Consider the following 288,358-nt stretch of genomic DNA (forward strand, 5'->3'; position numbering starts at 1 on the left):
TATGGCTCCAAGAGTTTCCAGGCTAGCCTCATTTTCAGAAGTCTCAGGGCCATCAAAAACGTCCTTCAACACCCCAACAGCACCTGGACTCTGCCACCTGTGAGTCCAGCCCTGTCAAGTGGTGCCAATCCAGGTCTGGACCCTTGAAAGGTGATTTTTGTTGTGCTGATCTATCAAAACTGGCGAGTGCTTTTGGGTGAAGCGGAAGTATTCAGTACGATAGATTTAACATCGGCTTATCACCAGGTGGAGCTTGAGGAATCATGTAGAGATTTTACGTCATTCATAACCCCGTTTGGTACTTTCAGATTTAAAAGAATGCCGTTCGGATTGGTATCTGCTTCATCGGTATTCCAACGAGCTATGGAAAATGTTCTGAAGGAGTTAAAGGGTGAATGTATTTATCAGGATGATATCCTAATCTTTGGTGATGATGTGAAACATGATAAAAGGTTGAGTTTGGTATTAGAGAGGTTGTGTGCGTGCAGTCTTACTGTGAAAGTTAATAAGTGTAGATTTAGGACTGAATTGTTAAATTATCTAGGACACAATATTTCGGGTAATGGGTAAATGGGTAAAACCCAAGAGTGATTTGATTGATACAATTCATAATATGAGTTCTCCTACGAACAAGAGTGAATTGATGAAATTCTTAAGGATGGTGGAGTACTACTTGAGATTTGTAAAGAACGTTGCTGAGTGTTGATTTTGAATGATCAGAATTGTGTCAGGAAGAATTCAGTTCTGTGAAAGTAAAACTGGATAATACCCCATCTCTTAAAAGTTTCGATCCTTCAATCAAACCTATCCTTGTTACTGATGCCAGTGAAAAGGGATTGGGGGCTGTTTTACAGCAAAATGGTACTGGTGGTTTACAAACTGTCATGTTTCTTTCAAGAAGTTTAAGAGATCCTGAAACACAGGAAGGGTGGATGTGACAGAGAACCCATCTGCATTCATTTGAATTCTGATAGCTCTTTCTAGGCAGGAAAAGAGATGGAGAGCTGACACTTATACATGAATAGGTAGTGTCCTGTTTCCTACACAAAGGACTGATCCCCCCCCCAATGATAGTCTGGAGCCGGGGCTGGGAATAAAGGGTGACCTGTGCCCTTCAAGGAACTACTTTGAAGTCACCCCCATTTCAAAAGCACAACTGGCTATAAGTACTGGGGCTCTGACTCTACGATGTCAGTACTCTGATGGACATGTGAAGAACTCTGCCAGAAAAAAAAACCTGCTGTGCTACAAGTATTACCACACTGCTTGACTGTTGCCCTGGAAGAACGGTTTTTCTGCTTTGCTCTGTTGCCCTGCTGCCTGATGATCTCTGCCCTGCTGAGGACAAGAACTGGACTCATCTCACTTGAACCCAGTATGGCTCCAAGAGTTTCCAGGCTAGCCTCATTTTCAGAAGTCTCAGGGCCATCAAAAACGTCCTTCAACACCCCAACAGCACCTGGACTCTGCCACCTGTGAGTCCAGCCCTGTCAAGTGGTGCCAATCCAGGTCTGGACCCTTGAAAGGTGATTTTTGTTGTGCTGATCTATCAAAACTGGCGAGTGCTTTTGGGTGAAGCGGAAGTATTCAGTACGATAGATTTAACATCGGCTTATCACCAGGTGGAGCTTGAGGAATCATGTAGAGATTTTACGTCATTCATAACCCCGTTTGGTACTTTCAGATTTAAAAGAATGCCGTTCGGATTGGTATCTGCTTCATCGGTATTCCAACGAGCTATGGAAAATGTTCTGAAGGAGTTAAAGGGTGAATGTATTTATCAGGATGATATCCTAATCTTTGGTGATGATGTGAAACATGATAAAAGGTTGAGTTTGGTATTAGAGAGGTTGTGTGCGTGCAGTCTTACTGTGAAAGTTAATAAGTGTAGATTTAGGACTGAATTGTTAAATTATCTAGGACACAATATTTCGGGTAATGGGTAAATGGGTAAAACCCAAGAGTGATTTGATTGATACAATTCATAATATGAGTTCTCCTACTAACAAGAGTGAATTGATGAAATTCTTAGGGATGGTGGAGTACTACGTGAAATTTGTAAAGAACTTTGCTGAGTGTTGATTTTGAATGGTCAGAATTGTGTCAGTAAGAATTCAGTTCTGTGAAAGTAAAACTGGATAATGCTCCATCTCTTAAAAGTTTCGATCCTTCAATCAAACCTATCCTTGTTACTGATGCCAGTGAAAAGGGATTGGGGGCTGTTTTACAGCAAAATGGTACTGGTGGGTTACATACTGTCATGTCTCTTTCAAGAAGTTTAAGAGATCCTGAAACACAGGAAGGGTGGATGTGACAGAGAACCCATCTGCATTCATTTGAATTCTGATAGCTCTTTCTAGGCAGGAAAAGAGATGGAGAGCTGACACTTATACCTGAATAGGTAGTGTCCTGTTTCCTACACAAAGGACTGATCCCCCCCTAATGATAGTCTGGAGCCGGGGCTGGGAATAAAGGGTGACCTGTGCCTTTCAAGGACCTACTTTGAAGTCACCCCCATTTCAAAAGCACAACTGGCTATAAGTACTGGGGCTCTGACTCTACGATGTCAGTACTCTGATGGACATGTGAAGAACTCTGCCAGAAAAAAAAACCTGCTGTGCTACAAGTATTACCACACTGCTTGACTGTTGCCCTGGAAGAACGGTTTTTCTGCTTTGCTCTGCTGCCCTGCTGCCTGATGATCTCTGCCCTGCTGAGGACAAGAACTGGACTCATCTCACTTGAACCCAGTATGGCTCCAAGAGTTTCCAGGCTAGCCTCATGTTCAGAAGTCTCAGGTCCATCAAAAACGTCCTTCAACACCCCAACAGCACCTGGACTCTGCCACCTGTGAGTCCAGCCCTGTCAAGTGGTGCCAATCCAGGTCTGGACCCTTGAAAGGTGATTTTTGTTGTGCTGATCTATCAAAACTGGTGAGTGCTTTTGGGTGAAGCGGAAGTATTCAGTACGATAGATTTAACATCGGCTTCTCACCAGGTGGAGCTTGAGGAATCATGTAGAGATTTTACGTCATTCATAACCCCGTTTGGTACTTTCAGATTTAAAAGAATGCCGTTCGGATTGGTATCTGCTTCATCGGTATTCCAAAGAGCTATGGAAAATGTTCTGAAGGAGTTAAATGGTGAATGTATTTATCAGGATGATATCCTTATCTTTGGTGATGATGTGAAACATGATAAAAGGTTGAGTTTGGTATTAGAGAGGTTGTGTGCGTGCAGTATTACTGTGAAAGTTAATAAGTGTAGATTTAGGACTGAATTGTTAAATTATCTAGGACACAATATTTCGGGTAATGGGTAAATGGGTAAAACCCAAGAGTGATTTGATTGATACAATTCATAATATGAGTTCTCCTACTAACAAGAGTGAATTGATGAAATTCTTAAGGATGGTGGAGTACTACTTCAGATTTGTAAAGAACGTTGATGAGTGTTGATTTTGAATGGTAAGAATTGTGTCAGGAAGAATTCAGTTCTGTGAAAGTAAAACTGGATAATACCCCATCTCTTAAAAGTTTTGATCCTTCAATCAAACCTATCCTTGTTACTGATGCCAGTGAAAAGGGATTGGGGGCTGTTTTACAGCAAAATGGTACTGGTGGTTTACAAACTGTCATGTTTCTTTCAAGAAGTTTAAGAGATCCTGAAACACAGGAAGGGTGGATGTGACAGAGAACCCATCTGCATTCATTTGAATTCTGATAGCTCTTTCTAGGCAGGAAAAGAGATGGAGAGCTGACACTTATACATGAATAGGTAGTGTCCTGTTTCCTACACAAAGGACTGATCCCCCCCCCAATGATAGTCTGGAGCCGGGGCTGGGAATAAAGGGTGACCTGTGCCCTTCAAGGAACTACTTTGAAGTCACCCCCATTTCAAAAGCACAACTGGCTATAAGTACTGGGGCTCTGACTCTACGATGTCAGTACTCTGATGGACATGTGAAGAACTCTGCCAGAAAAAAAAACCTGCTGTGCTACAAGTATTACCACACTGCTTGACGGTTGCCCTGGAAGAACGGTTTTTCTGCTTTGCTCTGCTGCCCTGCTGCCTGATGATCTCTGCCCTGCTGAGGACAAGAACTGGACTCATCTCACTTGAACCCAGTATGGCTCCAAGAGTTTCCAGGCTAGCCTCATTTTCAGAAGTCTCAGGGCCATCAAAAACGTCCTTCAACACCCCAACAGCACCTGGACTCTGCCATCTGTGAGTCCAGCCCTGTCAAGTGGTGCCAATCCAGGTCTGGACCCTTGAAAGATGATTTTTGTTGTGCTGATCTATCAAAACTGGCGAGTGAATGTCTTTGCGCCATTCGGAACCAATGGAGTGCTCTTTGATGCCGATGCAGTTGCTGCTCATCGACATCACTTCGGTGGACGGCACAGCTTAACAACGACGGACTGCTCAGCTCGACGACAACACATCTGCAACATCCTTAAGGGGTTCCTCGACAAACTCTCCATTGACTGCTCGGATCGGGAATGATGCATTGCCTTCAACCATTGGATCGGCGACCATGTGGTCAACTCCTCACATGGTACTTTTTCAGTGGGGCCTGTGTGAGTCCTGTAGCTGGCCTGGCCTCCATTGTTGTCGGCCTGAGCTTTAGATTTAACCCAGTCTAGCGTGACCAGATGTCCTACTATATTTGATTTCATCTTTAACAATTCATAACATTCATAAAGTCTTCAGTTAGTGTTAAAAATAGGACACCTATATTTATCTATCTATTAAAATATATCACACCCAAAAATTACAGGAGCAAAACGGAGACAATGTAGAACAAGTATATATTACAGTGACTCTACAGATTGACAGTGCTTGGGAAAAAATCAAGTTTTATGAAAAAATAATATTATTATTATTATCATTTTTATTATTATTATTATTATTATTATTATTATTATTATTATTATTATTGTTATTACTATTATTATTTAAATTGCTATTATTAGTGATGTTAATATTTATATATATATACATTCTACATAGGGTTTTTTTGTGTTCAGCAAGCTACCAAAAACTTTACAGTATTGAAAAGAATCATTGGCTTGAAATGAGGTGCTTCATAAATAAGGTTTCTTGCTTATATCTTCAGTTAAACTAAAATAGTAGTATGCACAGTGAGCACCAATACTAGCATAGACTGTGTACTAAGTTAGAGAGGCTTAATGGATCACACCCATAACTTCAGGAATGATAGCAACAACTGGCTAGCACACATAATCAGTTTAATTTATGTATTTGTATTAGTGTGTGCAGGCATGTATTTGTGTACACATTTGTGCATGCACATGTGTCTGCAAACCTTTTATTTTCAATTCTTTATGCATAATTTACCAGATTGTTTCTACTAATTGAAACTTACTTTTTTTTCATCAAACCTAAAGCATCATTACTCCTCCAAGCTTATCCCACCTTGTTCCACTAGACATCTAGGGTGGTAGATGTTTCCGTGGTCAGTGCACACATTTGGAAACACTTCTCAACTAGATCTTATCAAACGTGGCAGTTTAATAAGATGTTTTAGTGAGATGAGTCTCTTTTTGCTCCTGCAGTGCCAAGAGATAATTTTGACTTGATGAAGCACTGCAAAACAAATGCACTGAGTGTGTCTAGAGATACTTCTATGAGAATGTATGAGCAATATGATCAATATACTGTTCATTGACACAAATAGATAGATAAGGACATGTCAGCCATTTGACTGTTGTATTGAAAATGTTTATTATCCATAAAGACAAGCAATACTTTGTTAAATTTAGAATGTATTCATGGGTTTTGTCTTCAGTTCCTTCTTAAAGTGAAGTAGGTCAGCAACTGCAATAGAGTTAGAGTTACAGAAGACACATCTAGCAATTTTCAGCACTCAACTCCCCATGGTTATCTATCAATCAATCACAAGATTTGTAAAGCACACTACTTACCTGCGAGGGTCTCAAGGCGCTGAGGGAGAAGACGTGGGGGGGGGTTGCCGTTACTGGTCGAATAGCTAGGTCTTGAGTCGTCTCCTGAAGGTCTGCAGGTCTTGGGTCTGTCGTAGGTTGAGGGGAAGGGTGTTCCAGAACTTGGCGGTGCGGTGGGAGAAGGATCTGCCTCCGGTGGTGGTTCTCCGGATGCGCGGGACGGTGGCCAGGGAGAGGTCGGCGGAGCGGAGGTGACGGTTGGGAACATAGAAGGAGAGTCGACTGTTGAGGTAGGCTGGGCCGGTCTTGAGGAGTGCCTTGTGTGCGTGGATCAGGAGTTTGAAGGAGATTATCTTGTTTACGGGGAGCCAGTGCAGGTTTTTCAGGTGGGGGGTGATGTGGCTGTGGCGTAGAATGTCGAGGATCAGGCGTGCAGAGGCATTTTGGATTCTTTGCAGTCGTTTGATGAGCTTGGTCGGGGCTCCTACATAGAGGGCGTTTCCATAATCGAGTCTGCTGTTGACGAGGGCCTAGGTGACAGTTCTTCCCATGTCTGTCAGGATCCATTTGTAGATCTTTCGGAGCATGCGGAGGGTATTGAAGCAGGAGGAGGAGACTGCGTTGACTTGCTTGGTCATGGTGAGCGTTGAGTCGAGGATGACTCCCAGGTTGCGTGCGTGGTTGGTTGGTGTGGGGGGTGCCAGGCTGATGGGTTGGAGCAGAGCATGAGGATCTCCGTCTTGTTATGGTATGGTATGTTATGTTACCTTGTAAAGAGCACATTTCACCTGGGAGGGTATCCTGGCACTGATAAAAAGAAGAGGGAGTTTGTTCCAGGCTTTATGAGCCAGGTACGCGAAAGTGCGGCCACTGGCTCTGGTTCTACAGACGAGGTAAGTGACTGCGGGCAGGTGGTTGTCTGACCTGAGGCGTCTGTTGGGGGTGTGGAAGATGATGAGGCTGTTGACTGATAATTTCTGGTGGCAAATACATGTTAGCTGCAAGAAAATCCAGTTACCTTGAAAGAACAGTGCCAGGGAATGGAGAACTTGTGACCGGAAGTAACATCAACTTCCATTTTAAAAAGTGTAGTGATATGGCAGCCAGGTTAAAAAATCATACAATTAATTCTCAGCTTCGGCAGGTGGTGGATGCAGGCTTTCACTGGCATCTTTTGTTCCCTAAAGCCCACTTGTGAAACATTTTCGTAATAAATAATGCATGAACTGATGTATGCACTGTGTTTATAGGCATTGGTATGAAGAATATGTGAATGACTCAATGTAAATATTGGAACAGTGTACACATTGTAACGTTTAGTGCAGTCTTTCACTCCAAACCAATGAAACATAATTGAAACTCAAATTTACTGAAAGCAGCGCCCATAACCAGTAACCATATTATGAAAATAGTTTCAATCGTTTAAAAAAGAACAGCGGCTAATGTGTGAGGTAACTTTTCAAACCAAATTCTTGTTGTTCAGTAATCCTAGTTCTTGCTGTTGGGTAACTTGCTGGTCACAAGGTTCATCCTTGTCAGGAATAGTTCACTTTTTCCTTCTTTTCAAAAACAAACATTGTGATCCAATGACATCACTTACAAGTTTAGCATCACGCGTTCCAATCCAGGACGGAATGTCTCAGCCTTTTATCAGTTTGAGGTTTATGAGCTAATATAACTGGGCAATAGTTACATTAATAATTAACTTGTAAGTCCAAGGCTGAATAACTCCTGCTTTTTAAGGAGGCCGATCACTGCTCTCCTCAAGGACCCATTTCTAAAAAAAGAAACAATAAGACATTCTTCTCAGATGCTCCCTTATCCCAGGTACAAGTAGGAGCGATTATTCAGGTAAAAGTAGCGGCTAATATCACCCAATTCAACAGTAATCAGTCCGGACAGGGGGAGGACTGAGTTGTTCTGAATTTGATCTCAGAGCCTGGTTATTCACAGGAAGGAGCTGTCTAGACATAAACTAGAATGCATTATAAGGAAAGTCAAATAGCTCTCCCAGAGGCTTACATCATCAAAATCACCAATAATAAGGGTCCTAGAATGTCCCTTGGTATGATGATGTCTGGTTGGGTTGCAAAACCTATTATGACGTCACTCACAGGAGAATCATTATGTCACATTAGGAGGGTTTCATGATCGCGTGCCAAGTGACAGGTGCTAAGCCTGAGTGTAAAGTCAACCATACTTGACTTCGCTGAAGAGAGAAGTTGTATTGCGATAACTTTTTAATGTGAAGGCGAATTTTCAAATAAACAATAACTAAAAGAAAGGCTGGTCAAGTCGTTCAGCACGTGCACCCAATAATTTACCCTTCAATCTTTTAGGTTGGAGGTCTTTTGTATTTAAAATTAAAATGTGCTAGTCTTTCAGTGCGCCCAAAATCAGCAGTGCTCAGCAAACATACTAAATGAGCCAATGTCATGAGCTCGGATACACCAATGGAAACAGAACGAGGTCTGATCAGAAATTATGTGTGCTTATATTCGTTAAATGATACAGTTATTAATAATAAGGTATCCATAGAAATGTAGTTATTTATCTATTCATCGATTCAAATATTTTGGATATTGTGGCAAATTTTTGGGAAAATCATTTAACAGAAAATACCTAAATATTCTAGTGATAATTTCCTACCAGGTGGGGATTATAATGCATTGCTGGACCCTTTTCCTCATAGTAATTCCTGGATAATTATCATTTCACAGAGCTCCCCATTTGACTCCTGGAGAATGAACATTCAATTGGGTGATTGTTATGGGAAGGTTGCTCTTATGGACTTGTCTCACACTATGGGGCAGATTCCGATGCGGTTGGGAACGGCTCCGACCGACCTCATTGGAATTGCCTGTTCAGATTCCTTTCTGGCCGACCCATTTTGATGGGTCAGTCGGAAGGGAATCCGAATTGGTTTTCTGAATGGCCTCTGACGGGCTTGAAGAGTCCGTCCGTGATTCGGTTCGGAAAGCCTGCAGTTAACCCTCGGCAAGCTCTATCGGGCTGAGAGATTACGATGGCAGCTTCCCACTGCCTTTCTTTTCCAGCCTTTCAGACACAGAAAGGCATTGGTAATCTATCTTTGGGGTCCCCCAGGAGGCCCCCATAGGTGCAAAGCCACCAAATGGCAGCCAGGTGCCCTCCTTTTGATCCCTGCACCTGGTGGAAGGCACCTTGGGGTGCCTGCGAAGGGGTGCAGGGATGAAATGCACCTCTGCTCTTTGGAATGAGAGCATGCATTCCATTAGAAATGCATGCTCCCACTCTAAAGAATAGGATTGCAACTGAACAGGGTTCGATCGCATCCTACTTCCGGGACTGGAACCAACAACAAGATGTTGTTATAGTCTGTTGGGTTAGTAGTGGAATGTAGAATGCGGGAGCATGGATTGTTCCCTGTGTGTAACTCGGAAGCAGGGCTGGATGGCAGTTGATGCCGGACATGGATCAGGACAGACAGGAATAAAGGAGAAGCATGTACCTGGTTGTTTCTGGCTTCTTTTCAGTGGCAACGAGCTGGTCTGTCCGTTCCAGCTGCCTCCACTTCTGGTGTGGTGCACCCATTGCCGTGTGGTGCTTTGGGGCTGCCCGGCTAGTGGTATTCAGCCCGACCGTCCTGGACGTCCGCTCTGGTAGATGTGGCCTTTTTTGCATTTCTCTCCTCACGCACAGGTGTGAATCTGGTTCTGATGCCAGGTGGGTGAGCGCGGCGAGTTAGAGGCAGAGTGTGGCGAGTTTGGGGGTGGCCGAGGCAGCTGTGTTGACGCTTGCACACATCCCTGCCTTGAGATGGCATGCACGCATCTCTTCCTCAAGATGGCATGCACGCATCCCTGCCTCGAGACTCTGCGCTCTGCCGTGCTCTATTGCCTGCAGAAACACACGTTACATGTGCAACGTGGCCGCCATCTTAGTTTTGGGCCGAATTAGGAATTCAACCTTGGTTTACTCTGGAAACACACGTTAAGTGTGCAACGTTACCACCATTATGTTTTGGGGCCCTCTTGACTTTGTTTCGTCTGCAATATTTCGGTGACAGGCACACCATTCCCATTGAAACCTGCACCATCTTTATTTTGACATCGGTGACAGACACACCATTCTGCATTTTCATTTGTATACCTGCACCATCATTCTGTTTGTGCAAGTGCAATTAGCACCTTTGACAGGCACACCTCTGTACTATAATTATCATTCCATGTGGTACTAAAAGCATTTTGTGCACAGTTTTCTGGCACATGGTGGATATCAGAAAAGTAATATGATGAAGGATGTTGCCATTTTGTTAGTTGGAAAATGTTATTGTGTGGCAGCAACTCACCCACGCAGGTCGTACAATGGACCGAATTCCAGCACCTCCACCCTTTATGCAAACTGCAGGCTCTCCTTCATTGAACTAGAAACAATGGAAGGACACATTTGAGGCATATTTGGAAGCTATTGATGGCGATACTTTCACTACAAAAAAGCACTTTTAATTTGCAACTTAGGTTCTGAAGGCAGGAATATTTTGAAGACTTTACCTTCAGAAATCGTTAGTACCCATGTGAGCGGAGGCGACAATGGTGATTCCATGTTCATTGAGGATTATGCGTCTATCATCCAAACACTCGATAAAAGGTTCAATCCCAAGAAAAATGTTGTATTCCAAAACCTCAAATTTTTGCAACGTGCCCAGATTCCAGGGAAATCAAATTATAATTTTGTTGCCGACCTTAGCACCCTAGCCTCCACATGCAACGATGAAATCATCTGTGATCAATTAATTGGAAGAACAAGCAACAGAAAGGTTGAAGAGAAATCACTATCTACAGAGGTCCCCGATCTTGTAACGGCTTACTCTTCTCAGGAGCATTGAAAACTCCCAGTTTTGCATGAAGGGAATGAATGAGACTGCGAAGTTCAGGGATGTTAACCACCTGAGTGCGAGACATAATGCCAAACCTCGCAAAGATACTAATACTAGCTCAGCGCGGAATCCTGAAAAAGTATCTAGTAAGGCAAAATAGGATAAAATTAAACTCATATGTTTCAGATGCAGTAGCAAGTCTCATCTGGGGAACGCTGAATTTTGTTTTGCTGTAAACCAGACTTCCATCAAGTGTAGAAAGAAAGAACAGCTTTCACCTGTGTGTAAAGCAACACCAACCCAGAAAACTTCTATGCAAACCGTTAAAGCTATTGAGGAAAACTATGACAATTCTGATGAGGAAAATCATGTAATATTGATGGGGTCATTTTCGACTGTACAGGCAAAGGGATTGTTGTAAATATCATGCTTGCTGGGATCACATAATAGGAAAGTGTGGTCATTTTGGATAACAAGAATGTTAACTGTTTGGCTCATTCTGATTCCCCTTTCATACATATAAGTCACAGGACATTTTCCCTGTGGTTCGTGCAGTGTGTGCCATCTCACTAAAGCCACCAAAACAAAGGGAAAGTCTGGACCCAACGTGCACATACAAATTGCAATTCGTCCAATGTTGTATATCTGATAACGTGTCCTTGTGGCACTAGATACGTTGGGATGACAATACGCAAAATAAAGCAACGAATTGGTGAACACAGAAGCTATATACGGTGCGGAAAAAATTATCACCAAACTAACTGATCATTATGCGCAAATGAAGAATAACACCGATGATCTTTACTGGGCAGTAATTGAGCAAATTAAACCAGGAAACAAGTCTACCAACATCCTATTTGAAAAAGAACAGAGATGGATTTACCGTCTTTCCACTCACATACAGGGATTTAATGACAACATCCCATGGGGTTCGGTATTTAGACGTTAGGAGACACTTTTCGTGGAGTCAATAATGTGTAACCATTCTTCCATACCATTACCCTTTCTGTATGCTCTGTGGTTTTTCCCCTAACACACATTTTCTCTGTATTATAACCAGTACTTATTGGATTTATTTGAATTAGCTCGATATGCCCTACTTTTTACCTTGGTAAGATTGCTTTGAACTAGTGAGCCTTTGTAATATTCTGGTCATCACATTTTTTCCCATTATATATTCGGACTGGGATCTGGCCCGGTTTGATTTTGACATTAATGATCGCTCATTCCTTGGCATTGTGAAGGGACTGGTGAGCGAGTTTATTAACCTCTAAATTCCAGGTGTTCCCCCAAAAGTAATTAATGTAGGGAAACGGTAACCCTAACCTGTCTTTTAATTTAATTTTTATTTTTGTTTGGCTATGCCCCCCTGTTTTTCATACCTATGCGACCAACTACTCGGGTATGACTCACTTTTTTAGGGCATTCAACCTCTGTGATGCTTTATTGACTGCCTGAAAAGCCAGACAGACAGCTCGCCGTTCAGGTGCGACAGCCGAGTTATTCCCACATAGTCGTACTTACAATCTTCAGTACGCCAATGCGTAAATTACCAACCCCTAAACCGCTGGGTGCTTTGTTTTATTCTATTTCACTTGATCACATCTCGCTCATAAAGCTTTTAGCACTAGACCGGCTCTCGAAATTATCCGAGCGGTCTAGTGTTTTTTCGTTTCGCGCATCATGGTACCAATGAAGTCAGCACGTTTACGTAACGTAACAACCCTCCACATCGGAGCACTTCCTATTTCATCCTTGCGCCCGAGGAACATGGCAATATACGAGTCCTTAGGAGGGACGAAGGAGGTTTCCCGCGGGTGGAAGACTTTGGTGTAGTAAGTAGTGGGTACAATCCAGCTCTACTATTTAGTCGTATAGATTATGGATAGTTTACCCCTTTTTTAAGAACCATTCTAAACGTTGTCACTTCCTTTCCATATCTAGAGTGTGACTATAAATCTCGCCCCCCCTCCATGACTCATGCTGTGATGTGGAATTCAATTTCACGTAAGCGTCAATCTAAAAACCATTGTCCTTCCATTGTTTTGACTGGATTTAGTATGATAAGCCTCGCGTTCTTTCAATTTCAATTTTAGTCTGCTATTTCGCCTCCTTCAGTCAGCTCAAAAATTACGATGCTGATTAGTGTCGATGGCGCCTTTTTCTGTCAAGAGCACACGCCATAGGTAATAGACACTTATTTCGAAAAACAACTTTAATTAGGTTTTGCCGTTCGGAGCATACACATGTTCCCATTCGATTTTTTAGTGACAGTGCCACAACGGGGCCAACACTAATTGATCATACCTATATGGACTGAAAATAATTTTTCCCTACACGTCCAGGTGCTATGACAATCTACTATTTAAATGTGTGGAGAGCATTTACAAATGTGTTTACTCTCTATACGTATTGTTCCTTTTCTTGTTGATATGTATGTTGTGAATCACTGTATGTTTTGTCTCTTCATTCTTTTGTTTCAACAGAGCTCACAAAAAGCTTTCAGAAATCCTGAAGGCCATTTTTAAACCGTAAGTGTTAGCGGTTTAGACACCACTGGTTAGGGTGCGCCTTAGCGAGCGCATACCGCCGTGGTAGTCCATAACAAGGTCCTGATGAATGCTTCACGTATTACCACTAGAAGCAGAAACATGTTGACCACCTTTCACTTTAATTAAGGACGTAGCTGGTCCAATAGTCACCAGAGTCTACACGTCCACATCACCCCTTTTAACTGTGTCCAGTTTGCCACTATTAAAGTTAATTTTTGGTTATAATTGTGACACCTTTTTAAACCTGCACCTTCACAATTTGCACTGTCTCTACCAAAACCAGCTCCGCTGTAAATCAGGCGTCGCAGCACACCGGAGAGGCATTCGGTCTCTCCGGTGGGAACCCAATGATGAAGCATGTCACCAACTAGGTTGGTGAGTGAGGGTTCTTTTAAAACACTGTGATTCACCACTTTAGCACCTCTTTGTTTTTTCAGTCTTGTTTTTTCAGTCTTGATGGATACACTCTTTTCTTGTTTAATTATACTAGCCCCGGGAGATTAAGAGTGGCTCCAAAAATTTCCCTCTCTCTCTTGTTGTTGAGTCATACTTATAAGTCAGAAGGACTTTGGATAGTTGGAAGACATTCAACTGCGGCAAAGCGTAAAGATTTTTGCTTATGGGGGAAGAAGGGTGGATGTTTTAGGGAAATTTTAGGCTAATCTGGAGTTTGGTGGAAACTCTGCTACAGGATCTCTTTATATAGTGCAGTAGAGTGCAAATATGTTGGGTTGGCAAGAACAGGGGGAACTGGAAACTATCTTGGATACAAATTATCCCGACATGGGGTTATTCAGGTGAGAGATGATTGGATCTTGTTGTGTGTCCCGGTCAACTACTTCTTCCAGTACATGTATGGTTTGGCACTTCATGGTTGATGAATGGGTGCGAAGTTATCCTGAAGTGTTTAGTTAGAACTATGTAAAGCTGAAGGGTTTTCAGCACGGAATCATTGTCAAGGAGGGGGCACAAGCGGTTGCTGACAAAATGCGCAGAGTACCACTAAATTTGCGCGGTGAATTACATTTGGAATTAAAAAGGTTTGGAGACATGGGCATACTTGAACCCATTGAGGGGTCAGAGTGGTTAGTGCCCATAGTTTTAGGATGCAAAGTTGACAAGTCAATGGGGCATTGTGTGGATTTGCGAGATCTGAATTCTAGCATTTGGATTGTTCACCAACTCCTGCCCAATATCACTGAGATGTTGGCAACTTTGAATGGTACCAAGTTTTTCTCTTCTTTGGATGTTTCTTTGGTGTACCATCAGATTGAGTTGAGTAGAGACTCCAGGCACCTCACATCTTTTGTTATACCTGAAGGGGCTTACCACTATGTCCGCATGTCTTTTCGATTGTGTCTGCATCTGAGGTGTTCAAATGATTGATGGGCCATTATTTTAAAAATACCTTGGGTGTCATTTTTTTTCAAGATGGCATATTTATATATGGAAAAACCGATTCTGAGCATGACGAGAGAGTGAAACAAGTCTTGGAAATACTGAAGTTGACTGGATTAACCCTGAAAAGGGACAAGGTGTGGACTATTTGGGTCACCACATTTCTGCTAAGAGTGTGGAGTACAACGTGAAGAATTTGGAGGCCATTCAAAATGCACCCAGGCCCAAAGACAAGGACCAACTTCGTTCTTTTCTTGGGTTGGTGGAGTATTATGCCAAATTTGTGAGTAATTTCTCAGATAAGACTGTGTGTTTGCGGAATCTGTTGAAGAACAACAATAGATATGTGTGGGACGAGGAGTGTGAGAAAAGTTAGCAAAAAGTAAATAGTGCAAGCCCGGCCTATAAACACCATTATACCGTAATTTATGCTGATCAAAGCAGTGTGGGTCCTGGAACTGGCCTCATGCAGAAGAGACATGACAGCTCTGAAGAAACTATTGCTTTTGCATCATGAACATTGCAAGAGGCAGAAAGCACTTATTCCACTATAGAAAAAGAGGCCCTGGCATTGTGGTGGGGTGTGCAGCACTTTAGAAACTACTTGTCAGGGAATTAATTTGTATTCAGAATGGATCATAAACCGTTGGCGGATCTTTTCACCACTAAGGGAGGTGTAAGAGCCACTCCGCATATTGCCAAGTGACAGTACAGGTTGCAAGAATTTCATTACAGACTGGAGTATGTGGCTGGTGCAAAGAATTACGTGGCTGACTGCTTATCAAGTTTACCCCAAATAGAACATGTGAAGGTGGGGAATGAACAGAGGAATTGTAGATGGTGTGTGTGGTATCTTCTGTGGTCAAGGGGGCATTATCAGAACAGGAATGGTTGGATGCAGTATCAGATAATAAGGAGGTGGCACATTTTGTTTTGGTTGGTTGGCCCAATCTTAAGGATAGACCCATGGAATTGATTTCATACAGGAGGGTTGGTGAGGAATTGTCTGTTGTAGGGGGGTCATGTGCAGGTGTGGTCAATTCTGAGTTGCATGCAAAAGAAGGTTTTTAATCTAGCTCATGAGGTTCATCTTGGTATTCAGGCCATGAAACGGAGGGTAAGGGAAGATTTTTGGTGGCCAGGGGTGGACAGGGCCATTGAACAATATGTTCGAGTTTGTTGCATGTGTGTTCTAAGTGATAAGTCTCAAGTTACGTGCCCTTCCCTGATTGACTCGGTTGTGATAAAAAATACTTCTTGGTGCAAGCTTACTTTTGACAATGCAGGGCCTTTCGGGGTGACTGGTAGTTCACCAAAGTATGTTTTGGTCTTGGTAGACTACAAGATGAAATGGCCTGAGGAGAAGTTTTTGGACAGTGTGAATGCCGAAATTGTGATGAAAATTTTCAAGGAGGCATTTCTTAGAGAATGATTTCCAGAAGTGTTGGTAACAGATAATGGGATGCAGATGGTGTCCAGGGAGCTGGAAGGTTTTCTAAAAGGGAATGTCATCAGACACTTTATCGCTTTTCTTTACCACCCTCACAGTAATGGTTTGGTGGAATGCATGAACTGCATGATCAAGGATCATATGCAATTGGGTCCTGTGAATGGTTTGCCCTGGAAGAAGGCTGTTGAGAATATGTTGTAGGCGTTGAGGACCACACCTTACATCAGTACAGGGGTTTTTCCATTTACGTTGTTAAGAGGTAGAATTGCTGGATCCAAAACAAGGATTGGATGTCCAGGAAGTCTCTTGATATGGGAAAATGTGGTGAATGTAAGAACTGCAGTGCAGAAGAAGTACAATACCAGAGATGGGTGTCTCAGAGTTTTTCCAGTTTGCGTTGGTGACTGGGTAAAAATCAAAAAGCCTGGGTTGGTTCGCAAGGGTTTATCACAGTTTTCTGCACTAGTTGGGTTATGGCGGTGAAAGATTGTGTGGTAATACTGGAGAATGGAAAAGTGTAGAATAAAAAGGCCTGAACCCAAATCTGTCTACGTGAATGGAAGGTTGGGGGTACATGCAGAATCCAGCCATGTGTACCATAGGAGGGTTTCTTCCAGAATAAGAACTGCTCCTGCCAGATTTAAGGATTATAGCAGACAGTAATCCTTGTTCGTTATGTCCAGGTTATTATCATTCCCTAATTCTTTAATTGGGTATGTTTATTTGTTTTTTTCTGTTAATATGTTCTGTTCTGTGCACTATTTTCGTTAAGTAGGTGGTGTTTGATTGGGCTGGTAGTGGAATGTAGAATGCAGGAGCATGGAATGTTCACTATGTGGAACTCGGGAGTGGGGCTGGACAGCAGTTGCTGATGGACACAGATCGTGACAGATGGTAATACAGGAGGAGCTTGTACCTGGTTGTTTCTGGCTTCCTTTCAGGAGAGCGGCAGATAGCAGAAGCTCGAAGCAAGGATCAATACTTGCCATCTCGAGGAAGAGATGCGTATGCACCGTCTCGATGCAGGGATGTGTGCGTCCATCAACACAGCCATCTCGGGACGGAACACATGCATCTATTCCTCAAGATGGTGCGCACACATCCCTGCCTCGAGACTCAGTGCTCTGCCGCACTCTATTGCCTGCAGAAGCACGTTATGGCTGCCATCTTAGTCTGGGGCTGAATTAGGAATTTGACCTTGCTCTTCTTTGGAAACACACGTTAAGTGTGTTTCTGCAGGTAATAGAGCACGGCAGAGCTCAGAGTCTCAAGTTATGTGCCCTTACCCCCACCAACGGTTTATGATCCATTCTGAGTACAAATTAATTCCCCCACAAGTAGTTTCTAAAGTGCTACACACCCCACCACAATTCCAGGTCCTCTTTTTCCATAGTGGAATATGTGCCTTCTGCCCTTAAAACGTTCTCAACGCAATTAAATGATAATTATAGTACAGTGGTGTGCCTGTCACCGGTGCTCATTGCACTTACATAAATAGAATGATGTTGGGCGTACTTGCTTTGCCCGTTCAGTACAATTCATGGCAAGTATTATGCCCTGGATCTTTCAAAGGTCAAGCTAGTACAATAATATAGGTGTTATCTTAAGTAGACAATAGTCTCTGTTATGTTGTTATAGTCATCATAAAATGATTATAAATCTTCATTGATGTCAATTATTATGATGTTGTCAAGGTTAGGGTCATGTGACAAGGGTCATCTGATATCAGTTCCTGTGATGCAATTAAGGTCAAAGAGTATGTGATGTCACTTCAGTTACCCCTGTCATTTTCCGTGAATTGATGTTTCATGAGCAATATTTCACCAATACAGTTTCTTTGGGCAAGGGAAAAGTGAACTAATATTGCGAGTACACAAAATCAATAATGTGACAGCTATTGGTGAAATAGGTAGGTTTTGAACAGTTCTAAAATTAAATTGGGAAAACAGTTTACTATGTTCTACAGGAAGAGCTTCCAGAGAGTTTATGGAAGAACAGAGAAAGATCAGTGCAGACTCAGAGGAGAGTAACATCAAGCTTGGTATGTATCAAGTCAGACAGGACTTATCAGTCAGTCAGCATTTGTATAGCGCAACACTTTCACCCCTAGAGGTATCTGGGTGCTGGGCTTATGAAAGCCATTATTCAATGAGTGATGAAATAGGAAATACACCTTGAAAGAGATTGCGGCATGGGTTGGGAGCCTGCACAACTGTAGAAATGCAGGATATGTTCAACCAACTATGGGGGCCTCAGAGCACACACTAACAGCTTGGTTTTGAAAGATTTGTATCCAGTTCAGTAGGAACATTGGCATGTCCAAGTTGAGTGGGTTGCAGTATACAAGTCTGTAGCTGAGTAGCTTAGAAATTGTTAGCCACATCCTTCTCCATAAGGAAAGTCATCACTTTGTGCAGTTTTGTATTCATAAGGTCCAAGCAAAGACTACTACAAAACCTTCAGAGGTAATTTGAATGCAAAAAATGATTTATAATAGATTTTAAACCACCCCAAAAAGGAGGCACTGTGTCCCATAACAGATAGTCTCAAAAGGTAAGAAAAGGCTCAAGCACTGTCATAAACTACTTAATTGAGTTTTAGTGCGTGGTTGCCAATGCACTCCCTGATTTCTGTCATCGCAAGTGATGTATTGTCAGCCTAAGTATAGAATTGAAAATCCTTGAAGCCAATCAGGGCATCTAGAGGAGAACTTAAAAACATCACAGAAATAGACCTGTGAGTTACTTCATATAGGAAAGGCGATGTGCTGGAAATGAAGCAACTGAATGAGTTTCTGGCTTTAGTCGATCAAAATCGCATGCATCAGTTTAAAACAGGCACTACTAGGTTCTAATACTTTTTTCTTTTCTTTAGTAGGCTATTGATGTTTATTTAAAATGATGCCTAAAGGTCTAATACTATTGAGGGATTGACAATGTGACCAATGGCCTCAGATATAAATTGTCCATGGCCATCACCACAATTGCTTCAATTCTGGGACAGGGATTGATAACCTTCTTGAGCATGGTCCAATAGATGTAAGTCTTCTAAATTATAAATTAGTACTTTGGCAATGCGTTACTCCAGAATCTTTTATACCACAGGAAGTTAAGTTATCGGGCAGAAGTTGTGTCCAAGCCAGCCTTCTTCAGTAGTGAAATCATTTACCCTTTCTTCATGGCACAGAGACCTACATCTTGTTCATGAGAAGCATTAGGAATGGTTCATCGGTGGACTAGAACTCTCAGTTGACCAAATCAGTGTGTTGGACAGAGGTTAGGGTCATAATGTGATTTGTCTAAGGAAAGAATGGGGAGAATGAAGACAGCATATTTTTGAGGATAATGACCTTCCTTGGCTGTTCACAATTACAATGAGTTTATTTAAGAAATAAAGAAGAAACAAAGCTCTTCACTCAAACTTGGTTATATGGCAAGAAGGGAAGTCTAATTGACTTATTTAGTAAGCATATTAATGATTTAAAATGTTTCCTTTTGGGAGTTATATTAGTTTGACACTATCATACTATTATTCAATGACACCTGAATTGTAGCAAGGGATACACTCTGTATCAAAGGCAGAAAGGGTGAACCGTGAGGCCTCCTCCGGCACCATGCCTAACTCTTCTAAAATCAATGGAAATGTACACCTCTAATGTAACAACACGCCAAAATGAGTACAATTTGATTAATGGTTCGGGAGTTTAAATAATTTGTAATAGATCATATAATTTGTGCAGCCAACTTTTTATTTTTATTTATGTTTTTCAATGCCTGATATTTCTTAGCATTAGATGATGGTGAGGTATTTAGAGGCATCAGGAGTTGAGTGGCAAGGCTGAGTACAAGATATTCATGGGTACCACATTTATTGACCTACACCCAACAATGTTCAGGTAGAAAGATAACAAAAGTCACACAAGAAGGGTAGTGCATAGCAAGCCGATATGCGAACATTTCTCATTAATAGAATAGCTTCTGCACAAGCAGCAGCAGTGTATGTCTTTCTCACAAACATGATTGGCTATGTGGCAATAAAAACATGAAAGGAAGCTGCCAGCACCACCAGAATTGTAGCAGGAACAATTTATTAACAGAAATAGTAGGTAAAGACAAATGGTTAAAACACAGACAGTACTTCATGTTTTTTAACTGATTGCATAAGAATCACTCTGCTCTGGTCTCCTAAGCGTTACATAAAATAACAATCATCATCATCAAAGATACTTTATGCGGTTTCATGACCATCAGAGTGACAAAACATCGATTAATACATTTACAAACGGTTAACATCAATCAGCATCCTTAATACATAAATATAATTTAAAAAAATTACATTTTATAAAACTCATAAGACTTCATAAAATTTACGATTTCGTTACAATTGTAGCTATCAATAAATCCCAGGATACCCCCAAATATCAATAGCATTATCTGTACAGTACCTACATTTATCATTTAAATCAAACCCAAAGTTAAAATGAATAAAACTGATCAGTATCATATCTTATCATAAAGTTGTAAAATGTATAAAACACATCAGCATCATATCATATTCTATAGTTGAACAGTATTCAAAAAAGTGCTATGAAAGAGGTTAGAGCAATGGCTATTACATTTATATACATATATGTACATAGTGCTTGAATACTTAAAGTTGTTATTTTTTGTAGGTCTGGCAGTAGCCACTACCTATAGATTGCAAAAACGCACATATTCATGGGGGCTTTTGGCCAACCCTCTACTTCCATTGGACTACCTTTGTGCCATTCACATGTTCTGCCCACTACAGCAGGGAGCAATGCGACCACCCAGTTTCATTCCTTTCTCTAGGTGTAACATCATGCTGCTACAGCATAATATCACCAGCCACAGAGAAAGTAAAACTTGAAGTGAATGGGACTTATGACCGTATGTCATTTTTTGCTATTAATTTTTACATTTATTTTACCTTTTTAGCTTTTTGCTTTTGCTTGTTTTCCTAAGCAACTTCTCAGACACAGCTACTGGGCCTCAGCCGCCAGGTTGCAGTGCACCACATACCGCATATGCTTGTGGCATACATTTTTTCATCCCACTGTAAAATGGCTGCCTCCGCAGGATCATTGGTATCCATGTGAGCATATCTGCAGCCATGTTTGAACGTTTTTGTAAAACTTTATTACATAAAAATTTAAAGAAGCCCATCTATGCATGAGCACAAATGAACAGCCATCTATGAATGGTGTTGTAAAGACTTTGTAATAAAACATTCAACGATTGTTGCCTGTACATTACTAAATATACTAGTTAAATCATACAGGCTAAATTATTGGTACGTGGTAGCATGGATATTTTAATGCATCTGTTATACTTTGGCAGAATACAAGTCATTTTATCCTGACTATGATAAGAAGAAGGATGCAGACAAGTTTTAAGAAACAGAAAAATGTAATAATGAGCATGATTAAAATATTAACATACAGCAGTAGGAGTTGTGTCATTGGCAGTGAGCTGGAAAGCATTTTGTTAGGCAAGTGCGGCTCTCATAATTATGACAGCATAGGCACTTCTAGTGGCGTACGTTTTTAAAAAATTGGTTTCAGCCCATCGTAAGCTGGCTGCCCAGCAGGGTGCATTTGTACCCTTGTGACCATATGTGCAGACATTGGTAGTCATAGGTCCTTCCACCTTCGGAACTATTGTTTTGTATCCGGTGTACTATGGAACCACAGTAGTTTTTCACCTGTGAGCTCCGTAAAACCCAAGCTCCTAAACAAGGCCTGAGAGGGTTCATTATCTTCTTCCACATGGCAGTAAACTGGACGCCCATCCTGCCTGAGCACATCTGCCAAGGATGAGACTATGCACTTTGCATAGCCCTTACCTCTATGTTCAGGCAGAGTGTAGGCCATGCGTATCGCCTCGTACTGATCCGTCAGTGCCCAGGAAATGGCACTCTCTGAATAACTGGTTACACCACAGCGGCTGGGGGAGTTCTTAATACAGGTCCTCACATAATGCAGACTGCAGTCACTTCCTCCAAATGCCCAGGTCTTGTCCACTAGTTCAGCGTGAGAAGGTTTAAGGGGTAAAACTTCTACATCCTTGCTTACGCTGTAACAGAAAAAAAAATTGTATTATCAATATGGATATATTCCAGTTCCTTCAATTGAAGTGTAGAGGTTTATCTGTTCCTATCACACTAATAATTCAAAGTCAATCCAATCTGCTAAAGTACTTAAGGGATGTTGTCTCTGTTTTTTTAAAAAAATTCCTGTAAACCAAACGTGACACATATCCCTTCCCAGATTAGAACAAATGTTTACTACTCCTCTGCGATTTTCATGTTTGTGGAAATTCAATTCTCTTGATATCCTTCAATATTTATCGTTTTGCCTTCTATACTTCTTACTGTAAAGAATGCAGCAGATCTTGCCTCTTAGATCTATATAGCAATCCTGCCACAGCATAGCCTCACTACCTATTCTTGCCAGTGTAGAATAATTTTGTCTTCCTCAATCGAGTCAAATAGCCAGAAAGACCACTTATAAGCCCAGTGTGTCAGATAGTCCTTAGTTTCCCCCACCTTGTTAAATAGACACCATATGAATGCTGAGACTCTGTCAAACATTAGCTTTAGGAAATGATGTTTATATAGAAAGAGAGTCAAAGCTACTTCCTTCAGGAGGAAATGTCTAATTTGAAGGTACTACAAAAATGTTTCATTGATTTTCATGTTGCATTGTTAATCAAATCTATAGCTCATGTAACTAATGAAATAACTTACCCTTCAATACACCAGGCATCTCAGGATTCCATAAATGAGTAACATTCAGGAACTTGCAGGGATTGTATGATTTCGTACCAGAACCTTTCCAGATTGCCCAGTGATTTGAGTCAAATGTACTTAAAATTTTGGATTGACAAATTTGCATGCATTGTTGTGGTAATTTGCATGAATTATGACAATAATCCAGTATCATTTAGGTGGATTGAAAGAAAATAGAACTCTCAAAAATATTCCCATACATGCCTAGTAGCAGTCTCTCCAATCAGGAAGTTCTGATGGAACTGCCCATAATGCCCTGTGTGGACTTTCTTTCAACTAACTCAATTCTTGGGGGCCCCAAGGAGGGGATGGAGGTACCACCAACATTTTATTTAAGTGTTGTGGTTGGGTGACGGGACTGCAGCAGACCCCATGAAATATTTAAAAGAAAGAAAATTAAGGATCTAATTTAGAATTCAGTGGACAGGTTACTCCGTCACAAACATGCGGGATATCCTGTCTGCCATATTACAAGTGCAATTAGATAAATTACACTTGTAATACATCAATTGGGATATCCGTTACATCTGTGATGGAGTAACCTATCCTACGTATTCTGCAAAAAAGCCCTAGGCTGCCACTGGGTAGCTATATTTAGGTCTGTGTTTTGACAAAAAATTACTTTATTGTTTTGCTAATAACTTTTGTACAGTAAGTTGAATCTTTTTGAACATTTCTAAAGAAATGCTCTTCCTTGCTTAGTTTCTTCATGGAAAGTTTCAGGGTGACCCATCAAACAGGGGCAAAGGAAAAGAGAGCTCCAAAACACAAAAGCTCCATGCAATTTCCAAAGGAATTTTTAAGAAAGACTACACCCAAAACAGTTCATAGGAATAACACCCAGTTTGGCAAGAAACTAAATCCTGGTCCAGAAAGTGTGCTTTTTGTGATTTGGTGTAATCCATTCAGTAGTTTTTGTGAAATTAGGGTTTAAAAATATTTGCATAAATGGATGTTTTGAGTGACTCTCACAAGGCTCCCGAGGGCACAATTAAAATATATTGACCATTCTGATTGGCCTAGAGGACTTTTTGGCTGGGGATATCTCAATACAGCAGGAGTGAATGTCCTGTTGGAGTGAGCAATCTAATTGGCGCTGCTCAACATGAAAAAAAAGTTGCAGCAGCCATTACAGGGCTCAGGAGACTCGCCTGTCCTGAAAATGAGTTAAAGAAATATATATAAGAGTGCAGGGTAGGGATACCCTGGCCTTCTAGATCTTTGGGGGGATCCCAGAGACTCATTAGGGCAAACAAAATGTTTACATATTTGGAGATTTAGCTACGATCCCAACGTACTCCCACAGGATTACAGCAAACATAAAATTAAAGCCCTCATATTTTTTCACTTTTGAATAACCCCATGGTGGTGCTCATCTTGGCGGTCAATTCATATCATTCTTTGAGGAGGTGGGTGTGCATGGGGCCCCCTCCCTGAGCTGATTTCTGGCTTGGGACCCCTTCCACGAGGCTTGTTGTGTCAAAGAAAGGGAATGGGGGTGCTCTGCCCCACTTCTTTGAGGCCCCTGTGAACCCGGGCCCAGTACACAATAATAGGGGAGGGAGACGTGCAGCCCACCTACCTGAGCCTATGATCCCCTCTGCCATGCACCGGAGCCGTTTTCTCAATGGGGAGCGGGTGGCCCTCCACTAGCCTTTACAAATTTAAGGGACCCCATGCCCGAGGGCCATATTAATTTTATGTTTAAATTTGTTTTTATTGCTGCAGAAAAGAATCAAAATAAAGGCCTACACATTGAGAGAACCCTTCTCTAGTTTTCCACATAATAATGCAACTTGTAGATTTGACAAAAGGAGCAAAAGAAACAATACAACAAGCACCCTCCCACCCTACTCCCAACAGCCCTCCCCCACCCTATCCCAGTACCATCAGCTGTTATGTTATGTTATGTTATGTTAATCGTACTTGTAGAGCGCACGGTTACCCTGGGGTGTCCTGGCGCTAAGCACTGGTTACTAGGGACAGAAGAATGTGTACTACTGAGAGAAGAGCCATGTCTTCAGCCCCTTCCTAAAGGAAAGGAGATCCGGGGCGTTCCTGAGATAGTAGGGAAGCTCGTTCCATGCCCTGGAAGCACGATTGATGAAGCTCCTGCCTTCCCAGTTGACTCTTAAATGGGGGGATTTGAGCAAATTTAGCTCCAGTGGAACGTAACATTCTTCCCGGGATGTACCATTGGAATTTACACCTAAGGAAGTCAGGTCCTGTTCCATTGAGGGCCTTAAAAACGGTGCAAAGTGCTTTAAAGCGAACCCTTTGCTTCACCGGGAGCCAATGAAGTTGTCTCAGTTCCTTTTTTATAGAAACAAATCTTGTAGTTCCTGACAGCAATCTGGCTTCTGCGTTTTGGGCTAGTTGGAGCCGATTGATGTGCTGCTTTTGAGCATTAAGATATAGGCCATTGCAATAGTCCAGGCGTGACATTATAAGGGTCGTTATCACATGGTGAGCTTATTGTCTAGCAGTACCCCAAGGTTTTTTGCTTTCCAATGTCTTCTGGCCATGCTGTGTAATCTGTTTGGACAGGGGAGGTGTGTAAGTTATGTAAAAAAGTGCTACAAGCTATGTTGAGTCAGACTCAGCTAGGTGCAGTAACTGCAGATAGCAGGGACATGTCGGTTCTCTGAATTCCTTGGTCAACAGGGCTAAGAGGGGCTGCCATATTTTTCTGAAGGTGTCACCTCGTGATGTCAATGATAGGGTGAGCTTTTCCATCCCCAATATGTCCCATAGGTGTCTTAGCCATGCCAAGTGTGTTGGGACGGTGGGAGAGTCCCAAAGTACCATGATAGTCTGGTGAGCCGCCCCCAGAGCAATGCTAATCGGACGTCACATTCGAGAAGTGAGTGGAAAAGTAAGTTGGTTAGGTAACCCTAATAGTGTGTAAGATGGAGATCTGGGAAGCTGTGTAGAAAAGTGGGTGTCAATGTCATCTAAAACAGTGGTCCAGAATGTTGCCAGCCCCAGACAGTCTCAAAGAAGGTGACATACCATGCCTTTAGCCCCGCACTGTTGCCAACATAGGTCACTTGGGCCGGGTTTCATGCAGGCCTACCGGGGTTGAGGACCAATAGGAGGTAATTGTAACTGCTGTTTCGGTGCATGTCATGTTATACGTAGTATACTGTGCTCGGTGGTAAATATCGCACTATTCCTTTGTTGCGAGAGACCGGGTGAGCTTTGACTCCCACCGTTTTTGCGAATGGGATTTATCGTTGGTCTGAAGGGGTTGAATGAGAATGTACAGCTCTGAGATGAGACTCTTATCTGTGTATTGTCCCAACAGCCACTCTCATACAGAGTCAACAGCCTCTCTGCCCCATGTCAGACCGAGTGGTGTGTCACCCAAAGGTTATACCTGCACATCATCCCTAGTGGTCCAGTGAACCTCTGACTCCTTCTCTCACTCCACTCTGTCATCTCCTTTCTGCTCAGTTTTTCCTCTTTTTTCACTCTTCATTTTTATTTTCACTCTTTCACTCTCTTTTATTTTCACCCTTTCACTCATTCCTCCACTTTTCAATTTTCTCACATTTGCGCCCATTTTCTTCCCGCCGCTGCTGCCCCCCGTGGCCCCTCCCCCCGTATGACCGGCCCAAGCCAGTTTCCCCTCCCCACCTCCCAGCTGTCCAGCCCTCCCCAACCCCTACTTAATGGCAGCCACTTCTAGGACATGCGAGCAAGACCACTGACTCATTGTCAGTGAAATTGCTCTCCCTCCCTTGCAGCTCTACCATTAAGTGAGGCCTCCTGAGCCCCTGCACTCTGTTTTGGTGTTCAAGGCCCTCCTCCACCCGCAGGTTATACCTGCGCCTCATCCCTCGTGGTCCAGTGGATCTCTGACTCCTTCTCTCGCTGCGCTCTATCCTATCCTTTCTGCTCCATTTTTCCTTGTTTTTCACTCTTCATTTCTATTTTCACCCTTTCACTCTATTTTATTTTCACCCTTTCGCTCTTTCTTCCACTTTCCTTCACTTTTCCTTTTTCCCACTTTTGCGCTCATTTTATTCCAGCCGCTGCTGTCCCCGCAGCCCCTGCTGCCCCAGTGCTACCAGCCCAAGCCAGTTTCCCCTCCCCGCTCCCCGCTCCCGCCTCCCAGCTGTCCAGCCCTCCACGAAGCCCTACTTAATGTTGGCTGCTGTGCGGCCACGCTAAAGGCAAGCACATCAGGTGCCCGTCCATGACCTGACCACGACCAGCACCAGGAACCCTGGACCTATACACCGCCAACACTACAACCCAGCGGCACTCCATGCACTCAACCCAGGCCGCAACAACAACTGCATCCTAGCATCACCAGCCGACACCCACGGACCCTTCAGCTGTCACCGCTGCCGGCACACCTGCAGCACAGCCAGGAACACGGACCCAGCACAACCCGCCTGTAAGAAAACAACTGACCAAAGACCGTGCAACGCATCCTCCTCAATGTAGCTCACTCCACAAACACATCACAGAAATCTGGGACCTCCTCGACAGCATTCTTCACCAAAACCTGGACCAACACCACCTCGGACCGGACATCACCATTCCTCAAGGATACAAGGTCTTCCGGAAGGACCACCCCAGCCACCCGGGAGGAGGCATTGCCATCATCCACAAAGCCACCCTCTGGCTGAGCACGCTCCCCGACGAGCCCACAGACCTGATGGAACACCTACACTTCAAGATACAGGCCAGCCCTACCACCACCCTCTGAGGAACTCTCATCTACCGACCCCCCTGGACCCTTCGGACCTTTCACCAACTCCATCCTGGACATCATCTCCCCGCAAGCCATCGCATCCACCAACTACAGTCTGTTGGGAGACCTCAGCTTCAGCTTCCACCTCGACAACCAACTAGACCCCAACACCACATCCCTTCTGGACAACCTCAACAACATTGGACTCCTACAGATCGTGACCGAACCCACGCACTCAGCAGGACACACCCTCGACCCCCTCTTCACAACAGGAAACTCCATCACTTTCAGCCACACCACCGAACTCCTGTGGACAGACCATCGATGCATCCACTTCACCTTCAGAACATTCACAGACACCAGCACTTGCTCCCACGAAGAAACTGGGCTAAAATCACTGACGAACAGCTCACCTCCTCCCTCGGCAACTCCACCCCAACCACAGCGGAAGAGGACGACCCCAACAACGCGGCTCAAACTCTGCACAGATGGATCTCCGACAGCGCCAACACCATAGCCCCCCTCAAGAAGAACAACGCCCACTACCAATTCATCAGAAATACGAGAAAAACAACGATCGAAGACAGAATCTCCACACATGCGCACAACAGCAAAGAACTCTTCAACATCATCAAGAAGTTCGCCCAACCCACCAGCGAGGCTACTGACATTCCTGCCTCACAAGTCCTCTGCAACAAACTCAGCACCTTCTTCCAGCACAAAGTCAAGAACATTTACGATAACTTCAACGAAGACAACCAACACACTGTACCCTCACCAGCCACCCCTGACACCCTGAAGCCAACAATTGACAGCTGGACAGCCCTCACCACCGAAGACACGCTGAAGACGATTAAGCCAATCCACTCCGGGGCCCCCATGGATCACTGCCCCCACCACATCTACAACAGAGTCGCAGACACCATCGCACCCATACTTCACCACACCATCAACTGCTCCCTAGCAAACGCCTCCTTCCCCGACAACTGGAAACACGCCGAGATGAACCCCCTCCTGAAGAAGCCCTCGGTGGACCCCACCAACCTCAAAAACTACAGGCCCATCTCCCTGCTCCCTTTCCCAGCAAAAGTCATCGGGAAAGTCATCAACAGTCAACTTGCCACCTTCATGGAAGATCACAACATCCTCGACTCCTCCCAATCTGGCTTCAGAAAAAACCACAGCACAGAAACCGCCCTCCTTGCCGCAACAGACGGCATCTGCTCCCTCCTGGACAGAGGAGAAACAGCAGCCCTCATCCTCCTCGACCTTTCAGCGGCCTTCGACACAGTCTCCCACCGCACCATAAGATGCAGACTCCACGACGCAGGGATCCAGGACAAGGCCCTCGACTGGATCCACTCATTCCTCTCCGGCAGAACGCAGCGGGTCAGACTCCCTCCTTTCCTCTCGGACCCTACACCAACCACTAGTGGAGTCCCCTAGGGGTCCTCCCTCAGCCCCACTCTCTTCAACGTCTACATGGCTCCGCTCTCCCCCATGGTCAGAACCCAAAGGCTCAACATTTTTTCATACTCAGACGACACCCACCTTATCCGCTCCCTATCCAACGCAGCCAAACACAACTTTCAAGAAGGCATAGAAGCTGTCGCCAAATGGATGAAAAGCAGCTGCCTACAACTCAACACTGACAAAACAGAAGTACTCAGCTGGGGCCCACACCCTGATGCCTAGAATGACACCTGCTGTCCCTCAGCCCTCAGAAGCCCACCCACCCCACAGACCATGCACACACCCTTTGGACTCCGAGCTCAAAATGGACCACCAGATCAACTCTGTTGCATCCTCCTGCTTTCATACCCTCCACCTCCTACCTAGGACCTTCAAATTAATCCCCCTCGAGCACAGAAAAAACATCACTCACGCCCTCGTCTCCAGCAGACTCAACTACTGCAACGCACTCTACGCCAGAATAAACAAAAACCTCACCCGCAAGCTGCAAAACATCCAGAACACCGCCACAAGAATGCTCCTCAATCTGCCAAGACACTGCCATATCTCCCAGCACCTGTGCACACTCCACTGGCTCCCCATCGAGGCTAGAACCACCTTCAAGATTCTCACTCATGCACACAAAGCCCTCCTCAACACCGGACCAACATACCTGAAAAGCTGACTCAAGTTCCACCCACCCCACAGAACCCTACGATCAGCCCAGCTCTCCTATGCCGTGGTCCTCCACTCCAGAAAGACCAGATCACGAAGTCGCTCCTTCTCCTTCCTTGTGGCCAGAGCCTGGAACGCCCCATCGCTCCACCTTAGACAGACAACATCACTCCCCATCTTCACTAGAAACCTCAAAACTTGGCTCTTCGACAAACCCCCTCCTTGATGGACTCGAACCTGCACCTTCCCTTCTCCCCAGCGCCTTAAGACCATTACGGGTGAATAGTCACGCTTAGCAAACACATGAATGATTGACCTGGAGATATTGAAACCTTTCCGCCTCAGGGATGGAATAGTCCTGTCTTAGGGTTTTAAATGGTATAAGCCCCTCTACGTCAAAGAGGTGGCCTATTGCCCTGCATGTCAACTACCGGCATATTTGGAAAGAAGCTCCAAGTCCCGGGTAAACTCTGGTTTGTCAGTGATTGGGGTCAAGGGTGAAGGCAGTGAAGTAAGTTTCCCTTTGCGAGTATACCCATTCCAGACCCATAGCAATGAACTGGCTACCCCTCCACGTATCCACAAGACCGGTCTTTTCAGCCAGGCAATACCTTCTCCCAAAAGGGAACCTGACCCCCCGCACTCCCTCTGTGTATTGAGTGGTCTTTGTGTTGTCCATGGCTGAATTGGAATCGCCCCTGATTAGGATCAAGCGGTCCTCCAATATAATTGTTTCTGCCAATGCCTGCCTGATAAAGCACTCCTGCCCCTCGTTTGGCGCGTATAGGGTACCCAGTATTTATGTTTGCATGCCCAGCTGTATTTGGTGGATGAGGCAGCAGCCTTTGAGTTCCGCTAACTTAAGGCCAATAGTGCCTTTAAGGGTGTGCAAAAATAAAATGGCAACCCCTTCCATTTGACGTCCAGTTGAAGAAAATAGCTGCTGTGGAAAGTATCTGGACTTGAGTCTCTGGGTGTCTCGAGCTATGAGGTGAGTCTCCTGGAGGAGACAGATATCTGCCCCAGTATGTTCTAGATTGGAGAGTATAGCTTTCCACTTGACAGGGTTACAACCCTTTAACATTTAGTGAGATAGTCTTTAAAGTGTCACCTATGGCCATACTAAATGTGTAAGGGTTTGCCATATGAAAAGGAGCTGACCAACCGTCCCTTCCTCTAGGGGAGCATGCAAAGTGATATCCTGGGATCTAGAGGATAATATCTTAGCATCCCCTGTTTGTGTCGTGCATTGGTACATGAAAAAAACATTCAAAATAAAAAAACACCCACAAACAAAACTTAACAATGATGTCGACAATGTCTCTAGAAGAGGGGGCCCGAGAGGTGTCCCTTCCTGTCAACTAGGAAAGTTTGTGATAGGGTTCATCGTGGCCAGAGGTTATCGTGAGGGCAGCCCCACTCTCAATCTCGGATAGCATCCTATGAGCGTCCTCGATGCTATCAGGGCATGTTGCGTGGATTTATTCTGTCCCTCACGCCATGGCACCCCCCAGCAAGGCTCTCCAGCACTGCTTTCCTCTCCTGCACTATGGCCTCAGGGTCTGGTTTCATAGGTTTCTTGCCCCTCTGCCTTTGCCGCTGTCTCTTCCACTGCCCTGCCCTAGCCCCCGCTTCCTCCGCGCTCCCCACTTGGGATTCTGGTTGCTCGATCCGAAGTAAGTCACATGCAGCACTTTGGGAATGTACTTAGTGAGTCTTCCCCTCCCATTTAAAGATCGAGCGGAATGGGTGACCCAAACCATAAGAGATGTTGTGGTTCCTGAGAAAGGAATTCACTGGACAGAGCTCTCGCCTCTTCTGAAGCATTATAGCTAAGAGATTTTGGAACAGTTGCAGTGAGTGGCCCCTGAAGGTTGTTGCATCAGAGCCCCGTAATGTTCGAAGTATACGGTCCTTCAAGGGGAAGCTGCGGACACAGGCTAGTATGTCTGGCAGTGGCATGTTCAAAGCTCTTGGCGGCCCCACACAGTGGTCTAGGATTTGAGCAAAAAGAGCTTGGACAAATTCCTCTACATTTCCTGCTTCAGCCGAGGGTGGTGCGTTCTGTATACAGATATTGTTTTGTCTCGACCTATTCTCTAAGTCCTCAGCATTGGCCTAGAAGTCGATTTGCCTGTCTGAGAGGCATATTATTTCTTGGTGTAATTGCTCCAACTCATCGCCCCTGGATGTTTCGTTTGCCTCTAAAGTGTCGACTTTGTCCTGTATGTCCGATATTTCTCGTTCTACTCTTTGCAAAATCCTTGCCCAAATCACCTTTCATCTGTTGTAGGTCCTCTTTAAGTGATGGGAATAGTGACTCCAGATAGGAGTGGGTGATGGGGGCCTCACCTTCATGTCCTCCCTCGGGGGTGAAGAGTCTGCCAGGAGGTCAGGTCGATCCTGAGGTGGGAGCTTGACCAACATGTCTTTTATCGTATGGTCTTTTTTAACCCGGGCTGTAGCCATCTTTAGTGTGCTTGATATAGGCACGACATTGGTGTCGGGTCAGCTGGGGCCAGGTGGTATCTGCCGATATTCTAAAGAACCCCATATAGGGGCTTCGTCCGGGTTGTCATCACCCGGCACCAAGAGAAGCGTATCGTCTCTTGAAGAGGGGTGTCAGGGGGGGCAGGAGCTAAAGCCTCCCTTCACAGCTGCAGGAGTTGTGATTGCAGATCCCCAGTCTGTTGGGTGGATTTCTGTGCCTAGGCAGGGCCTCTGTCATGTTATTTATGCACCTATTGACTACCGGGGCTCTGGTGCTTTCTGCAGTGTTGTCCCCAATATTCAGGCCCCGGGACTCTCCATAGACCAAGCCCTCTGTGTAGGTGCCCTCTCCTCCAAGACCAGCCCTGTTGTGAAGACCTGTGCTTTGTGGGGGGGACAGGAGCCTCAGGACTAGTCCCCCCTTCTGTCCTGTTCCACAATATGCTGGGGAGCACCTCTCACCTCTTTACAGGGCTAGGGGATCAGAAATTACCGCTGTCACGTTGTCCAATGCTCCAGGGAGAGGTTTCTGACCCAGAGGGGCCACCAAGTGGGTGGGGGTCCATTGACCAGCTGTGTGTTGTAGAGGGGGGGACTGAGCTTGTCTCGTTCCACTACCCCCAGTACTGCTAGTCTCTCAAATAATCTCCCACAGTAGCTGGGGAGCTGTGGGGGCCCATACTGGTGCAGGGGGGCCAGTTTTATTCTGACTTAGGGGGGGCACCAAGAGTACCCCCGTGCCTCCATTGCATCCATTGTCCATCCTGGACATCATCTCCCCGCAAGCCATCGCATCCACCAACTACAGTCTGTTGGGAGACCTCAGCTTCAGCTTCCACCTCGACAACCAACTAGACCCCAACACCACATCCCTTCTGGACAACCTCAACAACATTGGACTCCTACAGATCGTGACCGAACCCACGCACTCAGCAGGACACACCCTCGACCCCCTCTTCACAACAGGAAACTCCATCACTTTCAGCCACACCACCGAACTCCTGTGGACAGACCATCGATGCATCCACTTCACCTTCAGAACATTCACAGACACCAGCACTTGCTCCCACGAAGAAACTGGGCTAAAATCACTGACGAACAGCTCACCTCCTCCCTCGGCAACTCCACCCCAACCACAGCGGAAGAGGACGACCCCAACAACGCGGCTCAAACTCTGCACAGATGGATCTCCGACAGCGCCAACACCATAGCCCCCCTCAAGAAGAACAACGCCCACTACCAATTCATCAGAAATACGAGAAAAACAACGATCGAAGACAGAATCTCCACACATGCGCACAACAGCAAAGAACTCTTCAACATCATCAAGAAGTTCGCCCAACCCACCAGCGAGGCTACTGACATTCCTGCCTCACAAGTCCTCTGCAACAAACTCAGCACCTTCTTCCAGCACAAAGTCAAGAACATTTACGATAACTTCAACGAAGACAACCAACACACTGTACCCTCACCAGCCACCCCTGACACCCTGAAGCCAACAATTGACAGCTGGACAGCCCTCACCACCGAAGACACGCTGAAGACGATTAAGCCAATCCACTCCGGGGCCCCCATGGATCACTGCCCCCACCACATCTACAACAGAGTCGCAGACACCATCGCACCCATACTTCACCACACCATCAACTGCTCCCTAGCAAACGCCTCCTTCCCCGACAACTGGAAACACGCCGAGATGAACCCCCTCCTGAAGAAGCCCTCGGTGGACCCCACCAACCTCAAAAACTACAGGCCCATCTCCCTGCTCCCTTTCCCAGCAAAAGTCATCGGGAAAGTCATCAACAGTCAACTTGCCACCTTCATGGAAGATCACAACATCCTCGACTCCTCCCAATCTGGCTTCAGAAAAAACCACAGCACAGAAACCGCCCTCCTTGCCGCAACAGACGGCATCTGCTCCCTCCTGGACAGAGGAGAAACAGCAGCCCTCATCCTCCTCGACCTTTCAGCGGCCTTAGACACAGTCTCCCACCGCACCATAAGATGCAGACTCCACGACGCAGGGATCCAGGACAAGGCCCTCGACTGGATCCACTCATTCCTCTCCGGCAGAACGCAGCGGGTCAGACTCCCTCCTTTCCTCTCGGACCCTACACCAACCACTAGTGGAGTCCCCTAGGGGTCCTCCCTCAGCCCCACTCTCTTCAACGTCTACATGGCTCCGCTCTCCCCCATGGTCAGAACCCAAAGGCTCAACATTTTTTCATACTCAGACGACACCCACCTTATCCGCTCTCTATCCAACGCAGCCAAACACAACTTTCAAGAAGGCATAGAAGCTGTCGCCAAATGGATGAAAAGCAGCTGCCTACAACTCAACACTGACAAAACAGAAGTACTCAGCTGGGGCCCACACCCTGATGCCTAGAATGACACCTGCTGTCCCTCAGCCCTCAGAAGCCCACCCACCCCACAGACCATGCACACACCCTTTGGACTCCGAGCTCAAAATGGACCACCAGATCAACTCTGTTGCATCCTCCTGCTTTCATACCCTCCACCTCCTACCTAGGACCTTCAAATTAATCCCCCTCGAGCACAGAAAAAACATCACTCACGCCCTCGTCTCCAGCAGACTCAACTACTGCAACGCACTCTACGCCAGAATAAACAAAAACCTCACCCGCAAGCTGCAAAACATCCAGAACACCGCCACAAGAATGCTCCTCAATCTGCCAAGACACTGCCATATCTCCCAGCACCTGTGCACACTCCACTGGCTCCCCATCGAGGCTAGAACCACCTTCAAGATTCTCACTCATGCACACAAAGCCCTCCTCAACACCGGACCAACATACCTGAAAAGCTGACTCAAGTTCCACCCACCCCACAGAACCCTACGATCAGCCCAGCTCTCCTATGCCGTGGTCCTCCACTCCAGAAAGACCAGATCACGAAGTCGCTCCTTCTCCTTCCTTGTGGCCAGAGCCTGGAACGCCCCATCGCTCCACCTTAGACAGACAACATCACTCCCCATCTTCACTAGAAACCTCAAAACTTGGCTCTTCGACAAACCCCCTCCTTGATGGACTCGAACCTGCACCTTCCCTTCTCCCCAGCGCCTTAAGACCATTACGGGTGAATAGTCACGCTTAGCAAACACATGAATGATTGACCTGGAGATATTGAAACCTTTCCGCCTCAGGGATGGAATAGTCCTGTCTTAGGGTTTTAAATGGTATAAGCCCCTCTACGTCAAAGAGGTGGCCTATTGCCCTGCATGTCAACTACCGGCATATTTGGAAAGAAGCTCCAAGTCCCGGGTAAAGTCTGGTTTGTCAGTGATTGGGGTCAAGGGTGAAGGCAGTGAAGTAAGTTTCCCTTTGCGAGTATACCCATTCCAGACCCATAGCAATGAACTGGCTACCCCTCCACATATCCACAAGACCGGTCTTTTCAGCCAGGCAATACCTTCTCCCAAAAGGGAACCTGACCCCCCGCACTCCCTCTGTGTATTGAGTGGTCTTTGTGTTGTCCATGGCTGAATTGGAATCGCCCCTGATTAGGATCAAGCGGTCCTCCAATATAATTGTTTCTGCCAATGCCTGCCTGATAAAGCACTCCTGCCCCTCGTTTGGCGCGTATAGGGTACCCAGTATTTATGTTTGCATGCCCAGCTGTATTTGGTGGATGAGGCAGCAGCCTTTGAGTTCCGCTAACTTAAGGCCAATAGTGCCTTTAAGGGTGTGCAAAAATAAAATGGCAACCCCTTCCATTTGACGTCCAGTTGAAGAAAATAGCTGCTGTGGAAAGTATCTGGACTTGAGTCTCTGGGTGTCTCGAGCTATGAGGTGAGTCTCCTGGAGGAGACAGATATCTGCCCCAGTATGTTCTAGATTGGAGAGTATAGCTTTCCACTTGACAGGGTTACAACCCTTTAACATTTAGTGAGATAGTCTTTAAAGTGTCACCTATGGCCATACTAAATGTGTAAGGGTTTGCCATATGAAAAGGAGCTGACCAACCGTCCCTTCCTCTAGGGGAGCATGCAAAGTGATATCCTGGGATCTAGAGGATAATATCTTAGCATCCCCTGTTTGTGTCGTGCATTGGTACATGAAAAAAACATTCAAAATAAAAAAACACCCACAAACAAAACTTAACAATGATGTCGACAATGTCTCTAGAAGAGGGGGCCCGAGAGGTGTCCCTTCCTGTCAACTAGGAAAGTTTGTGATAGGGTTCATCGTGGCCAGAGGTTATCGTGAGGGCAGCCCCACTCTCAATCTCGGATAGCATCCTATGAGCGTCCTCGATGCTATCAGGGCATGTTGCGTGGATTTATTCTGTCCCTCACGCCATGGCACCCCCCAGCAAGGCTCTCCAGCACTGCTTTCCTCTCCTGCACTATGGCCTCAGGGTCTGGTTTCATAGGTTTCTTGCCCCTCTGCCTTTGCCGCTGTCTCTTCCACTGCCCTGCCCTAGCCCCCGCTTCCTCCGCGCTCCCCACTTGGGATTCTGGTTGCTCGATCCGAAGTAAGTCACATGCAGCACTTTGGGAATGTACTTAGTGAGTCTTCCCCTCCCATTTAAAGATCGAGCGGAATGGGTGACCCAAAGCATAAGAGATGTTGTGGTTCCTGAGAAAGGAATTCACTGGACAGAGCTCTCGCCTCTTCTGAAGCATTATAGCTAAGAGATTTTGGAACAGTTGCAGTGAGTGGCCCCTGAAGGTTGTTGCATCAGAGCCCCGTAATGTTCGAAGTATACGGTCCTTCAAGGGGAAGCTGCGGACACAGGCTAGTATGTCTGGCAGTGGCATGTTCAAAGCTCTTGGCGGCCCCACACAGTGGTCTAGGATTTGAGCAAAAAGAGCTTGGACAAATTCCTCTACATTTCCTGCTTCAGCCGAGGGTGGTGCGTTCTGTATACAGATATTGTTTTGTCTCGACCTATTCTCTAAGTCCTCAGCATTGGCCTAGAAGTCGATTTGCCTGTCTGAGAGGCATATTATTTCTTGGTGTAATTGCTCCAACTCATCGCCCCTGGATGTTTCGTTTGCCTCTAAAGTGTCGACTTTGTCCTGTATGTCCGATATTTCTCGTTCTACTCTTTGCAAAATCCTTGCCCAAATCACCTTTCATCTGTTGTAGGTCCTCTTTAAGTGATGGGAATAGTGACTCCAGATAGGAGTGGGTGATGGGGGCCTCACCTTCATGTCCTCCCTCGGGGGTGAAGAGTCTGCCAGGAGGTCAGGTCGATCCTGAGGTGGGAGCTTGACCAACATGTCTTTTATCGTATGGTCTTTTTTAACCCGGGCTGTAGCCATCTTTAGTGTGCTTGATATAGGCACGACATTGGTGTCGGGTCAGCTGGGGCCAGGTGGTATCTGCCGATATTCTAAAGAACCCCATATAGGGGCTTCGTCCGGGTTGTCATCACCCGGCACCAAGAGAAGCGTATCGTCTCTTGAAGAGGGGTGTCAGGGGGGGCAGGAGCTAAAGCCTCCCTTCACAGCTGCAGGAGTTGTGATTCCAGATCCCCAGTCTGTTGGGTGGATTTCTGTGCCTAGGCAGGGCCTCTGTCATGTTATTTATGCACCTATTGACTACCGGGGCTCTGGTGCTTTCTGCAGTGTTGTCCCCAATATTCAGGCCCCGGGACTCTCCATAGACCAAGCCCTCTGTGTAGGTGCCCTCTCCTCCAAGACCATCCCTGTTGTGAAGACCTGTGCTTTGTGGGGGGGACAGGAGCCTCAGGACTAGTCCCCCCTTCTGTCCTGTTCCACAATATGCTGGGGAGCACCTCTCACCTCTTTACAGGGCTAGGGGATCAGAAATTACCGCTGTCACGTTGTCCAATGCTCCAGGGAGAGGTTTCTGACCCAGAGGGGCCACCAAGTGGGTGGGGGTCCATTGACCAGCTGTGTGTTGTAGAGGGGGGGACTGAGCTTGTCTCGTTCCACTACCCCCAGTACTGCTAGTCTCTCAAATAATCTCCCACAGTAGCTGGGGAGCTGTGGGGGCCCATACTGGTGCAGGGGGGCCAGTTTTATTCTGACTTAGGGGGGGCACCAAGAGTACCCCCGTGCCTCCATTGCAGCATCTCACCGGTCACCTCAAGGGCCTCCAAGGGCAAGGCACTTCGCCCCTGGCCGTTGGAGGAGGGGCCGGGCTCCAGCAGTCATAGGCCCTCCCCATGTCCGGCGCGTCAGTCTTCAGTTTGCACTGCATAAGCCTCCCACCGAGCGAGATCCTCTGCCCAGGGCCGACCCCGGGTGGCAGCGCGAACATCCGTGCTCTTGCTGCACCTGGGGGGCTTTCACTTCCTCGCCGGTTGCTGTTGTGAGGTCCGCGCACTAGGGTGCCGCGTCCCAGAGATCCCAGGCCTGAGGCATACTTACAGCGCAATGCCGAAACCACCGGGTCTTCTCGCTCTCCTGGTTCCAGGAGCTGCCGCCGGGCTACTCTGCAGGGCAGGAGGTTCCCAGAGCCCAAATTTTAATGCAGGCCCTCTGCAAAGCCTTAGGGCGCTGCTATACAGGCTTATGAACAGGCTGGGTATGGAGTGATCGCCGAGCTCGTCTTCTCACTCTCGGCCAATCCCCTGTATTAATTTGATGGGGAGGGGTGTACGGCACCCTCCAAGACCCTTTTTAGGCCTCATGGTCCCAATACACCAGGGTTTTTTTAATGGGAGGTGGCCCATTCTCAACCTCTTAAGGCTCTGCAGTCCCAATCACCTTGGGCTGGATCCACTTTAGTGCTCCTGGAAGCCCACGCCTGGGACACTGTTCCCCTGCCAGCGAGAGCAAGGGTAGGAAAAACTGTCTGGTCCCACCCGGCAGGAGCTGCAAAAATACATCTAACATGTGGGAGCATACATTTGTTTCTGTGACCGCGCTCTTGTAGGCAGGAAAATTCAGACTGCTCCCACACGGCGGGGGCATACAGAAAAACATGTGCCCATCGGGCAGGAGCAATGCTGGCTTTGATGTACCCAGGATGGGTGCCTGCGGCTCCATGGGGGCCATGGGGTTTCACCCGTGGTCCCAACATTGTTTGTTACCCTTACATTAGTCTTCATTTATGGGGTCCCTGGGACCTGTAAAGTCTTGTGGAGGGGTCAACGTGTTGAGCTCCCCATTAAAAAGAACAATGCTCCAGAAGGATTGGGTCCATGGGGCCATTTGTGTATCGAAGAGTGGAGATGTCCACCCTCATCTCATAAAAAAGAACAATGTCCTCTGATGTGGGGTCCCCAGGGTCAGTAGAGTTTGAGGAAGGGGGTCTGTGTGCCCCTCACCATAGAAACTAAAATAGCCCTGCAGAATGGGGTCCACTAGGGCCCATAGCGGCCTGGGGCAGGGGATATGTGCCAACCTCCCCAATAGTTATACAAAAGGGTGTCCTGGATGAGCACCGGTACACCCAAAGTAAAAAATTTAAAAAAAGAAAAATAAATGAGCAACAGGAGCTCCTCACTTATTATTCCTTGCTTCATGAAATACCAAGATATAGCTTACTGCCAAAGTTGGTGTAATTAGGTGCCAAATTATGTTCAGCTGTTTTGGCTGTACATCTTTTTAAAAAGTCTATGTGTTTATCAGATTAAGGCAGACTTTGGCATTCCTGAGATGGAGCGACAGCACTATCTACAGCTGAGACATTGGCTATTACATCCCCCATTTAAGGTAGCTGTGCAATGTCGCCTCACCCACTACTAGCGTTGGTTGTTGTCAAAGACCTCAGACAAGGGGCTGATCTCGAACCTATACAATATGTTGAATGAGCAATGCAAACACATATACAACTCAGGATGGAACAGATGGGAGAAAGACTTGGGAAGGGCACTAAGTAATAAGGAATGGAAGGGAATATTTCATAGGTCCCTCCGTACGGCCACTAGCATGACACTAACTGACACACTCATGAAGGTAGCGATGTACTGGTACTATACAACAGCGAGAGTGAATAAGATTAAACCCTCCTTGAACACAGAATGCCAGAGAAAGTGCGGTGCGCAGGCAACTTTGGTCCATATACTATGGGAATGTCCTCGAATTCAGTAGTATTGGACCCAAGTGTTGGATGAGATAGATAAGCATTTAGACACCAAACTACTGAGGCTTTCCGCACATGTACTGCTGGGGGTCCACGATCTGCTGTCCTATCCATAGAAATCCAAAAGAGGCCAACTAATAGGAATGGCATTAGGATCAGCCATGCAAAACATTTTGGCACACTGGGGCACCTCACAAAGTCCGACACACTCAGGGTGGCTTAGAAAGTTATGGCATAACATAACATGTGAATTTGCAAGGCACACTTTGACCCCAAAGGGGTCTCTTGGCGCTGAATGACAGATGTTTATTGTTATCCAACTCAATGGTACTCATATCATCAACCTCAGATGGATGAAAGGCTGAGTGGACCCGCTGTGATTTGAACCTGTGACCATGAGGTGGAACACAGGTCCCTGTAGTGAATGCATTAGTCCACTGAGCCACCAGACCCGGGTGGCATGTCTTGGGAATGGAGAAAATAACACTCACCTTAGTGAGACAGGGCTCCACTTTTCACAAGACTTGGCATCCCTTTCTGACCATACTTTCACAGGATTTTCTGGAGCTTATGTGCCCCAGGTAGTTACATTTGCTGTGTTTGCCTGACACCCTCATAACTGCAACTCCTGAGATGCAATAAAACAGCATGCTCCACTATATATTTTAACGCAAGCAAATTGGTGAATAGGGGAGGAGTGGGGGAGGGACTCATCCTTTTTATGTTCATTTGATAATGTTTCGCTGCCATGCACATAAACTACTCATGGGCTCTGCGAAGCCTCTGCCATGCATTTACATTAGACTGGCACTGTCTTTTCATGTTTGAATTTAAAACTACAATAAAAGATTTGAACGATAAAAAAGTCTATGTAAAATGCATGGAAAAATTTATTTTGGCACCCCACCTGTTTTTCTCTTTTGACAGATCTCCTCACTACTTCCCAGGTAGGAGCTGAGGTGGATGCACGTTTTTTGGGAAAGTTTCATGAACATTCGTCAAATGGTGCCAAAGTTATAAGCAAACGAAAAATGTTCTTCCTCTGGAAAATGCAGACTAAACTTTAACTACTATAAAACCACTGACACAAAACTCACACACCTACAGACCGGTAAAGCTCCTGCTAAGCCACAGCAAACAGCTATTTCCCAGGCATTGGCATCCCGGTACATAGCAGGAGCCGGTCTTGGGGGGCTCTGGTCCCCAGGGCCATATGGCTCCAGGAGGGGGTCTGTGTGGCCCCACTCCATTGCATGACTTTGCCCCGAGGAGGTGGGAGTCGCAGGGGCTGTGGGAGGAGCTGCATGGCCCCCGCATTAATGTTATGTTTATCTTAGGGGAGGTGGCAGTCCCCAGGTCTGCCGAGGGGGTCCACAAGGCCACCCGAACTTCTTTCAACAACGTGGCCCGAAGAGGTGATGGTCCCTGGGGAGGTCTGAGAGACCCTTACTATAAAATAAATAAGTCCCGGGGAGGTTGTGGTCCCCGGGGCACTAATAGGCCCCAGGAGGGGGACCCGTGCACCCCCTCCCTTATTATGCAAATGCCCCCAGGACCTGGCACACCGATTACTAACGAAGCGCTGGAGCCCATGTGTCATTTTTTAAAAAGAATTCTGCATATCCCGCCAACATTTTTAAAATGCTTCAAAGGTCCAGTGGGACCTCTCCCAAGAGGCCTTGAGGGTTAGGTTATTTTGCTTCTTTATAAAAAAAAAAAAATTCTGGGACTCGGCTCAAGCTGAGTCCCAATATGGCTGCCAAAATTTTCTGGTTTGTGTTGGCACCCAAACAGATCTCAGCACAATATCCTATATCTAGAATTATAAATGTCTTCAAGTAACTCAGGAACTGTTGAATGGATTTACAACAAGGTACAAAAAAGGCACTTCCCTGGACCTAATTTTTTGAAAATTCCATTCAGCAGCTCAGGCTGTATCCGTGTCTAAAGGTCCAATGGAAATTAACAATTAAGATGGGGAAAACTCATTTTGGGACCCTCCCTTTTTCTCAGCCCCTGCTTGACGGATCAGCCCAAAACTTTCAAGACATCTGCTGAAGTGATCAGCGTACTAGATTTGACAAACTTGTGAGGATTCATTATTGGCAGATTAAAAAATGGTCTTCCTAAGGAGGCTCCACACCAACTATTACTACCTACTGGCAACACCGAGTAGGTAATATTTATCCTCTAGATCATGTCGCTACTAGATAAGGCATTACCGAAGGTAAGTAACAAGTCCATCTGATAGAGACAACTAGCCGCAGGTACCTTAACCTGTGCACAGATGCCCAAGGAAAGAAAGGTTTTAAACCGTCTGTAGGACCAAATGACCAAAGAGGCCCTTCCTATGGACCTGATTGTCCAGGAAATAATGCTTGGCAAACTTGTGCAGGGATGGCCATGTAGCCACCTGGCAGATGTCAAGAACTGGGACACCATGCTGGAGAGCCTTGGTAGCTGCCTTAGCTTTGGTGGGATGATCTCTGAAGCCTTATTCAGGCGGCTGTATCTTTGTCAAAGCATAACATATTTTATTATAGAGGATAACCCATCGTGAGATGGTCCTCTTCTGTACAGCACATCCCTTCTTTGCTCCAATGTATCACACACCACCAGGAACTCTTTTGTCCAATGAAGGTAGAACGATATTGCTCTTTTTGGGTCCAGACGGTTGAGACGTTCCTCTTCCATAGAAGGATGCAGAGGAGCAGAGAAGGTGGGCAAGGTGACAAATTGCCATTGGTGAAAATTTGACAGAACTTTAGGCAAAAAAGAAACCCTTGTGGAAAGCACTACCGTGTCTGGAAAGACTGTATGGTAAGGAGGCTGATAGAAAAGCGTCTTCAACTCGCTCACCCTCCTGACAGAGGTTATTGCCACTATAAAGGCTGTCCTAATGATGAGCTGCTGGAGGGGACAATTGTTCAGTGGCTCAAATATTTCACACATCAGATAAGTGAGGGCCACGTTAAGGTCCCACTGCGGCATGTTGAAAAGTGAAGGCAGAAACAAATGTGTAAGCCCCTACTGAAATCTATGTACAATAGGGCACTTAAATAGGGACGGTTGGTCTGGTAACCGTAAAAAGGCAGACAGGGACAAAAGATAATCCCTTAGAGTGCCCAGAGCTGAGCCCTGCTGGGCTAGCACAGAATGAAAAGATGAATGTCAGAGAGGAAGGCAGACAAAGGGTAGATAGACCATGTTGTACAATATTAGCAAAGTTATTGCCATCAGCAGGCATATACCGACTTAGTGGAGGGACACCTGGCTTTCAAAATACCTTTGCACACTTCAGGTGGAAGGTTGGATGCTATCAACTGTCGCCACTCAATTTCCATCCAACAAGGTGGAGGGTTAACAGGTTTGAGTGGCGGACCCTCCCCTGCTGCTGTGACAGAAGATCCTCTCGAAGGGGCAGCCTGATCAGAGAATTGATGCTCATCTGCTGAAGCTCAGGATACTAAACTCTCCGTGCCCTGTCCGGAGCCAAAAGAATGACTTGTGCCTAGTCTCTCCAAGTTTTCTTGAGCACTATGGACGGGAGTGGTATGGGCGGAAAGCCAGAAAGGAGATCGGAGCTACACTCGAGATGAAAAGCGTCGCCGAACGAGAGCTGCCTTTGAAACTTTAATGCACAATAACTGATGACCTTGCACGTTCTTGGCACCGATGAAAGAGTCCTTGTGCCATCTCCGGATGGAGAGGCCAGTCATGACCTGCTAGGCACCAACAGTTGAGTTTGTCTGACCAGGTGTTCAAGGAACTGGCCAGGTGTTGAACCACCAGGGATGTGCCCTGCTGTTTGAGCCAAGTCCAAAGGAGAAGGGCCTCTTGACAGAGGCTCCATGACCCCACCAGCCCTGTTTGTTGCAGTACCACATGGGGGTGGTATTGTCCATGAACACATGAACAAGCCTTCCCTTATGGGATGGTAAGAAGACTTTCAGTGCCAATCAGAAGGCACAGAGCTCCAAAAAGTTGATATGGAGCCCTGCTTCCACCGGAGACCAGAGTCCTCTGATCTCCACCTCCCCAGATGGCTGCCCCATCCCAAAAGTATTGCATCAGTCACTACTGTGAGATCTGGTGGGGGAAGGGAGAGGTGTCTGCCTCTGACCCAATTGTGGTTTGTCAAATACCACTGCAGATCTTTTGCAGTTCTTTTCGAAATCTGGACCAGGTTGATGAGATTTCCCTGATGCTGTGCCCACTGGAACTTCAGGTCCCACTGCAGAGCCTGCCTGTGCCATCTGGCATGAGTCCTCAGCAGGAAACAGGTGGCCAAGGGGCCCAACAGTCTCAGAGTCATTCTCACCAAAATCCACGATAGAGACTGAAACATTGGTTTCGTAGCCTGAATATCCTGAACTTGCCGCTCGAGAGGATAGGCCCGAAACTGCACCGTGTACAGTTCTGATGAAAGGTAGAATCTGGGAGGGAGTCAGGTGTGGCTTTGGCACATTGATAATGAACCTCTGGAAATGCAGGAGGTTCACCGTAGTGTGGAGGTGGGAGATGACAGCCTGGGGCGAACCTGTCTGTAACAGCCAGTGATCGAGGTTGGGGGAAGACTGGAACCCCTGATCTGCACAGATGAGCAGCGACCACTGCCATCACCTTTGTTAACACCCAAGGGGCACTAGTGAGGCCAAAAGAGAGCACGGTAAAGTGAAAGTGCTTGTGGCCTTCCATAAGCCGCAGGTAGCGGCAATGGGCAGGCATGATGGGGATATGGAAATAGGCATCCTGCAAGTCCAATGCTACTATGTTGTCTACCGGGTCCAGGGCAGGAGGAACCTGAGCCAGAATGAGCTTGAACTTCTTTTTTTGAGAAAGTAGTTGAGGGTTCTGAGATTGAGGATCGGATGGAGGCCGATGTCCTTTTTTTGAGGACCAGGAAGTAGTTGGAATAGCAACCACAGCCTACTTTTGACCCCGGAATCCGCTCTATAGCTCCCTTGGCCAAGAGAGTCTTGACTTCCTCTTGAAACAAAGTAAGGTGATCCTCCATCAGCTGATTATATGTTGGAGGCATGGAGGAAAGGGTAGTCTCGAAAGGGAGGGAGTAGCCCTTTTGGACTACTTGCACAACCCACCTGTTGGAGGTGATGTTCCCCCAGTGGTGGAGGTGATGGCATATCCTGCCACCAACTGGATGCCCATTGTCTGGGAGGATCAGACTAGGAAGGTTTGGAAGTGGCCGAGGGAGAGGAGATTGTGGTCTGACCTGACGTCTGCCCACCAGACCGACTGGGTATGGGCAAAGCGCGCCCATGGCCATGCAGAGGTTGTTTAACTTGCGTGACCCCCTGGCTGGGATATGGCTGGTGCAGTTGGAAACCCCTTCTATGGGCACGAAAGGAGGGAAAAAGGCGGATACAGGATGGGATTATATGGAGAGGCCCAAGGACTTGGCCATAGCCCTCGACTCCTTTAAGAGCTTTAGCACTGCATCTGCCCTGTCTCTAAAGAGACGAGAGGCATCAAAGGGCATGTCCATCAGGTTGGCTTGGCTATCCTCCAAGAAGTCAGACGTTCTTAATCAAGAGTGGTGTCTAACTGCCACCACCGAGGAAATTGCTCTGCCCACTGAGCTTCTTGTGTTAAGGCCACAGTGTATAGTGAACTTTGCTGCATCTCTCCAGTCTACAACACCTTGAGAGACAACAGCCCGGGCCTCATCAGGGTCTTGTGGCAACACTTGTGCAACCACATCCTACAGCCATGCAGTGTTTATTGACCGCAATGCTGGGCTGGTGTAAGAAAACATTTCACTTCTGAAGCTAAACAGCCTCTTGGATTCCCTATTCGGGAATATGGAAGGGAACACGCCACCGGAAGTAGAGTTTTGGACCATGAAGCTCTCAGGGGTTGGTTGGGAGGTGATGAAAGCTGAGTCACAAGATGCAGGTCGATGGCGGCGGTTGAGGGTTCTACTCACAGTTGTCCCAGTGCTGGGTTTGGACCAAATCCCCATACCAACATTGGTCAAGGCCTTATTAAATTGCAGCAAGGGTTCCGAGGTAGTGACAACAGACTGTAGACATTTGTCTTGACTGCCACGGTAGGAAGCTGCAGGTCCAAGACCTCTGCAGCCCTACGTACCACCATGGCAAATGAAGATTCCACCTCCATACCCAGGTTAGGAGGGGAAAGCATGCCATGCTCTGGGGAGGTATCCAAGTCACTGGAGTGACCAGTTTCACATACCAGCCCATTCTCTTCAGTGTCATGTGGGACTTCCAAAGGGTCCTGCATTCCCTCCTAACCTTCCTCCAATCGTATGCCCTCGGAATAAGGCTGAGGATACGACATAGAGCCGGAAGGCCCTGTCGGCGCCAGTCTCAGCGTCAGTGGATGCCTGACTGTCCCTGTGTTGTCGGGGATAAGAACGGGGCTGGCGCTGCTGGTGGGCACCGGCAACATCGAGGGCATGGGACACAGGTTCAGGGGAAGATTGAAAGGGTGGAACCAACACCAGTCTGGATCTGGGAACGGATCCATGAGGAGCCTTGGGCACAGGGGTCGCAGCTGCCAGCGCAGAACCCAGAGGAGCTCCTTCTGCTGAGCCTGCGGGGTTTGAAGGTGCACTGGCATGGTCAGGTTGCCCAAATACGGCACACATGGCATCATAGACTACTTTCAACTGAGCAGGAGTCACTCCCATCCCCAGAAAGGGAGTGAAATGCACTGCCGACGAGGCATTCGCTCAGCGGAGTAGGGCCTCGAATGCTGAGAATCCTCCGTCTTGTCAAGTGACGAACGGGGCGAAGTCAAAGCATGCTTCAACTTCTTGTGCTTCTTATGATGCTTTTTACCTAACCCTCTTGAAGATTTCAAATGGGAGGACAAAGACCTGGAACCCCCGGAGTGGTGCTCGGAGCTTCCTCTTGACCAAAACCACAAGTTCTCCAAGGCACCTGATGCCGGGCTGCAAGCAGCTTTAGGGACTGCTGCCTCAAAGCTTTTGGTGACATGGACAGGCAGTTAGAGCAAGACTTCAAGTTGTGGTCATGCTCCAGGCACCAAAGGCCCATGAGGTGGGGGTCCCTTGCCAAAATGGCTCGGTGACAAGAGCCACACGGTTCAAACCCTGAGGTCTTCTTGGACAGCCTACACACTGAAAAAAGATTTGACAAAAAGGCAAAAAAAAGGCTGTCAAAACATTACAGGGGGTAGCTCTCTTTGACAGATCTACACTGACTGGCGCAGAAAGAAACGAACTGACATCATAGAACCGAGATGGCATATATATATAGAAGATGCAGATGTCATGACGATGAACTTGACGACATACGACATCACGGTGGGTCAACCGATTCCACCTACCGGTGTTCAGGTATACTGCTAAGAAAAATCTTCCGGATCCAACCTGACGCTTGGAAGATTACAGGTAAGGAATCTGCAGCTAGAAGTCTCTTTCAGATAAGGGACTTACAGGTAAATTAAATATGCCAATTGTGGACAAGCCAATGCTACTATATTTAGAAAGGAGAGCACATGCTCTTTAGTATTGGTTAGCAGTGGGGAAAAGTGCCCAGAGTCCTAGGGCCACTAAAAATGAATCCAGCAAAAAGGGGAGGAGGAAGGCAAAAAGTTTGGGGTGACGCTGCAGGAAGGGCCAATTCCAACATATATAAATACATTTTACAACTTACAAATATAACATATAAATATATATTTTAAAATAAATGTGAAAAATAAACATAACACAATTATTAAATAAACTTGAGTACTCAAATATGAATACTAATAATAAGAAATAATAACAACACTGAATATTGAAATTAGTTTGGAAACATACACAATAAATTGATTACAATATAACCCCCCAAAGTGTATAATTAATTAAGAAATGTAAACTAAAAAACAATTGAATCACAAAAAATAAATATGAATTTTCTGAAAGAATGCAGATAAAAAAAATGTAGACTTGGAGGGATCAGATTAACAGTCCTCACTCCAAACTAAGCAACATCAGGGAAAGTGTTAAACTTTGAAGGGATCACATTTGCTACTTTCACTCCAACCTGACCAACAGTAGGGAAACTGTTGAACATTGTAGGAGTCAGGTTTACTATTCCCACTCAACCTGATAAACAGGAGGGAAAGTGGTGGACTCTGGAGGGGTCAGATTTGCCATCCCCACTAAAACACAAGAGACAGTAGGGAATGTGTTGGCCTTTGGAGGGACCATATTTATTATTCCCAGTCCAACCTGAGCAACAGTAGGGAGGCCTAAACCATATATGCAGATGAGCAGAGATTAATATCCATTGTGATGGTAGAGGAGGGGCACTCTACACATTCAATATAGTATATCATAATAATAGGTAACATTTTACACTGTGCACATCTACATATATATATATATATGCTATATACAAATGAGGCACATGGAGATAACAATTTTCCTATAATCAAGCAGCTTGGTTAAACAGTTATGCAAGAAAATCACATTTATTTATTTAATTCACAACCGGCTATTTGGCATGTCATATGTGCGGACTGTGGCTCACTTTCCCGATTTATCTTATCTACATTTTGGCTGCATTATAGTTGATAAATATTTTTCTTCACAAAAAAACCTCTAAAATGCCATTTTCTGAAATAATGCAATATCATACTTTTCTTGTATTCAAGTAAATGCTGCTCACCTTGGGCTTGGTGTAGGAAAGTATGTTTGTTTGTCCTGGTAGAAGGTGATCAGTGTTGTCATTTCAGTCCTTGTGTGTCTTAAGCGCGCCGCATTGAAGAGTATCTCTCCCAAGAAGCACTGGAGCCCTGCAGATGGGAGTACACTGAAGTCAGGTGGTGTTGTCATGAGAGCTCAAGAGGGAATATTTTATACAAATATTTTATGATGGAGGGTTCATATTGAGATTTCAAAGTCAGGATGACATAGGTGCAGAGGTATAATCACAAAACGTGTAACAAAATTAGAGAAGACACTAGATTAAAACACTAGAAATGAAAAGTAGTGAACAGGTTGCATGAAGGAAGAATGAAGGGCAGGAAGAGGAATAGCAGAAAGAAGAGGTTGAATAGTTTGCAAAGAGATACTCATATGTTAGCAGTTTGAAACAGGAACATTAGGAGTGTCATAAATTCAGTACAATTAATATATTCTGTGCTCAATGACATCAAAATTCAAAATAATTTGAATTTGTTGTAGTATTTTCTAAATACATAGGTGTTTAATATAAATTAATGTATTAATGTTTCATTTTCAAATGTAGGACCACTTTTGAAATTAATATATGAAATTAATGTACTTGATTATCAAGCATAAATATGTTTACCTTTATTTTAATTTTATTAACCGTTTTTCCTGTTCCCAAAGCTTTACTATAGGGACATCTCTGCTACCGGGCTACTATTTTATCTAGCACACCTATTGTGACCTATGCTTCAGTCAAATGCCTTGACATTCCCTGTCGCCTCACCTTTACATCGAGTAATAATGCTGCTACATGTACAGGCTCCTTGAATGGCAGACTGAAATACTAAGATCCATACTTTTTTGTTTCTAAGGTTCACCCTCCCAGATTTGTGATGAGTGCAGCAGTACTTCTTTTACTAAATTATGTTGCCCTACTCAGGGGCATATCAGCAAGGCGAGGCGATAGAATTATCGCCGCTTTTGCGGCCGTTTTCGGCCGAAAAGCAGCGATAATTTTACCGCCTAATTAGCAAGCTCACGGTAACGTGTGAAAACTTGCGTTAGCGTAGGAATTCCTAACGCCCAGCTTTGCATCTCTAATGAGATGTAAAGTGGGCGTTCTTGACTTGATATGACAGGAAGCCCCACGCTATGAAGCATAGCAGCAAGAAAAGTAGCGATAACCCCTGTTATGGCTACTTTCCTTACGCCTGCTTCAGGACCGACTTAGCCATGATATCCTATGGAGGGAGGATATCATGGCTAAGTTTGTGAGTCCCTATCATCAAGCTAACGCAACATTGCGTGAGATTATCTCTGGGTTTTCAGCGATAATCTCACGTTAGGCAGTTAGCGTGATGATTTTTATCGCTTTTGAGATAAGCGTTGCTGATAGCACGCTATCTCAGCGATAAAAATCTACGCTAGCCAGCGATAATTATCCTAGCACTAAGTGCGCTTAGCGATAATTATCGCCGGTTGTTGCTGATATGCCCCTCAGAAAGTAGTGTCCACCTCTGCAAATGTATTCCCCACTGAGATCCAGCGCACAGAGCAGAGTGTAAGAAACGAACTGGGATAGAGTAGCCGATGAAGTGGTAATCAGATAAGCAGGGAGTAAAGGGTCAGAGGAGGTATCCACTGTAACCAATGCTTCAGCAATATGTGCCATTCAATATGCTATACCAGTCAAGGAGGTGGAATACAGCGCACTCCGGGAAAATAACCTCTCTCCCTAACAGGTCAGAGCTCATGAATATTTAAAAAATGAACAGAAGTACATAGGAATCAAAGAATCAAAATGAATAGTTAAATAATCAGATGAGGTGAAGTATGTTGGTGATCATAAGTATTCAGCAGCGGTGCATCCCCGGCCTCACTCCTCAATTTTGCAATAGAAACCCTCCAAATCCAGTCCAACCTCCTGAACCAGACACATGTGGTTGATGAAGCACACTAGGCAGGTGTCATATCCATGTGTTATATCCAGTAAGACGGGTGTAGGTAGTCTCTCCACACATGGTCAGCTCTAGTGTTTGACTGCAACACCGCTTTCGAGATTATCCATTAGTACACACAGTGGCAGCTATAACTTGTAGTGGTCTGGGGGATAATGAAGTCTCAGTGCCCAGGAGTGGCCAGATATTGGATCCATCCGAAGAACTACAGACAATCCAACACACACGCGCACACACACACACACACACACACACAGAAAAAATGTACTCTGATTTTTTGCAGGTTTTTTGTTGGAACTAAACTATATTCTTATTTTTTGCCACTCAAGAAAGTATTAATTTAAACAAGAAATTTAAGTGCAACGTTAAATGCTATGTTTTAATGTTCAGCAAACGACCAGGTAATTGATTGTTTCCAGAACCAGGCAAAACTCAGCTGAGCCTTTATTCTGTATATTTATTGACATTTAATGCCCCACCAGGAATTAACATGTATCCCTAGAACACAATTAGTCAGGCAGTAATGGCTACACTAGCATGTAGCATTATAGTCCGGTCAATACTCATGTATTCTATGTTCTGATTCTGTCATAAATACACAGTGTGATGCTAAGAGCCATATGTATTGAAATATTTCTCGAATGTACATCAATATTGTTATCACCTGCAGTTATTTCATGCATATCACATGCTCCTGTTACTTGCATCGCGTAATAATTGCAGGATCTATTGTAATTCTATGGTTTGGGCCACCTGATGAAAAGAACATTGATCACTTACTGAAATATGTACATAAATACCATTACTGAAGCATTTGGAATTGTGTATTATTCGTCATAAACAATGTTAAAGAATCCTAAATGCCCAGATAGTTTAGGAGCATATTCAAATGAATTTTAATTCAAGCAGGAGGCAAATAACATATTAGTTAACTTGTTTTAAATTATTGCCTTGTCACATGGGGTACTGACTTGAGGCCATTTTGTAAATGGCTCTATCACAAAGCTCGTTTTTGACCCGTGACCAAGGCTTTCGCAAAAATGTGGCGGGGTCATTGGTAAATCGGGATCATGGATGGAGAATGAAGGTGGTGTTAGGACGTGCAGAGCGGAGTTTTAATTGCAGGATATTCTTGATCAGTAAGTAGACATCATTGTTGCAGAATGTTGGAGGGATCACAGGGCAATACAATAAAGATGCCATGGGCATGAGAGAGTAGGAAAGGATGAAGGAAGTGGTCTCCTGAATCCTGGGAGCTGATGTGGGGCAACACCAAACTCTACAGATATCTTCAATAAACAGATAGTGACACTGTTTTGTCAGCACAGATCTTGCAATCAGTGCTCAACTTTCAAAACTGTGCTCTGTGGAATATATTTTTATAATCTCAGCTGTGATGCATTCTGACAAAGCCTGAGGTCCATCACAAAAGGGCATACCAGTACTGTCAATTTGTGAAATAGAATCAATTGTTGTGTCCAAGTGTAACAATTTTGAAGCATATATCTTCTGATTAGCCAAATGATATCACTTGGTCTCTTTACTCAAGCGAGAAACAAGAAGCATGTCCAGGTTCACAAACCAACATACAATACATATGCAGGCGTTCACTCTCAATGAGACGATGGGATGAGAGAGCATCAACAGGCGGTATTGCCTCAACTTGCGACTACATGGCCACACTCTTTCATTCTCCCAGTGTTAAGAGCAATTCGCGTAACCTTGGAAATATTGGTGACGTCGGGAAACTAATTCCCACTGACCATACCATGTCCACAGATTGGTGGTTAATAACCATGCAATAATATCACATATAATGTTTGGTTTTACACATCGGCATAGCTACGAGCCCTTACAGGTCTTTACAAAAGCCATAGGCCAAACATGCTTTTTGAAGCAGCTGAAATATGTTGTACCATTTACATGGCAGGATAATATTAACACTTATTCATCACCTATAATTCTCATTAGCATCCACCCAAGAAAACCAAGAATTAAATAGACGTGATTGATATATCTTGGATCGTCTTAGTTTCTCTCTGGCATCAGAAGCAATACTCCCAGGCAAATCATTTACAATACAAGAAGCCCTCACTCCCACTGCCTGATGGTTGTAGCCTGTTTCGACTTCCACCAGTCAAGTTGTGGGAAAGTGCAATCGTGTGGGTGAGGGCCCTCCTTTTCCCAGCGCCAACGCTATCCCAGAATTGGTGACAACAGTCAGACCAGCCCTATTCTTCTGCTGTTGTGTCTTTGGTAGACACTCTCAGGCACATCAAGAGGAGACAGTCTGGCATTGTTTCTGCTGTGTCTGATATTGACTTAGGAGCTCCGCATGAGGCTGGTGGTAACAAGGCATCTCCAACAATGAGCAGATGCGGACTGAGCTAACACCTCGGTTCTCCTGCCTCATTTACATGTTGGGGGGGCCAAGGATTGTATCTCCCATCGTTGGAAACGCCCTTTGCAATGGACAACTGATGAAAACATGGCGACAAATGGCCTGCCCTATTTAGGGATTTGGCTACAGCATCGACATCTGTTTTCCCTCACCTGCTGTGCTGTTCATGGTTGTAGCATTTTGGAAAATAAAACCATATACTCACCCACTTAGAAAAAAAAGTAAAGAGAGCTTCAAGGACAGCCTTTTTTTCTTTTTTCTAAATGCAAAAAACTGCGCCATGTCATAATGGTGTACCGGATCAGCAAACATTGTTACTTTAAACTGAAAACGGGCTCCGACTGATTCAGCAGAGGTTGGTGTCTCTGTTTTCCCAGCTGCTTTGCAGCCAATCTACACCGGGTTAAATGAGGGCCCAAGCGAAGCAAGGGAGGGCCCAAGTCTGGTGTGTACATAATACACTTAGGATGAGAAGCAATCAGTCCTGGATGCAATATGTCCACTATCTGAAGGTATAGTTTTGTATTAGATTGGATGTCAGGTGGCTGGTCAATCCTCAATCAAAGCAGCAGAAAGTACATCTCCTCTTTCACACATTTTGCAAGCTAAACCAATTGTTTAAACAAACACACAAACAAACACATGCAGAGCAGATGCTTCAGTGTAATAATATTGGAGGTAAAGTAAATATTCTTTACCATGCTAAGTCATATTTTAGTCCCAAAGCTCAGTGATGTTGCATACCTTGAAGGCAGCACCCCTTAGTAGATTTTGGGGCACATTTATTGATATTTTCCGCAACGAGGCACAGCAAGAGAACTTCCTGTACTGCATTGTGTGAAAGGGAGTGAGCAGGAAATCTCCATCTTTACCAAAATATAAAGCATTTCTGTGCTCTCCTTCATCTGAACTGTGTTCTTCCTAGTGCATATGCAGGCACCCTGGAGATAACTACTTGCACAAAAAAAATTCAAGGATACCTTTTCGTCTTTCTATGTTACGAGGAAAGCATCACACATAGTAAATGCAAAAACAAGGAGAAAGAAATGATCACCAGGTAGGCATACCAGTTTACACAATCCCAGGTTTCAAAACTTGCAAATCTGAAATTGCGTCAGATGTATGGGTGGGTGCACAGGAATGCCATGTTTCACCCATGCAATGCGGCCCAGCTCGACCTGCAACATAACTCAGCACAAGTAGCTACGTTGTGTTGCATTTCTTTGTGTGGCTTTGTAAATCTGAATTAGGGAACTGTGTTGTGTTGCGTCACCTTGTGTGATGTAAACTCCACCAGGCTCCTTAATAAACCTGGCCTTTTGTGTCACTGTGATTTACTGAGACACTGAAAGTGGACAATCACTTTTTAAACACTACAAGTGGGCATGCACTATTGACACTCAAAGTGGGCATGCACTATTGACACTGAACGTTGGCATACACTTTTTAAAGTCACACCCAACCTAACATGTTGATTGTTCTACTCTTGTATGGGATCTTATATGGATTAATTGCAAGTATTGTCATCGTCAAAACAACAAAAATGAGTTGCAACTCCATGACATGTTAAAGGTTCTTTCCTAAAGGTTTGTAATATCCTTAATGGACCTACAGTAACAGGATGATTTGACTAAGTCATTGGGCCATAACATATATATTGAATGTGTTGCACGGATATAATTAACCTTGAAAGAATTTAAAGACAAAAGGCGTTTGGCAAAACAGGAACATGTTGGTTTAATTAAACTCAGCAGCTGAGAGAGCAGTAACAGAGTTGTGTCTGAAGATTGTCTCAATGTACAGAGGTGTTCGCCTGCATTATACAGTTTTTGAAGTACAATAAACCGATTACACATTCTTGTAGAGCACGTAAATCTGGGCCTTGTCATAAACCATGAATTCAACCATCTGATACTGGTGCATAGGGGGTTCTCGACTTTGTGGAGACCCAATGTGGGCCAGTGTGTACGTGTCCAGATGTACTGCATGGGAAGCATGTGATCACTGCGTGTAGAGTACATGCAGTGTTCTGATTGGCTGAGGGTTCCAACCTACATGTGGCATCTGACTTTGTGGAATTTCGGGAATGCGTGCCTTTGGTCAAACATGTTTTTTTGGGGTCAATCTCTTTGCACCTTGTATGGTGTAGCGGTATATCCGTGGGATCAATCTGAGTTTTCCCTGTTTGCACATTTGACTTCGGGCTAAATGTAACCCCATTTATAACCTATCAATTGGAATGCTTGGGTTTGGGTCTCGGGCCTGTCTGTCCATGTATTTCTGACTCAGGGTTGATGGGGAAGTTATCCTGTCTGGATTCGAGAGCAGTGATACGAGTTTGTTATTACATGTACATACAACATGCGGCCATTGTTATCGCATTTACCGACATTCTCATTGTTATGAGTACATTTGTCATGACATACATCAACATCGTATTTATCAGTATTTACATTGTTATGTGTACAAATATTATGGTGTACATTGACATTGACATCACATTCACCAATATCAACACATGCTGTAGAAACTTCCACAGCATTCACAACTCCACTAGTAGACATCCTAAACTTTAAACACGCAATGAGATCAAAATACAGACATATGTAAATGGTGTCTCAGATATAGCTAAAATCCAAAACAAGGATGTATATAAAAATAATACTGTCTCACCTTGCACTTCAAATGACTGGGACCAGTCAATGGCATCGATAAAGGATCCAGGAACACTGGTTGGATCCTTGAAATAGTACACATAGGAATTCATGTACATGTCAGAGCTACTGGTTTCCTCCTATTCAAAATAAGTGAGTAAAAAACACACATTTTAGAATTAAACAATTTCACTAATCATTTTAGGTATGTAAAGATAACGCACAGTGGCAGCTCTACCGCTATGGCAGAGGAGCATCTCCCATCTGCTTCGAAGCTGTGCGAGAAGAGGAAACATAAAATGATAATACCATTCCGACTCAACATTGTACCCTATGCAAATAACACTCAACTCATCCTCTCTCTAGCCAACGAACCCAACTTCTCCAAACACAACTTTCAAGAAGGAATGGAAGCAGTCACCAGGTGGATGAAGATTAGCTGCCTACAACTAAACGCAGACAAAACCGAAGTACTCATCATGGGCCACTCCAAGAAGACTGGAATGTTACCTGGTGGCCCCCTGCCCTCAGGAACCCACCCTTCCCCACTGACCACCCATGCAACGTAGGAATCATCCTGGACTCCGAAAGCAAAATGCACCACCAAATCAACGCCGTCTTCTTCCACACCCTCCGTCTCCTATGAAAGACCTTCAACTGGATTCCCCTTGAACACTGGAAATTCGTCAACCATGCCCTCATCAGCAGCAGACTGGACTACGGCAACGCACTCTACGCTGGAATCAACAAAAAAATCACCCACAAACTCCAGGTCATCCAGAGCGCCTCCACCAGACAACTCCTCAACCTACCACACTACAGCCACATCACCCAACACAAGCGGACACTGCATTGGCTCCCCATCGATAAGAGAATCACCATCAAGCTCCTCACCCATGCCCACAAAACCCTCCACAACACCGGACCTGCCAACCTGAACCACCACCTTTCTTTCCATGCACCCCAATGATCCCTCCACTCAGCCCAACTCTCCCTTGCTACAGTGTTGCGCATCAGGAAGACCGGAGCAGGAGGCTGTTCCTTCTCCTTCCTCGAGGCCAAGACATGGAACACCCTCCCTCTCCACTCCAACAGACACCAACACTCTCCAAGTTCATGAAGGACCTCAAGGCCTTGCTCTTCGATGAATAGCTGTGAACATCCGGGAGCTGCGCCCCTCCTCCAAAGTGCCTTGAAACCCTTCGGGTGTAGTTGCGCTTAACAAACCGTGATTGATTGATTGATGTTTTCTGCATTGCAGCTCTGTGCTTGGTCAATGAGGCCTGGCTGTGCTTTCGTTGAAAAAGAGCAGGAGTGGAGATGTGGGACCTGGCGCAATGGTAAGTTTATTTATTTTTGTTTTGAATGATTTTTTCAAAATGTGTGTGACCCCTCCCTCCGCACCACCTGCCCGCCTCACGACCCGCGAGCCATGCCTGCCACCACATTAAATCTAGACTAGCGCAAAATGTAAATTATTCCGCCGTATTTCACTTTACATTCGCTAGATGGAATTCCCAAAACTACATCAGTATGCCACTGCATGTAATTTTCACCATTTTCGGTAAACATTTACCACAAATGAGCCATTTCCATGGGAACACGCACAGGAAACAGCATGGGAACAAGTACTGGAAGACCAGAATGAGAGTGACTGTCGTTCTCATTGCTTTTATTTTTATTTCATTTGTTTTAATTTAACACATTGGCACATTTCCCACTAAAATATAGCGTGAAATGACTGATTTGCATTTTGCAGAATTAAAAGGAATTTAACATAATTTCATGTAATTACACAAAAGCAAATAACACATATTTCGCACACCCATAATTAAATTGTGGGAAACTATATTTCCACTAGCCAGTTTTGTGGGGAGTAACAGATCACTGAACACATTCTTCAATAGGGAGGTTTATGCACGTGTTGCAGAAGAAGAATATTTGCTATTTAACACTTTTCCATTTGGTCCCATAGAGCCTAGCAGAGGAGCCAAAAAGCACTCAGAGGCAGATTTGCTCAGTGTGTGAGTTGCCCTTGTACCATGCAAGCTCTTAAGGTGGATTTACTAAGCCACTCAAAGCCATCTTTTTCACATTACTGCAGTTAGTAACTCGTCATTGAGAAGGCAGTCCACGGGTGGAGCATATGCGTTACCAAGCATCCACCCATGAATTTTGATGCAATTCCATATTTACTAAATTCAGTAGACCAAGGATTGCATCAAAATGGTACCCTTCTCCAAGTGAGGCATAACAAGGAGAAATATCTTTATCTCGCCTTTTTATTTCATGTAGAAAGAGCAAATTGCCTTTAAGGATTGTTTTTGTTCAGGAAGGTGTGCCTTCATGCAAAGTAACAATCCTGGCTGTAAACAGGCATCCTTGCATCATGGCTCTAGGCTGCCTGCATAGGTGCTAGGCAGCACAGTGCACCAGTGCAAAGAGAGAGAAGAAATCATCATATCTTAGTAGATATTGGTACATTTCTGCTCCCTACCGGTGACGCAAAGCTGTGCTGCAAGTTGTCTTGTTGCGATGAGTTGTGTGACTTCATACTAAGCCTGCTCCCATATGCTTTTTTTCCATTTTTAGCCTTATCAGTTTGTTTCAGGATCTTACCGAGATAGGTGGAGTACAGAGATTGGTATATCACGGGAACATGCACTTCACTTGCTGTTATGTCATCAGTAAAGCAATTTTCAGCTCTAAAACTTCACTTTCATGGCATTCTATTAATACCCTGTGCCCATTGCTAGTATTACAGTCATAGCAGTAAAGGGTGTGTAGTCAATTATTTTGTAGCCAAATAATAGTTTTTGCCTCAGTTACTCCCTTTCATTCTGAAATGAAAGTTACTGGGCTATGGTAGAGAAACTTTGCACTGGTGCAAACAGTGCAAAGTTCATTTGCTTTCTGTTTACTCTTGCATCAGGTCTCATCTTGAGAAATGGGCCTTAGCCACCTTCCTGTATTGGAGCAATCTATTAGTTACTCCTACTTTTGTCCTCTATATTTTATGATCTTTTAGAAAGAATGTTGCCACTTGATTTTAATGCATTTTCGAGTTATATTGCTCCTTGTGGTTACTCGCATATTCTGGGGCTGTGCTGCATTTGGATTGTGCACCAAGATCAACGTTTTAAGTTGTATTTAGCTTCATGCAGGTAGCCAGAGTATGTTTCTCAAAATGTTGATAGCTGGTGTTTATTTTATTTTATTTTATTTAGAAAGTTTTATAGAGCGCGAACAAGATCCTAAACGGATATCAGAGCGCTATACAATCAGTAAAGGTTACAATCCAACAAATAGATAGTACACGTAGCGCATACACAGAACATCTTGTGTAGGCAAAGCAATAATCAACCTAAGGAAAAACAAAAAGTCTAGTTGCTTAGATGGTCTATTATGACCATCTTGCTAGGGACACGGATGTGAATGGAACCCAGGTGTCTATAGTCCATAGTTAAGTGAATTTGGCCATGAGTATCGATTTTACCTCCATTTTGAAAGAAGCAGTGGAGGGGTTAAGTCTGGTTTCAGGAGGTAAGGCATTCCAGATTCTGGGAGCCATCCCGGAGAAGGATCTGTTATATGTTTTCTATATGTAATTAAGACCCCTTTCTTGGTCCTCCATTGGTAGATCAATGCAGAGGGTCTCATTGTACTCACCAGTTAACCTTACAAACCAAGAACATTTTGAAATCAAATGTGACTCCTCCAGTTTTCTCTTTGCCCTTAGGTAACGTCTTTTATGTTCATCCCTAAATAATGGACAGCTAAGTCTTTGTCTGGGAAGTGTCAGATTTAATCATGAGAAATTCAGCTTCGAGTTTGTTTAAGGTTTAAAAAGTGCATCCATTCAGTCCCGAACCTGTTCAAAGGATTGCTCTTCTGTGTTCTCATCAATATCAGGTTTATTTTAGACTTTGAACAATCAAACTATTATTTGGGTGTCATCACGTTATATGTGGAAATCTACAATGGGTGAGCTATGTTGCGGCTAGGTTTTGGCATCTATACTGATAAGCAGTGGGGACAGGTGTGACCCCTGAGGTACCCCACCTGCCACCTGCCTAGGACATTAATTATAATGGAGGCAGCTGACTTGGATGGATGAATGGATTGATGGACAAACGAATGGATGAATGGCAAAGACGTCACCTTTTTTTTGTCTTTTTCTGATACATTGGTACAATATAAAACTGAGAAAATGGTGGCAGAAGGGAATAAGGTTTAGGCAATCTGATTGTTCATGTTCAGCACATAATTAACGAAAATACTGCTTTCTTGGGGCAAAAGGGTCATTCATGCACAATGATATATTAGACACACACAAACAGACACAAACATATAAGCGTACGCGCGCACACACACAAGCAGGCACATACGCGCGCACACATACACACTCCCTCTCTTTCTATCTTTATGGTTTAAATCCTTTATTAATTTTCATATCAAACATAGAAAAAAGAAGCCAGACCACGGCTCCTGAATACAATGTATAACAGACATAAGTGCCGCTACTAATCGAATTACCAAGGTAAGAAGCATGGAGCGTGGTTACTAAAGAGAACAAATTAAGAAACAAAATATAAGAGGGAATAGAAGGAGACCCGTCTAAAGCATAAACCCGAAAGTTCCCCAAACGTGTCCACCCTCCACCCCCAACCCTCCCCTTTCATCCATCAACTATAAACCCACGGGATAGGGAAGAAGAACCTCAGACCACAGCGGATCATCTCAGCCTAGTGGATCTGCGTGGGAGGGCCTTCTGTGGAATCTGTGTATCTACCAGACGCAGCAGTCTAAGATAGCAGGGGCATGTTAGTTCCCTGAATTCGGTTCTGAGGAGTGTGAGGAAGGGACGCCAGAGCTCCGGGAATTCAGACCCTCTGCCTGCCAGAGTGAGAGTAAGCTTCTCCATCCCCAATACCATCCACAGTCTGTGCAACCATCCAGAGCAAGGCGGGGGCGAGGGGGAGCGCCAGTGCGCCAGTATGTTCTGTGTGGCCGCTCCCAGGGCTATGGCGATCAGGCGCCCCCGTTGGGATTTGAGAGGGTACATCAACGGATTTGGTAGGCCCAAAAGTATGTAGGCAGGGAAGCGCGGGAGTTGTGTGTCCAGATGAGTATCTATTTCGTCCAATATTTGGGCCCAGTACGGCTGAATGTGCTCACAACCCACAATAGATGCTCTAAGGTGCCTACCTCTCCACAACCCCTCCAACAGAGAGCACTCTGGCAGGGGTCAAAACGGTGAAGACGCTCTGGTGTGTAGTACCAGTAAGTAACCACCTTAGTCACCGTCTCAGTAAGGCCTGCGTGATGTGCTGAATGCCGGGCCCTGTAGTAGATGTTATCCCATTCCTTATGAGTGAGAGATCTGCCAATCTCGCGTTCCCAGCGTGTCCGGCCCGCATTGTACGTGTGTGTGTTAGTAGTCAGGAGGTGCTTGTAAAGATCAGAGATAAGCTTTTTATCTGACGATCTACTAATAAGCCATTTCTCAAAAGCAGTGAGGGAGCGCTGGGCACCAGGTTTCACTTGGGGTTGCAGGACCCAGTGTCGAAGCTGTATGTGTGGGAGCCTCTCGGTCTCTGGAAGGCCATAGTCTGTACGAATTTGTGGGAAGGGAAGAATGCCGTCTGTGTCAAATAGATGCCCAAGGCATCTACACGGAGAAGGCCGCCATTGTGCAAAGGCCTTAGTCGCCATGCCAGGCTGGAATTCTGGATTGTTAAAGAGTGGTGTTAAGGGGGAGGGGAAGGTTGTCAGAGCATGTGCGACGGTGGTACGGTCCCACGCCTCCAAGATCGTACCGGTGAAATAGGAAGCATAGAGATTCGGTGGCCTATGCGCCTTACGCAGAAAGGGGACACCCTGCAGGGTCGTTGCCGCTACCGCTTGGTCTTGGAACAACCAATGCTTCTCGGACTCCAAACGACTCCACTCTACAAGGTAGCGGAGTTGTGAGGCCTAGAAGTAAAGCTGCAGATCGGGAACCCCGACTCCTCCTCGCTCGGGTGGTAGGATTGCTATTGCATGCTTGAATCTGGGCTTGCGGCCCTGCCAGATAAACTGCGCAAGATCCGTCTGCGTTTGCTGAATCCAGCCAGTCGGAGGGCGAAGAGGGAGCGTCTGAAATAGATACAGGATCTGAGAAAAGATGGTCATTTTGGTGGCCGCGATTCTGCCTAACCAAGAGAGGGTGTGATGCTTCCATTGACCCAGTTCACTGCGGATGTGCGTCTGGAGCCGATTATAATTAGTGGTGACTGTATCTCGTATGTTAGGGCCTAATTGCACTCCCAAGTAGGGGACCGTGGAGGCCGCCCACTGTATCGAGTGCTCCTTCTGTAGACTAGCCAACGTGTGTTGGGTAAGGGAGATATTAAGTGCCGTCGACTTTTCCATATTGATTTTAAAACCGGAAGCATGCCCAAAACTATGAAGTTCGATGAAAAGCACTCTAAGCGACTGGATCGGATCGGTGAGAAACAATAGAACATCGCCTGCGTAGAGACTGATGGTGTGTACATCTCCGCCGAATTTGATGCCCGATATAAGGGGGTGATGCCTGATCCGGAGTGCTAACGGTTCCATGTATAGCGCAAAAAGGAGGGGGGAGAGGGGGCATCCCTGTCTCATACCTCTGCTAATGGGGAACCGGGAAGAGGTCTGCCCATTCACCCGGACTGGGGCCATGGGCAGCTGATAACAATTCAGGATCCGTGTTGTGGTAAATTAATTAATTACCAGATCTGAATTTCTATGAAATATCAATATAAATGGAATAATGAACTGAGGAGTCCGTGGTGTAAGAGTTAAAATGGGCCTTTATTCAGTAACCCGGGTTAAGGGAGAACAAACTCCATCACCATGCAAGGATCAGGAGTGGTCTGAAGTTTTATTCACAGAGTACAATAAATATACATTTTCTGCACACATTCTGAGTGGACCCCTCCTTTATATAGTAAAAAAAACACAGTGCAGGAAATCCTTCGTTGTCTGAAGAGAGATGATCGTCACGTCACATTCCTGTACAAGGACGGAAAGTAACCTTATCTAAAACAAACGAATATGGTTTATGTTGCCTTGACAGCTTCCTGAGCCTGAACAAGGTCACAGGGACCCTTATCTGTATACTGCGAGTCTGGGATCAGTTCCTGTCTCCTTTTAGCTCGGAGGCCCATTCATTATCTTCCCAGGGCTTAGAGACCTGATATACTCGGGCCTCGCCAGGGGAAAGGAATGTGTACGTTAAAGAAATGTGGATGGGCTCACAGGCTCACAGGGGCAGGCTGGACAGAATGTCGGTAAATATACTTGAATGGATGCTAAATATATAAATACTGTATAGATCTGCCTTTTAGGGATGTAGCTGACTGAACGAACTAGATGCAGCTTGAAATCCGTGAACTGGCTAACCCTGAGCAAGCTGAAATGAATTCAGAAATGGAGGCTGTACCTAAAATGGATGCCATATAGGATTGTTTTTCAGAACAGAAAGAATAGGGAAGTGCACGTGGGGACAGAACCGGGAAGTGGTCTTTGTCTTATTTTATTTCTTCAGTGTGCGCAGCTTCTCCCCCAAGCCAAACCGCCGCAACACCTGATCGAAATATGGCCAGTCTACCCTGTCTCCGCGTCTATGGCCAATAACATGTATTCCCCGGCCGTACGCAACGCTTTTTCAATGAGGTGGAGGAGTCTCTTGGTGTTATCACTCGTTTGCCACTGTGGTATGAATCCTGCCTGATCCGGTTCCACGAGTTGGGGTATATATGGCCTAAGTCGGGTTGCGAGGATGCTGGTGTACAATTTAAGATCGATATTGAGTAGGGAGATCGGCCTGTACGCACCACAAAAAGTCGCATCTTTCCCAGGCTTGGGGATGACCACGACTGAGGCCTCTAGCATCTCCACCGGGATGGCGCCATCCTGCGAGAAGGTATTAAACAGGTCTCTCAGCAATGGGAGCCAGCTGCGCACAAAAGGTTTTGTAGAAGCCTGCTGAATAACCATCCGGACCAGGCGATTTGCCTAATTTTAGGCGCAAGATTGCTGCAATGACCTCCTCCGTACCTATATCCCTATCAAGGTAGTCCGCTTGCGCTGGGGTAAGCGCCGGTATCCGCACGGTCTCCAGATAGGCGGAGCAGTGGAGTGGGTCCAGGGAGTCGCTCGAGTAAAGAGTTGCATAGAAATACCGGAAGGCTTCTGCAATCGCCTCATCGTCTGACTTGAGGTCTCCCCCCGGGCCCCGGCAAATGGTGTGCACTCCTTGGTGTTGCCGGGTCGCTCGCAACTTATGGGCCAGTAGACGACCGCATTTATCGCCGCCAACGTAAAAGGACTGGCGCAGCCGAAGAGCCACATACTCGGCTCTATCTTGGTCTAGTGCCGCTAGCTGCTTACGCTCCACGCATAACCTTCGCCATGCTCTGGCTGCGCCTGTGCGCTGGTGCATCTGCTCCAGTTCAGCCACCCTCTGAGTGAGCTCAGCCCGTTTGCGACTGCGTTCCACGTTACTGGCCGTCAAGATGGCTATGTAGTCCCCTCGCAGGACAGCTTTAACCCTTTCGCTGCCAGGCCTTTTCCCCCTCCTGTGCCAAGCCTTTTTTTTGGCTATTTGGGGTAGTGTGCGCTTAGGCCCCTGTAACTTTTTGACCACATTAGGTATCCACGCCAAATTTGCGTCCTTTTCTTCCAACATCATGGGGATTCTAAAGGTACTCAGGGTTTGTGGATTCTCCTAGAGGGGTTACAGAAATGAGCCAAAAACAGCAAAATTTTGTTTTTTTTCAAAAAAATTTGAAAAACGGGCTGCAAATGAAAGCATCTGGGTTTTTCCCTGCAAATTTTATCAAAAAAGGGTTTGTGGGGTTGAAATCACCATTTTCCCAGCTTTTCGGGGATACCAGACTTTTGTCAGAAACCCAACATTTTTTACACAGTTTTGGCATTTTTCTGGGACATAGCCTATTTTTGCTATTTTTTGTGCTTTTGACCTCCTTCCAGTTAATGGCAGAAATGGGTACAAAAGCAATAATGGATCCTAGAAAGCTATACATTTTCAAAAAGAAGACACAATTCTGAATTCAGCAAGGGGTCATTTGTGTAGATCCATCAAGGTTTTCCTATAGAAACTAACAGTTAAATATAGGATAAATTGAAAATTAGTTGAAAAAAACAGCATTTTGTGTCAACGTTTTCAGCTGTAACTTCGTCTAATTATGACAGTCGTTTGAAAGCAATATACCATTACATCCGCTGGACATTACTGGTTGTGGAGATATATAGGACTTGTAGGTTCACCAAGAACACGACGAACCCAGAGCCAAAAACTGAGCAGCAACTTGCAATGGTTTTTTATTATGTACCGGGTATATAGTAATTATTCTGTAAAAATGTGTAAATGGAAAAATCGGTATGAAAGACATCTATGTATTTCTGAAATGTGAACAAAATATAGAGTTTAGAAACAATAGATATTTGCACATTTCTGAAATTGGGAATACTCATACTAGCATGAGAATTATCAGTCATTTTTTAGAATGACTTCTTCTTTACACAATATCTTTCATTTGGAAGGCAGAAATGCATCGAAAGTCAATAGATAATAACAGTTCCTTTACAAACCTGAATTACCCTAAGTCTCCCGATAAAAATGGTACCTCACTTGTGTGGGTAGGCATAGTGCCCGCGACAGGAAATGGCGCAAAACGCAACGTGGTCACAACTCAATATCGCAGTGAAAATTTACCCTTTTTTGGCAAAGTGCCTAGCTCTAGTTTTTGAACCCTAGCTCTGCGGGCACCTTGGGAAACCTAGCAAACCTATACATTTTTGAAAACTAGACACCCAGGGGAATCCAGGATGGGGTGACTTGACTGCCTCCCACTAGGGTCTGTTACCCAGAATCCCTTGCAAACCTAAAAAATTGTTAAAAAAAACACATTTTCCTCACATTTCTGTGGTGGAAAGTTCCGGAATCTGTGTGGATCCACAAATTTCCACCCACCCCACGTTCCCCAAAGTCTTACGAGAAAAACGGTACCTCACTTGTGTGGGTCGGACTAGTGCCCGCGACAGGAAACGGAGCAAAACGCAACGTGGTCACACCTCAATTTCGCAGTGAAAAATGACCCTTTTTTGGCAAAATGTCTAGCTGTAGTTTTTGAACCCTAGCTCTGCGGGCACCTTGGGAAACCTAGCAAACCTATACATTTTTGAAAACTAGACACCAAGGGGAATCCAGGATGGGGTGACTTGACTGCCTCCCACCAGAGTCTGTTACCCAGAATCCCTTGCAAACCTAAAAAATTGTCAAAAAAACAAATTTTCCCCACATTTCTGTGGTGGAAAGTTCCGGAATCTGAGTGGATCCACAAATTTCCAGCCACCCCGCGTTCCCCAAAGTCTTAAGAGAAAAATGGTACCTCACTTGCGTGGGTAGGCCTAGTGTCCGCGTCAGGCAAGGGCCCAAAACCAATTGAGGAGACATCAAAATTACCTATCACAAAACAACCTGGTTTTGCAAAGGGGGTCCCATGAGTTTTTGGCCCCGGGCTTGGCGGCTATCTAGGGAAACCTACCAAACCCACACATTTCTGAAAACTAGACACCTAGGGGATTCCAGGGAGGTATGGCTTGCGTGGATCCCCCAACGTTTCCTTACCCGGGCTGACACAAATTTCCTACCACCCAGCGTTCCTCCGGGTCTCCCGATAAAAACGGTGCCTCACTCCTGTGGGAGGCCCAAGTACCTGCGACAGCCAAGGGCCCAAAACGTAGTGAGGCGACATGAAAATTGTCTATCTCCAAACGAACTGGTTTTGCAAGGAGGGTCACTTGGGTTTTTGGCCCGGTGCTCGGCGGTCACCTAGGGAAACCTACCAAACCCTCACATTTCTGAAAACTAGACACCCGGGGGATTCCAGGGAGGTATGGCTTGCGTGGATCCCCCAATGTTTCCTTACCCAGAATGCCCTGCAAACCTCAAATTTAGCTGAAAAAATCATATTTTGCACACATTTTTGTGTGGGAAAGTTGTGGCATCACCAGGCTGACACAAATTTCCTACCACCCAGTGTTCCCCCGGGTCTCCCGATAAAAACGGTGCCTCACTCGTGTGGGAGGCCCAAGTACCCGTGACAGGCAAGGGCCCAAAAGAAAGTGAGGCGACATGAAAATTGCCTATCTCCAAACAACCTGGTTTTGCAAGGGGGTAACTTGGGTTTTTGTCCCGGTGCTCGGTGGCCACCTATGGAAAACCTACCAAACCCTCACATTTCTGAAAACTAGACACCCGGGGGATTCCAGGGAGGTATGGCTTGCATGGATCCCCCAACGTTTCCTTACCCAGAATGCCCTGCAAACCTCAAATTTAGCTGAAAAAAATCACCTTTTTCACATATTTTTGTGTGGGAAAGTTGTGGCATCACCGGGCTGACACAAATTTCCTACCACCCACCGTTCCCCCGGGTCTCCCGATAAAAACGGTGACTCACTCGTGTGGGAGGCCCAAGTACCCGCGACAGGCAAGGACCCAAAACGTAGCGAGGCGACATAAAAATTGCCTATCTCAAAACAACCTGGTTTTGCAAGGGGGGTCACTTGGGTTTTTGCCCGGTGCTCGGCGGCCACCTAGGGAAACCTACCAAACCCACACATTTCTGAAAACTAGACACCCGGGGGATTCCAGGGAGGTATGGCTTGCGTGGATCCCCCAACGTTTCCTTACCCAGAATACCCTGCAAACCTCAAATTTAGCTGAAAAAATCACCTTTTTCACACATTTTTGTGTGGGAAAGTTGTGGCATCACCGGGCTGACACAAATTTCCTACCACCCAGCGTTCCCCCGGGTCTCCCGATAAAAACAGTGCCTCACTCGTGTGGGAGGCCCAAGTACCCGCGACAGGCAAGGACCCAAAACGTAGCGAGGCGACATAAAAATTGCCTATCTCAAAACAACCTGGTTTTGCAAGGGGGGTCACTTGGGTTTTTGCCCGGTGCTCGGCGGCCACCTAGGGAAACCTACCAAACCCACACATTTCTGAAAACTAGACACCTGGGGGCTTACAGGGAGGTATGACTTGCGTGGATCCCCCAACCTTCCCTTACCCAGAATCCCCTGCAAACCTCAATTTTAGCTGAAAAAAATCACTTTTTTCACACATTTTTGTGTGGGAAAGTTGTGGCATCACCGGGCTCCCTCAAATTTCCCACCTCCCAGTGTTCCCCTGGGTCCCCCGGTAAAAATGGTGCCTCACTTGTGTGGGAGGCCCAAGTACCCGCGACAGGCAAGGACCCAAATCATAGTGAGGTGACATCAAAATTGCCTATCTCAAAACCACCTGGTTTTGCAAGGGGGGTCACCTGGGTTTTTGGCCCGGTGCTCGGCAGCCATCTAGGGAAACCTACCAAACCCGTACATTTCTGAAAACTAGACACCCAGGGGCTTCCAGGGAGGTATGGCTTGCGTGGATCCCCCAACGTTTCCTTACCCAGAATCCCCTGCAAACCTCAATTTTAGCTGAAAAAATCACTTTCTTCACACATTTTTGTGTGGGAAAGTTGTGGCATCACCGGGCTCACTCAAATTTCCCACCTCCCAGCGTTCCCCCGGGTCTCCCGGTAAAAATGGTGCCTCACTTGTGTGGGAGGCCCAAGTACCCGCGACAGGCAAGGGCCCAAAACGTAGTGAGGCGACATCAAAATTGCCTATCTCAAAACGACCTGGTTTTGCAAGGGGGGTCACTTGGGTTTTTGGCCCGGTGCTCAGCGGCCACCTAGGGAAACTTACCAAACCCACACATTTCTGAAAACTAGACACCTGGGGGCTTACAGGGAGGTATGACTTGCGTGGATCCCCCAACCTTCCCTTACCCAGAATCCCCTGCAAACCTCAATTTTAGCTGAAAAATATCACTTTTTTCACACATTTTTGTGTGGGAAAGCTGTGGCATCACCGGGCTCCCTCAAATTTCCCACCTCCCAGCGTTCCCCTGGGTCTCCCGGTAAAAATGGTGCCTCACTTGTGTGGGAGGCCCAAGTACCCGCGACAGGCAAGGACCCAAAACATAGTGAGGTGACATCAAAATTGCCTATCTCGAAACCACCTGGTTTTGCAAGGGGGGTCACCTGGGTTTTTGGCCCGGTGCTCGGCGGCCACCTAGGGAAACCTACTAAACCCACACATTTCTGTAAACTAGACACCCGGGGGCTTCCAGGGAGGTATGGCTTGCGTGGATCCCCCAACGTTTCCTTACCCAGAATCCCCTGCAAACCTCAATTTTAGCTGAAAAAATCACTTTTTTCACACATTTTTGTGTGGGAAAGTTGTGGCATCACCGGGCTCACTCAAATTTCCCACCTCCCAGCGTTCCCCTGGGTCTCCCGGTAAAAATGGGGCCTCACTTGTGTGGGAGGCCCAAGTACCCGCGACAGGCAAGGACCCAAAACGTAGTGAGGTGACATCAAAATTGCCTATCTCAAAACCACCTGGTTTTGCAAGGGGAGTCACCTGGGTTTTTGGCCCGGTGCTCGGCAGCCATCTAGGGAAACCTACCAAACCCATACATTTCTGAAAACTAGATACCCCGGGGCTTCCAGGGAGGTATGGCTTGCGTGGATCCCCCAACGTTTCCTTACCCAGAATCCCCTGCAAACCTCAATTTTAGCTGAAAAAATCACTTTCTTCACACATTTTGTGTGGGAAAGTTGTGGCATCACCGGGCTCACTCAAATTTCCCACCTCCCCGCGTTCCCCTGGGTCTCCCGGTAAAAATGGTGCCTCACTTGTGCGGGAGGCCCAAGCACCCGCGACAGGCAAGGACCCAAAACGTAGTGAGGCAACATAAAATTTGCCTATCTCAAAATGACCTGGTTTTGCAAGGGGGGTCACTTGGGTTTTTGTCCCGGTGCTTGGTGGCCACCTAGGGAAACCTACCAAACCCACACATTTCTGAAAACTAGACACCCGGGGGATTCCAGGGAGGTATGGCTTGCGTGGATCCCCCAACGTTTCCTTACCCAGAATGCCCTGCAAACCTCAAATTTAGCTGAAAAAATCACCTTTTTCACATATTTTTGTGTGGGAAAGTTGTGGCATCACCGGGCTGACACAAATTTCCTACCACCCAGTGTTCCTCCGGGTCACCCGATAAAAACGGTGCCTCACTCGTGTGGGAGGCCCAAGTACCCGCGACAGGCAAGGACCCAAAATATAGTGAGGCGACCTTGCCTATCGCCAAACGACCTGGTTTTGCAAGGGGGGTCACTTGGGTTTTTGGCCCTGTGCTCGGCGGCCACCTAGGGAAACCTACCAAACCCACACATTTCTGAAAACTAGACACCCGGGGGATTCCAGGGAGGTATGGCTTGCGTGGATCCCCCAACGTTTCCTTACCCAGAATGCCCTGCAAACCTCAAATTTAGCTGAAAAAATCACCTTTTTCACACATTTTTGAGTGGGAAAGTTGTGGCATCACCGGGCTGACACAAATTTCCTACCACCCAGCGTTCCCCCGGGTCTCCCGATAAAAACGGTGCCTCACTCGTGTGGGAGGCCTAAGAACCCGCCACGGGCAAGGGTCCAAAACGTAATGAGGCGCACTACGTTTAGGACCCTTGCCTGTTGAGGCGCACTACGTTTTGGACCCTTGCCAGTCGCGGGTACTTGGGCCTCCCACACGAGTGAGGCACCGTTTTTATCGGGAGACCGGTTTTCAAGGTCCTCCAGATGTGTTTGGATATCCATGTTCTGATCCCACAGTCGGATGACTTCTTGTTGAAGCAGAGCTTTGTCACTTACCACCGTATCACTTTTCTCCTCGAGGGTGGCAACCCGTTCTCCGACTCCATCAACATCCCTACGCAGATCCTTGAGTTAGGCAGCGAATTTGGTTTTTACAGATTGGATGTCTTCACGTAAGGTCAGAAACAGGGACTCCAAGAAAGCTTTTGTGATGGGCTCCTCCCCGGTACTCAGAGGAGGTCTGGAAGGCGCAGTGTCAGATGCCACACCAGCCAAGGAGGTGGGCGACTGGGGGCGACCGAAAATATCTTTCAGAGGCTTCACCTTGGAAGGCCTGGTCTTGGACATGCTCACCCTCCTCCGCCGGTCACCCCCCGACACGTGACCAGGGAGGGCAAAGCCCCCTCGGGGACTGATGCAGCCACCAGGAAGAGTCCACGAGAGAGGCCGCGAGAACGCAGTCAGAGGCCCCCTAGATGGACGCGTGCTCCCCGCCCGATGCCCCAACAGCAGGGCCCCACCGTCGCTGAGTCCAGGATGCAGCCTAGGGGGCAGTCGCCGCTGCCAGAGGGGCCGCACCGCCCTGCCACTCCCACAGCCGATCCTCTGGGCCACGAACCCCAGAAGGGCACCGTCAACCGTAGTCCTGCGAAGCGCTGGGGCGCAATACACCCAAACCACTCACTACCAGTCGCCTTTTCAGTCCGGTACTTGCGGGGTCTCTCCGCAGTGTACCACCGCCGTGCTACAGAGCTAAGCTTGGGTCCCGCTCACCCGCGGGCCCGGGACTCCTCCGTGACCTGCAGCATCCACTCGAGAAGGGTTACTTCAGAGCCGTTCCGCTCCACCCTCGAGGGCGCATCCGAGGGGAGGCAAGCGTCTGATGAGGGAGGGGGCCGCCGCGCCACCAGGGCAGCCCCGCACCGCCCGCGTGGCCTCCCAGTCTCTGCCCCCAGCTCCCAGTCCCAGCAGCACTCCTGTACCTGTCGCCGCTGCTGCACCAGATCCACCGCTCACCAAGGCCCCGACCAGCACCGTTTTTGTCGCCGTCACCACGCTGAAGGGCCGCTGTCTCCACCACTCAAGCCCCGTCACTGCTTCCTAGGCCTCATAGGCCGCACGGGGGCATCGCGGCTCCCGGACTCTCCAGCGCTCTCGTAGCCATCACCGCTGCAGCGTTGGGACCGCCTCTCTCAAAGGGCCAGTGCTGGCTCTGCTCGGCGCACCGAACCTCTCGCCCAACACGGCCGTGCTGTGCTGCTCCAGGCGAGCGGCAGGCAGGAGCCGATGAAGACACGTCTTACCGCTCAGCCATCTTGGCCACGCCCCCTCTTTCTCTCTTTAAAGGCATGCTCTTCCCAAGGATTAACCCGTTCCATGCTCTAACTTCCAGGTGCTGAGCGCGACCGTTGGCCGCTGCAGCCCCGCCCACCCTTTAGAACGCCCGCACCGTGGCAGAATTTCCGCCACAGTGAACGGGTTAAAGATCATCACTGCATGACTATCACTTCAAAAGATGTCGCCTTTATTGAAGGAAGCAAATTATTTAGGTCCACTGTTTTACCAACTGGCTCTGCTCATGACATTGAGCTTCAGAGTTGTAATGGGAGCAGCAAGGAAGGAGGTCAGGAAGGTAACAGAGTTAAATTCTGCCTGCTGACTCTGGTGCCACCTGCAGGATAATTACCCCTTTCGTCCTTGAGACTGAAGAATTAAATACCATTACATTGATTTGACAACGGCAAAAATTAGGATATGAAGCACTATGTACAAGGAGTACAAGGAGTTTGTTCTTACTTACTTAGAGAAACTCTGCGTTGTAGATGGCTGGCTACCGCCCTCCACTCTGGAATCTGAAGAGCCTTACCGAGGGCATGCACTTGATATGTGTATGGTGATGGCCTAATATTCCTGCCTAGGTTTTCTAGAAACCATCTAGCAGTGTTTGATGGGAAGAGAGGTCTTATCAGATCTCTTGTTTCTGAAAACAAATGGGGCTCTTGATTCTAACCCTAACGATGCTGGATATTGGAGAAGTCTGCTCGTTTGAGGATGCACTTGGCAGGTCGCTGAGACAGGGCGTTCCTCCTTTTATTCCTGAAAAGCGCAGGGAATGGGGAATGTAGCACTGGCTTCTCCCTCTTCTGACATCCCCGGGCTTGGGAAAGCCTTCCATTAGTAAACTGGTGTCCTGGGCATTGCTAAGATCCTTCATGTTACACAGGTTATCTTCGATTTCAGCCTCATGTCATGTGTTTCTTGGGTTACAAGTAATATGTTGGAGAAAGAAAAATTATTGAGTTGGTAGATTTACCTGCTTTTGGGGCCGCACAAGCACAGTATTGAAGTTTGGCCAGGAATCTACCAAGACCTCTTGATGAAATGGATTTCCCTGACGAATTTTTAACAAAGAGCCATAGACCTTCAAATTGAATTCCAAAATAAAAAATAAAAAATAAATGTTTAAACAATTACATTTTATCGTACCTTGATAAGTACATTCAATCAAATAATATATTCTTTATTCAATTTTAGGAAATAAAATCATAAAAGTCAAGCACAGTACAGTACATTTCATATATATAAACATCAGATAAATTTCAATTTGATTGGCTTTATAACACCAGAAATCTAGCAAGATAAAAAATAGCACACTTTGGAGGTGGTTAGAAACTGGAGGAATAATAGTGCTGGTCTCACTTGGTTAAAATTTATAAGCTTCAGAAGTATCTATTTTAAACACAACTAATTATATTTCGAACAGATCATGACTATGTGCAAGTTATCATTCATGGAAACTGATAAAATGAATACAAAACGTAGTTTGCTCAGGAACAACTTTATTCCTCGGTCTCCTCTCTCCACCAGATATCCAGCAACTGCCAGATCACTAACATTCTGAAGCAATCTCCCAGGAACCATAGGGAGATACAAATAAGCAAGCAAGGGAGGAGAAGGGGAGGAAGCAGGAAATGCCTGAATATATATATACATAAAGAAATATATTAAAAAGAGAACTACATAAATACATAATGTAACACATCTTCCCTTTCCAAACAATTACGCAAATTGCGAAAAATTTGAATGGAAGGAAGTGAACAAAAAATGACATTTTAATGGGCGCACAATAGAGCCCTAATGGCGCCAAAAACATTACCCAGTCATGTTGTAGTCTCGGTCCCATATGGGTGCCCTGCAGATTCTCTGATTTCCAGAAACATTGTGCGAAAAGATGGAGCAGGATTACAGTCGGCTTTCTCGTTGGTACTAGCATGAGCTTTGGACAACCTATCCATGCTCCATTTCTGGCCATTATTCATGATAGCTATATTTTGTTTGACAGCTACAATCTGCATGGGTTTGGACAATTTGGAGTCAACATTCCCTTTCCTAGGATTCCTGACACATACCCAATCACCTACAACCCACTGCAGGACGTTTGTGCCATGTTTGAAATCATATTAAGACTTGTATTTAGCTTGGTGTGCAATGATCTTGCCTCTGGTGACCTATATATTGGGCTGTACACCAATACCACCCTCTAACCAGTTAGGAAATAATTGTGTGCTGGGTTTTCTCCCTTTAAAGCTAGACAAATGGGAAATGCCCGTGACTTGGTTGGGAGTGGTGTGGTATGCCCATGGCATTTCTTGTATGGACTGTGCCACAGGAATCGTGTTAATGCATGCTAATTGTATGCATTCCTTGATCATTCTTTTCATTCACTCCACTAGGCTACTTACTCTAGGACAGTAAAGAGGGGTCTTAAAATGAATGATATCCAAGTTCCTAAGGACCTCCGTCATGACAGATGAGGTGAATTGAACTCCATTGTCCGTGACAATGGTGGATGGAATACCTTCTGTAACAAAGATGTCTTTCAAAAACTGAATGAGAGAATCAGTGGTGATTTGATTCACCATTTTCATCAGAGTCTAATGAGACTGGTAGTCAAAAAAAACAAAAGCAAAACGTTTAAACACCATTTTTGATTTATAGGGACAATAATGTCTAAGGCAATCTTCTCCCATGGCTTGTCAGGAACAGGTACGGGAGAATGGGGGATTTATTGAGTTATTTTGGATTTGTCGCTGTTAGCACAAATGCAGCAGTTTTTTAACTTTGTTTTTCACCATGGAATCCATGTTAGGGAACCAATAACGTTTTCGGAGTCTAACCGTGGTCAAGCTTCTACCCATGTGACCCTCATGCACGAGATCTAAAATTCTGCTCTGTAAGGTTTCAGGCGCTATTAGTTTGTCATTTCTTAGTAGGAGAATCTAGTTTATATTAAATTCATGACACACTTCCCAAAAGTTTCCAACATCGTCGCTAATGGAACCAATAGAATTGGGACAACCCTGTAATGTATACGATTTAAGTGGATTCATGGTGTTGTCCTTGCTCATACACTCCATCCATTCTTGAGACATAATAGTTTAAGAGTTAAACTGCAGAATGGGATATTCAGCGGTCTCAAATTGCTCCTCCTCATTTATTCGAGCTCTGGAAAGGAAATCTGCTGCAGAATTTAAGTTGCTGGGAACATATTCTACCTTGAAACAGAAGCTCTCTAAACCTAACACCCATCTCGCTATACGGGGGTTACTGCAAGATGGCCATTTGGGGTTGGACATGAACATGAGAGGTTTATGATCTGTACGTATTGGGAATTGTATGCACCATAATGAAAATGTGAAGTGTTTAACAGCCCAAAAACATGCTAGGGCTTCTCTTTCAACTACAGAGTAGTTCATTTCAGATTTTGTCAGTGTGCACAAGGCAAAGGCTACATTTTTTTCTTTGCCATTGACTCTTTGGTAAAGGGTGGCATCTAAGCCCTTGTTACTAGCATCAGTAGTTAGTATGGTTTTGCGATTATGTTCAAAATTGCATAAGTAAACAGCTGAAAGAATAGCATCCTTTATTTTCTTGAATGAGGCTTGATGTTCATCTAGCCACTGATAGTGTGTATGGCTCTGTATTAGTTCTATGAGTTTAAAGGTTAAATCAGCAAAGTGTGGCACATACTTTGCCACTTATTCTGCTAGACCTAGGAACAATTTGAGTTCTTACTTGTTCTCTGGCGCAGGGGCATGTTTTATAGCTTCCAGTAAGCAAAACTTGGGTTTAAAACCATCTTTAGAAATGGAATGTGCCAAATATTCTACTGCAACAAACCTAATTGGCACTCCTCTTTCTTAAAGGTTAAACTAGCATTCTTGAACTTAGAAAGTACTTCCCTCAAAGTCTTGTCATGTTCCTCGTTAGTAGCCCCATAAATCAAGACATCATCTCAAAAGCATAGGGTCTTTGGTACACCATCATCAAAACTTGCTGTATAATTTTTGGGAAGACTGCTGCCACAGAGGCAAGCTCAAAAGGCATGCAGCAGAACATAAATGTGCCCAAAGGTGTGGTAAAAGCAGTTAGCCATTGCAGTTACAATGGGTGCTACCCAATCAGAGCAATCAACAGGTTGCATCATACCCAATTCTTCCAGCCTCACTAGTTCTTTTCTTAAAGGCTCCCACGTAAGATGAGGTATTGGTCTGGTCTTGTGTACTACCGGTTTAGCATTGGATTTCAGATGAATTTTTGGTTGAAAGTCTTTTAATATGCCCACATTTTCAGAATTTTATTCCTGGAATTCATTAATTATGTGTTCACTAGTGCCTGACAATGTTTAATGGCTAAGTCTTGGTCAGGATTGTTGGGGTCAAGTTTGATGCCCAATTCCCTTTGATGTTGTCAGCCGAGTAGGTTTGACCCATCTTCTACAATGTAATCCTCGCCTATTGTTGAGCGGTCTTTGAAAGATATGAGGGTTTTGATCATACCTTTCATAGGAATGGGGTCCTAGTGTATCCACTGGGTGAAATATCAGCTGCACACAAATTACTCCTGTTGTCTCCTACAATAGGTTTATAATCTGAATCGTTAATTAGTGTAAATGGTGCACATGGGTCAGCAAACATTTTAAACATTTTACCATCCAAGTAAACATCACATACAGGATACTTTTGTTGATTGTCTGCACAAGCATCTTTGACTTGCAAAATAATTTTTTTAACTTTTGATTTCTCATCTGGTACAACATTCCCCTAGCTTTTCTTGGAGAAACGTTTGCATACTCTTGCTAAATGACCCCTTTTGTTACATTTTCTACAAATAACTGTTTTGGCTTAGCAATTAGGGTTATTGGCTAAATGATTGTTACTTCGGCAGTGGAAGCATCTGAGTTTAAAACTTTCTGAATCTGCCGATTGGGAAGGCCATTTGTCATTCTTTATTTTAAATACCTCAAGTTCAGATTTCAAATTTGCTATTTGTGAAACTTGATCATCGGGATCCGGGGATTTGATCTCTTTTAAGGTGATGGCTGTGTGCTCAACGGACTTAGTTATTTCAATAGCCCCTTGAATTTTCGGTTGCTTTTGCAATAGCTTATCTTGTATTTTATTATTGTTATGAGAGAATTGTTCAAATCATGAAATTTGCAAACTTGCTTAAACCTCTGAGTGCCGCCACATAGGTAGAAACACTTTCTTGTTTGCCGTGGGTTCTGCTGAAGAATTCGTGTCGCTCAAGCACAATATTAATCTTATCACCAAAATGGATCTGTAAATTTATTAGAGTAGTCTTGTAAGAATCCTCCTCCTCATCTGTGTCACTGTCTTTGGATGTATTCTCACGTTCCGGTAAAGATTTGAATATTTAACTGTGTAACAGTATGTATTGTTTTCTTGTAGAACTGAATTTCTCGCCTCCGATCGCTATTATATATTATTCAAATATATTTTCCCATTCCTTACATTTAATACTAGGTTCACCAAATTCATTCAAGAAAGGTGCAGGTTGGGACATACCAGCAGCTGCTAACAAAGTATTAAATGTTAACAAGCAGAGGAAATCGTACAAGAAATCACTCTCTGAGAGAAAAACAAAGCAATGGCAAGGAGTAAAGTCAGAATTGACACTGCACACAATCTGAATAGACAACCCTATGAATGTAAGCCATCGAGGAGTAATAATAAACTTGAAGGATGATTAAAGTGGTGTGAGTGTCAGTCGGAGATGATTATGTTGGAACAGAAGGCAGGTGAAGCACGTAAAACACTGGAGGTGTTGGCAGGCAATTATAAAATGACACCAAATGGTTTGATGCAGCAAGGTGTGCTTGTCACCGTGAATAATTAATGCCGCCCCCCCCCAAAAAAAACAATTGGTGTGCGTGTCACCGTGAAATGACACGCTGGAAGTAATGGCAGGCGAAGCACATTAAACGGTGAAGGTGTTGGCAGGCGATCGTAAAATGACACCGATAGGTGTGAAGATAGCACAAGGTGTGCGTGTCATCGTGAAAATGAATGCCCCAAAATATATCAAATTGGTGTGCATGTTACCAGGAAATGACACACTGGAAGTGATGGCAGGTGAAGCATGTTAAAGCCTGATGAAGCTGATAACAAGGTGTGCGTGTCACCATGAAATGACACGCTGGAAATGATGCAGGAGCACGTTAAACCAGTAGGTGTACGTGAAGTACTGAGAATAAAGCATGGACCGCTGCATGATGGCCACTCCACAGGGGAAGCTTGAAGTACGCCCACTCTATGTGAAGTACCGGGAATTTTAAGCCCAGCGGTGCAGGGGAACACACCCTATGACTTCGGGTTCTTCCTGTTTGGACCTACAGAAACACAGAGTCTTCTGGGTGAAGTCAAAGATCAGTTTATTGGCTGCAGACCAATCACAGGTATCCTAGAAGTACAACAGCGTGTATGTTCTCAGGAGACTGCTGAAAATCACAGAAACGGGCTTCTTCTTAAATACAGAATATCCTGCTTCAGGCATACATTCCTTAGTTTACGATATGGCCATTACATGTATACATTACAAACGAAAAGGCAGAGTCATGATGACCATCTCACATTCCAGTTAAGCCAGCCCGCAATTATTTACCCAGCAAGGCTCAGATCCCACATCAGATATCGATAGGCCCCAATAAACATGAGCATCTCCTGTTTGGAAAACAAGCCATAAAGCAGGAACAGTCAGGTGCGAAAGAGATTAGCTGGAGGCTTGTGTAGGATGAAAAGACTTTATGGTATGTCAAGCCCTGATGCTAATCACAGGTGGCCAGGGGACGGGGAACTCGTGAGACCGGACTGACCTGGGGCAGCGGAGCCAAGCTGCCCAGGTCACAGAAAAGTCAAAGAAAGGCACATGTGCTCTAAAAGGCTCGTATTTGCTCCATGCTATGTAGCCTATGTGAGGGCAACCATAAGATGGCCACTGCTCTAAGATGGAACCCACGTAGTGATGTATAATAGCGTATACACAGTGCATTCATAGCTAAAACGTTATACAAAGCACTTGTACATACCGCATTAACCATTCGCGGTTCACTAATACCGGGATAGACAGGGGTAGGGCCCTGCCTCCTACGCGGTCCCAAATTGCAAAGTACGACAGACCCTCCTTTTGCCCTTGCATAGGCAATAACTATACTCATTTCAATCCGAGTCTAGGTCGATATTCACGAAGTCATGGAGATGTTGCTGTAGCATCATCCTATTACTTAGCTCGTCCCTCGATACAGGTTTCCTTACACATAATGTAGCACAGAGGCCACATATCGCAGGAGCACACTGTATGCACAGACAGAACAGGAAAAGGATGGCTAAGATCATTCCAATGACCATCAGAACTTTTCAACCCCAGGCAGATATCAGTTCCCAGAACCACCCCACCAGTGACCAATCTCCTTTATCCACGTGTATGGACTCAGATATTTTATGTAGTTTGGAGATGGCTTGATAAACTGTTGGAGCGTTGTCTGGTATGAAAATGCAACAACTGGATTGGATAACCTTACATACCCCACCGCGGTCTGCAAGTATGAAGTCTAGAACCATGCGGTTCTGCAAAGTCATGAGGCGATCCGCTTGGAGCTCAGCTGTCAAATTACCAAGGGCACCAGCCGTAACATTAACAGTGGATTCAACCACACGAGTCAGCTGTCTCAGGTTCCTACTATTAACCATAGGTCCCCAAAATGGCAGGAAACCCAAAAAGAAATCTCCCGCTTCCTGACCGGCAGTATCCTCCTTACTAATCATGCCTCTCACAACTCTGGTCTTGTGATAGTCGGAGGCGGCAGTGAATGTTGGCGGTAGCAGATTTGCAATATAACATGTGCCCGAGAAATCAGGGGGCAACCATGTATATGCTCGGTCATTGCAGATAAAATATGTACCCTTGGCAGCCAAAAACGCAGGGGAAAACTGTGACGGAAAAGTGTACGTTTCAGAACAGTCACTTCTTCCCAGTTGAGCTCTAGGATTCTGACCATTACCTTGCAAACAGAACCGACCTATGTGGGGTACGACCCAGATTGGGGATGAGATTTTTCGCTGTCTTTCACCCAGACTAATACTATACCCCGTTGCGTTCCACCCTACATAAGCTCTCAATTCTTCTTTGGGAATAGATGAGTATGCATCGATATCTCTGCTCATATCGGCAACTCCTTTCATTAAAGCTTTGTTATTTGTGCTAGGTCTGATGGAACGCGGTTGCCGCGGGGAGTACGCATCTAGTGCATAGAGAAACATGGTCTGGAATGCCCATGACGATCCATTGTAACTATACGGCAGCACTAGATAAGGAATACCCTTATTAATGGTATGTGCATTAAACCACACACCCAGCAATTGGTTGTATTCATGACTAGTTGGTGCTGGTGCAGGAGCTGAATAAACGAGTTATTCACAAACTCTGATCGTCTAGCTTGTTCGTGTTCAGGCAGAGGGTGAAAAGAGTGTGAGGAGACAGTAGGAGGAGGTATAGGCTGTACAGTGAGTGCAATGGGCTCTTGAGAGGAGAAGAATACAAATCCTACAGTAAACACTACCATACTACATAATACAAACAGGCATAAAAATACAAAACGTTTGCTCTTCATTATTTTACACATTCTTGTTTTAAAGTTCATTTCCTCAGCGGGTCTCTCCATCTTACAAAACTCCATCCTCTAATCGTGCCGCTCGCGGTGGGTGAGTTTCTTCTGCTGAGGAGTACGCCTGTCAGTCCAGGGAACACCCTAGACCAACCAGAACCGTCGACCTAACGTCTTTGGCCTGTACCCCAAAGTCTTGGCACCGCGACCCTGCGGCTGAACCCGGATGGTGGTTCGAAAAACAAAAATCAAGAAAGTCCTTCAGATGGGAGAGCTCTGGTTATCAAAAACAAAAAGGGTAAGGAAAAAGAATATTTATTTGTCCATAGGCCTTGGTCTTAGATTATAATGAAAACGGCCAGGTACTGTTTGATCTTGAAACAAGAGTTCAGGCTCTGTGGTGTCCAATCGAATTGACGGTGGCACAGCTTCTTGCAAAATATCGTCACTTTCCTGTGATGAAGTTGTGCCTTTTATGCGTGCATCACTGAACGGCACAAAACGAGGTACAGTGTCTGTTTCAGAGTCTGCAATACCCTCCTGGACCCACTGGTCATACGGCAGAGGCAAAGGGATCCTCTTCACGTGGGCGCCGTGGATCCAGTTCTTTTTCCCCTTCACTCGAACGGCTGATCTTGTGGATAGGAGTACGAGATGAGGGCCGATCCAACGAGGCTCATCGTTGCTCTTGCGCTGGAAGTTTTTGATGAGGACCCATGTGCCAGGGTCGATAGGGTGTCCTGGAGCCTCAGAGGCCGGGGGGAGAGTATCATGCACCTGTTGGTGTAAAACACGCAGTTTAACCGTCAAATCATACAAGTAATCAAGCAGTACTGGATGTTCGATTTCACTGAATTTCGCCGGTCTTGGCACACCCCAAACATTGTCCGGGTGGCCAAAAACGACCTCGTAGGGACTAAGTCCCACTCGTGAATGCATGGTCCTTCTGGTGGACAGGAGTGCTAGAGGCAGAGCGTCAGGCCATTTAAGACCTGAGCTCGCTTGGATTTTGGCCAGTTTGAGTTTTAGAGCGCCATTGTAGCGCTCTACTAATCCAATTGATTGGGGGTAATTTGCAGCGTGAAATTTCTGCTTTATCCCTACTCCCTCACACACATTCTTCATCACTTGACCCACAAACTCACTCCCATTATCACTCCACACCATTCTTGGCATTCCAAACCTAGGGAAAAATTCCTTCACAAGGGCTTTGGCTGTGGACAGAGCAGTGTTATCTTTTAGAGGATAGGCCTCTATCCATTTTGAGAAAGCGCAAACAACCACCAATACATATTTCAGGTTGTTGCATCTTTCCATGTGGATAAAATCCAACTGCAAAACTTCAAATGGATATGATGGAGGCGCAAAATGACCAGCTGGAGTTGGGGTTCCCCTACCAGGGTTGTACTTCAAGCATACCATACAATTCTTGACCACATTCTCTGCACACTTGGGAATTCCAGCATTCTGCCATACTGGAGCCAACAACTTACAGATTCCTTTCGTACTGATATGTGCCATTCCATGTGCCATAGTAACCACTGGAAGCACATATGCATCAGGTAACAACCATCGCCTATGTTCTGACAAATCAATCCAACAACCATTCTCATCCAACTTACCCATACTTTCTCTCCACTTGCTCAACTCTTTCTCTGTGGCTTCAGCTTGAAGGGACTTTACACTCTCTATTGTGTTTTCACACATTCCAACATCACCAACCCATCTGGCAGGGCCTGCAACATACATTCGAGTCTTTACATCTTTTGCTGTTTCTTTCGCGACTTCATCAGCAAACGCATTACCACGACCAACATCATCAGTGATTTTCTTGTGCGCACTGCATTTCATAATCGCAACTTGTGATGGTAGGGTCATTCACCAACTTGCCATTCTGAATCTTAGCTCCATGCGAAGTCAGGAATTCACGTTCTTTCCACAATCGCCCAAAACTATGAGCCACGCCAAAGGCGTACTGGCTATCCGTATATATGTTCACTTTCATTCCTTCAGACAACACGCATGCTCTCGTAAGGGCAATCAATTCTGCTGCTTGAGCCGAATTTTGTAGCACACGCGCAGTTTCCACAATCGTGTGCAAAGTCGTGATAGCATATGCAGCAGTCGTATCACCATTCGAAAGCTTAAAACACGAACCATCCACCCATAAAGTACCATCACACTCAGTCAGGGGAGTATCTTTAAGATCTACTCTCCCTTTCGTCTCTTCTTCTGTTCTAAACAGGAAATCATGTTGCTCAATCTCATCTAGGTCTGCTGGAATTGGTAATAGTGTAGCTGGATTCAATGTGTTGCATCTCTTTATGTGTATATGATTTGCTAACAGTGTCAGCTCATAACCAGATAATCGCACACTAGTTAAGTGTTGTGTCTTGGTCCTGTTTAACAATGTGTCCACAGCATGTGGAACCATAACAATCAATGTATTATCCATTACTGGGCCAGCAGACTGTCGAATAGACATAGCTGCGGCGGCTGTGGCTCTCAGACAACTTGGCAATGCCCTCGCTACCGGGTCCAAGGTTGACGAAAAATATGCGCATGGACGCGGTCTGTCGCCAAAAGGCTGTGTTAACAGTGATAATGCGCAACCGTCTTTCTCATGAACATACAATGTAAAAGGCTTGCTGTAGTCCGGGGTACCCAATACAGGAGCTGAACACAATGCATTACGCAATTCCCAAAAACTTTTCTGACACTCTTCAGACCATGGGATAGGATTCGGTGTGTCTTTACATGTTAATGCTAACAAAGGTTTTGCCAACAAGGAAAAATTAGGAATCCGATGCCTACAGTATGAAGTAATGCCCAAGAAAGCACGCACTTCTCTCTGTGTTCTTGGCACACTCAACTGTGCAATGGCTTGAATTCGTTCTGGGGTCAGTTTCCTTCCCTCCTTCGATAAGAGATGACCTAAGTAGGTCACTTCTTGTCGACAGTATTGCAGCTTTGAGAGAGACACTTTGTGATGAAAGGCAGACAAATGACGCAACAATGACAAGGTAGCGTTTTTGCAAATCTTTTCAGTATCCGCGGCGATTAGTAAATCGTCAACATACTGAATGAGGATAGCGCCACTGGGTAAAACAAGTGCATCAAGCTGCGCTTTCAAAGCTTGGCTGTATATTGATGGGTTTTCACAGTAGCCTTGGGGAGCGCGTTTAAAGCGGAAGCTTCGGCCTCCTAAACTGAAGCCAAAAATGTCTCTGCTCTCCTCTGCAATTGGGATGCTAAAGAAGGCATTCTTTAAATCGATCACTGAGAACCATGCAGCGGAGGCTGGAATCATGGTTAACAAGGCAGTTATATCAGGGACAACTGGAAACTGTGGCACAACAATCTTATTAACCTCTCTAAGATCAATCACAAATCTGTAAACAGGTGGCTGTGAAGGGTCCGTTCGTTTTAAGACAGGTAAAACAGGACTATTGCAAACGTTGCCTCTTGTCTCTTCAATCACACCCTTTTTAATCAAATCGCTGACAATTTCTAACAACGCTTTCTGACCTTCATTGGAGATCTTATACTGGGGAATACGTGGCAATCTGACATTGGCCTTTAAAGTTACCACATATGGCGGTATTTCCAAGAGACCCACATCATTGGGACCAGTAGCCCAAAGGACATCCGGAAGGGATGACAATTCAGTTGGCATTGCATTTTTAGACAAAACATTGGGGAAATCACTTTCTTGCCTAATGTAAGTTGTACTCCTGAGGGAGAACAATACAGCGTGGCATGCAATCTTTTTAGCAAATCTAATCCTAACAAACCTGTCGTTAGGATGAGGGGTGCTTTTAGCTCACAAGGTCCAACAGAAAGTGACATAGGATTAGAAATCGGGTTCCTAACTGGGGCACCAGAAAAACCTACGGAGACATTAATTTCGCCAGACAAAGGCGCGCCAGGGAGTTTTGAATGCATGATTGAACTCTTTGCAGCACCAGTATCCAGCAGAAAGGGCTCCGTTACATTTGCTGTAGTTACTTTAACATAAGGTCCGCTCTGATCCACTGGCACTGAAACAACTCCCTCTCTCTGTCTACGGCTGTCCTAGTAATCATTATCTTCTACATTGTCATCTTCTGCATAATAATCATTATTGTAGTACTGAGCTGTATTACCAGTCGCGTTGGCTTGCTGATCAAAGCTATTTATGGTATTTTGAGGCGGAAGAGGACGCGCGTTCTGGGGAGCATTTCCACGCCCTCTACCTCTAGGAGCTTGCTGACCACCTCTACCTCTTGCGCCATACGCATTACTGTTACGCTGCATTAATTTAGGGCAACTATATTTAAAATGACCTTCCTCTTTGCAATATGAACATTGGTTGGGACCTACAGGGATTTGTGGTTGATAATACCCATTCATTTGCTGACTATTCTGAAACTGTTGGGGTTGCTGATAGATACCTTGTGTTTGCCTATAATTACTCTGTCCTCCACGTGGTGGGTAGGCCTGCTGCAAGAGGACCTTTGTTTTTAGTTCTTTCATTTTCTTATCTGTTCTATCCTTCTCATCTTTGTCTCTATTCTCATAATACTGTGCAGTAGCCAGTATTTGCGCTGAAGAGGAAACAGCCCAAGAACTTTCTGAGTCTTTTAATTTCTTACACAACTCGGGAAGTAGATTCTGCACAAATTTATCAACAAATAAGCGTTGGCCACCTTCAGTGCTCATGTCTTGACCACTGTGGTCGATAAACGTTTCTTCAAACCTGGTAAAGAAATCGGACACTGTCTCATCTTTCTTCTGCTTACATGCGGATAGTTTATCCCAATTTACGCGCATCGCAGGCATTATAGTTTTCATGTAGGTAATAATTCTACCAGGGAGCGCTGCTATGAGGGGCTCAGGTTTTGCACCACCAACTTGTCTAGTGTCTGCGGCAATGATATTAGCCCATGTGTCCCCTAGTTCCGCAACATGATCTGCATTACGAATGGATCCCCATAAGGGCTGTGGAACCACATTCCCAAACAACATATCTATATCGGCTAGATTCATGACACATGATTCTGCAGTTTGTGATAACTCCTTATAATATCCTGCAGGGTTTTTACGGGGATCAGGCAATGTCTGTTTAAGCGCTAACACCTCAGAACGCTTCCATGGAACATGTACCCAAACACGCTGAAAATGTGCTGGAGCAGCAGCAATACCTTGAGCGGCATTAGCCGCAACAGCTTCCTTCCATACCGGAGGGACTTCTCTCATGGGGTATTGTCGCGCTTTTCCCTTTCTCCCCACAGGGAAATCTGGTTCAAACAACGACTGTTGACAATCATCATTCCTCAAGGCTAATAAGATCGCAACTGCTCTATTGACTTCGGGGCCCACAATCGTACCATTTCCAAAATCGAATCTCACTCGACACAACTCCTGCGGGCTTGGATCTCTACCATGATCATCCAATTCCTCACAGAGGATTTCACACATTTTCTCGAACACATACCTCTGTTTCGGGGCATCCCATTGGTGAAAAACGTCAACAACCGATTCCACATCATAGAGTGATGAAAAAATAATCCACCTACGCGCCATATGATCTAATGTCTTTTTCTCTTCAGGATCAGGCAGCTGACTGCGCAATTGCTTACGTTGTAAATCAGGGGTCGCACTAGATGACCCAAAGAGAGGCGACATTAGACTAGTAACTACATTAGCTAGTCGTTGTCGTGCTGAAGGAGAAGCTGAGGCGGAAACAGGGGGATAGACAGAGGGAAGAAAAACAGATTCAGATACAGGTACCTGAGTAGTGTAAGAAGGAGCGCCAGGGGAAGCCGCTGGCGTGCTAGGCAAAGTCACAGGAAGCGCAGGGGTAACAGGTAGCAAAACTGGCGGCCCTTGAGAGGGCTGCACTGCAGGGATAGGAGCCAGCTGAGGAGGAGCTGGCGGCTGTGGGAAGGCTTGCGGCATATTTACTGGAGGTTGCACATTTACAAGCTGTGGAGGTGCTGTGGCATTTTGCGCATATGGGGGTGGTGAACTTAACAAATGGGACATTAGGGAATCGTTTTCTTTCTCTTTTGTCTCATCTTGCACAAGGGGTGACAAAACAGGGTAACATTTATCAATCCCTAGTTTGCGCTGTCTGTGTAATTGCTCGTTCATTTGTTCCTCCTCTTTATCTTTAAATTGCACAGCTGCTTGCATCACTGACATACCTCTTTCTCTCTTATTTCTTTTCGCTAGCTTAATTTCCTTCTGTTTGGCTTCCTTTCGCCATAGGCGGAAAGAATCAAACATTGCCGGCCGGGCTTTCTTTTTAAACAATTTTACTTCCAAATTATCTTAGATATCTGTATCGAAACTACCATTTTGGGGCCATTTCAAAACACCGTCCTTTCTGGTGTATCGGATCCATACTTCATTATATGCAATGGGGCCCACGCCATGTTTTACATAAAGCTCATAAGTAGGAGTTCCAATTGGAGGAACCGGACATGAATCCTCTAACTGGAAATCCCTTCCACAACCCAAACAAAACAATCTACAAAATACACTAGAACCAGGCGTCTTCGCTCACTAGTCTAGTTTCAAACGTCAAAGGATTATCGAATACGATAGTCTCGTGAATACACGAGTCCTCTGGCTTTGGGGTTTGCAAACTCCAAATAAACCAAAATTATCCCGAAGGATACCAAACAAATTGGGAGACGCTCCACTTATACTTAACTGAATATCGATGATCAATGGCGTCACCAGAAGACTCTCTCGATTGTTTCGCTCTACCAAAATCGTCAAGGGTCCAAAACAGGGCGATTAATCAGGGCAGCAGTCCTTCGTAGCCGTCGGGACGCGGAGAACCTCGCAGAAAAGACTTTCGGACCACGTCGACATGCAGGGGTCGATGAAGTGGCGGCCTTCCTCCAGAATTTTCACACGAAGCTCCTCACGAACCTCTGGCTTGGACCGGTACCGCTGAAATCGCGCCGAGTTGGGCGCCAACTGAAGTACCGGGAATTTTAAGCCCAGCGGTGCAGGGGAACACACCCTATGACTTCGGGTTCTTCCTGTTTGGACCTACAGAAACACAGAGTCTTCTGGGTGAAGTCAAAGATCAGTTTATTGGCTGCAGACCAATCACAGGTATCCTAGAAGTACAACAGCGTGTATGTTCTCAGGAGACATCTGCAAATCACAGAAACGGGCTTCTTCTTAAATACAGAATATCCTGCTTCAGGCATACATTCCTTAGTTTACGATATGGCCATTACATGTATACATTACAAACGAAAAGGCAGAGTCATGATGACCATCCCACATTCCAGTTAAGCCAGCTCGCAATTATTTACCCAGTAAGGCTCAGATCCCACATCAGATATCGATAGGCCCCAATAAACATGAGCATCTCCTGTTTGGAAAACAAGCCATAAAGCAGGAACAGTCAGGTGCGAAAGAGATTAGCTGGAGGCTTGTGTAGGATGAAAAGACTTTATGGTATGTCAAGCCCTGATGCTAATCACAGGTGGCCAGGGGACGGGGAACTTGTGAGACCGGACTGACCTGGGGCAGCGGAGCCAAGCTGCCCAGGTCACAGAAAAGTCAAAGAAAGGCACATGTGCTCTAAAAGGCTCGTATTTGCTCCATGCTATGTAGCCTATGTGAGGGCAACCATAAGATGGCCACTGCTCTAAGATGGAACCCACGTAGTGATGTATAATAGCGTATACACAGTGCATTCATAGCTAAAACGTTATACAAAGCACTTGTACATACCGCATTAACCATTCGCGGTTCACTAATACCGGGATAGACAGGGGTAGGGCCCTGCCTCCTACGCGGTCCCAAATTGCAAAGTACGACATATGGAAAATCCAGACGGAGGCGACGGGGGAACCCCGCCCAAGGAGAGACTTCTGCAAAGCAGGGTAAGGGCAGGGGAGGAAGCAGGAAATACCAAAGTATATACACATATAAATTTATTAAAAAGAGAACTACATAAATACAGAATATAACAGAAACATTATGCAGGTAAAGAAACAATAGCAAGCTTTCAATTAAGTCTAGGGTTAAAACATTCTAGGCTTCATTAAATAAGCAGGTGTAACCACATGGTGTGCCACTAGTAACAACTGACTGAGACATCATCTTATTTCTTGATATAAAGATATTTTATTTAGTTATTAAATCTTTTTTGTTATATTATTTAGTTTTAGTCAATTGTATTAATATACATATATACAAAATAAATAAACACATATAATATGTACATAAACAGAAGAGAAAATCAATCCAAATAGTTCAATCAATGCTTGTATCTTTCGCAAAGATTTGACATATTTGATGAAGGTTCGGAACTTCTGCCTTCGTCAGGAAACCGTCTATAACGAAAACATTGTATAGGGCACAGAACATTATAATACAATTTCACCTTTCTGATAAGGATACAACTTTTATGTACAATTTTGCACAAACTCAAGCCTAGAATATTTGAATTACCTCTCATCATTACATGTAATTCAGTACAGATGATAATTTCGCAGACTGACAATAAACATATGTGAATCACAAAAGAAAACATGAAACATATATATATATATATATATATATACACATTCTCCAATTGCATTCATATATGGTTTAAAACATTATTTGATACATTCTTTGTCTGTTTTCTAAACAATATGACTAATATATCATGGCCTCTCCGCCCGTACTGTGAAGAAAAGTAAAAATTACAGATTTGAAGAGAAGAAGAGGGGAAAATAGATCTTGTTAGTCTAGTGAGATTCTTAGCATAATAGAATCAAAGTTTAGACAAGGTAAAATAATTGGTGGTGAATAAGAGATATAAGGCCCTCATGAAAAATCAAAAAAGAAAATATTAAGTATTAATGTTGTTGTTTCATTGCCTATGAAGAACTCTAATATTCTCTCTATTGTTATATCATTGCCTATAGGTTTATTAATGTGATTACAATTTTAGCATCTGGGGGACACTGTTGTAGGCAAGATCTAAACCTAGTTAGTAGCGTAATATACGAATCGGTGATGGAATGAATTGAAAGACCCTATTTGAATTAATGAATCGTTCTCACCTCAAGATATAAGTCGAAGACTAGCTAATGTATGCCTTTCCTTTGAGGTGTTTGAGTTATCTGTGTACGAAAACAGAGAACACCTAGAATGGGATGCTTATGTCGAAAAACATATATAAAAAGGCTTTTTTGAGCTCAGATGTCGACAGATTTACTTACTTCAAACAATTATAGAGATTTGCGACCATGGACAAGCTACGATACTGCAGTGGGTGTTTCAAGGAAGGGCAGTATATGCTTAGATGGAGAAAAGTCTAAAAACAAGAATAGATTCCTCTTAATATGGCATGTTCTCTTATTTAGCTCTAATCAAAGTCATATACGTGCCATGATATATTAGTCATATTGTTTAGAAAACGGATAAAGAATGTATCAAATAATGTTTTAAACCATATATGAATTACATTGGAGAATGTATATATATGTATATGTTTCATGTTTTCTATTGTGAATCACATATGTTTATTGTCCGTCTGCGAACTCATCATCTGTATTGAATTACATGTAATGATGAGAGGTAATTCAAATATTCTAGGCTTGAGTTTGTGCAAAAATGTACATAAAAGTTGTATCCATATCACAACCATATAAATTCGAATATGAATTACAAAACTTGAATATTTATGTAAGAGCAAAAAGATGAAAAAAGACAATAATTGACAAAAAGAGTTAGGTACCATATAAAAATGCATCTCTTCTGTATACACAATTAAAAGATGCAATATTATACAATACAGTTGAAATGTTTAGTCCATAGGGCTAAAAGAAATTATTCTAGGTCAAAGATTATTACTCAATGGATATCTGTAGAGAGTTAAGAACCATATAAAAATACATTTATTTTGTATATACTATTAAAAGATGCAATAGAAATTATGGGGCCGATTATGATGACGGAGGGACAGTCACCATCGGGACCATGTTATCTGCCTGCCATATAACCATGGTGGGCGGATGGTTGGCAGTCAGAAAGACCAAGCGCCATGCATTTGACGGGCTCCGTGAGCCTGTTGGTGTGTCAGAGGCAAATCATATCCCTACAACGGTCGTAGTGCCTGCACCACCATAGGGATAATGATGTCTCCTTCCGCCTGCCTTTATATGGCGGGTAACCTGCCATAAAAAGGCAGGTAGAAAGGGACTTTGGGGGCTAGTAGTGGCCCCCCCTACCCTCCTGGTCCTAAGCTGTGGGTTTTTGGGGGCACCTATGGTGCCCCCTACATATCCCTGCACCATGTGGCTGGCACCGCATGGTACTTGCCACATAGTACAGGGATATGTCAGGCTTCCTCTTTTTGCTTTGCTGTGTGTGCTGCAGCCAGCAAAGGATAGGCATGGTGACCGCCGTGGTGGCAGTCACATTGTAATGCCTCTGTCGGGGCCACTGACAGCCTGTTTCCGATAGGGTGGCGGGTGGACAAAAGTCCACCCGCCTTCCTAATCAGCCACTAAATACATTATTGCAATCACACAAAGGCAATCTTGAGTCCTTAATGGAACCATGATTAAAAAGCAATAGCCGTGGGAATAAATTAGCCCTGAAAGATGTCAACATTTGTCAGACATGGCAAGGCATGTTCAAGGCAAGGTATGGCTCCAAGCCACTTACAGTTTTCACTAAAATCACATCACATGCCAAAAGCTTATTCAGTGCTGAAGCCTCACAATCTCATCTGTAACACTTCTTTGACCCATCTTTTATCAGTTTACACAATACCACTTGGATCGAAATAAAGTTCTGGACTCCCTTACCTTTTCATGGTGGAGGAGACATAGATCAGCCAAGGGATCAGAGAATAGTTGTCCAGGATAATACAATCTTGCATGAGTCCAAGCTCGTCCTTGGTCCAGACTGAGAGCCAGAGCAATAGGGAGCAGAGCCGTATAAAATCAACCTCAGAAGGTGTACTTTGTTGGACCCTTACGAAACCCCTGACAAATTAATTTTTCGGCTATTTGAATCGGAGTAACTGGCCCATATCCCCAAACACCGCACCGATAACTGGCTATTGGGATGCACTTGGCCATGAATATGTCCAAAACTGTTTTAATGTGGGTACGTCCAAACCGCTGCGAGATGTTTCTATACCAAACACTGCCCTGTTGAAAGACGCCACATTATGATTTTTTCAAGGGTGTTAATTGGGACCAGAGTCTAAGTGGACACCCAAATGTCACAACCTATCAACCTGGCTAATATGGTGTCCTTCTAGTATGAATTTCATGGTTTTTGTCTTAGTCGGGCAAAACTTCATCACGTGTGATTTAGAGAAATTAGTGGACAAGGCAAGGCTATTCTTAAAATCAATAAATAGATCTAAAAGTTATTGTAGCCCCTTGGCAGTCACCGCAAGTAATATTGTGCTATCTGCATAAAGCAGAGTAGGGATCGGAAGGCCTCCAGCTCTAGGGATGTCCAGGTGAGGATCTGTAAGGACTGGTCTAATTGATTGATATAAAAAATAAATAAAACTCTTGATAAGTAAATTAAAAAAGTAATAAGAAAAAAATCCTTGTGTCCTCTCAGATTATGGGAGCCATGAAAAAGACCACATGCTCATGATAAGCTATCACCCATTGGTCATATAAAAAGGTGATTCCAAAACACTGTATGCATGTAATGTTTTGCATGGCTCGCTAGCTGCTTAAGAGTGGGCTGGATTCAAGATTATGAGTCATAGCATAAAGCCACTAGCCACTTTGTATGAGTCTGTGGAAAACTACACATTAGTATAAGATGCTTTATTGTATTAATAATTTGATTACAATAAAAGTGAAATTGCAAACGTAGAGTTAAAATAATTCCCATGATTAAATCATATAAAAGAACATACATAATTCATAATACCAGATATATTACCTACTGGCGATAGCCAGTAGGTAGTTATAGTTAGGACCACGTTTCCATAGGAAAACCTCAACATTCTATTTTGAATAACTTTGGCGCCGGTCGACGAATCCTCGCAAATTTCTCAAAATAGGTGGGGCGCTACGCTCCGCTCCTACCCTGAAAGTCTCGGGGGGATCCGTCAAGCGGGGGCTGAGATAAAAGGGGGGTCCCAAAACGCGTTTTTCCCATGCATTTTTCCATAGGACCTTTAGAACGAGCTACAGCCCGAACGGCTGAACAGAATTACTCAAAATTTGGCAGAGAGGTAGTCCCTAGGTCAAGGAAGTGCCTTTTGTAGGTTTGGTGTAAATCTGTTCAGTAGATTCTGAGAAAATAGCCTTTAAATCAATATATATATCTGAGCCAGCTTACGGTACGCTTACCGTACGCTTACGGTAAGCGTACGGTGGCGTGCGCGAGCGCGATTCTGATTGGCTCTTAGATCTTAGTAAACATTCGAATCGGCCGAAACCAGGAAGCGGCGGCCGCCATTTTGTCTCTCGCACTGAGAGTGATTTTTAAAATATCAAGCCAAAAAACATGTAAAGGGGCTGTTTTGACAACTCCCTCCCACATAGTCATGTTGAGGGAGTCCCCAAACATCCCCCAAGTGCAAAAACGGTTTTATTTTTTTTTCGGCAATTTCGCGGGGTACGCTTACCGTACGCTTACGGTAAGCGTACGGTAAAAAAATAAAAATAAAAAAAACACTATCCACACTTACCCCACCCCCTGTGCTTTTGGTGGCCGAAAGCCACCAAATGTACAGGGCTTTTGTTAAGGGCAAAAAACACTATCCACACTTACCCCACCCCCTGTGCTTTACAGGGCTTATTATAAGGGAAAAAAACTTAGCATTTAAAAAACCGTACTAATTCACTGAAAAAACCATAGGTTTCACACACGTTATAGTTAGGAATTAGCATTTAAAAAACCTTGCAAATTCACTGAAAAAACCATAGGTTTCACACATGTTATAGTTAGCGGAAATTTTACTGATAAAAAACCAGTGAAATTCCCCCGTTATAGTTAGCGCAGGCAACTATAACTCACGCGACTGCAATCTTCTGCTGATGACATATGTGTCTTTATGAAAAAAAAATATTTGTAATATATGTATAGCTAAAAATGTATGGAAGAAGACATGGGCAAATAAGTGTCTAAATACAGTATTAGCATCAGCAGAGGATTGCGGTCGCGTGAGTTATAGTTGCCTGCGCTAACTATAACGGGGGAATTTCACTGGTTTTTTATCAGTAAAATTTCCGCTAACTATAACATGTGTGAAACCTATGGTTTTTTCAGTGAATATATATATATATATATGGTATTTGAGTATCTTTATACTTTGGGTACATACATTTTCTTTGTAAAAATACGACATGATTATTTGGTAAAACAATGTAAATAATGAAGTGTTAAATGATTTTGATTTATGCGTTGAAAACAAGCTTAAGTTTATGTAATAATTACGTTTGGTAATTTTGCTTGTGAAAGTCTTTTGTTTATGTCTTCTGAGGCTCTATAAAATGACTGAACTCTGAACCTAAGGTCATGTGACCAAGAGCTTGTTTGCTCGAAACGCGTCTTTTTTGCCCTGTGAATTAAAGAAGAATTTCTGGAAACTGGATACGTGTGGATCTTTTCTCGCACCAGAGGAGGATTTGCAAGTTGACTGGGAATATATATATATATATATATATATATATATATATATATATATACACATGTTTTTAAAACAATCTAAGCAGTTAATGCTTTATAGGCATGTTCTAAAAACGGAACCGTCCTTATAATTGCACTGCCCTCTTTGAGCCTGAAACAATAACCTACAGCCTCAACAGTTGTTCTTATTTTCGCATTATTAAACAAGGGACGTAAGTATATCCTCCGTATCGGCAACAGCTTCGGGCAGATGCATATTCTGGTGCCAATTACGATCCGGTAAAAAAAAGGCCCGTCCGACTCGTATCCGGTCTTTTTACCGTACGAATCGTACAAGTGCCGTATAAACTGGCAATCACGATTCGCATGGTAAAAAGTCCATACAAACCGCCTTGGGAATGCTTCCCCACACGTCCTCGGGTCGGAAAATGTGTCCGACACGTCCTCGGACGATTTACCGTACAAATGTGAAGTCCGACCGAGCAATCAGGATCCAACCCGTGCATCCGATTTCACAACCGTATGGTAAAAACACCGTCTGCACCGAACTCCCATAGCAACCATGGAGACATGTGCCCGCATACGCGCCCAACACTCCCCCCAGCACCCATACGTTCGAATCGTACTCCCCGTGTATGTACACCCCCCTGTATGTACACCCCTGTACGTTCGAGTCGTACCCCCACCCCTGTACATGTCGTACCACCGTGCATGTACACCCCTGTACGTTCGAGTCGTACTCCCACCCGTGTACGTGTCGTACCACTGTGTATGTACACCCCTGTACGTTCGAGTCATACCCCCACCCCTGTACGTGTCGTACCACCGTGTATGTACACCCCTGTACGTTCGAGTCCTACCCCCACCCCTGTACGTGTCGTACCACCGTGCATGTACACCCCTGTACGTTCGAGTCGTACCCCCACCCATGTACGTGTCGTACCACCGTGCATGTACACCCCTGTACGTTCGAGTCGTACCCCCACCCCTGTACGTGTCGTACCACCGTGCATGTACACCCCTGTACGTTCGAGTCGTACCCCCACCCCTGTACGTGTCGTACCACCGTGCATGTACACCCCTGTACGTTCGAGTCGTACCCCCACCCGTGTACATGTCGTACCACTGTGTATGTACACCCCTGTACGTTCGAGTCGTACCCCCACCCCTGTACGTGTCGTACCACCGTGCATGTACACCCCTGTACGTTCGAGTCGTACTCCCACCCGTGTAAGTGTCGTACCACCGTGTATGTACACCCCTGTACGTTCGAGTCGTACTCCCACCCCTATACGTGTCGTACCACCGTGTATGTACACCCCTGTACGTTCGAGTCCTACCCCCACCCCTGTACGTGTCGTACCACCGTGCATGTACACCCCTGTACGTTCGAGTCGTACCCCCACCCCTGTACGTGTCGTACCACCGTGTATATACACCCCTGTACGTATGAGCCCACCCCCACCCCTGTACGTGTCGTACCACTGTGTATGTACACCCCTGAACGTACGAGTCCTACCCCCACCCGTGTACGTGTCCTACCACCGTGTATGTACACCCCTGTACGTTCGAGTCGTACCCCCACCCCTGTACGTGTCGTACCACCGTGTATGTACACCCCTGTACGTTCGAGTCGTACCCCCACCCCTGTACGTGTCGTACCACCGTGCATGTACACCCCTGTACGTTCGAGTCATACCCCCACCCCTGTACGTGTCGTACCACCGTGCATGTACACCCCTGTATGTTCGAGTCGTACCCCCACCCGTGTACGTGTCGTACCACCGTGTATGTACACCCCTGTACGTTCGAGTCGTACCCCCACCCCTGTACGTGTCGTACCACCGTGCATGTACACCCCTGTACGTTCGAGTCGTACCCCCACCCGTGTACGTGTCGTACCACCGTGTATGTACACCCCTGTACGTTCGAGTCCTACCCCCACCCCTGTACGTGTCGTACCACCGTGCATGTACACCCCTGTACATTCGAGTCGTACCCCCACCCCTGTACGTGTCGTACCACCGTGTATGTACACCCCTGTACGTACGAGTCCTACCCCCACCCATGTACGTGTCGTACCACCGTGTACCTACACCCGTGTACGTCAGAGTCGTACCCCCACCCGCGCATGCATGGAGCGAACCCCCACCACAACATCCTAAGAACGGAGCACACCCCAGGCGCCACCATCACAACCCAATGTACGACTCGTACCAAGCCACACACAAGGACAGCACTGTACAACAAAATGGGCCATATACACGCCAAAAAACGCACGTACACAACCAGGACAAACCAAAACGACACAAGAATACACCATTCGAATGGCACAAAGCCACAAAACATGTCCAACAACTACCAAAACAACACATTCACTGACCTGCAACTGCCAAAAACAAAAAGAGGCCCAAAACACCACCACTTCTTATAACACACCCACCCAAACTTCAAACACAGCCACACCCACCAATGGACCAATAAAAAGGAACAACACACACAAACCATGAGCCTTTGCAACAGACTCACTGCTGCCAGACCCCACAGACAACCTACAGCACCAAACTAGAAGCTTCACCACACCTTATACTTGCACACCTTCACACAACCACCTTCACAAACACCCCCTCATCACATTCACACACACACACCCAAACAACCACACCCACAACCATCCACACCCCCCCACCATCCACACCCACACCCCTCACCATGCCCACTAACAAGAATCCAAAGTTCAGTAACCGAGAGTTGGAGGTCCTTGTCGATGAAATCCTCAGAGTCGAGCCACAGCTCTTTGGAACATTGGTCAGACAGACCAGCATTGCAGAAAAAACAGCCATGTGGCAGACCATCGTCGATGCTGTGAATGCTGTTGCGGACACCAGAAGGAACAATCAGGAATGCCAAGCCAGGTGGTACGATCTGCGGAGGAGGGTCCGAGCCAAGATGACGGATGAACACAACCAGGCCAACGTCACTGGAGGAGGGCCGTCCCGCAGACCCGTACACTGCCATCCCTGGGAGGAGAGGGTGATGGCCATACTGCCGGTGGAGGCAGTCGCAGGATTAGGAGGACTCCGAGACCCGGGTGAGTACACAAACAACGCACCTCACATGGGGGGAACGTCATCCACAACCAAACTCACAAACAGGCACGCAACCACCCCAAGCTATCGCATGACTCAACCACACTCCATGAACACGCACATGCCACTGGTGCCACCATGCCCCATGCACCCAGCTGGACAATGTCAAGTCACAGGCCACAGAAGACACCAACACATGACACGGTAACCCACATGGCGGGAGGGTGGGCCCAAAAAAATCACATAGTGCAACTCAGAAGCAGACAACAATGCCCTCTGCCCATATGGCCTAGGTCACAGCCAGACAAACAGTGTGTCCCCACACAGGAAAGACTCGCCAGCAAATGGCGGACGCCTTGCATCAACACATGGGGGTGACGGCACCGTCTTGCACATGACAGCAGCCAATGAACAGCCAACACTGTGAAAGAGTGGCAGCACACACCACCACAGCAGCAGTGCAGACACACACACTACACCCAAAGGGTGCCTGGAGATCACAAACAAACTCACATCAACAATCCAAGGGCCATTCAAAGATCTGCTAACAGTGTGTGCCCAGGAAGCTGGGCTCAGGTGACAGAGGGTGACACACAGAGGGAGGGAGAGGGGGACAGAGAGGGAGGGAGACAGAGGTGGACACAGGGAGACAGACAGAGGGAGGGAAGAGGGTGACAGAGGGAGGGAGAAAGGGAGACAGAGGGAGACGGACAGAGGGAGGAGGTTGACAGAGGGAGATGGACAGAGGGAGGAGGCTGACACACAGAGGGAGGGAGAGGGGGACAGAGAGGGAGGGGGACAGAGAGGGAGGGAGACACAGGGAGAGCAAATCAGCCATGTGGTGTGTGGGAATGTCGGCTCGTCAGCAGGTGGACTGCGTGCATGTAGACAAGGGTGGCCAGTGCCAGCACCCCCCCTCTCCTCCATGGCAAGACACAGGGCCATGTCACAACCTGTGCACGAGCACAACGACAGCTACCTGCATCAAATAAGTGTGTGGAACTACTGCATGTGCCCACGTACAGTGCAACACGGAAGGCGCCAATGCACGGCTCGCCACACCTGCCCACTCCACTGCTGACTGCAGTCACACTTGACGCAGCAAGTAAGATTGTGCCACACAAAGTTAAAGGCGCCAAAGCTGTGCCCAAGTGACACACCCATGCACAAGTGCACTGTGAGTGGAATGCAAGACAGATCCAAATTCCCAGAGGAAATGTTCCAACTTTGAAAGTGATGAAACATGGATGTTGCATGGACCTAAATTAACATTGTCTCTCTCACACACAGGTCAACCTCGTGGTTCACCCCCCAACACTGGGGGGGAAGACTCACAGGACCCGGCTCTGCGGGAGGCCGATCCCACCGGCAGCGACGACTCTCACCACTCTGTGGACGACCCCGACCAACCTGGCCCCTCTGGTGTCCAACCACCTGCAGCACCTGCGTCAGGTACAACGGGGCCAACCACCACCCCCACTCCTGCCACATCCCAGGAGACACCCAGGATCCCTGCCCCACCACCACAAAGCAGCCAGGCTGGCCAGGAGGGACACGGTGTCCCGGGCACCCAGGAGGAGGCAGGCGACAACGCCAATGCCACCCCTCAGGGGTGCCGGAGACCCGATGTGCCCAAAAGGGCAGGCCAGGTGCAAGTGGGCAGGGGTGGTGGGAGTGGAGGACGGCGGAGGCGCCAGCCTGACCAGTTGGCTGGGGAACCGGTATTTTCCCATGTCCGAAACATCCTGGACACATACCGGCAGGACACCACGGGCATGGCCCAGGTTGTGTCCACCCTCAACGATATGAAGGGGACCCTCGATGAGATCAAGACCCAGCAGGCCCAGCAACATGCGGAGCAACATGCCTGTCTACTGCAACACCAACGGAGGATGGAGGACAGACAGGCTGAGCTTGTGACGGTGTAAACGGGAATTCACAGTACACTCCGTCAGATGGCCGACAACATGGGCAACCCTCCCTGTGCCAGAAGGCCTAGAACATCACCGCCCACAGGGAGGGATCAGGAGGAGGAGGAGGAAACATCCGACGGAGCATCCCAAACATCGTCACGGCCTGCTTCTGAGGGTCCCCGCAGGAGGGCGGGTCGTCCACGGAAAAGGCCGTGAGGGTCGGCGCTACAGCACCATCTCCCAGGACACCTGGCCTGGCACCTGGCCCACTGGAGCAACAGCAGCACAGCATCAAAAGACATTCTCCGCCACATGGCCTTGCTGGTCACTGTATGACCAATGTTGACAACGACTGTGGCATGGACTCTGAGGATTTACAATGGCAAGGACACCAACTCCCCTACTGAACTTTGGATTCCAAACACCCGGAAAGCCCCTCATGTCAAACCCCCCCCCTAAAATAAAAAGTCACACCATGAAGAGAAGATGCCTGCTGGTTGCATTATTACCTTACATGTGTCTTGTAAAGTCTAAACATGCCTGAGTACTCTTTTGACTTCAACCATCCACACCCTGGGGCCTGAGTCTGGCACAGGACACACGGGTCACAGTGTATTAGGCAAGACAGACATGGAGCACCATACACACCCGTGATGGGCCCAACCAGCTGAGGGGGTGGTGGCACAACCGTGCTGCCAGACATGTTGAGTACAGCAACAGTCATGCGCAGAGGTCAGGGATCATGTCCAGTGTCCTGGGGGGCACCCAGGTATGTGTAGACAGGTGGCAGAACCATGTCCTGCAAGCTTGAGTCCGGTGGATGCAGATAATGGGGGCCTAGCCAACGTTGGATGCATGGGGATTGCACATGTCACAATACCCACACACTCATGGACATCATGCACAATACACAGTCTCATCCCACACACACAGCTTGCATCTTGCTACTCGACACATAGACACATAGCCACTATCAGTGAAAACCATGCCAGACATGCTGGATGCACCGTGGCAACACACCAGCATTGACTGAGAAGAGGCACCTTGGAGGCATAGGGACACCTTTATTAGTCATGTTTTCGGGATTGCAGAGGCATCTTGAAGTACACATGAACACTTCATGTGGAGTAACATGTGGGTCCAACACTGGCACCCCCCTTCTGCAGCACAAATGCGTGATAGCCATGGAACTGGCACACAAGTGTCAGCTAACAGCTAAACACCCACAGCTGCTCACGGAGAGCCTGCCAAACACCATTGATCCGCTGATGTGGAAGTCCCACAGAATGTCAAGCCAATGCAAACCGTATGTGTCCGAGGGCAGTGTTACACACATTGATGCCATCATCACAATCCACTATCCCATCACTGATGACTGTCAACAAGTCTGACCATCTATTCAGGTGTACCCAGCTGCATGTCATGTGTACCATGGTGATGCTACATGGCTGCAGAGGAACCTAACTTCGACAGGGGCAGTGTGCATACATCGTGAACAACTGCCACACCCAATACACCCCTGATGCATCCCTTACCCTAAGGAGACTTCCAAACATGTCCGTGCCTGTAACGCTGAGTCAGCACACGATGACGTGTCCATGAGGAATAGCAGTGCCACAACAATGCAAGCAGCAGACGGCATGCGCAAGTACCTGGGGAAGAGAGACACACAAGAAGTCAGCCACAAAAAGCACAGCCACTTGCATGTGCAATTACTCGACACATGTAAGGATGACCACATGCTAGGTCACAATTATGACTGGGAAAATACACCCATCACTGGCACCATCACTCCAGTGACACATCCACACACACCTCTGACTCACGTGCCATACATGCAGGTGGAGACACACTTCGCAACACATGCCACACGGGGACCAATGCGTGCACACTCAGACACTGGTACTCACCACTAAGCAAAGAAGTCGCGTATGAGCCGAGTCCGAATGTCCTCTTGCGGCTCCACATCCTCCACATCACTAGCCCCATTGCCAAGCCCTTCATCCTCCACGGGTGGATGGTCCTCGTTATGTTGATCCAGGATGAGTGGCACAGCTTTCTCAACTGCCATGTTGTGCAGCATGCAGCAGACCATGAAGATTTTGCAGACCTTCGCCGGGGCATATGGGAGGGCGCCGCCGGTCTTGTGGAGGCACCGGAATCGGCTCTTCAGCAGGCCAAACGTCCTCTCTATCACTCGCCTTGTACGGCCATGGGCGGTGTTGTAGCGGAGCTGGGCCGGCGTGACAGGGTTGCGGAGAGGTGTGATCAGCCATGGCATGTTGGGATAGCCAGCGTCCCCTACATGGGAAGCACATGGACATCGTTAGAACAGGAGAAGCGGTCGTGCTGGAAGTCTACGCAAAATACAGGACAGACAGACTGTACCCACCAACAACACATGCTCGTTCGTTGCGCAGCTGCGTCATCATTTCAGGCATCCTGCTACGCCTCATGATGTAGGCATCGTGTGCTGATCCTGGGAAACGAGCACAGACATGTGAAATCACCATGTTGGACAGACACACCACAAGGGCATTGATGGAGTGGTAGTGCTTGCGATTCCGGTACGCTACCTCCTGTGCGTGTGGTGGTACCAAAGCAACATGTGTCCCATCTATGGACCCAATGACATGGGGCATCCCTCCCAGGGCATAGAATCCACGCTTGACCCCAGTCAACATTTCAGGGGTAGGAAAATGTATGAAGTCATCCAGGCGAATCAACATGGCCTCTAAGAAATCATGCAGCACACGGCAGAACATGCTCTGGGACATGCCACCAACATGAGCTATGGTATTTTGAAAGGTACCCGTGGCTAGAAAATGTAGGGCTGCCATTACCTTCAGCTTGGGTGTCAGTGCCGTAGGATACCTGTGCAGCGGTTGCAGGTGTGGTGCCAGTCTCGCCATCAACTCCAGAATCAACGGTTGGGGGAAGTGGTAGCACCGGATACTGTCATTCTCCCGCATGGCAGCCAAGTCCGGAATTGGTCGGGCAAGAGGTGGCGCTCTGCAGTAATTTGGAAGTGACAAGGAAGAGTGAGTGCACCACAACAACAACTGATTTGTACTGTGCACATGTTAATCTGTCAATACACATATGCCACATACAGAGTCAGGTATGTGCTACATGCCCTGGACACATATGGCTGCCAGGTGACACTCCTACCAAGACCCAGCTACACTCGGAGATTGTGAACCTTCACATGCCATGGCATGGGAATAGCTGTGTCCCAGTGCTAGTGAACAGCCAGACGCAAGACAGGAGTGACAGACATCCACACATCAGCAGAAGTAGGATGTCGATTGCAGAGACTGGTAGCAGAATACTAGGGACACAGGTCACATGACATTACACTAGGACAGCCCACACACCTTGCCATGAAGGTGTACATGTCATGACTCACCACACATTCATAGAGAGGATGCAGACATGTCCTTGTTACGCTACTCCGTGTCCCATGCATACATACGCACTTCACATCCGATACCACATGTGGCATGGTGTGCGGAACAGTGTGCCATGGCCATCTACACACAGACACATGTTGGTTGCTGCAACGGCTGCAGCTTTTGAGGGAGCTCAAACATCTAACTAATGTGAACCCCCCACACATACATGACATAGTCACATCGTGCACCGTGGGTAGTGACACGTCAGGTGTGGTAACCCTTGTACCGGGCCTCAGGGGACACTTCCGTGTGTTGGTGTCCGTGCCATGCCAGTGACGCTCATGCCAAGTGTGCAGTACGACATGCACACATGTCAAGTGCATGCCTGGCACACATTGCACCGTCACACATTACATATGTACACATCTCATCATACATATGGTGCCTTCTCCACTCAGGAGTATTGTGCCACATCACAGCCATTCACACCTGTGCCCCACACATGTAGTACTGCCCAGACAATGCCTTGATGCCCATCCATGGACAAGTATGTCAGCCCTATTCCTTCCTGTGTGCTGCCTGTCACCACTGTGATGTGTGAGAAACAGCGTACTTCTGCTAAGAGGGCCTGTGTACGTTCCCGTATCACTATGGGAGTGCTGCCGTATGTTTACCCATCGTGATGGTGAGCGTACAGGCATGTGTACGGTCCGTACCACTACGAGTACGCATACGCAAGAACACCCATAGTGGTATGGCCCGTACACGCGTGCGTACGCTCACTATCACTATGGGTGTCCTCGCGTATGCGTACACGTAGTGGTACGGGCCGTACACGCGCCTGTACGCTCCCTATCACTATGGGTGTCCTCGCGTATGCGTACACATAGTGGTACGGGCCGTACACACGCCTGTACGCTCACTATCACTACGTGTACGCATACGCGAGGACACCCATAGTGATAGGGAGCGTACAGGCGCGTGTACGGCCTGTACCACTACATGTACGCATACGCGAGGACACCCATAGTGATAGGGAGCGTACAGGCGCGTGTACGGCCCGTACCACTACGTGTATGCATACGCGAGGACACCCATAGTGATAGGGAGCGTACAGGCGTGTGTACGGCCCGTACCACTACGAGTACGCATACGCGAGGACACCCATAGTGATAGTGAACGTAGGCATGCGTGTACGGGCCGTTGCTATGCATTTGGGGTGCCCTAGGGCCTCGGAACGCACCGTACCTGTGTGTGAAGCTCCAAATTACATAGGGGACACATGAGGGACAAGTATTAAGGCCTACATGCATGCTGGTTGTCATGTAGACCAAGTTCAAATTTTGAATTTGTACTGGAAGGTGCACAGCAGAAGTCAGTTGGAATGAATCTACTTTGTTGCAATGTGTTTGTGGGGCTGCCATCATGCAGGAGAAAAAAACAGATTAAGAACCCACAGACTGCTAGGTTTGAAGGGATTGGAGGAAACATAGGATGCAAATGTGAGTGACCAATCACTCTGTACTCCTGTGCATGAGATGGGCCAGCAAGGCAGATATAAGGCAGCCAGGTCCCATGAGGGAGCACTTGCCTGCACATCTCTGTATTCCACGACCCAGCTGCTGCTACTGATTCCCTGGAACCATGTCAAGGGCTGAGGAGAGGTCACAGCCATTCACCCTGGAGGAGAACATGGCTTTGGTGGATGTGATCCTCCCACGGTACCCCATGCTGTATGGGCGACCAGGTTATCAGGTGAGTGCAGTGTCCACTGGCACAGACTGTGTCCCTTTTTTGTGACTGTGACTTCTGCCATTGTGTCCAGGTGTGACACACATGCTATGTACTGTAGGGGGGGTCCCAGGGGGGGGGAATGCCTGATGTCTCCCAGCAGTGCCCAGAGACAGAAGGGGTGGGTGCCTATCACTCCCAGCAGTGCCCAGAGACAGGAGGGGTGGGTGCCTATCACTCCCAGCAGTGCCCAGAGACAGGAGGGGTGGGTGCAGAGTCCTCCCAGCAGTGCCCAGAGACAGGAGGGGTGGGTGCCTATCACTCCCAACAGTGCCCAGAGACAGGAGGGGTGGGTGCAGAGTCCTCCCAGCAGTGCCCAGAGACAGGAGGGGTGGGTGCCTATCACTCCCAGCAGTGCCCAGAGACAGGAGGGGTGGTTGCCTATCACTCCCAGCAGTGCCCAGAGACAGGAGGGGTGGGTGCAGAGTCCTCCCAGCAGTGCCCAGAGACAGGAGGGGTGGGTGCCTATCACTCCCAGCAGTGCCCAGAGACAGGAGGGGTGGGTGCCTATCACTCCCAGCAGTGCCCAGAGACAGGAGGGGTGGGTGCAGAGTCCTCCCAGCAGTGCCTAGAGACAGGAGGGGTGGGTGCCTATCACTCCCAGCAGTGCCCAGAGACAGGAGGGGTGGGTGCAGAGTCCTCCCAGCAGTGCCCAGAGACAGGAGGGGTGGGTGCAGAGTCCTCCCAGCAGTGCCCAGAGACAGGAGGGGTGGGTGCCTATCACTCCCAGCAGTGCCCAGAGACAGGAGGGGTGGTTGCCTATCACTCCCAGCAGTGCCCAGAGACAGGAGGGGTGGGTGCAGAGTCCTCCCAGCAGTGCCCAGAGACAGGAGGGGTGGGTGCCTATCACTCCCAGCAGTGCCCAGAGACAGGAGGGGTGGGTGCCTATCACTCCCAGCAGTGCCCAGAGACAGGAGGGGTGGGTGCAGAGTCCTCCCAGCAGTGCCCAGAGACAGGAGGGGTGGGTGCCTATCACTCCCAGCAGTGCCCAGAGACAGGAGGGGTGGGTGCAGAGTCCTCCCAGCAGTGCCCAGAGACAGGAGGGGTGGGTGCAGAGTCCTCCCAGCAGTGCCCAGAGACAGGAGGGGTGGGTGCCTATCACTCCCAGCAGTGCCCAGAGACAGGAGGGTTGGGTGCAGAGTCCTCCCAGCAGTGCCCAGAGACAGGAGGGGTGGGTGCCTATCACTCCCAGCAGTGCCCAGAGACAGGAGGGGTGGGTGCAGAGTCCCCCAGCAGTGCCCAGAGACAGGAGGGGTGGGTGTGATGCACAGTGTGAGCCTGGATCATTGATTGTGTAGTTGCCCTCATTCCACCTGTGTCCTTTCAATGGCACGGACTGCTTTTGGCCTTCCCCAGAGGATCATGTCCCTATGACAAAGGTGCAATGCATTGGATGCATACTATGCCTTGTTGTAAACAGCAAATGTGTTCTAATCTGTGTCTCTGTGACATGTGCCAGGTGTATTGATGTAGTGTCACTTGTTCATCCTCACAGGTAGACGCCTCTGATAAGGAGCAGATATGGCTGGACGCCGTCAGCGCCGTGAGGAGTGCGGATGGTCGGAAGCGGTGCCTGTCCCAGGTGAGGAAACGCTGGCAGGATATCCGGTGCTGGACGCGGAGGATCACACGGGTCCTGCTGGGGGACTCACCTGAGAGCCATAAGAACCATGGGCGCCGCCGTCTCTCCCACATCCAGAAACGTGTGCTGGCGGTGGTCTTTCCAGACTTGGACAGGCGCCTACAGGAGATGCAGCAGCCGGAAGGGGGTAGGTACATGTGTGTTTGTTGTGTTTCACCAGCATTTGTAAGTGCACTGTTCCATGGATACACTGCCAGGGTTTATGGTGCTGTGCAGATCCTGTTACCCACAGTATTGCAGTGCTCTCCTGCCTCCCTTCCCCTCCTTGCAATGTGTTCCCTGGTCTGTGTGTAGTCACTCCATCACAAGTTTATGTAGCCTGACACCTTCTCCAAGTGTACTATGCCTGCAGCATCATGTGTGGGGGTGGTGTGTAACAGGTTTTGTGACCTTGCCTGTGCCCTGTCCAGTTCTGGACTTGTGGGTTCCATGTCAGTTGGCACTAATGCTGAGTCCAGACATGGGAGTTAATCTCTCAAATGCGAGGCCTTCCAGCAGGCATGTCCCATGTGGTGGCCTGTGACATGATGTGCATGAGTGTGCGTTACGCATAGTGCAGGGATGTTAGCGTGTGTTGCAGTCATTCCCATTCAGGAGCATGGAGTTGTGTGGCCACTACTGTCCCCAGGGGCATCTTTTCCTAGGTATCGTGTGTAATCCGAGCATGTCGACAATCTCTGTGTCTACAGCATAGGTTGTGCTCTGTGCCATTGTCCCCTGGCACCATGTATATTGACGTGAGATGTATTACAAGTGTCCACTGTCCAGCCTGACCTGATTTTCCAAGTACATACTCACAGTGGCCATTGCCTGTGTGTCTTGTTACAATCATCTGATGATGCCCATTTGTACATGATTATTTGGACAGGCGCACCTTGGGTATTTTGTGTGCAATATTGAATTTTTGCATCCCATGTGTATTTCACCCAGACTAAGAGATGTAAGTGCTTCCTGTGTCTCCACAGATTTGTCTCATGTAGGGGGTGGGTGGTGCGGGCATGGCCTACATGTCAAGACCTGTAATCTCCTTGCTAGGACTGGCCAGTGTGTGATGTTTGTCTGGACATACACTCAAGGTGCAGTGTGCCAGTCAGGGTGGGCATGTTATCAGTATTACCTATGCTGCATGTGCCTCTAGTTCCTGGATAAGGTCCCTGCTCATCCCTATTGCCTGCCACGCTGTGTGGTGCAGATGCAGTGCTGGATTGTCCCCAGGGCCTTGCTCCTCAGTCAAAATTCCATGTCATCTCATTTGCTATTGTGTCATGCTCTCCATAGTTTTTCCATGGCATGGTGGGTCACACAACTGTGTCTTGCAGGGCCTACATATGTACCTTGTTTTGTAGTTGTAACTCTTCCTTTGTTTCAGGCTATGCACTGTAACCTAAGTAGATTGGACTCATGTGACATATGTATACAGGTGTATGATTAATTTCTGTCTCTTCACCCTGCCCACAGCATCGTCGGGGGACACGGAGGGAGACATGGACACAGACGGTGCGGAGGGACCGAGCACCAGTGCCAGCGGTGACATCGTGCCTGGCACATCGAGTGGGACTGAGGCGGAGGAGAGTGAACCCGGGGACCTGTCGACTGGCACAACAGAGTATGAAGCTGACGGGTCCGAGGATGATCTCTCCGAGTGGGCGGTGGCTGCACCACCATCTGACAGCAGCCCTAGATCTCGCACCGCCCCCTCCATTGGCATCAGTCGCCTCCCACGTGTTCGTGTCCCTTCCCAACGTGCCCGGTCACCACATGTCTCCTTCCTGCCAGGCACCGCACCCCCTGCCCCTGTCTCCACTGCTGCCGCCAATGCTGAGTCTGTGGACATCCAGCGGCAGTTGCAGATTGGTCAGACTGCGATCCTTAATGTCCTCCATGCCCACAGCCAGGTCCTCAACAACATGGAGGCATACTTGGAGGGCATTCATTCATCGCAGGCTGACCAACGCAACTTGCTGAGGTCCATAGACTCCACACTGACTGCAGCAGTGGGTCTCCTGCAGCGCTACGTCCCACCCCCTACCCCTGCCCCTTCCACACTTCCCACTCCCATGCCTGTCCCACATACACCCAGACATCAGCATGCACCCACCACAACAGACACAGGCACCACACCAGCAGGGAAGGTCTGCCGCACACCTCCTGACACGCACACACAGGGTGAAGTAGGCATACCCACTGGGTCGGGGGGCAAACGTGTGACACGCAGCCAGAGTGGGAGTCCGCATTCCACCCAATCCACTCCCTCCAAATCCCCTCCCCTCAGCTCTCCTGGCCACATCTCCCCCAAAGACTCCTTCATGGCCGCTCTGTTCCTGAGCCCCACAGTGACACCACCCCGCAAGCGGTCAAGGAAGTCCACGGTCAGGGTGCTTGAGTCCCCCCCCTGTCCACACCCTCCCCCAGTGGCGCTGCAACCCATCCCTCTGACCCCCCCCCCCCTCCTTGGGGCCTGTCGTTCCTTCAGGTGCAGGGGAGTCCCTGGAGTACCTTGCTAAGGTGTGCAGCGCGCTCCTAGAATCCACCTTTGGCCCTGCCCCCCCCTTGTGGTGGGGTCCTCCATCCCTGCACCCACGTCGCCTACCCTTCGCCCTCCTGTCCCTGCGGTGCCTGTTCTTTCCCCCCCCACATGATGCCCTCACCCCTGTGGAAGACGACGGAATGTAACTGTGCAGGCAAGCTAGGGGACACGCATCCCACTGTGTCCCCCATCCAGCTGTGACTCCTGGACTGCCCTATGGGCTTTGTATATATTTGTTAGACGGCGACCTCAGAGGAGCCCGGAAAGGGGTCCTGACTACCCTGAGACCCACCCTCAAAGTATCGTAGCCGGGCACTGGCGGGAGATTCCCCAGGGGGAGGACTCTCGCAACTAGGATCGTACTTCCGGCACCACACGACACAGAGGGACCACACTGGGTATTCTCAGAACAAGCTTTATCAAACAGGTATCACTGCAAATATGTACAAGGTGAGCACGGGCTCAAGAGTCTCGGAAAGGTAGGGGGTAGCGGGACTGTCTCTGGTAACGGTTCAAAGCAGGGACGTACCCGGCGCACAGCTCACAATCCTCGAGCTGGGGGATACGTGGTCGGAGTCGGGGTCCGGCGGGACCGTGAGAGTCTGGGGGAGCCGTGAGTCACTCAGCAGGGCTCAGGTACAAGTTCGGAGGTCTTACGATCTTCAGGGAGCCGCGAGTCACTCAGCAGGGCTCAGGTACAAGTTCGGAGGTCTTACGATTTTCAGGGAGCCGCGAGTCACTCAGCAGGGCTCAGGTACAAGTTCGGAGGTCTTACGATCTTCAGGGAGCCGCGAGTCACTCAGCAGGGCTCAGGCGAGTTCCAGTTCCAGGAGCCGCGACCACGTCAGCAGGCTCTCGTTGTTCCAGCGTCGAATCTGCCGGACAGTCTCAGAGCACCCCTTGTTATAGGTCGACCCTGCTTTGATGTCCGGAGTCTGCGCAGGCAGGGGTCTTGTCACCTGGGGGCCGCTTGTCGGGGTTTCCTGCTATTGTCTTTTGATCCTTTCAGGGCCGGGTCGGGAGGAGTCCCAGACACCCAGCAGGCACGGAGCCAGCCCGCAGGGAGGCCGGAGGGCCGATCGAAACCCATCGTCCCAGGGGAGTTCAGAGGTGCGATAGAAACTGCTCCTCCCTCTCTCATCCCCTGGAAGCGTGATGTCCTCCAGCCGGAGTGGCGCCTCTAGGCCCGGGTCGCGCTGGGGCCGGGCGGCCATCTTGTTGCAGGGAGTGGGCACGCGGGCCCGGGGTGGCCGAAGGGAGAGAGGCCATGGACGGGGATGTCCGGAGTTGGCGCAGGTGTCCTGGTGGGAAAGGTCGGCTGGGCCGCGTGCTCGGGCTGCAGGCACCAGGTTTCGGTGGTGCGGGGGCACGGAGGGCCATTCTACGAGGCCGGGTCCAACACGCGTCCCCCCCCGCTGAAAGCCGGAGAGAACTGCCCATCAGCTTGGGGGGTTCTCTTTGCTGAGGCGGAAGAACCGGGAGAGGCCGTCAGCATTGGCGTGGTCTGTACCAGGGCGGTGTTCCACGGTGAAATCCATCCCCTGGAGGGAGATTGACCACCGCAGTAGCTTGGGGTTTTCTCCTCGCATCTGCATGAGCCAACGTAAGGGCCGATGGTCAGTTTGGACTTTGAAATGGGTGCCAAACAGGTAGGGTCGTAGCTTTTTGAGTGCCCAGACCACGGCAAAGGCTTCGCGCTCTATGGTGCTCCATCTTTGTTCTCGGGGCAACAGCCGCCGACTGAGGAAGGCGACGGGCTGGTCTAGGCCTTGGTCATTTACTTGGGACAGGACGGCCCCAATGCCATGCTCGGAGGCATCGGTTTGGACTATGAACTCCTTGGCGTAGTCGGGAGCCTGGAGGACGGGGGCAGTACACATGGCCCTTTTTAGGGCATCGAACGCTTCCTGGCAGGCAGCCGTCCACTGCACTTTCTTTGGCTGTTTTTTAGACGTGAGTTCTGTGAGAGGGCCGACAAGGCTGCCATACCCCCGAATGAATCTTCGGTAGTAGCCCGTGAGTCCCAGGAAGGCTCGGACCTCCGTCTGGGTGATGGGTGGTTCCCAGGCCAGGATGGCGTCGATCTTTAGCTGTAGCGGGGCGACCTGGCCACTCCCGACCTGGTGCCCCAAGTAGACCACGGATCCTTGCCCGATCTGGCACTTGCTGGCTTTTACTGTGAGGCCTGCCTGGCGCAGGGCGATTAGCACCCTTCGGAGGTGCTGGAGGTGCTCACTCCACTCTGAACTGAAGACAGCGATGTCGTCCAGGTATGCCGCGCTGAACTGTTCTAGCCCGGCCAGGACTCTATTCACCAGTCGCTGGAAAGTGGCCGGGGCATTTTTCATCCCGAAGGGCATTACGGGGAAGCGGTAGTGCCCATCGGGGGTGGAGAAAGCGGACCGCTCTTTGGCCCCTTCGGTGAGCGCAATCTGCCAGTATCCGCAGGTGAGGTCGAATGTGCTGAGGAACCGGGCTGCCCCTAGTCGGTCAATGAGTTCGTCGGCTCGTGGAATGGGGTGGGCATCGGCTCGGGTAACGTCATTGAGCCCCCGGTAGTCCACGCAGAATCGGAGCTCGGGGGCGACACCGGGGGCCGCTGCCTTCGGGACCAGGACCACGGGGCTGGCCCAGGGACTGTCAGAGGGCTCGATCACCCCCAGGGTCAACATCTTTGAGACTTCTGCTTGAATGCAGGACCGGACCCGGTCAGGAACCCGGTAGGCTCGGTGTCTCACCGGCGGGCTGTCCCCGGTGTCCACATCATGAACACACCAGTTGGTGACCCGGGGGGTCAGGGAGAAGAGGTCAGAAAATTGTCTTAGGAGCTGGCGACAGTCCGCTTGTTGCTGGGCAGTGAGGGCTGGGGGGAGGTTCACTCCTTCCACGGAGCCATCCTGCGCCTTGATACACAGGAGGTCCGGGAGGGGATCCGACTCATCTTCGGCCCCGTCATCGGTGGCCAGCAGGAGGCTCAGTTCGGTCCGCTGGAAGAGAGGCTTGAGGCGGTTCACGTGCAGGACCCGGAGGGGATCCCGAGGCGACTGGACGTCCACCAAGTAGGTGACTTGGCTCTTCTTCTCGACCACTTTGTAGGGCCCAGTCCATCGGTCCTGGAGAGCGCCAGGCTTCACGGGGGCCATGACCCACACCTGCTGGCCCGGCTGGAACTCGACCAGAGTAGCATTCTGGTCATACCAGCGCTTCATTTCTTCTTGACTCGCCTCCAGGTTGGCCTCGGCCAGTTCTCGGAACCTCCTGGTCTGGTTCCGGAGGGCCAGGACATATTGGAACACATCTCGGGGGGTGGTCTGGGGTGCTGCCTCCCACCCTTCCTTAACTAAACTGAGGGGACCTCGGACGGGGTGCCCATAGAGTAATTCAAACGGGCTGAACCCTAAGGACTTCTGGGGGACCTCCCGGTAAGCGAACAAGAGGCAGGGGAGCAGGACGTCCCACTTATGCCGGAGGGGCTCTTCTAGGCCAGCGATCATCCCTTTCAAAGTCCTATTAAACCTCTCTACTAGGCCGTTCCCTTGGGGATGGTACGGGGTGGTGAACTTATAGGACACCCCACATTGTTGCCACAGGGACGTCATATACCTGGATATAAAATTAGTGCCGCGATCGCTCACGACCTCGCGGGGGAAACCCACCCTGGAGAAGATCCCCATCAGGGCCCGGCCCACCACGGGGGCCGTAATGGTGCGTAGGGGAATAGCCTCTGGGTAGCGGGTGGCGTGGTCCACAAGGACCAAGATGAAACGGTGACCTTGGGAGGTGGGGGGGTCCAGTGGCCCCACGATGTCGATCCCGACTCGTTCGAAGGGGGTACTGATGACCGGGAAGGGTTGGAGGGGAGCCTTGCGCTTCCCCCCACTCTTCCCACTGGCTTGGCACGTGGGGCAGGACTTGCAGTGGGCCTCTACCGCTGCCTTCATCTTAGGCCAATAAAAATGGGTCACGAGACGGCTGTAGGTCTTGTCCTGACCCAGGTGACCGGCGAGGGGGACATCGTGGGCTAATCCCAGGAGGAAATCCCGGAAGCGGAGAGGTACCACCAGTACCCGTCCGGATCCCAGCTCCACTGATTTCTGCTCACTATACAGGACGTTATTCTCCCAATAGATTCGGTGCGTTCCGGTCTGGTCACCTGCGGCTTGGCCCTCGGCCTGGCGCCGCAGCCCGACCAGGGAAGGACAGGTGGCTTGCTCCCGGTAAAATTCTTCTCGGGTGGGCCCGCCCTCGTGGCGCCAATGGGCCAACTCGGGTAGATCCCCCAACTCGGGAACCGGGGCGGGGTCGGATGGTGTGGGTTCGTCGCTGGCGACGGACCCTTCCGATGGGGGAACGGGAGGGCCCTCGGCGGGGACGGTGCTGGCTACTTCGACCGGGGTGCTCTCGATTTCTCTCCGGGGAGTGAGTCGGGCTGTCATAGATCGGGTGGTGGCACACACCCACTCGGGGAGTCCCATCATTCCTAGGTGGGCCTTGCGCTCTACGTGCTTCCAGGGAGAACTCTCCAGGTCGTTCCCTAAGAGGCAGTCGACCGGCTGGGAGGTTCTTACGGCCACCTTGAGTTTGCCTATCACCCCTCCCCACTCAAATGGCACCAGGGCCACCTGACACATACTTTCCCTATTGTCTGCAGATATTACGGGGCAAAAGACATTGGGGAGGATCTGCTCCTCGGGAACTAGGTGCCTGAGGACACCGGTGATACTGGCCCCGGTGTCCCGCAGGGCCTCTACCTGGTGGCCATTGATCTTGACGAGCTGCCCATATTTCTGTGTGTTGAACGGTAGGAGGCTACCAGGGATCATTTCCCTATCTCCCAGGGATACTAGGGCCATCGCGGCTGGTTCCCACTCCTCGGCTCCCTCAACCTCCTCCCCTAGGGCTACGTTGGCTATCTGTCTCGCAGGGGTGACTTGGGTGGCCATGGGGCACTCTGGGTCATTGGCGTAGTGCCCGGGTTTCTGGCAGCGGAAACATGTGACGGTCACCCGGTGTCCCCGTCTCCCAGGGGGCCCTGTTACTGGTGGGGGGGGCGCCGGGAAAGGTGGAGGTGGTGTCTTCGGGGGGCTAGGCTGGGACTCCCTCGGCCCTCCCTGGTTCCCTCCCCCTCTCTGGCGGGGTGGTCCCTGACTGGTTCGGGGGTACTCTCCTACCATGCCCCGGGAGACCCGGGTGTTGGTCCAGCGGTCGGCCTCCACGGCCAGCTTCCGGGGATCTGTGAGCTTGCTATCCAGCAGATGTTGACGTAGCTCTACGAAGCAGTTCGCAGCCAGATGTTCCCATAACATGAGGTCAGTGAGTTCGGCAAGGGTGGTGACTTTGCTGCCCTTGACCCACCCATCGAAGGCCCGGCTAAAAAAGTTTACATACTCCACCCAGGTGGTGCCCGGGATCTTCCTGCAGTCCCGGAACCGTTGGCGGTACATTTCTGGGGTGAGGCCGTATCTTGTGAGGAGAGCCTCTTTCATGTGGCTGTAGGAGGTCTGCAGGGAGAGGGGTAGGTCGAGCAGGGTGTCCCTTCCTTCGCTCAGAAACCGTCCCCACAACCCCGCCCCCCAGTCCTTCTGTGGAATCCGATGGGAGGTCATGGCGACCTCGTAGGCCCGAAACCATTGCTGAATGTCATCGTTTTTATAATATTCTTTGACCACATCCTTGGGGATGTGGACCTTCTGTTCCGCTGGGGGGGCCGTCTCTCGGTCCCCCGAGGGCCTCCCGTCCTCATTTCGGGCCTTGAGCTCGAGTTCCTTTAAGCTCCGTTCGTGCTCCAGTTGGAGCTTTCTTCCTTCGTGCTCCCGTTGGAGCTTCTTTTCTTCCAGTTCGCCTTGTACACGCATTTGCTCTACTGCTAGCTTCTTCTCCGCTAACTTCAATTCGCCCTCGATTTTGAGTTTGGCTAACTCGAGTTCATGACTGCGGCTTCTCTCTCTGTCCGCGAGCTCTTCCGGGGATAGGCCCCCGTCTGGTACGATGCCTCGCACCTGATTGCTACTGCTTTCATTTTGGGGGGGTTCGGCTTCGTCGGGGCGCTCCCCCGTGCCTTCCGGGCGGGAGGCCCCGGTCTCCACCCAAGTTTTCAGTGCTTTCTGCAAGTCTTCCTTAGTGTTGAGGCCAGTGGTAGCGATTTTAAGTTCTTTGCAAAATTGTTTTAGCTCTTTGTGTGTGTATTCTTCCAGATGCTCCACCTGGAACACTCTGTTGGCGTTGGTTTCTGCGGAGCTCGTGGCGCTTCCTTCTGCCATCTTTGTTGGTCGTGCGTCCGTCGTTTACTGTACGATCTCTAGGTGATGGGCCCGAATCCCGTCGCTTGCCACCAATGTTAGACGGCGACCTCAGAGGAGCCCGGAAAGGGGTCCTGACTACCCTGAGACCCACCCTCAAAGTATCGTAGCCGGGCACTGGCGGGAGATTCCCCAGGGGGAGGACTCTCGCAACTAGGATCGTACTTCTGGCACCACACGACACAGAGGGACCACACTGGGTATTCTCAGAACAAGCTTTATCAAACAGGTATCACTGCAAATATGTACAAGGTGAGCACGGGCTCAAGAGTCTCGGAAAGGTAGGGGGTAGCGGGACTGTCTCTGGTAACGGTTCAAAGCAGGGACGTACCCGGCGCACAGCTCACAATCCTCGAGCTGGGGGATACGTGGTCGGAGTCGGGGTCCGGCGGGACCGTGAGAGTCTGGGGGAGCCGCGAGTCACTCAGCAGGGCTCAGGTACAAGTTCGGAGGTCTTACGATCTTCAGGGAGCCGCGAGTCACTCAGCAGGGCTCAGGTACAAGTTCGGAGGTCTTACGATTTTCAGGGAGCCGCGAGTCACTCAGCAGGGCTCAGGTACAAGTTCGGAGGTCTTACGATCTTCAGGGAGCCGCGAGTCACTCAGCAGGGCTCAGGTACAAGTTCGGAGGTCTTACGATCTTCAGGGAGCCGCGAGTCACTCAGCAGGGCTCAGGTACAAGTTCGGAGGTCTTACGATCTTCAGGGAGCCGCGAGTCACTCAGCAGGGCTCAGGCGACTTCCAGTTCCAGGAGCCGCGACCACGTCAGCAGGCTCTCGTTGTTCCAGCGTCGAATCTGCCGGACAGTCTCAGAGCACCCCTTGTTATAGGTCGACCCTGCTTTGATGTCCGGAGTCTGCGCAGGCAGGGGTCTTGTCACCTGGGGGCCGCTTGTCGGGGTTTCCTGCTATTGTCTTTTGATCCTTTCAGGGCCGGGTCGGGAGGAGTCCCAGACACCCAGCAGGCACGGAGCCAGCCCGCAGGGAGGCCGGAGGGCCGATCGAAACCCATCGTCCCAGGGGAGTTCAGAGGTGCGATAGAAACTGCTCCTCCCTCTCTCATCCCCTGGAAGCGTGATGTCCTCCAGCCGGAGTGGCGCCTCTAGGCCCGGGTCGCGCTGGGGCCGGGCGGCCATCTTGTTGCAGGGAGTGGGCACGCGGGCCCGGGGTGGCCGAAGGGAGAGAGGCCATGGACGGGGATGTCCGGAGTTGGCGCAGGTGTCCTGGTGGGAAAGGTCGGCTGGGCCGCGTGCTCGGGCTGCAGGCACCAGGTTTCGGTGGTGCGGGGGCACGGAGGGCCATTCTACGAGGCCGGGTCCAACAATATTGAACATCCTACATACCAGTTTTTGGATCATGCTGAATAAAGCTATTTATTTTTTGCCCTTGGAACACTACTGCTTTGCTGGTATTGCTGTTGGTGGGGCTGCTACATGGTTGTGGGTGGTGTTCATGTGTTGGGTGTGTGGGAAATGTAGTAGTGTGCTGCTCATAGGGGGGACCCTGGGATCTGTGTGCCATCACACGGTGTTAGCTAGCTTTCTCCATTCATGTAAGCAGTTGCTGCATGGTGCAATTGTCCCAAGGTGTATTCCTTCCTCTGTGTACCCTGACTTCTTCCCTGCAGGGTGTCCCCAGACTTTAGCAGAGCTGTGTGTACATTAGCTGGGTGTGTGACGGAGTCCTTCAACTTTGCACATGCATGCTGAGCCATTCTCCACCTGCATCATTCGTGGCATCCTTGGTAGTCATTGTACTTGTGTATGTGGACTATTGACATGACTTCATGTGGACATGTTTTCTTTTTGGCCCTATGCATGTGTATACTCCCAGCCTCGCACACATGTGGTACATGTACTGCAGGGTCTTTGTGCACCTGACTGACATTTGTGGGCATGGTATCTGTGGCTACTCCACCCTTTGCGTTCCATGGGCACTGCTGGGAGTGTTAGGCACCCACCCCTCCTGCGTCTGGGCACTGCTGGGAGGACTCTGCATCCACCCCTCCTGTGTCTGGGCACTGCTGGGAGGACTCTGCACCCACCCCTCTTGTCTATGGGCACTGCTGGGAGTGTTAGGCACCCACCCCTCCTGTGTCTGGGCACTGCTGGGAGGACTCTGCACCCACCCCTCCTGTGTCTGGGCACTGCTGGGAGGACTCTGCACCCACCCCTCCTGTGTCTGGGCACTGCTGGGAGGACTCTGCACCCACCCCTCCTGTCTCTGGGCACTGCTGGGAGTGTTAGGCACCCACCCCTCCTGCGTCTGGGCACTGCTGGGAGGACTCTGCACCCACCCCTCCTGTCTCTGGGCAGTGCTGGGAGGACTCTGCACACACCCCTCCCATGTCTGGGCACTGCTGGGGGGACTCTGCACCCACCCCTCCTGTCTCTGGGCACTGCTGGGAGGACTCTGCACCCACCCCTCTCATGTCTGGGCACTGCTGGGAGGACTCTGCACCCACCCCTCCTGTCTCTGGGCACTGCTGGGAGTGTTAGGCACCCACCCCTCCTGTGTCTGGGCACTGCTGGGAGGACTCTGCACCCACCCCTCCTGTCTCTGGGCAGTGCTGGGAGGACTCTGCACACACCCCTATCATGTCTGGGCACTGCTGGGAGGACTCTGCACCCACCCCTCCTGTGTCTGGCACTGCTGGGAGGACTCTGCACCCACCCCTCCTGTCTCTGGGCACTGCTGGGAGTGTTAGGCACCCACCCCTCCTGTGTCTGGGCACTGCTGGGAGGACTCTGCACCCACCCCTCCTGTGTCTGGGCACTGCTGGGAGGACTCTGCACCCACCCCTCCTGTCTCTGGGCACTGCTGGGAGGACTCTGCACCCACCTCTCCTATTTCACAATATGTACACTCATAACATACACGGATGTGGGTTCGCTCCATGCATATGCGGGTGAGGGTACATGTCGTACTTACACTGTTGGGGTGGGGGGTACGCTCCATGCATTCGAGGTGGGGGTATGTATCGTACTTACACTGTTGGGGTGGGGGGTACGCTCCATGCATACGCGGGTGAGGGTACGTGTCGTACTTACACTGTTGGGGTGGGGGGTACGCTCCATACGTACGCGGGTGGGGGTACGTGTCGTACTTACACTGTTGGCATGGGGGGTACGCTCCATGCATATGCGGGTGAGGGTACATGTCGTACTTACACTGTTGGGGTGGGGGGTACGCTCCATGCATTCGAGGTGGGGGTACGTGTCGTACTTACACTGTTGGGGTGGGGGGTATGCTCCATGCATTCGAGGTGAGGGTACGTGTCGTACTTACACTGTTGGGATGGGGGGTACGCTCCATACGTACGCGGGTGGGGTTACGTGTCGTACTTACACTGTTGGCATGGGGGGGTATGCTCCATACGTACGCGGGTGGGGGTACGTGTCGTACTTACACTGTTGGGGTGGGGGGTAAGCTCCATGCATTCGAGGTGGGGGTACGTGTCGTACTTACTCTGTTGGCATGGGGGGTACGCTCCATGCATACGCGGGTGGGGGTACGTGTCGTACTTACACAGTTGGGGTGGGAGGTACGCTCCATGCATTCGAGGTGGGGGTACGTGTCGTACTTACTCTGTTGGCATGGGGGTACGCTCCATGCATACGCGGGTAGGGGTACGGTCCGTACATATCCGTACCCACGCTATGGACTGCTTGTGCGGGCCGTGCCCGGGCCTTTGCCACGTGGGTACAGCCGTCCCGCCATTGTTGGGGTGACGTAGGTGTGGGCGTGGTACGACTCGTACCCACGCTCTTAAGGCGTGGGTACGGGACGTACCTGTATGGTTGTGTTGCCGGTTCGCGTCGTGAAGGACTTCCGCTGTGGCGGTCGCTGGCTTGGCTGGACACGCCCCCACCCCCTCGTAGTGACCAGGGCCTGAGGGTCAGGTATGTCCAGGGCATGTGTGCTGTGTGACTTGGGTGGGGGTTATGTGTCCTGCCCCTGCCCCCCCCCCCCTTTGCCCATGGGTGTTGTTCTGACCTTCTGCAGCGTCTGCGTCGTAACCTGTAGAGGAGGTCGACTGCTATGAGGGCCGGGATGACACGTTGGTTCGGGTCCATGTCTGTCCGTCGCATACAGGTACTCTTTGTTCGTGTTGTCCTGTCTGTCCGTCACGTACGGGTCCTCCTTGTTTGCGTCGTCCTGATTTCCCGGCAGTTTTTGGCAGCCGGAAAATATTCACCGTGCGGGATGACGTCGGTGCGAATCGTGATTCCTGGGTCGTGAATGGCAGGCTGCGTGCGTCCCAACGTCACGTTGGCGCTTTCCCGGATCGCATTTGTACGTTTATTTTAGTCGGTCGGTGTTTTGTACGATTCGTACGGAAAAGGTGTTTCCGTACGAATCGTAATTCCATGTTTGTATATTTACACGACCGGGTACGCGTCGGACGGAGAATATGGTTATGGTCTTATGGTTTAACCATGATAACTTTTTGTCAAACGTTACACCGAGATAATTATATTGTTCCACTACCTCAATTAAATTCTCTCCTAAGGTCTACTTTTTAGATTGTATGGACTGTCCAAACGTTACAATGTTTTTTGACAAATTGGCTATCAAAACGTACGCTGTATTATACGTACGTAATTGAGTCAGTTGATACTTGAGTCCTTTTGGAGTTTAGCGACAAGATTACTATATCATCCGCATATGCTAGATAGGGGCCGATTCTGATCCTGGAAAAACGCTTTACAAATCGTGGTATGGAGCGTTTTCCCCATACAACTCGTACTTGTAAGGATTCCCCTACAACCTAGGAAGTACGATCCGTACAAATAGACGCTCTCTATACAAATTGTAAAAAAGACCATACAACTCGTTTTTACAAGCGATTCCGATTCGGATTGCCCTGTATGCGACGTTCACATGTATTCCCGGCAGCAGTTTACAACCCGTCAAGTACGATTCGTACAAACGACACTCCGTACGGCTCTTTTGTGACAGGAGCCAAAAAGTGGAGGTAATACATTGTGGGGCCGATTCTGATCCTGGATTTTTATTTTCCATACAAATCGGATCCGTATTTTTTCCATACAAATCGTACAAGTCCCTTACAACCCGTGTAGTACGATTCGTACGTGGAAAATACATACAAATCGGCCCGATCCTTACAAATCGGACCGGGAAAAGCTGTACGATACGGACTTGTAAAAAAGACCATACAAATTGTAAAAAGGCTGTCCAAACCATCAAGTACGATTCGTACCGGGTTGTCAGCATACGATTTGTATGGAAAATGGCCTGTATACGGGGAACGACTCGTACCGGGCAATGAAGCGAACCCCTTTACGCCTCGTACCCTGGTGTGACTCGTTCTGGGGGTACGACTCGTACCGGGGTACTGGTCGTATAGGGGTATGAGGCATACAGGGGTCCCCCCACATGCGAGGCGTGTGTATGGTGCATACGCCAACATAGCGCATGTACGCACCGTACATACGCAAGTTTGGGGTACGGTGTGTACACATGCGATTGTGGGGTACGGTGCTTGTGCGGTGCATACATGTAGGGTCCGTCTCGTACTGTTTTCGGGGCATGCAATGTTTTTCCGGCACTTTTTGGCTCCTGTAAAAAAAGAGCCGTACGGAGTGCTGTTTGTACGAATCGTACTTGACGGTTTGTAAACTGCTGTCGGGAATACATGTGAACGTCGCGTAAAGGGCAATCCGAATCGGAATCGCTTGTAAAAACGAGGTGTATGGTCTTTTTTACAATTTGTATGGAGAGCGTCTATTTGTACGGATCGTACTTCCTAGGTTGTAGGGGAATCCTTACAAGTACGAGTTGTATGGGGAAAACGCTCCATACCACGATTTGTAAAGCGTTTTTCTAGGATCGGAATCGGCCCCTGTATGCCCCGAAAACAGTACGAGTCGTTCCCCGTATACAGGCCATTTTCCATACAAATCGTATGCTGATAACCCGGTACGAATCGTACTTGACGGTTTGGGCAGCCTTTTTACAATTTGTATGGTCTTTTTTACAAGTCCGTGTCGTACAGCTTTTCCCGATCCGATTTGTAAGGAACGGGCCGATTTGTATGTATTTTTCCCGTACGAATCGTACTACACGGGTTGTAAGGGACTTGTACGATTTGTATGGAAAAAAATACGGATCCGATTTCTATGGAAAATAAAAATCCAGGATCAGAATCGGCCCCTTTATCTTTTTGCCTCCTAGTTTAGGCTCCACGCCCATATCTGAACTTAGCATCAAATTTATATCTGCAATATACAAAGAAAATAACAGCGGTGCTAGGACACAGCCTTGCTTAAGACCATTTGTAGTATCCATTTTTGGTGATAATGTATTATCATGAGCCAATTTCACCCTAAGCCATGTTTCTGAATGCAAGCCAATAAAAAAATTCAGAAGATTCAGATCAATCTCCCATGCTGTTAATTTACTCCACAGCTTTTGCCGGTTAACCTTATCAAATGCTGTGGAATAACCCACAAAACAAATGTATAGCGTTATCTTCCGCATGCTTGCCTTTTTTCCTAATAAGGCCAATGAAGCGATATTATCAAGTGTCAAACACCCTGAGCGAAATCCAGTTTGAGTTATGGTATTAATGATTTTTCCTCCGCCCATGACTTTCATTTATTTTGAAGGTGTTTTGCAAACAGTTTCTCTTCAAAGTCCAGCAATGCTATTAGTCTGCAGCTGGAAGGATCATCTTTAGGGCCTCGCTTTTAAATTGGATGGACAATCGCTCCTTTCCAGGAAGAGGCTATTATCCCATATTTGATTACCTGGGAAACCAGCTGTTTTAACATTGCACTCCAAAAGGTTATATTTAACTTTATCAAGTCTATAGGGATTCCATTTGGTCCTGCTGCCTTGGATGAGCGAGTGCTTGTTATTAGTATATTTACATGTTACAGATGATTTGTATAGAGCGTTGATGTGATTTTCTCACTTATTGCTTGAGATAAATAGTTTGTCTGGCTGTTTATATGAATTGGTGCCACGTCCCACCACGTCCAGAATGCGCGCTAATTCCTTGTCGATATAGCATGGTATAATTTAGCATAGGCAGTGTTCACACTATCCGCTTATCTATTCTTAAATTCTTTCTTTATATCTTGTATTAGTGTTGCGCTCGTTAGCTACACTTGAAATACACTGAATAATTGTTGGTGTCTGCTAGAAATGGGAAGTGCAGTTTTAAGGTATGCATAGTCTTGTGATTGGTGTATGTCTGTACTTTCACATGTATTCTCATATGTCCCATTCATTTGAAGATGTAGAGATTTAAAACACAGATATATGTCTATTGGTTTGTTTATTTTATGTATACTGCCATTTTTAGACGGTACAGAGACATGCATGCATGCTTTCAGGAATATGGTGAGACTTCTAACAGAGAAATGTGAAGGGTTGCTGCTTTGTATTTGGCTAGACCCTACACCCGGAGTAGTAGTAAAATGGAGAAGCTGTAGCTCAAAAGTGAGGCTTAAGACATGTTGGTAGAGGGATTAGTGACTAGGCTATTTTGTATGAGTCTGTAGAAAGCTATACTTGAAATGGGTGCAGTCTGTGCAGTTTTAAGGTCTGCATGGTCTTGTGACTGAGGTATGTTTCTACTTGCACGTCTATTCTCATACGTTTTATGCATTTAAAGATGTAGACATATAAAACACAGGTATACATCTATTTGTAGGATTATTTTATATTGGATGGTACTCGAAAAAAGTATAGAGACATGCATACATGGTTTCAGGAATATGGTGAGATTTCCAACAGAGATATGTGAAGGGGTGCTGCTTTGTCTTTGGCTAGGCCCAACACTGTGAGTAGTATTAGTATGGTGAAGTAGCAGCTCAAAAGTGACGTTTAATAGATGTTGGGAGAGGGATTAGTGATTAGGCTACTTTATATGAGTCTGTGGAAAGCTACATTTTAAGTACACCGCATAATTTTTGATGTCTGCTTGAAATAGGAAGCGCAGTCTCTGAAGTTTTAAGGTGTGCATTGTCTTGTGACCAAGGTATAAGTCTACTTGCAGATGTATACTTTTACTTGTTATGCGTCTGAAGATGCTAGATGTATAAAACAGAGGTATATGCATATTTCTATTTTTCTTTTACATATGGTGGTAGTAGGAAAAGGTGCAGACACATGCATGCATGCTTTCAGGACTAAGGTGAGACTTACAAGAGAGATATGTGAAGGAATGCTGCTTTATATTTGGTTAGGCCCAACACCCTGAGGAGTGTTACAATGGTGAAGCTGCAGCACAAAAGTGAGGTTTAAGACATATTGGCAGAGGGATTAGTGATTAGCATACTTTTTATGAGTCTGTGGAAAGCTACACACCACATCATTTTAGGTGTCTGTTTCAAATGGGAAGTGCAGTCTGTGAAGTTTTAAGGTCTGCATGGTCTTGTGTCTGGGGTGTGTTTCTACTTGCTCATCTATTATCATACGTCTCATGCATTTGAAGATGTAGATATATAAAACACAGGTACATGTATATTTGTATTTTTATTTTAAGTATGATGGAATTATGAAACGGTACGAGACATGCATGCATGCTTTTAGGAATACAGTGAGATTTATAACAGAGACATAGAAAGGGTTGCTGTTTCATATTTGGTAAGCCCAACACTCAGTGAGTAGTAGTAGAATGGTTAATCTGAAGCACATAAATTAGGTTTGAGACATGTTGGCAGAGCGATTAGTGATCAGGCTACTTTATATGAGTGTGTGGAAAGGTACAGTTGAAATACGTGATAACATTTTTGGGGTCTGGTTCAAATGGAAAGTTCAGTCTGTGAAGTTTTAAGCTATTTCTACTGGCACATCTTTACTGATATGTCTCATGCATTTGAAGATGTAGATTTATAAAATAATTTGATTTGATTTGATTTTAGGTTTTCTAGAGCGCGCAGCTACCCTAGGGCATCCCGGCGCTAAAAAGACCACGGTACTGAGGGAAGGAAGGGTCAGAAAGACGAGCTCAGGGGAAAAGTAGGGTTTTTAGGCGTTTCCTAAACCTGAGGTGGTTATGTTCTTGCCTCAGGGAGAGAGGAAGGGCGTTCCAAAGTCTAGGAGCACTATAGGAGAACAGGCGACCGCCTGTTCTGGCCGTACTAATTCTAGGGACAAATGCGAGGGAAAGAGAGTTAGATCTTAATTGTCGACTTGAATGTTGTTGAGTCACGAGTGTCCTAAGAATGGGAGGGCCTTCGTTGTGCAACATTCTATGAGTAATGCACAGGGTCTTAAATTTGACCCTCTCCTTTACTGGCAACCAGTGCAGGCTTCTGAGAGCTGGTTTGGCCGAATTCCTCGCTGGGGTTCCTGTGAGGATTCTAGCCGCCGCATTCTGTGCGCATTGAAGTCTATGGACAACCGAGGCTGGGGCCCCCAGATACAGGACATTTCCATAGTCCAATCTGGAGTTCACAAGCCCCTGCATCAGGAGTTTCCTGGACTGGAGCGGGAGTAGATGTAAAATCTTTCGAGCCGTCTTTATCAGGCCGAAACAGGTTCCCGCCGTTTTTATCGCCTGAGTTTTGAAACTTAGATTCTGGTCAAGCCATATCCCTAAGCTCTTGACTTCGGATTTGGGAATCGGTGGCGTTCCCATGCATGGTGGCCAAGGAAGGGATATGGGGATTTTGTTGGAGGTTCCCAAGAGGAGTATTTCAGATTTCTCCCCATTCAGTTTTAACCTGGATTCGCACATCCATTGATGCACCTTCTCCAGGCAACTGCTCAGATTGGACAAGGCGTTGTCTGGTTGGTTAAGGGAGACGACGAGCTGAGTGTCGTCAGCATACATTATTGATTTAATGCCAAATGGCTTGACAACATCCTCAAGGGGAGCCATGTAGACATTAAAAAGTGTGGGGCTCAGGGAGGATCCCTGAGGCACACCACACTTAAGAGACTGAGCATTAGAGATGGAATACCCGTCAACAACTTGAAAGGACCTGTCTTTGAGAAAGGATGAGATCCAGGCCAAAGCGGAATCCGCCACTCCTATCAGACCAAGGCGCTGGACAAGGGTTGCATGGTCCACCGTGTCGAAGGCGGCACTCAGGTCGAGGAGGATCACTGCCACTGATCCTCCTGCGTCCATTATGCCCCTAGCTTCTTCGACCACGGCTAACAATGCGGTGTCAGTCCCTTGTCCTGGTCTAAAGCCTGTCTGGGACATGCGGAGAAGATGATTGGTCTCTAAAAATTCCGAAAGTTGTTGGTTTGCTACTCGTTCGGCTATTTTACTCATAGCCGGTAGCAATGAGATCGGTCTAAAATTAGAAGGATCTGTAGGATCTAAGTGCGGTTTTTTTATGAGAGCCTTGACTGTGGCTTTTTTCCAGTTCGCCGGGACTATACCATTTTTAAAGGAGGCGTTGATCAGATTGGTAAAAAGGGGGGCAATAGTGGGAGCAACTAGCTTCAATTTACTAATGGGGGCTGGGTCTGATGGGGAACCACTTTTGACTTTCTGTAGAACGTTAAGAAATGTTTCAATGGAGATTTGGAAGAAAAAGGTTAATCTCGGGGTGTCTTGAAGGGGAGAGGAACCAAAGCCTGCTTGTGCGGTAGAAGGAGCTGGAAGGGAGGTCAGGATTTTAGCCATTTTTGCCGAAAAGAAATCTGCCATTTGGTTACATTTTGCCCCATCCAAGTCTGGGGATGATGGAGGGTCTTGTATTTTGGTGAGGAGTTTCACTATTCGATAGGTCTCTTTCGCGGAATTAGCAGCTGAGGCTATTTGCTCCTCAAAGTAGGAGGCCTGCGCAGTTTTTAATGCGTTTTTATAAAGCCTAATATGGGTTCTATAATCATTTTTATCACCTGTGTTCCAGTTCTTTCTCCATTGGCGTTCAAGCCTTTTGCCCTTCCTTCTTATTTCGCGTAGTTCTTCAGAGAACCATGGTAATTTGGACGATTTCCTACTGGATGGGAGAGTTTTAAGTGGTAAGACTGAGTCGAGGGAGTCATTTATCCAGTTATGAAGTTGGATTTCAGCTGACGAGGGGTTAGGGTCTACTATAGGTAGAGTGGAAGTCAGAGCGTGATCCCATAGGATTGTGTCCAGTTTTTTCCAGGGACGAGAAGGGACTCGGGGAAGGGGGGTGTCAGACGGTTTACCTGGAAGTTGAAGTTTAAAAGGGACCAAAAAGTGGTCTGACCAGGGAAGGGGCAGAGGGGTTTGTACGGAGAGTTTGGAAAGGTTGGAAAAGATGGGATCCAGTAGCCGTTCTTTCGTATGGGTGGGTTCATTGTTGAGTAGTTGAAAATTAAGGGAAGCCAAATCGGCTTGTAAGTCAGTGGCGAGTTTGTTGCCTTGATCATTGAAGTGGAGATTTAAGTCTCCGAGGATTGTGAAGTTTGGGGTCACACAAGCAAAAGAAGAGATGGCGTCCATGAGTGAGTCTATGAAACACCCTACCTGTCCCGGAGGGCGGTAGATTAAGGCCCCAGAAAGTGTCGTAGATGGCGGCTGGTGAAGGGAGAACAGAACATTTTCACTATCTAAAATGGGGCTATCTTTAAACTGGCATGAGAGATTGTCACGATAAATAATCGCAATACCCCCTCCAATACCCTTCGGTCTATTTAGGGTTTTAATGAGGTATCCGGGAGGAAGTGCTTGATTGATGTCCGGATCCGTGCTAGGGAAAAGCCACGTTTCTGTTAAGAACAGGACGTCTAAGTCCGACTCTGATAAATACAGTTATACATCTATATGAATGTTTATTTTATATATGATGGCATTATCAAAAAGGTATAGAGACATGCATTGAATCGTCTTCAAGTGGGCATTGGGTTTCCCATTCACTCGCTCTTATTTGGCAACAGTTACCCTACCGAGATAATTATGCTGCACTTACGTGCCACTGAGAATCGTGGTCAAGCGGCCATTGGTATTTCAATTCACTCGCTTTCAGCTGGCAATAGTTATTCCACCGAGATAGTTATGCCGCATATTACACACTTTCGTATCCTTGTTTGGTGGCTAAATGCAATAATAGAGAGAGTTCATTAACGCTTTACCCTTAAAGATACTGTTGATCTCAACTAGAGGTGAAACTTGAACGCATAAGCATGAAATATGTCCAAGCTTCACCCCTTCACACAGCTAGTATCCTTTACCGTAGAAGACATCCATTGCTGATATAGAGGTTTTTAAATTGGCTTTTTCCTTCTTTTTTCTTCTTTTTTTCTTTATTTGTTTCCCCAAGAAGGGTACTGACATATCCCACTAGAGAAAGTGATTAAGTGTGAGGATAATGGATGTCTAGTACGTTTGGTTGACATATTGAAGCAAATACAAGCAATAGCTAAATTGGAGTACACTCTTGAAGAAATACATTGTACTCTGTAAATCAATATTGATCGACCTTTCATCTAAATTTTCTTTAGAGCGGGGTCTCCTTTTTCCTGAGTAAGTGACCAGGTGAGGTGAGGTCTGTATCTCGAATGATGCAGGTGAGTGCACTGTCTTATTAGTTAAATATCGGTGCGCGAACACAAAGAATCGCCTACATGTTGCGATGTTTAGATTTTTAAGGAACTTACTATACCATACCAAGTATAATACATTTGTCGATGCATTTATTCAATACAGGAGTGAAGATCACCCTGCTCATTCAGAGATCTCACCACTCAAGGTTGTACTTTTTGACAATTTTGATTTACACGTTTTATATACTTTATCAATTTCACTTTTATGCAGTAGCTAGTTTAGGTATATTGGTCCTGAAGAAAGCAGGGCAAAGTTCCATCTAGGCTGAAACTAGTCGACCCACTGTGAAGCAACTAGGCCTGGGCGGTAAATTCCGTTCCGTTCGCGGAATTTGCGGAATTTGCGTAATTTCGCGTTCCGCGGAGAACGCGAAATTACCCAAAAATCTGCGTTCCGCGATTTCGCGAAATTTTTTGCTTGTTCGCGTTCTCAATATGCGTGTTCGCGAGATATTTCACCCCGAGCACGCAAACAGCGATCGCGAACAGGAAAAAAGTATCGCGAACAAGCAATTCCGCGTGTTCGCGGAATTTCTGCGTGTTCGCGGAGATTTTTTGCCGTTTCGCGGAGATTTGCGTAACGCGATTACGCAAATTCCGCCCACCCCTAGAAGCAACCTATTTGTTCAAAGTTGCTTAAATATTTTTAATAGGATTGGAATAGAGTTGGTGATTAAAGGTTGTGTCTCTCTCTCCCAACTCCTTTTTAAATTTCACTTTTCTGCACTGCACCACTAAGATTTCCATCACATAAGAGACAATTTACTATCGCAGTGCTACTCATGATCATGTTGGTCAGTCTCTTTTTGTATGTTTTCTTTCTCTGACTAGACTTTGTTTGGTTCAGTTGCAATCTACTGCTACATGATTTCCCTCAAGGCTTTGAGGAACAGTAGCTTAGATTGAAGGATTACCAGATGATGACACTGGCCTCTCTTGGCGGTTGATGGAAATCCTGTCAACATTCTGTGAATCTACTTCCTTTACTTGTCAATGTCCCTCCTTAGCAATTGTTATTGTTAGGATAACTTTTCTTGGTGCCCTGCTGTTGGTTAGTCTGTTCCTTATAGCCTTCCTACATTAGACCACCAGTTCCCTTTGTATGTGTGTTAAAGGTATTGGGGATTGGAACTGTTGTTTGGTCGGTAAACTCTCCCTTAGACCCTATTTCTCCCCCCTGGAGTCATGTATGATGATTCAAATGGCTCCAACATTTCCTGACTGATAGACATCATACTGTCATCTTGGGTCCTTATTCCTCATGCAAAATAATCCTAGATAAGGGCGTGCCGCACGGCTCATGTCTGAGCCCCACCTTGTTTAATATCTATATGGCTCCTTTGGCTGGGATCCCAGAGTGCTCTGGCTTTGATATAATTTCATATGCTGACTATACCCAGCTGATGTGTATGCCAGGCCATGACTTGGTGTCAGAAAAAAAACATTTTTCCTCAGGCATGTTAGCCATCTCAGACTATCTCCAGCTGAATGCAGATAAGCCAGAGATCATGCTGTTTGGTATAGCCTCTTCCATCTGGGCGGATGATTGGTGGCCCCAACAACTGGGTACCTCCCCTGTGCCCAATCAAGCAGTAAAGAATCTGGGGATAAGATTGGACCAAGCCTTAACTATGAGAGAGCACATTCTGGCCTCCACTGGCTTATGCTACCATTACCTACGCCTATTGCACAGAATATTCCCTTGCCTTCCAATCTCCGCCTGGAGAACGTTGGTCAGGCCAGAGTAATAAGCAGACTGGATTAGCACAACGCCCTGTTGACCAATGTCAGTGAAACACTGATCTCTAAACTTCAGGTTTTTCAAAATACGGCAGCAAGGCTTGTGCTCAACTGCCCTTCTGGCACCTCTTCGGCGCCTCTGCTGAAAGAACTATACTTGCTGCCTGTGAAGAAATGCTCTTATTTTAAAATCTGCTGTCTCACATATAATGCCTTAAACGCCAAAGGCCCACTTTACCTTAAGAAAAGAATAAAAGCGTATGCCCCCTGCCGTAATCCAAGATCTTGCTCGATAGCACTGCTGTGGTTCCCTCGCATCTTTCTAATACGCAGCGGTGGAAAGGTTTTTTCCTATCTCGCCCAGTGTACTGGAACAAGCTCCCCCTTCACATACGGTCTTGCCCAAACTACTGTAAATTTAGGAAACAACTCAAAGCCCAACTATTTTAAAACACCCTTATCTTTGATTCACTAGCAGTGCCGAGATGCCCTTGGGTGATTTGTACGCTATATCAAGTCAATTTAACATAACATAACATATTGTCTGATGTTTTATGCATCTGAACCTGGTTGGTTTGGCAACTGCAAGAGAAATATTTTAGTTTTGCTCTGTCATTCTGTTGCAGAGCTGGTGATATAGCTTGCTCAAAACCCAGGTGGCATATTTTTTTTAGCAGAGATTTAGACAGCATGTGCTCTGAGACACATATATTCAACTATATTACTGTTCTAAGTCTCATCATATTTATCATGGCATACATACATCTCTCTGTGCATTTTGGATACCTGTTTTACACGCTGTATGGTCTTTAAATGTGTGAAAAAAAAGGTCTATGTATTCTTCTCTGCTCGTAAAACTTGGCACCTGACGATGGAACAGGCTATTTGGGTGGCTCCATCACACCTATATACAGACGACATCAGAGGCTGTGCGACTGAATGATAAACTAGAACTGAGAGAATTGTTCACCAGTAGCTAAACCAACTACGTTTTCAAACTACAATGTTTAAATGCGTAAAAGCTCTCAGATAAAAGATGTATAAGTAGATACATACCTTAGTTACAATAGCACACAGAGTTTTAAATTTGACAGACTACGTTTGTTAATTTCAAATAGATATATAACCTTATATGGCCTACTTCATGGGTACATTTGCACAGAGTGCTAGCAAGTAGCGTAACCATTAATTATTTTGTTAACATGTGTTAAACGTTACTTTTCTATTGATGTTTCAGCCAAATTTAAAACAGCAATTTCAACCATGTTATTGTTTAAACATGCGTGTGCTTATTACATGTCTGTTAATATTTAAAGTATAATATTCTAAATATGTATGTGTTATGGAAACATTTGCAATGTAATTGAAAGTATGTGTTTATTTATTGATATGAATAATTATATATAATGTTTTTAAAGTATACAATTATTTAACAAAATTCTTTAAACTTTTGATTGTTTTTCAGATACTTCCATTTATTGGTTAGAAAGATTGACTATGGCAAAAAAAGATCAAAAGAGAAGACAAGAAAAAACAGTACTATTTATAAGAAAGAGAAAAGAGGAAGTGCAAAATGTTACACTGAAGAAAAAGATTCTGGTAAGAGAACTAAAGAGTTTGTTAAAAGAATTTTAAAGAATGCAACGTATTTTCAAAATGTAGAAAAGAGAAAGAAAAGTTCAACAATAAATGGGAAGGAAAGGAAAAAAGGACAGGATAATAGATAATCATGTTTTGGAAAAACAATCCATGTTGAAAGGAGGATAAAAGTATATAAAGACATAAGGAAGAGAATGTATAGAAGTAGAGTACTACAAAATGTATTGAAATATGGTAAAACATATAAAAGAAGATAAGCAGCTTATAAAAAAGCAACATATTTAAAGTGCAGTAGAAAAAGCTTTTGAAATATAAAAAAAAGAAAATTATTTATATTGATATTGAAGAGAATGAAAACATTGGATCAAACAATGCTGTTTATGAAGGAGAAAAGCAAAAGAAAAAGTCTGCTTAATAGTAGTAACTTTTGTAAGCATTTCACTGGTAAATGGAAGCACACTTCTAGTACTGAGCCTTTCTTTAATGAAGAAAGCCATATTTAACAGAATACATTAGTTCATGCAGTTGATACTAGTGGTCTATGCTATGAGATGAAAGATGGATGTCACATTCCAAAAGAAAAGATGGTCCCTATGAATGTAGAAGAAGTAATAGCTGAAGAAGTTCAAGGGAGGCGTACACAAGCTCTGGTATATAAGTGGGTTTGTAGTAGTATTTGCAGTATTCAACATGAATCTATTTAGATCTTGTGAATTTTGTTTACGAAAATATGCCAAAAAAAAGTCTTAAATAGAAGATTAAGTTACAAGGACTAAATCCATGTTAAGCAAGAAAATATATAACATGCAGGGTCATTCTCTGGCTTGTCTTTCAAGAAAATTGTGCCAAAGTACTTTCCATCATTTAAGAATGTTAGCAGTACACCACTCAGAAATGCAAAAGTTAATAATGAGACTCTACTATGTAAAAAGTCCTGCATTATATTAAGTGTAATGAACACAGCTCTTTTGCACTGTTCAGCATCAGAGGTAAAAAAAGTTTGTGATGATATACAGTTTTGTTTCTTTGGTACACGAGAGTGTGGAGAAAGTGCGAGCTTGATAAGTGTAGGTGTTGCAGAAGATATTAGTATTGATGAGTTTGCAGAAGAAATTACAAACTTTAAGACAGTTTCATCTGAAAAACCAAACTATGTTTGTATTTGTTGTCGACACATTGGATGTTGTTTTGTAAGTTTTTTACTTGCTAATGATTTTTATGTTCCTAGAAAACAGTTTCCTCTGACCTTAGCATATGCATTAACTATTTATAAATCTCACGGTTAAAGTATTGACAGTGCTTTTGTGAATATAGAAAGTACAGTCTTCAAAGAGGGAATGGCATATGTTGCATTATCTCGAGTAAGAACATTGTCTGATTTGTATTTGATAGATTTCAATGAGAAAAAGGTTAGTGCCGATGTAAATAGTGTAAGTGAGTATAATCATCTAAGAAGACTTTATTCTCCTAATTTAGGTGAATATCCCATGTATGAGAAACGTTTAGTATGTCCAAAATGGAAATATGTCAAAAATGGAATTGAGGTTCAAAAAAAGAAAAGAAATGAAGAGAAACATGAATGCATAAAGATAAAGAAAATGGAAACTGTTGAAGAGATTGCAGGATATCAGTTGGAAAGTAGTTCAGGTATCAACTGCTGTGCTAATGTGATTCTGAATGTTGTGTTTTATCTAGAAGATCTTCATTGTAAAATCATGGAAAATCATGAAAAAAGATTCTGTTCTTTATTACATCATGTATTTTAACAGTTGGTAACTGACAGAAGTAAATTCTATACTGCTTCTGACATTCGGTATCTTTTGGATATATGTACTGGTTCACTGACATATACTCCTATTGTATAACAAGATGCACAAGAATTTCTAATGCTTATGCTTGGAGTATTAGAACATTAAGGAATACAGATTGAAAACGTATTTGGACTAAGTTACAGATGGGATCATAAATGTGAAGAGTGTTCACTTACTACCACCAGTGAAATACAAAGATTCATATACTTGATGATACCAGACTGAAAATCAGTACCTTTTAACAAATTGATTAAAACTGCCAATCAGGACATAAAATGTTTACATTGTAGATCAGAAATTTTGTCTACATTACATATAGAAAGATTTTAAAAATATTTCATTTTAATGTTTCAACATTGTAGAGCAAATGGAAGAAAATTGGAAACGAAAATTAAAATTTTTAATGCAAGTCTATTTCAGGAAGAACTTTTATAGCAATGGCTATTATTTTCCATGATGGTCCTACTACAACATCTGGACACTATACTGTGTATTTGAAGTGTAATAACGGATAGACACATTGCAATGATGTCCACTTGGAATTTAAACTTAGATTGCCTAATGAATTACCAAATTCATACTTGTTATTTTTGAAGCCAAAGGTTTGAGTACATAATTCATCCAATTGAGAAGATGTGAACGGAAACTAAACAAGAATGCAAACTATTACTATTCATAACTAGTGTTTGGGTTATCATTTGCGATAATCGATAATGCATTTGGAAAATTCTGTTTAATAGGAGATAGTTTATATATTTGTTTTCTATTTTGTACCAGATGTAAATGAGAGTCTATATTTGGCAAATGTATTTGAGATGAATAATAGAGTTTGTGTAGATGAAGAAAAAAATTAACAAAGTGTACATAGCTACACATACTGAAAATGATGCTTTATGATGATTTGTTTTTTTTCTACAATCAATTAGATTTTTTGATCCCAGCGGTTGAATGATGATACCACATTGAATCACTGTGTCTGGTGAAGTTAAGTGGAATCTGAGAACAGCAAAAAAGGGAATCTGAAAATGTTATTTAATTCTAAATTTATGTTGAGTTGCTAAAAATATAATCTTTAAATTTCAGTAATATCTAATCATTAAATAACAGTTTTTCTTCTTCTTTATAGTAGGTGCTGTTCAAGTTTGAGAATAATTTTAATACTGTTTACAACAATAATACTATTTCTACTGAGTGATGTATCTACATTATTTAAAAGGTAAGAACACATAATATAAAATGCATGATAACATGAAAAAATGTTTACAGTTTAATTATATGTTATTTGTTTCTAATATAAATGATGTTGATCTTTTAGACTTCAAATGTTTCATTATATTGCTCAAGGAGGCAGTTATACTTACATGTAGATAATACCCATACACTTATGAATTCTCTGAAGCACAGGTTTTGTACTAAAAGCAAAACACAATCATTATTCTTGCATTCTTTTTTTTCACAGGTACTACCCATGCACTCGTTCAATTACCCAGGCAGTACCGCTGCACTTATGCAGTTACCTAGGCACTACTGATGCACTCATGCAATCAACTAAACACTACTTTTCCACTCAACCATTAATTCAGGCACTACCCATGCACTCATTTATTCACTCAGGCACTACCCATGCATTCATCCAATGATCCAGGCATTACCCTTTCACTCATATTTTCACTCAGGTACTTTTGATACATTCATCCAATCATCACGATAGTACCCCTGCAATTATGCGATTACTGAGGCATTAGTCTTGCACTCAAACATTCACTCAGGCACTATCCAAGCACTCATCCATTCACTCAGGCACTGTCTATGAACTCATCCAATGACCCAGGCATTACTCTTGCATGCACCCATCCTTGTACTCAAGCACTACTCATGTACTCATCCAATCACTCAGGCTATACTTCTGCACTTCTGTATTCATCCAGGCACTATTCATGCACTCATGTAATCACTCAGGCACTGCCTATGCACTCATACAATGACCCAGGTATTAGCCTTCTATCCATCCGTCCACTCAGGCACTACCCATACACTCACCCAAGCACCCAGGCACTACCAATATACTCATGCAATCACTCTGGCATTACTCTTGCAGTCAACCATTTTCTCAGACAGTACCCATGCACTCATTCACTCCCTCAAGCACTACCCATACACTCTTTCAATGACCCTGGAATTAGCATTTTACTCTTACTTTCACTCAGGTACTTCTCATGCACTCATCCAATCACCCAGGCACTATCCTTGCACTCAGGCAATCACCCAGGCACTACCCATGTAGTTATGCAATCATTCAGGCATTACTCTTTTACTCATTACTCAGGAAATACTCTCCTGCACTCATCCATTCTCTCAGGCACTACCCATGCACTTATCCAATGACCCAGGCATTCCAGGCATTGCTTTTGCAGTCATCATTTTACTCAGTCACTACCCATGCACTGATCTAAGCACCCAGATATTACTCTTGCACTCATGAAGTCACTCATGCACTACTCATGCACTCATCTAATCACCCAGGCAGTATCCCTGCACTTATGTAATCAACCAGGCATTGCCCAAGCACTCATGCAATAACTTAGGTTCTACCCATGCAAAATGAATGGAAAATGTGTATGCGTTTTTCTAGAAACAGTCTGTGAATATCCCTAAAGTGGTCGCTCGAAATGTTCATCCTACCTCCTAATTTTCACCTTAAATATAAATGGTGAAGAGCAAAGAAGGACACAGATAATATAATACAGAGAATAACGTGAACGTGGGGCGTGAATTACATCCCAAGTGCAGGTCAAAAATATACAGGTGGGAATCCACCGTACCAACCGTGGTATTCTAAATGCCTCCCACCATGTTACAGGCACTTGACCATGAGTTTTATCATACCTTGACTACACCCCAGAGCCTGTTTGCCTCTATGTCTGTTGTTATATATGACCATCGATCAATGGCCATAAGTCTTTGAGCTGACAGAACAGTCTTCCAATATATGGTGAAATGTCCAGAGTTATACAGGGACTTTGTTGTCAACTCTGGTCATTTCAGACGATGTATCTGCAACACTAAATATTAGTGGTAAATCTAAATCAATGGTATTTATTGATGTCTTGTTATTTTTACAGTGGCCCCTGAAGAAGCGATTAGTTCAATCCCGAAATGCATTGGGCATGGCTGGGCAACCTAGTATCAATTTTCAAGTGTTCAAATGAGATTCATGTTTATTGTTATTCACAATTGATGAAATGATGCATATGTAGACATGTTTTTTTGTTTAGATGAACAACAAAACATTTGATTCTTGAATAATATATTTTAGATAAAAAGTAATGCTGAAATCAAAATAATAATTTGTGATTCTTTGCTGTATAATAATGTAAAGCTTAAATACATAAATTTTGGCTGTGCATCCAGTATGCTGGTGGTTCTCCACCAGAAGAATTTTCTAGCTGAGAAGTGTGCCATCCAGGTTTTACCTGCAATGTTATTTTCTATGATGCTTAATCCATCCCAACTTCCTGTTGCTACCAAGTTCTAAAAGGTAAGGAACATTGGTCTTTTGCCTTGGCAGCTTCTAGGAGAGCCTCCCAAATTCCCTCTTCCCGTTTGTTTTTGGCACTTGATAACACAAACTTATATCTTTGCTTGGTAGCCTGGATTAATAGTTTTTCACTCTGTCTGATCATAATGACCAGAGTAGACTTGGATTCCCAACAGGCTTTGTTAAGCTTCCTTCCCACTGTGCATCCTAATTCATTTAGATATATATTCCTCAGGTTCACATACAGCCAAGTGTGGATTTCAATGGTCTCCCCAAAGGACACAAAAGTGCTCTCTGTGCTAATCAGTGGTATCATGCACTCCATACCTACAACAACCATTCTATAGATCTCACTGATGGTCTCTTGAAAATGTTCTATTGTGCTTCATTTGACTCTGCAGGTAATGATAGTACCTCTCAGTCTTCTATCAAAGTGCTCCCCTGAGGAGTTATGTTGTGCACTAAAGGACAGTCATAGCTTGAGAGACAGGTCATCATGTCCACTGTCCGATCGCGGTAAGACATATCAACCAGAAATTACTAAAGCTTAACGTCCAGCATTATGTAATCAATTAAGATAGTATGGTTCACCCAGTTAAATGTGTGGTTACCTGATTTATCAGAAACTGACCTGCCATTGAAAGCATGGAGCCCCTGATTTAAAGTAAGGGAGACCATTTCTTAACGGGGGGTTGGGGGGGATTTCCAACTCTGCTATAGAATAGCTAGCATCCCGGTCTGCTGTCAGCACATTACTATCTGTACTCAATGGTTTGAAGTGATGGTTAAAACCTCCCCCTACTATTTACCTTGCTTAAACTGGAAGTGAAGCTAGATGCTCATTCAGACGATCTACAACATATGATTCTATCCTATTCCTGATGGGTCTACAGTATACATTTTATATATAATATGTCAAATCCGATCGAGCAGCCAAACTAAAGCATGTAATGTCCGGGGAACTCATTGTAACCTCTTTCACCAGGCCTAAGATGGTGGTTTTCACCCACATTTCGAGGCCCCCTGAAGGCATTCCTTGCCCCTGTAAGAGTAGCTGCCTTGAACTAATTCATATATCCTGTACAAAAGAAGGGCTGCAGGGACCATGTCTCCCATGAGGCACTGGTTCTAGACTGATTTGCATATAGCTGGGTCTGAACTGGGGTGGCAAAGTGGGTGAAAGAACGATGATAGATTCAACCCAGATCTGTGACTGGGGGTGAGTGTCTGGAAAGTTTCAGCGCTCCGCCCATCAACTCATTGTGTTTGCTTTGTTAACCCTAAGTTGGCAGGGTATGCCAGATGTGGGTCCTTGCACACTTTGACACTGGATTCAATCTAGCCTGGCTGATGAGCGGGATACCCCGAAACAGGTCCCAGGATGCTTGTTTCCGTCCAGGAAGGACCAGGCTTGGCAGTTCAGGCTGGACTGTTCCCATGAGGCACAGGGTCAAGACTGATTTTCATATAGCTGGGTGTGAACTGGGGTGGCGAAGTGAGCTAAAGAATGATGATCGATTCAACTCAGATCTGTGACTGGGGGTGAGTATCTGAAACGTTTCAGTGCTCTGTCCATCATCTCCCTATTTTTGTCTTGAAAGTGGCAAACATCATATTGGTCAACAAAATCTGGAACAACCAACTTTGATGCCCGACCAGCTACTTTCCAGGATAAAAGTCTTGGTGGCACACAGACCTCATCGAGAGGAGTCCTGTCTAAATCAACATACATTGAAGTTAAGGGAGCAATGGGGGGCATAGTAAGATCCAAAATTCCTGGCAAAGGTTAGTTAGTAACATGGGTAGTTTGGTTACTATGGGTCACCTCTGTAAATGATAATCCATCAAACCCTTTACAGACAACAAGGCATACACCAGCTCCCCTTGTCATGTTGTGCACAGTACAAGGGTAAAAGTCAATCATTGTCCAGCCCAGATAGTGGTGTAAATCAGTTCCTAGTTGGAATGGTTTAACCTCCTGCAATGTTTTGTTATTGGGTCACAGACCTTACTCTACGCAGCTGGCTGGGTAGTATTGGTCTATAAAATACCCAAGCAGAGCAATGCTGATTAAGACATCTGTCTTGCTCAGCCTACATCCAGATTTAGAAGCAGCAGCGTGTGGGAGCAGAAACGCCAGAATTGAATCTGCCATTGTTCTTAAACTCCCTGCATTTTTAAACTTTTTAAAACGTATTAGATAGTTGGTACCTGTCTCTGCACCTAGCACTTTCACACGCCGGTCCCCGGTCCGCCGCAGCTCACAGCTAATTGTTGCGGGGGGCATGGATCCTCCTCCCATCTCCCTCACTTCTGGGGCCAGAATCCTTGTAGGCAGACTCTCTGATGGGATGCGCAGCGGTAAGTAGCAGCGCGTAGGAGCAGAAATGCCAGAATTGAATCTGCCATTGTTCTTAAACTCGCTGCATTTTTAAACTTTTTAAAACTTATTAGATTGTTTGTATCTGTCTCTGCACCTAGCACTTTCACACGCCGGTCCCCGGTCCGCCGCAGCTCACAGCTGATTGTCACGGAGGAACATGGCTCCTCCTCCCATATACCTCACTTCTGGGGACAGAATGGAGTGCCTGATGGGATGCGCAGCGGTAAGCAGCTGCGCATAGGAGCAGAAACGCCAGAATTGAATCTGCCATTGTTCTTAAACTTGCTGAATTTTTAAACTTTTTAAAATGTGTTCGATTATTGGTACCTGTCTCTGCACCTAGCACTTTCACACGCTGGTCCCCGGTCCGCTGCAGCTCACAGCTGATTGTCACAGAGCGATGTGGCTCCTCCTCCCAGCTCCCTCACTTCCAGGGGTAGAATCCTTTTAGACAGACTGCCTGATGGGACGCGCAGCGGTAAACAGCTGTGCGTAGGAGCAGAAACGCCAGAATTAAATCTTCCATGGTCCTTAAACTTTCTGCATTTTTTAACTTTTTCAAACTGATTAGATTATTGGTACCTGTCTCTGCACCCAGCACTTTCACACGCCGGTCCTTGGTCCACCGCAGCTCACAGCTGATTGTTACGGAGGGACGTGGTTCTTCCTCCCAGCTCCCTCAGTTCCGGGGGCAGAATCCTTTTAGGCAGAATGCCAGACCAGACGCGCAGCGGATGCACGCAATGGGCACGCCGCTGATGCTCCGCTGGCACGCACAAAGGCAAACCCGTCTGCGCCCGTCCGTGTCCGGTCGGGGCCAGGGGCCACAACCCTTCTTCCCACATTCCTCCAAGGGTGCACTATAAAGTAGAAGAGATGCTAAGCTTAACAGACCCCATAATGAGCAACTGCAAACATTTCATCTTTCCAGATAGTAACTCGACCAAATGTGCCCACTGTGGCTTTAAACTCTCAACAGCCCAACACACCAATTGCGCTAACCTAAAAATTATAAAATGCTCCTGCTAAACTGCAGGCTGCTGCCCAAGCATGCAGCAGAAATTTCAATCCTCCTGGAAGAAGAAGGGCCAGAGGTTCTGTTTCTTACAGAAACCTGGCTTAACACCAGCTCCAACCCTGACCTTGTCCAGGCGCTTCCTCCTGGCTTTTCCATCCAGAGGCTCGATCGGCCCGTAGGTAAAAGGGGCGGGAATGCGATTATCTATAAAAACTATTTAGCCTGTCGTTTGGCAGGGAGCTCTTTACCAGACAGCGAGAACGCTGCCTTCTCCATAGGATTCTCACCAGTGCTCACCTTTTTGGGTATTTTAATATACCAGCTCCTTGGTCCCCCAGCGCAATTTTGCAATTCCTTACCTGACCTGGCAGCCAATCTTGCCAGTGCCTTGGCCAATTTCACTCTATTGGGAGATGTTAATCTCCACTTTGATGATCCTTTGCAGATGACTGCAACTAAGATCACAAAGGACCCGGTGGCTTATCAGTTCCAACAAAAAGTCACTGATTCTACCCATATCAACCACTTTTTTATTCAATATTATTGGTCCCCGCCACCCATTGTGCCTCACAAAAAACCAACCCGTACTAGTTCACGTCCGTCTTCCAAGTTATCAATAGAACAATGGAGCATAGAGTTAAAGAAAACCAGGCCAGTGCCAACCACTGACGTAGTTACTGCCAATGAAAACTTTAATAAATGGATTCAAGATTCCCTAGACTCACTTCTTCCCGAAAAATTGATTCATACTAAAACAGGAAGTAATAGAATGGGATGGTTCTCCTCAAAACTGCAGGATTTAAAACAGAATTATAAAAAGCTTGAGAGATCTTGGAGGAAAGACTTCGAGCGACAAGAAGTCGAAATACAGAGAAGCGATCAAACTATACATAGCTGAAATTAAATTAGTCCAGGCAGCTTACTACAAAGACAAAATCTCAACAGCGGCTCATTCCACCCGTGAGATTTTTCGCATTGCCAAAACCCTTCTTAAATTCGCCTTCCCCCAGAATCCTCCGATACTTCAGGTTCCTGCTGTAATGGTTTAGCTGAGTTCTTCCCAAACAAAATTAAAACCATCTTCACCTCCTTTCCCTCGACCAAGGGCTGCACATTGAATTGAAATACAACCTACCCCTCCTGGAAACTATTCCCCTGATGGATAGGCCAGTATTCGATAGCATCATGTCTCAGGTAAAAGGTGGTTCGCCTTCAAGACCCAGCACCTCTAAAGACACTGAGACAGGTGGTGGAAATTGTTTCCCCCGTCATTTTAGAGTTGATTAATGCCTCATTTTCCTCAGAAGGGGTCCCTCCTCTATGGAAGGAAGCAATGGTGAAGGTACTTCTAAAAAAACCAAGCCTTGATCCATCTGTCCGGGGCAATTTCCATCCCATATCGCTTTTCCACAGGATTAGCAAAATTGCCGATAAACACATCAACTCTGTGTTGTCTACTTTCTTAGAGACCCACAAACTCCTCCACCCATGTCAGATGGATTTTCGACCTGGCCAGGGAACTGAAACGGCCCAGCTATCAGTCGTGAAAGAGTAAAACAAAATTGTGAACTTCGGAGGTACCGCGGTGGACATTCTTTTGGACCTCAGTGCAGCATTTGGCACAGTTAACAATCATATCCTGGTTCATAGACTTAGAAGGCTGGGAGTAACCGGAGTTGCTCTGTCATGGCTACAGTCTTTTCTGAGTAATAGATCCTTCCAGGTCTCTGACGATGAGGGGACCTCCATACATAAGCCCCTATGCTGCGGTGTTCCACAGGGATCATCCCTGAGCTCCACTCATTGAACACATGCATGAGCTCGTTAGCGGAGTCAGTATTACCTTTTGGTGGACAGATAGTGACTTATGCAGATGACACGCAACTTGTGGTGGGACTTAATCAAGCTGACAATTCCCTCCTAGTCTTCGCCCTTGCCTAGAAGAAATTGCCAATTGGATGAATGACTCCTTCCTGAAATTGAATGGGGAAAAAAGCGAGATAATCGTCCTGGGAAATCGGTCCCCCCTTGCCCTAAATACAAAATGGCCTTCTACTTTGGGCCCCTTCCCTACCCCTTAGACTCAGTTAAAAAGCCTGGGCGTCTGGTTAGACCAAGACTTCACCTTTAAGACACAGGCACGCAATACAACAGCCACGTGCTATGGCATCCTGAAAATGCTTCAAAAAGTCCTCCCTCTTCTCCCATTCCAGGCAAGAAAAAACATGGTTCAGGCCCTTATCCTGTCACAGCTGGTCTAAGGGAATGTCCTTTACTTGGGTGCTCCAATTGTGACCCTCTTGAAAACTCCAGAGTATACAAAATTGGGTAGCCATACTTCTACTGGGTACTCCTAAACATCAATCAGCCATATCGGCTGTGAATTCCCTCCACTGGCTTCCCATTAAAGAGAGAGTCAACTTCAAGGTGCTGTGCATTGTTCACAAGTACTACCCAGAAAGGGTCCTGCCATTAATCACACCACCATCCAGCCCTATCGGGCTAACAGACGTCTTCATTCAGATGACTTGAACTTGGTTACTGTTCCCAGGATTAAGAAAGCCAGAAGTGGGGGATGGCTATTTTCATATAATGCGGCCAGGCTATGGAACTCCCTGCCACCCCACCTTCGAAAGGAACCTAAAAATTTGGCCTTCCGCAAAATGTTAAAGACTTGGCTATTCCCTTAGCCTGGTTAGTCTCCTCATTGTTACAAAGGTTATTAAAGCTCGATGGGGCGGCCGCTCCTTCTCTCACACTGCCGCCAGACTCTGGAATTCCCTTCCCTTGGTCATTAGACAGATTAACAATCGGCTGGCATTTAGGAAAGCCCTAAAAACTCATTTGTTTGCAAAAGCGTGTTAATGCACCATGGAGCTCGTTACAGTAATCTGTTGATGCGCGACGAGGCCTCCCGGTAGTTACGCGCTATACAAATATAATTTTTTAGGGCTGGGATGCCTTCGGGTAGCCATACGCTCTACAAATGTATCTTTGATTTCATTTCATTTACTCTACTGATGTGCCAAGCCTCGATAACTGCAGTTTATAATCATGGAATCCCCTTCAGTGGGTTTTGGGGGGTATGACCAATCTAGCCAATTCTCCTTATAAATAGAATTTCATCATACTGAGTGATAGAAAATTTAGTGTTCTGGGTTAACCAGTTGCACACTCTGTTCTTGAGTTACCAATGGCTCTAGTCTCTGCCGGGGGAAATTGTAGGTGCCCCAACCAGGACTGCCACATAGGGCAGCAATCTTGAGGTGAATTGACTTTGGGTGGGGGCCGACGAAGATGGAAGAGTGTCAACTGATCCTGTGAGAGCCACCTGCCTCCTCTATTAGCCTCTTCTTGGACCAGATTTTCCTACTTGCAGGGGACCTACAAAAAAGTAGATTGGCCCACGGGCAATCGGCCTGACATGGACAGGGTTTACATGCAGAGCAGGTGCTGGGTTCCGAGAGAGCTGAGATATCTGAGCCACTGTTTTTTTAATTTTTATTTTATATAGCGAGAACTAGACCAGAAACATCGGGTATCAGAGTGCTTTAGATGAGCACCAGTGCTTTAGATGAGCACCAGTTTCGTTACAGATTGACACATTTATTTTTGTTAGGCACAGGGAGATTAAGTGATTTGCCCAGAATCACAGTATTTTGAGGGTTGGTTGCAATATGTTCACTTTTCTAAGCATTGGCTAATGTTTGGCTAGAGAACTGCTTGAAAGCTGGGTGACCCAACAGGCTGACAAATCCCTTACTGCTCCCTTCAATGCATGCATCCTATCCGGCAGGGGAGCTATGACAGATTTCATCATAGTATCTGATTGTTCCATGATACTGTCCCATCCTGGTATTGACTCCCCATTTCTCCAGTGTCAATAGGAGCCAATGCTGATTCAACCTCAACCTCTGTGGTGCTTAGACCTGTTGTTTTGCTGGCTTGGATGGAGGAGCAAGCAGTGATCCTCAGCCTTCTATGTTGACAAGTTATTGAGGCTTGTCTTGCTTTCCTCTTTCTCCTGACCATCGCCACGCTAGGTGATTTCATCACATTCTCTTCAAGGATTGTGGCCCCCTTCCATCATCACGGATTTATCTGGGTTATTTGACTTGGGACCCTCCTTGTGCAGTACCCTTAAATTTGGTCAGGGCCAGGGTGGTACTCTACAAGTTCAGACTTAGGTGGAGGTGGAGTTGGACAGCCCGCACAATCCCTTTCTGGTGACACCATCTGTGACTGATCCCCTCTCCGAGAGGGAAGGCTGAGTTCCTCTCGTAGAACTAGGGATAATTGTGTTGCGGCCAGGTCTATCTGCTTAGTGACGGCACTCACCGCCATGTCAGAATAGAGTCCAGGGTGGCTCCGCTACTTGGTCCTCTGACCTCTTTTTGTTACCCATTTCTCAGGGACTAGAGACCATCAGTGGGCGGCAAGCAGACTTTTGGAATTATCAAAGTTTTATCAAGGTTCATCAATGTCTATGTCTATGTCAATGCTGGTGCCAGTAGCAGCATGTAGCGCACAGCCAAGCCAGTTTTCTACAATTGTTTGGGTACCTGCAATAATCTTGTTATATTTTTTCTGCCCTATATTAGGCCAAAAATAAAGCGTTAACATAACAGTACTGATATCATGAGTGTGCAAATACTGGCAAAAGTTTGTCTTAACCTGCAACAATAAATCAAAATGCCTCATAGTCTCTTGCAAGATCTATTATTTAAACAAGATATATTCTCCAGGTTAGTTAAGTTAGAAAACCGGTTCATAGTTTGTTCTCCCTCTTCAAGCCGGGAATTTAGTACATGCCTGTCCTCGCTTAAGGTCCAGGGGAGATCGAATCGGGTCATGATCATGACAAGTTCCTGATAATATCTGGTAGCAGCGAGGAATAGCGATCAATCACATGCCTATACAGGAAATCATAGCTAACAATTATTCAATTGGTATTGGCCCACTGCACCAAGACACTAGCAAACTGGTACATTTTCTTTGAGTGTGTTTCTGAACAAGTACTGTAAGAACGTGGATTATTTATTGTGGTGAGTGTGTGTCTACTATAAGGCATAACTACAAACAGGTTAAACACACAATCTCATTTGTTTAAACCTAGGCTTATCCCCTGGTAGCTATTGCACAGAGAAGACAAGCTCAACTTAGGAAATGTTTGTAAAGTAGTTAGCAGTTCCAAAACAAATAAAAAGTCAAAACACAACACAATAATGCCACAAAACCAATTTCTAAATATCAAGAAGAATTTAATCAGAAAAATGGCGCATAATATTAATTATCCAATAAGGAGAACAGACATACAAAAAATTTGTTTTTTAGGTTAAAGAGTTTGAAGAAACAGCATGGTCAATGGTTGAAGCCAACTACAATGCAACTGAGGCCTAGTCTAGTATGAGGGCTTGGTCAAAGAAGTTAGTGGCTTAATCTTTTTTTTGGGAAGATGAAATTGTCTAGTGAGGCAAGGTTGACAGCTGTGTCTGACAAAGTCCTCTTGTGGTTGGTCACACATTGGCTGTGTCTGTTGTTTTTGATGGAAAAAGCTACAAGCAGTCCTCTAGTTGACCAATACTTTTTTCTCCTTCATCAGGTCAAGATAACTTTTTGGGGACTTTGTGCCTGATTAAGTCACCATGGCAATGACTTCTCTGAAGGCACAGAGATCACAGGAGGGCTGGCAGTGGTCTCCTAGTTTGGCAGAAGCTGGCCCAGCTCTGGCAGGGGAGGAGATGACCTTCCCCACCCTTGTGGCAGGTGGGCCACTCATCAGGGTCTACATTATAGGTTAAGTCCATTTTTACAAGCTCAAAAACATAACTCTGGAAAAGCATGGAAGCTGTAATTGGACAATATTTCAAAATGTGTACATCCCTAGCCCCACTAAATGTTTGTACAAAATCCACAATTGGCCACTGGACCCAAAAAGATCCTAGGGAAAGAAGTAAACTTTTGCTTTTTGTTTTAAATGATATATTCTGGAACCTTCTGAACAGCTCTATTTATGTTAATCAAGCCTTCTGTTCGAACAAATACTGCTAGTCCAAAGAAATCAGACTCAACTAGACCTGCCTCCTTACTGCTTTACATAATTACCAGCAACAACATCTTCGTCACATGCAGTTCGATAAAGGTTATTTGAGGATTTCAATTCCAAGAACAGGATTTTAATGAAGGTGTATTTAGCTTCTTTGCAACAGAACATATCCAAGTTGTGTATGTGTGTAAATGAGCAAAATAAATAAGCAATGGCAAAGTCAACAGGTCTTACATTTAAAAGTTGATTGTCAGGTCATTGACTTTGGAATTGCTTGTTTAATTTTAATAATATTAAAATATAATTATTTATTATTTAATTTAAAATATTTTAATACTCTATTTTGGATTAAAAATGTATGTAACCATACTTTTATAAATATTAAACAAAATGTATTATAATTGATTTTCATGCATACATTTTAATTATTAATATGCAATACAAATATTTCTTTCTTTGGAAGGAAATGTAGTTTATTTATTTTTCATTCAGAAACAAAAACTTTTATTCAATGTAATGTATTTACATGAAGTAAAGATTTATTTCAAAATTAACTTATAGTGCTGTAATTATTTTTACTTTGATGTACCTTTAAAATAAATATATAACATTACTTCACATTAATATTTAACATAAATATATTTTAACAGCATCAGAAGCCCACAACTGTTTCTCTGATTAGCCCCGAGAGGTTCCTCCCCACCATCCATCAGGAGAACTAAGAAGTGGACTCACTGATGTCCCGTTACTGCTCATCTCTCATTGTATCATGTAGGGGCTGATTATGATGGCGGACAGACTGGAGTCCGTCCGCCATCGGGGTGGTGACTGGAACTGTCTGCAATACATGCGGCGGTCTCACACACCCAATTAGGATGTGACCACCACCAAGGCTGTCGCATTTTGCATTTTAACATTGCGGCGGGAGCTGCTGACTTCAACCCGGCCGCGATGTTCAAATGCATGTTGTGCATTTCATTGCACTACGTGGCAGGCACCACACGGTGCCTTCCACTTGGTGCAGTAAAATGTAGGGGGTACCCCCCAGTGCACCCACATCTCCCCAATACAAGGGGGGCTGGCAAAAGGCCCCCAAAACCAATCCCGACCAGCCTTTCCATGGTGGTTTTGCCACCATGAAAAGGCAAGTTAAAGGCAGCATCCTATTTTAGCGGACAGTGCCTGCTAGGCACCGCCACAATTTTAGCCTATCTGGACGATCCACCAGGCAATCGTAATGATTGCCAGTGGTGGTTCTGTGGCAGACGGTGTTTGCATCCGATGGCGGAAGGCCAGCCACTGCACGGCTGGTGGTGGGGGTCCTTCCGTCATCGTAATGACCCCCTTAGTATTAAGAATAATGTGTATGTATTTGAGAGCAAAGTTAGGTTATTTTAATTAGGAATGCATATTGTTCATAGGTCAATCTGATACTATGCAATACTCAGGTAATGTTTAAAAACAGCTGTAAAGTCAGAGATATTGTTTTCAGCTGGCAGGATGCCCCACAGACCTCAAAGCTCCACTGGGAGCTCCTTTTAGAGCTGTGCTGGAAAAAAGGAATGGGTTAGAAACTGGGTTTCTAGTTGGCAGAGGTATGCATCCAAGCAGGAACCACAAGGAACCACAATACCCTTGAACCCATGCTCACCCTCTGATAGTTTAGCACAGAGCGGTCAGGCTTAACAAAAAAGGCAATGTGTAAAGTATTTGTGCAATACTTCAAACAGTAACACAGTGAAAACACCACAAAAAGATTCCACACCAGTTTAGAAAAACAAGGAATAATTACTGTATAAATAAAGCACAACCAAATGGACCAACATCCAATGAGCAGAAGTCGCAATGTGAATTTTGAAAGAATACATGAAAGAAGTGCTTGGAAGAAATAAGCATCCAAAGATTCAATTGGAAGCTCCAGTCTGGGACAAAGTCAAGAGGTCAGGCCGACCACAATGGAGTGCAGGCCGGTTACAAGGATCCACTTAGGCCCTCTGAACAAAAGAACCTTAACGCTTGATTTGCATCGACAAAGCTCCCATGCATTGATGGCAATGTGATGGCTCCACGAGTGATGTGCCAGTTTCGAAGTGTGGCGGTTCCGCATGCTATGCACTGATTTTGTCCATGCTGTAGAGGCATTGCAGCGATCTTCTCCATGCAGTGCCGGTGATGCGTTCTGATGCAGAGGTGATGTAGCAGTTTTTAAAGTGATGCAATGATCCTGTTCCCACAACAGCAGCGATGAGTTGATTCTACTGTTGCAGCAGAGGTTGTGTTGAATCCATTGAAGCAAATACCAAGGACCACTTCCAAGGCTCCAAGACTGGGTGGCACCACTTGGACGGGCAAACTCACAGGCAGTAGAGCCAATCTTGGGGTAGTCAAGTGATGCAGGTTGAGTCCTTCTCACTCAGATAGGAGAGAACATCAGGCAGAAGGGCAACATAGCAATGACTTCAACCAACAGCAGTCTGGCAGTGTGACAGTATTTGAGCAGCACAATAGTACCTATTTTCTTCTAGCAGAGATGTCAAAAGGCCAACAGTATACCAAAGTTATGTGTCAGGAGTCCAGTACTTATTCCCAGTTTTGCCTTTAAAGTGGAGGATACTTCAAAGAATGCTTTGAAGTGCACAGAGGTCCACCCTTCCTGCCCTGGCTCCAGACTAACTGCATGGGAGTAAGCAGCCCCTTGTATGTGGGCAGGACACAGCCTATTCATGTGTAAGTGTGAGGCTGTGCCCAGCACCTACCTCTCATTGTCCCAGGAAGATCCATCAGACACACCTAAGCTTCCTTTGTGTGTGGCTGTCCAGATCGAATACACAAAACACAGCTAGAGGCAGAAGTCAGCAAAATCTCACTTTCTAAACGTGACATTTGCTAAAACGCGAGTTATAATCTATCTTCACCATAATGACTATTATTATTGTAGTCCTAGTGGCAGAGGACCACCGGCTGCGCCAGGGAAAAGTTATTCCCTGGCAGTGGCACAGCGGAGACTCAATGCAGTATGCTGAGCTGGACTGGTGCAGTCCCGGTCAGCACATTACAAGACTCGTCACTGACAGCCATTTCATGGCCGGAGCCACACCATGAAAAGGCTGGCGGTGGAGGCCCCTTGCCTCCCTCGCCACGGATATACAGTCAGGGGAGCACAGTATATGCCCACCTGTCTGTATTACCCCCAGATCCAGCACTGGAATGGACGTCACCATCCATGCTGTGCTGGAACATTTTCATTGTTCCCATTGCGGTGCCCTTTTTCTAGGCACCACCATGGGAACGGCAAAAGGATTCTCCGCCTGTATGAGAAAATCTCGTAATCAGGCAGGTGGTTCTTGCATGGCGTTGACAGTGCTGTGTCAGTGGCGAGCCGGTGCAGTACTACCAAAGTTGTAATTAGTCCCTATGTCTTCACAATTGGGAATTACACTTAAAGATGTAACAAGTAATCTCAGTGTTTTCCTTAGGAGGAGATAGGCCGTACAGTAGTTGGTTTTCATTACCTGGACATGTAAAACTTGAAAGTGCATGTCACACTTTTTAAATACATCACACCCTTCCCTCTGGTCTGTCCAGGGCCTAACATAGTGGTGGAGTAAATGTATTTAAAAATAATTTTTATGGCTTGCAAGAGACTACACTTGCCAGGTCGACATATCAGTTTAAAACTGCATACACAGGCTCTGCAGTTGCAGGCCTGAGACATGCTTAAGGGACTACTTTTGTGGGTGGCACAATCAGTGCTGCAGGCCCTCTAGCACAATTCAATTCACATATCCTGGAGACATGTAGTGCACTTTACAAGGGACTTGTAAGTAAATGAAATTTGCCAATTGGGTTTAAGCCAATGTTACCATGTTGAGAGAAGAGATCACATGCACTTTATCACTGGTTGCCAGTGGTAAAGTGTTCAGAGTCCTAAAGCCAACAACAATGAGGTCAGAAAAAGAGAAGGCGGAAAGCAAAACATTTGGGGTGACCCTTCAGATAGGAACTTTTCCAACTGAATTCTGTAGTTCAGCAGAACTAATTTTATTTTAAACATTTGCTTTATTTCAAAGACAAATAGCATGGTATCTAAATCAATGTAATAAAAACGACTTAAGTACGGATTTTATTAAATGGACAGAAAAGAAACATATCAAGGCAATGGAACAAGAAGTAAAAAAGAGGGCTGTTAAAATGATGAGATAGGCACAAAATGGTTAAAAAAGAGGAGGAGACCTTTGAACTCAAATGGCATCTGTAGTCATTGAGTAAAAAATTTACTTGCACTGTTAATTCAAATTTTTAAATTCATTTGAATAATTTTCCCTAAGTGAGAGATTTGAGAAATTGGCGTAGGTTGGTGTAGAACAAACGGTTAACATATTTTATTGCTTTGATGCCTTACCTTTAGGGAAAGCGGGATATGAGTCTCCAACTCCTTCTCCAGAAGAAGGAGACTATCTTCACATTTTAGGAGTAGCATGGAGGATCTAGAAACAACATGCAAAGACGACAATTAAGAATGGTAAATATTACCCTCTTACAAGCAGATTCACTTTGGTACTTTCATAAGGCTTGCTTTGAAGTCTTAGCAATATTTTCATAGAATTCACTAAAATAATTTCTTTGCTATTATGATTTTTTTTATATTTTTACTGCTTATGTGATTAACATTTTTCAATCAGGCCCTCAATTAACATTGTTAAAATAAACATTCACCTCTCTGCATCAGACTGTGTAGTCATGCAGCGCATGAACAATACTTTTTCCTAACCTGTCAATGATTGGGCATTACTAATGCAACAAGAGATATAAGAATATTTAAATGAGACATGGGTAAAAATGGTCTGTGGGTAAAATCAATGAAAAAAGATTACCCAAGTATTTACCAATACCTACCCTGGCAACCATCAAGGCAAATCACACAACTCAGGCAAAGGTTCAATAGAAAATATTCTTACACTGAAAACACTGTTATAGGAAAATAGTAAGCTCAAACATATGAGAATCCTTGGGTGTTCAGAAAATGGGACATACCAAGCATCTCAAAGATGGAAGACATATTGGGCAAGACAGCAAGCCAAGAAAGGTGTTTCACACAGATCATAAGGGTAAAATGCTGCTTTCATAGAAAATTATATAAATACAATGGTTCTGTCGGGGAAGTTTCAATTGCTTTAGGGTGTTCACAGTATAAATACATTACTTGTAACACATATCCATAAGTAAATATAACAAAACACACCCAAGCTGAATTTTTCAATCGGTATTATTTTTAGAAAAAAGGAAATAACAAATAAACAAGGCTACAGTTATACAATTGACAGATTTGTGAAGAAAGAGTGACATGTAGTGGTAAATACAGATGATACACTATAGTATGACAGATAGAGAAATTACAAAAAGGTTATTTTGGGAGGATGCAAATTTTGATTATGTCCATATGAGTGTTCACATATGCTTCATCGTCATGTGTAAGTTAATTTTTTAACTGAAGCATTGTGTAGACTCATAGTATACGTCGACGTTTCGACCCTATGTAAAGCGCAATATTTAATACGCGTCACGGCGGGTCTTCCTCGGGACAGGGGGGTAGGTGTGTAGCCTATGGAGTAAAACGAAAAGCTGATTAAAGGGTGTGTGTTTAAAAGAACAGAAAATAAATAGATGTTTTATTAGGTAGTGGTGCTCACCCTGCGCAGAGGGTCATGAATAGGGGTGGGCAGAATTTGCGTAGTCGCGTCACGCAAATCTCCGCGAAATGGTTAAAAATCTCCGCGAACATTCAGAAATTCCGCGAACACGTGGAATTGCTTGTTCGCGATGCTTTTTTCCTGTTCGCGACCGCTGTTTGCATGCTCGGGGGGAAATATCTCTCGAACACACGTTTTGAGATCGCGAACAAGCAAAAAATTCCGCGAAGCCGCGGAAAGCAGAATTTTGGGCAATTCCGCGTTCTCCGCGGAACGCGAAATTGCCTAAATGCCGCAAATTCCGCGAACGGAACGGAATTTACCGCCCAGGCCTAGTCATGAATCACTGCGCGTGCGTTGGGTTTCTTAGTCCAGCAAGAAACGATTTAGACCTATGGGATGATAATATGGTTTATAGAACTCCCAAGGTTGTAATAGCTTAAAGCGCAGACAAGATTCAAGTGACAGTTAATCACGAAGCTGTAAAACATGGTATTTATTGAGACAAGCCTTAAAAGAAAGCAAGTCACAACGGTAAACAATTCTGGCATTTATTTAACCAAACCAACAAGGAATGGAAAGATATAATTAATCATTTACTGAAAATGCCAAGGTTAAGTCTATTTAGAGGTGAAGACCTCCGCGCATAGGCAATGCTATTCAAAGTTATTTAAACGTGTTGAAAATCCTGAGGCAAGCCTTAAAATAAAAGCAAGTCACAGCGATAAACACTTCTGGCATTTATTTAGCCAAACCATAAAAGAACGAAAGCTAATTAATCATTACTACAGAAGCCGAGGTTAAGGAGAAGGTCAGTCTATTTAAAAGTGAAAATTCGAGCATAGACAGTGCTTTTCAAGGTTAATGAAACATACCTCAAAAGATATAAGAATCTTGGAGGTCTGGGAATAATTTCCAAGGGTTAATCTTTATGAGCCAGTCGGGTGATTTACTGCAAGATAAGTGAAGAAAGGAAGGTTTTAAGAAGCGAAGAGCTTCTAGAGGTGGGCTAATCAAAAGATAAGAGCACTTTAAGATGTGAGCTTACCACGATCTGGTGGATGCACGTCTCTCCAGTTCTCAGTCCGATGCAGTACCGAGGCTGGAGACAAGGGCCTGTATTTAATGACAGATTGACGTGCCTGCAACGTGCACATTCTCCCGTGACGGTGAGAGCAGGGAAAGACAACACCTGTGCTCTGTTGCCCTCCAGTCAAGGGATGTGGTGTAAATTCTGAATGGTGTATGTGAAATGTTCACACATGCTCAGTTGAGCAGGAGTCAAGGGATGTGGTGTAAATTAAATAGTGTATGTGAAATGTTGATTAGCCATGTGGAGGCATGATAATCAACGTCAAAATCACTGTTCAATATCATAATGACATGTGTTTAACACTGGTGTAACACAGATGAAAAGTATGTCAACAATTTAAATACAGTCCTGCCAAACATTGAAAATAACATCATTGTTCAATATATGAGTAAAACATTTAGCATAGTGACATGTTTTAACAGATGAGAAAACATTTCAACAACTTAAATAGAGTTCTGCCAAACATTGAACATAATTAATCTAATTTTAATAAAAGGAAGCAATTCAATTAAGTAGTTCAGCGGAATGTGTGATTACATGGCAATTCTATTTCATAACAACAGACTAAGGCAATTACATAGAGGAATTGCGTATATGTACATCATGGCACATTGAAAGTGGACTAGAGACCTTAGTTGAAATTGCGCAATTTACAAAAATGAATCAGATACGCCTGTTGTTTTCTAGAGAGCTAGCGTGTTGGTAGAGGGAGTGAACCCGGTTGGATATAAGGTTCTACAGTCTTATCATTTGCTTGTATGTCTCCTCCTGTTCGTTCAGCCCAGTTTTGACTGAGTCTAGCAGGTGGATCCATCTGCATTCTTTGATATTAAGTTGTTGGAGTATGCTGCCGCCCCTGGGATGTAATGTGGCCTTTTCAATTACCCACCATTGTAGGTCATCCGCAGTGTGGTCATTTGTGGTGAAATGGTCAACCAGGGGAGCTCCCTGGACATTGCATCGGATTCTACTTTGATGCTGCAGAATCCTGGTCTTTACTTTTTGAGTTGTTTGACCCACGTAAATTTTTTCACAGGGGCATTTAATGGCATAAATCACATTGTGACTATTACAGTTATTGTGATGTCGCAAGTGATTTGTCTTTCCCAGGTGTTGAAAGGCAGTACCCGTTAGTGTAAATTCACAGGCCTTGCAAGTGCTACACTTGAAATGTCCCATTAGTGGTGGTAGATTAAGTTGTTGTCTCAAGTCTCGTGGTTTTTCGGTTTCAAGAATGGAACTTACTACACAGTCTTTGACGTTTTTGGCTCTTTTAAAAGCAAACATGGGCTTCTCCTGTATCCCAATTTCCGTGCTTACCAAATTCCAGTATTTTAGTAGCACCTTCTTTATTTCATGACTGCGTGTGTTGAAGGTGGTCACACATACCAATTTCTGAGTTTCTTCTGTGTGTGGTTGTATTTCTAGGAGAGTTTCTCTGGGTCGATACCAGGTTCTTTTCCGTGAACAATTTAGTGGGCCCTTGGGGTAACCACGGTCCCTTAGTTTCTTTATGAGAATGTCTGTTTCTTTGTAGAAGTCGCTTCTTTTAGAACAATTCCGCCGTAGTCTCAGGAATTGACCGTATGGTAGGTTGTCCCTGAGGCATCTGGGATGGTGTGAATCGTATTTCAGGGTGGTGTTTCGCGCAGTAGGTTTGGTGTAAAGTGTGGTGAATAGTCTTCCATCCTCATTTTGTATTGTTAAATCCAAGAAATCGATGGCCTGTTTGTTATGGGTCATGGTGAATTGTATATCAGTTGTTCGTACGTTGAGCCAGGTCTTGAATTCCATTAAGCTTTGTTCATTTCCTGTCCAAACCAAGAGCACGTCATCGATATACCGCTTCCAAATAGAAATGTTATTTAGGTAGGGGTTGGTTAAATCGTACAGGTAAGTGTCCTCGTAGTCGTCCATGTATAGATTGGCCAGGCTTGGCGCGAATCCAGCTCCCATAGCTACGCCTCTGCATTGCAGGTAGTAGGTGTTTTGAAAAATGAAGTAATTTCTTTTCATTGCGATTTTAAGTAGATCTACCAAGAATTCAGTGGGAATCCAGACAGGCGATGGTCGTTTGTCAAGAGTTCTCCTTATGACCTGGATGGCATGTTTTTGGGGGATGCTCCTATAGAGTGACGACACATCGAGTGTGGCCAGGATTTGAGTTTCTTTATCGTAAGGCTGATTTTCCATTATCTGTATAGTATGCATTATGTCTCGAAAAAAGGAGCGTGTCTCTATTACCTTTCATAGAAAAGGCCTGGCAGCTTAATCATAATAACAACCCCCTTACAAAACCACTAACAACCTCATAAGTGCATAGTATAACTAGTAATCCCACCAACACTTTTAATATCTCATTGCCCCCTCCCTCACAAGTCTTCCCTTCATGCCCCAAACCTGTGACACAACTCATGCACCCACTGACATCACCAAAACACACCCCTGTTACCTTTACCTAATAAATCCTGTTGCTCCTTGACCATGTTCTAAACCTCCCTGAGCTGTGTTCAACCCCTATTTGATTCCCCCATACAGCATTGACCTGTTTACTAACCAACAGGTTTTCCTGCTCCATTGCAGCTAGTTTCGAGTTTCCTGCAAACCTCTCCTTCATTTCCACAGTTTTTCAACCAATATCGGTGCTATTTTCAATCTCAACTCCAAAAGGTGTAAGCACCACCCATTATCAACAAGTTGATGCCATTGGCGAAACAAAGAGTAGTCCTCCTGCACAATCTTCTCATGTTCCAAAACCGAAATTCCTAACCCTTACAAAACTCCTGCATCTCTCTATTGACCCTCCCCTCTGTTTATATATCTCACTCGATTTCCTCGCACTGCTCCAACATCATCTCTGTACCAACGTAGTCCAATGGATGTGTTTCCTAAACTACGTTACCTTACATTTCCATCACCTTCAACAACCCAATGCCAGAAAGTGAAACAAGATAATTTGCCCCAAGAAGTTATGGCCAACAATTCAGGGCATGTCTTCTAAACAATTATGTGTGGATAACATTCCAAACAATTCACATTTCACTCTTTCTCCACCATGATACCACAACTCTAGCACCACCAATTCACAGTTTTGTACCAAATATCCTGACCTCAGCTTCAAATCAAATCAAGTGAAAAGAAACTTTATTTGGTTCATATTATATAGGACAGGGTCTACGTCATGTAATAAAGTCATAGAGCATATGAATTTGTTTCATTCCCTGTGTCACACAAAGAGTCTCTAATACTGAGCACTTTAGAAAGAAACAAAGCAACCCTATAACACACTGTCACATCCCCTAGACCAGCTGTCTCCAATCAGTTGATTATGAGTGAACAGTAGCTTGTACACACCATCAGAGTAGATCCTAGTCTTGAGTTCATTTTTAAATAAGTTTAGGGTCAATTTTCCTTTTAGAGTTAAGAGAAGTATGTTTTTATTTTACATTATTATCACCAGGCAGAAGATAGCAGGGCCTGATAAAGAGCAGTGTTAAAGTCCTATTTATGGCCCAGGGCACAGAGATGAAGAACTGACACACTGAGGTATTCAACTCTTAAGTAAAAGTCCTTGTCAACTCAATATTGGAGCATAAGAACAAAATGATGTGCCCAAATGCTTTGAAATGGGATAAAATTGAAATGAAAAGTTTCATTTATGATTAAGTTAAGTCTTCATTTCAATATTCTCCCATTTCAAAGTGTTTCATTTGCAAACTACAAGCCTCTTTTTTTTTAAATGGGAGAAATTTAAAGTGAAGAAAAATATTTCTAAGAAAGATTAAGTCTTAATGTTTTTCTTCACGTTTAAGTAAGCCAATTACATTGTCATGTTTTCCGAAGCACTTTATATTTCTCACATTTAAATAAATAGTTGTATTTTTTCTGTTATAAATTTGGCACCGTGTATAGAGACCACTGGGATCAAGATGCCTGGTGTGTATAAATATTACACTTGGAAATGGGAGAAAATGAAAATGATGAATTTTATGGAATCTATATAAACACATAGTTAACACTTACTTTTAAATGTCAAAGTGCCAGCCTTTAACACATAGTAGGCATATTGCTTCCAGAGGATTGTAGACATGGTGTCATATTAATAACTGATCAATACAGAAAGTATTTTGAGTGGTAGTAATTTAAAGTGCAGAAATTCTCTATATTATGGACATTTTTTAAGAACATTTTTCAGCACTTTAAAGTTCTCCCATTAAAAGAAATATATAGTTGTATGTTTGTGTTATACATATAACAGAGCTTCACATGGTGAAAGGTATGTCCTGTGTCACAAGTACATACAGCACAGATTATCAATCACTCATACACATATATTCCATTCCTATGCACACATGGTCATACATCCCCAAAGACCATGATCTCACGGACACACATGGCAGCCCTGTCATAGTGCCCCTAGCCAAAGTAAATTGTTCAAACCATAGCATCTGGCTCAAATGACACTAAGCTTAGTCAATAAAGCTGAGCTTGGGGATGTCTAATAACAATGCATAGCCTTCAGAAGATCACAATGATTTTTACGGATCAGAGGTAGCAATCACTACCAAAAGGTTTGGAGACCTCTGACCTAGATCGTACATATACTTATAAGCCATCTGATGATAAATTATTCTTTCTTCTAGAAAGAGGGGTCTAAGATAGGTTTTCCTGTCAGTTAGGTAGAGCTTACAGAAAAGTGCTGGTTGTCTGCTCTGACCGACTGTCACAGGGACATTTCTGCATAGTAAAATCCCACCCTTCATTTATTGGAAATGCAGTCATACAGTGAAAAAGGAGAAGGTGAAAGTGAAATAAAAGGTGCCATGTTGAACATTATTGGTTATTGTAAGGTACAATTTAAAACCTAGTAGGTCATTCAGTGCAGTTAGGCCTCCCACAGACACCTTATGGATGTCTGTGTGAACCCTTTTCTAGCAACATCGCCTAAATACCTACTCTTTTAGATAACTTTTAGAGTAGCTGAATAATGTCCTCCAGGTGTACCCAGTGATGCCTCTTTGTTTGACCCAGGCCCAGCAGGACCTGCTTTATGTGCCATAACTAAAGGATTTTATTAATCTTCTGCAGGAACATACAATCCTTAACAATAGATATTGTGAATGAGGTTTCTTGTTTGGACCACACAGATTGCCATTAGAGAAGCAGTTTGCCTTTATGGATATCCAATAGAAAATCAGCCTCCACTTCCCAATGAACAAGGGGGCATGTTTACAGCAAAATGTCAGCATGTGGTGCTGTGACAAATTTGTCAGCGGCATGCTCTGACAGTTCCAAAACTCAGGGATGCACGGTATTGTCATGTAGTTCCCACTAATTCGTAGGATCTGTGTATTTGTTGGATAACATAATCTTTGGGCGAGGTGCCTAGACTGATTCCAGGCACCCCACAGGATATGTTGTCCTGGAGACCAGTTTGCTCATAGTGCCACCACCAGCCCCCCTGAGTCAAACAGGGAGTGAATGGTTTCAGGCAACCGCTGAACATGACAACCCTGACTCCTCAGGGATAGTGGTAACAGATCAAGAACCCTTTAGCTCAGTCACTTGTGCTTACTTGTTCTCAGAGAAATATACAGAGAATACACAATGGGATGTTTTCAATATATTTATTGAACCAAGATTAATCTTGTAGAGAATACATGTGCTGCAATAATCAGTAGAAAGAAGCAGATGAGAGTGAATACAAGTACCAAAAGAGTGAACAGTAGATACAGTTTCACCATGGTGCTAAGACAGTGTATATATGCAGGCATACAATACAAGGTAGTCATCGGGCATACTTTTACTATGCAAGCCCTACTCTCTGTGTATGTCTAGAGTGTATGTAGTTGTAGAGCCAAGAATTCCCCCATGGGATGATCCAACCCCATTACCAGGCGGGAAAGAATGTAGGACCCCGCCCTGGTCATGAGCTAAACAACCCTCACGGAGATGTCAGACCACTGCATAGTGAATACTCAGCATGCAGGGACCCTTGGTGTCAGTGGAAGTGCCTCATCTGCTAATCCTTTGAAATGCTCATTTATTTATACTTAAAAAGTATCCTTGTGATGTGCATATAGATTAGCATAATTATGGCTATACAGATAGCCCAGTCGCCCTGTGGATGAAGATAGAAGGACATTTGTACATTGCGTCTAAAAGACTTTGTACACAGTGTTCGAGGCATCATGTGAAGCCAAATGTATAAGCAAAGCAGTTACAGAGAAATAAATCCAACATTGTCACACACTTGAATAAGTGCAAAAGGTCACAGCAAATATTGTTATTGTGCAGAAAGAGGACAATGTAGGAAAACATGCAGCATTGCTACATAAGCCTAACACTGGCACATAACAGTATTTACTACAATACAGCATACCACTGTGTTTTCCCTAGCACTGGTGCTAAAATTAGCTGTCTAGCCAATATAGGCACCCTTGCATCATAGTGCAAGGGAACCTGCATATAAACAATCCATAATGGCTATTTATTACTTATATAAGTGCTGCAAAAGTAGCAAATCGCCATCATTTAATGATTGCAGGAAGAGACACCTCCCTACGATTAAACAGTCAATAATGGCATTTTGCTCTTTCTATGTGTGTGCTGTAGGATGCTTGAATTAATCTCAGCCACTGTAATTACTCTGGCCACATCTCAATTCATTATTTTGTAGCACATCATGTCACATCAGTTTTGACCTAGCTATATGCAAATCAGTCTCGATCCCATTTATGGGATGCCCTAAGTGACATGGTACATGGTATGGTATTATATTAGGGACAGTACCATCAGAAATGTTTTGAAATTGGATGGTATGGGAATGGGCTACTAATTGGTATGCTCATCTAAATATACATATAAGGATCAGAAATAGAGCTGACAAAATCAAATTTAAAAATGAGCTGTGAACTGTACACATAGCAGGTGGGATGATATAGTCAATTATTTACCATTGAGTGTAAAGATTTACTACTTACTCATGCAATGCAGTCCAGCAAACAAAGTTGTTTTTCTGTGTAACATCAAAATTAGAGGACATTTCAAGAATATTAACAAAGTTATGGGCATTTTCTTCCAGCCAGGTGCTGAGTGTAGGATGTTGGCTTTCTATATAGTGCACTAAAATGAAGTACACTGTGCAGAGAGTCCAGTGACACCCAAATTGGCATACAGATGCAAAAGTAGATGATGCTAACAATCTATTTGTTGTATCGTGGGCGAGCAGTTAGGGTTATCAGAGGGTAGTGCTATGCATTTGTTGTACTCACACAGGCAATAAATGAGACACACACTCAAGAATAAATCTGAGACCAATTTGCAAAAATAATATCGATGTTTTATAATTTTTCAGCCCAAGAACTTTGTGCTACAGTAAGTACTTTAAAAGTTATACATTTTTAAAGTTAGCTAAATGGATCACTTTTGAGTACATTTAGGTTCCATTGAAGTCAATGGGGAAGAAGACAGAAATGCACATGATTGTGTACAGTTGACTTTCAAGGCTCACCTCTTTGTTGTTGGAAGCTGGCTCGATATGAAGAAAGGGTCTACTTGAAGACACACTGCACAAGGGAATTTAAAGGTAAAACTGGGGGTCCCACTCAAGGGAGCAGGTCTCAAGAGCCGCAGAAACATGGGAGTGCAGCTGGATCATTGTTACTAGGGCCGTCAGGCTGGGTGCAGAGCAGATAATTCATTTGTGCAGTGTCTGTCAAGATGTCCTTGCGGTAAGAAGCAGGCATCTTGGAGAGGTGATTTTAGGACAGCTAGGCCACTCACAAAGTGGGTCTCATGTGCCTCGATGTCCCTCAATGGGTGCTTGCTTTCTGGGCACTTGAAGTCTGGAGGGGACCTTTCACCTAAGTGCAGGTTGAAGGGGGTACAGTAACATGGGTATTGGTGTCACACGGCTCCGGTAGGTCCTGGTGTCCCCAAACTTGGTGGGCATACAGATTTAGAGATGGAATAGCACTTTTGGCCTGGGTGCTGCATCAGAGTCACCGAGGAGCAGCAAGTCAGTGAGAGCGGGGTCTGCAGTTTAATGCCTGCTGCCTCAGCGGAGCAGAGCCTCTGTCTGCTCCAGGGGAGGATCTTTGACTATTTTTTGATGACTGAAGGCGCTCTGGTGTTTCTGGAGTCCTCACAGTAGCAAGGTAGCACACCACAATTGTCGAATCCTTAAGGCAGCAGGCATGGTTCAGCGCCAATTTCTCTGCATCAGGGCTTCACTTCTGGGCCGCAGCTCTTCTTGGTCAATTTCGTCTTTGTGTCCATTGAATCTAATGTTTAGGGTCCAGGGGTGCCACCAAAATTCTACATTTAGGGGTGTTAAAGGGGGAGACAGGGAGTAGCTTTAGGTTTTCTACCCCCTCTAAGTGACCACTTTCTGTGGTTGAGAATGGACACTACCCTAGGCATGGTAGGTTGTTTTCCTATCATCTCAAGATGCAGGATTTTCAAAAGTGGGGTTCACATCATCTGCCATACATTAGGGGTGGTGCTGGCTGAATGTGGGTACAGCTCATCTAAATATTTTTTCCACCTTTTCTCCCACCAAAAGTGGAGCATGAAAGAGGGGTTGGCATCCTCCACTGTCTGGAGATTCCTGGGTTGCTTTTGAAGATTCCCGTTTTGTATGGCCATCCTGCTCTGCCCAGTTCCAGGGGTGGAGCGCGGGTGTTCCACCCCTGAAACTCCTTTCCAAGGCAAAATAATGCACAGAAGCAACTTGGTAAATCTGCACAGTGCAGGATTTGTTCCATGGCCTCTGATAGCGCTGGCCCTCACCCCATGCATTCAGAAACAAGGCTGGTGGTGGCAGACTGGCTATAACTAGTCAGAGACCACACCAGTGCTTGGTAGGTTTTCAGGGGACCCTATAAAGGGTCTTCCGTGTGAATTTATTAATACATCCAAAACTGGCATCAGTGAGGATTCATTAAGATTAAATGTGTGAGTCAAACATCTTAGGGTACATAGGAAACTCATAATGATGAGCATCCAGCCCATGTACTCTCTATAGCTTCAATGTGCACCTACAATATCCAAGAATGGACTTTATATTGTAGAGTCATATCTGCTCTTGCAGATATGTCCATGCATGGGGTATAGTGCATGCTGCATTAGGGCTGTAGGGCCTGCAGTAGGAGTGAATTAGATATACCTCATGCAGTGTATGGGGTCATGGCACCCCGTGCTGTGTGCCATGTCGACTCTTTTTGTCTGCCCCAAAACACGCAGCCTGCAGTGGCAGTTTGCATGGTCTTAGTGAGGGGACTCCTGGGTGGCACAATTTCAGCTCCAGCCCCACTGGACCCTCTTCAGTATCAATGTCCTAGGTACCAGGGGTACCATTTACTAGGGGCTTACAGGAATGGCGGAATTTGTGCCAATCGTCTAACATTTTTGGGAAAGAGATCTGGCATGGGGAACCTGGTTGACAGGGACCCAGTGCACGTACAGTTCGCAATCACAGCAGGCTTCAGACAAAAAGTGGGGGGTCAACCATGTCAAAAGAGGCACTTTCCTACTCTAGGCAACTGTGTGCAGCCTATCAACAACACAGGCAACCTGACAATATAGTGTGAGGGTGTCTGAGTTATGGGCCATTGTGAGAAATCGGATTGTTACTTGAATGAAGTGTTAACCCTGTTCAGTCAGGGAAAACTACACAATTCACAAAATTAACATGTGCCTAACCCTTTGGTAGCTTGGCACAGAATCAGTCAGGCTTAAGTTGGAAGCAATGTGTGAAGTATTTATACATCACCCCGATGGTAATAAAGTAAAAACGCAACACAAATATCCCACAGCAATAAAGTAAAATATTGTAAATAATACTAAGAATGTAAATATCTGTGATGTATGTATTTGATTATATTTAACCCAAATCAATGTATGAGTGACTCAGATTGTCTCTCTCACTATTATCAAAAGCCATATAGTACTTTATGTCATATCTCCCAAATATTCAAAACCCAATGCTAAGTCATTTTTATTTCAATCTCTGTATCCCAGTGTTGTCAAAGTTGAAATATGCAAAACAGAAACTAGTCCCATTCTGAAATGGAACTATGGCTAGTGGACAGTAGCTGACTTTATACTGTTAAAAAGGCTTTCATACAGCCACATGCGCAAAACAGGCCTAATTCTTCATTATGTTCACAATAAGTGAAAACAAGCCAAGATAAAATAGCCTACTAGCTTTATACTCTTTCAACATCAACCATTAACCCTGCATGCACATCTGAGTTGTCAACTACTCCAAAAATGTCATCCTATATCTTACTTCAGGTGATCAAGGCTATGGGCTACAGCCATGGATAATGACCCTGTTTACTACTATACAGATTGAAGTTGAGAAGCAAAACAATGCTGCTTTAAGGAAAACCCACAATGGCATGGCAAAGATGTTTGGTGCACTGATGTTTTCCGTGCCTGGACCAATTGGGCAAAAGGCTCTTCTACACACCCCCAATTGTGCATAAAATCATCCTTGTTGTACTATTCTGCACAACATATGTTCCAAAAGTAATCTAAAATGGAACTTTGACTGTCTAATGACATCTCAGGATGAGGATGATGATGAAACAGTCAGAGAGTGTACGCTCAATGGTAGGGAGTGCCTGAAGAGAAGACCTTGTGTCAATGTTCTTTCCATAATGCAATAAAATGAAGCATACAACTGTTACCTAAATGTGCACTGTCACTAAGCATGTAGGTCTAAACACAAGAAAGATGAAGTCATGTTCTTGGGTTTGTGTGAATATCAACCAAGAATTGTGCTGAGTATGTTAAAAAGACCATTACACTTACATAGTAATAGTGTGTGAAGTGGTTCCTATGGAATGGCAGACATCTAAGGCATGAGCAAATCAAAGAGCTGCTATCGGGGGAGGTATGATCATAGCTGAGTAGAGTCACCTAAGACACATCAACTTGTGTATATAAAATATTTCTGAACTTCTAATTCCATCACAGTAGTATAACTGATGTTGTCTCACACTGTCACAATCAGTATACCCAGCCCATGATTCTTGCCCAATGTCCATGAATAATGCAAAATGTGCAGAATAATAACAAAGTATAACAGGTTATGTGTGTTAGTGTATATGTGGAGTATCTATATATTTGAGCAACAAAGTGCATGTGCTTCAATCAAAATATTAGGTAGAAATAAAGCACTAACTTAGATTTCAGTAAGGCTTCATATATGGTATGTAGTACCAGCCATGGATTAATTGGGACATTTCATTTTGAAGTAATTACCATAGTATTTGAGGCTCATAAGTGAATGAATTGACCAATTATATAAAAACGGTATTTACTAATCCATAGTAACACACTTAGCGTTGCAATGTGTGTGTTTTTTTTCAACATAAATTATGCCCAATGGCTGTCAGTTAATTTCATGCTTACATGAACATGCCTGTACCTACATGTAAACTTAGGAATATGCTTTGTACTCATTTCCAAATTTACTTATGAAAGCAACTGTGTGAACGTGTCAACTATGTTAAGGCAATGCAGTGACAATCACAGGCTAGCATAAATGGAGATTTACAATGCTAAGCAGAGCACAGTGTAGTAACTACGGGGCATATCAGCAACAGACGGCGATAAATATCGCAGAGTGCGCTTAGCGCTTTTATATTTATCGCCGTCTATCACTGGAAATTATCGCCCGGTTAGGGCATTATTAACAACACGTTACTCCAGGGCAATAATATTCCAGCGATATCCAGGGAAATGGGCGAACATTGCTGGAAAACCAGCGATGTTGCACTCAAAACGACGATAGCCTTGGTGATGCGACCCTGTGGTCATATCACCATAATCCACCTCCCATGTTAGGTATGCCTTAGTCAGGAATTTAACAGACGTTAAATTCCTGCGTTAAGGCATCGTTAACGCGATGATTATTATCGCTAAGGCTCTTTGCTGATATGGCGAAGCTGCCTTAGCGATAATTTCCCATGTAGTTTTCCCAACCACGCCTACTTTGCATCTCATTAGCAATGTTTATCGCTGAGATGCCAGGCGTTGGGAATTCAGCAGCTAAAATGCGCTAATGCATGTTAACGCTGCCTTGTTGATAGGGCATTAATATTATCAATACTTTATCAGCAAAAAGTGCCGCTAAAGCGGCAATAATGCACTTGATGATATGCCCCTACGCGAGTTCTGTGTGGGCTGTAGATCGTCACCACATTTCGTATCTAGTAACCACACAATATGGACTACATACAGTTGAGTAGTTTAACAAATTGTTAACAGCAACATCCCACAGACCGGCCAGCTCCCAACCATCTGTTACCAACGCTCACCCACCCATGTCATGCCATGACATCACACAATGCCTATATGAGGGTGGCCCATGTGGACAAAATACTACACACTGCAAGGAGGCTTTGTCAGGCATATATAATGAGACACTAGGCCCTGCAATCAATTGCACTGTATGGTCACAAATTGTAACAGAACCCAGCTGCTTGTGGTATCACGCTTACAAAGGGAAAAGGTTTAGGAGTGTCATCTGTGAAGCATGTTTGTAGGTATATACAAACATGTTTTTACTTTTGTCCTTGTAGACATATAATTGTAATAGCATAACAGAGCAAAATGTTTACACCTACACAATGCACATGTAATATGAATATACTTTTTACCCTATAATTTTTAAGATATTCATTGCAGGTTTGCTCTATATTTCTACATGCATTGACAGTGGAACAACACTAGATGTAAATCATGTTGGAAAAGAAGGTGCCCTATACAGCTAACCACAAAACCTGCCTGTAACGCAGGGGGCCCAGCAATATGGTTGAAAGATTTCCTTATTGTGGACTAGGCAATATTTAACGTCACTTTTAGGAACTCTAAATATAGGTGTGTCCTTGATATGCAATGCTGTGCAGCACGGTACATTGCAGTGCTGTGTAGCGTCATTTCAGATTGTTGGAGGTTAAATTGTGTTTGCTGCCCTGCATTGAAGAAAGGGACTCTATAGTCATATGCTCAGCACCTCTAATATTTTGTAGATGTCCAATCTGTTGTAAAGTTGTATGCTGCTTCAGTAAAACATGTCTTGAATGGCACCTGTGCTTTAAAATGTATGCTGCGTAGGACTAACTTTTTTGCGTCAACCCTACGTGGCATAAGGGGGCACTGCGTAGCGCAAACATGTCTTGTATGGGCCCAGCATGGTAAAATGGAACTCTGCATAGCGCACACATCTTGCTTGGCCCTTGCATCATATATTAGTCCCCAAACCTACACAAATAGGGTGTATTCATCCAGGCCTGATTCCGATGTTGGCAGCAAGGGCTCTGACCGTCGGTCGGAGCCCTCCTGCCCGCATTGGAATGTGCCCTTTGGATTCCTTTCCAACCAAGCCATTCTGATGGACTTGGTCGGAAAGGAATTTGACTTGGTTTTCCGGATGGCTTACGACGGGCTCGTGGTGCCCCCCTGTTAATCCCTGCACACAGGTGCTTGCCACAGGGTGCAGGGATGAACTACAGCTCTGCAGTTAACAATGCGAGCATGCATTCTGTTTGGAGTGCATGCTCCCATTGTTAAGTATAGGATTGCAACTGAACAGGGTTCGGTCGCATCCTACTAGCAAGTCTGTAACCGATGACAGGAGGTCGGTCAGTTACAGTTCCTGACCGATGTCAGACAGATTCTGGTCCGTTCGACATCGGAATTGGGCCACAAATCTTTAACACTTAACCAGCCATATCTTGTACACAGCGGCATCTGAGGAAGGCACAAATGGTTGAAATGCATTATGCGTAAGCTGTTTCAAAAGATCTCCCGACGCTTCCCCCGATTGGCCTCAACCTCTTCTTTGTTGCAGTGGAATGCTGTGTATATATATATATATATATATATATATATATATATATATATATATATATATATATATATATATATATATATATATATATATATATATATATATATATATATATATATATATATATATATATTCACTGAAAAAACCATAGGTTTCACACACGTTATAGTTAGGAATTAGCATTTAAAAAACCTTGCAAATTCAATGAAAAAACCATAGGTTTCACACATGTTATAGTTAGCTGGACATTTCACTCGTAAAAAACCAATGAAATTCCCCCGTTATAGTTAGTTCAGCTAACTATAATTCGCCTATGGTTTTTTCAGTGAATTTGCAAGGTTTTTTAAATGCTAATTCCTAACTATAACGTGTGTGAAACCTCTGGTTTTTTAAGTGAATTTGCAAGGTTTTTTAAATCCTTTTTTTAATTTTTTTTTTTTTTAAACAATATGCTACCTATGTTTGTAATCATTGATTTACTGTATCCTGCAATATAGAAAGGTTCACCTTGTTTAAAAAAATGGTTAGATATAGTTGAATAACATAGTTAATATCTTCTACAAACCTTTATTCTTATTTTTTTAGGATTTTTTACCGTGCGCGTAAGCGCTTGCTCCCTACGCGCGCGCACACATTACGCGGAACCGCCGTATGTGCGCGCGCGAGTGCGCGTGTGCTTCTAATGCACATGCGCGCGTGCGTGTGTGCCTCTAATGCGCATGCGCGCGTGCGCGCGTCTTACGTACGCGCATGCGTACTTTTACCGTGCGCGTACAGTAAGCTTACGGAGCGCACACGGTAGGTCATGTGATCCAGAAACAACACTTTTCATTGGTTTAAACTTGTTTCATTTCCAGAAACTTCCAACACCACACCCATTCCCCTCATTACTGCTTGTGATTCCTTAGGAGAAGGAGCTGAATTGTCTTTGGGATACAATAGCAGAGCAGCAGTCCTCTTCTGAGAGTGAGCAGGGCAGCAGAATCATTAGACAGAGAAGGAGGAAACAGACAAATTCTTTTGTTTGGGAGTATTTCACATTTCCAGAGGGGCAGAAAAAGGTAAATGCTCCATTAGTCACCTGCTCACTTTGTGAGCGTATCTTATCTAGAGGTAACCCAAGGAAGAAGTATTCCTTTGGTAATCACACTATGTTGAGACACATTAGGGATGTACATTAAGGGTGGGCGTAGTGGGCGTAGTGGGGCTACGTGAAGCAGCACGTAGTGTGCCCAAATCTACGCACACTACGCGCTTCGCGTAGCCCCAATACGCTCCACCCGCCACCCACCCACCCTACTTTTAAAAGATAAAATGAATTTGTAATAAAGCAAATTAAAGGCACTTACCCGACGCGCGGCGTCTCCCGGGGCTCCCTCTTCCTGTTTTTCAATTTTCCTGACAAATGCGCATGCGCGGACGCCCGCGCATGCGCATTTCTTGCGAGAAATGCGCATGCGCGGGCGTCCGCGCATGCGCATTTGTCAGGAAAATTGAAAAACAGGAAGAGGGAGCCCCGGGAGACGCCGCGCGTCAGGTAAGTGCCTAATTTGCTTTATTACAAATTTATTTTACCTTTTAAAAGTACGGCGGGCGGGAGGCGGGTGGTGGGCGGCAGGCAGCTACGCTTCGCCCACGTAGTGTACGTAGGCGCTGCCTGCTTCGCCTACTTCGAAAACTGCGAAGCAGGCAGCGCTACGTACACTACGTTGGCGAAGCGTAGTGTCGCGCCCAGGGTTAATGTACATCCCAGGACTTTTGCTCGACATACTGAAGCAAACCCTTCAGTAAGTCACCCGAGCACATCCGCAGAAGCTCAGCCGAGTACATCTTCGGCAGCTCAGCCGAGCACTTCCTCTGCGGTGGGAGCATCACCCTCTTCTGCTCCTCTGGATATCTACCCTCGGTTTCAGAGGGTACAAATAAGGTGCATCACTTGTTACTCTCTTATTGCTGTGGGGGAATCTAGTATTCCTCTAATAGATAATAAGATTGAGCAGCACAAGTGCGGTTCCTTCTAATATTCCCATTCTTTCTTTCCTCTGTCCCTGTATTAACACAAGGGCTCTTTTAAGAGCCAACCAACATCCAAACATTTCATTTTGATTTTTAATTCTATTTTTTTTATTTTTTTTTTACGCCGTACGCTTACCGTACGCGCACGGTAAGCGTATCCCGCGTTTAAAAAAAAAAAAAAAAAAAAAATGTATTTTTCACACTTCTGGGTCCTTTTTGGACCCCCTGACAAAGGCTACGGGGTCTGCAACTCTCTACCTTGCCCCCTTTTCACGTTCTCCACCTTTGTTTTTTAGTGTGAGACACACAAAATGGCGGCCGACACTTCCTGATTTCGACCGACTGGAATGTTTACTGTCATGTAACCACCAATCAGAATTACGCTCGTGCATGGCAGCGTGCGTGTACGGTAAGCTTACCGTACGTGCACGGTGCGCGCTTATAGATATATATGTACTTTTAACTGAAATATTCTCAGGAACTACAGAACAGATTTACTTCAGATATTCAAAAGGCACATCCCTGACCTGAGGACTACCTCTCTGCCAAATTTCAAATAATTCTGTTCAGCCGTTCGGGCTGTACCTTGTTCTAAAGGTCCTATGGGAAAATGCATGGGGAAAATGCGTTTTGGGACCCCCCTTTTTTCTCGGCCCCCGCTTGACTAATCACCCCGAGTCTTTCAGGGTAGGAGCGGAGCGGAGCACCCCACCTATTTTGAAAAATTCGCGAGGATTCGTCAACCGGCGCCAAAGTTATTCAAAATAGAATTTTCAGATTTCCTATGGAAACACGGTCCTAACTATCTAACTATAACTATGTACTGGCGACCGCCAGTAGATAATATATATATATATATATATATATATATATATATATTATCTACTGGCGGTCGCCAGTAGATAGTTATAGTTAGGACCGTGTTTCCATAGGAAATCCGCAACATTCTATTTGGAATAACTTTGGCGCCGGTCGACGAATCCTCGCGAAATTTTCAAAACTAATGGGCCGCTCCTACCCGGAAAGTCTCGCGGGGATTCGTCAAGCGGGGGCTGAGAAAAAAGGGGGGTCCCAAAACGCGTTTTCCCCATTCATTTTTCCATAGGACCTTTAGACACAGCTACAGCCCGAACGGCTGAACAGAATTACTTGAAATTTGGCAGAGAGGTAGTCCTCAGGTCAAGGATGTGCCTTTTGTAGGTCTGGTGTAAATCTGTTCAGTAGGTCCTGAGAAAATAGCATTTAAATCAATATATATATCTGTAAGCGTGCTCCGTGCGCTTACCGTAAGCTTACCGTACGCGTACGGTGCCGTGCGCGAGCTCAATTCTGATTGGTGGTTACATGACTGTAAACATTCGAATCGGTCGAAATCAGGAAATGTCGGCCGCCATTTTCTGTCTCTCGCACTGAGAAACAAAGGTGGGGAACGTGAAACGGGGGCAACGAAGAGAGTTGCAGACCCCCTAGTGTTTGTCAGGGGGGCCAAGAAGGACCCAAAAGTACGAAAAATAAATTTAATAATTTTTTTTAAAAATTGCGGGGTACGCGTACGGTAAGCTTACCGTACGCGCACGGCAAAAAAAATTCCCCCAAAAAAATAAAGAAGTAACAATCACATTTATTAAATAAATTAAAGGACCAACAAGGGAGAAAAAAACAAATGTTACTGCGTAAAAAAAGGCGAGGCGCGCACGGCATGGACTGCGCAACGTGGGTGCTAGAAGCGCGAAGCGCACCGAGCGCCCACAGCGCGCGCACAGTGCGCGAAGCGCACCGTGCGCGCAGGGTGTGCGCATAGTGAAAAACCAGACTAAAAAATAAAAAATAAATACATAACTTAGCATTTAAAAAACCGTACAAATTCACTGAAAAAACCATAGGTTTCACACACCTTATAGTTAGGAATTATCATTTACAAAACCTTGCAAATTCACTTAAAAAACCATAGGTTTCACACATGTTATAGTTAGCTGTACATTTCACTCGTAAAAAACCAATGAAATTCCACGTTATAGTTAGATCAGGTAACTATAACTTGCGCGACCGCAATCCACAATGTGTAATTTCAGATGTCATCATTGATGTCATGAGTGATGTCACTGACCATGTCATGAGTGATGTACTATGTGACGTCATCAGCAGTTTATTGTGGGCGCGCAAGTTATAGTTACCTGATCTAACTATAACGTGGAATTTCATTGGTTTTTTACGAGTGAAATGTACAGCTAACTATAACATGTGTGAAACCTATGGTTTTTTAAGTGAATTTGCAAGGTTTTGTAAATGCTAATTCCTAACTATAACGTGTGTGAAACCTATGGTTTTTTCAGTGAATATATATATATATATTAATATATATATATATATATATATATATATGTAAAAAAGAATCAGAGAACTCTGGGTGGTTCTCAAGTTTAGGTGGTAAGCAGCTCCTGTATAGAACACTCACAACACCAGCGATACTCTAGATCTGCTCACCACAGGTGAGCAGATCTAGAGTGTCGCTGGTGTTGAGAGTGCTCTATACAGGAACTGCTTTCCACCTACACTTGAGAACTACCCAGAGTTCTCTGCTTCTTTTTTGCATAATTTATTTGTCACTCTATGCCTGAAAGGGTAATTTTTTTATATATATATATGGTCGCCAGTAGATAGTTATAGTTAGGACCGAGTTCCCATAGGAAATCTGAAAATTCTATTTTGAATAACTTTGGCGCCGGTTGACTTATCTTCGTGAAATTTTCAAAACTAATGGGGCGCTCCGCTCAGCTCCTACCCTGAAAGACTCGGGGTGATTCGTCAAGCGGGGGCTGAGAAAAAAGGGGGGTCCCAAAACGCGTTTTCCCCATGCATTTTCCCATAGGACCTTTAGTCGAAGGTACAGCCCGAACGGCTGAACAGAATTACTTGAAATTTGGCAAAGAGGTAGTCCTCAGGTCAGGCATGTGCCTTTTGCATATATGGTGTCAATCTGTTCAGTAGTTCCTGAGAAAATTGCAGTTAAAAGTACATAAATATCTATATGCGCGCACCGTGCACGCACGGTGCTCGCACGGGGCGCGCACCAAATGTCCGCGAGCGTAATTCTGATTGGTGGTTAGATGTCAGTCAACATTCCAATCGGTCAAAATCAGGAAGTGTCGGCCGCCATTTTGTGTGTGACAGTGAAAAAGAAAAGTGAAGAACGTGAAAAGGGGGCAGGGTAGAGATGTCATCAGTGATGTCATTTGAGATGTCATCAATTATGTCATGAGTGATGTCACTGACTATGTCATGAGTGATGTAATATGTGATGTCATCAGCAGTGGATTGCGGTCGCGCGAGTTATAGTTAGCTGAACTAACTATAACGGGGGAATTTCAATGGTTTTGTACGAGTGAAATGTCCAGCTAACTATAACATGTGTGAAACCTATGTTTTTTTCAGTGAATTTGCAAGGTTTTTTAAATGCTAATTCCTAACTATAACGTGTGTGAAACCTATGGTTTTTTCAGTGAATATATATATATATAAACAAACGGCGTTGTCTCCGCACTTCCTCGCGCATTCCCGCGCTATACGGCGAACAGAGACAACACGAATCCCAGGTAATTGGCACAGATGAAATATTTATTTCAGAGCTGCAATCTGACGTGTTTCAGACAGAATTTCCTTGCTCACAGATATATATAAAACCAAACGATCCTGGATTAGCACCTCCCTTGGTAACTTGAACACAGGTACGGACCACCAAAGTGCAGATTCGATTATTGTGCTTTATTTGCCAAAGAAGTCATATATTTATTTATATATATATATATATATATATATATATATATATATATATATATATATATATTTGCACAGCAAAAGCATCTTTAGGAAAAGAATCCAGGCAAGCCCACTTGGTCGGTCAAAGCAGTTTATTTTCCTCACGACAGACAAGGACGACGCGTTTTGACCACGTCCGTGGTCTTGGTCATATATATATATATATATATCCTCCAAATGCTTTGCAGCAACAAAGCATGGCGCACACTTAAGTGAAATTATGCCAAATTACTTTATTCTTTTCCCATCGGGAGACAAACACGTTTCGGCCATGACGACCTTAGTCAATGTCAATGTAAACAATGTTTCATAAAGTTTAAATATACGTCAGTTCCCGCTTCATATTATCATCATAGAGAGCGGAATTACGAACAGTTATTTTCGACTCAAGAAATTGGCGGCCATCTTAGTGTGGATAACAAGAAAACCAAGGTTTTGTATAAAACATGGTGGCTATCGTAAAGAGGATACAAAAACTTGATTGTTCTTTATACCACTTAATCTATTCCATTTTTTTAGACATAAATGCTGTCATAAATCTTCAATCTAGCCCTGAATGGGCTCCAATATGTTATTGTTTATGACTCATTGGATCCATGGTCACAAGTGTATATTCTCACAATTGCAAATTGGGGGAAATTTCGGCAGTGCACCACTGCCGGTGGCAGCACCCACCCAGAAAGTGTACGGCGATCTTGGTGACAACTCTTGGATAGATAAATATATATATATATATATACATATATATATATATATATATATATATATATATATATATATATATATATGGACAAAGCTATACCTCTCTGAAGAGCTCTAATTAGAGCGAAACACTGTGTCAGGGGTTGCTTTTACTTATTTCAGGTTGGCTTGATTGGTATTTTACCAATTCAAAGCTGTAATACAGTGCCTGGAGTGGTAATTGGCTTTTGTCATTTTACAGCTCGGCAAGGACAGCACTGTGCTAGTTCTATGCTTAAAGACTTTGCTGTACAAATGGCAAAAGACTTTGCCCTTTTCTATCTCGGCGTGGATGGCACTGTGCTAATCCTATGCTTAAAGATTTTGATAGAAAAACAGACATTTGAGGTGAGCAGATCTAGAGTGTCGCTGGTGTTGAGAGTGTTCCATACAGGAGCTGCTTTCCACCTAAACTTGAGAACTACCCAGAGTTCTCTGCTTCTTCTTTGCATATTTTAATCGGCACTATATGCCTGAAAGGGTATTTCTTTGACTTATACTGGGTGCTCCCTTGTGTCTGGACAAAGCTATACCTCTCTGAAGAGCTCTAATTAGAGCGAAACACTGTGTCAGGGGTTGTTTTTATTTATTTCAGGTTGGCTTGATTGGTATTTTACCAATTCAAAGCTGTAATACTGTGCCTGGAGTGGTAATTGGCTTTTGTCATTTTACAGCTCGGCAAGGACAGCACTGTGCTAGTCCTATGCTTAAAGACTTTGCTGTACAAATGGCAAAAGACTTTGTCCTTTTCTATCTCGGTGTGGATGGCACTTTGCTAATCCTATGCTTAAAGATTTTGATAGAAAAACAGACATTTGAGGTGAGCAGATCTAGAGTGTCGCTGGTGTTGAGAGTGTTCCATACAGGAGCTGCTTTCCACCTAAACTTGAGAACTACCCAGAGTTCTCTGCTTCTTCTTTGCATATTTTATTCGGCACTCTATGCCTGGAAGGGTATTTCTTTGACTTATACTGGGTGCTCCCTTGTGTCTGGACAAAGCTATACCTCTCTGAAGAGCTCTAATTAGAGCGAAACACTGTGTCAGGGGTTGCGTTTACTTATTTCAGGTTGGCTTTATTGGTAAACAGACATTTGAGGTGAGCAGATCTAGAGTGTCGCTGGTGTTGAGAGTGTTCCATACAGGAGCTGCTTTCCACCTAAACTTGAGAACTACCCAGAGTTCTCTGCTTCTTCTTTGCATATATATATATATATATATATTTATATTTATCAAGCTTTAATGCAATGCAACACAGCAAGACAACTTGCTGAGCTGAGTGAAAGGGACATGGCAGGCATGTGCCATATTTACCTCTGTTTTGTTCATATCTGTTTTATTGATTTTTATGCAACAGTATGCAAGAAAACAATTATTTGTGTAGCAGTACATGCATGTGCATTACTCATCACTTTAGTATAACATCAGATGTTGTCTACACATTTCATAAAATGACTGTCCAGCGAATCCTGACAGCTATTTCTTTAAAAGAAAAGAAACATATGCATTTTCCAGTTCTGAAACCTTGGGCTTATGAACAGATGAATCAAGAATGAACAAGAACAATGACTTGCCCACGGTATCTTATCTCCATCTTTGAGCATGCTTGTGTAGTGTTTCCTTGCTGATGTGTTACTCAACGTCCCCCATGTGTGTGGAAATTTAGCGTGCAAACTGAACATTATCTGCGCCATCTTGCCTCTCCCCAGCGCCACGCATAGCGAATGCACGGCCGCCATTTTAGGCACCCCACTCTCTCTCCCCGCTCACTCTCGATTGCCAGCGCTTTCCCCCAGCGCTGCGAGCATCCCCCGCGCGCCGGCCACCCCCACTCTCTCATACAGGCCATAAACCCTCTCCTTCTGCGCGACCCTGCTACGGAACCACATCCGACCGACATCCCATACATGGTCATGCCTCTCCTTAGATAACCCCCTCCTCTGCGCCCCATTGTCCGAACTGGTCCCAGGCCATCACCTAGCCCTGCGGATGCAGTTTATTGCCCCTACTGTAAGGGAAACACCCCGCATCAAAGGGATTACAGTAGATCAAAGCCCCTACCCCCTGAGACCCGACCGGTCACACACACCCCCCCAGGAATTGGCGGAATACCCTGCTGCGCAATAGCCATCTCCTACTGTGGGTGGGGTGGGAACTTCTACTGTATCTATGTGTGGGATCGGATCTGAACCGGGGCTTCAGGGGATATTCCCCCATACTTCAAGGGAATCTCAAGAATGTACTATGTGTAATAAAGCAATAAACCAGTGTATAAGAGACCAGGTCTCAGAGATGCAGTTAGAGCACCTCGTGACGATACCTTGCTGTCTGATCTGATGTGTTCTGCTCCGACGGAATAAAACTTTGTTTCCTGCCTTCCAGTCTCCGGCGCCTGCCTCTTTTATTGGTAAATTATCGAGTGGTATGAGAGGCGATTACCGCCGGGCAAATACTTGAAAGGTTATCGACTGAAACTGCCGCTACCATTTAACAATTGGCGTCCCAAACGTGGGGCCCATCAGCGACACGTGGATCCAGTGGGAGAGGTCCCGACGACAGAGTGAACGACTGCAACGATCGGGAGAGCTCCTGCCCAATAGACCCTCGTCTGGCAGCCGATCATCCGAACTTCACTGGTTCCGAGCAGACCTCTCTCGAGTGATCTACGGTCCTGACTGGGAACCATCAGGAGTGCCGCGGCAAAAACGGAGAGTAGAGGACGATCGGGCGCTGGAGGCGGAAGACGAGAAACTGTCCACGCGGTCCGGGTAAGGTCGTGATACACGACAAAATGCGAAATAATTGATTGATTGTTTAAAGCTTTGGAAATACTAGTATTGCTCATTGATTGTGCTCATTGATTGTTCTCTTTGAGATATTCGCTGTCTACAAACAGGGAGGAGTAGAAATACTCTCTCTCTCTCCCTTTGCAGATAGTGAATTGTAGGTAACGCAGACTTTTGTCCCCGTTGAAACCCGTCGTGCCTATCTTCTCCCCACTGATTGATAGTTGGTTCTGTCCGGACCGCTTATTAGAGGTGAACCATCCGGCTCCACTGGAGGGCACCCCTAATAAGGACATGTTCACTAAATATGGACTAGTCGCCGTAGCTTATACCAAGCTATGGCATAAATATACAAAGAAGGACCCCGAGAGTCAGTGGCCACTGATGGGATCCTTCGACGACCATAAGATAGAAGCGCTAGAAATAGCTCTGCGTAGCAATAAGACGACACCTACTATGCTTGACAGTATTGGCATGTGGTGCAAAGAAGCAACGCAATGGAAAAAGAGGGAAGAAGTAAAAGCAGAAAAGGAATTACGAAAGGCAGCTCACCTTGCCGCTAGAAAGTTAGAAGAAGAAATAAAGGAGAGAAGGGAAACTAAATTAAGACAGGAGCCCGAAACATCAGGACAGTACGCTGTTAGGACCCCTTCTTTGCTCTACCCTGAGTTGTCCTCCAAGCAGCGAACGAATGACGAATTACTGTTAGGTCCCCCGATCATTTACATGCCCCCTCCATATGCACCCTCCCAGTCAGTAGTGCAACACCCACAACCCCCGAACACGAGCGAAAGCAGTACAGGGGCCTCGGTCCTCACGGCCTCCGCGCCGGCCGAGCCTCCTGCGCTGAACACAACGTCGGCTATAACGTTAGACGACCTAGAGATGAGAAAGAAAGAGTCCACCAGAATGAATCGATTAATGAAGGATGAACGAGCAGGAATTGATAAGATAGTAGGGACACTGGTGGAGCGAAAGGAAAGTGAGGAGTATATAACAGACGTGTACAACTCGTATGCCGACAGCCGCAGACGACACTTCGTCGTACGGCTCTGTTATCACGCCCTGAATGCGTATGAGGAAAGATACCATGATAAAGGTCCCGAAGGCTTAGCAGCCCTATATAGGAAGGTAGACATCGGAGAGGAAAGAGAGGGCGACGTTACGAACCTCTTCACTCGTACACTCGAGGTCTACCGACACCTTAAAGAACATGGACAGACCACCAAAGCAGAAACCCCCATAGCGACTAAGCCCCAGGAAGGAAGGGCTGATGCCATGATGCCCATTAAGGAAGCTGCCCCCTACTGGGTCCCCCCACGAGGTCTGGGAACACATGACGACATCAACCACCAAGATGCGAAGGGGAGGGTTGTATATAACTGGGTCTACCAGCCGTGGGACCGGCAAGATATTTTGACCTTTAGAAAAACTCTACCCGACTTGAGAAAGAACCCGACTGCCTTCTACACTGAACTGGGTACAGCCTTAGGTTCTACGATTATGATTTTAGCAGATATCGACTTGTTCTTTGGGCTATGTCTGCCGGCTGATGTGTGGAAACAAATCCGGAAAGTTGACCACGCTGAGCCGTTCGGATATACCTGGGTACAACTCGATACCATAGATAAGCAGCGAGAACCAGGACAGAAACCCCCAAAAGCCATATTAGAGCTCCCAGACAAGATTGTACTAAAAATGAAGACTCTAATCCCAGAAAGAAAGGTAGACTGGTCGATAGTAACGGCTTGCCGCCAGAAACCCCAGGAGGATGTGTCTGAATACTTCTCCCGATTCGAGACTGTGTTTTCCGATTACAGTGGCCAAGACATGACCACCGCAACCGGACATCACCTCTTTGTCCAGAATTATGTGAAGGGTCTGTCACAAGAAATTTCCCAGAAACTACAGACCAGCGAGAGTAGTTGGGCAGCCTCCAAACCCGCAGCAATTCTCCAGATGGCCCAATACTACGAAAATCAGAAAAACGAGAACGATAGGGCATCAGAGAAGAAGAAAAAGGAGCTGAAGGAGAGGGTAATGATAGCACAGTTGCAAGGGGTGACCATAGGAAGGGAACCCCCGAAAGAGAATTACCACCCAACCGCCCCTAGAAAGCTACCCCCTAGAGACCATACACCCGCACCCTACAACGGACGGAGAGACTTAGATGGGAACCAATGTGCGTTCTGTAGAGGGTTCGGGCACTGGAAATCCCAGTGCCCGGTCCTTCTGGAACTAAACAAAAATAGGGATCCCAGAGACACAGCATATGACCCCAGAAACAGAGGACAGGGACGAGGGCACACGAACGACGCAACCAACGTCAGGCCAGGCAAACCAAACACCTTTGACCGCCCCCGACAAAACCAGTGTCAGCAGTCCGACTATGAAAGCACCCATGACTTCGCATAGGACCACCAGGGGCAAGGGAGGGATCCAGTCGAACTCCGTGTTGACCAGCAAGGCCCTTACGTCACTGCTAAGGTCTTGGGCACAAAATCTCCATTCCTGGTAGACACTGGGGCGACACGTAGTGCGTTATCCAAACGACTGATCCCTAGGGCACCCTTGTCTGGCTCGCATGTAACCTCAATAGGCTTCGATGGAACGCCCTCCACTAACCCCTTATCAGCACCAATCTCCTTTGACTTAGAAGATAACACCACTGACACAACCTTTCTGCTCTCCTCCAACACCCCCGATGCTATTATGGGACTTGATTTGCTAAAACATTTTCGAGCTACCATCAGATGCTCCCCAGACGGAGTTCGAGTCATCCTACACGATAACCCAGATCTGTCCAGACCCTGTCACACACGGCGTATGCTCTCTATAACCGATGCTGACATGTCCCTACTCGACACATTACCTTCACATCTATGGGCTAAAACCGACTCAGATGTAGGGCGCATGGTGATTGACCCAGTACATATAACCGTCCGACCAGACGCAGTACTCCCAAAGCTTCCACAGTATCGGATATCACCCGAAGGCGAGAAGGCATTGGTGGAAATCATCGAGTCCCTAGTTGAGGCAGGAGTGGTAGAAGAAGTAGTCAGTAATGTTTGCAACAGCCCTATCCTACCCATTGTAAAGAAGCAAGGCGAGGGAGATGAGAAGGCCTACCGTTTCATTGTTGATTTACGAGAGGTTAACAAAGTAGTCGTACCCCAGTACCCCGTGGTCTCAGACATCACCACCATCCTCACCCTGATTCCATCCACTGCCACCACCTTTACTGTTATTGATCTCAAAAACGCCTTCTTCTCCATCCCCATCCACCCAGACAGCCGTTACCTCTTCGGCTTCACCCTAAAAGCTCGTTCATACAGATTCTGTAGGGCACCCCAAGGCTACACTGAGAGTCCCAGCATTTATAGCCAAGCCCTCAAGAGACAGCTAGATGCAGTCCAACTACCCGATGGAGTGGTGTTGATACAGTACGTCGATGACATTCTTTTGGCGGCCGACACCACTCCACTTGCCATCACAGCCACCATTCACCTCCTCCGCTTCCTTGCGGAGAACGGTCACAAGGTCTCCAGAAAGAAATTGCAATTCTGCCAGCCCCAAGTAACGTATCTAGGCCACCTACTATCCAGGGACGGGAGGAAACTTACCCCTGACCGAATTCAGACCATTCTAGAAACCCCTGTTCCCAAAACTCAGAAGCAAGTGCGGTCCCTAGTGGGCCTCACCTCCTTTTGTCGACAGTGGTTGCCAAATTTCAGTCTTATCGTAAAACCTCTGCTTTCCCTGCTGGCTAAAGATACCCCCTTCCCCCTCCCCTGGACACCCGAATGTCAATCCTCCTTCAAAGAATTACGAGACGCCCTCTGCTCGGCCCCAGTCCTAGGAACCCCAGACTACACTAAACCTTTCTCCCTCTACACCCACGAAAGGGAGGGATGTGCATTGTCTGTCCTAACCCAGTCCATAGGCCCTAAGCAACGCCCTTGTGCCTAATTCTCTGCCACTCTTGACCCCGTAGCCAGAGCTTTGCCCGCCTGCCTTCGAGCAGTAGCCGCCGCTGCTGTCTCTATCCGGCAAAGTGAGGGGATCATGCTCTCGAACCCCCTCACAGTATTGGTACCCCATGCTGTTGATACCCTCCTGAACCAAACCAAGACTCAACACCTGACTAGCGCACGACTGACTGGTTATGAACTGACTCTGCTTGCACCCCACATCACATTGAAACGATGCACCACTCTGAATCCAGCTACTCTACTACCTCTCCCTGACGCTGACCCCAATGCATCCCCTATACATGATTGCGTGACCCTCACGACGAACAAACAAAGAGTAGGGTTGACCTCCGGGATACTGCCTTCCCGGACCCTGACGGAGAACTGTGGGTGGATGGCTCATGCATCAAGCTCCCCGATGGCACCACCTCAGCTGCCTATGCAGTCACCACAGCTCGAACAGTTGTTGAGACAGCCCGCATCACACAGCGATCCGCACAGGCGGCGGAACTAATTGCCCTCACACGAGCCTGCATCCTGGCAGCAGGGACAACCGCAAACATTTACACAGACAGTCAGTACGCCTTTGGGGTAGTTCACCACTTTGGGCTCTTATGGAAAGAGAGGGGATTCTTGACTTCTCATGGCACACCCATCCTGCATGGAGATCTAGTCTCTGCCCTGACCGAAGCAGTCCTCCTCCCCACACGGTTAGCTGTGATCAAATGCCAGGCACACAAGAAGGTGACAGACATTATAGGACAGGGAAATGCACTAGCTGACATTACTGCCCGAACCACAGCCGAGAATAGGTCCACGACCCGCATGTACGTGACCAGGTCACAAACTGAGAAATGGAAGGATGCTAGGGAAACGATTAGGGATATCCAACTAGCCAGCACACCACACGAATTAACTGAATGGGCCCGGGTGGGATTGAAGGACGATGACGGTTGTTGGCGAACTAAAGACTCGAACAAATGGTTGCTACCCGACTCATACTTGATCCCCATGCTGACCATGGCACACTCCCCCGCACACATAGGGTCTGCCCCCATGATCGAACTCATCTCCAAAGTCTGGCACAACGACAGAATACCAGACTCAGCCAAACGTCTGGTCCAACAATGCCTAGTATGCCTCCAACACAACCCTGGGAAAGGAACTGCTGTACCCCGGGGAGGGTTTGGGGTCCCCAATCACCCCTTTGAAGTCCTACAAATGGACTATGTCCAGCTAGAAAGGTGCCAAGGTTTAAAGTATGTACTTGTCGTTGTGTGTGCCTTCAGCAAGTGGGTGGAAACCTACCCAACCCATGACAACACCGCTATGACTACCGCAAAAGTACTACTGAAGGAATTCTTCCCCCGATACGGCCTTTGTCGAATTTTGTGGAGCGACAACGGCCCCCACTTCGTAGCCACAGTTATCCAACTCATCTTAAAGGGGTTGGGTGTAAAACAGAAATTCCATGCGGTCTTCCATCCCCAATCTGCAGGCCTGGTTGAGCGACACAATGCCACATTGAAGCTTAAGATAGCAAAAATAGTCGCCACCACAGGACTAAGATGGCCAGACGCTCTCCCACTAGCATTGCTATCAATGCGTTCCACCCCCACCAAACACCACTTAACCCCTACGAGGTCGTCTTTGGGCGGTCCATGAACCTTTGGACTGCACCAAAACCAACATCCATCCACGACGTCCCGGACGTCCTCATGTCTGACTATTTGTATAACCTAACTAAGACGTTGTCTGTTATCCATCAGCAGGTGCTGCACGCCATTCCCGATGTTTCCAGGGGCCCGGGACACGACATCCAACCCGGTGACTTCGTCTTAGTGCGTAACTTCCAGTGCACCAAGAGTCTGGAGCCCCGGTGGACGGGCCCCCTGCAAGTCCTGATCACCACCCGAACAGCTCTTCGAGTGGAGGGGAAACGCAATTGGCTGCATGCACACCACTGCAAGAAGGTATCACCGACCCTGACAACCACGGACAACATCACCGCCCAAGAGGAACTTCTGGACAAAGACCGACCATCCCTGAGCCGCTGCCCGGATACAGAGACACTTGAATTGATTGAATATCCCGATCCCACTGTGCCATCCAGAGAAGGGTATAACTTGCGACGAAAGGAGAGAACTTCGGCTAAGCAGACCACAGGCTGAGTGGAAATCTCAGAGCGGTAGCCTAGTCACCTCAAAGGCCACCAGGAGAGAAACTAAAACAAAGTCTGTGGTTCTGCCCGCTACCGAGTCTCTTGAAGGTGATGGAAGCGCCCGACATGAAGATGATGGAAGCAACCGGACGTCCGAAGATCCACTACAAAAACCCAAAGACTGACCGAATGCACAGCTTTAAGACAATAGCACTTTTTATTACCCTTCTCGTTTGCCTTCTCCTCGTGGTCACCTTCTGGATCATGGAGGAGAGCACACCCGCTCATAAGACATTGCTGACCACCGTTCAACCTACCACCACGAAAGAACACCATCTGATCTCACTTTCACCCCAACTCCGAGAAAGGCGTAAGGAGTTCTGGAATAACTCTTTTGTGCAGTTGCTTCACCAACACAATCTTGCCACCAACGCCACTAACTGCTGGATCTGTGGATTGCTACCACATGCCACTGGGCACTCAATCCCTTTCATCCCTTCACCTTTTTCTGTCCATGGTTCCTGCCTCGCCTGGCTGATCCTCCTACAGGAGAGCTACAAGGACAATGCCACTTCCGGCAGAACCATGTCACACTTCTACCATGGGTTCTGGCTGAACAAAACTGGTAGAACTTCCGCCCTCTTCTGCCCTCTGAGATCGAACACTTCCTTTCACATGGACATCCCCGCCAAAGAACGAGTTGAAATGCAAGTGTTCAACAATCCAGGCAGACTCACCTTCTCTTACCTCCGAAAGCGGGCGGCCGCCACCCTAACAGTGGCCCTGTCCGTCATCAACATCACTGGATCTGTATGCCTCGAAGGCCTGGGGGCACAGCTGGTGGGCCACAGCTCCTGCCTCATCACCCGAACATTGGACTCAGTTGACCCACCCTCCTTTGTTGCCTCCCCGAATATGTACTTCGTCTGTGGTACTAAGGCCTACACCTGGCTCCCGAAAGGTTGGGGAGGCACCTGCTACATCGCCTTCGTCCTTCCCCCGACATATGTGGCTCCAGCAAACCATCACCGACAGAAACGTGCCAAAGACATTGTACAAGCCGACTCCGCCGGAGCACAGTTCATGGACGCAGTAAAAGGTCTTGTTCCGCTCTGGGGTCCGATGGCAAACAGCCGTGCCATCCGCCACTTAACCCAGGCAGTCGAAACAGCAATGAACATTACAGCTGGCGCCCTCGCCAACAACACCGCTGAGCTTCAGGCCATCCGCCTGGTGGCTCTTCAGAACCGCCTTGTTCTAGATGTGGTTCTGGCTGATCGTGGAGGAGCATGCCGCATCATTGGGTCCAGCTGTTGTACCTACGTACCGGATAACTCACCCTCAGTCTACAAAGCAATTGAACACCTCCACAGACTGTCCACAGAGGTCCATCAAGAGCAAGAAGAATGGTCACTGGGGAGTTGGTTTTGGGACACTATTAAATGTTGGGGATGGAGGCTGTTTTCATTTATCCTCATACCAATCGTGATACTATGTGGATGTTGCTTGGGGATTCAGTGTCTGCCACCTTTATGTTCGCTTTTTATGAACTGCATCTGCCCTAAGACTTTGGACTTTGAAACAGAGCGAATGAAAGCTCTGAATGAGGTGGAGGTACGGGGTATTATGGGGATAGATCCAAACTAGGCAAGCTGGCGAGACATGTTAAAAGGGAGGACTGTGGAAATTTAGCGTGCAAACTGAACATTATCTGCGCCATCTTGCCTCTCCCCAGCGCCACGCATAGCGAATGCACGGCTGCCATTTTAGGCACCCCACTCTCTCTCCCCGCTCACTCTCGATCGCCAGCGCTTTCCCCCGGCGCTGCGAGCATCCCCCGCGCGCCGGCCACCCCCGCTCTCTCATACAGGCCATAAACCCTCTCCTTCTGCGCGACCCTGCTACGGAACCACATCCGACCGACATCCCATACATGGTCATGCCTCTCCTTTGATAACCCCCTCCTCTGCGCCCCATTGTCCGAACTGGTCCCAGGCCATCACCTAGCCCTGCGGATGCAGTTTATTGCCCCTACTGTAAGGGAAACACCCCGCATCAAAGGGATTACAGTAGATCAAAGCCCCTACCCCCTGAGACCCGACCGGTCACACACACCCCCCAGGAATTGGCGGAATACCCTGCTGCGCAATAGCCATCTCCTACTGTGGGTGGGGTGGGAACTTCTACTGTATCTATGTGTGGGATCAGATCTGAACCGGGGCTTCAGGGGATATTCCCCCATACTTCAAGGGAATCTCAAGAATGTACTATGTGTAATAAAGCAATAAACCAGTGTATAAGAGACCAGGTCTCAGAGATGCAGTTAGAGCACCTCGTGACGATACCTTGCTGTCTAATCTGATGTGTTCTGCTCCGACGGAATAAAACTTTGTTTCCTGCCTTCCAGTCTCCGGCGCCTGCCTCTTTTATTGGTAAATTATCGAGTGGTATGAGAGGCGATTACCGCCGGGCAAATACTTGAAAGGTTATCGACTGAAACTGCCGCTACCATTTAACATGTGTGGTATCCACGTCTATTCACTTTCTTAAGTAGTCTATATGTGCCCATGGAATGTCGTGGTGCGCCCATAAATGCTGTGCGTGGTTCACTACATCTACTCTCCCACCTCTCTGCTAGGCATATCTAAAGGGTCGCCTCCCTTTATCTGTTGCAGTTCGTTTAAGAGGTTGTCCCAACATGCTGCTATGGGCTATCATCGCAGTCCTAATGTTTCTTCACGCCTGATGGAGACGCGTTCAGCCTTGGCCCATGCCAACAAGTGACGCCACGCCCGCACATGTGGAGGGTCCCTCGCTTTCCACCGTTTAGTTAGGAGCCTTTTAGCTACAATTATCCCTAAATTTAGTAACCTAGACACTACTTTGGTGGCAGTCGTCCTCCTGAATTGGTGCAGCAGGTATACGGGCCATTCAAAAGGTAATTCTCGACCTGTGCAAGTGTGTAATATTCTAGTTATCGTGTTCAAGTATACTCCTATTCGGGGGCAGCTCCATAACATGTGCACCAGTTCTGCTCCTGGTGCAGCTCACCTCGGGCACACCGCGTCTGTATGGTCAAAATATCGATTGATCATGGCAGGTGTGAGATAGGCTCTGTGAATGATATACAACTGAAATTGCCTGAATCGCTTATTTCTGGGTATACGTATCGGACTCTCAATTATCCGTGACCACTCCTTATCTACTAGTTGTCGCCCCAGGTATAGCTCCCATTTACAATGTAGAAGGTCAAGATTTATTGCTGAATGGGATCTGAGAGAGGCGTTGAACCATCAAACAAGATGCCTGCCACGCCCCATGATATGTATATATTGTATGGTAAGATGCACTGTGGCTCAGCAGTCCTATCTCCCCATCTGGTCGCTAGGGTAGCCAGTAGTGAGCGATGTTTAAATTGGCACGGTTGCAAACCTTCATCTTCCACCAGAGTCATGTATGATATGAACGTACCGTCGCTGTAGATGTAACGGGACCTATGAAAACATTTGTGTGCCACCGCTAGCAGCAATGGTTTTGGAGTCTTTGACTTAACAGCGGGGTGGAAGAGCCTGACAATTTGTGTTAGGGAGTATGGTGGCCGCGTGGTAGACGTGTCTGCGTGGTTTCTGTCTGTGAGCCAGTGAGCTATCCATTGCAGTTTGGCTACCCTATATTAATGTTCGAAGCACGGTGCTGCAAGTCCCCCCTGATCTGTAGGTAAGTATAGTTTTGCCAGGGCCATTCTACGTCTTGTAGTGCCCCATATAAAGTCTCTGACCAACTTATTTAATGTAGCAAAAAGGGACGCAGGGATTTATAGTGGTAGATTAGCAAAGTAGTATAAAATTCTGGGGAGAATTACCATCTTAGCTAAGGCACCCTGCCTGTTACTGCTAGTGGAAGCTTACCCCAAAATCGCATCTGTGTCCGAACCGCCGTAAAGGCTCTGCCCAGGTTCCCATCGAAGAGATCTATCAGTTGACGATGGATTCGGATGCCCAGATAGCGGAAGGTGCCTTCTCTCCATTGCATTTCTCTGCCATTAATGGTAAAATGTGGATCTCGGCCTCCTTCGCAAACTGCATATATACATGATTTGTCAACATTCACTTGTAGTCCAGATACTGCGGCAAAATCCTGCAACAGAAGCGACAGCTGGTCAGGAACCTTCTCAACGTCTTTGACATATTCTAGGAGATCATCCGCATATAGGGAGACTTGATGTACGGCATCTCCCACAGGTATGCCATCTTCCAACGTAGTACGCATCGCTTCAGCCAACGGCTCTATTGCGAGCACAAAAAGGAGAGGGGATAAAGGGCCCCCCTGCCAGGTGCCTCTGCGCACTGGAATGGCCTCTGATATGTACGGTCCCAAGTGCACATGGACCGTTGGGTTTGTATACAATAGATTTACCAGTTGAAGGAACCCCAGGCCTAGATCATATTTCAATAAGTTTGCCGCTAGGTAGCCCCACTCTAGGGAATCAAAGGCCTTCTCCAGATCTAAGATAAGACACTCTGCCCTAGGCCACTCATGTACAGCATCTGTCACCACTCTGCATCTGTCGCAACTCTAAAGAAACGTCTTGAGTTGAGAGATGTGCTCCGCGCTGGTACAAAGCCATTTTGGTCGGTGTGGACCAATGTCGGGACCACTGTCACTAGCCTGTCAGCTTTTATCTTAGCAAGTATTTTATAGTCGGTGTTAAGTAAGGCCAAGGGTCTGTAGGAACCAAGGGCCATAGGATCTTTATCAGGCTTCAATACGGATACTAGGTATGCCTCACACATCGAGGGGGTTAGTTCCTGGTTTTCTAATGCAGTGGCGAACAATGCATGAAGCTTTTGTGTGAGAGACTCACAATAAGCTTTGTAGTATTCTGCTGGCAGGCTGTCCGGCCCTGGAGTTTTTCCCGAGGCCCTGGCTCCAATGCGTCTCCGATTTGATCTCGAAATAGGCAAGGATAGCTGTCCCTAGTGATGATCGGAAGTCTGGGTATTCTAGTGCGTTCGTCTGGAGATGCCATGTTGGTATGGGAGGTCGATCAGCTTCCCAACTAAGTTGCAACCATTGGGGGTATTGGTCAGAATGTGTCCGGCCCAGGTATTCTATTTTCTTAACTAAGGTGAACAGTGACTGGGAACCCACCATTCTGTCAAGCCATACATGCAGACCATGAACTGCTGAGTAATAGGAGTAGATACACTTTTTAGGATGTATTGTACTCCACATGTCTATAATCCTCCAGTTTGTCATATATTCTATTCAGTGGGGGAGAATGATCTATCCATATCAGTATCGAGCACTGAGTTGAAGTCTCTATTATCCAGGGAAGTGCCATATTTACCTCTATATGGTACATTCCTGCTCTCTTTCTGTCAATCCTCTGAGGCTTTCTTCTATTTCTAAGTGTGCTGCAGAATGCGGCACTCAGTGAAAGATGTTAAAACAAGAAGAATTAAAGCATTTTCACCTATTCCCAGGTGTACCAGTGTTGTTTATTCTGGGAAGGCACCAAAATCAATGAGTGGATGCGTGGGAACACCCACGCTCCACCCCTGGTATGCCTTTCCAAGGTAAACTAATGCACAGTAGCAACTTGGTAAATCTGGCTTTGGGACTGTGTTACCCTCGGAACAACCTGTGTGATGCAAGAGCAATGCAATCCCCTTGGCATATCTGACCTATGGCCTGCATCTCAATCCATAATAATTTAATCAATTATGACTTAATGTCCAGCACATACACTGATATTCAAAAGTGTTGGAGGTGCTGTGCATTAGTCCCTTGCCTACCTTAGTCAGTGCTTCATGCCCCTAGATATGTAAGAGTAGATCATTACCTCACTCTGAGGAAACATCATCATATGTCAATTTCATATGTGGCAGGCAGATTCATATCAATTAGCAAAGTGGGTCTGATAGCTCTACAGCAGCACATTTCCAGTATGATGGTTATTGATATATCAAAGTGTTATTAAGTGTTTTGTGCCCAAAAGGAACAAGTGTCTCCAAAAATTACAATAAGGAGAACATAAACCATATGATGCTACAGAAATTGTTGCTTTCTCTGCTCTCAATGCCGAGCATTAGTGTCAGTAATCATGTACCATTTAAAGCTAAAACATGAGTGTGCGGCTGTTATGTTTTCAGGATTTATAAAAAAAAAATAGGCTTGTTATCAAGCAAGATAACAAAACATGGATGTTGTTACCACCATGATCATAAATAAGTTATTCATGAGAGGTGACTACACAAAAACACAAGTACTTTACAACATCCATCAGGTGGAAAGCAGGTTTCCTTTCTGAAAGAAGTCCATGACTGGGTCCAAACACAAAACTGTCTATCCCCCACCATCTCTCGGGAGGAAAAGTATTACGCCCTTACATCTTTCAGCATACTGTTCTTCTCACCAACAGCATTGTGCAGACCAGCCTAGTCCTTGATTTACCAAACATGGAGGCAGCACAACCCAGCTAGACAACATTCTGTGCTGTGTCAAATCGAGAGGGCTGAAATTGCCAATAACTAACAAGTTATGGTGCTTTCCTGGTCTATACTTCTTCTGGTGTACTTGTGGCTGCCTAGTGTCAACTCAGCCACCCTTACACCATGCTACTAGGGTGCATAAAGGATTGATATTGTCCATGAAGGGACATCTTTCGACACAAAAAGAATCTATACAGGTATTTCCCTCTTTCTAACGGTGCTGCACAACATAACATAACATGTGCATTTGCAAAGCACATGTTCTCCCAAAACGCATCTTGCCGCTGAATAACAGATATTTATTGCTTCCCAACAGTACTCATTTTATCAATCCACTGAGATTTGAACCTGTGGCCAGGAATTCAAACAAAGGCCCCTACAGTGGATGCATTAGTCCACTAAGCCACCAGATTGGCTCAAAGAGGGACAATGCAGCACCCTTAGAAAGAGGAAACAACAAGCATACATTTGGTTATTTCTCCTACTTTCACCTTCCCAGGAAAGGTATAGCATTTGCACCCATTGCCATATTTTCCAGTGTTGTTAAATGTGGAAATGTGCCAGAATCCGTGGTAGCACTGCTGAAGTTAATGCATCGTAGTGTGCAATCACTTACGCTTCAGCCATGGTGGAAGTTAGCCTGCTTGACAGGGATACCTGTTTGTGTACAAGTAGAAGTTTCTACACGGGCAATATACATGGCTCATAGCATTTTCTCTTTTCTTTGTGCTTGACTGCATGCCACACACATATAAAATGAGGACAAAAATTGTGTTACTTAGCGCGCCAAAGAAAAACCAGCAAATCAGTCACATTTCTTATTTAAATATTCACGTAATGTGAATTAGTTATCCATGTATCAATGGAACTTAATAGAGCAGACACACCGATTGCTATTATTCACTTATTTAATACTTATCTTCCTATAAAATGATTTTTTGATTGCAACCATAGACAATGCGCTTCGTCGCTCTTGGGACTTTTTCAAGGCTGAATTAGTTCCATATACTGATATCGACCATCCTATTTAGTCATCTAATGGTTGAGAAACTGAATAAAAGAAATCCCCTAAAAGTGAGTACATTCTCATTAGGCGTTCTATGCAGCAAGCATATGGCATGTAGACACACAATGTCAATACAAGAAACTAATTTAGTTGTTGTCTGAACAGTGCTAACTGAAGCTCCACACACTTACCAGAACTGGAGCACTAAGAGCCAGCTATATCAAAGTATTGTTTTGCCCCTGCATCATGCTAGGTGATGCAAGGGCAACATATTCCTTAAATCGTAGTAAGTCAGATTTACCAAGCCAGGGCACCACCACCTGACATGGCCCTACATGGCTTGGGTAATCCAGAGTAACACTGGGCAGTGCAAGTCACTGACATGCATTACTTTGCATCAGGAAGACATTACATGGGTGTAGAGTGGGTGTTCCCATGCATCCACCATTATAGTTTGGCCCATTCCCATATTTACCAACACAAATACACCTAGGAATGTACACCTTCCTGGAGGCACAATGCAGAAAAATACATTTATTTCTACTCACTTTTTCCTCTTTCAATTTACTCTACATTGTGCTACACATTAAAGAAGAGGAAAAGGCATCTGAGGATTGTATTTGTGCAGCAAGATGCAGCTTCCTGCAAGAAAACAATGCTGCCTGCAACACAGGCACCCTTTAATAATGGCATGCAGTGTGCCAGTGCATGAATGTGCCATGTGTTGGTATATATGGCGCATTCATGTTCTAATAATTTCATACAGCACAGCAAGTAGTCTTACTGTGTTTCATTGCGTGAAATATGGATACATCTGTGTATAAGTTTGACATTGATTTTTGAATTACGAAGTAAAACTTAGAGTAGATGTACCATTTTACACAATACTGAGATCAACTTAATACATTGGGATTCAATTTAGGATTTAGGTAATTGAGGTAAATAGAGAGGCCTGGTCACTTACCATATATGAAAATAGCTCCACAATTTCATCATAAACATGTCAACCGGTATGTCTGTTTGCTACATGTGGCTTTTGGGAAAGAAAGACCCTATCAATCAATCAATCAGGATTTAGAAAGCATGGCTAATTATCCTATAGGGTATCCAGGCAATCGCAGGTCTCAGAGGCTTATTCGAACAGCCAGGTCTTGAGGGCCATTCCGAAATCCAGAAGTTATATGATGGTCTGGAGCTGTGTGTGGAGGAAATTCCAGGACTTTGCAGCAAGGTGGGAGAAGGAGCATCCTCCACTTCTGCTTTGGTAGATGGTGGGAGTATGGGCAAGTGAGAGGGAGGCGGAGTGTAGTCTTCTCAATGTTTGGTGGATGTTCCTGAACTCATCAAAGCCTGCAGTGCAGGTACCCTTCCAATTTGTTAGAGGTATGTAAGATGTGTAACTTAGCAGCACACATTGCACCACAGGTAACTAGTATATGGATTGTGAGCCTGTATCATCAATATTTATGTGGTAATGTACTCTTAAGGCCACATTTATGAAAGGCTTGTGTTGCCTTTCCATCACATAAGGTGACACAAGGGTGATACAAGCCCTTATGTGAGATTTACTATGCCACACAGAGCCACCACATGTATAACATAGTAAATAGGGACCTTACTAGACCATGGGTAGGCATCCCATGGGTGGTCCAAGGGTGTTTACAAACATCAACCCAACATTTTTGGGGCATTGTCACAAACTAGATGTCTCAGTAGCATTTGACACAGTGAACCCCATCTTCATCCAATGCCTTCTTGAGAATGGAATCCATGTATCAGCTCCTTCCAATCAGATGAACCAAAAGAGTCAGACTAGCTCTATTTACATCAATTGGTTCCACCAGATCTGCACATTCCCCAATTCTCCTTCCTGAGTCCTACACTCTTCATCATCTGCCTGACTCCTCTCACCAACATCATCCATGCACACAGACTCAGCATAATCTCCTATGCTGAGGAAACCCAGCTCATTATCTCCCTAACTAATGAAATCTTGAACACCCAAGTAATCTTCATTAGCTCCATGTCTGAGGTCACAGACTATATGAGAATCAACTGGTTGAAATTCAACAGCAATAAATTTGCCCTTCTAGGGTAAGACACCTCCCTTTGGTCAAGTGTCACAGAACTAAGACCAACTCCACACCATTCCATCACAGCTAGGAACCTATAAATCATGATAGACAAGCACATTTTGATAAGCAACTAAGTTAACAATATCACACCCATCTGATTCTACACTTTGAAGCTAGTTAAAAAAGTCATCAAATGGCTCCTGCAGAACATCATAAGCTCCATCATGCAAGCACTCATCACCGGTAGACTGAGCTATGGAGATACCTTCTAGATCGACATAGCCGCCAGACTCACCAATCGGCCAAAAGTCATATAGAATGCAGCTACAAGATTCACTCATAATATCACACTGCACACACATATCCAGACACCTCAAGGACCTCCATTGTCTCCCAATCCACAAATGCATGCTCTTCAAATTCCTCACACACACCTACAACATTCACAACTAAGGCTCAGCAAACCTCAACAGCCATATTCAGTTTCACACACCGGCAAGACATCTCTTTCCACGTGCCCTAGATTCACCAATTCTGAGACAGAAGCAATGCCTTCTCCTACCCTGCACCAAAGCCTGAAACAATCTCATCCTCAACATCAGAGCCACCAGCACCATCCTAAAGTTCTGTATATTTAACAAATATTCAGGCACCGCAGCAAGTCACCTTGCTTTTGCTGCACTGTATGGTAGGAAAAGGGCAAGATTGTGCCATATTTAACAATATACGATGCATTCCAGTAATTCCCAGTGCTGGTGCACAATCTGTTGCCTAGCGCCAACTAAGGCATGCTTGCTCCATGGTGCAAGGGTGTCTGCATTGTAAGCAGGCATTGTTTTTGTGCACAAAGGGATACCTTCCTTCACAAAAACAATTCCCTGATGCAGTTTTCTCTAGATTTATTTATTTAGAGTTTTATACAGTGCAAACAAGTGCTTTACAAGAATTACAATGGAGGGTTCAATAAGAACATTTTAAGCATAGAGATAAGAGCACATAGTCAAACATAAGTACTGGCATAAGCAGAGCCTGTTAGGTGTCAGAACGGTGTGTAGATGGCTTGGAGAAAGCGTGATAAGCGGTGATGTCAGACAGGCAGGAAAGAGTAGCTCATGTGGGGAGGTAGGTGTGTCCTCAGTGTGAGAGAAATTTGTTGGATTGAAGAATTTTTACTTCTTTCCTGAAGATGCATATGGATGGGTTGCATCTGACCTTGGAAGAGAGAGATTTCCAGACTTTGGGGGTAATTGCAGAGAAAGATTGGTTGTAGGTCATAAATATGCCCTAAAACCCTAGTTTTACCAATAAGCTCCAGGGACACCAACCATCTTACACAAAAGGATTCTCTTTTGGGTTATTTGGACACCATACAAATACATAGAACATAACATAGTCAGACATTGTCTTTTCTCTGTGTCGTGGTATGTTCATGGTTAAGGTTAAAGGTTGTGCCTTTAGAAACAACATCACATGTGACAATTATACATCATGTAAAGTGTTTAAAACACAACTCAAGATAAAATACCATCCACAGTAATTTTATTAAATATTTTCCATATAACAAAGGCATCTGGTGAGTTACTGAAGCCACGGGTCATGTGCACTGCAGAAGGGCCCTGGAGAAGCACTGTGCGGAAGAGCCCATCAGCAGAGACCCCCCAGTGGGGATGAGGGAGCAGGGACTGGCAGTGAGAAGAGAGGGGCCTGGAGAAGCACTGTGCGGAAGCGCCCATCAGCAGAGACCCCTCAGTGGGGATGAGGAGCAGGGACTGGCAGTGAGAAGAGAGGGGGCTGAAGAAGCACCGTGCGGAAGCGCCCATCAGCAGAGACCCCTCAGGGGGGATGCGGAGCAGGGACTGGCAGTGAGAAGAGAGGGGGCTGGAGAAGCACTGTGCGGATGCACCCATCAGCAGAGACCGCTCAGTGGGGATGAGGGAGCAGGGACTGGCGGTGAGAAGAGAGGGGACTGGAGAAGCACTGTGCGGAAGAGCCCATCAGCAGAGACCCCTCAGTGGGGATGAGGAGCAGGGACTGGCAGTGAGAAGAGAGGGCCCCGGAGAAGCACCGTGCGGAAGCGCCCATCAGCAGAGACCCCTCAGTGGGGATGAGGGAGCAGGGACTGGCAGTGAGAAGAGAGGGGCCTGGAGAAGCACCGTGCGGAAGCTCCCATCAGCAGAGACCCCTCAGTGGGGATGATGGAGCAGGGACTGGCAGTGAGAAGAGAGGGGCCTGGAGAAGCACCGTGCGGAAGCGCCCATCAGCAGAGACCGCTCAGTGGGGATGAGGGAGCAGGGACTGGCAGTGAGAAGAGAGGGGGCTGAAGAAGCACCGTGCGGAAGCGCCCATCAGCAGAGACCCCTCAGGGGGGATGAGGAGCAGGGACTGGCAGTGAGAAGAGAGGGGCCTGGAGAAGCACTGTGCGGAAGCGCCCATCAGCAGAGACCCCTCAGTGGGGATGAGGAGCAGGGACTGGCAGTGAGAAGAGAGGGGGTTGAAGAAGCACCGTGCGGAAGCGCCCATCAGCAGAGACCCCTCAGGGGGGATGAGGATTAGGGACTGGCAGTGAGAAGAGAGGGGGCTAGAGAAGCACCGTGCGGAAGCGCCCATCAGCAGAGACCCCTCAGTGGGGATGAGGGAGCAGGGACTGGCAGTGAGAAGAGAGGGGCCTGGAGAAGCACGGTGCGGAAGCGCCCATCAGCAGAGACCGCTCAGTGGGGATGAGGGAGCAGGGACTGGCGGTGAGAAGAGAGGGGCCTGGAGAAGCACTGTGCGGAAGCGCCCATCAGCAGAGACCCCTCAGTGGGGATGAGGAGCAGGGACTGGCAGTGAGAAGAGAGGGGGCTGGAAAGGAAAATAAGGATAGATCTCAGGACGTGGGGGGGATGAAGGAATGAACAGTTCTCGAAACAACTACACGTGAAAAGGAGGAATACCTGAAATAACGAATGAGATGGCTTCATTATATGGAACAATTTGAATAAAAATACAGGGAAACTAGCAATGAAACAATAATCCACTTACCTTTTGGATATGTCTTAGCGAGGTGCTCACTTTCTTGTCGTGCGGCAGTTGTGTGGGTTTTTTTAATCTCTCCCTTTCTTATCTCTGTCCTTTGATTCATTGTAAAAGAGTCTATTACGCAGAGGTGAAGCAAGGCTAATCCGGAAGTGCTTCCATGCTGGTCTAGAGAGGTGCAGTGGTGGAATGGAGAGTCCATAGTGGGCGAGCTACAGCTCTTTGCACCAGAGGCTCAGTGATCAATGCCTGGCGGATAACATCATGTGGCACCAGCAGTTTATAAGTTTACTAAAACAACATGATACTGTATCTGAGTGAGTGTGAGCGTCCTCGAGAGATTGAATGTGCCACACTGACGTCATCATCGCGCCAGGGGTGGGGTCGGGGGTGGTAGAAGATGCACTCCTGCTGTGACCCAGGGAGGGAAACACTTGGAGGGGGGCACCAGCGCTTCTCTCATGGGTGGGTACAAAGACATGCTGGACTCGTCCTCAGCACCCGAGCAGTAGTGCTAAGGGTGTTTCCAGCACATCCTTAGCACCCAATGGGTTACACTGGTGATACGTCCTCAATCTGATAACTCAAAGGACTACACCACTAAGGAAAACAAACAACTTTGAAATATCTCCCTGAAGTGCACATCTGACTCTCCATATGTAATGAAAGGACAGTGCGCCATAGAACCGCATTTAACACTGAACATTAGACTCCACATCGCAGTCTGCTGACAAACTTGCACAATCTGATACCGCAAGACACCGTACTTACAAAGAGTCTCCGGCGTCCCTCCTTACCAGCCGTGTTTCTTTCATCCACAACCTTTGCTTCTACCAAGGAGGATTCATTTGCTTCATACTCGATATGTTCCTATGAGAGCCAAACTCGATGTATACATATAGATGTGTACAGGTTTGTTCGAATACATTGTACTGCAGTGCATTGGTGTTAATATGCTTTTTTATATACCCCATATGAGGGCTAACATGTGTGGCCCGGTTATGTTATGTGTACTGTGTTCCCCGCACTGGTGCAATTTATGGTCGGTACCTGGGTGCCCTCCTCTGCATGATTGAAGGCACTGTTTCAGGTTTGATCTATGCGCCACATACTGCATGAGATACCTGTGGTTTGAATGGTGTGGTGAAAGTGCTGGTTGGTTAATTTGACTTCACATTAGCATGAGGTGTAGGAGGGTAGTGAGGAGAGTGAGTTTGCTTAGGGGTATGAACTTAAACAGTGCTTTATTTATAAAAAAATACGAGCATGTGCCTTTGGCAGGAGGCCACTAGACCTGGCACCACCCAGTGCCCCTGCCAGAGCAGCCAAAACACAAATATTAACCATCGCAAAACTCTGACTACACCAGGCCCCCAAAGTCTCCTGGGCAGCAGGTAATAGTCAGTTTTAATGTATGATTATTAATAAACATCCGCTGTTGTGCTATCTTTGAATTATTCACCATGTGTAAGACTGTCATATGTAAAGGTGTTAGCAATTCAGTGCCAGTGCAGAGCACCGGAAACCACCTGCTCAAATTAAGCACTGGTATGAACCAACTTTAGGGTGGGCAGTATTACATTTAGAAACGGGCACATTATTGTCCTACTGTTGGGTCCACTGTGTATTTAGAGCCCACTGAGCAGCATCAGAATAAGCTAACCACTGAAGGCGCAGTCAAGACATCAAGAGTCACGAAGACCCCGCTTGTATCAGGCACTGCCAGTCTGGCAGGGCTGAGCAGAATTTATTTTGATTACACCGGAGTAGTGGGAGTAGTTTTGGTAATTCTGCTTTACTCTTTGATGCAAAATTACAGCTAATTGTGTAATTACCCTTCATTGCGTAATTAACAGTAATTTTGGAGAAAAATCCCACCACAGGAACACATTTAGGGGTATATTATCAATGGCCAGCGATAATTATCGCTGGCCGTACATAGCGACAGAAATATTATCGCCGGCTATCGCTGAATATTATCGCCATGATAACGCTATATTTACAACGCATAGCGCTATGGCGATAATATTTCAGCGATAGCGGTGTTTTTAATGGAACATCGCTGGTTTTCCAGCGATGTTCCATTGAAAACAGCGATAACATTGCTGATAGGACCCTGTGGTCCTATCAGCATAATCCATCTCCCATTACAAGTATGCCTTAGTCAGGAATTTAACAGACGTTAAATTCCTGAGTTAAGGCTGAGGTAGCGCGATTTTTTTTATCGCTGCACCTCCTTGTTAATATCGCGAAGCTGCCTTCACGATATTAACATGTGTTGTTTTCACAGCCAGGCCTTCTTTGCATCTCATTAGCGATGCGAGGCGAGGCTGTGAAAAAACGGGCTCTACATCAAGGAAACATGCGCTAGCGTGTCCTTGATGATATTGCGATATAATTATCGCCGCTTTTCGCCCAAAAACGGACACTAAAGCGGCGATAATTATATCGCCAGCTCTTGCTAATATGCCCCTTAGTGAGTGAGAATGGCTACTCATGCTCTCTATTCTTCTTCTGCTGCAATTTAGTGTTCTCTCTTAGCACAAAATGCATCCTTGTGTCCATTTAGCAGGTGAGGATGCATTTTCGCTAAGAAAATATCGCTAAAAGATAGTAGTAAGGTGGGGAAAAACCATACCCAAGAACAGATTTAGCAAGTGTGAGCAGCTGCTTGCAGTTCATGTTCTGTTGCATTTTGCGCTATATATTAGCACAAAATGCATCTTTCCATCTATTTTGGATGTGAGGGCGCATTTTTGCAGCCGGAAATAGCACTAAACACAGAATTAGTCTTCTCACGCAATTCAAGTGTAATCTCACAGATTTCTTGGCATAAAAAGGAGCACTGTTCAGATAGAAGAAGTGGATTGGGTCTGGTCAACGCTTATCTTAGGACTTAGAAGAAATTCTGAGAAAAAGTGTCCAAGAAGGTAAAGTTTAGCTGGACTTGGGTGTCGGATGGCCTTTGTTCAAAGACTCAGTGAGGGTTTCTACATTCGGAGTTGGTCTCCGAATGAGAAGTCAAAAATCTTCAGTGGGACGAGGCAGAGGGCTGTGGCCGAAGACCCTGGTGCCCTTCTACTGGAGGGTGAGAGAAGCTTCTGGAAAGGTTCTTTGAAGTGCATGGAATTTCCTGACTTCCCTGCCCTGGCTCCAAGCTGGCTGTAGGGAAAATGCAAGGCTGTTAGGCCCTTTTTGTGAAGGCAGAGCACAGGCTATTCAGGTGTTAGCAGAACTGTGCCCCCCATCCTGCCAGCAGATGGTCCATTGAGGCAAACCTAATCCCTCTATTATGTGACTGTCTGGCAGGAATTCCCAGAATCTGTCAGCTACACCCAGTCATGAGAGTCAAGACAGGCACAAAGGGCTAGGGGCAGGAAAATGCTAACTTTCTAAAAGTGATCTTGTCCAAAATTGAATGAAAAATCCAACTTTACCATTAAAGAGGGTTTATCATTACAATTTCATAGGATAAGGAATCCCCAATGTTATCCTGTGGAAGGGGTAGGCCTCATAGTAGTGAAAATGAATTTAGGAAGATTACCTACCAGGACATGTAAAACGTAAAAGTATTAGTCCAAAAGTTTTAACACAGCACGCTGCTGTATGAGCAATCTAGGGCCTACCTTAGGGGTGACATATATGATAGAAGCGGAGTTTAAGGCTTGACAAGGGGGTTCAAATGCAAAGTAGACATAGCACTCAGGCTAGAGTGACATTGTTAAGGTGCTACTTGCACAATAAGTGCTGCAGGCCCACTGGTAGCATTTAACTTATAGGCCCCGGGTATATAGTATACCACTCTACAAGGGACTTTCCCAGCATCTACTTGCACAGGAAGTGACCACTGAATTTCTCATCATCCATCTGGAAAGGAAGTGACATTTCTGGTTGTCCTGCCAAAATGGTCTTTAAAAGAAGAAACAAAACATGAGATCTTCATTTCCCACCACCCATCAGCACAGGAAGTCACCTCACATGATCTCCCATCATCCACCTGCACAGGAAATTACATCAGTAAAATTCCCATCATCCATCTGGACAGAAAGTGACATTACAGGTTTTCCAGCCAAAAGAAGAAGCCAAGCATCAAGACTTCATTTTCCATCACCAATCAGCACAGGAAATTACATCATGGCACCATGAACTCCTATCGCCTCCCAGGAATTACTTGTTGACAGCTGCAACAATGAAGCAAGCTGATGGGTGCAGTTGGCTCACCAACTTGCCCCAGTGCCAGGAACCCTGGTCCAATCACCACCTAGCAATACTTTGCATCACTCCTTAGGACGCTAGACCTCAACTGCTGCTTCCCTGACCTCACCTGCTGCTTCGCTGACCTCACCCACAGTAGGAGCTTTCACCTGTGCTCACTGCCGGTTTTCCAGCAGCCACCCACCACACCCTTGCTCAAATACTAACAACACCCTCAACACACCCTCCAAATACAAGCAACCACATAAGCACAGATAAAACCAATACTATAATCCTACACCACACGTCACAGCAAACCCACATGTAAACGCCCACTCGCAAGCATGCTCACTCAGCAAACACCAATCGAAATATAGGACCTACTGAGCAGCAATGCAAATGACATCCTCTTCACCTCAAAGACCTCGCTCAAACCCTTATTGGGTCATGACATCGCTATGGCAATCGAAACGGGCTACAAGACCACTCAACAGGACCGCTTTCACAAGATAGGAGGACGACTCACTATCATTATAAGGAATCCTTCAAATGCACAACAACACAGAGAACTCAACCCCATTCGAGTAACTTCTGCACTTCGAAGCTGCAAATCTCTGAAAAGAATCACCCTGAATGCAACCCTCGCTACCGACCACCCAAACCTGAAGCCACTTTTACCAACCTTTTTACCGACTTTGTTGCTCTGCTCACCTTCCAATCCATAGCCCACATTCTTCTTGGTGACCTCACATTTTACATGAAAGACCAAAATAATCCCTGCTCCACAGCCCTCCCCAAAGCTTGTGCTACATCCGACTCACCCAGCTTGTCACAGAGCCAACACACACTGCAGGACACCCACTGGACCCCAATTTCACCACAAGTAACAGCATCAGCTACAACTCCACCACACAGCTGTCATTGGACTGACCACTCCATCATCATCTACTTCCAAATCAAAACACCTGAAGTCAACATTCCTACCAGGTTCAGAAATTCAAGCCATAACTGGGGGAAATTCACAGAAGCAGACTGGCTCAGCATCCTTAGCACTGATCAGCCTACAAACAACCTCAACAAGGACATAAACAACTTCAACAACTGGATCAAGAACTGAGCAGTCTCCGTCGCATCCAACAAACCCAACAAAAATTGTTGATCAAACAAGCAGGTCTGCTGGTATAAAGAGACCTCCAAAACAAAAAGCGATTCTGCAAACATCTAGAAAGTAACTGGAGAACCAGCCTTGATACCACCATCAGAACTTCCTAGATGGCTAAAATCAGCAATTTTGAGACAACGAGAAAAAAACACTAGGGACCATATTGAAGGAACCTCCAATAGTTGCAAGATGATCATTTCGATCATCAATGATTTCACTTCGCCCTCAGCCATTGTCAACACCATCGCTGCTTCCCAACACCTCTGTGACAACCAATCCAATTTCTTCCACAACAAAAACACAAACATCTACAGCAACTTAACATGCCAAATCAACTCCAGAGTTCTCATTGCTAATCAACCCACCACCCCCCTCCAGAAGCCCACAGCTGACCTAAATCAACTGAGCAACTTCTGAACCTTCTCCCCTATCCAGCAAAAGTGATAGAGAAGGCAATTGACAAGCAACTCAGAACCTACCTCAAACTTGACCCTCTTCTAGACGACACACAATCAGGATTTAGAAGGAAACAGAACATAGAGACAGCACTTATCGTGGCCACCAATGGCATTTGAAACATCAACAACCTTCGGCCCTTAACCCGCTTAACCTCACTGCGGCCTTCAACAACACCCTCATCAGAAGACTCCATGAGATTGGCATACAAAGATCCACTCTCAAGTGGATCTGTTCCTTACTCATGGGAAGGACCTAAAGGGTCAAGCTGCCACCCTTCACATCAAAGACCAAGAAACTGATATGCGGTGTCCCACAGGGATTGTCCTTCAGGCCCGCTCTTTTAAACATATGCATGACGCTGCTCGTCAATATCATCCAACCACAAGACATCACTATGATCTTCTACGCGGTTGTATTATGGAACAACAAATACCTAAATAAAGCGTGCCTGAACCACACAAGCGCAACAATGACCCTACATGCATAATGCAGATTGCTAACCCACTCATTTCTGCACTAACATGTCTGAACCACGCATACCAATCCAACGCATGCCTTAACCACACATTTTTTACTTACGCACACTTGTGACATTATTAAACTCTCTTTTTTTGAAAATTTTTACAGTTTATAAATCCAGGTTTTGTTTTATATTTTGTCATTTTTCACACCGCTCCATGTACATATATTTTACCAACAACAAATACAAAAGATAGCATATCAATGAATTCATACCAAGAGCGCTCTGAGGAATTGGATTAGAAAAGTAGTCCTTCTACTATTTTTACAAATGTGAACAAGTTGAATGTGTTAAAAATGGCTGACATTCTGTGACTAGAACCAATCAAAAGCATTTTTTAAATTGTGAAATTAAAATCTCACATAATTTTTTTTTTTTTTTTTTTTTTTTGAAAACCTTTATTGACAGTTCAATCAAGAACAAGTATGGGCCTACAACCCCCCGGGGCCGGCCGCTAAGCAATCAGAGCAAAAAAAAAAAAAGGCAAGTGTAAACACAGGCAGCACTTCGGGGAGCAGAATCGTAATGCTAATACTGTGAACAAAGTAGGTAGGGCACCAGGAGAAAAAGGTTTTCATTTTATAATGAAACAAGGCAGAAGGATCAGGTGCCAGACAATTTTCAAACAGCAATTACAGGTATGCAGAGTAATAAACGTAAGCGATTTAAAGCAATCCATTAGGTCAATGGCGCAAACACAAGAACATCAGGATGGGGAAAATTGTCATAAGCAGTTGCGCCTGCAGTCCCACGCCAGAACTCCCGGAGAGCACCCCGGAAATTGTGGTACACACGGAGCGGCAACGAGTCATAGCAAAGGAGGTGTATCACGCTGATCCCAGAAAAGAAAAACAAAAAGAATCAGAGAAGAAAAAGGAGGCCATGGAAAAAGAGATAAAAGACTAAAGAATCCCCTCCCCCAACCCCCCACCCTGCACCTCTGCAGATGAGTACGGCCCCCCCCCAGCAGTGTGCCTGTCGCCCTGGAACCAGACCCGAAATATAGGAGAATAGGGAAAAAGAAGTAGGAAAAGAACCCCACCAGACGGGGGGGGTAGAGAAAGTATTAATAAACTGGAGGAGGGCCTTCAAAACATACCCCCGGCTTCTCCCTCCCGCACGGTAAGTTTCCCCCAAAGTGAACAATAAACGGCACAAAATCTATCTTCTCAAAGAAAAATGGGGAGCATTATGCACCTATTATGCTGTTAGCTATGCCAGGAGAGCACGCAACCCCTGAGCCCGCCCGTCCACTAGATGACCACCCCTGAAGGATCAGCCTCATCCCTGACCACTCTTTGGGAGTCTGCCCATGCCTACCCCTCGACCCAGCACCATATCCGATGTTCCAAGGTAGAGGATTGTCCAAAAACGTCCGAGAAGCGACGCACACAGGTGGGGTGGAAGTCTCTGAGCATCAACACAGTCCGCAGCGTGGAGAAACAGGCTTCCCAGTGCTGCACAAGGATATGCACTGCACTCCAGGTCCAGGAAGGCAGAAGCAGCCAAAGCAGACAATAGTTGCTGGAGTTGTCTCTGGGTCGCAGGAGGGCACGTACGGGACGAGGCTACCACATCCCACTCAGGTCTAATGCCTCCGGGGCAGATCAGGTCCTCAGCTGGACGAACACACTGTAGCATACTGGCCGGAGCGTCCAGCCGTGCACTAACCTCAGGGGTGGCCGCCAAAGTGTCCTCCTGTGCGCAGTGTGGGTAGTCCCTGTGTACGTGCGGACAGGCGGGCCGCCACTGCCCCAACGCCGACGCCACACCGTCAAGCTTACTCCCCAAGACCCCGACACCATGAATCAAGGAGGAGTGAAGAGCACCAAGGGCCTCGAGGAGGTCGCCGTACCCCAGCACAGCTCTCTGCGATCGCGCTGCCACACTCCCGAAAGTCGCACTCTCACAATCCCGCTGCGGCCCAGCGGACAGGATGGTAGGCTTCATCGCAACAAGATGGCCGCCAAGTATGCCCGACCCTCACCGGGGCCGGGACCCCGGGACAAGCGTCTCAATGTCCACGTCGCTGGTGACCGGGTTCCGGGGGCAGGCGAAAAGTTATCTGTTGCGTGGTCACGGGCAACAGTCGTCCCCACTACGGACCAGCTCCCGTAAAAATTCGGGGGCGGCCCGCAATGATCAGGGCAGGATACGGGCGGCGGCCGGGCAGCTCACCATCAAAGGCAGGGGCAGCCACCGGAGGGTCTGAGAATTGCACCCCCGGGCATGCACTCGGTCCGCTACGCTTGACAGTAGAGACGACCACGACGAAATGTAGGCCGAGTTTGGCACCGCTCCGGTGGACCGACTCCACCCAGTCACAACAGGCCGCTGTTGTTGAACTGCCGCCCGGCCACGGCGTCCACTCGAGGTCCCGGCTCCAGGGCCGCACAGGCCGCAAAGTTCAAATGCACATTTCTCCAGCGATACCGCAGCCAGAAACCTCGGAGTCACACAGTCGGGTGCCTCTCTCCTTCAGAAACACGACCGCGTAGCACAGGTTAAGGATCTCGTGCAGGATATCCGTGCGGGATGCGGAGGTTCACGGAGCCGGGAGTCTACGCTGCCGTCCCGGTCGCCATCTTGGCTCCTCAAAATCTCACATAATTGAACTCACAATTTAAACCTTCTTCAAAAATGTTTTTTTTTTAAAATTACGGAACACTTTATTTAATACATATATAAACTGCTGTTCACCATTTTGTTGTCAGTGGTACACTGAATCCCTTTGAGACCACCGTCTTTGTTTCAAACTGTGATTGAAAACCCACATCTCATAGCCAAACGTGCCATCTAGCGACTTTAAAAGGTAATTTTACAGAAATATTTGCTGTAGAACACCCTTCCATTTAATCGATTGTATATGTTTAGAACATATATTATCTACTGGCACCGGTTGACGAATCTTCGTGAAATTTTCCAAACTTTTGGCCAGCTCCGCTCCGCTCTTACCCTGAAAGTTCCGTGGTGATTCGTCAAGCGGGGGCCGAGAAAAAAGGGGGGTCCCAAAACAAGTTTTCCCCATGCAATTTCCCATAGGATCTGTTGTCGCAGCTACAGCCCGAACCGCTGAACGGAATGACACCAAATTTGTCAAAGAGGTAGTCCTCAGTTCAGACTCCTGCCTTTTGCATATATGGTGTGAATCTGTTCAGTAGTTCCTGAGAAATTTAGGGTAAAAAAGCTAGTGATATCTATGGCCGGGGAGGATCCGCGCACAATAAGCGCACTGTAAGCGCACCCTCCCCGAACTGAGCGCGCACCCTCCCGATCGCGCGCTGAAGGCTAATTGGCTGTCGAGTGTCTGTCTACATTCGAATCCAGGAACTGTTGGTGGCCATTTTCTGCCTCGGTAGAAGCGAGGCTCAAGAAGCAAGGGAAATAAGTGTGTAAAACATATAAAGGGGGCAGAGTGGAAATACTCTGACCCTCTAGAGGTGCTTAGGGTGTCCCAGAAGGACCCCCTGGGGCCCCCTTTTAAAAAAAAAACGTCAAAATGCGCGCAGGGTGCGCGACTCCTAATGCGTTGGGTGCGCGGATCCAAGGAAAAAAAATTGAAATTTTTGGGAGATAAAAATCAAGCTTAAGTGTTTTGTTCTTGAGTGGCTCTAAAAAGAGCCGTTGTGTTCATTGAGAGTTTTTGGTACTTATAAGTAAGTACCTATACAGAGTCTAAAGTCGTTGAGGAAGACTCTGTTTACTTCATCAGTAAAGTGTACTCCATCTCTCCTATACATCTCTTGCATATGAAAGCGCAGATTGTTATTGTAAATGGACCCCATTCTATAGTCTCGGAGAAAAGCAGAAACAGATTTATTCACATGTTTCCTAGCTTTCTCAATTTGTGGACAAAAATGATTGGACCAGTTCCATTTATGCCTTTGGCATATGTTAGAATACACAAAGGCAGTTTTGGGGAAAAGTGAAATCAGTTCTGCAAAGGTGTCCTTCATAAGGATTTCCAGACCTACCCCAGTCAAAGTGCCTAGGCCATTGCCACCACAGTGCACTATTATGACGTCAGGGTGTTGGATATGCATGAAGGATTTCACCAATGGCATCAATTGAAATGTGTGTTTGCTTTTGAATTTATGTGGGAAGGAATGTGATTTGATGTTTACATGTACATGTGTGTGACATGAGAGGGAAACTTTGCCATTCTTTGGTTCTGCTGACAGGTGCACAGTGCAGAGATTCTGTATAGGAAAATCTGGTGTGTGACTGATATCTGGTGTGTGACTGATATACTTCTTAATCTACAAAACAACTTGAAAGGTGAGTTATTTAATTGTGAGGGGATGTATGTAGACTATTTTGATTTTAATCAGACTAATGTATTTCTCCAGCTAAAGTGTAGGGAGTACTTTTTTTCTCTACAATCTTGTTGACAGTGTGTGTGCATGTAGAAACCATTCTGTGATAAGCATTTGTGTTTTTCATGTGTTTGCAGACAGATAACAGTGCTGTTTTTATATTTTTGGTAGAATTAGAAACCAGTCCTTGTTTATGAATTTGTGAAATGAGTTATGTTTCTATTCTAAAATGTAGTACTCCTTCTAGATGAAGAAATGTGTTTTGGTATAGTGCAAGGGATAGTGTTGTTTGTCTAGAATTACACTGTGAGTCTGTCTGCATTTGGGAACCATTGTGAGAGAAGCATTTGGTAACATCGTGTATTTGCTGACAGATAACTGTTTTAAAACCTGTCTTATTGTCAAGTTTTAGTTGCATTATAAGCCAGTCTTTGCTTATGCATTCATAAAATGAGTCATGCTTTGACACTAATGTGCTGTACTTTAATATTTAGATTGGGTGTAGTCTCCTTACCCCTTGCACAGTAGTGAATGAGTTTTGGTAAGCTGCTAGAGATAGTGTTGCTTGTCTAGAATCACACTGTGAGTCTGTGTGCATTTGGGAACCATTGTGAGAGAAGCATTTGGTAACATCGTGTATTTGCTGACAGATAACTGTTTTCAAACCTGTCTTGTTGTCAAGTTTTAGTAGCATTATAAGCCAGTCTTTGCTTATGCATTGATAAAATGAGTCAGGCTTTGACACAAAAATGCAGTCCTGAAATATGTAGATTGTGTGAAGTTCCCTTACCACTTCCACTGTAGTGAATGAGTTTTGGTAAACTCATAAGGATAGTGGTGCTTGTCTAGAATCACACTGTGAGTGTGTGTGTATTTGGGAACCACTGTGAGGGAAGCATTTGGTAACATCATGTATTTGCTGACAGATAACTCTTTTAAAACCTGCCATGTTGTCAAGTTTTAGTAGCATTAGAAGCCAGTGTTTGCTTATGCGTTGATTAAATGAGTTAGGCTTTGACAGAAAAGTGCAGTCCTGAAATATGTAGATTGTGTGCAGTTCCCTTACCACTTCCACAGTAGTGAATGAGTTTTGGTAAACTCCTAGGGATAGTGGTTGTTGTCTAGAATCACACTGTGAGTCTGTGTGCATTTGGGAACCACTGAGAGAGAAGCATTTGGTAACATTGTGTATTTGCTGACAGATAACTCTTTTAAAACTTGTCATGTTGTCAAGTTTTAGTAGCTTTAGAAGCCAGTGTTTGCTTATGCGTTGATTAAATGAGTTAGGCTTTGACAGAAAAGTGCAGTCCTGAAATATGTAGATTGTGTGCAGTTCCCTTACCACTTCCACAGTAGTGAATGAGTTTTGGTAAACTCCTAGGGATAGTGGTTGTTGTCTAGAATCACACTGTGAGTCTGTGTGCATTTGGGAACCACTGAGAGAGAAGCATTTGGTAACATCGTGTATTTTCTGACAGATAACTATTTTAAAACCTGTCATGTTGTCAAGTTTTAGTAGCATTAGAAGCCAGTGTTTGCTTATGCGTTGATTAAATGAGTTAGGCTTTGACAGAAAAGTGCAGTCCTGAAATATGTAGATTGTGTGCAGTTCCCTTACCACTTCCACAGTAGTGAATGAGTTTTGGTAAACTCCTAGGGATAGTGGTTGTTGTCTAGAATCACACTATGAGTCTGTGTGCATTTGGGAACCACTGTGAGAGAAGCATTTGGTAACATCGTGTATTTTCTGACAGATAACTATTTTAAAACCTGTCATGTTGTCAAGTTTTAGTAGCATTAGAAGCCAGTCTTTGCTTATGCATTGATAAAATGAGTTATGCTTTGACACTAATGTGGTGTACTTTAATATGTAGATTCTGTGTAGTCTCCTTACCCCTTGCACAGTAGTGTATGAGTTTTGGTAAGCTGCTAGGGATAGTGTTGCTTGTCTCGATTCACACTGTGAGTCTGTGTGCATTTGGAAACCACTGTGAGAGAAGCATTTGGTAACATCGTGTATTTGCTGACAGATAACTGTTTTAAAACCTGTCCTGTTGTCAAGTTTTAGTAGCATTAGAAGGCAGTTTTTGCTTATGCTTTGATTAAATGAGTCAGGCTTTGACACAAAAGTGCAGTCCTGAAATGTGTAGATTGTGTGCAGTTCCCTTACCACTTCCACTGCAGAGAATGAGTTTTGGTAAACTCCTATGGATAGTGGTTGTTGTCTAGAATCACACTGTGAGTCTGTGTGCATTTGGGAACCACTGTGAGAGAAGCATTTGGTAACATTGTGTATGTTTTGACAGATAACTATTTTAAAACCTGTCATGTTGTCAAGTTTTAGTAGCATTAGAAGCCAGTCTTTGCTTATGCATTGATAAAATGAGTCATGCTTTGACACTAATGTGCTGTACTTTAATATGTAGATTGGGTGTAGTCTCCTTACCCCTTGCACAGTAGTGAATGAGTTTTGGTAAGCTGCTAGAGATAGTGTTGCTTGTCTAGAATCACACTGTGAGTCTGTGTGCATTTGGGAACCATTGTGAGAGAAGCATTTGGTAACATCGTGTATTTGCTGACAGATAACTGTTTTAAAACCTGTCTTGTTGTCAAGTTTTAGTAGCATTAGAAGCCATTCTTTGCTTATGCAATAATAAAATGAGCCAGGCTTTGACACAAAAGTGCAGTCCTGAAATATGTAGATTGTGTGCAGTTCCCTTACCACTTCCACAGTAGTGAATGAGTTTTGGTAAACTCCTATGGATAGTGGTTGTTGTCTAGAATCACACTGTGTGTCTGTGTGCATTTGGGAACCACTGTGAGAGAAGCATTTGGTAACATCGTGTATTTTCTGACAGATAACTCTTTTAAAACCTGTCATGTTGTCAAGTTTTAGTAGCATTAGAAGTCAGTCTTTGCTTATGCATTCATAAAATGAGTCATGCTTTGACAAAAATGTGGTGTACTTTAATATGTAGATTGTGTGTAGTCTCCTTACCCCTTGCACAGTAGTGAATGAGTTTTGGTAAGCTGCTAGGGATAGTGTTGCTTGTCTAGAATCACACTGTGAGCCTGTGTGCATTTGGGAACCACTGTGAGAGAAGCATTTGGTAACATTGTGTATTTGCTGAGAGATAACTGTTTTTAAACCTGTCTTGTTGTTAAGTTTTAGTAGCATTAGAAGCCAGTGTTTGCTTATGCGTTGATTAAATGAGTTAGGCTTTGACAGAAAAGTGCAGTCCTGAAATATGTAGATTGTGTGCAGTTCCCTTACCACTTCCACTGTAGTGAATGAGTGTTGGTAAACTCCTAGGGATAGTGGTGCTTGTCTAGAATCACACTGTGAGTCTGTGTGCATTTGGGAACCACTGAGAGAGAAGCATTTGGTAACATTGTGTATTTGCTGACAGATAACTCTTTTAAAACTTGTCATGTTGTCAAGTTTTAGTAGCATTAGAAGCCAGTGTTTGCTTATGCGTTGATTAAATGAGTTAGGCTTTGACAGAAAAGTGCAGGCCTGAAATAGGTAGATTGTGTGCAGTTCCCTTACCACTTCCACAGTAGTGAATGAGTTTTGGTAAACTCCTAGGGATAGTGGTTGTTGTCTAGAATCACACTGTGAGTCTGTGTGCATTTGGGAACCACTGAGAGAGAAGCATTTGGTAACATTGTGTATTTGCTGACAGATAACTCTTTTAAAACTTGTCATGTTGTCAAGTTTTAGTAGCATTAGAAGCCAGTGTTTGCTTATGCGTTGATTAAATGAGTTAGGCTTTGACAGAAAAGTGCAGTCCTGAAATATGTAGATTGTGTGCAGTTCCCTTACCACTTCCACAGTAGTGAATGAGTTTTGGTAAACTCCTAGGGATAGTGGTTGTTGTCTAGAATCGCACTGTGAGTCTGTGTGCATTTGGGAACCACTGTGAGGGAAGCATTTGGTAACATCATGTATTTGCTGACAGATAACTCTTTTAAAACCTGCCATGTTGTCAAGTTTTAGTAGCATTATAAGCCAGTCTTTGCTTATGCATTCATAAAATGAGTCATGCTTTGACACTAATGTGCTGTACTTTAATATTTAGATTGGGTGTAGTCTCCTTACCCCTTGCACAGTAGTGAATGAGTTTTGGTAAGCTGCTAGAGATAGTGTTGCTTGTCTAGAATCACACTGTGAGTCTGTGTGCATTTGGGAACCATTGTGAGAGAAGCATTTGGTAACATCGTGTATTTGCTGACAGATAACTCTTTTAAAACTTGTCATGTTGTCAAGTTTTAGTAGCATTAGAAGCCAGTGTTTGCTTTTGCGTTGATTAAATGAGTTAGGCTTTGACAGAAAAGTGCAGTCCTGAAATATGTAGATTGTGTGCAGTTCCCTTACCACTTCCACAGTAGTGAATGAGTTTTGGTAAACTCCTAGGGATAGTGGTTGTTGTCTAGAATCACACTGTGAGTCTGTGTGCATTTGGGAACCACTGTGAGAGAAGCATTTGGTAACATCGTGTATTTTCTGACAGATAACTATTTTAAAACCTGTCATGTTGTCAAGTTTTAGTAGCATTAGAAGCCAGTGTTTGCTTATGCGTTGATTAAATGAGTTAGGCTTTGACAGAAAAGTGCAGTCCTGAAATATGTAGATTGTGTGCAGTTCCCTTACCACTTCCACAGTAGTGAATGAGTTTTGGTAAACTCCTAGGGATAGTGGTTGTTGTCTAGAATCACACTGTGAGTCTGTGTGCATTTGGGAACCACTGTGAGAGAAGCATTTGGTAACATCGTGTATTTTCTGACAGATAACTATTTTAAAACCTGTCATGTTGTCAAGTTTTAGTAGCATTAGAAGCCAGTCTTTGCTTATGCATTGATAAAATGAGTTATGCTTTGACACTAATGTGGTGTACTTTAATATGTAGATTCTGTGTAGTCTCCTTACCCCTTGCACAGTAGTGTATGAGTTTTGGTAAGCTGCTAGGGATAGTGTTGCTTGTCTCGATTCACACTGTGAGTCTGTGTGCATTTGGAAACCACTGTGAGAGAAGCATTTGGTAACATCGTGTATTTGCTGACAGATAACTGTTTTAAAACCTGTCCTGTTGTCAAGTTTTAGTAGCATTAGAAGGCAGTTTTTGCTTATGCTTTGATTAAATGAGTCAGGCTTTGACACAAAAGTGCAGTCCTGAAATGTGTAGATTGTGTGCAGTTCCCTTACCACTTCCACTGCAGAGAATGAGTTTTGGTAAACTCCTATGGATAGTGGTTGTTGTCTAGAATCACACTGTGAGTCTGTGTGCATTTGGGAACCACTGTGAGAGAAGCATTTGGTAACATTGTGTATGTTTTGACAGATAACTATTTTAAAACCTGTCATGTTGTCAAGTTTTAGTAGCATTAGAAGCCAGTCTTTGCTTATGCATTGATAAAATGAGTCATGCTTTGACACTAATGTGCTGTACTTTAATATGTAGATTGGGTGTAGTCTCCTTACCCCTTGCACAGTAGTGAATGAGTTTTGGTAAGCTGCTAGAGATAGTGTTGCTTGTCTAGAATCACACTGTGAGTCTGTGTGCGTTTGGGAACCATTGTGAGAGAAGCATTTGGTAACATCGTGTATTTGCTGACAGATAACTGTTTTAAAACCTGTCTTGTTGTCAAGTTTTAGTAGCATTAGAAGCCATTCTTTGCTTATGCAATAATAAAATGAGCCAGGCTTTGACACAAAAGTGCAGTCCTGAAATATGTAGATTGTGTGCAGTTCCCTTACCACTTCCACAGTAGTGAATGAGTTTTGGTAAACTCCTATGGATAGTGGTTGTTGTCTAGAATCACACTGTGTGTCTGTGTGCATTTGGGAACCACTGTGAGAGAAGCATTTGGTAACATCGTGTATTTTCTGACAGATAACTCTTTTAAAACCTGTCATGTTGTCAAGTTTCAGTAGCATTAGAAGTCAGTCTTTGCTTATGCATTCATAAAATGAGTCATGCTTTGACAAAAATGTGGTGTACTTTAATATGTAGATTGTGTGTAGTCTCCTTACCCCTTGCACAGTAGTGAATGAGTTTTGGTAAGCTGCTAGGGATAGTGTTGCTTGTCTAGAATCACACTGTGAGCCTGTGTGCATTTGGGAACCACTGTGAGAGAAGCATTTGGTAACATTGTGTATTTTCTGAGAGATAACTGTTTTTAAACCTGTCTTGTTGTTAAGTTTTAGTAGCATTAGAAGCCAGTGTTTGCTTATGCGTTGATTAAATGAGTTAGGCTTTGACAGAAAAGTGCAGTCCTGAAATATGTAGATTGTGTGCAGTTCCCTTACCACTTCCACTGTAGTGAATGAGTGTTGGTAAACTCCTAGGGATAGTGGTGCTTGTCTAGAATCACACTGTGAGTCTGTGTGCATTTGGGAACCACTGAGAGAGAAGCATTTGGTAACATTGTGTATTTGCTGACAGATAACTCTTTTAAAACTTGTCATGTTGTCAAGTTTTAGTAGCATTAGAAGCCAGTGTTTGCTTATGCGTTGATTAAATGAGTTAGGCTTTGACAGAAAAGTGCAGGCCTGAAATAGGTAGATTGTGTGCAGTTCCCTTACCACTTCCACAGTAGTGAATGAGTTTTGGTAAACTCCTAGGGATAGTGGTTGTTGTCTAGAATCACACTGTGAGTCTGTGTGCATTTGGGAACCACTGAGAGAGAAGCATTTGGTAACATTGTGTATTTGCTGACAGATAACTCTTTTAACCCCTTCCATGCTGGACGGATTCCCCTGCTGTGCTGATCTATTCCTGCGCGGGCGTGGTCATGACGGAACGGTTCCGTCATGAGCACAGCTCAACCGTGGCTCATGACGGAACCGTTCCGTCATGAGCACCGAAGGGGTTAAAACTTGTCATGTTGTCAAGTTTTAGTAGCATTAGAAGCCAGTGTTTGCTTATGCGTTGATTAAATGAGTTAGGCTTTGACAGAAAAGTGCAGTCCTGAAATATGTAGATTGTGTGCAGTTCCCTTACCACTTCCACAGTAGTGAATGAGTTTTGGTAAACTCCTAGGGATAGTGGTTGTTGTCTAGAATCACACTGTGAGTCTGTGTGCATTTGGGAACCACTGTGAGAGAAGCATTTGGTAACATCATGTATTTGCTGACAGATAACTGTTTTAAAACCTGTCATGTTGTCAAGTTTTAGTAGAATTAGAAGAGTACTCATGCAGTGGGCCAGGCCTTAGCACATAGACTGCTTCAAACGCCTATTCACTATGCATGCAGTCCTCTAACCACCTACACAGTTGTTATTCACACCTTCAATTCCGCAGACAGTATATATACACTCCAGCAAACACCCTGTCAGTCCCCTTGCACTTCTCTAGTGAGCCATTCGGTACCATGTACTAATCCTTTCACTCCGCCAAAACCCAAACACTTATAAATTCACCCAGGCACTCTCCTTGCAGTACTCTAATCATTCAGTCAGTACCCAAGTACTCATCCAGCGACTCAGGTCTTAGCACATGGACTGCTTGAAACCCCTATCCACTATGCATGCAGTCTTCTAACCACCTACACACTTGTCTTTCACACCTTCAATTCCCTAGTCAGTATCCATACAGTCCAGCAAACATCCTGTCACTCACCCAGTGTGTCTCCTTATAGTACTGTAATCATTCAGTCAGTTAGCATGTAGTCTTTTAGTGAGGTAGGCTTTAGGGCATGAACTGCTTCAAAGTAGTATGCACTATGCATGTAGTGTTTTAACCATCGTCACACTTGTGGTTCAGGGCTATAGTTTCTTAGGCAGTTTTTATATAAAATGTGTTTGTACAGTAATGGGATAGTATAAATTTGAAAGTTATTAGTATACATTTATTTGTGATTCTTTTTTACTGACACTGTTTTTCAACGTTAAAATAGAGAAATCATGCCAGAAAAAAAAAGAAAAAGAAAAGAACAGAGACAGGAGGATTGTTTGAAGAAACATCAACCACAAGTATTGAATGTACAAGATAATGTGGCTAAAAGGAAAAAATCTTCTGGTAAGATCACAAAGCAATTTATTAAAAATGTTTGTACGAGCAAACAGAATGTAGATAATGCTGGAACTACTGAGAATTCTTCAAGTAAGTAAAAAATTCAAAATATGAGGAAAAGTAAAAAAGCAAATGGTCAGTCAGAGGAGATAAAGTATGGCAATAGAAGGCAAAATCAGTATAAGGAATTACGCAAAGTAATATTTTACAAGAGAGTAGTGCATAATTTGCTGAAAGATGTGACAAAATATAAAAAGAGAGCTTTATTTTATAAAAAGAAGAAGCATATTGAAAACATTGTGGAAAAGGCTTTTGAAGTAAAAAGGAAACTGTTTATTTTAGTATTAAACAGAATTCGATCACTAGATAAACCAATCCATGTAATGAAGGCCAAAAGTAGGAGGAAAAGAGTTATTAATAAAAAAAATGTTTGTGATGTTTTTTTTTGGAGAATGGAAACACAGTTCCAGTTCAGAGCCTTTTTTTAACGATGAGAGTTATTCACTGAGCGAAAAATTATTGTATGCAGTTGACACCAGTGGTAGAGGTTATGAGGTTAGCGACGGTTGTCCAATTGAGAAAGAGAAAATGGTTGAAGAAATGCAGAATGAGTGATAGCAGATGAAGTTTTAGGGAGACGTGCTAAAAACCCTGTGTACACTTGGGATTTCAGTAGTGTTTGCAGTGTACGACAGGAATCTATTGAAAAATTATGTCGTTTTTTACGAGCCTATACTAAAAAAAGTGTAAAACAAAAGATTAAGCTGTTGCAAGGACTAGACCCTTGCAGAGTGAGAAAACATACTGGTTTGCAAGGTCATTCTCTGGCTTGTCTTTCCAGGAAAATTTGTCAAAGTGTTTTTCACCATTTCAGAATGCTGGCAGTACATCATACTCAAATGCTGAAGTTAGTGAGAAGGTTGTATTATGCAAAAAGTCCAGCACTAAAGTTAAGTGAGTTGAACAGTGCTCTTTTGCGTGGGTCAGTATCAGATGTGAAGCAGGTCTGTGATGATATTGAGTTTTGTTACTTTGGTCCTCAGCTAGAGAGTGAAGAAACTGACACATTAGTAGAATGTAGTAATGTGCATATTAATTATATATTTATACAGATGTTGTACATAGGTGTTGTGATCCTTGTACAAGAAAAGTGTTGACCATCAAAGTAGCTCCATGGTGATGGAATTCTGAGAGCTTGATCTGAGTCAGTTGCATCTGGCTGATAACTCTTGATGGATGGGATCTTTCTTACTCAGTAATAAACTAGGATCTTCTCACAACCTCCTGCTTGGATTTTCTTATTTGGATGAATCTTACACTGGCGACGAGCGTGGGATTAACTCATCTTCCTTACTGAGTTGTGAACCTACATTATTTTTTTACTGTTTCAACAAGAAGATCTCAACATCTGAAGTTTACTCAACCTGGACATCTAATCGTTTTGTAAGTGTTCCTTCCTATTTGAACCTAAGCTTCGCCACATTTCTCGCCCTTTCTGACTTTTAAAAAATTTAGAGGGCTGGGAGACTTTCGATGTTGGCTTAATTAAACCTGGATACTTTGTTGGGAACACACTTTCTCTTATTTTTTTTAAAGTGGAGATATATCCTGTATGTTCACAAAGTAAGGGTTTAATTTTCCTTTGATTTTTCATTAAAGGATGGTTCCCTCGAAAAGTTTGTCAAAGTAAGGTTGGGATTTAGCTATTACATCGCCTAATTGAACTTTCTTTGGGAGGAAAGGTCAGTGAATTGAACTCTTCAGCAATTAATTTTCATCTGTGCCTGCCTCCGTGTAAGAGCTTTATACTTTTGGGCGTTGTGTGGCTTTCGCTATGTTCTGGTAGCGTGATTTCTTGGAGCACGCAAAGTATCCCTTTAATACATTATGGTCTGTGCCTCGTGAACTCTAATTTGAAAAACAACACATTTTGAAACACTCACCCGGTCATCGTTTTTCATCGAACCAAGCAGAACATCGGAACGTCAGCAGCTTTGCCTTCAGTGAGGTCACAGCACGCGTTTTGAACTTCAGAGGCTCCGGTAGCTCACGTGACTCCTCTGCAACATTCTTTACGTGATTGACGGCAATCTGTTTGTTTTAGTCATCAGCAGTGTTATTGGTGAGGCTACAATGCGCATTTTGAACCACAGAGGCTCCAGTAGTTCCAGTGACGTCTCTGCAACTACGTAGTGAATCCTAGTTTCATTTCGTTTTGTTCCTTGTTGGGTACCTTTCTCATCGATTGCGGTGACATTTCCTCCATATCCTCAAGCGCCTTTGTTAAAAAAAAAAGAAACAAAGGTATTTTTTTTAATAAACTTTTATATGGAAAGGTGAAAGAAAGCAGTGCCATCAACGCCATCTAGTGGATTGAAATATACATTAATGCAGTTCAACATGGAGAGTGCAATGATTTGACTTTCTCTGTTAAAATTTCCTTTTTACAACATTCATTTTTGGTGTGTGCACGCACTAATTCATTTTCAATTTATCTGAGTACTATTATTATATTCACATTTGTTTTATCTGCAGTTTTGATGGTTCGTCCTGTATATTACTTTAAGAGAATAGCATTAACCTGTGACCTTTTCATTCTCCATTTAGAGCAAGTGGAGGTGTCCATTAGTTGGTAATATTTTTTTTTCTTTTGGCGATAAGTTCTAGCTCTCTTTCAAATAACAAATTTATTTAGTATTTGCCGGAGATGCAGAATGTGGCCACTCCACCTTTCTTTCTGTCCAACCCTGGTGATCCACCGATTAAGTGGCAGAAATGGAAAAAGGTTTTCGAGAGGTATGCGAGAGTGTGTGGCACTAATTTGAGTGCTGAAAGAAGAACTGCACTCTTACTCCACTGTCTAGGCTCAGAGGGGCAAGAGGTGTTTGACCACTTACCTGAGGTAGATGATAACAGTTTAAATGAGTATGAAATCTGCATATTAAAATTGGATCGTCATTATTTACCCAAGGTGAGCACCATACTTGAGCGCTATCATTTTGGTAGGCGGACTCAAAATGAGGGAGAGTCAGTGGAGAATTATGTAACTGCTCTTAGGAAGCTAGGTTCTTCTTGTAAATTTGGAGGGCTTTTGGAGGAAAGAATAAGAGATCAATTCATGTTAGGGTGTAATGTACAGAAGGTAAGGGATGATATATGGCAGAAAGACGATCCTACTCTTGATGAAGTTCTGGTGATAGCAAAGCAGATTGAACATTCTACTAAATGTGTGGAAGTAATAACTAAGAACGAAAATAAGAGTGATAATGTTCATGTAGTTAAAGTTCATGGAAAGGATATTTGTGAAAACAAAGATAAGTACGATAAGAAATTCAAAACACCCACGTCTGACAAAAAAGTTGTGTTTACTTCTAAGGACCAGGAGTATAAATTCAAATGTTACAGGTGTGGGAATCCTGATCATTTAGCAAATTACAAGAAATGTCCTGCCCTTAAAGTAAAATGCAATAAGTGTAAAAATAATTGACACTATTCCACCGCTTGCAGAGTTAAAAAAGTTGGTTCTAAAGTTAACATGGTATGTAGGGATGTAGAAAGTCCTAGTGCTTCTGATTCAGATCTAGATTGTGGGCAAATCATCTCTCATGTTACTGATGATGAAAAGAGTGGCCCCATTGATGAGGTTATGGTAGAAAATTGTAAAACAAACGTTCTGTTTGACTCAGGTGCTAAAATAACTATCGTGTCAAAAAAGTTTTATGAAAAACATCTGCTCAACAGAGTTAATCTTGTGAAGGCTGACATTAATCCTTACTCATATGGAGGGGGGGAGCCTATTAAGCTAATAGGGTACTTTCATGGCTTGATTGAATACAAGGGAAGATACACCTCTGGAAAAGTTTATGTCTCATATAACGGTGATAGCTTATTGAGCTGGCTACACCAGAAAGACCTAGGCATAATTATGGATCCAAACAATGATCCCCCTATTATTTTGAAAGAAAATGTTGACATAAATAGTATCAAGTTACAGTCCTGTGATAAAGGTTACACAGAAGAACTTAAGAACTCCTTCCCTAAGGTTTTTAAAAATGAGCTAGGATGTCTTAATGATTATGTTCATAAGATAAAGCTTAAGTTGGGGGCGGTGCCCTTTGCCAGTAAAGTACGTGGGGTCCCTTTAGCAGCTACAGAAGAGATGAGAGAACAGTTGGAGAAGCTCAAGTTAGAAGGCATAATAGAGGAGGTGGAAGTGACAGAGTGGTTGGCTCCGGTGGTGGCCGCTCGCAAATCTGACGGAAGTCTCCGTCTGTGCATTGACCTCAGCGAACTTAACAAACAGGTGGTGATTGATAAATATCCTCTTCCCAAAATCTCAGACATGTTAATGCTTCTTAAGGGAGCTAGTGTTTTTTCAACGGTTGATCTTAAATCGGCCTATCACCAGATCAAATTGGATGAAGAGTCCAAGGATTATACTGCGTTCATCACACCTTTTGGCACTTTTAGATTTAAACGCTTACCGTTTGGTTTGGTTTCGGCGGCCTCTGTATTTCAGAGGGCTCTTGAACGAGTTCTGAAGGGTCAGAAAGGCGTAAAAATCTACCAAGATGATGTTTTGATTTTTGGGAGAAATACGAGTGAGCATGATTTAAGGGTAAAGGAAGTATTGGAAAAGTTTAGTTCCCATAACCTCACGGTGAGGATTGGCAAGTGCAAATTTAAGCAATCTTCGATTGATTACTTGGGGCATACAATATCTGGAAGAGGTATTGAACCTAAAAGTGAGTTGGTTCAATCCAGAGAAGAGCTCATGAAGTTTTTAGGAATGGCTGAATATTATAGTAAATTTGTAAAAGGCTTTGCTGAGAAGTGTGTTAACATGCACACTCTACTTTGCAAAGGTGTTGAGTTCTGTTGGAACAAAGAATGTGAGATGGAATTTGCAAGAATAAAAGAGTACCTTAGGAAGACGCCTAGGTTGAGTAGTTTTGATCCTACGGCAAAATCTGTGTTAGTCACTGATGCAAGTAACAAAGGGTTGGGTGCGGTTTTGCAACAAGAAGGCGAAGGGAAAACAAATATCATTTTATTTCTATCACGGAGTCTAAGAGGGGCTGAAACCAGGTATTCGGTGATAGAAAGAGAGGCTTTAGCTGTCCATTGGGCTATAAAAAAATTGAAGAATTTATTGTGGAGTACCAAATTTGTGGTCAGAACGGACCACAAACCTTTAGTTGAAGTTTTCAATAAGAAAGGAACGGATGCCATCTCGAGCAGGATCTCAAGATGGGTGGTTGATTTACAAGGTTATGATTTTCAAGTTAAGTATTTACCTGGCGTATGTAATCACACAGCAGATGCCTTGTCCAGACTGGTAACTCTTGATGAAAATTATTCTATGCAAGAGGAAGCGGAGGAACTTGATTGGATGTGCGTTATTGATTGTGATGGAATAAAACAAGAGAGGTGGAGAGAGGAGTGTAGAACTGATGAGGAACTTGTAGAATTATCCTCCTTTCTTGTTAATGGATGGGTTAAGAATAGGAAAGGTGTGTCAGAAAAATACTGGAATGTTAAGGACGAATTATCTGTTTCTGATGGGTTGCTTTTTCGGGGTACAAGACTCATTCCTCCTAAATGTTTCCGTGAGGAATTGATCAATTTATCTCATCAAGGACATCAGGGTATTTCTAAAACCAAGGAAAGCATCAGACTCAATTATTGGTGGGCCGGGATGGATTTGGACATTGAGAGATTAGTGAGGGAGTGCATCCCATGTGCATTAAGTGAGAAATGTTTTAAACCTAGAGTACAACCAATGGATATTAGGGATAGACCCGGTGGACCCTGGGAGGAATTAGCCCCTGATATTTTGGGGCCGGTTAAAAGCAAAGATGGAGATTTATATGTGTCTGTGCTGATAGATCTGTACTCAAGGTGGCCTGAAATTAAAATCACAAGGTCCATTGATTCAAAACATGTTATTTCTTTTCCTTATGGATGTGTTCTCTAGAGAGGGGTTCCCTGGGTATCTACTCACAGATAATGGAGTACAATTTGTTTCTAAGGAAATGGGGGAGTTTTTAGAGAAATGCTCTATTAAGCACAAGCGCTGCTCTCTATACCACCCGGAAAGTAATGGTACGGTGGAGAGATTTGTTAGAGTTCTCAAGGAGTCCATTTCTCTGTCCAAACAAACTAATATAAATTGGAAGGAAGGAATTATTAAGACAGTAGAAATGTATAGAATTACCCCTCATTCCACTACTGGGTGCACACCATTCCTTCTTCTTAAAAACAGACAACCAAATACCTTCATCGCACCTCATTGGGTCAATCAAAAGGTTATCATGAATGAAGATTGTAGGTCATGGAGGGAAAGAGAAGCAAAAAATATTATGGATAGAAAACTGAGTTTTGATAGTAAAAAAACTGTTAAAAAAACTATTGTAAAGGTAGGTGATTTAGTGATGATCCGAGCACCACCAGGGCGGAAGTCTTCTGAACTATTTAAAATTCAATTCAATTAAAACTTTATTCGGATACAAATTTTGTGTCCATAAAAGCATACAAAAGTTTAAAAACAAATCTTTAAAATCAAGAGAATTCATGTAGATCATGAAAAGGTTCTTATACGCGGATTGTACCAACAAGTAGTATATAACACATTATTTCTTTCAGTCTTAATCACAATTACAATCTAGCGATTTAAGAAGGGTCATGGTTTGCTCGATATTTAACACAAGCTTTTAAAAAACTGGCTGTTGGTAAGATGCTGTACTCAGTGTCCAAACATTGTAAAGCAAGGAGGGCCGGGCGACACTGGCGTAGGCCTATGAATTTTAATAGAGGTAAAATCCATTTTTGGCGTGGAAATTCATAGTAACTACAGAAGAGGACTACGTGCAATAGCGATTATTCTGATTGCCCATCACATGGACAAGGAGTTAGTTTACTAGACCAATCTTTTGTCTTCGGGAAAGTTAACAACCGATGAAAAGTATTAAACCTGAATTGTCTTAAAAGATATTTTTCATAATGATTAGCACTAGATAGTAAATATGGCTGAATCCCAAATGAGACTTGTACCGTGGCAAGATGGAAATTTGTAGGCTTTAGAATCTCAGATGTTAAGCGAAGCTCACGTAAATGGGATAGGCGCGCGGTTTTCAGCTTTTTGCGTGAAATATCTGCTAAGGACTCAGGGAGCATGAAAAGAGATTCCAGGTTTACATCTCTCAGGAATTTATAGACATACAGCAGCCATGGGATATTTTTCCAACCTTCCAGTGTGAGACAGTCAGAAATAAGCAAACGAGTCAGTTTACACTCTAAAGTAACCCATAGTCGATGCCATAAAAGGATTGGTTGGATTGCAATAAGATCAGAGATATAATCCTCCCCCAACTCCATATGGCAACCATAAGTTGGCGAACTATTAGGAGCGGCCAAAAGGTACCGCAAAAAAGCATTTTCTATTTTTTGGATAATTTCCGAATTAACGTGACCCCAAACCCCGGCCCCATACATTGCCACTGGGCGGCACTTGGCCCTGTAGATCTGAATCAACTCCCGGGAGGGGCGCTGGCCTAGTTTTTGCGCAAATGTGACCAAAGCTGTTGTAGTTCTGAGAAGCCCCAGCTTTCTGGCCAGGAGGGTACGACCCCAACTAGAGGTATTATCTATCTGAATACCTAAATAGGGGTATGAAGTTGCGGTCTCCAGAGTGGTATTATTTATCCGGATACTGCCAGAATGTCTAAAGCGTTTCCCCAGATGCATGGCAAACGTTTTCTTTATGTTTACTTTTAGATCAAGGGCTGCCATGAAGTCACAATATCTATCGAGGAGAAGTTGGAGTTGGCGTGGGGTCCTGGCCATGATCACCGCGTCATCCGCGTAAAGCAACGCGGGTATTGGACGGTGATCAATCATGGGCAGGTCCTGACTACCAACCAACATCGCAGCCTCTAAGCCATTGGTGTATAAATTACAAAGAAAGGGTGCCAGTACGCATCCCTGTCTGACACCCTTAAGTACTGGGAATGATGTTGTAAGTTCCCCCCCCGAACCATACCGTACTTTTGCTGAGGCCCCTGTATAAAGATTCCGAATAAAGCTCACCAAGGGAGGATCAACCCCCATAGCCAAAAGTAGTTTCCATAATTTACTATGGGAGACGCAATCAAAAGCCGCCGATAAATCGACGTAGGCTAAGTGCAACCTCCCCTTTTTGGCCCCTACGTATTTACCTATCAATAAAGAAAGGTTTAATGCCTGCTCCACCGTCCCAAGTCCCTCTCGGAAGCCATACTGAAGGTCAGAAACCACTTGATTACTTTCAGCCCAATCCTGAAGTCTTTTAAGAAGTAACCGACCCATCACCTTCCCAGTAGAGTCCAAGAGGGAGATGGGACGGTAACAGGCAGGACTATCACGGTCACCCTTCTTATAAATAGGAAGAAGAATGGAAGTTGTCCAGGACTCTGGTGGGCCGATTTTAGTGGCTGCTTCGAAGACCTTAGTGAGAATAGGGGACCATAATTCTAAGTTATTTTTAAATATGTCCACGGGAACCCCATCAGGGCCTGGGGCTTTACCACATTTGGAAGCCTGCAGTGCCATAAGTACCTCATCATGATCAAAATAAAGGTTAAAATTAGGGGAGAGGGGTGGTCTACTATAGTTTTGGGTAGTTGACATCCCTATACTATCTGAAGGGGGCTCTGACATAGAATCCTCCGAAATACCAAAAATCCTTGAAAAATGACCAACCCAAGCTGCCTCACCCACTGCTACCTCGATCCTAGGGATCTCTTGTTGGTCAGTTAGAAAAGGTGTTCTTACTATTTTCCAGAAGGAGGCCGAATCCTTAAGAGAACAACTCTGATGTAACTTGGCCCATAATTCCTTCTTAATGTCTATCTTACAAGATTTGAGTGCTTGCTTATAGCATTTTCTTAACCTTATCACTTCCACTTTATCCCTTACGGTGTTAGTCAAGGCTTTCTTTAGTGAGAGGTAGGCGCGCCTTGTTGCGGGACTAAACCAACCCTTTTTTGTTTGATTAACGCCCGAGATTTTACGGAACAACTCTCTCTTTATTTCAGAAGTAATAAGAGAAAAGCTAGCCAGTACCTGATCAGGGGGGGAATGTGAGTTTAAGCATGTTTCAATGTGTGGGAGTATGCGACTCAGGACTGCTGAGGTGATCTTATCAGCATCAACTTTGCTCCATTTAATTGCATACCCGTTTGGCTTATTTACCCTTAAAGTTTCTTGTATTAAGAGAGTTTGCTTAGTGGATGGTACTATCATATCCGGAATAATGATAGCGAGAATATTGGGAAAATGATCACTACTGGGATCGGTACCTGTTCGAACGCTATGTAGCTGGTCTTTGGAAGCTTGTGAAACCAAAACATAGTCAATCAGACTAGATAATCCCCTACCATTGAATGTGGAAGTGAAAGGAACTGGGGGAGAAGCAAGATCGTTAGTAAAACCTAGATCTAAATTGAATATTATTTCAGTCAGAAAGTTCTCTAGTTTGGTATGAGGGAAATGCGTTACATTAAAGCCCAGGTCGTCCACAATACCACAGATGTTTAAGTCGCCTCCCTTGCAGAGATTAAGATTGAAGTCTCCACCCCAGACTATGGTAATACTAGTGTTAGAATATTTAAGACGCTCCTCTAATAAGAGTCGATAGATATTTTCCAGGACTGGAAGTATGTCCTTTGGGGTCAAATTGTTATAGAAGTTAACTATATAGAACAACTGTATTTTACTGATTGTTATCATAAGGATCTGGGAATAGGGATTGCTATTAATGATTTTGGTATCTAAGGTTGGGAGTTCATTTGAGACATATATTACCAGGCCACCTTTCGCTCTCCCACATGAAGAAGGTTGGGCAGATGAGTTGAAGGTTTTGTATCCTTGCAGATGAATAGGAGCAGTCAACCACGTTTCTTGCAGGCAAACAATATTATGCTCCCTAATAACAGAGAGCCATGATGGATTGTCTGCCTTAGAGCGTAAGCCTGCAACATTCCAGAAAATTAATTTGAGAGAAAGGTCAAGATTAGGGACAGGATTAACCGGACCCCCTCCGGATAGGATATCGTCGCCTAGAAGTTTAGTTTTGGAGGAAAGGGCAGGGTTGACCAAACCCCCCGCAAATAGAGTAACGCCACCCAAGGGTTTTGTCATATTCCTTGGGGAGCCTGAATCTAATTGAATGTTCAATATACCCTGGGGTGTGGGTTGGTGATCCTCCATAGGCCTGGTAAAAGAAGAAAGTTGGAGTACTTGGTTTTCTTCTTCGGAAAGTGGACATTTCGGACAAGCTAAAGGCTGCAAAGATTGAACCAGTCAATCATTTGTGTCCAGACCTGATGTATGGTCAAATCTATAGGGAGCTTGTAAGAGTTTGGGGCCATAAAATGGATTGTAACCGTTAAAAGGATTGGTGTTAAACAAACAGTTATCACGGCTAAACCTAGAACGCTCGTTAGGGTAATAAGTTAAAAATCCCAGATTGGGTGTGGGTTCTACAGCAGATCTAGGGTAAAAAAATAACAGATCACGTGTCATGATACCCCCTGACCCAATTTCCTGAAATTCATCTAGAATGTATCTTACAGTTCTTCGGTCTGAGAAATTAACAATAATAGTGTCACCGAAAAGGTTTTTCGTTCGACAGCCCAGCCAAGGCAGTCGCCTGACATGGATGATTGCGCCATTCAAATACAGAGAGAGAGGCCGATTTTGACTGAGCCAAAAGAGGACTTTGTTTTTTAGTTGGTAAAAATCTTCCGTCTTGCCTTCTTCTAAAGGCGGAACACCTGTCAGAATGACTACATATGGGGCCGCTTCTGGGGGGAGGTCAACTAACCTAGTCCTAGGCTCTCTCCTTGCATCAAGTTTTGAATGATTACATAAAGTCAAAAAAGTTTTTTCTAATGCAATCAAAACTGAGGATTCTAGGATCTGGAATGTCAACAGAGTGGTTCTTATCAATAATTCCGTAGTTAAGGGGAATTTAGACAAGACAGTGTTAAACTCAGATAATACGGGTCAAGCAAGTTATCTGAGAGAGAAAAGTAAATGTCCATGAAGTCTCCGGCGAGATTCAAAGACTTTGTCAGAGTCTAATCTCCTTTGTTTTTATGATCAAAACACTATATTAGATTGTTACTTCTATTGTTTCCTGGTTAATTATATTTATTTATATATTTTTTGTTTGTAAAGGAGGAGGATGTGTAGTAATGTGCATATTAATTATATATTTATACAGATGTTGTACATAGGTGTTGTGTCACTTTAAGATCCTTGTACAAGAAAAGTGTTGACCATCAAAGAGGCTCCATGGTGATGGAATACTGAGAGCTTGATCTGAGTCAGTTGCATCTGGCTGATAACTCTTTATGGATGGGATCTTTCTTACTCAGTAATAAACTAGGATCTTCTCACAACCTCCTGCTTGGATTTTCTTATTTGGATGAATCTTACATAGAACAAAATGTTGAAGACAATGTACAACCCATAATAACAGAATAATTTGAGGATGAAATCACAAAGTTTAAGGTAATTTCAGGTGAAAGACCAAATGTTTCTTGTATTTGTTGTCGGCGAAGTCACTATAAAAATCAGACTAGGGGTGTCAATCTGTATTTAAAAAGTGAAATAGAAGATAATGATAAGTGGATGGAATTTGCAACTTATTTGCTGGTAGAGGATTGTTTTGATTTGGGATGTGAGCAGCGTATTTGCAAATATTGTTATAACAAATTAGATGAGAATAAAATGCCTGCTAGAACTGTTCAAAATAACCTAGAGTTGGTTGCTATTCCTCCAGAGCTGATAGATTTAAATAAGTATGAGTCTATTCTTATACAATGTGTGCACCCGTTTCAGGCTATTGTTCGTATGGAGCCCAAAACAGGTAAATTACCTCCATCACAGTTGCAAAGAGGATTGAAAGGAAGAGTTGTTTATTTACCGTTAGATTTAAGGAAAAATATTGAAACTATTTGTGTAGACCGTGCAGAAAATGAACCACTAGTCATTCTAGTTAATGGTGTTCCTACTAAGAATAAGAAAATTTGGCAAGAGTTAGTGGATGTTAGAAAAGTGCAAAAGGCATCATTGTATCTGTTAAAAAACAATGAGTGCTATAGAAATGTGTTTGTAGGAGAAGAAGAAATAGATTTAGCAGAAGATATTGAAACGTCAAGTGGACAAATAGAAAAAGCGGACATGTCCAGATGTGAAGAAATCTATGAACATTACAGTGTACATCCACTTCATTCCAAAGAGGTGATGGGGAATACAATTGAGTTGTTTCAAATGAAAAAAGCAACAGGAAGTCCCATGAGTGTATGGGAAGAGAGCTTGGAAGCTCGTTGTTTCCCGCAGTTGTTTCCAACAGGAGAAGGTGGACGATATGATGAACGTCCTGTGCAGATTCCTGCATCTGAATATCGGACAACAAGATTATATGCAGAAGATCCAAGATTTCGACAATGTATCCCTTATATGTTTCATCTTCTGTTTGAAAGTGACTTGTCTGGACTTTCACATTTTAAAAACTGGAATGCATCTTTAAAATGTAACTGCAAAGGATTTTATGGATAAAGTGCATCAGAGAGATGATCATTTAGAATCTCAGTTGATTAATCTGATGGTATGTCAGCGTGGGCCTAATGAATATTGGTACCGTCGACATGGAGAACTGAAATGTATGCTACGGAACTTGGGAACTTCTACATGGTTTGTTACACTTAGCTGTGCTGAGTATGCTTGGGATGATTTACTTGAATTTCTTCGAGAAGCAAATTCCAATATAAAAAATATTGAATACAAGACTCCTGGAGAATTGTGCTCTTTGGATCCTGTCAATGTATGCAGATATTTCAATCATAGATTTGAAGCTATGATGTCTTTCATCTGCAATATAAAAGAATCCTCCTCTTGGAGAAGTTGTGGATTTCTTTTGGAGAAAAGAGTATCAAGCAAGAGGTGCTCCTCACATACATATGTTGTTATGGATCAAGGACGCCCCCAAATTTGGAACAGGTTCAGATGAAACTGATTTGTCTTTCATTGAAGATTATGCTACATGTGCTCTTCCCAATAGCACAGAAGATAAAAACTTAAAACAACAAGTCTTACCATTTCAAAGCCACAGGTGTGGAAAATACTGTTGACGAAAGTACAAGTCAAAGGATAAGTTCTATACCAAATGTCGTTTTGGATTTCCACGTCCTGTATTATCCAAAGGAAGAGTGAACAGTTTTATGTCAGCTATGCGACATACCATCACAAGAAAGTCTCCGAAAAACACCTACAACATAAGAAGAAGCGAAGAATCGAAATACATAAATGACTACAATCCAGTTATTTTATCCATGTGGAACACTAAAATGGATATTCAGTATGTTGCGGACAATTCCATTGCTGTTGCTCGATATGTAACGTCTTACATTACTAAATCAGAAAAGAGTGAATTGAAAGAAATGTGGGAAGAGATTTCTTACGAGAAGACTCTAAGTAAGAAATTATACAGTTTCAGTTTGAAGATGTTATCGCAATGTGAAATTGGAGCATATGAATGTTCAGATGGGTTATAATCTGCAAGTCTATATTCCAGTAGCAGTAGAAGAATCATTTGGGTGAGTCTAGGTCTCGCAGGAATGCAAAATCGGGTATTAAAATCAGTTCAAGAAATTGAATATTTAGCAGAAAATGAACCAGAAAGTAAAGATATTTTGAAAACGAATATGTTGGACACATACTACCCAAATAGAAGTCATCATCTTGAGAACACGTGTCTCTATTAAGTGCTGCAAAACTACACTTTTAAACGGAATACTACAGAGAACATCAACGATGGAAAATATGGAGTGATTGGTTCCGAAGGATGTGTGGTGAAACAAAGGAAAGGAAATTTAATTAATCACAGGAAACTGAGTTGCGACACTGCTGGCAAAAGGGAATTTTACTATTTAGCCCTTTTGCAAATGTTCAAACCATGGCGTTCAGAACTGGAATTACTTGGAGATTTTCCCAGCTATGAAGATTTGTTTAATGCTTCTAAAGATAGCATACAATGCAGTCCTTTTGCAAATTATGTCAAAATGTTGAATGATGAAATTGATCATGAAGCTACAATTGCAGCTGAGATTGCTAGAGACAGTTGTCAAGACAGTCAAAGTTCTGCTGCACTGAGTCAAGATCCACTAGGACAACCAATTGTTGAAAATTAAGCAGCGATTGCAATGAATGAGGTGGAAACAGCAATGTATCAAGCTCAGGAAGATGCAATACAGTTAGGAAACTTGGAAGAACAACTAAATGTTGAACAGAAACAAATATATCAGCAAGTGAAAGAGCAGATTGACCATGGATAACTTCATGAAAAGAGAGTGTGCTCATGTACATCATTTCAACCTATCCAAATGTATGTGAATGGTCAAGCTGGAACAGGAAAACGTTTCTTAATTAAAGTAATTACAAGTTATCTGGAGAAAACAACTGATTCGCATTTGTCTTGTGTTCTCACTGCTCCAACTGGGTTGGCAGCACATAACATTAAAGGAATTACTTTACATTGTTTACTAATGCTGCCAGTAGAGCATGAGAACAAATTGGAATACCACAAGCTATCTGGAGAAGCTTGTTGTGAAGTTTCAAGAGTCCTGAAGAAAATGAAACTTCTCATTATTGATGAGGTGAGCATGGTCTCAAACTTGACGCTTGCCTTTGTGCATTTAAGAATGCAGCAAATTCTTAAAACAGAGTATGACGTGTTATTTGGAGGAAAACACGTCATAGTTTTTGGAGATCTTCTGCAACTGACTTCGGTAAAATGACTACCGGTATTTAAAACACTTGCCCATGAAGATACCAGAAAGTCTCTTGGCAGTGTTGGTAATGTGAACATTTGGAGTAATTTTGAATGCAAAGAACTGACAACAAATATGCGACAGGCAATTGATGCTGAATATGGAAGTATTCTTCAAGATATAAGAATTGGAATTCTTTCAAAACAAGGCAAACAAGCTTTGGAGAGTCGATTACTTTGCAATGTCTTTCCAAATGAAAATGTATGTGGAAATTGCTAAAAATAAGTCAGTGATTTGCTTAATGCCAACACTGCGCGAGTGTTCCATATTCAACGAATAATTATTGAAACTGGAAAATGAAGAAATTGTAAAAATGGAAGCCATCGATAAAATACTGCATGAAGGAATCACTATTATTTTGATGGGAAAGTTGAGATCAAAACTGGATTGCTTAGAAAAAAAAATATTTAAAACTGCTGGTTTAGAAAAGACACTATATGCGTGTGTAAACTGTCAGGTAATTTTCAGGTGTAATTTGGATGTAGAGAAAGGTTTAGTTAATGGTGCAATGGGTAAAGTGGTGGATTTTGTGAATTATCAGAAAAAAGAAGGAATTGAATTTTCAAAAATTAAATTTGATCAGATTGATGAAGTTAAAGAAATTGGTCGTTGTTCAGTTCGTTTTTTGCTTGTTAAAGATTTATATGTCCATAGGAAACAATTTCCATTTTCTCTGGCATATGCAGTGACCATTCATAAATCTCAAGGATTAAGTGTAGACAGTGCATTGGTGAACATTGGATCTACTGTATTTAAAGATGGTATGGCATATGTTGCTTTGTCGCGAGTCAGAACATCATCTGGTTTGTTTTTGACTGATTTTGATGAGACAACGGTTACTACAGATGTAAACTGTGTAAAAGAGTATAATAGGTTAAGAAGGGTGTATGCTCCAAATTTAGGTCAATATCCTGTATTTGAAAAGCGTGTGGTTAGTCGAACAAGAAGGTTAGAGAATATCTGTTCTGAAGGTGTCAAGAAGGGAAAAGAACAAGATAATGTTGTGATTGCAGGTAAAAAGAATTGGACAATGTTGAAGAGATTGTTGGTTATCAGTTTGAAAATAATTCTGGTGTCAACTGCTATGCTAATGTATTGGTCAATGTTGTTATCTGGAAGGTTTGCAAGAACAAATTATTCAGAATCAGGAAAAAAGATTTTGTTCTCTGTTGCATTCTGTTTATGAAGAATTGACAACAGATAGAAGTAAAATTCAATCTGTTTCAGATGCTCGTAGTCTTTTGGATGTGTGTTCTGGTTCTACACAATTTACACAAAATATCCAACAAGATGCTCAGGAATGTTTAATGTAGCTTACCATTTTGGAAAATGAAGGTGTAGAAATAGAAAATATTTTTGTCCTTTTATTCAAATGGGAATATTATTGTGAAAATTGCATGTATACATGTAGCACCAATGTAGACACTGAGAGATTTCTGTATTTAACATTACCAGACTGTAAATCAGTGTCTTTCAATAAATTAGTTAAAGGTGCAATTCAAAACATGGTGTGTAGCCAATGTAAATCAGAATGGTTATCCACATTATTCTTAACAAAATATAGAAAATACATAATTTTAATGATGCAACGTTGTACAGCTGATGGAAGAAAATTGGATACTTTAATAAAGCAATTTGTAGCAGCACAACTATCAATATCAGGAAGGACTTTTGTAGCAATTGCAATAATTTTCCATGATGGTCCTTCCACAACATCTGGACATTACACTGCCTATCTAAAATGCGACAAAGGCTGGACACTTTGGTGCCGATCACGATCCGGTAAAAACCGGGTACGAACCGTTAGACGGAGCATATTCTCCGTCCGACGCGTACCCGGTCGTAAAAATATACAAACATGGAATTACGATTCGCACGGAAACACCATTTCCGTACAAATCGTACAAAACCCCGACAGACGAAAATAAACATACAAATGTGATCCGGGAAAGCGCCGACGTGACGTCGGGACGCACGCAGCCTGCCATTCACGAACCAGGAATCACGATTCGCACCGACGTCATCCCGCACGGTGAATATTTTCCGGCAGCCAAAAACTGCCGGGAAATCAGGATGACGCGAACAAGGAGTACCTGTACGCGACGGACAGACATGGACCCGAACCTACCCGGCCCTCATAGCAGTCGACCTCCTCTACAGGTTCAGACGCAGACGCCGCAGAAGGTCAGAACAACAAAGGGAGGTGGAAAGGGGGGGGCAGGACCAGGGGCAGGCCACAAAACCCCCACCAAAGTTACACAGCACTCATGCCCTGGACATACCTGACCCCCAGGCCCTGGTCACTACGAGTAGGTGGGGGCGTGTCCAGCGTCCGCCACAGCGGAAGTGCTTGACGACGCGAACCGGCAACACAACAATACAGGTACGTCCCGTACCCACGCCTTAAGAGCGTGGGTACGAGTCATACCCCGCCCACACCTACGTCATCCCAACAATGGCGGGACGGCTGTACCCACGTGGCAAAGGCCTTGGTACGGGCCGCACAAGCATCACATAGCGTGGGGACGCATATGTACGGACCGTACCCCCACCCCCGTATGCATGGAGCGTACCCCCAACCGCAACAGTGTAAGTATGACCCGTACCCTCACCCACGTACGTATGGAGCGTACCCCTACCCCAACAGTGTAAGTACGACCCGTACCCTCACCCGCGGACGTATGGAGCGTACCCCCACCCCAACAGTGTAAGTACGACCCGTACCCTCACCCGCGGACGTATGGAGCGTACCCCCACATCAACCGTGTATGTACGACACATACCCCCACCCGCGTATGCATGGAGCGTACCCCCACCCCAACAGTGTAAGTACGACCCGTACACTCACCCGCGTACGTATGGTGCGTACCCCCACCCCAACAGTGTAAGTACGACCCGTACCCTCACCCGCGGACATATGGAGCGTACCCCCACCCCAACAGTGTAAGTACAACCCGTACCCTCACCCGCGTACGTATGGAGCATACCCCCACCCCAACAGTGTAAGTACGACCCATACCCTCAGCCGCATACGTATGGAGCGTACCCCCACCCCAACAGTGTAAGTACGACCCGTACCCTCACCCGCATACATATGGAGCGTACCCCCACCCCAACAGTGTAAGTACGACCCGTACCCTCACCCGCGGACGTATGGAGCGTACCCCCACCCCAACAGTGTAAGTACGACCCGTACCCTCACCCACGGACGTATGGAGCGTACCCCCACCCCAACAGTGTAAGTACGACCCGTACCCTCACCCGAGGACGTATGGAGCGTACACCCACCCCAACAGTGTAAGTACGACCCGTACCCTCACCCGCGGACGTATGGAGCATACCCCCACCCCAACAGTGTATGTACGACCCGTACCCTCACCCCAACCGTGTATGTACGGACCCTACCCCCACCTCGTATGCATGGAGCGAACCCACACCTGTGTATGTTCTAAGCGTACATATCCTGAAATAGGAGGGGTGGGTGCAGAGTCCTCCCAGCAGTGCCCAGAGACAGGAGGGGTGGGTGCCTATCACTCCCAGCAGTGCCCAGACACAGGAGGGGTGGGTGCAGAGTCCTCCCAGCAGTGCCCAGACACAGGAGGGGTGGGTGCAGAGTCCTCCCAGCAGTGCCCAGAGACAGGAGGGGTGGGTGCAGAGTCCTCCCAGCAGTGCCCAGACACAGGAGGGGTGGGTGCCTATCACTCCCAGCAGTGCCCAGACACAGGAGGGGTGGGTGCAGAGTCCTCCCAGCAGTGCCCAGACACAGGAGGGGTGGGTGCAGAGTCCTCCCAGCAGTGCCCAGAGACAGGAGGGGTGGGTGCAGAGTCCTCCCAGCAGTGCCCAGACACAGGAGGGGTGGGTGCCTATCACTCCCAGCAGTGCCCAGGCACAGGAGGGGTGGGTGCAGAGTCCTCCCAGCAGTGCCCAGACACAGGAGGGGTGTGTGCAGAATCCTCCCAGCAGTGCCCAGTCACAGGAGGGGTGGGTGCCTATCACTCCCAGCAGTGCCCAGACACAGGAGGGGTGGGTGCAGACTCCTCCCAGCAGTGCCCAGACACAGGAGGGGTGGGTGCAGAGTCCTCCCAGCAGTGCCTAGAGACAGGAGGGGTGGGTGCCTATCACTCCCAGCAGTGCCCAGACACAGGAGGGGTGGGTGCCTATCACTCCCGGCAGTGCCCAGAGACAGGAGGGGTGGGTGCAGAGTCCTCCCAGCAGTGCCCAGACATAGGAGGGGTGGGTGCAGAGTCCTCCCAGCAGTGCCCAGAGACAGGAGGGGTGGGTGCAGAGTCCTCCCAGCAGTGCCCAGACACAGGAGGGGTGGGTGCCTATCACTCCCAGCAGTGCCCAGACACAGGAGGGGTGGGTGCAGAGTCCTCCCAGCAGTGCCCAGACACAGGAGGGGTGGGTGCAGAGGCCCCCAGCAGTGCCCAGACACAGGAGGGGTGGGTGCAGAGTCCTCCCAGCAGTGCCCAGAGACAGGAGGGGTGGGTGCCTATCACTCCCAGCAGTGCCCAGAGACAGGAGGGGTGGGTGCAGAGTCCTCCCAGCAGTGCCCAGACATAGGAGGGGTGGGTGCAGAGTCCTCCCAGCAGTGCCCCGAGACAGGAGGGTTGGGTGCAGAGTCCTCCCAGCAGTGCCCAGACACAGGAGGGGTGGGTGCCTATCACTCCCAGCAGTGTCCAGACACAGGAGGGGTGTGTGCAGAGTCCTCCCAGCAGTGCCCAGTCACAGGAGGGGTGGGTGCCTATCACTCCCAGCAGTGCCCAGAGACAGGAGGGGTGGGTGCAGAGTCCTCCCAGCAGTGCCCAGACATAGGAGGGGTGGGTGCAGAGTCCTCCCAGCAGTGCCCAGACACAGGAGGGGTGGGTGCAGAGGCCCCCAGCAGTGCCCATGGGAAAAAAAGGGTGGAGTACCCACAGATCCAATTGCCACAATTGTCAGTCTGGTGCACAAAGACCCTGCAGCACATGTAACACATGTGTGCGAGGCTGGGAGTACACACATGCATACAGCCTAAAAGGGAACATGTCCACATGAAGTCATGTCAACAGACTACATACACAAGTACAGTGATCACCAAGGATGCCACAAATGATGCAGGTGGAGACATCGCACTGCATGCATGGCCAAAGTTGAAGGGGTCCGTCACACACCCAGCTAATGTAGACACAGCTCAGCGCAAAATATTGGGAACACCTTGCAGGGAAGATGTCAGGGTACACAGAGGAAGGAATACACATTGGGACAATTTCACCATGCAGTAACTGCTTACATGAACAGAGAAACCTAGCTAACACCTTGTGATGGCACACAGATACCAGGGTCCCCCCTATGACCAGCACACTACTACATTTCCCACACACCCAACACATGATCACCACCCAAAATCATGTAGCAGCCCCACCAACAGCAACACCACAAAAGCAGTAGTGTTCTAAGGAAAAAAAAGGCTTTATTCAGCATTTCCAAATAATTTGTGTGTGGATAAAGTTCAATATTTACAAAGCCCATAGGGCAGTCCTTGAGTCACAGCTGGATGGTGGACACAGTGGGACGCGTGTCCCCTAGCTTACCTGCACAGTCAGACTCCTTCGTCTTCCACAGTGGGGAGGGCATCATGTGGGGGGGAAGGACCAGGCACCGCAGCGACATGAGGGCGAAGGGTAGGCGTCGTGGGTGCAGGGATGGAGGACTCCACCACAGGGGGTGGGGCAGGGCCAAAGGCGGAGGCCAGGATGTCGCTGCACACCTTAGCAAGGTCCTCCAGCGTCTCCTCTGCACCCGAAGGAACCACAGGCCCCAAGGAAGGGGGGGGGCGGAGGGATGGGTCGCAGCACCACTGGGGGAGGGTGTGGACAGGGGGGGACTCAACCACCCTTACCGGGGACTCCCTTGACCGCTTGCGGGGTGGCATCACAGTGGGGCTCAGGGACAGAGCGGCCATGAAGGAGTCCTTGCCGGATATGTGGCCAGGAGAGCTGAGGGGAGGGGATTTGGAGGGAGTGGATTTGGTGGAATGCGGACTCCCACTCTGGCTGCGTGACTTACGTTTGCCCCACGACCCAGTGGGTGTGCCTACATCACCCTGTGTGTGCGTGCCAGGAGGTGTGCGTATGACCTTCCCTGCTGGTGTGGTGCCTGTGTCTGTTGTGGTGGGTGCATGCTGACGTCTGGGTGTACGTGGGACAGGCATGGGAGTGGGAAGTGTGGATGGGGCAGGGGTAGGGGGTTGGACGTAGCGCTGCAGGAGACCCACTGCTGCAGTCAGTGTCGAGTCAATGGACCTCAGCAAGTTGCGTTGGTCAGCCTGCGATGAAAAAATGCCCTCCAAGTATGCCTCCATGTTGTTCAGCACTTGGCTGTGGCCATGGAGGACATTAAGGATCGCAGCCTGACCAACCTGCAACTGCCGCTGGATGTCCACAGACTCGGCATTGGCGGCAGCAGTGGACACAGGGGCAGGAAGGAGACATGTGGTGACCGGGCACGCCGGGAAGGGACACGAGCAAGTGGGAGGCGGCTGATGGCAATGGAGGGGGCGGGGTGAGATGTTGTGCCACTGTCAGCTGCTGGTGCAGCCTCCGCCCACTCGGAGAGATCATCCTCGGACCCGTCAGCTTCATATTCTGTCGTGCCAGTGGACAGGTCCTCAGCCTCACTCTCCTCCGCCTCAGTACCACTCAATGTGCCAGCCACGATGTCAACGCTGGCACTGGTGCTCGGTTCCTCCGCTCCGTCTGTGCTCATGTCTCCCTCCGTGTCCCCCGACGATGCTGTGGGCAAGGTGAAGAGACAGCAATTAATCACACACCTGTATACATATGTCACATGAGTCCAATCTACATAGGTTACAGTGCATAGCCTGCAAAGAAAGATCAGTAACATCTACAAAACAAGGTACAGATGTAGGGCATGCAACACACAGTTGGTTGACCCACCATGCCAATGAAAATCCATGGAGAGCATGACACAATAGCAAATGACATGAAATGGAGTTTGACATAGGAGCCAGGCCCTGGGGACAATCCAGCACTGCATCTGCACCACACAGCGGTGCCGAAAAGAGGGATGAGCAGGGACCATATCCATGAACTTGAGTCACATGCTGCATAGGTAATACTGAAAACATGCCCACCATGACTGGCTCACTGCACCTTGAGTGTATGTCCAGACAAACATCACACACTGGCCAGACCTAGCAAGGAGAATTCTGGTTTTGACATGTATGCTTGGCCCGCACCAACCACCCCCTACATGAGACAATTTGTTGAGACACAGGTGGCACTTACATCTCTTAGTCTGGGTGAAATACACAGGGGCTGCATAAATGCAAGATTGGACGCCAAATACCCAAGGTGCGCCTGTCCAAATAATCATGTACAAATGGCCATCATCAGATGATTGTAACAAGACACACAGGCACTGGCCACTGTGAGTATGAACAAGGAAAATCAGGTCAGGCTGTACAGTGGACACTTGTACTACATTTCACGTCAATATACATGGTGGCAGGGGACAATGGCACAGAGCACAACCTATACTGTAGACACCGAGAGTGTCCACGTTTTGTGATGACACACATGACACCTATGAAAATATGCCCCAGGGGACAGTAGTGGCCACACAACTCCATGGTCCTGAATGGGAATGACTGCAACACACACCACCATCCCTGCACTATGCGTATCGCACACTCATGCACATCATGTCATAGGCCACAACATAGGACATGCGCGCTGTAAGGCATGACATTTGAGAGACTAACTCCCATGTCTGGACTCAGCATCAGTGCCAACTGACATGGAACCCACATGTACTGAACTGGACAGGGCACAGGCAAGGTCCCAAAACCTGTTACACACCACCCCCACACATGATGCTACAGGCATAGTTCACGTGGAGAAAGCGCCAGCCTACATTACCTTGTGAAGGAGTGACTACACACAGACCAGGGAACGCATTGCAAGGAGGGCAAGGGAGGCAGGAGAGCACCGCTATACTGTGGGTAACAGGATCTAGACAGCACACCTTTATACCCTGGCAGTGTATCCATGCAACTGTGCACTTACAAATGCTGGTGACACACAACAAACACACATGTACCTACCCCCTTCCTGCTGCTGCTTCTCCTGTAAGCGCCCGCACACGCTTGTGGATGTGGGTCAGACGGCGGTGCCCACGGTTCTTATGGGTCTCAGGTGAGTCCCCCAGCAGGACCCGTGCGATCCTCCGCCAGCACCGGATATCCTGCCAGCGTTTCCTCACCTGGGCCAGGCGCCGCTTGCGACCATCCGCACTCCTCACGGCACTGACGGCGGTCAGCCATATCTGCTTCTTGGCAGAGGCGCCTACCTGTGAGGATGAACAAGTGACACTACATCAATACACCAGGCACATGTCACAGAGAGACATATTAGAACAAATTTGCTGTTTACAACAAGGCATAGTATGCATCCAACGCATTGCACCTTTGTCATAGGGACATGATCCTCTGGGGAAGGGCAAAAGCAGTGCATGCCATTGAAAGTACACAGGTGGAATGAGGGCAACGACACAATCAATGATCCAGGCTCACACTGTGCATCACAAGCTACACCAGGATAATGTGCAGCACCTCTAAGCAGTCACATGCCACAGGCCACTGATGCTACCGCAGCAGAGTACACAGACACACACAGGCACAGGACATTCACCTGCCATTGCCTAATGCAGCGACAAACCTCACTCTGCACATGTGCCACTAGACGGGGGGGGCTCACAGGTGTGGGGCTGGCCCTGCACATCAGACACACAGCACTGCTCCCTGCTCACATCACATGGGCAGGGTATATCCATCCCTCATGCAGCCCGGGTGCCACACTCCACAAATGCACCCACCCACATGACAGGGGACTTACACACACACCGATGTCCAGGGTACGAACATATCATGCGGACACTCTCAGCACAGGTACACAGAACTAACACACATCTGTGGGTACAGTCACCTGTCACACTGGGCTGACCACATAATAAAATGAGGACTGTAGAGGCTACATTCCCAGGAGGACAAGACAGGCAGAATGTGGCATGCACCATGCAGTGATTGTCACAGTAAACACAATGCAAGTGAGGACGGCAGACATGCACCACAGCATGCACTGGCTGGGAGACATCAGGCATTCCCCCCCGGGACCCCCCCTACAGTACATAGCATGTGTGCCACACCTGGACACAATGCCAGAAGTCCCAGTCACAAACAAGGGACACAGTCTGTGCTAGTAGACTCTGCACTCACCTGATACCCTGGTCGGCAATACAGCAGGGGGTACTGTGGGAGGATCACATCCAACAAAGCCAGGTTCTCCTCCAGGGTGAAAGGCTGTGACCTCTCCACAGACCTTGACATGGTTCCAGGGAATCAGAAGCAGCAGCTGGGTCGTCGAATACAAAGTTGTGCAGGCAAGTGCTCCCTCATGGGACCTGGCTGCCTTAAATCTGCCTTGCTGGCCTGTTTCATGCACAGGAGTACAGAGTGATTGGTCACTCACATTTGCATCCTATGTTTCCTCCAATCCCTTCAAACCTAGCACAGTCAGTGGGTTCTTATTGTGTTTTTTTCTTGAGCATGATGTCAACTCCAGAACCACATTGCAACAAAGTAGATTCATTCAAACTGACTACTGCTGTGCACCTGCAGAAAAAAATTCAAACTTTAAACTTGGTCTCCATGACAACCAGCATGCATGTAGGCCTTTATACTTGTCCCTCATGTGTCCCCTATGTAATTTGGAGTTTGACACACAGGTACGGTGCGTACCGGGGCCCTAGGGCACCACAATTGCATAGCAACGGCCCGTACAGGCGTGTGTACGGTCCGTACCACTATGAGTACGCATACGCGAGAACACCCATAGTGATAGTGAGCGTATAGGCGTGTGTACGGTCCGTACCACTATGAGTATGCATACGCGAGAACAACCATACTGTAAGTGAGCGTACGCACGTGTGTACGGTCCGTATCACTATTGGTGTTCTCGCGTATGCGTACTCATAGTGGTACGGACCGTACACACGCCTGTACGCTCACTATCACTATGGGTGTTCGCGCGTATGCGTACTCATGGTGGTACGGACCGTACACACGCCTGTACGCTCACCATCACTATGGGTACACATACAGCAGCACTCCCATAGTGATGGGGAACGTACACAGGCCCTTTGAGCGAAAGTACGGTGCCTTTCACACATCACAGTGGTGACAGGCAGCACACAGGAAGGAATAGGGCCGACATACTTGTCCATGGATGGACATCGAGGCATTGTCTGGGCAGTACTACATGTGTGGGGCACAGGTGTGAAAGGCTGTGATGTGGCACATTACTCCTGAGTGGAGAAGGCACCAGATGTATGATGAGATGTGTACACATGTTATGTGTGACGGTGCAATGTGTGCCAGGCATGCCCTTAACTCCTTTGACATGTGTGCATGTCGTACTGCACAATTGGGATGAGCGTCACTGCCATGGCACAGTCAACAACACACGCAAGTGTCCCCTGATGGCCGCTACTGGGGTTACCACACCAGAAATGTGACTACCCACGGTGCACAATGTGACTATGTCATGTATGTGTGGGGGGGGTGGCCATTTGCTTGATGTTGGAGCTCCCTCAAAAGAATCAGCTGTAGCAGCAACCAACATGTGTCTGTGTGTAGATGTACATGGCATACTGTTACGCACACCAGGCCACATGTGGTATCGGATGTGAGGTGCGTATGTATGCATGGGACACGGAGTAGCGTAACAAGGACATGTCTGCATCCTCTCTATGAATGTGTGGTGAGTCATTACATGTACACCTTATTGGCAAGGTGTGTGGGCTGTCCTAGTGTAATGTAATGTGACCTGTGGCTCCAGTGTTCCGTTACCAGTCTCTGCAATCGACATCCTACTTCTGCTGATGTGTTGATGTGTGTCACTCCTGTGTTGCGTCTGGCTGTTCACTTACACTGGGACACAGCTAATCCCATGCCATGGCATGTGGAGGTTCACAATCTCCGTGTGTAGCTGGGTCTTGGTAGGAGTGTCACCTGGCAGCCATACGTGTCCAGGGCATGTGGCACATACCTGACTCCGTATGTCGCATATGTGTATTGACAGATTAACATGTGCTCAGCACCCAAAAATTGTTTTAGTAGTGCACTCACTCTTCCTTGTCACTTCCAAATTACTGCAGAGCGCCGCCTCTTCCCCGAGCAATTCCTGACTTGGCTGACATGCGGGAGAATGACTGTATCCGGTGCTACCGCTTCCCCCAACCGTTGATTCTGGAGTTGACGGCGAGGCTGGCACCACACCTGCAACCACTGCACAGGTATCCTACGGCACTGACACCCAAGCTGAAGGTAATGGCAGCCCTACATGTTCTTGCCACAGGTACCTTTCAAAATACCATTGCTCATGTTGGTGGCATGTCCCAGAGCATGTTCTGCCGTGTGCTGCATGATTTCTTAGAGGCCATGTTGCTTCACCTGGATGAGTTCATCCATTTCCCAACCCCTGAAATGTTGACTGGGGTCAAGCGTGGATTCTATGCCCTGGGAGGGATGCCCCATGTCATTGGGTCCATAGATGGGACACATGTGGCTTTGGTACCACCACAGGCACAGGAGGTAGCGTACAGGAATCGCAAACATACCACTCCATCAATGCCCTTGTGGTGTGTCTGTCCAACATGGTGATTTCACATGTCTGTGCTTGTTTCCCAGGATCAGCACACGATGCCTACATCATTAGGCGTAGCAGGGTGCCTGAAATGATGACGCAGCTGCGCAACGAACGAGCATGTGTTGTTGGTGGGTACACTCTGTCTGTCCTGTATTTTGCGTAGACTTCCAGCACGACCGGTTCTCCTGTCCTACTTATGTCCATGTGCTTTCCATGTAGGGGACGCTGGCTATCCCAACATGCCATGGCTGATCACACCTCTCCGCAACTCCATCACGCCGGCCCAGCTCCGCTACAACACCGCCCATGGCCGGACAAGGCGAGTGATAGAGAGGACATTTGGCCTCCTGAAGAGCCGATTCCGATGCCTCCACAAGACCGGCGGCGCCCTCCCATATGCCCCGGCGAAGGTCTGCAAAATCTTCATGGTCTGCTGCATGCTGCACAACATGGCAGTTGAGAAAGCTGTGCCACTCATCCTGGATCAAGATGATCAGGACCATCCACCCGTGGAGGACGAAGGTCTTGGCAATGGGGCTAGTGATGTGGAGGATGTGGTTCCGCAAGAGGACATCCGGACTCGGCTCATACGTGACTTCTTTGCTTAGTGGTGAGTACCAGTGTCTGTGTGTGCACGCATTGGTCCCCGTGTGGCATGTGTTGCGATGTGTGTGTCCATCTGCATGTATGGCACGTGAGTCAGAGGTGTGTGTGGATGTGTCACTGGAGTGATGGTGCCAGTGATGTGTATTTCCCCAGTCATGATTGTGACCTAGCATGTTGTCATCCTTACATGTGTCGAGTACATGCACATGCAAGTGGCTGTGCTTTTTGTGGCTGACTTCTTGTGTGTCTCTCTTCCCCAGGTACTTGCGCATGCCGTCTGCTGCTTGCATTGTTGTGGCACTGCTATTCCTCATGGACACGTCATCGTGTGCTGACTCAGCGTTACACGCACGGACAAGTTTGGAAGTCTCCTTAGGGTAAGGGATGCATCAGGGGTGTATTGGGTGTGGCAGTTGTTTACGATGTATGCACACTGCCCCTGACAGGAGGGGTGGGTGCAGAGTCCTCTCAGCAGTGCCCAGACATAGGAGGGGTGGGTGCAGAATCCTCCCAGCAGTGCCCAGAGACAGGAGGGGTGGGTGCAGAGTCCTCCCAGCAGTGCCCAGACACAGGAGGGGTGGGTGCCTATCACTCCCAGCAGTGCCCAGACATAGGAGGGGTGGGTGCAGAGTCCTCCCAGCAGTGCCCAGACACAGGAGGGGTGGGTGCAGAGGCCCCCAGCAGTGCCCAGACACAGGAGGGGTGGGTGCAGAGTCCTCCCAGCAGTGCCCAGAGACAGGAGGGGTGGGTGCCTATCACTCCCAGCAGTGCCCAGAGACAGGAGGGGTGGGTGCAGAGTCCTCCCAGCAGTGCCCAGACATAGGAGGGGTGGGTGCAGAGTCCTCCCAGCAGTGCCCAGAGACAGGAGGGGTGGGTTCAGAGTCCTCCCAGCAGTGCCCAGACACAGGAGGGGTGGGTGCCTATCACTCCCAGCAGTGCCCAGACACAGGAGGGGTGTGTGCAGAGTCCTCCCAGCAGTGCCCAGTCACAGGATGGGTGGGTGCCTATCACTCCCAGCAGTGCCCAGAGACAGGAGGGATGGGTGCAGAGTCCTCCCAGCAGTGCCCAGACATAGGAGGGGTGGGTGAAGAGTCCTCCCAGCAGTGCCCAGACACAGGAGGGGTGGGTGCAGAGGCCCCCAGCAGTGCCCATGGGAAAAAAAAGGGTGGAGTACCCACAGATCCAATTGCCACAATTGTCAATCAGGTGCACAAAGACCCTGCAGTACATGTAACACATGTGTGCGAGGATGGGAGTACACACATGCATACAGCCTAAAAGGGAACATGTCCACATGAAGTCATGTCAACAGACTACATACACAAGTACAGTGATCACCAAGGATGCCACAAATGATGCAGGTGGAGACATCGCTCTGCATGCATGGCCAAAGTTGAAGGGGTCCGTCACACACCCAGCTAATGTAGACACAGCTCAGCGCAAAATATTGGGAACACCCTGCAGGGAAGATGTCAGGGTACACAGAGGAAGGAATACACCTTGGGACAATTTCACCATGCAGTAACTGCTTACATGAACAGAGAAACCTAGCTAACACCTTGTGATGGCACACAGATACCAGGGTCCCCCCTATGACCAGCACACTACTACATTTCCCACACACCCAACACATGATCACCACCCAAATTCATGTAGCAGCCCCACCAACAGCAACACCACAAAAGCAGTAGTGTTCTAAGGAAAAAAAAAGGCTTTATTCAGCATTTCCAAATAATTTGTGTGTGGATAAAGTTCAATATTTACAAAGCCCATAGGGCAGTCCATGAGTCACAGCTGGATGGGGGACACAGTGGGACACGTGTCCCCTAGCTTGCCTGCACAGTCAGACTCCTTCATCTTCCACAGCGGGGAGGGCATCATGTGGGGGGGGAAGGACCAGGCACCGCAGGGACATGAGGGCGAAGGGTAGGCGTTGTGGGTGCAGGGATGGAGGACTCCACCACAGGGGGTGGGGCAGGGCCAAAGGCGGAGGCCAGGATGTCGCTGCACACCTTAGCAAGGTCCTCCAGCGTCTCTCCTGCACCCGAAGGAACCACAGGCCCCAAGGAAGGGGGGGGGGCGGAGGGATGGGTCGCAGCACCACTGGGGGAGGGTGTGGACAGGGGGGGGACTCAACCACCCTGACCGGGGACTCCCTTGACCGCTTGCGGGGTGGCATCACAGTGGGGCTCAGGGACAGAGCGGCCATGAAGGAGTCCTTGCCGGATATGTGGCCAGGAGAGCTGAGGGGAGGGGATTTGGAGGGAGTGGATTTGGTGGAATGCGGACTCCCACTCTGGCTGCGTGACTTACGTTTGCCCCACGACCCAGTGGGTGTGCCTACATCACCCTGTGTGTGCGTGCCAGGAGGTGTGCGTATGACCTTCCCTGCTGGTGTGGTGCCTGTGTCTGTTGTGGTGGGTGTATGCTGACGTCTGGGTGTACGTGGGACAGGCATGGGAGTGGGAAGTGTGGATGGGGCAGGGGTAGGGGGTTGGACGTAGCGCTGCAGGAGACCCACTGCTGCAGTCAGTGTCGAGTCAATGGACCTCAGCAAGTTGCGTTGGTCAGCCTGCGATGAAAAAATGCCCTCCAAGTATGCCTCCATGTTGTTCAGCACTTGGCTGTGGCCATGGAGGACATTAAGGATCGCAGCCTGACCAACCTGCAACTGCCGCTGGATGTCCACAGACTCAGCATTGGTGGCAGCAGTGGAGACAGGGGCAGGAAGGAGACATGTGGTGACCGGGCACGCTGGGAAGGGACACGAGCAAGTGGGAGGCGGCTGATGGCAGTGGAGGGGGCGGGGTGAGATGTTGTGCCACTGTCAGCTGCTGGTGCAGCCTCCGCCCACTCGGAGAGATCATCCTCGGACCCGTCAGCTTCATATTCTGTCGTGCCAGTGGACAGGTCCTCGGCCTCACTCTCCTCCGCCTCAGTACCACTCAATGTGCCAGCCACGATGTCAACGCTGGCACTGGTGCTCGGTTCCTCCGCTCCGTCTGTGCTCATGTCTCCCTCCGTGTCCCCCGACGATGCTGTGGGCAAGGTGAAGAGACAGCAATTAATCACACACCTGTATACATATGTCACATGAGTCCAATCTACATAGGTTACAGTGCATAGCCTGCAAAGAAAGAGCAGTAACTTCTACAAAACAAATTACAGATGTAGGGCATGCAACACACAGTTGGTTGACCCACCATGCCACTGAAAATCCATGGAGAGCATGACACAATAGCAAATGACATGAAATGGAGTTTGACATAGGAGCCAGGCCCTGGGGACAATCCAGCACTGCATCTGCACCACACAGCGGTGCCGAAAAGAGGGATGAGCAGGGACCATATCCATGAACTTGAGGCACATGCTGCATAGGTAATACTGAAAACATGCCCACCATGACTGGCTCACTGCACCTTGAGTGTATGTCCAGACAAACATCACACACTGGCCAGACCTAGCAAGGAGAATTCTGGTTTTGACATGTATGCTTGGCCCGCACCACCCACCCCCTACATGAGACAATTTGTTGAGACACAGGTGGCACTTACATCTCTTAGTCTGGGTGAAATACACAGGGGCTGCATAAATGCAAGATTGGACGCAAAATACCCAAGGTGCGCCTGTCCAAATAATCATGTACAAACGGCCATCATCAGATGATTGTAACAAGACACACAGGCACTGGCCACTGTGAGTATGAACAAGGAAAATCAGGTCAGGCTGTACAGTGGACACTTGTACTACATTTCACGTCAATATACATGGTGGCAGGGGACAATGGCACAGAGCACAACCTATGCTGTAGACACTGAGAGTGTCCACGTTTTGTGATGACACACATGACACCTATGAAAATATGCCCCAGGGGACAGTAGTGGCCACACAACTCCATGGTCCTGAATGGGAATGACTGCAACACACGCCACCATCCCTGCACTATGCGTATCCCACACTCATGCACATCATGTCATAGGCCACAACATAGGACATGCACGCTGTAAGGCATGACATTTGAGAGACTGACTCCCATGTCTGGACTCAGCATCAGTGCCAACTGACATGGAACCCACATGTACTGAACTGGACAGGGCACAGGCAAGGTCCCAAAACCTGTTACACACCACCCCCACACATGATGCTACAGGCATAGTTCACGTGGAGAAAGCGCCAGCCTACATTACCTTGTGAAGGAGTGACTACACACAGACCAGGGAACGCATTGCAAGGAGGGGAAGGGAGGCAGGAGAGCACCGCTATACTGTGGGTAACAGGATCTGCACAGCACCTTTAAACCCTGGCAGTGTATCCATGCAACTGTGCACTTACAAATGCTGGTGACACACAACAAACACACATGTACCTACCCCCTTCCTGCTGCTGCTTCTCCTGTAAGCGCCTCTCCAAGTCTAGAAATACCACCGCCAGCACACGCTTGTGGATGTGGGTCAGACGGCGGCGCCCACGGTTCTTATGGGTCTCAGGTGAGTCCCCCAGCAGGACCCGTGCGATCCTCCGCCAGCACCGGATATCCTGCCAGCGTTTCCTCACCTGGGCCAGGCGCCGCTTGCGACCATCCGCACTCCTCACGGCACTGACGGCGGTCAGCCATATCTACTTCTTGGCAGAGGCGCCTACCTGTGAGGATGAACAAGTGACACTACATCAATACACCAGGCACATGTCACAGAGAGACATATTAGAACAAATTTGCTGTTTACAGCAAGGCATAGTATGCATCCAACGCATTGCACCTTTGTCATAGGGACATGATCCTCTGGGGAAGGGCAAAAGCAGTGCATGCCATTGAAAGTACACAGGTGGAATGAGGGCAACGACACAATCAATGATCCAGGCTCACACTGTGCATCACAAGCTACACCAGGATAATGTGCAGCACCTCTAAGCAGTCACATGCCACAGGCCACTGACGCTACCGCAGCAGAGTACACAGACACACACAGGCACAGGACATTCACCTGCCATTGCCTAATGTAGTGACAAACCTCACTCTGCACATGTGCCACTAGACGGGGGGGGCTCACAGGTGTGGGGCTGGCCCTGCACATCAGACACACAGCACTGCTCCCTGCTCACATCACATGGGCAGGGTATATCCATCCCTCATGCAGCCCGGGTGCCACACTCCACAAATGCACCCACCCACATGACAGGGGACTTACACACACACCGATGTCCAGGGTACGAACACATCATGCGGACACTCTCAGCACAGGTACACAGAACTAACACACATCTGTGAGTACAGTCACCTGTCACACTGGGCTGACCACATAATAAAATGAGGACTGTAGAGGCTACATTCCCAGGAGGACAAGACAGGCAGAATGTGGCATGCACCATGCAGTGATTGTCACAGTAAACACAATGCAAGTGAGGACGGCAGACATGCACCACAGCATGCACTGGCTGGGAGACATCAGGCATTCCCCCCCCCCGGGACCCCCCCTACAGTACATAGCATGTGTGCCACACCTGGACACAATGCCAGAAGTCCCAGTCACAAACAAGGGACACAGTCTGTGCTAGTAGACTCTGCACTCACCTGATACCCTGGTCGGCAATACAGCAGGGGGTACTGTGGGAGGATCACATCCAACAAAGCCAGGTTCTCCTCCAGGGTGAAAGGCTGTGACCTCTCCACAGACCTTGACATGGTTCCAGGGAATCAGTAGCAGCAGCTGGGTCGTTGAATTCAAAGTTGTGCAGGCAAGTGCTCCCTCATGGGACCTGGCTGCCTTAAATCTGCCTTGCTGGCCTGTTTCATGCACAGGAGTACAGAGTGATTGGTCACTCACATTTGCATCCTATGTTTCCTCCAATCCCTTCAAACCTAGCTAAGTCAGTGGGTTCTTATTGTGTTTTTTTCTTGAGCATGATGTCAACTCCAGAACCACATTGCAACAAAGTAGATTCATTCAAACTGACTACTGCTGTGCACCTGCAGAAAAAAATTCAAACTTTAAACTTGGTCTCCATGACAACCAGCATGCATGTAGGCCTTTATACTTGTCCCTCATGTGTCCCCTATGTAATTTGGAGTTTGACACACAGGTACGGTGCGTACCGGGGCCCTAGGGCACCACAAATGCATAGCAACGGCCCGTACAGGTGTGTGTACGGTCCGTACCACTATGAGTACGCATATGCGAGAACACCCATAGTGATAGTGAGCGTATAGGCGTGTGTACGGTCCGTACCACTATGAGTACGCATACGCGAGAACAACCATACTGTAAGTGAGCGTACGCACGCGTGTACGGTCCGTATCACTATGGGTGTTCTCACGTATGCGTACTCATAGTGGTACGGACCGTACACACGCCTGTACGCTCACTATCACTATGGGTGTTCTCGCGTATGCGTACTCATGGTGGTACGGACCGTACACACGCCTGTACGCTCACCATCACTATGGGTACACATACAGCAGCACTCCCATAGTGATAGGGAACGTACACAGGCCCTCTGAGCGAAAGTACGGTGCCTTTCACACAACACAGTGGTGACAGGCAGCACACAGGAAGGAATAGGGCTGACATACTTGTCCATGGATGGACATTGAGGCATTGTCTGGGCAGTACTACATGTGTGGGGCACAGGTGTGAAAGGCTGTGATGTGGCACATTACTCCTGAGTGGAGAAGGCACCAGATGTATGATGAGATGTGTACACATGTTATGTGTGACGGTGCAATGTGTGCCAGGCATGCCCTTAACTCCTTTGACATGTGTGCATGTCGTACTGCACACTTGGGATGAGCGTCACTGCCATGGCACAGTCAACAACACACGCAAGTGTCCCCTGATGGCCGCTACTGGGGTTACCACACCAGAAATGTGACTACCCACGGTGCACAATGTGACTATGTCATGTATGTGTGGGGGGGTGGCCATTTGCTTGATGTTGGAGCTCCCTCAAAAGAATCAGCTGTATCAGCAACCAACATGTGTCTGTGTGTAGATGTGCATGGCACACTGTTACGCACACCAGGCCACATGTGGTATCGGATGTGAGGTGCGTATGTATGCATGGGACACGGAGTAGCGTAACAAGGACATGTCTGCATCCTCTCTATGAATGTGTGGTGAGTCATTACATGTACACCTTATTGGCAAGGTGTGTGGGCTGTCCTAGTGTAATGTCATGTGACCTGTGGCTCCAGTGTTCCGTTACCAGTCTCTGCAATCGACATCCTACTTCTGCTGATGTGTTGATGTGTGTCACTCCTGTGTTGCGTCTGGCTGTTCACTTACACTGGGACACAGCTAATCCCATGCCATGGCATGTGGAGGTTCACAATCTCCGTGTGTAGCTGGGTCTTGGTAGGAGTGTCACCTGGCAGCCATACGTGTCCAGGGCATGTGGCACATACCTGACTTTGTATGTCGCATATGTGTATTGACAGATTAACATGTGCTCAGGACAAATTATTTGTTGTTGTGGTGCACTCACTCTTCCTTGTCACTCCCAAATTACTGCAGAGCGCCGCCTCTTCCCCGAGCAATTCCGGACTTGGCTGACATGCGGGAGAATGACTGTATCCGCTGCACAGGTATCCTACGGCACTCACACCCAAGCTGAAGGTAATGGCAGCCCTACATGTTCTTGCCACGGGTACCTTTCAAAATACCATTGCTCATGTTGGTGGCATGTCCCAGAGCATGTTCTGCCGTGTGCTGCATGATTTCTTAGAGGCCATGTTGCTTCACCTGGATGAGTTCATCCATTTCCCAACCCCTGAAATGTTGACTGGGGTCAAGCGTGGATTCTATGCCCTGGGAGGGATGCCCCATGTCATTGGGTCCATAGATGGGACACATGTGGCTTTGGTACCACCACAGGCACAGGAGGTAGCGTACAGGAATCGCAAACACTACCACTACATCAATGCCCTTGTGGTGTGTCTGTCCAACATGGTGATTTCACATGTCTGTGCTTGTTTTCCAGGATCAGCACACGATGCCTACATCATGAGGCGTAGCAGGGTGCCTGAAATGATGACGCAGCTGCGCAACGAACGAGCATGTGTTGTTGGTGGGTACACTCTGTCTGTCCTGTATTTTGCGTAGACTTCCAGCACGACCGGTTCTCCTGTCCTACTTATGTCCATGTGCTTTCCATGTAGGGGACGCTGGCTATCCCAACATGCCATGGCTGATCACACCTCTCCGCAACCCCATCACGCCGGCCCAGCTCCGCTACAACACCGCCCATGGCCGGACAAGGCGAGTGATAGAGAGGACATTTGGCCTCCTGAAGAGCCGATTCCGATGCCTCCACAAGACCGGCGGCGCCCTCCCATATGCCCCGGCGAAGGTCTGCAAAATCTTCATGGTCTGCTGCATGCTGCACAACATGGCAGTTGAGAAAGATGTGCCACTCCTCCTGGATCAAGATGATCAGGACCATCCACCCGTGGAGGACGAAGGTCTTGGCAATGGGGCTAGTGATATGGAGGATGTGGTTCCGCAAGAGGACATCCGGACTCAGCTCATACGCGACTTCTTTGCTTAGTGGTGAGTACCAGTGTCTGTGTGTGCACGCATTGGTCCCCGTGTGGCATGTGTTGCGATGTGTGTGTTCATCTGCATGTATGGCACGTGAGTCAGAGGTGTGTGTGGATGTGTCACTGGAGTGATGGTGCCAGTGATGTGTATTTCCCCAGTCATGATTGTGACCTAGCATGTTGTCATTGTTAGACGGCGACCTCAGAGGAGCCCGGAAAGGGGTCCTGACTTCCCTGAGTCCCACCCGTGTTGTATTGTAGCCGGGCACTGGCGAGAGATTCCCCAGGGGGAGGAATCTCGCAACTAGGATCGTACTTCTGGCACCACACGACACAGAGAGACCACACTGGGTATTCTCAGAAACAAGCTTTATCAAATAGGTATCACTGCAAATATGTACAAGATGAGCACGGGCTCAAGAGTCTCGGAAAGGTAGGGGGTAGCGGGACTGTCTCTGGTAACGGTTCCAAGCAGGGACGTATCCGGCGCACAGCTCACAATCCTCGAGCTGGGGGATACGTGGTCGGAGTCGGGGTCCGGCGGGACCGTGAGAGTCTGGGGGAGCCGCGAGTCACTCAGCGGGCTCAGGTACAGGTTCGGAGGTCTTACGATCTTCAGGGAGCCGCGAGTCACTCAGCAGGGCTCAGGTACAAGTTTGGAGATCTTACGATCTTCAGGGAGCCGCGAGTCACTCAGCAGGGCTCAGGTACAAGTTCGGAGGTCTTACGATCTTCAGGGAGCCGCGAGTCACTCAGCAGGGCTCAGGTACAAGTTCGGAGGTCTTACGATCTTCAGGGAGCCGCGAGTCACTCAGCAGGGCTCAGGTAGGGTCCAGTTCCAGGAGCCGCGACCACGTCAGCAGGCTCTCGTTGTTCCAGCGTCGAATCTGCCGGACAGTCTCAGAGCACCCCTTGTTATAGGTCGACCCCGCTTTGATGTCCGGAGTCTGCGCAGGCAGGGGTCTTGTCACCTGGGGGCCGCTTGTCGGGGTTTCCTGCTATTGTCTTTTGATCCTTTCAGGGCCGGGTCGGGAGGAGTCCCAGACACCCAGCAGGCACAGAGCCAGCCCGCAGGGAGGCCGGAGGGCCGATCGAAACCCATCGTCCCAGGGGAGTTCAGAGGTGTGATAGAAACTGCTCCTCCCTCTCTCATCCCCTGGAAGCGTGATGTCCTCCAGCCGGAGTGGCGCCTTGAGGCCCGGGTCGCGCTGGAGCCGGGCGGCCATCTTGTTGCAGGGAGTGGGCACGCGGGCCCGGGGTGGCCGAAAGGAGAGAGGCCATGGACGGGGATGTCCGGGGTTGGTGCAGGTGTCCTGGTGGGAAAGGTCGGCTGGGCCGCGTGCTTGGGCTGCAGGCACCAGGTTTCGGTGGTGCGGGGGCACGGAGGGCCATTCTACGAGGCCGGGTCCAACACGCGTCCCCCCCAGCTGAAAGCCGGAGAGAACTGCCCATCACCTTGGGGGGTTCTCGTCGCTGAGGCGGAAGAACCGGGAGAGGCCGTCAGCGTTGGCATGGTCCGTACCAGGGCGATGTTCTACGGTGAAGTCCATTCCTTGGAGGGAGATTGACCACCGCAGTAGCTTGGGGTTTTCTCCTCGCATCTGCATGAGCCATCGCAAGGGCCGATGGTCAGTTTGGACCCTGAAATGAGTGCCGAACAGGTAGGGTCGTAGTTTCTTGAGTGCCCAGACCACGGCAAAGGCTTCGCGCTCTATGGTGCTCCACTTCTGTTCTCGGGGTAGCAGCCGCCGACTGAGGAAGGCGACGGGCTGGTCTAGGCCTTGATCATTCACTTGGGACAGGACGGCCCCAATGCCATGCTCGGAGGCATCGGTCTGGACTATGAACTCCTTGGTGTAGTCGGGAGCCTGGGGGACGGGGGCCGTGCACATGGCCTTTTTTAGAGCATCGAAAGCTTCCTGGCAGGCAGCCGTCCATTGCACCTTCTTTGGCTGTTTTTTAGACGTGAGTTCCGTGAGAGGGCCGACCAGGCTGCCATACCCCTGAATGAATCGGCGGTAGTAGCCCGTGAGTCCCAGAAAGGCTCGGACTTCCGTTTGGGTGATGGGTGGGTCCCAGGCCAGGATGGCGTCGATCTATGGCTGTAGAGGAGCGACCTGGCCACTCCTGACTTGGTGCCCCAGGTAGACTACGGATCCTTGCCCGATCTGGCACTTGCTGGCTTTTATGGTGAGGCCTGCCTGGCGCAGGGCGGTTAGCACTCTCCGGAGGTGCTGGAGGTGCTCACTCCACTCTGAACTGAAGACAGCGATGTCGTCCAGATAGGCCGCGCTGAACTGTTCTAGCCCGGCCAGGACCCTATTTACCAGTCTCTGGAAAGTGGCCGGGGCATTTTTCATCCCGAAGGGCATCACGCGGAAGCGGTAGTGCCCATCAGGGGTGGAGAAAGCAGACCTCTCCTTGGCCCCTTCGGTGAGCGCAATCTGCCAGTAGCCGCAGGTGAGGTCGAAAGTGCTGAGGAACCGGGCGGCCCCTAGTCGGTCAATGAGCTCGTCGGCTCGTGGAATGGGGTGGGCATCGGCTCGGGTAACGTCATTGAGCCCCCGGTAATCCACGCAGAACCGGAGCTCGGGGGCGACACCGGGGGCTGCTGCCTTCGGAACCAGGACCACGGGGCTGGCCCAGGGACTGTCAGAGGGCTCGATCACCCCCAGGGTCAACATCTTCGAGACTTCGGCTTGAATACAGGACCGGACCCGGTCAGGAACCCGGTAGGCTCGGTGTCTCACCGGCGGGCTGTCCCCGGTGTCCACATCGTGAACACACCAGTTGGTGACCCGGGGGTCAGGGAGAAGAGGTCAGAAAATTGTCTGAGGAGCTGGCGGCAGTCCGCTTGTTGCTGGGCAGTGAGGGCTGGGGAGAGGTTCACTCCCTCCACGGAGCCATCCTGCTCCTTGACACACAGGAGGTCCGGGAGGGGATCCGACTCATCTTCGGCCCCGTCATCGGTGGCCAGCAGGAGGCTCAGTTCTGTCCGCACGAAGTGAGGCTTGAGGCGGTTCACGTGCAGGACCCGGAGGGGATCCCGAGGCGACTGGACGTCCACCAAGTAGGTGACTTGGCTCTTCCTCTCAACCACTTTGTAGGGCCCAGTCCATCGGTCCTGGAGAGCGCCAGGCTTCACGGGGGCCATGACCCACACCTGCTGGCCCGGCTGGAACTCGACCAGAGTAGCATTCTGGTCGTACCAGCGCTTCATTTCTTCTTGACTTGCCTCCAGGTTGGCTTCGGCCAGTTCTCGGAACCTCCTGGTCTGGTTCCGGAGGGCCAGGACATATTGGAACACATCTCGGGGGGGTGGTCTGGGGTGCTGCCTCCCACCCTTCCTTAACCAAACTGAGGGGACCTCGGACGGGGTGTCCATAGAGTAATTCAAACGGGCTGAACCCTAAGGACTTCTGGGGGACCTCCCGGTAAGCGAACAAGAGGCAGGGGAGCAGGACGTCCCACTTACGCCGGAGGGGCTCTTCTAGGCCAGCGATCATCCCTTTCAAAGTCCTATTAAACCTCTCTACTAGGCCGTTCCCTTGGGGATGGTACGGGGTGGTGAACTTATAGGACACCCCACATTGTTGCCACAGGGACGTCATATACCTTGATATAAAATTAGTGCCGCGATCGCTCACGACCTCGCGGGGGAAACCCACCCTGGAAAAGATCCCCATCAGGGCCCGGCCCACCACGGGGGCCGTAATGGTGCGCAGGGGAATAGCCTCTGGATAGCGGGTGGCGTGGTCTACTAGGACCAAGATGAAACGGTGACCTTGGGAGGTGGGGGGGTCCAGTGGCCCCACGATGTCGATTCCGACTCGTTCGAAGGGGGTATTGACGACCGGGAAGGGTTGGAGGGGAGCCTTGCGCTTCCCCCCACTCTTCCCACTGGCTTGGCACGTGGGGCAGGACTTGCAGTGTGCCTCTACCGCTGCTTTCATCTTAGGCCAATAAAAATGGGTCACGAGACGGCTGTAGGTCTTGTCCTAACCCAGGTGACCGGCGAGGGGGACATCGTGGGCTAAGCCCAGGAGGAAATCCTGGAAGCGGAGGGGTACCACCAGTACCCGTCCGGATCCCAGCTCCACTGATTTCTGCTCACTATACAGGATGTTATTCTCCCAATAGATTCGGTGCGTTCCGGTCTGGTCACCTGCGGCTTGGCCCTCGGCCTGGCGCCGCAGCCCGACCAGGGAAGGACAGGTGGCTTGCTCCCGGCAAAATTCTTCCCGGGTGGGCCCGCCCTCGTGGCGCCAATGGGCCAACTCGGGTAGATCCCCCAACTCGGGGACCGGGGCGGGGTCGGATGGTGCGGGTTCATCGCTGGCGACGGACCCTTCCGATGGGGGAACGGGAGGACCCTCGGCGGGGACGGTACGGGCTTCTTTGACCGGGATGCTCTCGACTTCTCTCCGGGGAGTGAGTCGGGCTGTCATAGATCGGGTGGTGGCACACACCCACTCGGGGAGTCCCATCATTCCTAGGTGGGCCTTGCGCTCTACGTGCTTCCAGGGAGAACTCTCCAGGTCGTTCCCTAAGAGGCAGTCGACCGGCTGGGAGGTTCTTACGGCCACCTTGAGTTTACCTATCACCCCTCCCCACTCAAATGGCACCAGGGCTACCTGACACATACTCTCCCTATTGTCTGCAGAGATTACGGGGCAAAAGACATTGGGGAGGATCTGCTCCTCGGGAACTAGGTGCCTGAGGACACCGGTGATACTGGCCCCGGTGTCCCGCAGGGCCTCTACCTGGTGGCCATTGATCTTGACGAGCTGCCCATATTTCTGTGTGTTGGACGGTAGGAGGCTACCAGGGATCATTTCCCTATCTCCCAGGGATACTAGGGCCATAGCGGCGGGTTCCCACTCCTCGGCTTCCTCAACCTCCTCCCCCAGGGCTACGTTGGCTATCTGTCTCGCAGGGGTGACTTGGGTGGCCATGGGGCACTCTGGGTCATTGGCGTAGTGCCCGGGTTTCTGGCAACGAAAACATGTGACGGTCACCCGGTGTCCTCGTCTCCCAGGGGGCCCTGTTACTGGCGGGGGGGGCGCCGGGAAAGGTGGAGGTGGTGTCTTCGGGGGGCTAGGCTGGGACTCTCTCGGCCCTCCCTGGTTCCCTCCCCCTCTCTGGCGGGGTGGTCCCTGACTGGTTCGGGGGTACTCTCCTACCATGCCCCGGGAGACCCGGGTGTTGGTCCAGCGGTCGGCCTCCACAGCCAGCTTCCGGGGATCTGTGAGCTTGCTATCCAGCAGATGTTGACGTAGCTCTACGAAGCAGTTCGCAGCCAGATGTTCCCATAACATGAGGTCAGTGAGTTCGGCCAGGGTGGTGACCTTGCTGCCCTTGACCCACCCATCGAAGGCCCGACTAAAAAAGTTTACATACTCCACCCAGGTGGTGCCCGGGATCTTCCTGCAGTCCCGGAACCGTTGGCGGTACATTTCTGGGGTGAGGCCGTATCTTGTGAGGAGAGCCTCTTTCATGAGGCTGTAGGAGGTCTGCAGGGAGAGGGGTAGGTCGAGCAGGGTGTCCCTTCCTTCGCTCAGAAACCGCCCCCACAACCCCGCCCCCCAGTCCTTCTGTGGAATCCGATGGGAGGTCATGGCGACCTCGTAGGCCCGAAACCATTGCTGAATGTCATCGTTTTTATAATATTCTTTGACCACATCCTTGGGGATGTGAACCTTCTGTTCCGCTGGGGGGGCCGTCTCTCGGTTCCCCGAGGGCCTCCCGTCCTCATTTCGGGCCTTGAGCTCGAGTTCTTTTAAGCTGCGTTCGTGCTCTAGTTGGAGCTTTCTTCCTTCGTGCTCCCGTTGGAGCTTCTTTTCTTCCAGTTCGCCTTGTACGCGCATTTGCTCTACCGCTAGCTTTTTCTCCGCTAACTTCAATTCGCCCTCGATTTTGAGTTTGGCTAACTCGAGTTCATGACTGCGGCTTCTCTCTCTGTCCGCGAGTTCTCCCGGGGATAGGCCCCCATCTGGTACAATGCCTTGCACCTGATTGTCGCTGCTTTCACTTGGAGGGGGTTCGGCTTCGTCGGGGCGCTCCCCCGTGCCTTCCGGGCGGGATGCCCCGGTCTCCACCCAAGTTTTCAGTGCTTTCTGCAAGTCTTCCTTAGTGTTGAGGCCAGTGGTAGCTATTTTAAGTTCTTTGCAAAATTGTTTTAGCTCTTTGTGTGTGTATTCTTCCAGATGCTCCACCTGGAACACTCTGTTGGCGTTGGTTTCTGCGGAGCTCATGGCGCTTCCTTCTGCCATCTTTGTTTGTCGTGCGTCCGTTGTTCACTGTACGATCTCTAGGTGATGGGCCCGAATCCCGTCGCTTGCCACCAATGTTAGACAGCGACCTCAGAGGAGCCCGGAAAGGGGTCCTGACTTCCCTGAGTCCCACCCGTGTTGTATTGTAGCCGGGCACTGGCGAGAGATTCCCCAGGGGGAGGAATCTCGCAACTAGGATCGTACTTCTGGCACCACACGACACAGAGAGACCACACTGGGTATTCTCAGAAACGAGCTTTATCAAATAGGTATCACTGCAAATATGTACAAGATGAGCACGGGCTCAAGAGTCTCGGAAAGGTAGGGGGTAGCGGGACTGTCTCTGGTAACGGTTCCAAGCAGGGACGTATCCGGCGCACAGCTCACAATCCTCGAGCTGGGGGATACGTGGTCGGAGTCGGGGTCCGGCGGGACCGTGAGAGTCTGGGGGAGCCGCGAGTCACTCAGCGGGCTCAGGTACAGGTTCGGAGGTCTTACGATCTTCAGGGAGCCGCGAGTCACTCAGCAGGGCTCAGGTACAAGTTCGGAGGTCTTACGATCTTCAGGGAGCCGCGAGTCACTCAGCAGGGCTCAGGTACAAGTTCGGAGGTCTTACGATCTTCAGGGAGCCGCGAGTCACTCAGCAGGGCTCAGGTACAAGTTCGGAGGTCTTACGATCTTCAGGGAGCCGCGAGTCACTCAGCAGGGCTCAGGTAGGGTCCAGTTCCAGGAGCCGCGACCACGTCAGCAGGCTCTCGTTGTTCCAGCGTCGAATCTGCCGGACAGTCTCAGAGCACCCCTTGTTATAGGTCGACCCCGCTTTGATGTCCGGAGTCTGCGCAGGCAGGGGTCTTGTCACCTGGGGGCCGCTTGTCGGGGTTTCCTGCTATTGTCTTTTGATCCTTTCAGGGCCGGGTCGGGAGGAGTCCCAGACACCCAGCAGGCACGGAGCCAGCCCGCAGGGAGGCCGGAGGGCCGATCGAAACCCATCGTCCCAGGGGAGTTCAGAGGTGTGATAGAAACTGCTCCTCCCTCTCTCATCCCCTGGAAGCGTGATGTCCTCCAGCCGGAGTGGCGCCTTGAGGCCCGGGTCGCGCTGGAGCCGGGCGGCCATCTTGTTGCAGGGAGTGGGCACGCGGGCCCGGGGTGGCCGAAAGGAGAGAGGCCATGGACGGGGATGTCCGGGGTTGGTGCAGGTGTCCTGGTGGGAAAGGTCGGCTGGGCCGCGTGCTTGGGCTGCAGGCACCAGGTTTCGGTGGTGCGGGGGCACGGAGGGCCATTCTACGAGGCCGGGTCCAACAGTCATCCTTACATGTGTCGAGTACATGCACATGCAAGTGGCTGTGCTTTTTGTGGCTGACTTCTTGTGTGTCTCTCTTCCCCAGGTACTTGCGCATGCCGTCTGCTGCTTGCATTGTTGTAACACTGCTATTCCTCATGGACACGTCATCGTGTGCTGACTCAGCGTTACACGCACGGACAAGTTTGGAAGTCTCCTTAGGGTAAGGGATGCATCAGGGGTGTATTGGGTGTGGCAGTTGTTTACGATGTATGCACACTGCCCCTGTCGATGTTTGGTTCCTCTGCAGACATGTCGCATCACCATGGTACACATGACATGCAGCTGGGTATACCTGAATAGATGGTCAGACTTGTTGACAGTCATCAGTGATGGGATTGTGGAATGTGATGATGGCATCAATGTGTGTTACACTGCCCTCGGACACATACGGTTTGCATTGGCTTGACATGGTGTGGGACTTCCACATCAGCGGATCAATGGTGTATGGCAGTCTCTCCGTGAGCAGCAGGGGGTGTTTAGCTGTTAGCCGACACTTGTGTGCCAGTTCCATAGCTATCACGCATTCGTGCTGCAGAAGGGGGTTCCAGTGTTGGACCCACATGTTACTCCACATGACCCGTTCATGTGTACTCCGAGTTGCCTCTGCAATCCCGAATACATGACTAATAAAGGTGTCCCTATGCCTCCAAGGTGCCTCTTCTCAGTCAATGCTGGTGTGTTGCCACGGTGCATCCGGCATGTCTGGCATGGTTTTCCGTGATAGTGGCTATGTGTCTATGTGTAGAGTAGCAAGATGCAAGCTGTTTGTGTGGGATTAGACTGTGTATTGTGCATGATGTCCATGACTGTGTGGGTATTGTGACATGTGCCATCCCCATGCATCCAACGTTGGCCAGGCCACCATTCTCTGCATCCACCTGACTCAAGCTTGCAGTACATGGTTCTGCCACCTGTCCACACATACCTGGGTGCCCCACAGGACACTCCACATGATCCCTGACCTCTGCGCATGGCTGTCGCTGTACTCAAAATGTCTGTCGGCACGGTTGTGCGGCCACCCCCTCAGCTGGTTGGGGCCATCACGGGTGTGTATGGTGCTCCATGTCTGTCTTGCCTAATACAATGTGACCCATGTGTGTCCTGTGCCAGACTCAGGCCCCAGGGTGTGGATGGTTGAAGTCAAATGAGAACTCAGGCATGGTTAGACTTTACAAGACACATGTAAGGTAATAATGCAATAAGTAGGCATCTTCTCTTTATGGTGTGACTTTTTATTTTGGTTGGGGTAGGGGGGGGGTTTGACATGAGGGGCTTTCCGGGTGTGTGGAATCCAAAGTTCACTAGGGGAGTTGGTGTCCTTGCCATTTGAAATCCTCAGAGTCCATGCCACAGTCTTTGTCAACATTGGTCAGACACTGACCAGCAAGTCCATGTGGCAGAGAATGTCTTTTGCTGCTGTGCTGCTGTTGCTCCAGTGGGCCAGGTGCCAGGCCAGGAGTCCTGGGAGATGGTGCTGTTGCGCCGACCCTCACGGTCTTTTCCGTGGACGACCCGCCCTCCTGCGGGGACCCTCAGAAGCAGGCCGTGACGATGTTTGGGATGCTCCGTCGGATGTCTCCTCCTCCTCATCCTGATCCCTCCCTGTGGGTGGTGATGTTCTATGCCTGATGGCACAGGGAGGGTTGCCCATGTTGTCGGCTATCCGACGGAGTGTACTGTGAATTCCCCTGAACACCGTCACAAGCTCAGCCTGTCTGTCCTCCATCCGCCCTTGGTGTCGCAGTAGACAGGCATGTTGCTCCGCATGTTGCTGGGCCTGCTGGGTCTTGATCTCATCGAGGGTCCCCTTCATCTCGTTGAGGGTGGACACAACCTGGGCCATGCCCGTGGTGTCCTGCCGGTATGTGTCCAGCATGTTTCGGACATGAGAATATACCGGTTCCCCAGCCAACCGGTCAGGCTCGCGCCTCCGCCGTCCTCCACTCCCATCACCCCTGCCCACTTGCACCTGGCCTGCCCTTGTGGGCACATCGGGTCTCCGGGACCCCTAAGGGGTGGCATTGGCGTTGTTGCCTGCCTCCTCCTGGGTGCCCGGGACACCGTGTCCCTCCTGGCCAGCCTGGCTGCATTGTGGTGGTGGGGCAGGGATCCTGGGTGTCTCCTGGGATGTGGCAGGAGTGGGGGTGGTGGTTGGCCCAGTTGTACCTGACGCAGGTGCTGCAGGTCAATGGACACCAGAGGGGCCAGGTTGGTCGGGGTCGGGTTCGTCCACAGAGTGGTGAGAGTCGTCGCTGCCGGTGGGTCCGTCATCCCGCCGAGCCGGGTCCTGTGAGTCTTCCCCCCCAGTGTTGGGGGGTGATCCACGACGTTGACCTGTGTGTGAGAGAGACAATGTTAATTTTGTTCCATGCACCATCCATGTTTCATTGGTTTATAAGTTGGCACATTTCCTCTGGGAATTTGGATATGTCTTGCATTCCACTCACAGTGCACTTGTGCATGGGTATGTCCCTTGGCCACAGCTTTTGCGACTTTACCTATGTGTGGCACAGTCTTACTTGCTGCGTCAATTGTGACTGCAGTCAGCAGTGGAGTGGGCAGGTGTGGCGAGCCATGCATTGGCGCCTTCCGTGTTGCACTGTACGTGGGCACATGGAGTGGTTCCACACACTTAGATAATGCAGGTAGCCCTCGTTGTGCTCATGCACAGGTTGTGACATGGCCCTGTGTTTTGCCATGGAGAAGAGGGGGGGGTTCTGGCACTGGCCACCCTTGTCTACATGCACGCAGTCCACCTGCTGACGAGCAGACATTCCCACAACCCACAAGGCTGATTTGCTCTCCCTGTGTGTCCCTTTCTTGCTCCCTCTCTGTCCCCCTCTCCCTCCCTCTGTGTGTCAGCCTCCTCCCTCTGTCCGTCTCCCTGTGTCTCCCTCCCTCTCTGTCCCCCTCTCCCTCCCTCTGTGTGTCACCCTCTGTCACCTCAGCCCAGCTTCCTGGGCACACACTGTTAGCAGATCTTTGAATGGCCCTTGGATTGTTGATGTGAGTTTGTTTCTGATCTGCAGGCACCCATTGGGTGTAGTGTCTGTGTGTGCGCTGCTGCTGTGGTGGTGTGTGCTGCCACTCTTTCACAGTGTTGGCTGTTCATTAGCTGCTGTCATGTGCAAGAACATGCCGTCACCCCCATGTGTTAATGCAAGGCGTCCGCCATTTGCTGGCAAGTCTTTCCTGTGTGGGGACACACTGTTTGTCTGGCTGTGACCTAGGCCATATGGGCAGGGGGCATTGTTGTCTGCTTCTGAGTTGCACTATGTGATTTTTGGGGCCCACACTCCCGCCATCCGGGTTACCGTGTCTTGTGTTGGTGTTTTCTGTGGCCTGTGACTTGGCATTGTCCAGCTGGGTGCATGGGGCATGGTGGCGCCAGTGGCATGTGCGTGTTCATGAGTGTGGTTGAGTCATGCGATAGCTTGGGGTGGTTGCGTGCCTGTTTGTGAGTTTGGTTGTGGATGACGTTCCCCCCATGTGAGGTGAGTTGTTTGTGTACTCACCCGGGTCTCGGAGTCCTTCTAATCCGTCCACTGCCACCACCGGCAGTATGGCCATCACCCTCTCCTCCCAGGGATGGTATTCTACGCGTCTGCGGGGCGGCCCTCCTCCAGTGACGTTGGCCTGGTTGTGTTCGTCGGTCATTTTGGCTCGGACCCTCCTCCGCAGATCGTACCACCTGGCTTGGCATTCATGCCTGGTCCTTCTGGTGTCCGCAACAGCATTCACAGCATCGACAATCGTCTGCTACATGGCTGTTTTTTCTGAAATGCTGGTCTGTCTGACCAATGTTCCAAAGAGGTCTGGCTCGACTCTGAGGATTTCATCGACAAGGACCTCCAACTCTCGGCTAGTGAACTTTGGATTCTTGTTAGTGGGCATGGTGAGGGGCGTGGGTGTGGATGGGGGGGGTGTGGATGGTTGTGGGCGTGTGGGTGTGGTTGTGCAGGTGTGTGTGTGTGAATGTGATGAGGGTGTGTTTGTGAAGGTGTGTGTGTGAAGGTGTGCAAGTGTAAGGTGTAGTAAAGGTTCTAGTAGGGTGCTGTAGGTTGTCTGTGGGGTCTGGCAGCAGTGAGTCTGTTGCAAAGGCTCATGGTTTGTGTGTGTGGGCCCTTTTTATTGGTCCATTGGTGGGTGTGGCTGTGTTTGAAGTTTGGGTGGGTGTGTTATAAGGAGTGGTTGTGTTTTGGGCCTCTGTTTGGGATTTTGGCAGTTGCAGGTCAGTGAATGTGTTGTTTTTGTGCTTGTTGGACATGTTTAGTGGCTTTGTGCCATTCGAATGGTGTATTCTTGTGTTGTTTTGCTTTGTCCTGGTTGTGTACGTGCGTTTTTCACGTGTGTACGGTGTGTACTTCGGGCATTTTGTTGTACAGTGCTGTCCTTGTGTCTGGCTTGGTACGAATCGTACATGCGCGATGTTGTGTGAAGGTGCTGGTGTTGGGGCCTGGGATGCACTCCGTACTTAGAATGTTGGGGTGGGGGTACGCTCCATGCATACACGGGTGGGGGTACGCGTCGTACATACACGGTTGGGGTGGGGGTACGCTCCATGCATACGCAGGTGCGGGTACGGGTCGTACATACACGGTTGGGGTGGGGGTACGCTCCATGCGTACGCGGGTACGGGTCGTACATACACGGTTGGGGTGGGGGTACGAGTCGTACATACACGGTTGGGGTGGGGGTACGCTCCATACGTACGCGGGTGAGGGTACGGATCGTACATACATGGTTGGGGTGGGGGTACGCCCCATACGTACGTGGGTGAGGGTACGGGTCGTATATACACGGTTGGGGTGGGGGTACGCCCCATACGTACGTGGGTGAGGGTACGGGTCGTATATACACGGTTGGGGTGGGGGGACCGGTCGTACATACACGGTTGGGGTGAGGGTACGCTCCATGCATACGCGGGTGAGGGTACGCGTCGTACATACACGGTTGGGGTGGGGGGACCGGTCGTACATACACGGTTGGGGTGGGGGTATGCTCCATGCATACGCGGGTGAGGGTACGGGTCGTACATACACGGTTGGGGTGGGGGTACGCTCCATACGTACGCGGGTGCGGGTACGGGTCGTACATACATGGTTGGGGTGGGGGTACGCTCCATACGTACATGGGTGTGGGTACGGGTCGCACATACACGGTTGGGGTGGGGGTACGGGTCGTACATACACGGTTGGGGTGGGGATACGCTCCATACGTATGCGGGTGAGGGTACGGATCGTACATACACGGTTGGGGTGGGGGGACCGGTCGTACATACACGGTTGGGGTGGGGGTACGCTCCATACGTAAGCGGGTGAGGGTACGGGTCGTACATACACGGTTGGGGTGGGGGGACCGGTCGTACATACACGGTTGGGGTGGGGGTATGCACCATGCATACGCGGGTGAGGGTACACGTCATACATACACGGTTGGGGTGGGGGTACGCTCCATGCATACGCGGGTCGGGGTACGCGTCGTACATACACGGTTGGGGTGAGGGTACGGGTCATACATACACGGTTGGGGTGGGGGTACGCTCCATACGTACGCGGGTGCGGGTACGGGTCATACATACACGGTTGGGGTGGGGGTACGCTCCATACGTATGTGGGTGCGGGTACAGGTCGTACATACACGGTTAGGGTGGGGGTACGCTCCATGCGTACGCGGGTGCGGGTACGGGTCATACATACAGGGTTGGGGTGGGGATACGGGTCGTACATACACGGTTGGGGTGGGGGTACGCTCCATACGTACGCGGGTGAGGGTACGGATCGTACATACACGGTTGGTGTGGGGGGACCGGTCGTACATACACGGTTGGGGTGGGGGTACGCTCCATACGTACGCGGGAGAGGGTATGGGTCGTACATACACGGTTGGGGTGGGGGACCGGTCGTACATACACGGTTGGGGTGGGGGTACACTCCATGCATACGCGGGAGAGGGTACGCATCGTACATACACGGTTGGGGTGGGGGTACGCTCCATGCATACGCGGGTGGGGGTACGCGTCATACATACATGGTTGGGGTGAGGGTACGGGTCATACATACACGGTTGGGGTGGGGGTATGCTCCGTGCATACGCGGGTGAGGGTACGGGTCGTACATAGACAGTTGGGGTGGGGGTACTCTCCATACGTACGCGGGTGAGGGTACGGGTCATACATACACAGTTGGAGTGGGGGTACGGGTCGTACATACACGGGTGGGGATTCGACTCGTACATAGGAGGGCTGGGGGGGTGTTGGGCGCGTATGCGGGCACATGTCTCCATGGTTGCTATGGGAGTTCGGTGTTTTTTCCATACGGTTGTAACATCGGACGCACGGGATGGATCGTGATTCCGCGGTCGGACTTCACTTTTCACATTTGTACGGTAAATCGTCCGAGGACGTGTCGGACACATTTTCCGACCCGAGGACGTGTGGGGAATAATTCTCAATGCGGTTCGTATGGACTTTTTACCATGCGAATCGTGATTGGCAGTTTGTCCGGCACTTTTACGATTCGTACGGTAAAAAGACCGGATATGAGTCGTACGGGGAATTTTTTTACCGGATCGTGATCGGCACCTTTGTAATGATGCCCAGTTGGTTTTCAAACAACGTTTGCCTAGTGAATTACCAAAATCCTACCTAATATTTTTAAAGCCAAAGTTTTAGGAAGATAATTCACTCTCTGAGGAATTTATTATTATAATTTAATAGGACTACTATTGGACAATTTTCATAAAGAAGGAGTGCAAAAATACCATTTGGCCTCAAGGAAAGATATATTTTTGAATTATGGACTTTTTGGTGGTCATTGATTCGGTGAATATTTTAATGCGGCAATATTTACAGTTTTCATAAGTGAAAGTTATAACATTTTGTAAGCTGTAAGCATTTCATATATGTGTGATTTGTATTTTCTGGTATTTGACTGAGAATAGTATGTTGTTTTTTTTAACAATCTTTCTGATTGTTTATTTTTTGCCCGCTGTTAAGTGATGAGTATGATTGAAATCACTATTTCTAGTGAAATTCAATATATTCTGAGAACACCAAAAAAGGCAAACAAATTACTTTGTGGAAATTATGCTGTGTTGTAGAAAATGTATTATTACATGTTATCATTTTTTTTTCTTTTCTTTCACAGATCCAAATTTTAAAATAAGCAATTTATATGAATTTAGATTGCAATGAAAATCTGAAAAAAATGTATACCATTTTTTATTCCTATTATTGTGAAGGTAAGTTTAACTAAGTCTCAATATTGAGAATGAGGAGGTCTGCAAGAAGCTACAAAGTTGAAACACCTTTCTAAAAACACTCTGTTTATATAAATGTTAAATATTTCACGGGATCCGCGCACCTACCGCGTCATCAAACGTGTCGCGTTTAGGCTGGGAGTCGCGTACCGGTCACATTGCGATCGCGCACTAAACATGTACCCAACGCATACCATGCACGGATGCTAACGCGTAGGGATCGAGAACGGTGTGCATAGGGTGCGCGGATCCAAAAACATGGAAAAAATATATATAAAATAATGTTTTGAACATATAGTTAAAAAAAATATTTGGAAAAATATAAAAAAATATGTTTGAAAAACCCATTAAATTCAAATAATATTTTTAATTTTTTAAAAGAATTAATTGAAAAAATAAGTTTAAAAAAATGGTGATAAAAAAGTATTTTATAAAAAACATAATTAATGAAATTGGCACACTGAATTTGAAAAATATAGAAATCCAATCAAAATCATTAAACATGATATCTTTAGAGATAAGTTATAGATAGGAATTAGCATTTAAAAAACCTTTGAAATTCATTGAAAAAAACATAGGTTTCAAGCACGTTATAGTTAGGAATTGGCATTTAAAAAACGTTTGAAATTCACTGAAAAAAACAAAGGTTTCAGGAGCGTTATAGTTAGGAATTGGCATTTAACAGACCTTAGAAAATCACTGAAAAAACCATAGGTTTCAGGGGTGTTATAGTTAGCTGCACATTTCCCTCATACAAAACCCTAGAAATTCCCCTGTTATAGTTAGTTCAGCTAACTATAACTCACGCCCCCGCAATGCACTGCTGATGACGTCACATATTACATCACTCATGACATGGTCAGTGACATCACTGATGACATCACGCATGACATCTCAAATGACATCACTGATGTCATAATTATAAGTTTAACTTACAAAAACTGTAAATGTTGTCCTACGCCGACGACACCCAGCTGATCCTCTCCCTGACCAACGACCCCGCCGCCGCCAGAGCCAACCTGCAGGAAGGGATGAAAGAGGTAGCCGAGTGGATGACGACCAGCCGCCTGAAACTGAACTCGGACAAGACGGAGGTCCTCATCCTGGGCTCCTCACCCTCCGCCTGGGACGACTCCTGGTGGCCTCCCGCCCTGGGCACCGCACCCAAACCGACAGACCATGCACGAAACCTGGGCGTCATCCTGGACTCCTCCCTCTCCATGACCAGGCAAGTCAACAACGTCTCCTCGGCGTGCTTCAACATCCTTCGCATGCTACGGAAGATCTTCTGGTGGATCCCCACCGAGACCAGGAAGACCGTCACCCAGGCCCTCGTCACCAGCCGACTGGACTACGGCAACGCCCTCTACGCCGGTACCACCGCCAAGCTCCAGAAGAGACTCCAGCGGATCCAGAACGCCTCAGCCAGACTCATCCTCGACATCCCACGAACCAGTCACATCTCCGGACATCTGAAAGACCTTCACTGGCTCCCCGTCAACAAAAGAATCACCTTCCGCCTCCTCACCCACGCACACAAAGCCCTACACGACCAAGGCCCGAGCTACCTCAACAGCCGAGTCAACTTCTACGCTCCCAAACGCCACCTCCGATCAGCCAACCACGCCCTCGCCGCCGTCCCCCGCATCCGAAGAGCGACTACAGGAGGAAGGTCCTTCTCCTACCTGGCCGCCAAGACCTGGAACTCCCTCCCGAACGACCTGCGCCTGACCCAAGACCACCTCTCCTTCAGGAAGAAGCTGAAGACCTGGCTGTTCGAGCAGTAGCGGCACCCCCCCCCCCCCCCAGCGCCTTGAGACCCTACGGGTATGTAGCGCGCTTTATAAATGTCAATGATTGATTGATTGAAAATATTCACCGAATCTAAAGATGAATTTTTGGAGGATGCACCACGCCCACAACATTTTCCTTCAGTGATGTGGAAATTTTCTACTTTTCTCGAGGGGCAAACAAAGACCAATGCCACCTTCGTCACGCGCACGATTTGCAAAAGAGTTCTGTTACGAGGGGATCCTAACAAAAAATACTCCTGCGGCACAGCAAGTATGATGAAACACCTAAGGACCCATCATCCAAACAATTTTGCACGAGAAGAGTGCAAACAGATGAGAAACACTCCTGTTCTGTATCTGTAAAAAAGAATCACAAATAAATGTATATTAATAACTTTCAAATTTATACTATTCCATTACTGTACAAACACATTTTATATAAAAACTGACTAAGAAACTATAGCCCTGAACCACAAGTTTGACGATGGTTAAAACACTACATGAATAGTGCATACTACTTTGAAGCAGTTCATGCCCTAAAGCCTACCTCACTAAAAGACTACATGCTAACTGACTAAATGATTACAGTACTATAAGGAGACACACTGGGTGAGTGACAGGGTGTTTGCTAGAAGTGTATGAATACTAACTAGGGAATTGAAGGTGTGAAAGACAACTGTGTAGGGGATTAGAGGACTGTATCCATACTGCATAGGCATTTAAAGCAGTCCATGTGCTAAGGCCTAGCTCTCTGCATGACTACTTGGGTACTGACTGAATGATTAGAGTACAGCACAGAGAAGGCCTAGGTGAATTTATAAATGGTAGGCTTTTCGCACAGTGACTGGATGAGTACTTGGTACTGAATGGGTCACTAGAGGAGTGCAAAGGAAGTGACAGGATGTTTGCTGGACTGTATGGATACTGACTAGGGAATTGAAAGTGTGAAAGACAAGTGTCTAGCTGGTTAGAAGACTGCATACATAGTGGATAGGGGTTTGAAGCAGTCCATGTGCTAAGGCCTGGCTCAGTGCATGAATACTTAGGCACTGACTGAATGATTAGAGTACTCCAAAGATAGTATCTTGGTGGATTTATAAGTGTTTGGGTTTTGGCACAGTGAATGGATTAGTTCATGGTGCTGAATGGGTCACTAGATGACTGCAAAGGGAGTTCCAGGGTGTTTTCTGGAAGTGTATGGATACTGATTAGCAAATTGAAAATGTGAAAGACAAGTGTATAGTATGTTAGAAGACGGCATGCATACTACATAGACATTTCAAACAATCTATGTGGTAATGTATGGTTTACAACATGAGTACTTGGAAATTGACTAAATCATCAGACTACTGCTAGCTTAGTGCCTGGGTAAAACTTTTAAATTTTCAGTTCTGGCCCAGTGAAGAGATTAGTACATGGTACTGCACTGTAGTGTCAAACCCTGACTCATTTTATCAATGCATAAGCAAAGAATAGCTTCTAAACCTACTAAAACTTGACAACATGACCGATTTTAAAACAGTTATCTGTCATCAAATACACTATGTTACCAAATGCTTCTCTCACAATCCTTACCCAAATGTACACAGACTCACAGTGTGATTTTAGACAAGCAACACTATCCCTAGCAGTTTACCAAAACTCGTTCACTAGTCTAGAAGAGGTAATGGTACTGCACACAATCTACATATTTAAGTACAGCACATTAGTGTCAAAGCATGACTCATTTAAGCAACGCATAAGCAAAGACTGGCTTCTAATGCTACTAAAACTTGACAACATGACAGGTTTTAAAAGAGTTATCTGCTAAAAAATACACGATGTTACCAAATGCTTCTCTCACAGTGGTTCCCAAATGCACACAGACTCACAGTGTGATTCTAGACAACAACCACTATACCTAGCACTTTACCAAAAATCATTCACTACTGTGGAACTGATAAGGGAACTGCACACAATCTACATATTTCAGGACTGCACCTTTCTGTCAAAGCCTGACTCATTTAATAAAAGCATAATCAAAAACTGGGTTCTAATTCTACTAAAACTTGACAACATGACAGGTTTTAAAAAGTTATCTGTCAGAAAATACACAATGTTACCAAATGCTTCTCCCACAGTGGTTTCCAAATACACACTAACTCACAGTGTGATTCTAGACAAGCACCACTATCCCTAGGAGCTTACCAAAACTCATTCACTACAGTGCAAGTGGTAAGGGAACTGCACACATTCTACATATTTCAGGACTGCACTTTTGTGTCAAAGCCTGACTCATTTATTCAAAGCATAAGCAAATACTGCTGTCTAATGCTACTAAAACTTGACAACATGACAGGTTTTAAAACAGTTATCTGTCAGCAAATACACGATGTTACCAAATGCTTCTCCCACAGTGGTTCCCAAATACACACTAACTCACAGTGTGATTCTAGACAAGCACCACTATCCCTAGGAGCTTACCAAACTCATTCACTACAGTGCAAGTGGTAAGGGAACTGCACACAATCTACATATTTCAGGACTGCACTTTTGTGTCAAAGCCTGACTCATTTAATCAAAGCATAAGCAAATACTGCTGTCTAATGCTACTAAAACTTGACAACATGACAGGTTTTAAAACAGTTATCTGTCAGCAAATACACGATGTTACTAAATGCTTCTCTCACAGTGGTTCCCAAATGCACACATACTCACTGTGTGATTCTAGACAAACAACACTATCCCTTGCACTATACCAAAACACATTTCTTCATCTAGAAGAAGCACTACATTTTAGTATAGATACATGTTAGACCTGGCATCTTTGGCGTGGTTACCCCTGACTTTTTGCCTCTACCTCCTGTATTTTTTGATGCTATGCTGGATTTCGTTTTTGCTGGTTTAGATGCTTTGGGCACTTTGCCACTGCTGATCAGTGTCAAAGTGCAAGTGCTCCCTTGGTATAGTGTTATATTGATTGGTTATCCATGATTGGTATATTTGTTTCACCTGTTAGCCCCTAGTAAAGTGCACTGAGTGTGCCAGGGCTGGTGATTCAAATGCTACTAGTGGGCTGCAGCACTGATTGTGCCACCCACAGGAGTAGTGCTAAAATGATGTCTTAGGCCTGCTTGCAGTGCCTATGTGCAGTCCAGGACTGCCATGTCGACCTGGCCAGTGCACCCACTGACCAGGCCTTATCCTTCTCTTTCTGTACATGTCAGGCATCCCTATGGTGGCCCTAGGTACCCCCCTGGGCTGGGTGCAGTGTATCTGAAAGGTAGGGCATGTACTGAGGTGTGTAACATGCCCTGGTAGTGAATTACAGCCATTTTCGTTTTTCACTGCTGATAGGCCATCTTGCCCATAGGATAGAATGGGGGAGGCTGTTTACATGCCTATCTTCCCATAAGGGCAAGATAGAAAATCCAAGTTTGGTATCTTTGTGTTCAGAATTTAATTATACATCTTTTTAGCAAGATGGTTTTTAAATTCACTGTGTGAGAATAGCACTTTTTAAAAAGTAGCTATTCTCCTGTTTAACCTTCCTGTGTGCCTGTGTGCTGGTTGGCTGACTGGTGTCATGTGATGGGCTAGGTGGCTCCAGGAGCCTGGATGAGTCAGCAGCAGGGTGAATAGGGAGATCTGCTTTAGATGGGTGGGAGGAGTAGTCCCTGGGTTTGAATAGGGCTGCCCCTGCCAGCACAAAGCTGGCTCCACCCCCTGCTGGCCAGGCTGAGGACTCTGCCTCTGCTGGCACAAAGAAGGCTTCACCTCCTGCTGAGCGTCTAACGACCCTGCCCCTCACTCTGAAAGGAACCAGGTGCTCCAGGGCAGAGCACTCCCAGGAACCGGTTTGAGCAGGGGAATCCCCCCACTGAAACACAGAGAGACAAAGACCTGGAGGAGTATAAGAAGAGGACCCCAGACACCTAAACTTTAGATCACTTTGGAACTAAGAAGAAACCTCTGCCAAGGAGAAAGCTGAAAAGAACTGAAGAGGAGAAGACTGCCTGCTTGCTATTTTGTTTTGCTGCCAAGGAGAGGGGAAGGACTTTGCTGTGTCCCCTTCTTTTGATTCTGATATCCAAGGGCCTGAGAAGAGCTGGCTCCCTGTTAAGAAGTCCCAGGAACAAAAGGACTTCACCACCAGCTCCCCTGGAACTCTGCTGAAGGAGTTCTGACCTGCCTTGGAGTGCTTGCCCAGTCTTGGGGCCTCAGGAGGTCGTTTTGCTGTGTTTGGGAGCTGGGAAGCAGAAGCGTGAAAAAGAGTAACTGGTACCCAACGCATCATCCGATTGCGTGTCGCAAGAACGAGAGTGCGAGGAGAATTTCATCGTGGCGTCATCGCAGCACCCGGAGTCCCCACATCGCCGAGTGCGTCGAGCATCGTCCCGGTGCGAGAAGATTCCTGACGCTGCGAGGGTCGTCGCAGAACCAGTTTGCGGGCCGCACCACTGCCGGTGCGTGAAAGTATCCAGTCGCTGCGTGTGTCGACGCAGAGTCCCGTCCCGTGACGCATCGAGGGTTGTGGCGCCCGAAGTCAACGCCGCGCCACGCACCGCGACGCATCGATAGTTGCGGCGCCATAAGTCAACGCCGCGCATCGCACCGCACCGAAGATCGTCGCATCGAACCTGTGCGTGAAGCTTCCCCCTAAGAAACCTACGCAACGAAAGCCAAAGTCATCGCATCCTCCCCCTACAGATAGGAGCCGGCGCATCCACCTCTGCTGCGTGAAGCAGGGCTGCTGCAAAGCCTCCCCAGGATCTCAGGAGTATCGCATCGCCTTTGCCATCTTCCTTGTGATAGCTTTTGGGAACCTTATCGCAACTATAGGTACTGTTGGGCACGAGAGTGTCGCATTTGGTGCATTGAGAGTCGCATTGTGCAGGACACTGACTTTTACATCCTGGAGTACTTTCTGCAAACTCTTGAACTATCTTTGAAGTAATCTTTTTAATTGTATGTTGGTTTATCTGTAGTATTTGGTCTTGTGAAAGTTTTTAGTAAAGATACATTATTTTTTCTGAAACTGGTGTGGAGTAAATCTGTTGTATTTTCACTGTGTTACTGTGAGTGTGGGTACAAATACTTTACACATTGCCTTCGATAGCCTAGACTGCTCAGGCCAAGCTACCTAGAGGGTGAGCAGGGGTTATCTTAACAGTGTATCCCCCTTTCCCTGACTAGAAGCAAGGGTCCCTACTTGGACAGTGGTACCTACCCTGCCAACTAGAGACCCCCAGATCTAACAATACATAACATAACTCATTTCACAAATTCATAAACAATGACTGGTTTCTAATTCTACCAAAATATAAAAACAGCACAGTTATCTGTCTGCAAACACATGAAAAACACAAATGATTATCACAGAATGGTTTCTACATGCACACACACTGTCAATAAGATTGTAGAGAAAACAAGTACTCCCTACACTTTAGCAGGAGAAATACATTAGTCTGATTAAAATGAAAATAGTCTACATACATCCCCTCACAATTAAATAACTCACCTTTCAAGTTGTTTTGTAGATTAAAAAGTATATCAGTCACTCACCACATTTTCTTTTACAGAATCTCTGCACTGTGCACCTCTCAGCAAAAATAAAGAATGGAAAAGTTTCCCTTTCATTTTCCACACATATACATGTAAACATCAAATCACAATCCTTCACACATAAACTCAAAAGCAAACACACATTTCTATTGCTTAAACATTTCAACCCTTTCCAACTGAAATATATTTCAACCCTTCCCCCAATCTGCCTTCTACCTGTTACCATAGAAACAGCTCATGGAACACTGCACTGAGCACACAGGTCACAAGTTCAGCACACAATGTTGCTAAACAAGACAGGAAGTGTGCTTGACTTTTCAACATATCAGCTTATCATATATAATGTTCCTTACAATCTGTTTTTGTCAACCAATAAGAATCATACCTTTAAAAAATAGAAATATACACCCTACCTTTCAGTGTAGAAAGTAGTCATACAACCAATGATTTTATGTCTTTTTCAAAAAAAAATCCGTGGATCCGCGCACCCAACGTGAGAGATTCCATGCACCCAACGTGATAGGATGCCCGCACCGTGCTCGCATTCCGCCGTTTAATAAAAAAATGGGACCCCAGGGGGTCCTTCTAGGACCCCCTTAGCACCTCTAGAAGGTCAGAGTATTTCCACTCTGCCCCCTTTATATGTTTTACACACTTATTCCCCTTGCTTCTTCAGCCTCGCTTCTACCGAGGCAGAAAATTTCCGCCAACAGTTCCTGGTTTCGAATGTAGACAGACACTCGACAGCCAATTAGCATTCAGCGTGCGATCGGGAGGGTGCGCGCTCGGTTCAGGGAGGGTGCGCATACGGTGCGCTTATTGTGCGCGGATCCTCCCCGGCCATAGATATCACTAGCTTTTTTACCCTAAATTTCTCAGGAACTACTGAACAGATTCACACCATATATGCAAAAGGCACGAGTCTGAACTGAGGACTACCTCTTTGCCAAATTTGGTGTCATTCCCTTCAGCGGTTCGGGCTGTAGCTGCGACAACAGATCCTATGGGAAATTGCATGGGGAAAACGCGTTTTGAGACCCCCCTTTTTTCTCGGCCCCTGCTTGACGAATCACCACAAAACTTTCAGGGTAGGAGCGGAGCTGGCCAAAAGTTTGGAAAATTTCGCGAGGATTCGTCAACCGGCGCCAGACTTATTGGGAATAGAATGTTGCGGATTTCCTATGGAAAATAGGTCCTAACTATAACTATCTACTGGCGACCGCCAGTAGATACTATATATATATATATATATATATATATATATATATATATATATATATAATTCATGCACACTATTTCGGTAGCGAACATTCTCTACATTTCATAATTTCTCATATACGGCATGTGAATAAATGATTTCCTTTTTAAAAACAAATCCTTTCAAACAAATGTTATTTGTTTCCATAAACTGTAAAGTACCAAATATTTTTTTTTTCTGACCTACAAAATATTATACAGTTTATTTTCTATTGGTAGGAAATGGACAGTGAGTGTTGTGCTCTAAAATTAGTACTCCTACAGCAACGCATAATTAACTTTAAATAGGTAGTGCACCATGACTGTCCTGCTAAATTAGTAATCCTACAACCCCTGGGGCATAACTGAGGGGAAATGGTGCTTGTTAACCATGAGAAAAGTCTACTCTTCCTACTCCAATGTACACTTACCTCATGGCATTTTTAGGAATAGTAACTGGAGGGCTAATTTTTAATTTATACTCCACAGTATAGTTTCCTCATGGCAGGTGCTCGATAGTGTCTGTAAAAGGGGGGCTATAAGAGTATCTCTTCTTGATTTGAAATGTATAAAGCGCAGCATTTACCCAAGGGCATCAAGGCGCTGTAGATCACTGTCCAGAGGAAGTCCAATAGCACACCAGCTTCAGAAGGAACTTTCAATGAAAATAGCCAGGTCTTAAGAGCCTTCCTAAAGGGCAGGACCTGAGGGATTGCCCTTTATTTACTGGAAAGGAGTTCCAAAGTTTGCTCCCGGCCATTGAAAATGCTCTTTCACCCTATTTCTTTTTTTTGGTTCTCGGTACCGCAAGCAGCAGTTGAAGCGATGAGCGGAGAGGTCTGCCAGGGGAATGCCATCTGAGCATGTTTTTTAATCTTGTAAGATATGGAAGATGAAGCGCCTTATGTATCATGCAGAGAGATATGAAGCTAATGCGATTATTAATAGTGAGCCAGTGGAGGGTTTCTAGTCCCTTCCCAGTGGACTGCCTTCTAGGAATGTCCAAAACAAGTCTTGTCAAAGCATTCTGCACGACCTGGAGTTTATGCTGCGTATTCTTGCCTCACTAATGTGTTTTGAACTCTCCTCCTTTGGATGAATGGAGACATTGGTGGCGCTCTGCTCTCCACCCATCACACAATTAAAAATCTGGGTATTATGAAAGACGATTCCCTATTGATGTGAGCACAAGTCCAGTCGGTAGTGGGTACCTGATTTGGCCTGTTGTGGATGCTAAGAAAATTTCTCCCACATTTGCCTTTGGACTCTAGGAAGACTGTTATCCAGGCATTGTTTATTTCCAGCCTAGACTATGTCAATGTCTTATATCTTGGCCTTTCAGAATGCCTGCTGAGGCGCCTGCAGGAGGTCCAAAACGGAGACGCCAGAGCAGTTCTCATGCTGAAGGCGAGGACCCACATTTCCCCACATCTTAAAGCTCTTCACTGGCTTCCAATGAAAAAGAGGATCAGGCTCAAGGCTTTGGTTCTATTTTTCAAGGCCATTCAAGAGAGTGGCGCAGGCTACCTTCTCAAAAGAGTAACCCAATACGCACCACCCTGAACCCTTATATCCTACTCTCTGAATTTGGCTGCTGTTCCAAGACTTTTCTGTGCCCGTTCGTGCGGAATCTCTTTCAGGTTCTTAGGAGCATAGTCATGGAACTCGCTCCCTTTGTCATTGAGATCTGTGATGGTCTTAGCCACGTTTAGAAAATTGCTTAAAACATGGTTATTACGTCAATGAACGTATATCATTCAGCAGTTTCCTGCAGCTTTGGCATCTGGTGGTGGTTCATTGGATAGGTTGTAGAGAAAGTTTTCTGGAGCACAGGGACACTCTTTTGAGTTGCTGTGCGCTATATAAATGTCTTCATTCATTCATTAATTCAGTCATTCTTCATTCAAGAGATACCTGCTTACGTGCCGGCTGCTGGATGAATGGGAAGATTTTCTTAAGCATCCTTGTAATCCAGGTGCAGGTAGTAATAGTACGATTTATTTGGACATTAAAATTAGGTTCAGTGTCCATCAATACTCCAAGGTTTTTAGCCTTCTTTCCTGGAGTAGGACACGTCCCTAGGGAGTTTGGCCAGCAGTTACTATTCCATATTGATGACCCTGGGACGAAACTCATAACTTCCGTCTTATCCCCATTGAGTTTCCAAAAGTTACATGACATCCATTCTGCCACTTTAGTCATGCAACCTAAGCCATTCTCTGCTATCGAGCATGAGTTTTTGAGGATTGAAACCATATTCTGAGTGTCGTCTGCATACAACACTACCTCCAGTCCAAAGGAATGGATTACAGCCACTTAGGGTGCCACATAAGGATTTAAGAGCGTAGGGCTCAACTATGAGCCCTGCGAAACTCCACAAGGTAGGGAAAAGGCCTTTGAGTGGAAGTGCTGTAATTTCTCCCTTTGGGATCTTTCCCCAAGGAAAGAGGACAAGAGGGCTAATGCTCGATGAGAGATGCCAAGATCTTCTCCACTGTTTACTTACTTCAAAGAAAATGCTGGATATTTGCTGTGGGGTTAGACATCTATTCTTTTTCCAAATGAGCACTTACCTCAGGACATTTGTTTGGCAGTACCTATATGACTAAATTACTATTCCTACTCTACCCAGTACTTAGCTGAGGACATGGACAGTTTCTGGGTGGACTAGTTAATATTCCTACTCCGCGGGGTACTTACCTTAATGCAGGTGCAGGACAGTATCTGGGGCAAACTTTCTATTCATATTCCATTGGGTACTTATCTGAGGACTGCTGCTGGACATTGTCTGCTGGTCTAAATATCTATTCCTACTCCAGCAGATGTTTACCTCAGGGCAGGTGATGGATAGTGACTGGGGGTCAAATTAATATTCCAACTCCCCCGGGCACTTACATGAGGGCAAGTGTAGGACAGTGACTGTGGGGGCAAAATTACTATTCCAAATCCACCTGTTACTTACTTCAGGGTAGGTGCTGGACAGTAATGAGGGGTCAAAATTACTATTCCAGCTCCACGAGGTACTTGTGACTTGGGGGGCGAAATTGAGGGCTAATTTACTATTCCATATCCACCAGGTATTTACATCAGGGCAGGTACCAGACAGTGGCTATGGCTATATTACTATTCCTACTCCCCTGAATACTTACCTCAGGGCAGTGATGGACAGTGACTGGATCAATTCCCGTGATCCTATACGCGGATGACACTGTATTACTAGTACAGACAGTGATTGGGCTTCAGTGTCTCCTAGACACTTTTTCTGATTATATGAGATCATTAGACCTAAGTGTTAATTTCTCTAAATCACACACAATGGGTATGGGCCCAAGTTTTTTGAAGGAAATGAAATCACAAGGGTAACCTCTTTTTTCTACCTAGGGGTACTGTTCACTTAAAGGGGTACTTGAGCACCGCAAAAAAAAAGCAAAAACAAATGCCATGGTGAGAGCGACAGTATCGGTCCATGATTTTCCATGTAGGCTAGGGGCCAAACCCATTCAAGTGATTGTAAACATATATAGAGGCAAGCGCATAGCTATTGCTAAATATGGGTTTGATATTTGGGGCTATAAGGAGGCTGAATAACTCCAAATAGTGGAGAATACGTTTTTTAGAAACTTACTATCGGTCCCGCAATCAATGCCGTCTTATATCATTCATCAGGAACTGGGTGTGGTTTTGTATCAGATCTGATTGGTATGGCCCCATTCTTGCGGTGGATTACAATTTGGACAAACCCAGAACTGGAGCTGAATCGCAAGATCATTCAGGATTGCTTACCTTTAGAAAAAGCAAGTAGCATCCCCTGGCTAGGATGTATTAATAGCTTGACAGTGAAATTAGGGTGGCCTGCATTATTTGACTCCACCGACAGGCTAGTGAGAGAGGACCTGTTGTGGGTAAAAAAACATTTTATATCTATGACGCAAGTAGAGAGAGAGGCTAGAGAGCAGCGGAAACCCACAGTGCGAGCATATATTCTATTGAACACGTCATTAGCATTTGAAAAGTATCTACATGAAAAGTATTTACATGAAATAGCAAAGCCCTACCACTGCTTCCTCTTAACAAGATTTAGACTTAACCTTTTGCTCTTTCTTTTGGCAGAACCACAGGGGTGGTGTATGATGGAAGATTTGGGCCCTTGCTCTTGAACACCCTGCACTTTATAATGTTTTCTGATCATTATCATTATATTCGCAAACGTTTTTAAATACCAATATTGGAAAATAAAGGTTGTATGCATATATTTACAGATATTAAGTAACACATGGGAATGTTTTAATATTGCCAGCTTTTTAGTTGCTGCAGCTAGGGAATGGAAAAAAGGTGTTTCTGAAGTGGTTTTGTGTTGGTTCTTATACACAATGATGGCTAATGATTTTATTTTGAGGTTTTTGGTATATAGGATCATGTCTCAAAAGAAATATGTAGACAGACGACATTTTGTAATGACAGCAAATGATTTTTATATTGATGTTTTTGGTGCTTAAGATTATGGGGTCTATTATAATGTCGGGCGGATCGCCACCGCCCGCATGGCGGTGGCGATCCGCCCGACATTATCTCCCGCCTGCCTCCAATTTCCCCCTGCCATATCATGATGGTGGGGGGTACGGCGGCGGACTGAAAGACAGTAAAAAACTGCATCTCTGCGGAGGCCCCGCCCCCCCTGGCACATTGTAAGTTGGGGAATTAACTCCCCTTGAATACTGAGGGTCCATGGGGGCCAACTAGCCCACCAGGTATCCCCAGTAAGCACCAGAGAGTTCGATTGCAGAGAGGTGGTCAGAGGCCACGCCCCTTTTACACCACTCTGCAAATGCACCTCTTGGCACACTGCTGGGGGGGTGATAAGGTCCTCTTGTGTCCTGAGGACCTCAAGACACAATTGAACTTCCTCCCCCGAGCAGCATTGTGCCAGGAGGCACGTTTGAAGAGTGGTGTAAAAAGGGCAGGTGGCCTTGGACCACTCTCAGCAATCCAGCTGTGTGGGGCTTACTGGAGGTACCTGGTAGGCTAGTTGGCCCCCAGGATTCAAGGGGAGTTAATCCCCTAACCCACAATGCGCCAGGAGGTGTGTCTGCAGAGTGGTGGAGAAAGGAGACGTGGTCTGGTATGAGAAGTTAGCAATCCTACTGTAGGATTTACCGGAGGTAATAGGAGGGTTTTTTGGCCCCCAAAGTTGAAGCTGGGGGCTAACTACCCCTCCTGTTACCTCCAGTAAATCCCACACAGTGGGATTGCTAAGAGGTGTCCGGAGGCCACCCTCACCTTTCTACACCACTCTGCAAACGCGACTGCTATGTTATAGTTAGAAGTTTGCATTTAAAAAAACCTTAGAAATTCACTGAAAAAAACATAGGCTTCAGGGATGTTCTAGTTAGAAAGTAGCATTTAAAAGACCTTAGAAATTCACTGAAAAAAGCATAGGTTCAGGGACATTATAGTTAGTTGGAAATTTCACTCGTCTAGAACCAGATAAATGTGGCTGTTATAGTTAGTTGAGCTAACTATAACTCACACCCCCGCAATGCATTGCTGATGATGTCACGTAATACATCACATATATACATATATATATATATATATATATATATATATATATATATATACATATATATATATATATATATATATATATATATATATATATATATATAACATATATGTATCGCCAATAGGTAGTTATAGTTAGGACCTAATTTCCATAGGAAAAGCGTTTTTTGTTTTCCCAATAACTTTGCCGCCGGATGACGAATATTCACTAAATTTTCAAAACTCGTGTGGGGCTCCGGTCAGCTCCTATTCTGAAAGTTTTGATGTGATTCGCCAAACGGGGGCCAGAAAAAAAGGGGGTCCCAAAACGCGTTTTCTCCATGTTTTTTTCCATAGGAAACTTTAGACACGACTACAGCCCGAACTGCTGAACGGAATTACACCACATTTGGCAAAAAGGTAGCCCTTAGTTCAGAAAGAGACCTTTTTTTAAATGGTGTGAATCCGTTCAGTAGTTTCTGAGAAATCAAAAAGAAAGAGGTCTAAAAATCAATTTTCCATAGGAAACTTTAGACACAGTTATAGCCGAAATTGCTGAACGGACTTACACCAAATTTGGCACAAAGGTAGCCCTTGGTTCAGAAAGAGAACTTTTTGTTAAATGGAGTAAATCTGCTCAGTAGTTGCTGAGAAAATCAAAAAATAAAAGTTTCGATATTTAGAGGCGCGGAGGATCGGCGGACCCGGGCAGTGGATTCGTGCACCCTGCCGACCACGAGCTTTATTCTAATTGGCTGTCAACACTCAAAAACCAGGAAGTGTTGGCAGCCATCTTGTGACTCGGTAACAGAGGCACAAGAAAACAGGGGAAACAAAGGTGAAAAAAAGGAAAAGGGGGCAGGGTAGAAACACCCTGACCCTCTAGGCCTTCTCAGGGGGTCCCAGAAGGACCCCCAGGGCAAAAAAAAGCATTTTTGTTTTTAAAAAAATAGTGGAATGCGCGCTCGGTGTGCGGATCCGGATGAACATTTTTTTACAAAACGAAGCAAGGGCTTCCTCGCTTCGTTATTTTTGAGCCACCAGGTGGGCCAGGTCCTGGGGGGATTGAGCTTGAGCCCCCCCCACACACGCCAGGGGACCACCACCTTCCCGGGACCCTAACTGTTTAAATGCTGGGGTCGATTTTGGACCCCCGAGCCTGGGGACCACTACCACCCCGGGGCTTTGGAAAAGTTGGGAGGGGGTCTGTACAGCGCCCCTCCTGGAGCCTTTGATGGCCCTGGGGACCGCCACCCCCCAGGGCCAGCTCCTGCAGTGTCCTGGGGTGCCATTTGCTATGGTAGGGTGGGAGCACGTCTCCCATCCTACCATAGCAAACTGTGCTTTGGAATTTGGAAGAAAATCAAAAGCAGATTGCTTTTCCACACGGGGAGCTGCGTGTTAGCATCTCCCCATGTGGAAAAGCAGTGCTGGCTTCCGCAGGACACTGGCAGGACAGTGGGGACATTGGGGCTCCCCCCATGGTCCCCAACGAAGTGGCTAGGCCCCGGGGGATGGGGTCCCTGGGGTGAATATAAATTACTGGTAGGAACCGGGTTTTTTTAACAAAAAATTTGGAGTCGCGACCCTAGCGCGGCGCTCAGCGTGGCCTCCTGGTGTGAACGCAAGGGGTGCGCAGCTTCCAATGTGGCCCCCTGGTGTGGATGTGAGGGGTGTGCGACTCTTGAATGCGAGGGGTGCGCGGATCCCTGGTGTGAACGCGAAGGGTGTGCGACTCTTGAATGCAAGGGGTGTGCGACTCTTGAACGCGAGGGGTGTGCGGCTCCCAGAGAGGCCCCTGATGTGAACACGAGGGTTGCGCAGCTCCCAGCGCGGCTTCCTGGTGTGAACGCGAGGGGTGCGCGGCTCCCAGTGCAGCCCCTGGTGTGAATGCGAGGGGTGCACAGCTCCCAGCGCGGCCCTCTGTTGTGAACACGAGGGGTGCACGGCTCCCAGCGCAGCCCCGTGGTGTGAATGCAAGGGGTGCGTGACTCTTGAACGCGAGGGGTACACGGCTCCCAGCACGGCCACTGGTTTGAATGCGAGGGGTACGCGGATCCCAGCACAGACCCCTGCTGTGAACGCGAGGGTTGCGTGACTCCTAGTCGCACTGGGTGTGCGACTCCCAGCAAAAAAAAAAAAAAAATGTTTTATTATAAACCTAGGTTACATGTTTGGATCTTGGGTGGCTCTATAAAGAGCCCTTGTGTTTATTGGGAGATTTTTGCAGCTACATGTAGGTGCCAATGCAGACTCTTAAGTTGTTGAGAAGGACTTTGTTTCCCTTACCTGTGAAATGTACACCATCACTCCTGTGGATGCCATCCATATCAAAACGTATATGGACCCCATACTATGGTCTCTGAGATAAGCAACAACAGCTTTATTGACATTTTTTCTAGCTTTCTCAATTTGTGGACAAAATTGATTGGACCACTTCCATTTCTGTCTTTGGCATATGTTAGAGTAGACAAAGGCAGTTTGGGGGAAAAGCAACATCAATTCTGCAAAGGTGTCCTCATTAGCATTTCCAGACCTACCCCAGTCAATGTGCCTAGGTCATTGCCACCACAGTGCACAATCATGAGGTCAGGGGGTTGGAGGTGCATAAAGGTTTTAACCAATGGCATCAATTGGTTCCACTTTAATCCTCTCTGTCCAATACATTTAATATCTACATTTTGCAAAGCTAGGTCTTTGTCGATACCTCTTCTTTCAGCATACCTTTTGCACCAGAAAACATAGCTGTGCCCAACAATCCACACTAAAAGCATCTTGAAAGGATCTCTGTAGGCAATTAGAAGATGTCTGTAGCTGAGGTAGGCAGGTGGTAGAAAGAAATCTATCTAAAATGGTGGACATGCTGTTTTTAAGAAAGTAGAGATTTAATTAGCTGTTTAAGAACACTCTACATTCAAATATAGGGTGCATTCTACTTTGTTTAGAAAGCATGTTTCTTATTGGTTATTAAGAAATGTTTGAAAGGTACAGCAGAAAGGATAAGGACATGCATTGCAAAGCCAACCACACCTGCTGTTATCATTTGCAACATTGTGTGGTGAACTTGTGACCTGGCAGCTAAGTTGAATTTTTGCATGATCTGTTGCTATGGAAACTGACATTAAGGACAAGGAGTAAAGATGTCAGTTGAAAAGTATTATTCTCTATGACCAACGGAAATTAGTTTTTGGATTTGAAAAACACTTGGAAGCAATGTCATTTGTGGGTTATGTGTATATGTATGGAAAATTAGAGGGAAAGTTTGCCATTACTGGTTTTACATTGGAGAGTGTGCTCATCTACATTCTCTGTGAATAAAATAAAATCCTGACTGAGTGTGTGAGATTTTTTTCATTCAACAGATTTATTTAAAAGGTGAGTTATAATTTTAAGAGATGTATGTAATATAGATTTGACATTTTTATGAAACTCTGCTGGTTAAATTAATTTATTAAATGTACAGATATATATTGGGATCTTTTCTATTGTATTTGAACTTTGTTTAAAAAATGGTATGTGCACTAATATATATATATTATTAAGTATCTTGAAAGGTATAGTTGAATGAGGCTTCTTATTTATTATTAATTGGTTAAATATGCACGAAGAAAGTTTATTAGGCATGCATATTTCTTCTCAGTAAAAAAAGGTATAGTTTAATAAAATGGCATTATTATAGATGGTTTGGTAACATGAAGTACAACTGTGTTGTTTGCAAGAAGATCATATAAGGTGTTAATGCAAAGGTAGTGAATATGTGATTTTATAAGTACATGAGAAGTGATTTTGTGGTTCTATAATGTGTAATTTTGTAGTTAGTATGTAGGTAAATGTGCACAATCTATACGGTCCCATAACCCCCTGCAGCCTACTGATTCACTCCTGCAAAAATCCAAGTTGTAGCCATGCAGATCAGTAATCACAGTGTCAGTCTCTGTCCACTCCTGCTATCATCCTGACAGAAGCATATCCTTATCTAATCTCTGTGCCAAAACACAAGCACTTATAAACTCACCCTGCTGTCAACTACCAGCACTCTACCTATCCGATTCCGGGTGTCAGGGCCATAAAAGTTGATGTCACTCCGTGTTGTTTACCGGAGCAAACTGAGCGCGCTGCATGCGGCTCGCAGGCAGAGTACTCGGGCTAGGTGGGCAGCCCCAGACCTGCTTTCCCCTGAACGCAGCAGCCTCGTAGATCAAAACTCAAAATGAAGGCAAATCCGAAGAGAGAACATCAGGTGCCCTAGTGCTTAGACACTCCTCACAGGGAGAAATCTTCAGGGTTTCCGGAATATGCGGTCCGCATTCCAAATGGACAACCAGTGTCGGGCGAGGTAAGGGAGAGCAACGTTTATTCAAAACCCGCGCTAACGCTCTCTTCTCCTCCCCGCAGGCGGGTCTGTAAGACAGCACGATAAGGCTGCATTAGCCAGCCTGTCACTGACCGCCTGTTCAACCCGCCCCGGTCCCAGAAAATCGCAGATCTCCTCCCACTTCTCTGGCGGCTCATGCATTGCCCCAATCACACTATCAGTCTCTGTCCATTCTTGCAATCATCCTGACAGAACCATCTCATTATCTAATCTCTGTGCCAAAACACAAGCACTCATAAACTCACCCTGCTGTGAACTACCAGCACTCTACCTACCCAGTCACTGTCCATGCACTTGTACAGTGACTCAGACATTATCATACGCAGTGTTACAGTCAAATGCGCACAATCTATGCTGGCCCCTAACCCTCTGCAGAGTACTGATTTACTCCTGCAATGATCCAGATAGTACTCATGCAGTGCCCCAATCACACTGTCACTCTCTGTCCACTCTTGTTATCACCCTGACAGATCCATGTCCTTATCTAATCTCTGTGCCGAAACACAAGCACTTATAAACTCACCCTGCTGTCAACTACCAGCACTCTACCTACCCAGTCACTGTCCATGCACTTGTACAATGACTCAGGCATGAAGAGACACCGTGCCACAGTCAAATGTGCACAATCTATGAAGGCCCCTAACCCCCTGTAGACTACTGATCCACTCCTGCAATAATCCAGGTAGTACTCATGCAGTGCTCCAATCACACTGTCACTCTCTGTCCACTCTTGCAATCATCCTGACAGAACCATGTCCTTATCTAATCTCTGTGCCGAAGCACAAGCACTTATAAACTCACCCTGCTGTCAACTACCAGCACAATACCTACACAGTCACTGTCCATGCACTTGTACAATGACTCAGGCATGAAGAGACACCGTGGTACAGTCAAATATGCTCAATATTTGCAGGCCCCTAACCCCCTGCAGACTACTGATTCACTCCTGTAATAATCTACGAAGTACTCTTGCAGTGCTCCAATCACACTGTCACTCTCTGTCCACTCTTGCAATCATCCTGACAGAACCGTGTCCTTATCTAATCTCTGTGCCGTAACACAAGCACATATAAACACCCCCTCTGACAACTACCAGCACTCTACCTACCCAGTCTCTGTCCATGCACTTGTACAATGACTCAGGCATTAACACACACAGTGGTATAATCAAATGTGCACAATCTATGCAGGCCCCTAACCCCCTGCAGATTAATGATTCACTCCTGTAATAATCTCGGTGGTACTCATGCAGTGCCCCAATCACACTGTCACTCTCTGTCCACTCTTGCAATCATCCTGACAGAACTATGTCCTTAAATAATCTCTGTGCTAAAACACAAGAACGTATATACTCACCCTGCTGTCAACTACCAGCACTCTATCTACCCAGCCACTGCCCATGGACTTGTACAATGAATCAGGCATTAACAGATGCACTGGTACAGTCAAATGTGCACAATCTATGCGTTTCCCTAACCTTGTGCAGGCTACTGATTCAGTCCAGCAAAAATACTGATAGTAGCCATGTAGTTCAGTAATCACACTGTGATTCTCTGTCCACTCCTGCTATCAACCTGACAGAACTATGACCTTTTCTAATCACTGTGCTAAAACACAAGCACTTATAAACTTGCCCTACTGTCATGTATCTGCACTCTAACTATCCAATCACTGTCCATGCACTTGTACAATGACTCAGACATTATCATACACAGTGTTACAGTCAAATGTGCACAATCTATGCTGGCCCCTAACCCTCTGCAGACTACTGATCCACTCCTGCAAGGATCCAGATAGTACTCATGCAGTGCCCCAATCACACTGTCACTCTCTGTCCACTCTTGCAATCATCCTGACAGATCCATGTCCTTATCTAATGTCTGTGCCGAAACACAAGCAATTTTAAACTCACCCTGCTGTCAACTGCCAGCACTCTACCTACCCAGTCACTGTCCATGCACTTGTACAATGACTCAGGCATGAAGAGACACCGTGCTACAGTCAAATGTGCACAATCTATGCAGGCCCCTAACCCCCTGTAGACTACTGATTCACTTCTGTACTAATCTAAGTAGTACTCATGTAGTGCCCCAATCACACTGTCACTCTCTGTCCACTCTTGCAATCATCCTGACAGAAGCATGTCCTTATCTAATCCCTGTGCCGAAACACAAGCACTTATAAAGTCATCCTGCTGTCAACTGCGAGCACTCTATCTACCTAGCCACTGTCCATGCATATGTTCAATGACTCAGGAATTAAGACATGCAGTACTACAGTCAAATGTGCACAATCTATGTGTTTCCCTAGCCTTGTGCAGGCTACTGATTCAGTCCTGCAAAAATACTGATAGTAGCCATGTAGTTCAGCAATCACGCTGTCGCTCTCTGTCCACTCCTGCCATCATCCTGAAAGAACCATGCCGTTATCTAATTACTCTGTTGAAACACATGCACTTATAAATTCATCATTCTCTTTTGTTGCACTACTCTAATGATTCAATCAGTACGCGTGTACTTATGTAATTATCCAGGTACTAATATATCTAGTATTACAGTCATCTATCCTCTATTGATGCAGTCCTCTAAACAGATAAACACTACTTATTTTGTTCTATGATTAGTCAGTTAGGATCTGTGTCTTGCAGTAAATGGATTGTGATTTTAAAACAAAGTTTAAATGGTTTTTATATACAACGTGTTTCTTTAGTAATACAATAGTATATTTTATAAATTTATTTTAATAATGTCATATATATATATATAGATTTTTTTTAAATGTATTGTTGATCATCATTAAAAACAACTTACCATGACTAGAATAACACAAAAGAAGAAACAAAAAAAAAAGGAGTAATATTTGAATAAGACAGAACAGCACAAATTAGATGAACTACAACATGTGGGAAAAAAGAAAAAGTATTTTGGTAAGAGAACAAAAGAATGTATTAAAACACTTTCAAAGGCTAAAAACAGTGTGCACAATGTGGAACGTACAAAGAATGCCCCAACAACAAAGAAGAAGAAAAAGAAAAAAGGAGAAGTTAATGGAAAAATGCATTCTGAAGAATCAATGTATGGTAAAAGGAGCAAGAATCAGTTTGAAGAAATGATAAAGATAAGAATGATAAGAGTTGTTTTTAATTTGTTGAAAGATGTGAAGAAATATAAAAGAAAATTAGCATTTTATGGAATGAAGAAGCAGATTGAAACTATTGTTGAGAAGGCTTTTGAATTGAAAAAGGAAATTATTCATTTTGGTTTTAAACAGAATTCAATCACTATATAAGCCAATACATTTTATGAAGGCCAAAAGTAAAAAGAAGAGAGTAATTAACAAAACAAACTTTTGGGATATTTTTTTGGGTGAATGGAAACACAGTTCAAGTTCAGAGCCTTTTTTTAATGAAGAGAGTTATTTACAAACCAATACATTATTGCTTGCAGTTGATACCAGTGGCCGTGCTGATGAGGTTAAAAATGGTTGTCAAATTGAAAAAGAGAAGATGGTTCCCAGAAATGTAGAAGCAGTGATAGCTGATGAAGTTCTAGGGAGACGTACTGAAGCCCCAGTGTATACTTGGGATTGTAGTAGTATTTGCAGTATACAACAGGAATCTATTGATATTTTACAGAATTTCTTACAAGAGTATAGTAAAAGAAAGTGTTAAACAAAAGATTAAGATGTTGCAAGGACTAGATCCTTGCAGAGTGAGAAAAAATACTGGTTTGCAAGGTCATTCTCTGGCTTGTCTTTCTAGAAGTATGTCAAAGTGTTTTTCATCATTTTAGAATGTTAGCAGTACATCATTCTCAAATGCGGTAGTTAGTGAGAAGATTGCATTACGCAAAAAGTCCAGCAATAATTTTAAATGAGTTAAACAGTGCTCTTGTGCATGGGTCAGTATCAGATGTAAAAAAGGTTTGTGATGAAATAGAGTTTCGATACTTTGGTCCTGAAGAAGAGAGTGGACAAAGTGAGACATTGATAGAAGTAGGTGTTGAAGAAAATGTGGAAAATAGTAGTACAGAGAAGTTTGGAGAACAAATTACAAAGTTTAAGGTAATTTCATGTGAAAGGCCAAATTATACTTGTATTTGTTGTCGACAAACTCACTATAAAAATCAAACTAGGACTGTTGATCTATATTTAAAATGTGAAAAAAAAAATAATGATAAGTGGAAGGAATTCGAAACGTATTTGTTGGTAGAGGATTGCTTTGATTTAGGTACTGATCAGCATATTTTTAAATATTGTTATAACAAATTAGACGATAAGAAAATGCCTGCTAGAGCTGTCCATAGTAATCTAGAGTTGGTAACTATTCCTCCAGAACAGATAGATTTAAACACATATGAGTCTATTCTGATTTAATGTGTGCACCCATTTCAGGCTATTATTCGTATGGAGCCTAAAACAGGTAAATTGCCTCCTACAGATTTACAGAGAGGATTAAAAGGTATAGTTGTATATTTATATTTACCTCTAGATTCAAAGAAAAATATTGAAACTATTGGTGTAGAGAATGTAGAAAGTGAACCACTAGTTATTCTAGTTAATGGTGTTCCTACTAAGAGTAAGAAAATCTGTCAGGAATTAGTGGATGTCAGGAAAGTGCAAAAGGCAACATCATATGTTATAAAAAAACAATGATTAGTACAAACATGTGTATATGGAAGAAGAAGAAATACTTTTAAGAGATGATAGTGTAATTTCAATTTTTATAATTCTGAAGATGTCCCCTGGAGAATCCCAGAATTAGATTTAAACCCAATAAAGAGATGGACGGATGTGGTGGTGCAAATGAATTCCCTCTGTATGGAAAAAGGATTAAAGGCACTAAATGGTAGAACCCAGTCTGATGGAGCTGGTGTATCAACTTTTAATAATGGTTTTAGTCAGAGTCGTATTGACTATATATTAATTAATTGCTAGTTCTGGAATGTGCTAAAGGACATGAAGGTTGTTCAACGTGCTGAGAGTGATCACAACCCATTGTCTGCAGTTTTCGAGGTAGTGGTTGAAAAAGGGGTTCCTCAGCCCCCCAGGGATTTGTCAACCTTAGACTTAGCCCCCACAAATGACATGAGGTGCCTAAAATGGGTAAACTTAGCAACAAAACCGGAAACTTTAGTTAGGATTTCACTAGATGTAGGCAAGGCGGCTTTAGACCTGGAAGAACTCTCATCCAATCTGGCACCACCAGAGACGCTCATTGGATTACACGCTGATTTTTTTATTCATCTTCGTTCCTACTTTATTAAAGTATGTAAAAACAAGGGTATACAACAAACAAAGGGAAGCAAATGGTTCAATAGGGACTGCAAGGAGGCTCATAGTTTATTGGGACTAGCCATCAGGGAAGGTGACATGCTCAAGATCCGGCTTGCCACGTTGAAATATAAGAAAGCACTGGTTCTGGCAAAAAAATTGTTGGGATGATAATAGATGGCTGGACTTAAAAAGGGCTTGTGAAAATAGTAATCAAAAAGTATTTTGGGATGTGGTAAAATGGGGTCGGGAGAGTTGCCCAACAGAATTGGTAAATTACGTAAGCCAAGATCATTGGGTATTGCACTTCCAATCCCAATATGCAGGTGGCCCTGAGGAGGGGGAGATACCCGAGCTTCTTTATACTTATTATGATGAACCAGCTTTCAACGAAGATGATATTAATATTGCTCTGGGTTCCCTGATGGGTGGTAAAGCGCCAGGTCCTGACGGGATTCCAGCTGATCTATTTCTCTCCAACAAAAGTATATGAACCCGTTATTTCCTGATTTTATTGAATGAAATTGCTAAAGGCTTGCCGATACCAGAGTCATGGAAGGGAGCTGAGATAATTCCTATATATAAAAAGGGTGACAAATCATTACCCGGGAACTATAGACCCATTAGTTTAATTGATTCATCACAAAAGATCATGGGTCGGCTGGTCTTAAACAAAATCCAGGAATGGATCAGTACTTATGACATTTTGTCTCCCTTCCAGGCTGGTTTTCGGGCATGTACTAGTACTATCGATCAAACCTTTTGTTTTACATTATTATATTGGAAGACGGTGGTCTTGGAGAAAGGCAGCTTGTATGCTGCCTTCGTAGATTTAAAATCAGCTTTTGATCTTGTCTCTCGCAACAAATTATGGAGAGTTCTACAAGACCTAGGGATGCCCCATGTATTATTATCGCTCATTGCCAGACTTCACCAGGA

At 46.2% G+C, this 288,358-nt stretch overlaps 1 protein-coding gene across 5 annotated transcripts; it reads right to left on the reverse strand.

The window, feature by feature from the left end:
• Nucleotides 1–20,254: 20,254 nt before the first annotated feature.
• On the reverse strand, nucleotides 20,255–215,096 carry LOC146853751 (glycine N-acyltransferase-like protein 3). 5 transcript variants are annotated; one of them, XM_085650386.1, is made up of 7 exons: nucleotides 194,402–194,456; nucleotides 185,714–185,942; nucleotides 150,069–150,153; nucleotides 73,098–73,205; nucleotides 56,041–56,161; nucleotides 49,004–49,130; nucleotides 20,255–22,279 (listed from the first exon to the last, which is right to left on the reverse strand). In XM_085650386.1, the coding sequence occupies exons 2-7, from the start codon at nucleotides 185,830–185,832 to the stop codon at nucleotides 21,862–21,864; spliced, it is 978 nt and encodes a 325-aa protein (XP_085506512.1). In that variant the 5' UTR covers nucleotides 185,833–185,942; nucleotides 194,402–194,456; the 3' UTR covers nucleotides 20,255–21,861. The 5 variants fall into 5 exon arrangements, with proteins under 5 accessions (XP_085506512.1, XP_085506514.1, XP_085506515.1 ...); XM_085650388.1 differs by lacking the exons at nucleotides 185,714–185,942; nucleotides 194,402–194,456 and adding an exon at nucleotides 215,006–215,096; XM_085650389.1 differs by lacking the exon at nucleotides 185,714–185,942 and having other exon boundaries at nucleotides 194,402–194,581.
• Nucleotides 215,097–288,358: the final 73,262 nt, after the last annotated feature.

This window comes from Triturus cristatus, chromosome 4_1 (genome assembly GCF_964204655.1).
Source record: "Triturus cristatus chromosome 4_1, aTriCri1.1, whole genome shotgun sequence".
In the NCBI taxonomy this organism is placed as follows: domain Eukaryota; kingdom Metazoa; phylum Chordata; class Amphibia; order Caudata; family Salamandridae; genus Triturus; species Triturus cristatus.

Bases quoted from the DNA above. Each gene is read 5' to 3' on its own strand.
- LOC146853751 (XM_085650386.1), bottom strand. From the start codon at position 185,832: ATGGAGAGAAGGCACCTTCCGCTATCTGGGCATCCGAATCCATCGTCA. The intron at 150,154-185,713 runs GTAAGCTTCCAC...TGTTGTTTCTAG, and splicing joins GACACAGATGCGATTTTGGG to ATCCTCCATGCTACTCCTAA. The intron at 73,206-150,068 runs GTAAGGCATCAA...TTCAATTTGAAG, and splicing joins ATATCCCGCTTTCCCTAAAG to GTCTATGGCTCTTTGTTAAA.